At 49.4% G+C, this 244,263-nt stretch overlaps 27 protein-coding genes, 2 long non-coding RNA genes, 11 other non-coding genes and 1 pseudogene across 87 annotated transcripts; 27 read left to right on the forward strand and 14 right to left on the reverse strand.

Moving 5' to 3' along the window:
- Positions 1-428: 428 nt before the first annotated feature.
- Positions 429-11,252, forward strand: CHRM1 (cholinergic receptor muscarinic 1). Of its 3 annotated transcripts, XM_036926405.2 has the most exons (3): positions 430-1,027; positions 1,477-1,569; positions 8,264-11,252. In XM_036926405.2, the coding sequence occupies exon 3, from the start codon at positions 8,340-8,342 to the stop codon at positions 9,726-9,728; it is 1,389 nt and encodes a 462-aa protein (XP_036782300.1). In that variant the 5' UTR covers positions 430-1,027; positions 1,477-1,569; positions 8,264-8,339; the 3' UTR covers positions 9,729-11,252. The 3 variants fall into 3 exon arrangements, with proteins under 3 accessions (XP_036782314.1, XP_036782300.1, XP_036782307.1); XM_036926419.2 differs by lacking the exon at positions 1,477-1,569 and having other exon boundaries at positions 429-1,027; XM_036926412.2 differs by lacking the exons at positions 430-1,027; positions 1,477-1,569 and adding an exon at positions 7,098-7,219.
- LOC130684804 (uncharacterized) lies at positions 3,790-18,986 on the reverse strand. Its single transcript, XR_008999157.1, has 3 exons — positions 18,412-18,986; positions 6,247-6,303; positions 3,790-5,854 (listed from the first exon to the last, which is right to left on the reverse strand). It is a non-coding gene; the product is annotated as an uncharacterized LOC130684804 (long non-coding RNA).
- A 5,031-nt stretch (positions 18,987-24,017) lies between these two features.
- On the reverse strand, positions 24,018-29,813 carry SLC3A2 (solute carrier family 3 member 2). Its single transcript, XM_036926361.2, has 9 exons — positions 29,278-29,813; positions 28,637-28,810; positions 27,960-28,054; positions 26,354-26,422; positions 26,190-26,248; positions 25,853-26,033; positions 25,597-25,740; positions 24,624-24,707; positions 24,018-24,534 (listed from the first exon to the last, which is right to left on the reverse strand). Exons 1-9 carry the CDS (start codon positions 29,708-29,710, stop codon positions 24,166-24,168), a joined length of 1,608 nt encoding a protein of 535 aa, XP_036782256.2. The 5' UTR covers positions 29,711-29,813; the 3' UTR covers positions 24,018-24,165.
- A 10,584-nt stretch (positions 29,814-40,397) lies between these two features.
- Positions 40,398-40,581, reverse strand: LOC130685047 (U2 spliceosomal RNA). Its single transcript, XR_008999481.1, has one exon. It is a non-coding gene; the product is annotated as a U2 spliceosomal RNA (small nuclear RNA).
- Positions 40,582-46,804: 6,223 nt separating this feature from the next.
- LOC118935150 (small nucleolar RNA SNORD26) lies at positions 46,805-46,879 on the forward strand. The gene has a single exon (XR_005033698.1). It is a non-coding gene; the product is annotated as a small nucleolar RNA SNORD26 (small nucleolar RNA).
- Positions 46,880-47,145: 266 nt separating this feature from the next.
- Positions 47,146-47,216, forward strand: LOC118935206 (small nucleolar RNA SNORD27). Its single transcript, XR_005033718.1, has one exon. It is a non-coding gene; the product is annotated as a small nucleolar RNA SNORD27 (small nucleolar RNA).
- Positions 47,217-47,501: 285 nt separating this feature from the next.
- Positions 47,502-47,577, forward strand: LOC118935203 (small nucleolar RNA SNORD28). The gene has a single exon (XR_005033717.1). It is a non-coding gene; the product is annotated as a small nucleolar RNA SNORD28 (small nucleolar RNA).
- A 426-nt stretch (positions 47,578-48,003) lies between these two features.
- Positions 48,004-48,130, forward strand: LOC118935177 (small nucleolar RNA SNORD22). The gene has a single exon (XR_005033707.1). It is a non-coding gene; the product is annotated as a small nucleolar RNA SNORD22 (small nucleolar RNA).
- Positions 48,131-48,334: 204 nt separating this feature from the next.
- Positions 48,335-48,400, forward strand: LOC118935199 (small nucleolar RNA SNORD29). Its single transcript, XR_005033711.1, has one exon. It is a non-coding gene; the product is annotated as a small nucleolar RNA SNORD29 (small nucleolar RNA).
- A 163-nt stretch (positions 48,401-48,563) lies between these two features.
- Positions 48,564-48,634, forward strand: LOC118935156 (small nucleolar RNA SNORD30). The gene has a single exon (XR_005033699.1). It is a non-coding gene; the product is annotated as a small nucleolar RNA SNORD30 (small nucleolar RNA).
- Positions 48,635-48,869: 235 nt separating this feature from the next.
- On the forward strand, positions 48,870-48,938 carry LOC118935161 (small nucleolar RNA SNORD31). The gene has a single exon (XR_005033701.1). It is a non-coding gene; the product is annotated as a small nucleolar RNA SNORD31 (small nucleolar RNA).
- A 282-nt stretch (positions 48,939-49,220) lies between these two features.
- LOC118935169 (small nucleolar RNA SNORD22) lies at positions 49,221-49,346 on the forward strand. Its single transcript, XR_005033703.1, has one exon. It is a non-coding gene; the product is annotated as a small nucleolar RNA SNORD22 (small nucleolar RNA).
- Positions 49,347-53,928: 4,582 nt separating this feature from the next.
- Positions 53,929-54,028, reverse strand: LOC118935192 (U6 spliceosomal RNA; annotated as a pseudogene).
- A 1,115-nt stretch (positions 54,029-55,143) lies between these two features.
- Positions 55,144-55,334, forward strand: LOC118935146 (U2 spliceosomal RNA). The gene has a single exon (XR_005033693.2). It is a non-coding gene; the product is annotated as a U2 spliceosomal RNA (small nuclear RNA).
- Positions 55,335-56,701: 1,367 nt separating this feature from the next.
- On the forward strand, positions 56,702-62,195 carry WDR74 (WD repeat domain 74). 3 transcript variants are annotated; one of them, XM_036926283.2, is made up of 12 exons: positions 56,797-56,819; positions 56,933-57,039; positions 57,126-57,247; positions 58,753-58,828; positions 58,960-59,106; positions 59,275-59,376; positions 60,244-60,344; positions 60,430-60,485; positions 60,804-60,949; positions 61,033-61,089; positions 61,356-61,553; positions 61,919-62,195. In XM_036926283.2, the coding sequence occupies exons 1-11, from the start codon at positions 56,816-56,818 to the stop codon at positions 61,533-61,535; spliced, it is 1,098 nt and encodes a 365-aa protein (XP_036782178.2). In that variant the 5' UTR covers positions 56,797-56,815; the 3' UTR covers positions 61,536-61,553; positions 61,919-62,195. The 3 variants fall into 3 exon arrangements, with proteins under 3 accessions (XP_036782187.2, XP_036782178.2, XP_057362947.1); XM_036926292.2 differs by lacking the exon at positions 61,919-62,195 and having other exon boundaries at positions 56,702-56,851; positions 61,356-61,575; XM_057506964.1 differs by lacking the exons at positions 56,797-56,819; positions 61,919-62,195 and adding an exon at positions 57,996-58,110 and having other exon boundaries at positions 61,356-61,575.
- On the forward strand, positions 61,720-62,232 carry TEX54 (testis expressed 54). Its single transcript, XM_057506967.1, is given in 1 exon segment — positions 61,720-62,232. A coding segment is annotated over 1 exon segment (513 nt).
- Positions 62,233-62,456: 224 nt separating this feature from the next.
- STX5 (syntaxin 5) lies at positions 62,457-77,924 on the forward strand. 3 transcript variants are annotated; one of them, XM_057506965.1, is made up of 11 exons: positions 62,457-62,600; positions 63,290-63,533; positions 64,504-64,574; positions 64,743-64,798; positions 64,918-64,988; positions 68,666-68,782; positions 68,864-68,920; positions 69,081-69,162; positions 69,619-69,725; positions 69,893-70,014; positions 70,743-70,877. In XM_057506965.1, exons 2-11 carry the CDS (start codon positions 63,309-63,311, stop codon positions 70,822-70,824), a joined length of 990 nt encoding a protein of 329 aa, XP_057362948.1. In that variant the 5' UTR covers positions 62,457-62,600; positions 63,290-63,308; the 3' UTR covers positions 70,825-70,877. The 3 variants fall into 3 exon arrangements, with proteins under 3 accessions (XP_057362948.1, XP_036782201.1, XP_036782210.1); XM_036926306.2 differs by lacking the exon at positions 70,743-70,877 and adding an exon at positions 77,184-77,924 and having other exon boundaries at positions 62,461-62,600; XM_036926315.2 differs by lacking the exon at positions 70,743-70,877 and adding an exon at positions 77,184-77,924 and having other exon boundaries at positions 62,473-62,600; positions 63,375-63,533.
- Positions 77,116-79,154, reverse strand: LOC130684805 (uncharacterized). The gene is made up of 2 exons (XR_008999158.1): positions 78,937-79,154; positions 77,116-77,458 (listed from the first exon to the last, which is right to left on the reverse strand). It is a non-coding gene; the product is annotated as an uncharacterized LOC130684805 (long non-coding RNA).
- A 92-nt stretch (positions 79,155-79,246) lies between these two features.
- On the forward strand, positions 79,247-88,772 carry NXF1 (nuclear RNA export factor 1). 2 transcript variants are annotated; one of them, XM_057506963.1, is made up of 21 exons: positions 79,247-79,444; positions 80,753-80,939; positions 81,160-81,313; positions 81,863-81,946; positions 82,033-82,137; positions 82,247-82,327; positions 82,435-82,504; positions 82,644-82,732; positions 82,853-82,960; positions 83,119-83,228; positions 85,033-85,069; positions 85,376-85,444; positions 85,523-85,578; positions 85,710-85,817; positions 85,934-85,992; positions 86,104-86,219; positions 86,352-86,394; positions 87,002-87,074; positions 87,563-87,745; positions 88,216-88,276; positions 88,541-88,772. In XM_057506963.1, exons 1-21 carry the CDS (start codon positions 79,417-79,419, stop codon positions 88,556-88,558), a joined length of 1,839 nt encoding a protein of 612 aa, XP_057362946.1. In that variant the 5' UTR covers positions 79,247-79,416; the 3' UTR covers positions 88,559-88,772. The 2 variants fall into 2 exon arrangements, with proteins under 2 accessions (XP_057362946.1, XP_036782163.2); XM_036926268.2 differs by having other exon boundaries at positions 79,248-79,444; positions 88,412-88,772.
- Positions 88,773-88,897: 125 nt separating this feature from the next.
- Positions 88,898-90,113, forward strand: TMEM223 (transmembrane protein 223). Its single transcript, XM_036926337.2, has 2 exons — positions 88,898-89,246; positions 89,670-90,113. The coding sequence occupies exons 1-2, from the start codon at positions 88,931-88,933 to the stop codon at positions 89,960-89,962; spliced, it is 609 nt and encodes a 202-aa protein (XP_036782232.2). The 5' UTR covers positions 88,898-88,930; the 3' UTR covers positions 89,963-90,113.
- Positions 90,036-92,455, reverse strand: TMEM179B (transmembrane protein 179B). The gene is made up of 5 exons (XM_036926326.2): positions 92,292-92,455; positions 91,230-91,417; positions 91,010-91,144; positions 90,761-90,839; positions 90,036-90,537 (listed from the first exon to the last, which is right to left on the reverse strand). The coding sequence occupies exons 1-5, from the start codon at positions 92,385-92,387 to the stop codon at positions 90,376-90,378; spliced, it is 660 nt and encodes a 219-aa protein (XP_036782221.1). The 5' UTR covers positions 92,388-92,455; the 3' UTR covers positions 90,036-90,375.
- Positions 92,456-92,478: 23 nt separating this feature from the next.
- TAF6L (TATA-box binding protein associated factor 6 like) lies at positions 92,479-103,951 on the reverse strand. Of its 2 annotated transcripts, none has more exons than XM_036926246.2 (12): positions 103,862-103,951; positions 103,111-103,170; positions 101,382-101,541; positions 100,431-100,517; positions 99,521-99,671; positions 99,315-99,365; positions 98,691-98,785; positions 96,586-96,660; positions 96,222-96,442; positions 95,773-95,905; positions 93,413-93,541; positions 92,479-93,292 (listed from the first exon to the last, which is right to left on the reverse strand). In XM_036926246.2, exons 2-12 carry the CDS (start codon positions 103,137-103,139, stop codon positions 92,522-92,524), a joined length of 1,902 nt encoding a protein of 633 aa, XP_036782141.2. In that variant the 5' UTR covers positions 103,140-103,170; positions 103,862-103,951; the 3' UTR covers positions 92,479-92,521. The 2 variants fall into 2 exon arrangements, with proteins under 2 accessions (XP_036782141.2, XP_036782150.2); XM_036926255.2 differs by lacking the exon at positions 103,862-103,951 and adding an exon at positions 103,657-103,753.
- Positions 103,952-108,125: 4,174 nt separating this feature from the next.
- POLR2G (RNA polymerase II subunit G) lies at positions 108,126-111,508 on the reverse strand. 2 transcript variants are annotated; one of them, XM_057506968.1, is made up of 8 exons: positions 111,353-111,508; positions 111,107-111,216; positions 110,093-110,252; positions 109,178-109,228; positions 109,006-109,071; positions 108,830-108,901; positions 108,598-108,631; positions 108,126-108,343 (listed from the first exon to the last, which is right to left on the reverse strand). In XM_057506968.1, exons 1-8 carry the CDS (start codon positions 111,362-111,364, stop codon positions 108,141-108,143), a joined length of 708 nt encoding a protein of 235 aa, XP_057362951.1. In that variant the 5' UTR covers positions 111,365-111,508; the 3' UTR covers positions 108,126-108,140. The 2 variants fall into 2 exon arrangements, with proteins under 2 accessions (XP_057362951.1, XP_036782130.1); XM_036926235.2 differs by having other exon boundaries at positions 108,174-108,391.
- A 3,343-nt stretch (positions 111,509-114,851) lies between these two features.
- On the forward strand, positions 114,852-121,260 carry ZBTB3 (zinc finger and BTB domain containing 3). Its single transcript, XM_057506969.1, is given in 4 exon segments — positions 114,852-114,891; positions 115,309-116,871; positions 116,873-119,883; positions 120,139-121,260. Coding segments are annotated over 2 exon segments (1,551 nt in total). The 5' UTR covers positions 114,852-114,891; positions 115,309-115,359; the 3' UTR covers positions 116,912-119,883; positions 120,139-121,260.
- A 330-nt stretch (positions 121,261-121,590) lies between these two features.
- Positions 121,591-129,271, reverse strand: TTC9C (tetratricopeptide repeat domain 9C). 9 transcript variants are annotated; one of them, XM_036926211.2, is made up of 4 exons: positions 129,118-129,270; positions 127,594-127,848; positions 122,979-123,161; positions 121,591-121,939 (listed from the first exon to the last, which is right to left on the reverse strand). In XM_036926211.2, the coding sequence occupies exons 2-4, from the start codon at positions 127,829-127,831 to the stop codon at positions 121,845-121,847; spliced, it is 516 nt and encodes a 171-aa protein (XP_036782106.1). In that variant the 5' UTR covers positions 127,832-127,848; positions 129,118-129,270; the 3' UTR covers positions 121,591-121,844. The 9 variants fall into 9 exon arrangements, with proteins under 9 accessions (XP_036782106.1, XP_036782096.1, XP_057362953.1 ...); XM_036926201.2 differs by lacking the exon at positions 129,118-129,270 and adding an exon at positions 128,489-128,632; XM_057506970.1 differs by lacking the exon at positions 129,118-129,270 and adding an exon at positions 128,410-128,428.
- A 25-nt stretch (positions 129,272-129,296) lies between these two features.
- Positions 129,297-140,735, forward strand: HNRNPUL2 (heterogeneous nuclear ribonucleoprotein U like 2). The gene is made up of 14 exons (XM_036926160.2): positions 129,297-130,060; positions 131,967-132,102; positions 132,401-132,477; positions 132,680-132,819; positions 133,118-133,208; positions 133,301-133,413; positions 133,635-133,898; positions 134,077-134,199; positions 134,595-134,723; positions 134,835-135,003; positions 136,357-136,557; positions 137,489-137,562; positions 137,826-137,933; positions 138,051-140,735. Exons 1-14 carry the CDS (start codon positions 129,520-129,522, stop codon positions 138,126-138,128), a joined length of 2,244 nt encoding a protein of 747 aa, XP_036782055.2. The 5' UTR covers positions 129,297-129,519; the 3' UTR covers positions 138,129-140,735.
- Positions 140,736-143,345: 2,610 nt separating this feature from the next.
- BSCL2 (BSCL2 lipid droplet biogenesis associated, seipin) lies at positions 143,346-154,326 on the forward strand. 7 transcript variants are annotated; one of them, XM_036926058.2, is made up of 11 exons: positions 143,346-143,555; positions 145,453-145,592; positions 147,235-147,551; positions 148,667-148,748; positions 151,413-151,556; positions 152,385-152,519; positions 152,706-152,803; positions 153,223-153,364; positions 153,492-153,558; positions 153,718-153,981; positions 154,098-154,326. In XM_036926058.2, exons 2-11 carry the CDS (start codon positions 145,503-145,505, stop codon positions 154,238-154,240), a joined length of 1,482 nt encoding a protein of 493 aa, XP_036781953.1. In that variant the 5' UTR covers positions 143,346-143,555; positions 145,453-145,502; the 3' UTR covers positions 154,241-154,326. The 7 variants fall into 7 exon arrangements, with proteins under 7 accessions (XP_036781953.1, XP_036781918.1, XP_036781928.1 ...); XM_036926023.2 differs by having other exon boundaries at positions 153,724-153,981; XM_036926033.2 differs by having other exon boundaries at positions 153,901-153,981.
- Positions 143,519-145,843, reverse strand: GNG3 (G protein subunit gamma 3). 2 transcript variants are annotated; one of them, XM_057506977.1, is made up of 4 exons: positions 145,745-145,843; positions 144,766-144,995; positions 144,283-144,382; positions 143,519-144,012 (listed from the first exon to the last, which is right to left on the reverse strand). In XM_057506977.1, exons 3-4 carry the CDS (start codon positions 144,379-144,381, stop codon positions 143,884-143,886), a joined length of 228 nt encoding a protein of 75 aa, XP_057362960.1. In that variant the 5' UTR covers position 144,382; positions 144,766-144,995; positions 145,745-145,843; the 3' UTR covers positions 143,519-143,883. The 2 variants fall into 2 exon arrangements, with proteins under 2 accessions (XP_057362960.1, XP_036782041.1); XM_036926146.2 differs by lacking the exon at positions 145,745-145,843 and adding an exon at positions 145,352-145,369.
- Positions 154,327-154,749: 423 nt separating the features above from the next.
- Positions 154,750-158,067, forward strand: LRRN4CL (LRRN4 C-terminal like). Its single transcript, XM_057506976.1, has 2 exons — positions 154,750-155,147; positions 155,680-158,067. Exon 2 carries the CDS (start codon positions 155,685-155,687, stop codon positions 156,384-156,386), a length of 702 nt encoding a protein of 233 aa, XP_057362959.1. The 5' UTR covers positions 154,750-155,147; positions 155,680-155,684; the 3' UTR covers positions 156,387-158,067.
- Positions 158,068-159,337: 1,270 nt separating this feature from the next.
- Positions 159,338-161,936, forward strand: UBXN1 (UBX domain protein 1). Its single transcript, XM_036926100.2, has 10 exons — positions 159,338-159,410; positions 159,518-159,605; positions 159,734-159,787; positions 159,871-159,965; positions 160,062-160,131; positions 160,369-160,560; positions 160,650-160,701; positions 160,839-160,952; positions 161,442-161,634; positions 161,796-161,936. The coding sequence occupies exons 2-10, from the start codon at positions 159,547-159,549 to the stop codon at positions 161,843-161,845; spliced, it is 879 nt and encodes a 292-aa protein (XP_036781995.2). The 5' UTR covers positions 159,338-159,410; positions 159,518-159,546; the 3' UTR covers positions 161,846-161,936.
- A 1,668-nt stretch (positions 161,937-163,604) lies between these two features.
- Positions 163,605-164,349, reverse strand: LOC118932559 (ubiquinol-cytochrome-c reductase complex assembly factor 3). The gene is made up of 2 exons (XM_036926133.2): positions 164,102-164,349; positions 163,605-164,010 (listed from the first exon to the last, which is right to left on the reverse strand). The coding sequence occupies exons 1-2, from the start codon at positions 164,219-164,221 to the stop codon at positions 163,861-163,863; spliced, it is 270 nt and encodes an 89-aa protein (XP_036782028.1). The 5' UTR covers positions 164,222-164,349; the 3' UTR covers positions 163,605-163,860.
- A 1,919-nt stretch (positions 164,350-166,268) lies between these two features.
- On the reverse strand, positions 166,269-168,544 carry CSKMT (citrate synthase lysine methyltransferase). Of its 2 annotated transcripts, none has more exons than XM_057506974.1 (3): positions 168,148-168,544; positions 167,910-168,041; positions 166,269-167,735 (listed from the first exon to the last, which is right to left on the reverse strand). In XM_057506974.1, exons 2-3 carry the CDS (start codon positions 167,974-167,976, stop codon positions 167,083-167,085), a joined length of 720 nt encoding a protein of 239 aa, XP_057362957.1. In that variant the 5' UTR covers positions 167,977-168,041; positions 168,148-168,544; the 3' UTR covers positions 166,269-167,082. The 2 variants fall into 2 exon arrangements, with proteins under 2 accessions (XP_057362957.1, XP_057362958.1); XM_057506975.1 differs by having other exon boundaries at positions 167,910-168,027; positions 168,141-168,544.
- Positions 168,305-168,452, reverse strand: LOC118935184 (small nucleolar RNA SNORA57). The gene has a single exon (XR_005033708.1). It is a non-coding gene; the product is annotated as a small nucleolar RNA SNORA57 (small nucleolar RNA).
- Positions 168,545-168,570: 26 nt separating the features above from the next.
- Positions 168,571-170,887, forward strand: C9H11orf98 (chromosome 9 C11orf98 homolog). Its single transcript, XM_036926126.2, has 4 exons — positions 168,571-168,725; positions 168,879-169,003; positions 170,040-170,137; positions 170,226-170,887. Exons 1-4 carry the CDS (start codon positions 168,687-168,689, stop codon positions 170,333-170,335), a joined length of 372 nt encoding a protein of 123 aa, XP_036782021.1. The 5' UTR covers positions 168,571-168,686; the 3' UTR covers positions 170,336-170,887.
- Positions 170,888-175,993: 5,106 nt separating this feature from the next.
- LOC118932457 (integrator complex subunit 5) lies at positions 175,994-195,439 on the forward strand. Of its 8 annotated transcripts, none has more exons than XM_057506983.1 (25): positions 176,025-176,153; positions 183,716-183,820; positions 183,969-184,077; positions 184,314-184,441; positions 186,619-186,798; positions 187,249-187,314; positions 188,126-188,199; positions 188,377-188,460; positions 188,547-188,643; positions 188,851-189,031; positions 189,640-189,793; positions 190,019-190,254; positions 190,337-190,463; positions 190,568-190,647; positions 190,867-191,010; positions 191,113-191,209; positions 191,527-191,628; positions 191,805-192,048; positions 192,900-192,964; positions 193,156-193,232; positions 193,340-193,414; positions 193,582-193,695; positions 193,818-193,930; positions 194,093-194,193; positions 194,337-195,439. In XM_057506983.1, exons 1-25 carry the CDS (start codon positions 176,026-176,028, stop codon positions 194,444-194,446), a joined length of 2,991 nt encoding a protein of 996 aa, XP_057362966.1. In that variant the 5' UTR covers position 176,025; the 3' UTR covers positions 194,447-195,439. The 8 variants fall into 8 exon arrangements, 6 of the variants coding, with proteins under 6 accessions (XP_036781844.2, XP_057362966.1, XP_057362967.1 ...); XM_057506986.1 differs by lacking the exon at positions 176,025-176,153 and adding an exon at positions 181,006-181,116; XM_057506985.1 differs by lacking the exon at positions 176,025-176,153 and adding an exon at positions 181,123-182,603.
- A 998-nt stretch (positions 195,440-196,437) lies between these two features.
- B3GAT3 (beta-1,3-glucuronyltransferase 3) lies at positions 196,438-200,825 on the forward strand. Of its 2 annotated transcripts, none has more exons than XM_036925938.2 (5): positions 196,438-196,607; positions 197,710-197,884; positions 199,087-199,447; positions 199,639-199,929; positions 200,338-200,825. In XM_036925938.2, the coding sequence occupies exons 1-5, from the start codon at positions 196,526-196,528 to the stop codon at positions 200,434-200,436; spliced, it is 1,008 nt and encodes a 335-aa protein (XP_036781833.1). In that variant the 5' UTR covers positions 196,438-196,525; the 3' UTR covers positions 200,437-200,825. The 2 variants fall into 2 exon arrangements, with proteins under 2 accessions (XP_036781833.1, XP_057362981.1); XM_057506998.1 differs by having other exon boundaries at positions 196,440-196,607; positions 197,749-197,884.
- A 98-nt stretch (positions 200,826-200,923) lies between these two features.
- ROM1 (retinal outer segment membrane protein 1) lies at positions 200,924-202,936 on the reverse strand. The gene is made up of 3 exons (XM_057506996.1): positions 202,210-202,936; positions 201,580-201,826; positions 200,924-201,465 (listed from the first exon to the last, which is right to left on the reverse strand). The coding sequence occupies exons 1-3, from the start codon at positions 202,797-202,799 to the stop codon at positions 201,247-201,249; spliced, it is 1,056 nt and encodes a 351-aa protein (XP_057362979.1). The 5' UTR covers positions 202,800-202,936; the 3' UTR covers positions 200,924-201,246.
- A 432-nt stretch (positions 202,937-203,368) lies between these two features.
- Positions 203,369-212,633, forward strand: EML3 (EMAP like 3). 10 transcript variants are annotated; one of them, XM_036925853.2, is made up of 22 exons: positions 203,369-203,663; positions 204,492-204,663; positions 204,742-204,996; positions 205,087-205,200; positions 206,228-206,295; positions 206,456-206,579; positions 206,791-206,961; positions 207,147-207,216; positions 207,303-207,413; positions 207,648-207,743; positions 208,122-208,277; positions 208,440-208,581; positions 208,996-209,147; positions 209,230-209,355; positions 209,438-209,569; positions 210,016-210,083; positions 210,606-210,694; positions 210,766-210,863; positions 210,997-211,084; positions 211,589-211,687; positions 211,974-212,104; positions 212,192-212,633. In XM_036925853.2, exons 1-22 carry the CDS (start codon positions 203,642-203,644, stop codon positions 212,393-212,395), a joined length of 2,688 nt encoding a protein of 895 aa, XP_036781748.2. In that variant the 5' UTR covers positions 203,369-203,641; the 3' UTR covers positions 212,396-212,633. The 10 variants fall into 10 exon arrangements, 6 of the variants coding, with proteins under 6 accessions (XP_036781748.2, XP_057362971.1, XP_057362972.1 ...); XM_057506988.1 differs by lacking the exon at positions 203,369-203,663 and adding an exon at positions 203,672-203,806; XM_057506989.1 differs by lacking the exon at positions 203,369-203,663 and adding an exon at positions 203,672-203,806 and having other exon boundaries at positions 210,818-210,863; positions 211,008-211,084.
- A 261-nt stretch (positions 212,634-212,894) lies between these two features.
- On the forward strand, positions 212,895-221,248 carry MTA2 (metastasis associated 1 family member 2). Of its 3 annotated transcripts, none has more exons than XM_036925891.2 (19): positions 212,895-213,411; positions 214,141-214,208; positions 214,570-214,663; positions 216,234-216,351; positions 216,480-216,543; positions 216,724-216,841; positions 217,122-217,224; positions 217,420-217,519; positions 217,696-217,884; positions 217,985-218,059; positions 218,162-218,220; positions 218,378-218,475; positions 218,599-218,738; positions 219,000-219,228; positions 219,420-219,509; positions 219,860-219,978; positions 220,083-220,231; positions 220,434-220,633; positions 221,028-221,248. In XM_036925891.2, exons 1-18 carry the CDS (start codon positions 213,384-213,386, stop codon positions 220,597-220,599), a joined length of 2,007 nt encoding a protein of 668 aa, XP_036781786.1. In that variant the 5' UTR covers positions 212,895-213,383; the 3' UTR covers positions 220,600-220,633; positions 221,028-221,248. The 3 variants fall into 3 exon arrangements, with proteins under 3 accessions (XP_036781786.1, XP_036781797.1, XP_036781822.1); XM_036925902.2 differs by having other exon boundaries at positions 220,434-220,614; XM_036925927.2 differs by lacking the exons at positions 212,895-213,411; positions 221,028-221,248 and adding an exon at positions 213,781-213,804 and having other exon boundaries at positions 220,434-220,941.
- Positions 221,249-222,711: 1,463 nt separating this feature from the next.
- On the forward strand, positions 222,712-231,955 carry TUT1 (terminal uridylyl transferase 1, U6 snRNA-specific). Of its 4 annotated transcripts, none has more exons than XM_036925814.2 (9): positions 222,712-222,870; positions 224,075-224,265; positions 226,573-226,888; positions 227,067-227,167; positions 228,603-229,132; positions 229,719-229,828; positions 229,985-230,095; positions 230,269-230,361; positions 230,763-231,955. In XM_036925814.2, the coding sequence occupies exons 1-9, from the start codon at positions 222,789-222,791 to the stop codon at positions 231,914-231,916; spliced, it is 2,688 nt and encodes an 895-aa protein (XP_036781709.2). In that variant the 5' UTR covers positions 222,712-222,788; the 3' UTR covers positions 231,917-231,955. The 4 variants fall into 4 exon arrangements, with proteins under 4 accessions (XP_036781709.2, XP_036781717.2, XP_036781727.2 ...); XM_036925822.2 differs by having other exon boundaries at positions 228,663-229,132; XM_036925832.2 differs by having other exon boundaries at positions 228,882-229,132.
- Positions 231,956-232,914: 959 nt separating this feature from the next.
- Positions 232,915-242,392, forward strand: EEF1G (eukaryotic translation elongation factor 1 gamma). The gene is made up of 10 exons (XM_036925844.2): positions 232,915-233,096; positions 234,210-234,368; positions 235,040-235,103; positions 235,262-235,404; positions 235,963-236,106; positions 237,456-237,585; positions 237,976-238,180; positions 241,543-241,715; positions 241,807-241,931; positions 242,157-242,392. Exons 1-10 carry the CDS (start codon positions 233,085-233,087, stop codon positions 242,313-242,315), a joined length of 1,314 nt encoding a protein of 437 aa, XP_036781739.1. The 5' UTR covers positions 232,915-233,084; the 3' UTR covers positions 242,316-242,392.
- Positions 242,393-244,263: the final 1,871 nt, after the last annotated feature.

A 244,263-nucleotide genomic window follows, 5' to 3' on the forward strand; every position in this document is an offset into this window, starting at 1 on the left:
AGACCAACAGGGTGACACCTGTATTTACACAGGCTGCATAGTGAACATGGGTGCTCAGGGACACACATGTGCAGGGCACTCAGCAGCCCGTGGCTTGGGCACACAGTCCCCCCCTCATGCCCAAAACTCAGACACCTGTATACCCTCACACCCAGGCTACTCAGCCTGGACAGACACAAGAGCACACAGCACGGCGCACGGGCTAGTCTGCTCAGCCCCCAGGGCGGGTGCACCAGCCCTCTGGGTCCATTCCAACTTGGAGCCTCTCACGTGAGGCTCAATGTGTCATTTCCAAACAGAAGGAATCTAGCTCCATCGCAGCAGGGAGGAAGAGCAGAGAGTGGGGCTGGGTGGGTGGGTGGGTGGGCACGTGGGCATGTGCAGGGGACACGGCATGTGTGTGAGGGAAAGAGGCAATATGCATACCGGGGCGTGTGTGTTGGGGCGTGATGCACTCGGGTTGGGGGTTCTAAGGTTGGGTGGGGGAAGGAGATTGGGGAAACAGAGTGTGCCTTTGTGAGGGTGTGTGAGTGTGTGAGTGTGAGTGTGTGTGTGTGTGTGTGTGTGTGTGTGTGTGTGCGCGCCGCTGAGTCTGTGTGCAGTGGGTGTGGGTGTTTGTCTCTCTGTATCCGCCTTCTCTCCCGTTCTGGACTTCTAGCCTCCTAGGCTCATCTTCCTCATCTCTGACTCCCTCCCTCTTGGGCCTGGAACTGGGTGCCCTGCTCTAGGAGGGGGCCACGCTCCAGGACCTGGTCCAAACTGAGACGCTGCCTGAGGCTTCCCTCCAGCTCCCCCTCCCTTCCTTTCCTCCCTTCCCTCCCTCCCTCTCTTTCCCTTCCTCCCTCCCCCCCCACCCGGGCTGGCGTGCCAGGGGGTGGGACATGCCAATCACTGACTGTGCCTCTCCGGCTGCCAGCACAGGGCGCAGCTCCCCCCCAGAGCCAGGTGTTCGGGTCCCTGGAGACACCGCCAGCCCCCGTGGAGGCCGTGGGGCTGAGGACCCTACAGACCCCTCTCCGACCCCATGGTGAGTACATTTATGAGGGTTTGGGAGGGGCTTCTCCAAAGTGAGGGCAGGAGAAGCAGGGTCCTGGGGGCAAGACAGGGACCAGGACTAGAAGGAAACGAGGATGGACCCCAGAGAAAGGAAGGGCCAGGGAGGGGTCTAATGGCCAAGGGGTCTCTGTAGCACTGGACATTGACTGCTCTAAACACCCCACCTCCCAGCTTTGAATAGATAGACCTGTTGTTTTTCTGGGGTTCACCTAGCAGAGGAGATGGAGACCTCCATAGAAAACTGGACCCGGAGCCCAGAGGGATTTAGGTTACCATATAGCAGGCAGAGGCCCCAGAACCCCAGAAACAGAGTGGGAAGGGCAGGGAGACAGGGGCAGCCCTTGCCACCAGCACCCTGTGGGAGGTTGAGCCCCCCAAATTGGGATGCCAGTCCCAAAACCTCCTCCTCTCCTCCCTCAGGGAACCCTGAATCCCACCACCCCCATCCACCTTCAGCCCCACCAAGATGGACTGAACCAGGCTGCTGGCCAAATGGACAAGCCGGATGCCAAGGTGGGTGTCAGACCAGAAGCCAGCAAGGGACCAGGCCAAGAGCCCCAGGGGTCTCCAGGGACAAATGGCACATGGATGGCCATGGTGGCCAGGGAATGTGGCCCTGTGGGTACGGGGGCCCAGAGGCCCCTCCCTATGTCTGTAGTATCTTGGGCTCCTGCAGGGCAGGTCTCAGTCCTATATCCAGGTAATGCATGGATACTAACAAGCACCCATGCCAGGTACCCATTCTAGTACCCCCCCGGACTCCACAGTGTGGGGATGGGCTGGAGGCCAGGAGTTCTGATTCCTATAGAGTGGCCAGCTCCTGGGCTGGCAGCTGGGGGTGGGGGGTGGTCAGCTTTCATTGCGTTACTCAGACAAATGCTGCGTGGGGTTATCAGTGCTGTGGAGAGGGGTTCACCTCTTCCCACAAAACATACCTGTAGCTCCACCCAGACTAACCCAGGACCACCACTACCCACCCCACCCCCACCGCAACTGGCCGGAAGGAGTCAGACTGTCTCCTGCAGCCGGACAGCCTCTTGTCCCTGCGTAATCAGCTGCTCACTGAGCTGTCAGATGAGAGTTAGTTCTTTGCTCCCTGACCTCAACCACTAGGCAAGCCGTGATCGCTGCCACGATCCAGAAGGCAGGGGAGGAGATGGTGAATGCCGCTGTGGGAGAGGCGGCTCTCAGCTCCTTGGGTGGGGCCTGGAGGTCTGAGAACTGGATCCCAAAGTACCAAGAGGAGTCCAGAGTGTCAAGAAGGGGTTAGGCAGAGGTCACATCAGACCTGGAAAGGAGAAAGGAACCTCCCCTTATACAGATTGAGAGACTGAGGCTGACAAAGGGAACGGGACATGCTCATGGTCACAGAATGGGTATTTAGGGGTCCAGCTGGGCTCAGTCCCCATTCTCCTCACCCCCAGCATGGTGCTGTACTCCCACCCCCCTGAGCAGGTTGACGGGGTGGGGGAGCAGCTGGCTCTATGAGGCAGGAACTTGACTCCAGAGGGCGGGTGGGGAGAGGTGGGTGAATAGAGAGCTGGGTTTCTGCTCGACTGTGATGCCATGGTGATGCCTAGAAGGATGGGGGAGGGAGGGAGAGAGAAGAAAGGAAATGGGGAGGGGAGCGCAAGGAGTGGAGAGCAGGGGGCATGCGGAGAGAAGGATGAGGCGCAAAGCACTGCCAGGGGCCCCAGGCAGAGTGTGGTCTAGAGCGCAGCCTGCTAACGGCCAGGCTCCTGCGCGGTCCAGCTAAAGTCAGGCAACTGGTTAAAGTCCATCAACAGTGGGTGTATTTGGCAGTGGTTCTAGAGCCGACACTCCTCTTCCGGCTCAGCAGATCATTTATGAGCGTTTAACCGATGGCTGCTGCCCTCCCCAGGACTAGGTGGCACTCCCAGTGGTGACTGTTGAGCCTGAAAAAGTTACCAGTTGCATTTGTTTACCCCCCTTGCCAGGCATCAGAGGTGGAGTTCTGTACACCTTGAGTGGGTGCAGAGCTACCTCCAGAGAGAAGTTAAGCCCCGGGGGAAGAGAGCCACCTCTGACAGGCTGGCTTCCAGGTTAAGGCCCCCTGCAGAAGGGACCAGGCAGGAGACCCAGCAGCAGAGCACCCTGCACACTGCCCATGTGAGGCCCCGGTGCCCAGCCCCACTGCCCCCACCTCGTACCTCCTTCTCCCCAGTAGTGCCCGTTCTCCAGTCCAGGTTCTGCCAGGCCCAGAATCACAGGATGGCTCCTCTCCTCCCTCCCGTATCTCTTCCCCAGCACTCCTCATGCTCTGACCCCCCTTCTCCACGCCTTGGCCAGTGGTAAGAGTCAGCAAGCCTCGTGTTCCGGAATCCCTCTCCCCAGCCACCTCCCGGCCTCCCCCTTCCTCCCACCGGCCAGATCCCCAGCCCCCAGGGATTGGTCCAGGGCCCTGGCGGTCAAGAGTCTGGCCTGCGTGCTAGAGGCTCTGACCTCATCCCTTAACTCTTTGAGCCCAGGCTGGCTTTTTCCTCCCCCAGCACTGATGGGCACCACCCGAGGCCCCTCCCTGGCCCCTCACCTCTCAGCTTCTCAGCGGCAGGTGAGACAGGGTTGCTTTATCCATTTTACGGAGGAGGATGCTCTTGATCATTTTCCTCCCGTGCTCTCAAGCCAGGCAGGGGACCGGGCCTGGCACATGAGGGGGTGTGGGAACTGGAGAGGGCAGAGGGACCGTGCTGTGGGGCCGGTCCTGCCCCACAACAGGCTAATTCCTCATGGCCCTGTCCCTGAAGGCAAGCAGGAGGACCCCATGGACACATTCATGTGTTTATTCTGCAAATGTTTATAGAGCAACTATTATGTGCCAAGCCCTGGGACAAAGCAGTGAATGAGGCAGACACAGCGCCTACCCTGCCTCTCAGAGAGCTGCTGCTAGGGCTCCCGCTTCCCACTCCAGTGTCACCATACATCACACAGAGATGACAGACACTCTCACAGACAGGCCACATTCTAAAGGAAGGACTGATTCCTCACTATTGACTATTCATACTACAGTTTGGCAAGCTAGTTGAGGTGGGCAAGGAGGCTGTTGGGCCCCCCACCCCCACAAGAGCAGTTTGGAGTAGGGGCCCAGGAGGTTACACTCGAAGGAAGACTGCCTGGGTGCAAATCCTAGTTGCAAAGCTGATGAGCTATAAGGTCTTCAAAGTCTGAAAGCCTCAACTGCCCCTTTTGCAAACTGAGGATAATAGAACCTATTTCCAAGGAGTTGTAACAGGTCCATTAAGTTGTGCCTATAATGCTTAGAGCCGTGTCTGGTATATAGAAAGCAATCAGTAAATATCAGTTGCTATGATAACATTAATAATATTATTAAAAGCCTCCAGTAACCTTCATCAGGAAGCCACAGTCACAGGCAGAAAAGCATCTCCCTGCTCCCTTGCCACCTTCCCAGACCCCTCAGACGATGAGTCCCAACCCAGTCCCACAAAGGTATGAATGCACCCCGGCCCTTTCTTACCCTCACTCAGCAGTGCATGCGCCCTCACACACAGACAGCCTGCAGGTCACCAGGTTGGGACAGTTGCTTGCCCAAGGCCACTCAGTGAGGCAAGAGCACAGACAGGCCTTGAAGCCAGGCAGAGGCAGTGCCAAGGGCCTCCTTGGGGAGGCTTCCTCCACCCCTCTGCAATCCTCACAGACCGGTTGCCCCACCTCCAGGTTGTTTCCTCAGAAGATGCTATCCAAATACAGCTCCGAGCCCCCTTTCCTACCGATGGCTGCCCCTAAGCCCTCCCTTTGTAGAAATTCTGGAGCTGCTGCCAAACCCTGGCACCCTGACTCAGTCCAGGGGAATCAGCCACAATCACAGGAAGCCCAGTTCTTTCACAACCATCATCTTGCTGACCCCTCAGCAGCCTTGAACTAACAGAGGATTTCCCCCAGCCAAGAATTAAGGGGATTGTCCAAGATGACACAGCAGGGACAAGAGCAGGCTTCCGGGAAACTTCTCCTGAGCAGAACACTGTGTGAGAGAGGCTTGGGGAGGCCCCCCATGTCTGACTGTGGGGGAGAGGCCATCATTGCTGGCTCTGTTCATGGGCTACATTTTAGGGGCTCCAAAAGCCCAGCGGGTGGCAAGAATCAAGTTCCCCAGAACCTCTGCCCTTCTCCTTCCCCAGGCATCCCAGATGGGGGGCCTTAGCGCTCACAGCTCATGAGTGGGACATACAGGGGCTGGCCAAGTGGCAAGCACACAGGCCCACTGCTTCATGCGAAACCATCAGGGAATCACTTGGCCCTGAGCCTCAGTTTCTTCAACTCTGAAACAGAGATCAGGGCTCCCACACTGGGGTGTCCTCTCGATTAAACAAAATGATATCACACATCAAGTGCCTGCCACGCAGGAGGTAACTAATTGTGGTGGTTATCAATATGGTTATTAAAATGAGAGGATGGAAGGGACTTCCAGCCATTAAGGAGGGGGATTGCCAGCCTCTTCACTTCCAAGGACCACTTCCTGTAGGTCCCCCATTCTGAAAGCCTTTTTTAATTCATCAAAGCTCTAGCCAGCTTCCTGCAAGAGCTTGTGATAGGCAGAGGTTGCCATGTTCCCTCCATGAGTAGATGTCATTCCAACCCCAGCTGAGAGAATGTAGGTGAGCCTTCCGCCTCTGCAGCCTTGCCTCGAGGTCTTGCGTCCTTTCTGTTCAGAGTCAGATGTTGGTTTCAGGCCCTGTAAAATCTCCCCAGACTCCAGGCTGGTCCATCTCCTCCACTGTACAAAGAAGCCAGCTGGGGACCAGGGAGGGGCTGCACCTGGGGTCTGAGGGGGAAGAGCACAGTGAGAAGTGTCTGGGCTGTGGATCAGAATGAGGGGTCAGGAATAAGAAGAGAGAGGTGCTTAGGATGCTATTATCGCCAGCAGCTGGGGGATGCAGGGTGGCTGGGGAAGGAAAGGTAATTGCTGATGATCACACAGCTAGGAAGGGACCGCTTTGCAATTCATACCCAGGGCTGTGGTCCACACTGTAAAATTTAAAGGGGACATACATACACACACACACAAAAAAAAATTTCACTAATCAAGATAAACATATTATAATGTAACTTTTTAAAAATTCAAATTGGCAAACTATGGCCCTCGGGCCAACTATCAGTTTTTGTAAATAAAATTTCATTGGAGCAAACTGCTTGGGCTCAAATCCTGGTTCCTACCTTATCTGTGTGATCTTGTGCAAATTCTCATGCTCTTCTCAGCCTCAGCTTCTCCATCTGTAAAATGCAGAGAAGAACAATCTCTAGGGCACAGCACCCTGTCGAGATTGAATCTGATAATGCACATAAGCTGCTGGCACTCAGGAAGCACTAAATAACAACAATGATCACTATTATTATTAGTTGCTGTCATAATATTAAAAATTTTTAATCAAAGAAGCAGCCATTCAGACAGGAGGGAGCCCTCACTGCTACGCATGCTAAGAGTCAATGGGAGCCTCATGTTCACCAGGTGCCAGGGCTGTTCCAAGTGCTCTACCTCTATTGACTCATTTAAGCCACACAATAATTCCTTGATTGATTAGCTAGGGACTAGGTTTTCCCACTTCTTCAGTTGAGGAAACTGAGGCACACAGCAGCGACATCACTAGCAGAAATCACACACCCAGTAAGTGGTGTCACCTGGATTCAAATGCAGACAGTCTGGCCCGAGTCCAGGTCCTTCCACTGTGATGTGACACCTGCCCCATCATGTGCAATCCGTCCCAGACACACAAGCACCTCCTGACAGTTCTCGCTCCTGCTGTCACACTGTGAACTGCCTGCCCTGAGAGTTGCTCTCATACACCAACAGTTTAGACAAGCAACGGAGATGCCCTCAGCCACACACACTCTGGGCACACGTCATCACAGCCACACACCACTGAGGCTATGCGCCACACATTGAACCCCTCACCGGCACAGGGCCTAGTCTTTTTCTCACAGACCAGGTCCCAAGGACCCAGACCAGGCATGGTGGGCTCTTCCCAACGTCTCTCCGTGGAATTTATCCAACACTACAGCCCCTCAAGCCACAGCTGCAGGTAGGAAGAGACCCCAATCTCTTCAATGGACAGACAAATGCCTGAGGCCCAGAACAGAGGGACCAGCCCAAACACACAGCTGGGAGGCCACGGCTGAGCTGTGGGGCCAGGTAGGTTGCTAACAGTCTTGGCTCTTCCCATACCCACCCTTAGTGCCAGCTTTGAGAAAAGCCTGGAGGATCTTCCCATTCCCCTTGCTGCCTCCCCGCTCAGTTTGGGTCTGGGAACAGAATGGGGAGATGGAGAGGGCCTCCCACACCCCATCTGGGCTAGACCCCCACTTATCTGGGAGCTGAGGCCCTCGCCCCCACTATCTGCTTTCACCGCAGACCTTCTACCATCAGGCAAGTGAACAGGCTTAGCACAGCTTTCCCTGCTGCCCTCATACAGGGTCTGATCCAGCTCCAAACACTGCCCTCTTTTCTCTCTCTCTCCCAAACATATGCAGAGAAAAATGTGCAGACACGTACTCACAGATATCTCTTTCCCCTTATCTTCCCTAGAGTCCTCCCCTGCCTCCCCATCTCTCCTAATTTGATGGAAGTATCCCCCTGGAGCTCCACATGCCCAGAGAGAGGGAGGGAAATGGGGGTTCTACGCACGCTCACCACCTGTGTCACTGTGGCCAGGCCTGTCACTGCCCGGAGCCACAGTTGCATCGGTGAAATGGGGCTCATAAGTGACTTTCCTTCTAGAGACATACAACAGTCAAATTAGATAATTCAGTTAAGTGGTTAGCACTGTGCCTCCAGGTAGTAACTACTCGGTAAATGAAAGCTCTAATAAATTGAGTGAAATGCTTTGAAATTTGGGCAATATTGTATACAAAGCGAGTCTCCTAACTCCTGGCATATGAGCTAAGCAAGACAGGAATTAGGAGCAATTTCCCAATGAGAAAATTGAGGCTCAGAGTCCGAACGGTGAAGCTGGAATGAGGACTCAGATCGCTGGATTCCAAAGACCCCCCTCCCCCCAATGCTGCTGGCAAATCTGGGAAAGTGCATTATAAACAACTGTGTGTGGCCCCCGGTAAGGGAGGGGCATGCCCTCTTGCTGAAGCTCTGAGAGGGCAGAGGCTGTTTTCCCAGCACCCTCCGCTCTGGCTATCAGAGACGACCAGCAGCCCAACCAAAGGCCGTGTCCTCTCTTTTCAGGTGATGACTTTCCCCTGACGAAGCCCTGTAGTGTAACTAGAGGAAGGGACTGTCCCTCTAGTCCCACCTGGCCGCCATGAATACCTCGGCCCCCCCTGCCGTCAGCCCCAACATCACCGTTCTGGCCCCAGGAAAGGGTCCCTGGCAAGTGGCCTTCATTGGGATCACCACGGGCCTGCTGTCACTGGCCACAGTGACAGGTAACCTGCTGGTGCTCATCTCCTTCAAGGTCAACACGGAGCTCAAGACAGTCAACAACTACTTCCTGCTCAGCCTGGCCTGTGCCGACCTCATCATCGGCACCTTCTCCATGAACCTCTACACCACGTACCTGCTTATGGGCCACTGGGCTCTGGGCACACTGGCCTGCGACCTCTGGCTGGCTCTGGACTACGTGGCCAGCAATGCCTCGGTCATGAACCTGCTGCTCATCAGCTTTGACCGCTACTTCTCCGTGACCCGGCCCCTGAGCTACCGTGCCAAGCGCACGCCCCGCCGGGCAGCCCTGATGATCGGCCTGGCCTGGCTGGTGTCGTTCGTTCTCTGGGCGCCCGCCATCCTCTTCTGGCAGTACCTGGTAGGGGAGCGGACGGTGTTGGCCGGGCAGTGCTACATCCAGTTCCTCTCCCAGCCCATCATCACCTTTGGCACGGCCATGGCCGCCTTCTACCTCCCCGTCACGGTCATGTGCACACTGTACTGGCGCATCTACCGGGAGACGGAGAACCGGGCCCGGGAGCTGGCCGCCCTGCAGGGCTGCGAGACGCCGGGTCAGGGCGGGGGCAGTAGTAGCAGCTCCGAGCGGTCCCAGCCGGGGGCCGAGGGCTCCCCGGGGACCCCCCCCGGGCGCTGCTGTCGCTGTTGCCGGGCCCCCAAGCTCCTCCAGGCCTACAGCTGGAAAGAGGACGAGGAAGAGGAGGAAGGCTCCATGGAGTCCCTCACATCCTCGGAGGGGGAGGAGCCTGGCTCCGAGGTGGTGATCAAGATGCCTATGGTGGACCCCGAGGTGCAGGCGCAGGCCCCAGCCAAGCAGCCGCCCCGGAGCTCCCCAAATACAGTCAAGAGGCCAACCCGGAAAGGGCGCGATCGGGCGGGCAAGGGCCAGAAGCCCCGTGGGAAGGAGCAGCTGGCCAAGAGGAAGACCTTCTCACTGGTGAAGGAGAAGAAGGCGGCTCGGACCCTGAGCGCCATCCTTCTGGCATTCATCCTCACCTGGACACCGTACAACATCATGGTGCTGGTGTCCACTTTCTGCAAGGACTGTGTTCCCGGGGCCCTGTGGGAGCTGGGCTACTGGCTGTGCTACGTCAACAGCACCATCAACCCCATGTGCTACGCACTCTGCAACAAAGCCTTCCGGGACACCTTCCGCCTGCTGCTGCTCTGCCGCTGGGACAAGCGTCGCTGGCGCAAAATCCCCAAGCGCCCTGGCTCTGTGCACCGCACCCCCTCCCGTCAATGCTGATGGCCCCTCACCTGCATCCCTCCACCCTAGTCCCTGGGAGAGCCGGGCAGAAAGGGGGCAGGGGCTGTGACCTCGGACCCCGGGCCCTGCAGAGTCCTCACCAAGCCTCCCAGGCCTCTAGGTCACCTTCCTGGACAGCCCAGAGAGACCCTGCCAACTTTCCAAACTTTGCTATTCCCAGGCAGGGAGTGGACCTGGGGAACTGGTTTTTCCGTTCCTACTGGGTGGGAATGGGCTCTTCACGAGGGAGAAAGCTAGGGGAGGAGGTCCAGCCTTCGGATTCCTTGTCTGAGTTTTGGCCGGAAGTCTGTTGGGAGCCAGCAGGCCCGGCGGGGAGAAAGTTTTAACATTTCAGTCATCCTTGGCCAGGACTGGCCTGGATTGCGGTGGGAGATGGCTCCCCCTAGCGCCACAGCAGGACACTGACACTAACCACGGAGAGGAAAGCTTGGCTCAAAGGGGGAGGAGCATCGCAGCCCCAATCCCTCCACAGGCATAGCCCACTCTTCTGGGTCCTTGGCCCACCATCCAGCGGTTTCTAGCCTCCGAACAAATGTCCCCAAGAGCGTCCCAATGTGGACGATCCCCAAGGCAAATGTCCAAACATCAGCAGGACAATGACACCATGATGGACCAGCTAGTCACACATCAAGTCCAAGGCAGCAGCAGGACTAGGCGCCAGGTGTCCTGACCATCCCACTACGTCGTTTCCCTGGGAGTGGGGGCGTGGTGCCTGCTGCCCAGCTGCACACCTATAGCCCTGCCCCAGAGAAACCCTCAGTCCTTCCCTCCCTGGTGTATAGCCTCCACCTGGGTAGATCTGCTGCCTGCAGATTTGGCCAGGTCTCCGCATGCTGCCTGCCTCTGGCCCCGCCTCACACAGGCCCGGCCCAGCCAACAGGTTCTCTCCTGTGAGCTCCTAAATCCAACCCGTGCATGGCTTCCCAGCCACCCTCATCTCCAGGCCCAGCCTGGACCCAGATGTTCTTTCCTTCCTACCTCAGCAAGTGCTGAGTCTGTGAATAAAGCCACATAACCAACGGGTGCTACAGGACCTTCTTCCCTATGTTGGATCAAGGACCTGGTCTTAGGCCAGGGCAGGATGGGGCAGGATGGGGCAGGGAGGGCCAAGTACTGCGATAGGTGAGCCACTGCCCGAGGGTCTTCCCAGGAGGGAAACACTGAGTGGCTGGATCTACTGGGTCCTGTGGGCCCCCGTGCTGCAGGGCCCCTGGCTCGGGTGAGTAGGACTGTAATGGGCAGACCTGGCTACGGGAAGTAGGGGGCTAGGAGAAGTAAACTGCCCCTGCACATAGCCCAGCATATTCGCTATCAGCTTTGCCATAGGAGGCCTTGTTATTTCCATAGAGAACAGAACTGCTCCAAAGCCCCATTTACAGATGGGGAGACTAAGGCCCAGGGATCCAGGAGGATTGTTCAGGACAGTTCAAGGTTACCCCACAAAGTAACACCCAGGCTTCCAGGCAGTTCTCAGTCTCCTGACCCTTGGATTGTGGACCCAGGCCAAAACACTCCACAAAGGTGACTCGCACCCAGGTTTTAAGGCACATCATTGGTGTGGGAGCCTCAAAGCCTAAAGCAAAGGAAATCTAGAGAGGTTAATTCCACTGTATAGGGCTCAAAGCCTAAAGCAAAGGAAATCTAGAGAGGTTAATTCCACTGTATAGGGTAATGGCTGTCAAGTGGGGGTCAAAGCTCAAATCAGGAACAGAGCAAGCAGTTCACACTTGTCCCTTGTTCCGAGCACAGGTCCTACCCGCCATGGCCCCTCACCACACTGCCTTAGGCGAGGCGCTTATTCTCAGTGTCCTCTTCTCTGAAAGGGGAATGAGCCCTGGAGGAAGAGTTGAGAGGACGAGACAGACCATAAGGAAAGCCCCTCAGTGTCTCTCTCATCAGCGTTACGGCAGGACAAGGCTGCTCAAAGGTAAAAGCCAGAAACCAAGTCTAGCTTCAGACCCATACCTTTCCCTACACCCCCAGCCTGGGCTTTAAAGAGTCTAGAGTTCCATCCTCCCAACCCTGGGAGAAGAAACAGGGTATAGAGAAGGGGGGTTCGGGGAGCAAGTCTGGGTGGGGGAAGGTGTGCAATCCAGGAAGGCCTCTCAGAGATGGGATCTGTGCCCTGCAAGCCTCTGAAACAAGACTCCAGCAGATCCAGCTGACAGAAGGAGGAGGAAATGGCTTGAGCCCTACGCGAGAGGGTGGCAGGACAGGGCATCCGTCCACCCCAAACACCCTCCAGCCCTGAGGGAGTCCTTCTTGGCCCCAGAAACAAGGGCTGTTTCGGTGCCTGAACAGGAAGTAGGGAAAGAATGAGGCGGCTTTGTGAGTGCCTCCTCCTCTCTCTACCAGGTTGGAGCAGGCCTAGAGAAGGGGCACCAGTTAGGGGTCTCTCGCCTCCCGCCTGCCCCCCCCAGCCCCCTGTATTCCCCTCCTATCACTTTAGCACTGTCTTCGGGCAATCGAGGGAATAGCCCTGCCAAGAAACGGCACTTAGAACCTGCCTGGCCTGCCTCCTTGCAAACAGGACCTTAGGACAAATGATAGAGTCCATGGCTCCTGCCCCCACACCTCGGCAGGAGCCCAAGGCCCCGGAAGGATCGGCTCCCTTGGCTACTGCTGCTCTCAACCTGCAGAGGCAAGCCCTGCCCCTCTCCATATGCCAACCTCACCAGACAGCTAGATGGAAGAGGGCAGACTGGGCATGTAGGGACAACCCCACCACCTCTGGATGCCTCCTCAGGCCTTTTGAAATCCTCGGTTTCATTTTTTAGAGCCTGGCTCTGATTTTACAGAACTGATGTTGATCCAGCTGGACATTCAGACAGGTACCAGCTCACCTTTACAGCACGAAAGGCTTTTGAACGCCAGGTGCCCCACAGCAGCCTCGGGCTCTAAAGCGTTTGAGGGGATATTCTCAGCATGTTTGATAACACACACAAACCACATAACTCCAGGCATCAAACCATCACACAAAAGAGGCCAGAAAACTGCTGTCGCTCTTCCCTCCGGCCCTGTGTTCCCCTGCCCAGCAGTTACTGTCCCTCCGGGCATCCTGGCCTGGCTAGCTCCACTGTTCACACAGAGCTCAACCCAGAGATCCAGGAATCGTCTTAGTCCCCTCCTTCTCTTCACTCCTCATAGGCAGTCAGTCTACCTCCTGAATAGTTGACAAATGTATCCAGTGTTCCCCATCCCCATGGTTACTATCCTCGTCTGAAACACTACAATAGCCCTTAATCCAGGGGTTAGCAAACTTTTTTTTAAAGGGCCAGACAGTAAATATTTCAGGTTCTGTGGGCCAAGAGGCAACATGAAGGATATTACATAGGTACTTAATGTCTTATATTACCTTGTTTCACAACTATTCAACCCTGCCATTGTAGGCAAAGCAGCCATAAACAATACATAAGTGAATGAACATGGCTGTGTCCAATAAAACTTTGAATTTCGCTAAGACTTGAATGTCATATGACTTTGACATGTCACAAAATATTCTTCTTTTGATTTTTCAGTGTTTAAAAATGCAAAACCCATTCTTAGCTCACAGTGGGCACAAAAACAGGCCCACCAGGTGTCATTTGCTAACCTCTACCTTAATTGGTCCCATTCCTGTCCATTCGCCATTCTTTAGCCAAAGTGATTTCACCAAAACATAGATCCCATGCTGTCAGTCCCCTGCTAACTACTAGCCCATGGATTGAGATAAAAATGCAAGCTCCTTAGCCTCCACCAGCCTTCTATTCAGCCCTACTTAAATAGGTGACCTCTCACACCACTGATCCTAGTCCCACCCTCTGGAATTCTTGGGGTGCTCACACAGGCCTCAAGTCCACTCCATGCTTTTAAATCCTTCCATTTCCTCTGCCTGGAATATTCTTGTCCTACTAACAGGAAAAGAACTCTACTCACTAAATGTCTGACTCCAGATGTTTTGGGGGTTGTTGTTTTTCCACACCAACAAATTCTCCAATACCAGCTGGGTGTCCAAAAATTCAATTCTGACACTATCTAAATGGAGTTAATGTCAGACCCCACAGTTTAACAGCTCAGTGCCACAGGACTGTCCCTACTTCAGACACCAGTTGTAAGTAGTGGGTCCTGAGGTGGGTTACCCACGCTTCTGTCTGATTTGGCTACAACTTGAGGGTTCCCACAACCCCCTCCTCAGGTTCAATGCTTTGTTCACAGAGCCCAGGGAAAAACATTAACTGGTTATGTAAAGGATATGATAAAGGACGCAGATGAAGGGGCACACAGGACAGGGGCAGGGAGGGTCCCACGCCTCGGAGCTTCTGTACCCATGGAGTTGGTGTGCGTCACCCTCCCAGCCCATGGATGTGTTCACCAAACTGGAAGCTCCCAGAACCCCCTACTTTAGGGATTTTTATGGCAGCTTCATCATGTAGGAATGATAAATTATAAACTCAGTTGCTAGCCCCTCTTGCCTTTCTGGAGGATGAGGGGTGGGGCTAAAAAGTCCAAGCATCTAATGATGGCCTGGTCTTTCTGATGACCACCCCCACCATGAAGCTATCCAGGAGCCAACAAGAGCCCCTCATTAGAAGATACTCCTATCTGTCTCCCAGGAAATTCCAAGGGATTCAGGAGCTCTGTGTCAGGAACTGGGATCAGGGATCAAAGACCAAACACTGGAACAGAAGATGCTCCTAACACCCTTATCACTCGGGAAATTACAAAGCAAGCATTTGGGAGCCCCAGTTTGTGAACTTGAACAAATCACTCCATTATTCCAAGTCTCAGTTTCCTCATCTGTAAAAAGGATAATTGTGCTGGGCTGTCATACACTGAACTGCCCTTCCCCAGCACCTGTGGCCTCCACCTTCCCTTTCTCTGCTCCTGTGCCTCTGCCCAGCCAAGCGCAGGGGGTGCGCACGTAGACCACGGCCCCTCAGGATCAGTAAAGTACCAGGGACATTGTCTGTGACATAGTAGACATTAAAGAATCATTATTATATTACATTTTTGCTGTCTTGGGCAACTGGGAACCAGACTGGAAGCCCATCAGCTTCTCTGACTCCTGTTTTCTTCCCCTCTGATTGAGGACAAACTCTCTTTGTGACTCTTGAAAATCCCTCAAGATGGATGTTATTATCTCTATCTGTGACTTCCTAAGAAATAGATATTTGGTCTTTGTCCCCAGTTCCTGACACTGAGCTTCTAAACCCTTGGACTTCTGGAGGGAGAGAGCATCCTGTCCTTCACGATAGGCCCCTTACAACTACACCTGAGTTGATGGTAATGAGATGAGATTTTGCAGGGGAGGTGGGGGTATCATCCTAGATAGCATCAGGATGGGCGCTGGTTGCCAGAGGAACCAACTGGGGGAATTGGGGGTTGGAACTTCCAGCCCCACCCCTGACCTGGGGGAAGGAAGAAGAGCTGCAGGATAAGTTGATCACTAATGGCCAATGATTTAATTCATCATGCCTACATAATGGAACCTCCATAAAACTCCTGAATGATGGAGTTTGGGGTTCAGAGAGCTTCCAGGCTAGGGAACACAACAGGGTGATCGGAGGGTGTTGTGCGCCGACAGGGTGTGGAAACCCTGTGTGCACCTTCGCTCCCTCAAACTTTGCCCCACTCGTCTCTTCCATCTGTCTGCTCCAGAATTGCATCCTTTGTAATAAACTGGCAACAGTAAGGCCCTTTCCTGAGTTCTGGGCATGGTCCTAGAGAACTCTCGAACCTGAGGAGAGCATTATGGGAACCCCCTGCATTTATTTATGGCCAGTCGGACAGTAGTACTGTTGTCAGGAAATCCAATCGAGGGGGATCTCCTGGCACCCTAGGTGGGACCTCAACCCAGGAAAGGGTTCATGACTTTGACAGAGAAAGAATTCACAAGCAGGTCAAGCAGGTACAACCAAAGAGTAGTTGAATAAAGCAAAAGTACACACTCAAGGAGGGGGTGCGCGCGGGCTCGGGCTGGGTGGCCTTATAGCTGGAGTCTGAGCAGGGGGTGGAATATTCATCAGTGTTTTCTGGGAATAGGCAGGGGATTTCCAGGAAATAGGGTGGACTCCCTCTTTTTGTCCTTAAATGGTCTGCCTCCCAACTGTCATGGGGCCAAGCTGGTGGGATATTTCATATGGTAATGAGCATATAATGCACTTTGAGGTGAAGTCAGGGTCAACTTCTCCTCCATGTTGGAAACAGTTGGTCTTGGCAGGTCTTTTATCTATACCCTCACTCCCCACATCCTGCCAGAACAGTTTACACAGGATGTTTAGAATATAAACAAGCACCTAACCAAATGTAAACACCGGCCAAAGTCCCCAGCCCCCTCCCTGCTCACGTTTGCTAATCTACCTACTGTAACAGTACCTGTGACAACCTGGGACTTCCAACTGGCATCTCTAATGGAGGCAGTTTTATGGGACTGAGCCCTTCCTTAGCTTGTGGGGTCTGATGCTGACTCCAGGTAGATAGGGTCAGAAGTGACCCACTCAGTGTCAGAATCAGAGAATCAGTTGGTGTGAGAAAAAAAAACCCACACATTTGATGTCAGAGGTACTGTAGTAAAAACAGTTCAGATCATCTCAGAGATGAAGAAAGTGAGGTTAATAAGTTTCAACAGGGATAGAACCAGGAGTCCATCCCAAATGAGCTCCAAGCCCATGCTGTTCTCTTAATCCAGCTGCCACACAGGCTGGGTGACTCATTCAACTTAGCAGTGCCAGTGTCATGACCTCTTCAGCCATGGGGACCTCGCCCTGTACCCCACATCAGCTGCATCCGAAGGCCTCACCCGCTGCCTCGTGGGGAGTGTCACTCACTCTCCCGCCTCACCCCACTCCAGTCCTCTTTCTCCCAGTCCTTCAGCCTCCTCCCTGCCATCACTCTTGCCGCCATGAGAAACCTGAACTCTGCACTCCTTCACCCATAACACAAGTATCCAGAGAACCCAGGCCCTGGCTTCCACTGCCAATCCACCACCCTGGATCAGCCCCACCAGCCTTCTCCTCCGACCCTACACATGGGCTGTCAAGCGCTGCTGGGAAGCATTCCTGATACTTCACAGATTGGCACCAGAACAAATGCAAGGTTCCTGACCTCAGCCAGTGTGCCCCCTGGTACTATCTGAGTGTCCCTATACTTGGCCTCAGGCAGCGCCCAGGCCTTATTCCCCGAGGTGTTCTCACCTCTCACTTCTCTCCTGACCTCCTGGGGGCAAACTGAAATGAGACAAGACTCCAACCCTTTGTTTAAGAAACCTTGCAGTCCCAGGGATTATTTTCACTCTTGCACGTGGGAGAACAGGGATGTGCCAATGCTCCCCTCTGGCTTAACAAAAAACCCGCAGGTATTTATACCTTCTACAAAACAGAGGTGTCAATTTAAATATTATTGTCAAGGCAATGCATTATTAAGGAAGACAAGCAATCAGAATTCTAAGCTTTTTAAAAGTTAAAGGTTACTTTCACAGGACAAAGCAACAGCCTCTTAAATTTGATTGTCTAAGAAGATTCCCTTGTTAGAAGTAACATTTGCAAGGATGATCTTATGATGCAGAAAAGAAACTGCTTTTATTTCTGTGGCTTCTGAAGAAGACAGAATAGTTTCTTTTTATCACACTGAGGGTTTTGGGGTTTGGGGTTTTTGTTTTCTTTTAGTTTGGGTTGGGTTTTTTGGTCACGACCAGTTAGAAGGACCTGGAGTTTTCAAAGCCAAGCGCTGAAATTCCATTAGCGAGCACCAAGAGCAACAAAGGCACGTCTGACGTGGGTTGTTCACGCTGCTGGCAATCCATCCACGTTTCCCTCAGACACTGGCCCTACCCTTCCTCCACGTCAGGGCTCGTCCAGCTTGACTGTGCACGAGTCACCTGTTCTAGAAAGCAGATTCAGATTCTGGCTCAATAGGGCTGGGGTGGGCCTGAGACTCTGCATTTCTAGCAGAGGTGCTGTGGCTGCTCCTGGTCCCCAGACACCGGATAGGGAGGTCCTGGATGTTTGCTCATACTCCCTCTCCTCTCCTCAAACCTCCAAATCTTGGGAGACCTCGATCCTCACTCTCAGCTGATAGCCTTGCTGGCTGTTTCACTGAGAAAATAAAAGCCGTCCGTGGGTGGGATTCCATGAGCTCCCACCTGACCTGCCCACCAACTGTACACTCACATGCCTGGCCTTCTCTGACCAGCTCCCTGTGAAGCCAGCCCTCCTCCCCAGTCCCTGCAGGATTCCCAGCCTCTCTCCCAGCCTTAAGGCGTGCATCCAGCAGGGCCCGGCTCCCTGAGTTCCCGTCTCTACTGAAGCAAATATGCCATTATCCCTTCCCATCTTAAGGCAACAAAAGCCTTTCAGCCCCACCCTTCATCCCCCAGCCATTGTCTCATTTTTTCTCTCCCTAAACAACTACACTGTCTATAGTGACGGACTCCAAATTCTCCCTAAACCCCTCCTGGGGGGCTTTTGCCCCAGCTTCAACCTAAACTGCTCGTCAAGGTCACCAAAGACCTCCATGCTGATAGACCCCACCCCAAACTTCTGTCCTTCACTTTGGCCACCAGCAGCATCCGGCAGGACTGACCATTTCCTCCCTGCTTGCCCTCCATGCCCGCCCCGTCCCGCCTACCTCACTGCCCCCTTCTCAGTCCCTTCATTCCTTCCACCTCTGAAGGGCTGGCGCTTACCCCTCGCTCCTCTTCTCTTCCCTCTTTACACTCACACTCCTGGTCACCGCCTGTCATCCAGTGGCTTTAAATGCCACCTATATGCACAACTCCAAATTCACGTCTCTAGCCCAGCTCTTTGCATGAATGCCAGAACAGTATGTCCAGCTAACATCCTGACATTTCCACTTTGATATCCAAGAGGCTGCAGAGTCAGAAACGGGCACCCCTCCAGTGCAGTTACATTACCACGGTGTGTCACTTGGCAGTTGGACAGAGCCCTCTCCCCTTCCTGCCTGGACTTAAGATGGGCAGGGCACTGCAAGTGAAGCGCATTCTGAATTTCAACATCACTCACACCTCACTGCCCGCAGCTGTGCCCAACCACATGCGCCCCGGCAGGCAGTAGGCTCCTGGGCTGTTCCAGTTCAAAGACGGCTGTGCTTCCTGCTGCTTGGCACTTGCTTCCTACCCACTTTCTAAGTGTAGCCCTGCCTCCTCCTGGCAGTTCCTGATGGCCTTTCAGTAAATTACTTTGCTGCCAACAAAACCAGGAACTCCAGCTGATATACCACCTAGAAACTTGTACAAACCCCTCCCACCCTTAAAATTAGGGACATCCACGTCCCTACCATGCCCTGGAAGTGCTCTGGGGGACTACCAGAGGACCACCGTGACCTCCTCGCCACCACACCGAAGGCCACCCAGGACAGCTTTGCTCTGACACCTGCCTTGTTTCTCTTGCTTGCTGTCCCATCCCCACCCCCAGCGTGCCTTCTCTTCCGCCCTCCCTCCTTCTGGGTCACTCTTCCACTGTCTGTCGGTAAATGCTGCCAGTCCTCAGGGCTCCAACCTCCCCCCTCTGCCCTCCTCACCCACACTCACCAGGGCATCATTTACACTCAGGGTGTGAACCCCTCTGCCCGCCGACCCCTCGGATGAGCTCTGACCGCACCCCCCTGCTGGAAACCTCCACCTGCAAGTCCGAGGACACCTGAGCCCGGCACACATCCCTGGAGCCGACCGCCTTCCTGCCCACAGTGCTTCTCTTCCTGCCTCCCCTTCTCAGCTTAATGGCCCCAGCCTGCTCCCTGGACACCTAGGCCAGGAACTCAGAAGCCACCACACAGCCCCCTTCTCCTTGGATCAAGTCCATCCCTCCTGGGCAATCATGAATTTCTGGAGTGTCTTCTCTGCAAACATCTCTCCAAGCCGTTCCCCTCCACTCCAACCACACAGACTCTGTCTCAACTTCCAAATCTTCCTGGGCTGCTCCAACAGCCCCCTGCATGGCTCCCTGCCCAAGTCCTGAGCACCCTCCGTTTCCTCCACAGCAGCAGAGCCAGAGCAGGCTTTCTGGAGCTCAAACCTGACCATGCCTCTCGTCCCCAGTGGTGTTGCAGCAGTGTCCCTGCCTATGAGGGCCAAGTTCCTTTCTTGTTCCCATCTAAGCTTGCTACATAGTCTGGCGTCCAATCCCAGACCTGCTGGAATACTACATCCAGAAGAAAACACAGGAATTTTATAATTATTGACCTCGGGCATAACTGAGCAAATGTGGGAAATGTTGATCTAGTCATTCCCAAACTGCTGTGAGAACCATTTCGGGAAGCTGGTGAAAAATAAGACCCGCAGGCTCACCCTTGGAGATTCCCTTTCAGTGGACTTCCAGAGGATTCCGCATAACCTGGGTGGGAACCACTGATCTACACATAGGACAAAGTACAGATGACTTGAGCATGGCTGTTAAAGCCCTTTGTGTTCCAGCCTCTGGTTGGCCCTCACCATGGTCCCCAACTGCCCAAAACCATGCTGTCTATAGTCCTCACACTCACCACGGTATTTCAACTGAGTGACTACACATAATGACCCCTCTATCGGGCAGCACTGTCCTCCAGGTGGGTCACACGAACACCTGCTGGTGCCTCAGCTCAAATGAAGGCTCCAGAAGCTTCCCCACCCTCTGCTGGGTTAAATACTTCCTCTGTAGCCCACAGGGCCTGCTTCACCACCACCCCCAGCCTTTACTCAGCACCTGGACACCTATTCACACATCTCTTCCACTTCCAGTCAGGGAAGCCAGAATGGTGGGGTGGGATTTCAGCCCTTTTCTGCCCCCATACTTAGCACATTGACTGGTCCTAGGAAAATGACTCAGATGTCAGTCCCCTCCCCAACCCAAGGGCAGGTATTTGGCTAGGGACCCTGTGGAAAGACCAAATCCAGTGGCATGGGGGCGCCTGATCACCGTGCTACTACCTGGGGTCAAATGGCAATTCCAGTGCTGGGTCCAAGAGCGTCCCTTTACCTCTGAGCCCTCAGCCTCTTCTGTAAACAAGGTGTCCAGAGTCCTCACAGGTGTTATCATAGTGACTTAAAAAATGGTGAAACCTCAATGAACCTATTATCTCACTTAAAAGTGCTCTTGACCCTCCCTTAACATAGAGAACTAGTGGCTGCCACAGGGTAGGTTGGGGAATAGGCCAAATAGGTGAAGGGGATAGAATTACAAACTTCCAATTATGAAATGAGTCATGGAGATGGATGTGCAATTTAAGGAATATAGTCAGTAATACTGCAGTAACCGTGTGTGGTGGCAAATGGTAACTGCGGTTTCCGTGGTGAGCATTTCACTATGTGCATAACTGGTGAATAACTGTGTTGTACACCTGAAATTAATAGAATATTGTATGTCAGCTACACTTCATTAAAAAAGATTTCTTACAAGACAGTTTCTACTCTCAAAGAACCCACTAGGGATTGGAGATTAATAAATAATTACAACACATGGAAAGTACGACAGAAAGGAACACAGAGCATAGTATGAGGAACAGGTAACCTGTTCTCAATCGTTAACATAAATTAGAGCAACATAAAAATGCCCTGACCCCTTAAGAGATGGCCTCCAGTGCTTAGAATTCCAAGCACTCGTTCCTCTGGAAACAGGGAGAGAGCAGAGGGTCTTGTTCGCCCTGAAGCCAGGAAGTTGAGGGAACAGCCACTCAAAAAACGTTAAGTGAATGAACAGCAGAGGCCGTGCGGCTGCCTGCTCTCGGCCTACCTCTGCTTCTAGTGACTCCTGCCGTGAGCTCAGAGGCAGTCTGGCCACCTTCCTCATCTGTGTTGACAGGAGTGACAGTCCCTCCTCTACAGGGCGGTAGGAGCCGAGACACTTCAGTGACTGCATCTGGCTGTTTCCTTATTTGGCGTGAGAGTGAGGGAGGCCCCCATGATACAGTTCTGGAAGATTCCAGGGGGCCTGCAAGTTCATGTTCTCACCTGTCCCCTCCAGCACAGAGGTCAGGGAACTGCCCGGGCCCCACACAGCACCACTAGAAATTTGAATGTCACTTAATTTTTGGTTTAATCATTTTCTGTTTTAAAAACAAATATGGGTAGTCTCGGCTTGGCATGATAAAGTTCCTAGTGGTGATGGTGGCTCAACAGTGTGAATGTACTTAATGCTACTCAATTGTACACCTAGAAATTGGTAATATGGTCAATTCTACTATGTGCATTTTATAATTTTTTTTTTTAATGAAGGTCCAGAGTGAATTGCACAGCACAGTCATGAGGAGGAGGCTCCATCTGTAGCAACACGATACAAATTGTTGGCCAGAGAGGAGACCGGGGGGCAAAGAGGGAAACAGGAAGGCTGGAGCCGGGACCGGGGAAAGGCCCAAGGTGGGGCTGTGGGGAGCCCCAGGAAGAGAGACCCGAGTAAGACAAGGGCCAGAACAAGGAAGGGCTCTCGGGAGGGGGCCAACGTCCAGCCCCGCTGCCGGGTGTGTCTTCTCAGGAACCGTGCTGGGAGGGCCTCAGAGGATGTGCTGAGCGCCGTTCTTCCCCCTCACAGCCCTGGGGCAGGTACAAGCCGAGGCAAACACCAGCGAGCAAACAGGAAGCGGGCCCTCACTGGGGGCATCTAAGCTCTCCGTCTGTCCCCTACACCAGGGCACCCTTGGAGGCCAGGCCCAACCCAAGCGCCACCCCACAGGCACCAGCGCCCTTTTCTAGAAGCTAGGAGGACTGAACTCAACCCAAGCCCACTGCCTCCAGGCTGACCCAGGAATCCCGACGACTGCAGCAGGACACAACAGCAAACCCCGTAGCTCTAAGCAAAATAAACACAGGATCCAAACACTTCCTACCACCTCCCGGGCTCCCATCCCAGGGAGTCCTTTAGTATGTCCTCTAAGTCACGGCAGCAGGAACCCTCCTAAGAGCCTCCCTGCTAGTCAGCAGCCAGTGAGCCTAACATCAAAGTCAGACGTCACTGCTCAAAACCCAGCCACTCCCCCGACTACCTCAGGCCCTGTGTAGGGAAGAATTAATCCTACCCACAATTCTGGTCTTTGCCCTGAGCTACCGGGAGGTGACCTCTAGGCCCTGAGAATGTCCTGCGTAACAGGAATGTCTTTGGGCATTTCAGACAGCAGACAGTCTAACAATGTGACTTGTGATGGCGGCTTTGGGACACACACCCTCTGGGAGAATTGGAGAGTAAAGGTCAGCCACGTGGGTGTTGTGATTTTAAGCCCCAAGAAACTCTGGACCCCAAAGGCTCAGGTGAGCTGCCCTGCTTGGCAAGTTACACACCAGAAGGTCTTGCGTCCGAGATTCCACTGAAAGGACAATCATGGGAAGCCCCTTTGGACCCTTCCAGATTCTGTGTCCGTTCTTTGGTTCGTTCATATGCTCTAATAAAACTGTAATCTTAAGTCTCTTCCTGAATTCTGAGTCATTCTGGTGAGATGGTCATGGGGACCCGGGACTCGCAGCTGGTGTCTGAACGGGGACTGTGCCCTCCAACTGCACTTTGCCAGACTCTGTACTGCACTACCCCCGCTCTGCCCCGTAGACTGCATCCTCGAGGGTCCAGTATGCTCCCAGCCCTGGGCAATGGAGGGCCCCTCCCCCGGTACCTGGCAAGTTAACTCCCTCCCTTCTTTCAGACCTTTTATTCAAAAGGCCCCACCTCAAATTGCCCCCACCCTCCTCAAATTCCTGTGGCTGCACCTCAAATTGCCCACACGCCCAGACACCTACCTCTTTTCCCGCTTCACTTTTTCCTCTTTGAACACTATCATCATACCTGCTACACTACATCTTACTCATCTTCTTTCTTCTCTGTCTCCACTAGAAGACAAGTCCCAAGGAGAGAGGGTTTTTGTGCTTTGTTCCCTCCTGTAGCCCCAGGACCCAGGACAGTTTCTGGCACATGCTGAGTGTGCACTGAGTTCTTACTGAATGAATGACCTCTAGTATCCTTTAGAGAACAGGCCACCCTGCTCCCACTTTCTCCCTAAAAGGCCAAGTCTACACAAACAGGAGGCTGACCACAGCTGGCTGAGACACTGCTGAGGGAAATAAGGAGTCAGTAAGACCCAAGACCTCCAAGAGAGCCCCTGGTCCTCTGGCCCGGCCTGGGTGAGGAGGCACAGATGCCAGTCCCAGGCCTGACACCTCTTTGCTCTTTTGAGCTTGGCAGGCCCCTTCCTCGCTGGGCTAGAGCAGGTGCACGGAACTCTCCGGCCCTGATCACAAGGGGGCACGTCCCGGGGTGAGAGGGAAAGCCAGGGAGAGAAATTCCTGCTGTCACAGAGGAGTGGAGGGAAGACAGGACCTTGCTAGGCAGGGGTGACTTTTATTTGAAGCCAATAAACACTGTATTTGGGGGTTCACTTGTAATCCACGACACTAAAAAAAAGAGAAAGAGAGAAACCACAACTTCGAAGAGCCTGCGGAAGAAAGGGGAAGGATAGTGGGTCCCGGTCAGGCCACATAGGGGAAGCGGAGCAGCAGCCCCTCGTGGGGCTCCAGGTTCAGGTGCTCCAGCTCAAGAAAGGTGCCCTCCTCACGGCCTGGGCCTGGCTGGGTGCTGAGCACTATATCCACCCTGGCCGGCAGGCTGGTGCTGGCAGGCAGGCTGGACACGTCCAACCTGGCAGGTCGGCTCACCCCCCCAAAGTTGAGCACTACCAGGAAACGTTCGTTCTGGTCCCACTGGCGGATGTAGGAGAAGATGTCAGGCCCTGAGGTGAGGGCATGGAAGTCTCCATGCAGCAGGGAGCGCTCCTTGCCCCGCAGATCACTCAGGCGCCGGAACAAGGAGAGGAGGGAGACAGGGTCTCCGTTCTGGCCCTGTAAATGGTGAAGACAGGGCAGGATGCGATGAAGGGTGCCCCTGGGTACCAACTGCTACAAGTCACCAGCCCACCTGGAACCCTCACCTTCACAGTCATGTTGGTGCTTACAGGTCCTGAGGTGTTAGGGAAGCTGGATTCATCCCAGAGCATGGCTGGGGCCTTTGCAGGCTGCAAAGAAGGGAAAATAGCACTTAAACAAGGCCTGGGCCCGCTCTTTCTAACTCCTCTGTCTGTTCCCAGCCCCGTCCATGCAGAGCCTCAAAATGTGTACCTGCTACTGGACAAGCAAGCCAAGCTCCCACATTGGGCCCTGCACGCATTGCCCCCTCAGCCCAGTGGACTCTGCTCCCAGACAGACACCAGGCGGGGCTCCCTCACCTCTCCCACTCTCTGCTCAGCTATCTCATCAGGTTCTCTGTGGCCACTCAATGTGAAATACCCCCTATCTCCTATTCTCTAGGTCCAACCCTGCTTTCCTTTGCATAAGCAGCACCTGGCATCTTTATTACATTTATTACCTAATTTTGCCACCTCCAGCTCTTTTGTGCATGGCTGTATCCTTTGTGCAGGGCATGAAGGAATTACTCCACAAAACTTTGTGAAATAAAAGGAATGACCAGTTCTATAAATATCAGCTCAGGTGCCCACCTCCACGCCTCTGGCTGAGGCTGAGTGCCTTCACAGTGTTAACCTACCATAGCCCTGGCTGCCATGTGCTTCCTACTCATCTGGTTCCCCCACTAAGCCGTGAGTCCCCAGAGGGTGCCCACTGTCCCTGAGTAAGCGAGGGAGGGAGTGACGGCTACCGCACTGAACACCTACCAGGTACCAGGCGTCACTGTTTACGATACGCCCTCATTTAATCCTCGCCACCATGCAAGAAATGCCGTATCACAGAAGCGATGACCGAGACCCAGGGAAGTGAAGCAACTTGCCAAGGCCACACAGCTCCTGACTAGGTTGCTAACTAGGGCTCAAGCGCGGCTGCCCCCAAGGCTCACGCCTGCCTGCTGCCATCCACAGAACCCTACTGTGCTGGGGAGGCAGCAAGTGATACCTGTCCAGGCAGGGTAGCTGCCTCCAGGCCAATCTCGTCCCCATAGCTGAAAACCGGGGTCCCTGGCAGGGTGAAAAGCAGCAGCTGGTAGAGTCGAAGGAGCTGAGCCGGCACAAAGGAAGTCAGGAGTCCTGCCTGAGACAACTGCAAAGTGGAGACAGGAGGAGTCAGCCCCCGAGCCCCCTCTGCTTCCACCTCCCAACATTTTTTCCTCTAAAAGGCCTCCTGCTCCCTCTCCCGCCACTGTGGTACTCACACTCCAGCTGCCCCAGTGACTGCCAGTGGTGTTCAGATACTGGGTGACCAGCACTTCTGCATGCTTCCCAGTAAAACTGGAGTTTGACAGGTATGAGCTAGTCAACAATAGGTCCTCGGTGGATTCCAGCAGGTGCAGGATCTGCTGAAGGTCCGAGGACTCAGTACCTGCAATGAAGAGCCTGCAGAGAGCAGAACAGGGGTTAATGTTGGTAAAGGATACGAACGGAAGAATGGAGGTGAAGAACGTTCCTTAGACTAGGAACTACCCCCTTCCTTAGGCCTAGCACTCTGATGGGTTCCCATGATGGGGCTGGGATGGGGGGGCTGGTACCCACTTATCTTCACTGAAGCTCTTGGTGATGTTCTGCCACTCAGGCAAGAGTGAAGACGCATCCTAAAAGGAAAAAAGCAGAGTCGAGAAGCAGGGAACACTACCAGGCCCTGGAGAGTCCCCCTAATCTCACTCAAGCTGTGCATCTCATGTGGAAAGGACACTCACCTTCAGGTTCTCCATGTCCCGAACCTGGAACCCATCTATGGCAGTCTGTAGCCAAAAGTTCAGAGCATTCTATGGGGCGGGGGACAAAAGAACATAGGAAAGATATCAACACTCTGATGCGAAGGCTCAGAAAATTCCAAACCACACTAAACCTTGCCTACCACGTGCTTCCCCGTGACCTTGGGAGTCCCTTTCCTTGAATGGCCTCACTTTCCCACCTCTATCATAAAGGTTTAGCCTTTGGTCCCCTCCCATTCTAACACATCGTTGATTCTCTTAGTGCTACAGCATTTCACGTCTCTACTCCTGCCCATGGCAAATCACACAGCCTCACTTGGCACCCACAGAAAACGCCCAAGAGAAAAAAAGTATGTTCATAAACAGAATTTCATTTACCCATTGGCATGTATGGAATGCTAGTATACTCATTTTAGAGATGAGGAGAACAGTCTCAGAGAGGCAAGGAGGCATGCCCAAGATCACAAGCAGAGAGCAGCAGACAGACAAGATCCCAAGACAGTGTACCTACTCCTGTCCCGGTGTCCCAAGGCCTGGGGAGGGTGTGAGTAAGAGAGCCAGTCAGAACGAGGCCAAGGATGAAAGAGCAAAGTTCAAAGCCCAGCTCCGGGGCAGAGTAGATGAAGAGTTGGAAAGAAGAGCCAGCTCTGCAGACAGGTCCTGGCTTGAAACCCCAGCATTCATGGCCACCTAACATGGAACCCCACACCCACAGCCTCTGCGCTCCCTTTTCTCTCACTCCATGTGCTCTCTGATCTCATCTTTGCTTTCATCTGAAGCTTCCACTACTCGTGCCAGACCATCAGAAAACGTTCCCTTATTTGTAACTTTTAAATGGTCTCCCAGCGATTAGCAAAGGCTGAACTGGATGGCCCCAAGGGTCCTATGGAAATGCTGGGAAATTCTACCTCAGAATCCTGGCTGCCAGCAGGGTCAGTGTCCCAGAGCCCAGGCCACTAGGAGCCCAGTGACCTTCAGTGCCCCACCCCCAGCTTGCTGTACAGTTTGAGTGCATACCTTTACTCAGAAAGGCAGACCAGAGAAATAAGAGTACTCAGGACCTCAGATCCCACGAAGGCCCTCTGAACCTTAGCTTCCCCATTTACAGATCAGGCACAAGGAGAGGGACCTTGTGTGGTTATATAGGGGATTGGAGAATGTTTATAGAATACTTAGCATAGTCCCAGACACATAAGACCCCATTGCTTACAACTTCAGACTGGGCTCCACTCCAAAACACACCAAACAAGAACTGGGAACCAGACAGGATGGGACTCCCACAGAGAGAGGGCTTCCTCTCCCAAAAGGACAAGAAATCAAACTCAGATTGACATCTAGGAAATTCCCTTCCCGGCACTGTTACCATCAGAGTCAAGGAAACAAGAAAAATGAGTTAGAAAAGGAACAAGAAAAACAGGGGTGCACTGCGGGCCTAGCCTGCTTGTGGGAAGAGCAAGCCTGCTGAGCTCAAGAGGAGCCAGGGGCCTCTCAGCAGGAGCCATTCACTCTGGGTTTACAGGGCTTGTTACTCAGGACAGGCCTGGCCCCAACATGCAGCTCTCCCTGCCGTGAGCACCAGCACACTCACCTTCATCATGGAGTCCACAGAGCCAATCTCAGTGGGGAAGAACCATGAGTTTGGGCTCCTGTAGTTGGGAGTGAGGTCCAGAATGACGCGGATGCCTAGAACATGGAGGAACAGGCACAAGTGAGAAAGAAAAATCTCACAAGGGAGAAGAGGAAATCAACTGACACAAGCCTGTAAAGTATTTCCTACATAATGATACAAAATCTTAGGTTTGAACTCAGGCAAAAGTCATTCCACTGAAACAGATGTGAGGAAAGGCGAGCTCAAGATCTTTCTCACAGGGCACAAGGCATGTGGTACACTACGAAAGGTTGAAGGTATGGGCCCCTGAGCTGGCCAACCACAAAGTGAACCCTTTTCAAGTAAGACAAGATTTTGTTTGGATTTTTTTTTCCAAAAGGATCACTCTCTCACAGGTTTAAAAACCACATATTTAGTAGAAACCTACAATCTGCAAATAAAGGCCCTGAAGCCAAGAGGTTAAATGACTGTACATCCAACTAGGAAGTCTCTGAACTGCCTGACAAATTCCCTTTAAGTTGAAGCCTAACCTCCCAGGACCTGCCCTAGGAAAACTCAGCCAGCCAAGAGTAAAGCAAAGATGAGATCCTGTCTTTCCTCTGGCCAGAAGGCAAAGCCCTTTCTAGCTGCCTCCTTGCCAACTCTAGGACACCCACTCTTTTTCTTGGCTGATTGCAGGAGACTGTCAAAATCTTCCTTGGAGCCAAAAGCGGGGTCGATCTGTTCCAAGTTGGTCCCACTGACATCATCCTTCTGGTTCTTGTGAATTGGGCCCAGCACAATGCCCTTCACCTTCAGGGTGCTCAGGTAATCGAGATGCCTCTTCAGGCCTGAAATGAGGAAGCTGGGTTAAAGTGAGACCCCTCTCCCCACTTGCCTGCCTCCCTCTAGGAACTGGTTAGGGCTTTCCTAGGATGGGGAGGGAATAGGCTCTGGGATGCAGAGGGGAATGGCAGAGAATGAGCATCACCCTAATCTCCCTTCCCGGGGACACAGTGTGAAGGGTGAGTCTGGATCACGGGACTCGGAAGAGCTGACGTAAGGAGCCCTGCACATTGCTTCAGAAACCGGCTGCGACTGGCTCGTGGGACCGCGGGGCGGGGGGTGGGGTGTGTATGCTGAGTCAGCTGCCCTCGTGAAAGCGGGAGAGGGGCGGTTTTCTTCCAAGAAGGGAACTACGTCCCAGGGTGCGGCCCCCGGTACCGGATGGGGTGAACCTAATGGGTCAATCTGGGGACGGGGTCGCAGCCGACCAGTTAAACCAGGGGCGCGCGGGGCGGGGGTGCCCTGCTCTCACCCTCCAGGCTGCCAGCGTCGCCGCCCTGGAAGGCCTGCAGGTCGCCGATGCGGTAGAGGGCGCCCTTGTGCCACCACCTCTGTCCCGGCAGCTCGCGGCAGCGCGGCGCCCGCACGATGATGACCACGGCGCCCGCCAGCATGCCGAGCCAGCCGAGCCAGAAGAGCAGCAGCAGGGCCCAGCGGGTGCGCACCCAGCCGGGGCTGCCCGCCACCTTCAGCAGCTCCTCTTTGGTCAGGCCCGTGAACTTAGCTGCGGCCGCCGCCTCCGCCTCGTCGTCGGCCACCTTGAGCTTCACCAGACCGTTCTTCTCGGCGCCGCCCGACACAACCACAGCCACCGCCGCCCCCGACGCCGCGTTCATCGGCTGCTTTTCGGGTTCCAACTCGTTCAGCTCCACTTCCTTCATGTCCACCTCGGTGTCCTGGCTCATGGTGCCTGCGGAACCGGCGACACGACGCGGCCTGCAGTCAGATGGCGGCTGTTCCCCCGCTCCAACCTCCCGGCCCCAGAGCGGCTACCCAGCACTCCGCGTAGTTTCCGACTGTCTGCGGAGCAGCTAGCGCGGCCTCGGGGAATTGGCTGGGGAGCCCCGCCCCTGCCCGCCCCTTAAAGCGGAACCTCCCGGACCGCTCCGGACAGCTCGTGCGCACGTCGGGTCAGGAACAACGTCGGGGGCACGCCTCCCAGCCCTGCGTGAGCCAGTTTCCAAACTTAAGTTCCTTTGAGCCGGACACCGAGAAGGCTGAGCTCAGGGCCAGCTTGTGGTGTCCGGCGTCTGTGATTTGTCCCACCCCGGGTCCCGCTGGTGCCCCCCGCCGCCGGGAGGTAGGCGGGGAGGGGGCATCCTCCATCGATGGGCCGCCGGCACCCTCTTCGTCCACTCCGAAGGCTAGCGACTGCTCCGGACACCATCTTCCATCTGCCTCTGCACCACGGCCCAGGCCACAGCCTGAGCTTCCGAACTTCGCACGCCACTTGCACTCTCAAAAGCCGGCCAAACTCACCTCCCGCCCCTTCCCCCACCAGGCCTTGTCTTCTCAGGTTTTTGGGACTTAGCTAGACCTCCGCTTTCTTTCAGGGCTTACTCCCACTAGTCCTTCAAGACTCATCTTGAGTTTGGCTCAATTAATTCATCATGCAGGAACTATTTATTGAGCACCCACTACAGTACTTGGCTTTATTAACTTCATTGTTATAAAATAATCTAATCTAGTCTTCGCCATCAAGTTTTCAAATGCATCTGTTTGGAGAGGAGAACTAAGGCTGACCCAACCCCCAGTTGCTGGCGCCAGGATGTTGGGCACCTAGGATTCTGACATCCAGAGACTAATGGGCAACCTCCAGACTGTAGCAAACATTCCAAAGTTGGGTCTGTTAGAAGCATTCACTGGTTTCCTACAATAGACCAGAAGATGCCATGGCCAGGCTCTTCCACACTTTGCGGGGCCTCCCACACATCATCCTGGTCTCCCCATGGTGCCTGGGTTCCCTTACCTCCCCATCACCTCACTATACTAGGCCCCGGAGGCAGCTGCAGAGACCCTGAAGCCCACCCAACCTCCCTTCACAGAGGTTCCTGGATTGAGGGTAAGTGGGGCAGAGACAAAGTTCACAGCAGGGACTGCTGGACATCAACACTGAGGTGCTGAGACTCTTGGGAACATCTTGTTCCTGAGCAGTGCCAGTTGGGTTATTTTCAGACAGGAGCTGAAGTAAGGCTCTTTCTCCCTCTCCCATCTGGGCTGGAAGCCAAAATGGCTGTGTACTTGCAAGAAAGCAGAAGCCAAGACCTGAAGAAATAGCAGACAGCGGTGCCAAAGGAGAGTGAAGGGTGTGAAAAGGCTCATCCTCTGCCATTCCCCTCTGCATCCCAGAGCCTATTCCATCCCCACCCTAGGAAAGCCCTAACCAGTTCCTAGAGGGAGGCAGGCAAGTGGGTAGAGGTTGGAGTTCAGACCAGTGCTCAAAGATGATAAGAAGTCCACAGGTGCCTTGGACCTGCCAGATAAGTGCCAACCAGGACTCTGAACAGACATCTCCAGTATGAAAGCTCAAGGTTGAGAACTGGACTCAGGAGATCTCCTTGACATGGTCCAACACTAACTAACACCCCCTAGAAACATAGTGTCTCACTCACAAGCTCCCATGGCTCCAGACAGATGAAGCCAACTACTACTGCAGGCAGTAAAAGCAGTTCACAACTTACATCCCCAAGTTTATCACCCTCCATGCCTTCCACAGGGATTACCCCCCAGCCACATCAGCCTGCAGACACCTGCCAACCTCACCAGACACCCAGCTTTGTCAGGCCTCTGCATCTCGGTACATGCCATTCCGTTTCTCCCTTCCTGTTGTGCCTCAAGCTCCTGTTCATTCAAGACCTAGCTCAGATGACATTTCTCAACTTCCAGAAAAGAATTACTTTGCACCCACTGTGAACTTATCTCTGCTACAACTCATGTCCCGTTTATGACATTTCCTTATCTGAGTGTCTGCTTGCACTTCAAGATAAACACCAGGGGCTTATGCTATTTGTGGATGGGCCTAGTGCTCAGAGGTAGCACAGTATAGGTACTTCATATAAGTATTTGGAAAATGAGTGGATGAACCTATCAATATTTACCCTTTTAGAAATAACAAAAGTAGCATGTGAAGATAAATGGATAAAAATGAAAAGGAATTTAAAGAACACTGCATCATCTCATATACAGATGAAGCTGTTTATACAGGAAAACAAGCGAAGACTTGTAACTGTTCAGCCAAAATAAAAGTAACAAAGCTGGGGGAAGGCAGGGGACAAGCACCAGGGAAACACTGTGGAGAAAGGGCAGAGGTGACTAGAGATCCTCAGATCCTTCAATGTCTGTTGATAAATATGAAATTTAACATTTAATGTAGGAATGCAAAGTATATCATTTGTCAAGAACTTAGCCTTCAAAAAAAGCAGAGGGCCAGATGTACAGAGAAAGTTCCTTTCTAACCCCCATTGCAAAAATCCATGTCATGTTTCCCAACAAATGAGGATTACTTGATCTTACCCAAAAGATCAGGAAGTTATCTTTCCCCAATGTGTGAAAAATATTTCCAAAGACAGAGCACAAATAGAGGATAGTTAGAAACTCTTCAGGAGACTGGCTCTGTTTATTACATTTCCTTGTCTGAGTGTCTGTTTGCACTTTAAGATAAACGGCAGGGGCTTATGCTATTGGTGGATGGGCCTACTGCTCAGAGGTAGCACAGTATAGGTACTTCATATATGTATTTGGAAATCCATCAGAATGCAACTCAGCCAAAGCCCAAGGCCTTATTCCAAAGACTCAGAAACAAAGCATCCAGGATCTGCCTCTAAAATACCCATCAGCCTTGAGTTTAGCCATTTGGAAAACAGATGATGGCTGACCAATGACAACTGTAAAATCACAGACCTAAGAAGCTCAACAAATCCCAAGCAGAATGAACGTAAAGAAAACCTTATTAACTCACCTTGTGATCAAAATCAATCCGAAAGGGAGGAGGGAAAGGGAAAAGGGGAAAAAACAAAAGAAGAAAGTAGAAAGCAAATAGTAAGATAGTACATTTAAGTTCTGGTTTACTAATAATTACATCAAATGTAAATAGTGTCAAATTTTCAATTAAAAAGCAGGGATTCATGAATTTGGTAACAAAACTTGGCTGTATGATAGCTACAAGAAACTGAATGTAAATAACAAGATACAGTATAAACTCCCATCGGAAAAAAAAGGACGATGGCTGAAGTCAAGGAACTGAGCATTTGACAGGTAAAAGCAGAGGAGGAGGCCGACCCCAACCACAGGCGCAGCTGCTGTTTGAAGAACTGATGTTAGAATAACATTTATTACTACAAATCCTGCAAGACGGACACAGAGTAAGGGGAGAACTGTCAGGGTTGTCTTAGTGAAGGGTGAGGAACATGAAGGGGATAAGAGCCGGGAAGAGTAAAGGAAATGTAACCAAAGCCATTTCTTTGAAGAAAAATAAATACACCATCTGAAAAGTATCTGGCACTGAAATAAATTGGCCAACGAACAACACTGAACAAGCCATTCTCTCTAATGCAACCATATATTAAAAGGGAAACACCAAGCAGATCAATTTATGGAAGAAATAGGAAAGCCCTTTTAACATATTACGCTTGGATAGATGACATCAGATATTCAACTGGTTGGACAGAACACTGACTGCATCAAAAAGGCAAACTACAGGGGTAATAAGAGATTAAATTCTCCTTAAAATAGTCACCGACATCCTCCAACAACAGCAATCTCTGCACGGTCACCCAAAATGGGCGAGCACGGCCCTGTCCCCATCGCCTGGCCCCTTCAGGACCTGTTCGCACCATGTTCTTCGGAAGAAAGTCACCAAGAAAGCCACACTCGAGAGGTCTGGAATGAAGCTCTGCCAACTAGGAGATTTGTCTCTTCTCTCTTATTTATTTATTGACCTGTTTACTTATTTGTATCAATACAGACTCTTGGATATTTATTTTATACTTTAGGTTGGAATATAGTACTATCTTACTTGGATTTTTGCTCAAATTGTTCCAACTTTGGCCACTGTGAGCTCTTTCGTGTTGGCCCCTGTGTCCTTTTAATACATTCCCTCTCCCCACCCCCTTTTCTTGAGCACTTCTTTGCTTTCTGCCACTACAAGATGCTCCAGGCTCATCTTGTAGATTCGCTAGGGCCCAAGCCCTAGAATCAGCCATTCTTTCAAGGAGTCCTGGTTTCTTTTATTCGAGAACAGTATTAGAAACCAAGATACAGGCAGTCAGGGGTCTTCTGATAAACCAAAGGTCTCCTTCAAAAATGTATCAATCTGACGGGAAAGGCAGTATAAACAGAGAAGACAAGTAATGATTCTACAGCATCTTACTACGCTGATGGACAGTGACTGTAATGGGGTATGTGGGGGGGACTTGATAATAGGGGGAGTCTAGTACCCATAATGTTGTTTAAGTAATTGTACATTAACGATACCCAAAAAAAAAATGTATCAGTCTCTGAGTGTGGGAGGGGGAATCAGAGGGCACAAAAATTCTCAATCATAATATAAATCGGTCACGGAGAGTAGTATAGCACGGGGAATATAGCCAGTGATTCTGTAACATCTTCCTAAGTTGACAGTACTCGCACTAGTGGGGGTGAGAATTTAATAATATGGTAACTGTTGAACCAGAATCACTGTTTTATACTTGAAACCAGTATGACTGTATATCAATGATACTTCAATAAAAATATACATATGTGTGTTATAATATGAAAGAAAAAATATATCAGTCTTCTCTTTTATAGGTCCCTTTTTTTTTGGTGTCTGATTTTAAAATATCTTTCCTTGAAAGCTTCCTTACTTCAAGGCCTGAAAGATACCCATCAGTATTTTCTATGGAAAAATATAAGGTTTTCTTTTTGACATTTAAATTCTTAACCCATCTTTAATTGACTTTTGTATATGGTATAAGGTAGACAGCCAATTTCATTTTTCAAATGGGTATCTGTGATAAGATAAAATACATATACAGCCCTTGTCCTTGGTGCCTGACACTGAGCTCCTAAACCCCTTGGAATTTCCTGGGTGGTAAGAATGTCTTTTCTCCTAATGAGGCCGCTCTTGGTGGACCCCTGGATAGCTTTGGAATGGGAACTGGTCATCAGAAATACCAAGGCAATGATTAGAGAGTTGGGACTTTCACTTCCACCCCCCAACCTCTGGGAAGGGGAAGGGCTGGAAATTGAGCTAATCACCAATGGCAATGATTAAACAATCATTCCTGAGTTCTGTAAGTCCTAGGGAATTATTGATCCTGAGAAAGTCATAGGAACCCCTGATTTACAGCCAGTTGATCAGAAGTACAGGAAGCAACCTTGGACTTGCTACTGGCATCTAAAGTGGGGGTCTGAGTCCTTAACCTGTTGGGTTCTGTGCTAATTCCAGAGAGTCGGTGTCAGAATTGAATTGTAGGACACCCTGCTGGTATCTGGACAATTGGAGAATTGGTGGTTGGGTGGAGGGGAAAACCCACAATTTGGTGTCAGTATTCTGAGCAAAAAACAGATCACAGCAGTTAGTTGTAATTAGGCCATAACAGCATATTCTTCTCGCAGATCCCTGGGTGGACTGCACTGAAATCTGGAAAGGCTATTTAAGAAAGCTTTTCCTTATTCATTACACTGAACAGAGAAGGTACAAAATATCTATGGAAATGCAGACATTTAGAGAGACATTATTTCATGAAACATATTTCACGAAAAGAATAATCTCAAACAAAAATATATATTGTTACAGATGCGGACTACAGAGAAAACTAAAGCTCAAAAGTTTAAGGAAAACGGATCTTACAGCAAGTTTGGAACGGGGACTCCCTTGTCATCCTCAAATTAGAAAGCGGTGTTAGAACTGAATTGCCATATAGCAGGTTTCTTTAAAATAGTAATACCACATCAGTAATTTACAGAACAGTTTTACATGTAATTAACATTTGATTTGGGGAAAAAATTGAAACCTAAATGTTTTCTCTATATGTGGAAAATAAAAAATTCTGTACAGAAAAATCAAGCTGAATTACAAATTATTAGAGTAAATTATTTCAACAAAATACTAAACACAAAACAACATACAAAACTATTCTGTATACCAGTAGCAAATAACTAGAAAGCTTTTTTCCTGAGTTGCCATTTACACTAGCAACAAAAACTGAGACCTGAGATTAAATCTAACACTACACAGGTAACTTCTTTATGAAGAAAAGGATAATATTCTACAGAAATACATTCACACAAAAAATACTGAGTATCCTGTCATGTGCCAGGCACTGTTCTGTGAGCTGGGGATATAGCAAGACAAGAGTCCCTGCTTTCATGAAGCTTATTTCCACCCAGTGGGAGAGAAACAATAAAAAAATACTCAAACACACATAATATGTCAAATGATTACAAGTGCTATGAAAAGACAGATGACAGATGCAATGAAAAGCCCTTATTCAGTGAAGGTATCTTTGATGAGGTGACATTTGAGCAGAGATCAAAGGAGGTGAGGGAATAAAGGAGCTTTCTAAAATAAAATTTTTTAGGTGAGAGAATTGCAAGCATAAAGGAGAAATGCTACATATTCATGACTAGGAAAATTTGATGTCATAAAGAAATCAATGCTCCAAAACAATCTGTAAATCCATTACAATTTCAATACAAATCATAGTATCTGTTCTTGGGAACTTTATGATTGTACAATTCATGTGCAAGAGCAAAGGGTCAAGAATAGTAAGAAAGATATTTTGTAAGGCAAATCCTACCACATTCAAGCATGTTTTATTTATAAAGTAATAATCATAGCATGCTAAAGGCATGGGGATGAGCGAATGGGCCAGGAGAACATAGAATAAGACTTAAAGTAACTCATGCATATTTGAAATCTTAATATATGCAGAAGTAATGTTATAATCAGCAGAAGGATTAACTATTCACCAAATGATGTTAGAGAAAAATAAAATTACATCACTACTTAACACCAAACACAAAAACACATTCTAAGTGATTAAAAGACCTCAATATGAAAGGCAAATATTTAATATTTTTGGAATAAGAATATCTTTCTGACTTTAAGGTAAGGAAGAAGTTTTTAAACAAGACACAAAAGCACAAACCACTAAGAAAAGAATTGACAAATTCGACATTAAAAGAAATTTTGTGCATCAGAGACCATAGCATACTAAAAAGAGAAGCTACAAATGGAAGATACAGTTTCTGAAACTATTATTAGCCAAAAATAGCATCATATATAAAACATATAAAGTATAACTAAAAATCAGTAAGGAAAAGACCAACAAGCCAGCAGGAAAAAAATGTATAGCATATAAACAGTTCATACCACTGAACACACAAAAGAATAGCCAGTGAACTCTTGAGAGATTACATAACTTCATTAATAATCAGAAAAATGCAAATTAAAATTACAACAAAATATAATTTCATGTTCTATCAGATTGGCAATATTAAAGCATCTGACTGAACCAGGTGATGACAGGGATTCGAAACTGCACAAGTGGCAACATTAACTGGTACAATTACTGTAGGTGAGCAATTTGCAACAGCCTAGAATTGAAAATACTCATAGCTATTACCCAGCAATGTCATTCCTAGATTCCCACCTCAGAGAAACTCTCACACATGTGCACAAAGCAACATACAAAAGATTTCCCTGCAGCATGGATTATAGTAGTAAAAATGAGGTAATCTGAAAAAGGGTCTAACACTGGGGGACAAAATTAGTTTGTAGAAAATTTCTAAATAGAATACTACAAATGACTAAATCTTCAGAAACCAGGACACAAAAGACAGGCAAAATATGTCAAAGATATAATGTTACAAAGAAAAAGGAGGAAATAGCAGGTTCAACTTAAAATTTTCTTCCAAAAACCAAAAGACATAGTGGAATGCCAACAGTCTGCATTTTAACTGACATCTATCCTAAAAGGGAGAACCAAAAAATTCATGGGGGTACCACGAATCAGGTGGGTTTGCAGAATGGATGGAACCTCTCTTCAATCTCCCTGTTCCAAAAATCCACTTGATAACATATTCTCAAGTAGAGGATTTATGAGATATTAAACAATAAAAAAATACTACACTTAATCTTGGACCAAAAAAAAAAACCAACCTACCAAGATTCCCATCAGGCCTTGCCTCCCAAACTTTCTCTCAAGCCCACAAAAGCAGCCTTAAAGCTGGTCCTTATAAAATTCCGTAATTACTCTCCCAATAACTAGTCTAATCCTTCCCTAGGAAAGCGTCCCAGTGGTACATTCCTCCACAGTCCAGGAAGTAAGGAAATTCTGTTTCAAACTGAATTTTTGCCACAGAGCTGTCCTACTGCCAGCTCCCCAAGAGCAGTGCTCATTTGCATATCTGCACTCCTCTTGGGGGAGAGCTAGGGCCACTCCCTGAGCAAAATGAGTAAAGGCAGCTTCCGCCGTCCAGAGACTCCTGTGGGAAGAAGCTTGTCTATAGTTCAAAAGCATTTCTCTTAACAACTTCTTCTGGAGCTTACTTCATAGCAGGGCAGACAATCAATGAATTAGTGACATGCCTCGTTCTGCGTGATGGGGATAAAATAACAAATTACACGGACAAGATTTCTGACCTCACGGACTTTACGCAGGTAAAGAGTCAAGTAGGGCATAGAAGGAATGGAGTGGCAGTGGCACTGAAACTGGAAAAGGAAACTGGGCCTTGTTGGCTCTGTCAGCAGGCACAGACTTTAACCTAAAAGCAAAGGAGAAGCACTGCGGATTTTGAGCTCAGATCAGATTTTTTTATTTACAAGATCACTCTGGCTACAATGTAGAGAATGGATCAGAAGTGGGCAAGTCAGAGCCACGGAACCAGGTTAGGAATCTGTAGCAGAAATCCAGGCTGAATGGCTTGAACTCAGGTACTGAGAAAGTCTAGAGCAGCCGCTGACGTCTGGAAGCTGACCTGGCCCTCACACTGGAGATCGCTGGATGAGAATCCATTGGCTTGAGGGAACTTCCTTGGGATCCAGGATTTAACACTCTGGCAGGGATCCCAGGGAATGAGGCAAAATCACAGCTATGGTGGCTCATAGAAGCCTGGAGGAAGCAATGGCCCATGCTAAGTGAAACAGATACACCTGATTTGCCCTAGTAGCTAGGAGAAGTAGGGATATAGAGGCTGAAGAAAGTGGGCATGCTGGAATGGAAATATTATGTAAGGCCAGAAGACCCTCCAGAGATTTGTGTTCCAAGAAAGGGCCCAGAGGACACAATATTCACCAAGGCCATGAGGAATGCTATTGAGTGGGACTTGAGCATCAGTAAGGTCAGTGGCAGCCCTCCTCTGCAGGCCAGAGCTGACAACAGAAGAGGCAAACACAGAACTGAGCTTCTACCCCCATCAAGCAATAGAAACCAGGTATAAAGGAGGCACTGCTTCACTGTCAGAAACCAGAAAGCTGTAATTACCGTAAGACAGGCAAGATCAGAGGGGTAGTCATGGGGCCCTGACCCATGGAGAGTTGTGACATATCAGAAAACGGTATCCATAGAGGGTAAAATAAATGGGAAGCCAACAAGGATACCGCTGTACATCTACAACCCAAAAAGAACAAGAATAAAGGAGCAGGCTAAGGGCACTCACTATAAGCGAGTCAAAGTCACCTCAGTTCCTGGACTTGAGCCAATTTTCATGTCCAAAATTCAGTTCCTGAAGAGGTAACCAAGTTCCTAGGGAAAAGATCCTGAACTGAGTTCCCCCAGTTATGTCAGATCTGCATCCATTCTAAATTGGCCCTATCGAGCCAAAAAGACGAGCCCAGCAGTAGTCTTTGAAAAGACAGAAATGGTACCTCCAGGATCAAGGGTAAGTGGGACGAGAGGACCCAAGCAAATTCCATGAGCAGGTAGCCCTGAGCCCTGTGTTACCCACCACACTTGTAAAAGCACAGCTCCCTGATACAAAAGACCTGGTGGTCAAATAGGGGACTGTGCACAAAACATGAACATTTCTACATCAAGTGTAAACGGCCACCAAAAGGTATCCACCATGAAGGCAGGGCTGAACAACCAAACACAAAGTGACTTGGCCTCCTTCGGGGAGCAGAAGGTGAACCCAGGATTCAAATCCAGACAGACTGGCTGTAGCCACTCTCTTAATCGGCAAAATGACTTACATTACAAAGAAAATATTTGAACTCCTGTTTATATCTCATCCTTTAAAAAAAGTCTACCTTCTCAAATAATTAATAATGTACATAGAGCATAATTTACACACACAAAAATCTGCATATATTAGGTTGTTCTAGGTTTTTTCTCAACAGATAGGGGGCATAATCAAAAATGTTTTGTGACCACCACTCCATTCTGCCACTATATGAACAGTTACTAATCACTGGTTGCTGAAAGAAGACACGTTAGCCTAGTTCTGAACTAATTCATATAGTTTGAATTATCTCTTACAATTTCATAACCAAATCCTTTACTAATCAATCCAGTTGTCATAATTTATCATGTTCATTTGTCTAAAGAAGACATAACTGCACCAAAGTTCTAGCTAACAAATTTCTTGTTTAACAACTAGATATCCCCAAAGGGATACACTATTCCTAGAAGTACTGCAATACAGGTTGATACATGGAGAAGCAAGCTCCTATTCTATCTCCCTGCTCCAAGAATCAATGTCATACATTGTCCCCAGATAAAGGACGTATCAGATATTAAACTGGTAAGAACAGATACTACACCTGATCTTAGCCAAAAGGCCGAGAATGGATACTATGTCAGCTCCCCATCATCCCCTCCTGTGCCAAAGTTCTCACTCCGGTACACAAACAGTGTAAGCCAGTCCTTACAATCTTCAACACCCTCATCTCCTCAGAGACCAGGCTAATCCTCCCCAGTGTCATACTCCCCTACAATCCAAGAAATTGTTACCAAATTGGATCTTTTTCTCCGCTGAGGTGACTGTCTTGTCTCCCAGTTCCCGGCAAAGCAGTGGTTATTTTGCACATCCTCTTCCTCCTCCTCCATTAAGTGAGGCAATGCCTCCTGCTGCCAGGAGGGGGCAGGGTTGCTCCCTGAGCAAACTCGCCAAACCTCTCTACGCAGGGCAATTGGTTAAGCAGGGTGGGTAGTCAATGCACTGGGAGCTAAAAAGAGATCATCAAAAATTTATGGAGTTGTACACCTGAAATTAATTTAATATTGTATGTTAACTATACTTCAATTAAAAATATAAATAACACTTCAAAAATGTTTTATAAAGATAAGCTAATATATATTGAGTCCTGTTTTGTCTTGATTTCTGCTAGGCAATAGGGATACAATAATGATTTACACACAGACGATCTTGAACCTCAGGGAGTTTCTGTTGGGTGAGTCAGACTTAGGAGGGAATGGTGGTAAGGAAACTGACAAAGGAAGCAGGGGTCCTAACAGCAGTATTGATGGTCTGGTCTTGAGCCTAAAGACATGGAAGGACGGACGCCTAAGGATTCAGAGCTGAAAAGTAAGACTTGACAATTCTTTTATTTGGAAAGATCACTATGGCTGCAAGGTGGAGAATGGATTTGAAAGGACAAAACCAGAACCAGGGAGCCACATTAAGTCTGTTGTAAAAACTTCAGGGTGAATGGCCTGAATTCGGGTAGTGGCAGTGGGGAGCCTGGACACTTGGACAAGTGGGTGAAATACGAGGACGAGGTTGAATTCTGTTTGGGCAAAGTTGAGAAGTTTATGGACCATCCAAGTGACAACATTCATTCAGAAGGCAACTGGATGTATACCTACCTCTGCAGCTCAGGAAAAAAGATCCTAGGCTGGAGTTACAGTCATATAACTATAACATAATGGCAGTCATTAAAATCATGGGGCCAGAAAGGTGGCCCAGAGAGTGAGAAAACAGCTGGGCCCATCACACAACTGGTGGACCATTAATAGTTAAGGAATGGACCAGAAGGTATAGCTTAAAGGATCACTAAGAAGTTATCAGAAATGTAAGAGGAACACTAGGAGAGGGTGGTGTTCTACACACTGTGGGAACAGAATGTTCTTAAGAAATAGGAAATGGGTTAACAGGATAAGCTACTGCTGAGGAATCAAAGAGGATGACTGAAAATGTCCTGAGAAAATAGTGGATTGCATTTTATAGTGCTTCTTAAACCTTACTGTGCATACAAATAATCTGGGGATCTTGTTAAAATGCAAATTCGAATTCATTTGGTCGAGATTCAGTAATTCTAACAGGTTCCCAGGCCATGCAAGTGTAGGCAGTTCTTTAAAAGTTGAAAACGTTTTCTGGAAAAAGGAGGCAAGTTGTGATGGCTGCAAGGGGCATGGTGTTAAAATAGGGCTTGCACACTATCAAAAACCTCCAATTCTGGAGCCAGACTTCCTGAGCTCAAATCCTCACTCTCACTAAGTATTTCCTGGAATGAAGAAATGAATGGACCAATGACAGGCAGTGTACCCCACGGATTGCCAAAGTTGACTGTTATTTAAAAAAAAATTAAAACATGACTCATGAAAATGAAAACTGAACACATGTCAAAGATTTTATTATTTGTTAATTAGTGAGCAAACAAATAAGACTTAACTTACTGGTTCAAAAGGAGTATAGAGTCCGTTAGTCAGGAATGCTGCGAATTTGTTAATAGGCAGATATAAAACTGGCTACTGTCACATAAGGCAATCTCAGAGTTGTAAAATAGCCAAACTCGTAGTAAACTGAAGTCAAATAAAGGTACGTACCCCCTAGAAAATCAGATAATCCCCAGGCTGGGCTGGCCTGCTTCATACCATCAAAAGAACACCTAGTAATTACTTTACATTTCCAAGTTTTGGGTAATTTTTAACAGGGTCAAAAGTAGAGACTGGATTTGAATAACAGCTCTGTGACACTAGCTATGCATCCTTAACCTAATGCTCAGTTTTCTTATCTGTACAATGGGAATGGTAACAATAAAAACAACTATTTGTGAACTGAGTTGATACATATAAAGCAGTACAGTGCCTGGAAAGTGCTACAGAAAGCACTAAATAGATGTTATACACAGTAACGTTCAGCAATGTTTCACCTTTTTTCATTTCTCATTACTGACACCCCAGCCTTTCTGTACCAGTCAATCAAATATATTTACACACACACACACACACACATTTCATGTGACTACTAATGAAACTTGTGGAACATCCCTTTTCTACTTTAGTCAAAGGAAAAAAATGTTCAACATTGACTCATTCCATGGATAAAGAAACTTGTATCATTTCTACCCAACTTCAAGACTTACCTAGAATCTCCACAATTCTGTTTTAAAAATCCCAACTGCAACCTGTAATTTTACCAGCAAATCAGTAAGCAGAGTCCAGCGCTCTGGCCCTTCTGCCTGGAACTACCCAGGTGGCTCTCTCCTCCCTTTACTTCAGAGTTCTGCACAAATGTCAGCCTTGTCAGAAAGGCCTTCTAAGTCTGAGTGAAATGACAATTCCTCCCCTTGGACCTAGCCCTCTCTCTCCTTCCCTGGTTGACTTTTACCATAGCATTCAACTCCACTTGACACACTATTTATGTATTTCCCTGTGTCTGTCCACCAGAAAATAAACTCCAAAGGCATATCTGTTTCCTGTTGTTTTTCCCATGCCTAGTAGGTGCTCAACAAATAAATAATAGTAGAATAAATGTTAAATGAAAGGAGATCTTGCGATCTTCAACCACCAAGAACATTGACTTTTTTGGTGCTTATTCCCTTTGTAGCTTCCAAAAAGAGCATCCAGTTTTTGACATTCCCCCTTTCTAGTGGATTCTATGTCGCTACACAAGAGGTTGCAAAGCTACTGTCATGGGCTAGGCCAATTTAATTGAATTATACAATGTGTCTGAAACCTTTAAGTTAGATGTCAACAGTTAAAATGGGCAAATTAATATACAATTCTGGATTTCTGTATTCTCTTGGTCAAATTTTTCACAGAGACAATATTCTAGCAAGGCAACCATCACCTGGAGCTAAGAAATGGCTGTCTAGTTTGCCAGTCCCCATCCCTTTCATATTACTTACCTTTCTGAAAGTTTGTGAGTTGGAGAACCCTGACTTAAATCTCCTTTTTATTTCCACTGACATTACAGTTGTTAGTACAGAATCCACTCACCTGTTGCCTAACTACTGTGACAATCTAATGAATGTCATTATCCCCATCTTACCCCTCAATTTCTTGTCACCTCCCTGCTCAAAAAATTGTTTTTTTCTCCCCATCTACAATTAAAGTTGGTTAACTTTGCATTCCAGGCCCTTCTCATCTGGCCTTTGCCATAAATCTTTTCCAGTTTTCTATTCTAGATTCCCCTTTAGCCCATCTTTCATGAATTATATCCATATACTTCCTTTTCCAGTCTCTCTAACTGGAATTCCCTCCCCCATGCCCTTCTGTTTTACTGCTCTTCAAGGCCCAGGCATCCCATAATTCCCATTCCCACACATATAGCCCTACCCTATCTGCCTATTCTGAACCTTCTGTATTTTCCATAATTTATCTGTTCCATTTTCTATGCATTTTGTTGCAACTTTTCAATCATGTACTTGAACAAGCAAATAATTACTGAATAAATTTATTCCAGGACATAATAAATTTTTTCCAACTGGGATTCTCTCAGACTTCTATACAGTGTTGTTATTTTACCATGGGACATGCCTGGAGACAACATACCCCTGAAGGAATGAAAATTGGTTATGGGCAGGGAGAGGGGAAAGAAAAATCTTAGATATTAAAGATTTCTGTACATAAGCAGAAATACAGTATATCAGTGGTATTAAAATTTCACAGGGGGGCAGTGAGTTTAAGAGAGAAAAATGTCTTTTTAAGGCTCCTGGGGTAGGGGAGACAACAATTTAAAAAATGGCTGAGAAACAGTACCTGGGGATCATTCCATTTGTTTCTGGTGTATGCCTGCTCCCCAACTACCTTGAGAACAGAACCGTGTGATGACAGCAGTAAAGTGCAGCGGTTAGAAGTACAGGATCTAGAATCAGACTGTCTGGATCTGGCTCTGACATTTCTTAGCTGGGTAACACCAAGCAAATTACTTAACTTCTCTGGGCCTCAGGTTCTTTATGTACACTACTACCTTAATACCTTCCTCCTAGGGTTGTAGTATCAGGTGTGGTCATACAGAAGAGCACATAGTATGAGCTTAGTGTCAAGAAATACTACAAATATTCACTGCTGAGAAGTACCTGGCATTAACACTTGGGTTATCTAAAACAAAGACCTGATTTATGGTCTGTAGGGCAAAAGTTGTCAATCTACTTTAGGGGTGGACAGTTTTATGAAATTACCTTGTGCCTAGCTAATGATAAATGAAACACCCGTCCTGTCAATTTCTGTATGTACTAACTGATGAATGTAGCTACTAACATCATGGCATATTGTTTGTTAAAAAGCATATATAACCTTGGGTAAGCTCTCCTCTCCAGAATACTTTTCTTCTTCCGAAGGACTGTTTTCTGGGTAGCTGTCCTAAACCTAGGCTCAAATAAAACTCTAGTAACTCTTTTCTGGAGTTTTACCCTAGCATTTTCTTTTCGTTGACATTTGTAAATGTTCACAACACGTGCAAGTACACGAGGTGTTTACCACAGACGACTGATGGACTAATAACGATGGTGGGTCATTAACAGCCTAGAAGCGACTGGAATCACCCTGACAGGAGCTCTTTACACCTTAGGGCCCCTCATCTGTATAATGGAGGCAGTTCATGTACCTACCTCTTGGGATTCTGCAGGACTAAAGGAACCAATTCACTTAGTATACTTAAAACCGTGTTTCAAATGATAGCTAGCGTTAGCCCTTCTAGCAACCAAGCTGTTGCAAAATGCAATCAGAAAGCAGTACCAAGGTGGCCAGTCAAAAATCAAGCCCTATCAAAAGACTCAGGTGGGGCACCTACGGTCTGATTCACTTTCCCGACATAGCCCCATACAAAGGACCTCCACCCAAGCTCAGCTCGAGCCCCGGTACCTGAGTCACCCCCTGCGCCGGGACCCTGAGCACCAGGCCCGTAATGCGCGCCGGATGGCTGGTGGGGAACCAAGATGACGCCAGTGGAGTCTTCAGGAGTTTGGGGATCCATGGAGGCGTACCCTGCACGCGGGCTTGGGATGTGTGCGGGCAAGGGAGACTCGGAAAGGGTGTGGGGTCAAGCGGCCGATCGAGAAGGAGCGTCAGTGCAGATCGGCACAAAGACAGGCTTCAGTTACCTGGTCAAACAGGAGGCGCGCAGAAGAGACCTCCTCGCCGCAGCACGGAAGACGCGCATGCGCATCTTTTTGGCGCCTCAGCTCCTGGGGAAGCACACTCGTCACCCGCCTTCCTAGGCATTCTCTACCCACAACCCCGAAGGCTCGCACGCCCTCTCCTTATGCGCCTGCGCCCGACATAGTCACGCCCTCAAATCCCGTGGGCCTCTGCGAGATGGTATTTAAGTGTCTACCTGCGCGCCTTCGGCCTCATTTTTTGACGCTGCGTTTGGTAAGTATGTTGTGTGTAGTACGTGGTTTTTCCTTAAGTGACCGTGTCAGCGTGGTGCACCTGGACCCTTTCTCTGTGTTGCACCTACTGGTGTGGGCTGGAGGGGGTAAGGATTTCGCCCTCGATGCCTCGAAGCCGTAGGAAGTTCTGAATGACAAAATGGCGGCGGCGGGCCGTGTGGGCGGCCCTCTCTGTGATGAGAACCTTTTCACAGACCTGTGCTGAACCCCGTGAGGATAACGTACTCTGAAGAGACGGGCCTTAAGCCGCAGAAGTCCGACGCAGTCTCTGCCTCGGGAAACTAAGCGTTTGCAGAATGACCATTACTGATCCATGTATGTCGTCTTGCCTGCAGGGTTCTGGCGCTCGTCTGAAGGCCAGCGAGTCGGGAGGAGCCCGCTCGTTATAGAGTACGTGCTCAAGGCCATCCTTTACCACTGTTGCCCTGTTAACCGTAGGGAGGTGCTATGGGATGTGCTGCGGGGATGATAAAAATAATTGAACTCTCTCTTTCTGATGGATTAGTGGAGAAAACTTAAAATTCTGAGTAGTACCGTCCCACATCGAATGCTGGTATTTAGTTCTGAGACGTTAGGGCGCTAGTGTTAGACTGCAAGTTATAAAACTAAGTGGAGGGTGCTCTTCGTTTTTTTTTTTCCCCCAGATGTGGTTCGGGTCAAATGGATTTACAGCTTGGAGGATGGGACAAGACATCTTGTGCAAACCCAGCGTTAGAGAGGTGCCGCAGGTGGGTACGCGATGATTTGCCCAGTTACGGATGCGACTTGGTTGCTTTGGAATTGCAAATTGCCCTGGCCACTCCATGATGAATGTAAAATGACAAGCATATGACTGAGCTTGAAGTGATGTCATCTTACTACTGAGAAGTCGGTTGGGCTGTACTCAAGGGTCTTTGAATGGCTATTCTTAGGTACATACAATGCCTCCCTTTTTTGTCTCAGCATCTCATCACCAATCCAGAGGAATCCAGCTCTTCTCCAGGGTGAATACAGACAGGTAATTGTTAAAATGGGGGACTGCAGTGTCATGTCTCCAACGTTGTCTTTTTGCTCCTTCCAGCTTGTTCCTGTTGGAATGATAACCCTAGAGAGGGAGAGCAACCCAGCAGTTCAGTTAGTTCCTTTGAGAACTAACTTCCCGCCCATATGCCACTGTCAGATGATTTGAATTGATTATGCTGATCCTCTGTGAGGGACGACACTTAATAGCATGTTAGAGTTCTGATGGCAGTTTCTGCTCATTAAGAAATTTTATTCTGCCCCAATATTTTAAAATAATTATTTGTTCCACTTTTGCAGGTTGTCCTGATGACAGTGTACACATCTTTCTTAGAGTAAGTTGCTTCTCCCAATACTGATCAGTTAGCATATGTGTGAACTCATTGTCCAAAGGATGGTTTTGGCGATTTTGTTTTTTGTTCAGGGTTGGGTTTTTAGTTTTCTTCTGTTTGGCTTGGGCGTTGTTTGGTGGCTGGTTTTTCTTGTTACAAGATACTTGATTGACCCATACAGCTTTCTGGTCCCTCTTGTTTCCTTATCATTATGTTTCTTAATCTGATTTCTCCTAGATGCCCATTGATCTGCCCGGGGTTGAACTGGAAAGAGTTCACAGTGAGTACTTAAACTTTGTTGGTTATAGCTTGCCCCAGAGTCCAGTGCCAATGAAGAGAGCAAATATCCTGTCTTACCCCTGTTCTAGCCCCAGAGCCAGTAATGGTGAACCCACTGGGGCTCACTGGGAGAGAGGATGAGAACTTGTTCCATAAGGAACTGTCTGAGGTGTACAGCAAGTGCTATCTATCGGCATTATGCTTAGCTTTTCTTGACTTACCATTACCTATACTGAGAAGAATTTCAGCTGTTTTAAGTACTCAACTGAGCACATGATCCTCTCATGCAGGAGCAGCTTGTTTCTGTATGCTGACAAACTTCTGGAATTGAAAGGTTAGTTGATTCATGTCTCTGGTTTATGCCACCAAGTAGGTAGTTTCTGTGATGAATCATACTAGCTCACTATGACTTACAAATGAAAACAAGTGAACACCTGAGAAACTGGAGAAGACGAGTGGTGGGTTGCTATGTTTAAGAAGTGCTTAACACCCACAATGTTGTCTTTCCCTAGGCACCATGACCGGTCACCTGCTTGTTTGCTTAATGGTGAGTGACTTCTATATGTGGTGCATGCAGCATATTGGGTAGAAGAAATCTTAGGGCTTGTACATGATGACTTAACATTGAATCTCGTTCGGCTGATTACTTGCTGTTGAGACTCAGAAATCTGATTTTCCTGAGAATGTTGGTTTAGGTGGGAGCAGTTTTTATAATGCAGGTGGTAAACATTACTGACTCTGTCTTGTTTTTATTTCAGATCCAGCACTTTGGAGCCCAAGAATGATTTCAGGTAAATAACCTTTACAACACTGTCCTCAATTTAGTTTGGCCTGGATAGCTATGAAAAGATAATGGCTTGATCAAAGTCATCTGTCTCTGACCACTACTAAGCCACCTGTGACAAGTTCCCACTTAGCAATGATGAATTCAGTACCGCCCCAGTCTGATCACTGTGACTGAAAGGTATTTTCTGAGCTGTGAGCTTGCCTTGAAGTAGAAGGTGACAATGACAGGAAATCTTTTTGGGGTACTCATCAGGCATTAGGAAGGTTTTTTTGGACTAACTGGTGGTTTCTGTATGTGCTGAAACCTATATAGCCTATACAAATGTACCTTACCTCCAAATACCAGTGACTCCTGGGAGTGACAGAAACTTAGTTCCCAATTATTCCTTTGTAGGGAAACCAAGCCATACTTCCGGTCAGCTGCATCCTCAAGCTATGGGTGAGTAAAGTCAGATACAAGTTGACCAAGTCAAAACTTCCCGGTGAAGAAATGTTCACATGTCTTACCTCCTGTTCTAGTCCCAGAGCCTGCAAAGGCGAACCCACTGGGACTGGCTGGGGGAGGAGAGGAAAGTTTGTTCCAGAAGGAACTGTCTGAGGGATCATAAGGGTTGCTGAATATAGGAAAGGGAGGAATGAACCACTTGCTGAGAAATCCGTTGTTTTTTTTCCAGGTCTGAAGAAAGAACAAAGCATATCTAATGGGTAGGTGTCTGCTCCAATGTTGGTGCCTAGTATTTAATAAATTGACCTAGATACATAGAACTAAGTGTTCTTAGTTCTTTAATGGTAACACTTTGTAAACCTGCGTGTAGTGCATATATTGTCCATTGAGTAAGAAAACAATTCCCTTTTTGTACAGGAATCCAGCTATGCATGGATATCAAAACGTATTTTTAAGTCATTTCTTAGAAGCCTAGCTGTTCAGATTATGATATGATCATTTCAGCCTTTCTAAATAAACTGTTTTTTCCCCCTTCACTGTGAGTCATGTGTTTGAGTGGGTCTGGCTGGGCAGAAGGCAATAACCGTGGAGATCTATCTACACCCCACCTAAGGTGTTCTGCATGAAAGGTGTGCTGGGTTTGGATGACCTTCAGCTGTGCTTTAAACAGACTTGGAGAAAGGCAGTGGAAGCCAATGAGGGGTGGCAGTTAAGTATTCCTTAGACTAAATAAAGATTGGCTGTCAGATTTTGGTGGTCTGCTTCCCTTTCTGCACATGAACTTTGAACATGGTGTCTGTGGACTTTTAAGTTCCCTTATTGTGGGATTAGCCTACAACCAAATTCAGAAGTAACTGCCACAATATACTTGGTTAGGCATATGATTTCTCCATCATGGAGTCACTGATTCAATCTGGTAAAATTCACCATGTTAGCCGCCAAATGACCCAGGACTGCTTCTCTCTCCCTACACTTCAGTTGACAAGTACATGTCCTGCCTTGTGCCTGTGTACTTCGCACAGTGACCCCTGACAGCACACAGCCTGTAGTTAGAGAACAACCAGACTGGGAGACTGGCATGTAGCCCTTAGCAGGTTGGGTGGCAAGTTGCAGGGATCCATCACTGTCTTGCCCTCAGAGACATACCTCTATATTTTCAACCAAAGTATACAACACAGTGTTTGACAGTTACATTAAATCCCCACCCCCATCTAGTACAGTTACTGTCAACATAAGTGTTACAGAACCATTAGCTTTATTCATGCTGCCCTATCATCCCCATGGTCAACTTAACACTGGTTGAGGTTTTTGTACCCTTTTATCCTTCTCATCAAAAACATGGGCCACTTCACAAGTTTGCAGGTTATCCTTGTGCAGAGACCATGTTTATATCTCCACCCAATTTCAGTGTCTGTGCTGCTGAAATGAGCCCTATAAGTTACCTGAATTTACAGTCCTTTGAATTGGACTTTCCCACCTTATGACAGCACCATGTAATTTTTTTCCAGTCATTGAGCATAAACTACACTCTTGCTGATTGGTCTCAATCTACCTGCACTTCAATCTCATTGCAGTTACGTTGACTTTCAGTTCCTCCAACAAGCCTCCAGGTCTCCATTCTTCCTCTGTAATTCTTCGGGTTCTTCCATGTGGGTGACTCAGCCCTTTTCAAGTCAATGCTGAGAGGCCTACCTTAACAACTAATGATTGAGTATCCATCTCGACACATTATAGGCCATTAATAAATGAGGAAGTGGAGTTCAAGTAAGATGCGAATGGATATTTGAGAATTTACAGCCTCATCCAGATGAGTCGCCTTGCCCCACATGTAACCCAACGCAGTGTTTTCAAATGTTTACTTTTGATAATGAAGAACATGGAGGTTAAGAGCAGTGGCACTGCGTGGGAGGCAGGTGTAGGTATGTGTATGATTTGGTCAATAGTTTTTAATCTTCAGAGTGGTTATGTGGTTTCTAGTCCTGGAGGTTCAAATCTGTATGGTTAACGTGCACACTGCCCCGCCCCCTCCAAACCCCAGCAATTCCATGTAAAAGCTGGACTTTGTTGACTGCTGTTCGGTTACATTCTAGAGGAAGAGAGACAGGCAAAGTAAGACCACCAATAAATATGAAATAGACAGTGGTTCTCAAACGGGTGATTTTGCCCCCCAGGAGATATTTTAGCAACACCTGGCGACATTTTTGGTCGTCACAGCTTTGGAGTGGGGGTGGGAAGGAGTGACAGTAGTGGTACCCTACTAGCGCCTAGTGGGTAGAGGCCACGGAAGCTGCTAAGCACCTGCTCATCCTCCCCACTCCCCAATGAATTACCCAGCCCAGATGTCAAAATGTCAGTAGTGCTGAGTGTTAGTCTCTCTGAGATATACGATAAATGCTGGCAAAGTACAAGAATCTGTTTTAAAGAAGTATTCAGGGAAGGCATCTGATGAGGAAGTGGCATTTGAGCTGAGACCAGAAAGAAGATGGGGAGGTGTGGAGGCAGGAGCATCGGGGCTGAGTAAGCAGCGGATGGAATGAAATGGAGCCATTCGGTATGTGTGTGGGAGGAAAGAGCAGCAGATAGGCTGATGGAGGGGAGGTGGGGAGGTAAAGGGAGTGCGAACGATGGTCTGGTGGGACAGGTGGGGATCACTTTGGAAATCGTGAGTTTGAGATGCCTCCTTGACATCCAAGGCAAGTCAAACACAGGCGGTATGGCATAGGGTTTAGGAATGTTTGCTCCAAAGCCAGGTTGCCTGAGTTTGGAATCTGACTCTGCCACTTACTGTGTGACCTTAAGAAAATCACCAGTCCTGCTATGCCTCAGTTTCCTTATCTGTGAAAGAGGGAAGATGAATCTTCTTAACTCGTAAGGTTGTTAATACATATACAATACATATATAGCATATAACACATATAAAGCACCTGGAATGGTGCCTCACCCCACCAACTGGTCGGGCTGCAGTTCAGTCATCACCAGAAGATGGATGGGAGGGAAAACCTTCATTTCAGAAGAGTATATAAATTCACATTCTCAGTGAGCCAGGGAGCTAATACAAATTAGCAAGGAGGAATGGGTGGCTAAGAGGAGAATGGGTGCCTCTATTCCAGGAACTGCCCTACTCTAACCTGGAGTTGGCTTGAGGGAAAGTGGGCCCAGTCGAAAGTGCTGGAGCCAGTGCTCCCCTGGACAGCCCTTTAATGGGCCTCCCACAGGACCTCCAGGGCCTCCTGAACCTGCTTCTCCACGTGTGGTGGCCTTTCTTGGTGCTTGGATACCTTTAGTCAGGTGCTCCTGTCTCTTCAGCGCTGTACTTGCTAACCTGTAGGTTAATGAATGGGCTTCAGGAGGCTCTCAGAATCCTCCCAGAGATGTATGCAAAATTGTGTAAGGCAACCACACACTTATTTGCGGAGAACAACAGATTCTCTGAAGGGTTGGAGAATACCATAAAAATGTAAAACCTCTTCAAGTCAACTAGGCATTTCTTTGAGCTGCTCCATATTGTGCTGGTTTTTGTAACATCTTTTAAAAATAGCAAAAGAAATAGGAAGTCTAAAATACTCAGTTTATGGAGGAAAGTACCATCAAAAGTTAAAAGGGGGGTATAAAATGGGGTTGTGAGTCTTTGAACAATATGTGACCATTTATATGTATGTTTCATGAAAATAAAACATTAAATTGTTTAAAATATACCCACACAGAAAAAATACTCTTCCTTTGGCCTCACTGCCTGTCATCAAAACCAGTGATTTCATGTTTTGCCTAGAGAATCACAGAAACCTCCCAGTTTCTCACAACAGACTGTGATAAGGCAAGACAAATCCATGTCTGATTTTACCACTGCAGAGAGTCGGCTCAGTAATCATAAACAAATGGACAAATGGCCTTTCATGAACAAATGTATTTACAAGTTCCTGATGGGCCCTCACTATCAGCCTCCTGTACCTGTGCAGGAAGACGCAGGGGTGACAGTATATTGAGAGTGAAGGCACCACTCTCTGCTTGCCTTGCTTCTGAGGAGGAACAGGCTACTGCCAACTGTGCAGCCCCAGCTGTGAACTGCCTACCAAGGAGATCTGTGCCCTGGGGCACCTGGTGGTAACCTGGGGCAAGACAGCCACGTGGGGGACTTGCAGATTTGGGGAAAGGCTGAGATTGAAAGAAACTAAATTTGGCTTTTACCCTGGCATTTATTATTGCTGTTGTTTAAATTACCAGAGATTCAGTGCTTAACACAAGTTTATCTGACAGTTCTGGAGGGCAGATACCCAAAATGCATCTCCCTAGGCTAAAATCAAGCTGTGTTGCAGGGCTGCATTCCTTTCCAGAGGTTTTAAAGGAGAATCTGTTTCCTTGCCTGTTCATCTTCTAGAGGCCACCCACATCCCTTGGCTGATGACCCTTTTGCATCTTCAAAGCCAGCAATAGCTCTTCAAATCTTTCTCATGTCATCACTCTGACACTGAGCCTCCTGCCTCCGTCTATCCCTTATAAGAAGAACCTTCGTGATAAAAAGGGCCCACCAGACTATCCAGGATAAACTCCCCTTCTCAGAATCCTTACTTTAATTGTATGTGCAAAGTCCTTTTGCCATGTAAACCAACACATGTAGAATAAGGACAATGGACATTTTTGAGGGGGGCATTATTCTGCAAAGCACACCCCCTTAATTTGGGCCCTCCCTGGAGGCTCTGGGTTTACTTAAGGGAACCTGTAGAAATTGTTTCTGTTTATTTTTTAAATATGGAATGTTCCATTAACTGGTGTGTTATCCTTGCATACAGGCCATGCTAATTTCTGTATTGGTCCAGGTTTAGTTTATGTGCTGCAGAAGCAAATACTGCTCCTGTTTATTAGCACCAGGGACACACAAGCGCCTTGTTCTCCAAAATCACAGATTATCAGAAATTTAGCTAGTTGAAATCTTATCAGTAGAATGGAACATCCCATTCTTGGCTGAAGGATCTCAGCCAGATAGTCACTTTGATAGATAAGACACCGCCTGTTTCCAACCGAGGTATATAGAGAGAGCTTCAATAAGGGGATTTGGAACAGAACGTTCCACGTGTATATTAATATGGTTACCAAGGAAGCAAGACCTCAAATTCCTGCTCAGCCCGGACCCGACATCAGTCCCTTTCATACTGCCGGGCTTTGCTTTGAGCTTATAAAAGAACTGTATTGTTTAAATTTTAGCTACACGGTGGGCGATGGGACAGTACAAATGGCAAGTGCCGAGTGGGTTAGGTGGCTGTTACGTCAGGGGGAGGCGCAGCAGGGAGCCGGGAGGGCCCGGATGCGAGCGGCACGCCATGGTTAAGGCCAGCCCGCGCCGTCATCCGGGTGCACAGACCACCTGTTTTCACGACCACCCTATAAGTGAGGCTTATACTTCCCCCATTAAGCCGAGGAGGAGACAGGAATCCAAGCAACATGGCTAAAGTCATCCAATTAGAATTGGCGGACAGAATCCCAACTCAGTTTTTCGGACTCCCGAGCCTTTGCTCGGGATACGCCACCTCTCCAAACCGGCGTCCCGGAGAGGGCAGCCGCCTCCCACCGCACCTGCTTTAACGGACTGACGGACACCACCGCCCCACTGCCCCTAAGGAGTGCCCAAAAGCGTTCAGGCTGGGAAACTAACGCCACAGACAGGTTTGAGAGAAAGAGACTACGCAGGCATTGAAATCACCGCAAGTACGTAGACCAATCCCGAGAAGGGGAGGGCTTATGCAAAACAAACCGAGTCTGAGCTGGAAGGCGAGGCAGTAAAGAACCCTTTTTAAGTTTGATTCCAAGAATCTGTAGTTATTATCATGAAGCAAAAATAATGAGAAATTGAATTAAAGAAACATTACTATTGAATATAATCTAGTCATTATACCATAAAAGTCACCACAACTGTAAAAGGTATAGTAAGAGCAAGGCTGACCGGGAGCCAGAAACGGTGGTATCGCTTCTCGGCCTTTTGGCTAAGATCAAGTGTAGTATCTGTTCTTATCAGTTTAATATCTGATACGTCCTCTATCCGAGGACAATATATTAAATGGATTTTTGGGATTAGGAGATGGAATAGGAGCTTGCTCCGTCCACTCCACGCATCGACCTGGTATTGCAGTACTTCCAGGAACGGTGCACCCCCTCCCAGGGGGAAAATTACGGTTGAAAAATAAGCTTTAAAAAAGTGAGGTATAAATCCATACAGTGCTTGGTGTTTCAGAAAGTAATTCGCGGTAGAGAACTTATTTAATGCGTCGCTCAGTGAGTTTACGTATTGCTAGGGATCTTAATCTTTTTTTGTACTTACTGCGTTCTGTGGGGGCTTGGTTTATAAACTGACCTACATTTTTAGGGTCGTGTAAGGTAATAGAATATTGGCACGACGGACAGCCGGGTTTCATTTTTAACACGGTATTCATCTGAGCATCTTAACGGTTTTTGAGAGAACTTCAGGAGCTGGGAGCTGCAATAGTAGCTTCCTCTTCTGTTCTACACACCATTTGGTGTTAATTACCAAGGAAACCTTTAACTTAATGTTACACTAATCAGGGGGCGTGATCTACTAGAGACCCACCGGATTAACCCCAACGTTACAATATGGGAAACTGCCCAGCAGTCATGGCGGGGACGTCTCACAAAAACGGAAGGTAGAGGATTTTAGGGAAAGACGGAGTTTCAGGTTTAATTTGGTTTACATAGTGGTCTGATAGCCTCAATACAAAGTAGGGTTGTGTGCAAAGAGGTCAACATCAGGTTGGGACTGGGAAGAGGACCCAGACTGCTGTTTCCTTGGAAATACATCAAGGTTAAGATAAATGTGGAATATTGTGCTAAGAATTCTTATTGGAAGCCGAGGCCGCTTCTCTGTGGAGAATTTAGATCCGTCAGGCAGGATGATGCTTTTTTCTTCCTTAAATTATTTCAAACTTTGATTTCTGATGGTCTCTAATTTCAGAGAACAAAATTTCTTGGTGAGAAATTATGAGTCATTCAACAAAGGGGGCCGTTATGACATTTTCAAAAGCAGCATCTCATCTTTGGGAGAAATACTGTGTTTATTTTGCAGATTTTCACTCTCAGTTGGAGCTAATTTTTACCATCACCAAACCTCAATGTGAGAAAATAAAAACGACGCCCCTTACCTCCTCTTTCAAAAACAGAGGTGTTTTAAAATCAAAATCATCGGTTTCATTTTCCCTCGTCTTCTTCCGTTTTGTCTCTTCTCGTCGCGGCTGAAGCCATGAGCCTCATTAGTGATCGGAGTCGTTTCTGAAGCGGGCTATTGTACAGAAAACGTTACAGGATGCTTTGGAGTAGGGACACGGACTAGGGCTGGCTCGACCGGGCATCGCGGTCAAGTTAGGATGCGTACCACTCCAAGTGTAAAATGCCCAAGCTACTCTTAAGCTCTCAACAAACAAGTTATCTCCTGATTTCGTTTTCGCAACGCAAAACCAACCGGAGCAGGCGAGGGATCTTTTCCTCCAGCTCTTTGAAGTCCCTGAAATGGGATTCACCCGGGGAGGTCGGGGGGTGGAACTCGGCGCGCTCTTTTGACGTGAGCACTGAGCCGGAAGTGGGCTCCGGGGCTCGGGTATGGCGGCTGCTGGGGCACGCTGGAACCATGTGTGGGTCGGCAGTGACACTGGGATCCTGAAAGGTGGGTGGCGGGGCCGGGTCTCGGGAAGTGCGGGAGTCGCCCTCCAGGGACCCCAGCGCGACTAACGCCCGCATCCCGCAGGGGTGAACCTTCAGCGCAAACAGGCAGCAAACTTCACGGCGGCCGGACAGCCGCGGCGCGAGGAGGCGGTGACCACCCTGTGCTGGGGCGCGGGCGGCGAGACTCAGGTGAGCTGCAGCTGAACAGGCGGGAGCTGGGGGCCGGGGTGCAGCAGCCTCGCTCTCTTCGCCATACTGCCCTTTTCTGCCCGTAGATCCTGGTGGGCTGCGCCGACGGGATAGTGAGGCACTTCAGCACGGAGGAGGGCAGATTCCAGGGTCAGAGGCACTGCCCCGGAGGGGAGGGCACGTTTCGAGGCCTCGCCCAGGTCGACGGGTAAGAAGACCGAGCTCCTCGCTGGACACTCAGCTTGTAGGAAGAGTGTAGGGGCTCCTGCAGGACGGCCGAATAATGGCGATCAATCCTTAAGTTACTAGGGCCTGCTTGACAGGGACATGTGTCCTGCCTATAACAAGCATTTACTGAATACCTACCGAGGCACAGGCGTTGGGTGAAATGAAAGCGCTGGGGGTAAATAAGACACACACAGTAGCAGCCTTCATAGAGTTTGTATCCTCGAGAGTTTGTCTCCTGGTTCCATGACCCTTTTGTTGACGCTGAACAAGTCATTTAATAGTTTATGGTATGTTGTAAAATGGGGCTAACAACCACCAACAAGGTATCCAAAGTAAAGGACGGGAAAGTGCTAGTGGTTAGGTTATTGGCCTAGCTTTCTTCTGAAGACGAAGAGAAGGCTGTGAACAGGCTGGGTAGGTTTAGTGGTGTTAATTCCGACAGGTGAGGTCTAGAAGGTGCTGTGGGGGTGAGACATTGGAACTGGGCCTTGAAGAATGGGTAGAATTTTGATAGGTGGAGAAAGGAGTAAGGACATTCTAGAAAGAGGCTGCTGCCTGGGCAGAGGCCAAGGAATGGTGTCAGGCTACAGTATACATTTCAGAAAAGATAAATAGAATTTGGGGATTGAAGCCAAGGAAGCATTAACACAAAATGGGCAAGGTACCTTGGGATTAAATGTAAAGGGCTTTGAGTGCAAGCCTGAGAGATTGGCACTTTTGTTTCGTAGGTGATGGGGAGTTCCTGGTTTTTGAGCAGAAAATTCTGTGGTCAGAGCTGTAAGCCTGTAGGAGTGTGGAGGACAGATCAGAGAGAGGGCAGTTGGGAGGCTTGCCACAGCTCAGGCAAGCAGTACAGTCCCTGAACCAAGGTGGGGAGGGTGGGCAGATATGAGAAAGAACATAGGCTCCAGCTCTACAGATCCTGGGGAGAGACTTGCTTCGGTTTCATGGGAGGCGTGAGTACTTTGTGGGAGATACTGACATTTAACATCTGGAACCCAGAACAGGGAACTTGAGAAAAGCTGGTCTTTGACTTTGGCCAAACCCTACATCCAGACAAGTCTATTTCAGTCTCTTCATACCTACTCATCCTGACCTTTGGTGACTAACTCAACATTCAGAAAGACCAGCAAGGCCAGGTGCCCCTGCCCCACAGCTATGGAATAGCAAAGGCACTCTGCTCTGGAGTATTCCAGACTTGATTCCCAGTTCAGGTTCTGACATTTATAGCTGTGTGGGAAAATTTTTTTATTTCTCAGAGCTTCAGTTTCCTCACTTAGAAAATGAGTAAGCCCTCACCCTGTTAAGGAAATGAAATAACAGGGAGGTTAGAAGTTGGCAAGCCCTGCCAAGATCTGAATTACCTATAGGCTTCCTTAGGAATGGGGTTGGTAGGAGGGAGTCTAGTGAATATGAATGCATAAGCCAAGAACACTTACACTTAATGGGTTTTTTTACCTGACTCTCTCCACCCTCTGCCTGCAGCACCCTCATCACATGTGTGGAGTCTGGCATTCTCCGAGTCTGGCGTGATGACGACAAGGAGGCATTCTCTGACCCAGTGAGGCTCGCCTGCTCTGATCCTGGTGGTTGGGAAAGTAGGGGCCAGGGTAGGAGCTGAGCAAGGGCTTTGGGGAGGAGTAAGGCCTGGAACGGACTCTCAGCCCCACTCTCATCTCCCACTCTTTTCAGCTCCTGGACCTTCGAGTGGGCCCTGGGGTGTGTAGGATGCGCCAAGACCCAGCACACCTCCACGTGGTTGCCACGGGTGGGAAGGAGAATGCTTTGAAGGTGTGGGACCTGCAGGGGTCTGAGGAGCCTGTGTTCAGGGCCAAGAATGTGAGTAACAGGGGTGGGGAGGGGGCGGTGGGGCTTCGGTCCAGGAAGGCCAAGGCCGCTGACTATGAGTCAGAAACCAGGTGAGCCTTAGGGGATGATAATGATGGGCTGAAGGAAGTGGCACACTGAGCTCCCCACAACCCTGTCCCCGTCTGCCCACCCCACCAGGTTCGGAATGACTGGCTTGACCTGCGGGTTCCCGTCTGGGACCAAGACATACAGTTCCTCCCCGAGTCTCAGAAGCTTGTCACCTGCACAGGGTACCACCAGGTGAGGCACCACCCCATTCCTACTTCCTCCTGGGCTTGAGCAGCCTCCTAGAGAAACAGCCTCGCTGTGCAGGCCTGCCCCCATTTCTGGGCACAGCTGCCCTTGTCATCGTCCTGTCTCTGAGCTCTCAGAAAAGGGAGCTCTTCCCCCCTCCATCCCAGCCCAAAACTGAGCCAGTGACCTCTTACTGCATTCTCAAATGGGCTTTCTTGAACTATGACTCTTCGTTTTCCTCCAGGACATGAGAGGACATTGGGCTGGGTGTCAAGAGAACAGGGTTCTGGTCCTGATGCAGCCTCCCATTCGCTTTGGGACCCATGCGTGACCCTCTTCTCTCTGGCCTCAGCCCCTCAGCTTCACAGGAAGGGCCCAACTAGGGATCTTTACAGCTGGTCTCATTTGAAGTTCTAAGACCCAGGCAGCAGTGGGGCACTGTATCGCCTAGTCTCCTTTGCTCCTACGTACTGAAATATGACCTTGGTGATATGCCTCTGCTCAAGACACACATGGGAGCCTCCTCTCTCCTCCCTTGTTCATAGGCTAAACTTTACTCCTCAAAATTTAGCATCCTCTTACAATTGGACTGACTTGCTTTTCTATCCCAAATGGGAGAATGGATGGCATGCTCACACATGCAGACCATGGGAATGCTGCTACCCCGGGCCTGGGGACCTCTCCCCTCAGTGCTGTGCATTTGTGCTCCTAAGCAGCTCTCCTCTACCCACCACTACTCAGAGAAGAGGGCTACATTTCAAATGAGAAAGTTTCTGTAAGAGGGGATCATAAACAAGAAAGGAGTGTATGAAGGAGGGGTGAAGATATGGAGAAGCAAGACGGGGCACTCTGATGATGCCTGTCTCCCTTCAGGTCAGGGTCTATGATCCAGCCTCCCCCCAGCGCCGGCCAGTCTTAGAAGCCACCTATGGAGAGTACCCACTGACAGCCATGACCCTCACTCCTGGCGGCAAGTGAGTCTTTAAAGGGCTGAGTGGGGATTGGGAAGAAGTCCAGGAAGCTCCTGCTGATCCCACCTGCCTCTGGTCTCCTCCTCAGTTCCGTGATCGTGGGGAACACTCATGGGAAGCTGGCAGAAATTGACCTTCGGCAAGGTGAGTGGACGAGGGAGCTTTCGGGGAGGGGAAAGGATAGAGAGGAAGAGCAGGATTTCCCTCTGAGATGGTGCAGTGGAGCCAGTATGCCCTCGTTCAGGTGCCAGATTGCCCGTGTTCAAATCCTGGTTTCACCAAAAGCTGTGTGATGTTGGGCAAATGCCTTCAACTCCCTGTGCCTTAGTTCCTTCACCTGTAAAATGGAGATACTAATGATAAAGCCTATCACAATGTTATGTGGAGGATAAACTATAGAAATGTAAAGTGGTTCAAACAGTAGACAGTTAATGGTTGTTGGCTGGCTCTGCCTTTCTCCAGGGCGCCTCCTGGGCTGTCTAAATGGGCTGGCAGGCAGTGTCCGAGGATTGCAGTGCCATCCGTCAAAGCCCCTACTAGCCTCCTGTGGCTTGGACAGAGTCTTGAGAGTACACAGGATCCGGAATCCGCGGGGCCTGGAGCATAAGGTGAGCGCCTGCTCCCCTCTGTGCCCCCCTTCCTGTTTCTATTTCAGTATGCGTGGCTCCTTAAGGCCCCTCTTCTTTTACAGGTTTATCTCAAGTCTCAACTGAATTGCCTCCTCCTGTCAGGCAGGGATAACTGGGAGGTAAGCAGTCAGGTCTGGGGATGTAGGAGCCAAGGGCTTAGATGTGAGGATTTTCCTGGGGAAAGGAAAAGGAAGCAGCTGCAATACAGATCTGGAACTGGCCATTTATTTGCCAAGCTAATTTCTCTGAGGAGGGTGACTAGGAGCATGCACGGGAGTGGTCTCAGGAGCAGGAAATAAAAGGGGTGGTACCCTGGAGCAATTATTTCCCACCTAGAGCCTCCTTCCCTGTGGCTGTATTACTGTGCTTTTCTCCCACTCACCAGGATGAGCCCCAGGAGCCTCAAGAGCCCAACAAGGTGTCCTTAGAAGACACGGAGACAGATGAACTTTGGGCCTCCTTGGAGGCAGCTGCCAAGCGGAAGCTCCCAGATTTGGAGCAGATCCAAGGGGCCCTCCGGACCAGACGGAGAAAGAAGCAGCGGCTTGGGTCCACCAGCTCCTGAAACGCCAGTGCTCACTTTGTAAATAAATAGCTCAACCCCCGCCATGACCCTGAGCCTTTTGTGATGGGAGAAAAGAAGGGTGGCTGCTGCCTGAGCCGGGGCTGTGGGATATCCGACGTCCCAAAAGCCAAGCGGGAGCCGAGTGGGCCAGTGTGGGTGGCACCGAGCACAGGGCGCACAGGCCATGGGCTGCTGCCAAGACAAAGACTTTCAGACTTCTGATGAGCAGGCCAATGAGGCTGAGTCGGAGGAATCCGAGGAAGGTGGGACTCGAGACACACCAAGGGGTCCCAGGGAGCAGAAGGGACTGCTGAAAATGTTAGTCCCAGGAGGTTAGAGACGGGAGGGTAGAGCGGAGTTCAGCAGCGTCCTCATCCCCGCAGGCACTGAAGGAGTCGGGGGCCATGTGGACTCGCCGAGCAACCGGAATCACAAGTCTAACGAAAGCCTTCGGATCACCGTCCTGTGGCGGCAGCTCTCCACGTTCAGCCGTCGGAGCTCCTCGCGGTCAAACAAGAGGCAATCAGCCCCAAATCGAAAGCAAGTGTGTGCGTTCCAGGAGAGAACCGGGAGGGGATCCTGGAGGAGCCGGAGAAGGAGTGACTCCAGCCCTGCTCTCAGTCCGCCCCGGCCTCCAGAGAATAAAGTTTCTGACGTGCACCTACCCGAGCACTTAACCCACCGCGGCCCACTCTAGGCTTGCTGGGCGCCGGCACCGCTGGGCCTGAGGGCTCCTTAAGGCTCCTTCCCTGGGCTGGCCCAGCCCCTTGGGCCTCGGCTCTCATTCCTCGGGGGCGGGGTCACAGGGGCGGCCTGGCCAATGGGAGGCTGGAGTTACTCTTGTTTTTTGGTTGAGGGCGTGTTCCCGGATCTTGGAGCCTGAAAAGGAGTGGCACCGCCCTCCCGTCACCGGGGTGGGGGGGGGAAAAGGGGGGGAGAGCTACGTGTGGGTGACGTGGCGGCTTCTGGTCTTCGGTCCGGATTCGGCGGCTTCGGCGCCCGGGGAGGAGGCAGTGACGACCCGGGAGACTGGTAGTGGCGGCGACAGCAGGAGGCAGAGAGGAGGTAGGACTCGCCCTAAGAGGGGTCTGGCCACTTTGTCCACTCCGGGCAGCAGCGGCTTTCCGGGGTCGGCGACGGACGGGGGGAATGAAACCGGGGGCCAGCGGGCAAGTCCTGCCGGCCCGGCTCGGGGGTGAGCGAATACCTCACCGTCCAATCACGAAAGCCCCTGTTGAGAAGGACGTCTGTGTTATCTAATCAGTGGCTGCGATACTCCAGAAGGCGGGACTTGTGAGGGGGCGGGACTTCCTGTTTCAAATACACACCTTAGAGATTCCCCCCTCCGCCCACCGAAATGTGTCCTGCTTTGGAGGTCCGTCACCGTTTCTCCCTGAGGAGTCGAGGGAACCCATGGATATAAGCGGCCCAGCTAGGGCGTAGGGCAGTTGCACAGGACGGACCGCAGCCTCGGGGCCAGAGGACCTTCCTTTGGCCCTGTCTCTGCTTCAGGGCCCCCCGGCCCGCTCTCTGGCAGCCGGAGCCAAGTTGGAAGAGGAGCCTGAGCAGGGGAACGGCTTGGGCCGGAGAGGAAACGGGGCGCTGTCCGCCACGGGCCGGCCCCAGGATCTGCGGGTGGCTTTAGGCGCGAAAGTCCGTGCCAAGTGCAGAAGGGGCCCGAGGATTTGCTCTTTGGTGGGGAATTTGTGGAGAAGGAGGCTGCCTGGGGAATGACACTCTCCCCTCCACAACAGTCCGAGGTTATGCGTCTCAATGATCCCGCGGAAACGCTACGGGTCTAAGAACACGGATCAGGGTGTCTACCTGGGTCTCTCAAAGACGCAGGTCCTGTCCCCTGCAACTGCTGGCAGTAGCAGCAGCGACATCGCCCCTCTGCCCCCACCAGTGGCCCTGGTCCCTCCCCCTCCCGACACCATGTCCTGCCGGGATCGGACCCAGGAGTTCCTGTCTGCCTGCAAGTCTCTGCAGAGCCGTCAGGTAAGGACGAGAAGTGGGGAAGTCAGGAGTGAGCCTTACTTCCAACTGGGAGACGCTCTGCTGCAGCACTGTTGATTGAAGGAATTCTTGGGGGAATCTGATGCAGAACTGATCAAGCTTGGGGGGGCGGTAAGATCTACTAAGCAACAGAGGGATGGTGAGCTAGTTATTTAGAGGCAAGGCCCTAGACTTCTTTGTGTGGAATGCCCGGGAGGATAGTGTTGCTCTTCTGGAAGAATTATATCAGGGTGAGAGGTGGCTGCGATATATTTGATTTGGGTAAGGAACTACTTAGAGCCTTTAGCTCAGAGACAGGCATTTGAATTCTAGTTCCACCACAAGTTTGCTCTGTGCCCACGTGGAAGTTAATCTAATTGGGCCTGTGTTTATATCTGTAAAGTGAAGTTTTCTAGATAAATATTTTTTTATCAAAATCACTTTGAAGTACTATTTTAAAAATTAGGTTCCCTTGTCTTGGTCTAGACTTTCTGAATCCAAGAGGGACCTGAGTAACTGTAATTTTAAATACGTTTACTGCTCAGGTCTGGATAACAGCTGCTCTTTTTTATAATCTCCAAGCGATTCCCTGGTGGAGGAATAGAATGGTAATTTAGTGCTTACAGTGTATCAGGTATTTGGGCTAAAATACTTTACAGCCCTTAGGTCATTTAATCTTAGCAGTTACAATAGGTGTGTGGATTGTCTTCATTTTATAGATAGAAGAAATAGAGAGTCAGAATGGTTTAAGAACTTGCTCCAAAATCCCCAGCTAGTTAAGTGGTGGAGTCAAGATTTGAACCCAGGTGTTCCTGTCTTCAAATCTGGGCTCTAAACTACTACTACTGATAAAATTAGACGTTCTGGTGGAGGCTAACAGTAGTACTAGAGAGAGATGTAGTGGACACCTGAGGAACTGTGAAAGCTGGAAATGAGGGGAACTAAAGCTTCACCTCTTGACCTTGCTTTTCAGAATGGAATCCAGACAAACAAGCCAGCTCTGCGCGCTGTCCGGCAGCGCAGTGAATTCACTCTCATGGCCAAGTGAGTGGAGAGCAGTTAGGTGGTGGGATGACACCGTGTCTGAGGAGAAGTAGGCTTGCCTTTGGTGGCCTTGGCTGTGAAGGCTAGGGTTGGTTGTGCTCGAGCTAATGTGGGAATAGGCTCTCTCCTCCCCTTTCCCATAATGTTCTCACTAATGCTCTTTTGCAGGCGCATTGGGAAAGACCTCAGCAACACATTTGCCAAGTTGGAGAAGCTGACAATCTGTGAGTATTCTTGGGGGTCTCTCAGAATTGAGGCAGTGAATGAAAGAGGCCTGAGGAACCATACTTCCTGAGCCTTGTCTTTGACCTCACCCATCATGACTTCTTATTTGTCTCTGCAGTGGCAAAGCGCAAGTCCCTCTTTGATGACAAAGCAGTGGAAATCGAGGAACTAACTTATATCATCAAACAGGTGAGCTACCAGCTACTGGGAGCGTCCATCATTCCAGTCAGATCACTCCCATCATTTTCCATTGCCCTGGAGGCCCAGAGCTGGTTACTAGGGCCACCCCAAACATCCTGGTCATCCACTGAGTCAGTAGACAATATTGATCACCTACTGTGTATAAAGCAGAGCTGGGCACTTGCCTCCCCAACATGAAGTGAGATTTCTGCCTTCAAGGGCTTATTGTCTAGAAGAGGTGTCCAGCCCCATAACTCATGCTTACGATGAGTAGGAGACGAGTGGTACAGAAAAGATCTTACAAGAAGATGAATGCAATAGTCTGGGGATGCTGGGAAAGATTTTATAGAGGAGGCAAAATCTGAGCTGGTATCAAGGCTTGTGTCGAGGCAGTGGAAGAACAGTCCAGGTAGAGGAAGTGGCATGTGCAGAGGCATGACTTAAAAAAGGGCAAGTTCAGGTCTTTGCGCAGATATTAATGTGCTCAGAGAGGCCTACCCTAACTGTGCTGTTTAATATTCCAACACCCAAAGCTCTGATCTCCTTTACTTTGTTCTGTTTTCTTTTTTATAGCACTTGGTGCATTCTAACATTATAACTAACTTTTATGTTAATTGTCTCTGTTCTCTCTCATCTGCCTCATCCCTCTCAAAAAAAAGAAAGAAAGAAATCTATGTGCTAGAGAGCAGAGGTTTTTTTCTTTCTGGTTATCCCCAGATGTGTCCCAAATGCTTATATCAGTGTCTGGCATATAGCAGGTACTTAATTTTGTTGACCAAATGAGTGACTGGCAGGTTGGAAAGGTCGATTGGTGTCTGGTTGTGAAGATCACTGTGGGCTTTGCTGAGGAGAGAGGAATCACTCTGAGTGCTATGGGCTGCAAAGATGATTAGAACCTGGACCCCGTTCTGTCTGAAAGACACCCATATAGCACAGTTCTATACAGCTGTGACCCCTTCTTTTCCTAGGACAGTGTAATGAGAATAAAATGTGAAATTGAATGACCATGGGGAGAAAGACCACCCAGAGCATGGCTGGGCAGAGGCCAGGGAGAAAGCTGCTGCGGTTGTCCAAAACCAAGGTGATTATGGCAGAGGCCAAAGGGCAGACACATTCCAGACGCACTGTGCTGAGAAAGAGACGGTTCCACCATCAGGGTGTTATAGGCATTTAAGAACCACTGACTGGATTCGGACAGACTTGTGTTCAAATCCTACGTCCACCACTTATGGTGTGACCTTGGGTAAGCTACATAACTACAGTTCCCTTATGAATAAAAGGGGATAATAACAGTACCTACGTCATAGGGTTGTTGTGAGATCTCATTTGCTTATGTTTTCAACCACTCACATTATTGAGTGACTTTTGGTTGCTTGGTTCTGGGGACTTAGTAATGAATAAGGGAGATGTGGTTGGTCCCTGCCCTTGGGAACTTCTTTTGGAATGGGTGAACTAGACACTATACAAGCAAACAGAAAAGATAGTTGCAGATGGTGGTAAATCCTATTAAAGTAATAAGGCAAGTGAATTATTTAGGGTAGGGGCCTACCTTAGATGGGGTGATCTAAGATGGCCTGGTGGAAGAAGTGACATCAAGACCTGAATGGTGAGGGAAAAGCCAGTCATCTAAGACTGGTGGGAGTACTTACCAAGAAATGGGATTAGCAAAGGGAAGTCCCTAAAGTGTGGGTGATTTGGTGGATTTGATAAACGTGAAAGAGGCCCATGTGGATGCAGCATAGCAAGTGAGAAGGAGACCGGTAGGGAACGAGGTCAGAAAAATGGGTGGGGCCAGTTCGTGTAGAGCCTGTGCAAGCCAGGTAAAGAATTTGAGTTGTATTCCTCATTTATTGGGAAGCTTTTGGAAGATTTTAAGCAGAGGAGTAGCATGCCCCATTTTTAGTTTAAAAGGTCACTCTGGTTGCTGTGCAGTGAGTGGATCATAGGGGAACGAGCTATGAGAGAAAGGTCATTTGGGAGGCTCCTGGAGATTTTCGAGAGAGAGATGACAGTCTGAACTAGCGTGGGTTTATTGGAGAAGGAGGTGAGTGGACAGGTTCAGAGTGTGTATTGCAATCAGCCGGGTTCTGCTAGGTTACATGGGGATTAAGGGAAAAGAGAGGAATTGAGGATGGCTCTTCAGGGTTTGATCTGAGCAGCTGGTAAGTGGTGGTGCCATGTGCCAAAATGGGAAAGGAGGAGGAAGGGGGTGAAATAGCTTTGGAGCGGAAATTGGGAGTTGTTTTCTATGTTAAGTTTAAGGACAAAAAGAAAGTTGTAATTAGCTTAGCATGTTGTGTGGCTCATGGTAAGCAAATAAGAGGCTGCTGTTGTATTCATGTGGTGCTAAGTGTACCCGATGGACTATGGTTGCGTTGTGGCATACTGGTGGGGTAAGGAGGTGTGAGTATGTGGTTTAGAAGCTTCTAGATTGGGCGCCTAGGTGGGAAGTGGTGCCATTTTCTAAGCTAGAATCCTGGGGAAGGAGATTTTATGGGGAAAAAACCTGGAACGCTGTGGACATGTAAGCTACAAGGAGGCCCAGTCAGCTCCAGGTCAGACCAGTCAGCAGTGGAAATGGTCCAGAGTTCTCAAGAGAATGGTCAGGACTGGGAGGCTAATTGGAGGGGACAGTAGGAAGGACTCTAGAAGTTGTCTGATCTGGTTTTTTTTCTAGTCTATTTCTAGAACTCACTGTGCTTGAACTCCTTCCCCTCCGCTTCTCTGACCCCTCCCAGGCTCTGGCTCTTCTGGGACAAGCTTTCTCTGCTGCCCCACTGCCTCCGTCATCTCACTTTGTCTGAAGTGACCCTTGGCAGGCTGGATCGGGGAGCAGATGACACACTGGTCTGGTGTAGGAAGCCTGGCTGTGCTACTAACTCAACTGTGTGTCATCTTGAACAAGTCACGGCTTTCACTCTTTTGCAATAATTTTTAAAAGGAATTCTACATATAAAAATCATTTGGGTGATGCTTCTGGGGAACTGTGGTGCCTCTGACTCTTCTCTTCTCCTGAGTGGTACACAGGTGGTTCGCTGGTCAACATGCTTTGGGTCCAAGGTTTTGGCCTCTGAAGGGGTCTGTGGCCGTGAGTGTGGCCTCACAGGGTGGCAAACAGCTGCAAGGTGGAGGGGATAAACAAGTCATTTGCCCTTGAACAACATGGGTTTGAGTTGGTTGGGTCCACTTATGCAGATTTTTTTCAATAAATATATTAGAAAACATTTTGGAGATTGTGGCAATTTGAAAAAATATTTATCTAGCTTATATTATGACTATGGTATTTAATATACAAAATCTGTGTTAATCGACTGTTCATGTTATCAATAAGGTTTCCAGTCAGCAGTAAGCTATTTGTAGTTCATTCTTTGGGAGTCGAAAGTTACACTTGGATTTTCAACTGCACATGGGTCAGCGCCCCTAAACCCCATGTTGTGTTGTTCACGGGTCAGTTGTATTTAGAAATGGATGAGATGATATTTCCCCCCTTTCTGGCTCTAGTCTGCAGCCCAGAGGAAACTCCAGAGTTTGGAAAATCCCAGGAGGCCCTTCTGGTCTGTTTGAAATACCCTCACCTCTGCTAGTAACTCCTTCCCTGCCCTCCCTGCCAGAGGCACCCATGTGGGAGAGATGCTGGCTGAGGACTCTTTGTTGATACTCGGTTGTTTTATTGGCTTTTTCACCAGGACATCAATAGCCTCAACAAACAAATCGCCCAGCTGCAGGATTTTGTGAAGGCCAAGGGCAGCCAGAGCGGCCGGCATCTGCAGACCCATTCCAACACCATCGTGGTCTCCCTGCAGGTAGGACCTGGGGTGGGAGCGGGAAGGGCAAAGGGCAAAGGTGTTGTCGTCTTCAGCTGACCTTCTCTCCTTTTCTTCTAGTCCAAACTGGCCTCCATGTCCAATGACTTCAAATCGGTTTTAGAAGTGAGGACAGAGGTGAGGAGGGATAGAGGCCTGGGGTGAGGGCCCGTGAGGGGATGGGGAAGGATCGAAGGGAGAGGTGAGGGCAGCAGGGTCATGGGCAGACAGGGGGCTCTCTTTAACATGCCCGCTTCCCAGAGGACTCATGACCTTTGCGTTTCTTCCCCAATCCCAGAACCTGAAGCAGCAGAGGAGCCGGCGGGAACAGTTCTCCCGGGCACCCGTGTCAGCCCTGCCCCTTGCTCCCAACCACCTGGGTAAGTCACAGGCAGTGGGGGGAGCCCCGAGCGGCAAGACTCGGTTATTCTGGTTGTGCTGGCACCCTCTAAAGGCAGCTTGGGGAGGACAGGGAAGTTTCTAGACTTTCTCAGAAGTCAAACTTGATTGTTGATTTCATGATCCACACTTAGTGTCCCACATTTGCACTGTTGGGGGTTAAGTTAGTCACATTCAGAAGAATGACAGTTTCTAATGTGTTCTGTGCCCTCACTCCCTTTACACACATTCTCATGTTCAATTTTCATAACCACCCTTAGAGAAAGCAACTGTTATTATCCCCCATTTTACACGTGAGGAAACTGAGGCTCAGAGAGGTTAAACGACTCATCCGGGGTCACAAGGCTAGTAAGTGCCACAGCTGAGATGATAACCAGAGCATGTGGGCTCATTTGAACCTGCTTTTAACCAAGAAGTGCCATGTCTTTCTTCCCCAGGGGGCGGTGCTGTGGTTTTGGGGGCAGAGCCCCGTGCCTCGGGGGATGTGGCCATCAACATGATGGACTCTCGGACCAGCCAGCAGCTGCAGCTCATTGACGAGCAGGTACCCAGGCTCTGAACGGTCACGGGCTTGCTACTCTGTCCTCTGTGGGCACAAGCAAGTGTTTGGAATGCACCCCGGGTGAAATAGCAAGCTGGGGGGATCCTAAAGAGGCAGGCCCTACCCTGAAGAAGCTGCCCGCGCTCGGGCCTGCTCTCTCTCCTCTCAAGGACTCCTACATCCAGAGCCGGGCAGACACCATGCAGAACATCGAGTCTACCGTTGTTGAGCTGGGCTCCATTTTTCAGCAGTTGGCACACATGGTTAAGGAACAGGAAGAAACCATTCAGAGGTGAGACACTCTCTCATCCCAAACAGAGGATCTTCTATTTCCTGTGGGTTGGCATCCTAGGTGTCCCCAGGGACAGCCTGATACCCTTGGGAAGTGTAGAGTGAATCCCGTCCACCCACAGGGTGCAGGTCACCTGCCACCATCCCTTCGACAGGTGTTTATTGAGCACCTGTTCCATGTCAGACACTGTTCTAGGTGCTGGGGATACAGCGATGAGTAGAACAGTGAAGTCCATGCTTTGTGTGTATGTGTGGAATTCAATCGGGTGGGTGAGGACAGCTCTTAAAAGGAATTAACAAGAAATTTTCAGGTAGGGATAAGGGCTCTACAGAGAAAGGAAGTTGGGTGATGTGTTAAGAAAGTGACTGAGTAGGCATATCAGGTTGGGTGGCAGGGAAGGCTGCTCTAAAGAAGACGACACTGAAGCAGAGCCCTGAGTGACAGGGGGGCCCAACCATGCAAGGAAGTTGTAGGAAGAAGAGAGGAAGAGTGTTCTAGGCAATGTGGACAGCCCGGGCAAGGGCCCTGTGAGGGGCTGGTCTTCTGGCTGGTCTTGCAGCCATCAAGAATCAAGAAGAACAGTGTAGTTAGAAAGTGATGAACAGAGACAGAGGTACTGGGTGAGACCAGAGGGACAGGCAGAGCCCACCAATGCAAAGGCCCCCCTGTTCCTTTGGCACCACCTGCCGCCTCAAGAGTCATGTTATCTGCTGCTCTTCAACACACAGCATTCATTTGCCAGTTACAGACCTACAGCTGTGGACGAAAGAGACAAAGATCCCTGCTCTTCTGGAACTTACGTCCTTGTAGAGGAGACAGATTATTAAAAATACACATAACACGGAAATGGCCCAGTGCGTTCTTCTGCCCTGTGACAAATGCCATAAATAAAAGTAGAGTCAGATAAACTAATCAGAAGAGTGTCAGGTTTGGAAATGCAAGTTGTAATCTTAAATGGGATATTCAGGGAGACCCTGTTCAGAACGTGATCACATCTGACCAAGATCTGGAAGAAGGTAAGGGAGTTTTCCATGCAGATAACTGGGGAAGTAATACCAGGCCAAGGGAAGAACCAGGGTGAAGGCCTTCATGTAGGACTGTGTCTGATGAGTTAAAGGATAGCAAAGAAGTCACTGCAGCTGGGGACAAGCGAGGGGGAGAGTAGCTCAAGGTGAGGCTAGCAGGGAAATGAGGGACCAGACCATGTGGGGCCTTTTAAAGCCATTGTGAAGCTTTGGCTGTTAGACTGGGTGATAGGGGAGCACTGCAGGGTTTTGATGGAAGGCTACACCCTCTGACTTCTGCTGTAAAAGGATCACTCAGTTGCTATAGTCAGAACAGATCATAGGGGCCTCAGTGAGAAGTAGGAGGTCGTACGGAGGCTTTTGCAATAATCCAGGCAAGAGGTGATAGTAGTTGGGACCAAGGTCATGAGTGGCAGTTGGATTCTGGATATATATTGAAGATAGAACCAACAGGATCAGTAATTTGATGAACTGAATGTAGGGTGTGAGAGAAAAAGGGGTTTATAAGAACTCCAGGCTTCTTGTGTGAGCGACTGAAGGGATTCATGGCCTCCACTTGAAAAAGGATTGGTTACGTCGGGTAGAGTAGGTTTGGGGAAAAAGCAGTCCAGCAAGAGGTGATAGTCGTCTGTTAGACATCGAAGTGAAGACAGTGAACAGGCAGATGGATATATGGAGTTTAGGAGACAGGTGTGGGCAGAACTGGACTTTGAAGCTGAGTAAGGGAGTGCGTGTGAGGAGGAGAACCCAGCACTGAGGCCTGAGGCCATTTCTGTGCGCAGCTCAGTCCTGGAAGGAGATGGAACGGGCACAGCTGGCGAGGCGCAAAAAAAAAAAACGGATGACTATGGTGTCCTGGGAGCCAGGAGAAGAAAATGAGTTAGGGAAAGAGTGATCAGCTGTGATTTTGGTTTTAGTTCAAGCAGGATGAGAGCTGAGAGTTTAACTGGAGAGTTTGACTCATTCACATCGAGGTAATTTGTGCAGAGGTTGGGTTCAGGCTTTCTGCCTTACTGTTTGCTTGCTTTCCCCTTCTGTTTTCCTTCCCCTCTTCCTCCTCTCCGGTCTTCTTTTGAACAATTGAATTTTTTTTTAGAATCCATTTAAACTTGTTGGTTAGTAGTTTAGCTGTATGTCATTGCTTTTATTCTTTTTTTGTGGCTGCCTAGGGGTTACAATGTGCATCATTTACCTTGCACAGTTTACATAAAATATAAGAAATTGGCAACCCTCTCCTCCATCCTTTATGCTGTAGTTGTTGTATTTGTTGCATCTGTATACTTTCTTAATCCCACAATACAGTAACTGTACAATTGTATAATTGTGTATTTTTTGCTTTACAGTTTAAAGAAATGAAGAGGAGAAAATTGTCTTTCATATTTTCTCATATACTTACCATTTCCAGGGCTCTCCTTTCCCTCCCAAACACCCAGTTTCTATCTGGCATCGCTCCCCTTTAATCTGAAGAACTTCCCATAGCGCTTTTTGTAGTGCAGATCTGCTGACAAGTTCTCTTACTCTTCCTTTCTCTGAAAATTTATTTCTCCTTCATCCTTAAAGGGTATTTTTGTCTGGATTGTAGCATTTTGGGTTTACAGTTTTAATCTTAAGCACGTTGAATATGTCACTCTGCTCTTTTGGTCTTTCTCGGTCCTAGTGAGAGGTGGGTGTAAATTCTGTGTAATGTGTTTTACTCTGGCTGCTTTTCAGTATTTGTTTCTTGTCTTTGGTTCTCAGCAGTTGACTGTTATGTAATCTACATGTGATTCTCTTCGAATTTACTATACTTGGGGTCTCTGAGCTTCTTGAAACTATACATTTATGTCCTTCACCAAGTTTGGGAAATGTTGAGCTGTTATTCCTTCAAATATTTTTTTCTGCCTCTTTCTTCTCCTTCAGTGTAGTATATGTAATATCAAATTGCATGTCAATAAGTATTTACTGTAAGATTGTCCCTATATTGATGAGAAAAAGTATGATCACTTGATTAAGGTGGTGACAGATAATCTCTCCTTTTAAAAGTGTATGTTTTTGCTTTGCAGTCTTATATTTGTGGGATACCTGTGATGATAGCCTGTTCCCCAAAGATGTTTCACCTACTGTTTCTAGCATCCACTTACGATGCTTGTCTGAATCAAATCTCGTTGGGATACATTTTCCTTTATTAATTGCATGAGCTGCAGTTCCTCTTAATCAGGCTGGATAAAACCTATTCTCCTGTACTTTCAGAGTAAATAGTAGAGCAGGTGCCAAAAATTAGTGACCAAGGAGTTTGGTGTTTATTCAAGTACAGTTGGTGTACAATATTGTATTGATTTTGCATGTAAGGAGTTTGTTAATTCTCTGTTTTGAGTGTCATTATGGAGCTAAGGTTTTTATTTATTTATTTTTGTATGATAATGAGTTTGGATTTTGATGATTTTTCAATGCTCAATTTGTTCCCAGTTTGTCTAGTGGGAGTCAAGAGATTTTTGTTTCTATTTTTTTAAAGCCTGGGAGAAAATAAAAGTATGTGCATATGCTAATGAGAATGACCCAACAGAGAAATAAAAATTGATAATATAAGAGCAAGGGGAGAGAATTCTTATAATTATGTCCTTGAGAAGGTGAGAGGAAGTAGTTTCCAGTGCATAAGCAGAGGACTGGGCTTTGAAAGGGGCTGATGAAAGGTGGGAAGGCAAAATATGTGGTGCAGATGCTGGGGGTGGGGACCAACACAGTGGTTCTCACAGCACTTTATAAATGGCTGGTGCTCCACACATGGTAAGTGAATAAACAAACACCCTTTTAGCCGGTGATTCCCAAACCTGGACACTCGTCAGACCCTCTATGGAGGTTACAGTATATGAAGATTCCTGAAGGACCAGGCTGCTCATATCTATGGAATCAGAATCTCCAAGTGGGAGGTCAGGAACCTATTTTTTTGGAGACTGTGACTCCATAGATATTCTGGGAATGGCCTCTAGGAATCTCCATTTCATACAAGCTCATAGGAGGTTCTGATGAGCATCAGGTTGCAAAACAGTGATTTAAAGACTGCTTATTTATTCAACTACTTTGTGTTGAGCATCAGCCATTTATAAAGTGCTGTGAGTACAGCTGTCTCGGTCCTAGAATCAGGAGAACTGACTGATTCTTGTCTGGTTCAGCTGAGATCTAGGGAAGCCCTTGCTAGGTTAGGCCATAAACACCATAGCTCCTCAGGCTATGATGTTACTTTGAATATTAGAATATTGTATATTCAGTGAAACAATAAAAAAAGATATTTAGATTTCTTCACCCAATGCATATGTGTTTTAAGTAGTTAGAATCACAGCATATATACGCAACTTCTAGTCTTCCTTGAAAGGGGATAGATAGTAAGTGTTTTTCAGTGTTAGTAGTCATCCATGCATTGGTTTAGCAAATGTTGGTTGCTGCTGTGAGCTAGTCATGCTGGATCTGGGACTGGGAAGGTGAAAGACAGTTCTGGTGGGTCTCATGAAGCTCTCTGTCTAGTAGGAGAGACACCTGGACGATTACAGTTCATATGATGAGTTCAGGAACAGAGGGGATGAGGCAACTCACACTTGTTATCTGTCCGAGTTGGGCCATGGGGCCTCCTGGAAGTGACAGCAAACTACAACCTGAGGGGGAACGCCAGCCGAAGAAAGAGAGAGGAAAGGCCATTCCATGTGGAGAAACAGCTCAGAAACGAGAGCGAGCTTGGGTGGATCCCAGGAATGCAGAATTACTCTGTGAGGCTGGGGGAGTAGTGAGGGAGAAAGCTAGAGAGGCAAGGCCAGACCATGAAGCACCTGCGTGCCCCAGCAAGACGTTTCCTCTGGAGGAATGGACTGATGGTGGCTAAGAATGGGGTTTGCCCCAGACAGGCTGAGCGTCAGACTTTCTGGGACAGCCAGGTGGCGTTTGAGGCACGGTCCGATGCTCAGAAGAGAGGGCTGAGCTACAGATGAGGACTTGGAAATCCGTGGCCTTGGTGAAACCCTGGGCGCAGACGAGACCAGTGACAGTGGGTGAAGTGAGATAAAGGATTGGACGGATCCCCGTGGATTCCAGAATATGTGGGGAAGGGAAGGGTCTGTCCAGGAGACTGAGGAGGAAGGCTTAGGAAGATGAGAGAAGGAAGTAGAGATGTGTCCTTGGAAGCCAAGGTGAAAGGGAGTTCAGGAAGAAAGTGGTCATTTCTCAGTGCCCCTGAAAACAGAAGTGTGAGGTAAGGCTCCCAAGGTGCCGATTGGTTTGGGGCAGGAGGACTGGGATTAACTGGATCAGTGCGAGCAGTTTCAGTTGAATAGCTCAGAAGCAATTTTATCGTACATTGAAACGTAAAAGGGAAATAATAAAAGAAAATTTGTGAGGAACCATATGCACAAGAAATTGAATTTCTGAAAGAATGGAATTTAAAAAATATTTAGATATTCTTACGTTTCTCCCACAAGCCAGTGGCCTGGATTTGAGCACCCTCTTTAGAAACCACTGACTTGGTTCAGAATTCTTCAGTAGGTAGATTCTTGGCCCTACCATGAACTCTCTGGATGTAAAGCCTGAGAATTTGCATTTTGGGAGACACTCAACAGGTGATTTTTATTTTTTTCTAAGGTATGGAAACTGCTGATCTAATGTTACTCGGTCATTTTTCTTTCCCCCCGAATTTCTAAATTTAAAAATTCAAACTAGCAAAGTTGGGAGGACAGCCCAACGAGCACCTATATTCCTCTCACCTAGATTCACCAACAGTTGGCATTTTAGCACATTTCCTTTCTCACTTTTTTTTTTCTGAACCACTTGAACAGGCCTCTGGTTTCTGTGCCTCTCGCTTCAGTTGCATCATTTACCCTTTCTGTTCAGCTAGACTCCAGCTTCTTATTGCTTGGACTCTTTCCCTCTTCAGTTTTCCTTTCCCTCCACAAGACATTCTTTTCTTCTCGTCCCCTTGCAAACTTTTCCCCTTTCTGTTTTCCTCAGCCCTCTCTTTCCCACACCATTGTCTGCCCGATGAGTTTCCATTTTTTAATTTCCCTGCCACTTCCTCTATCCCACTGATTCCTGACTGTTTTACCACCAGGGTTCCCCCCTTCTATTAGTTTTCATTCGTGGACCCCCATTTAAAATCTTTGATATTGCCAGATTGCACTTACCAGTTTTCCAATTTTGTTGTGCAAAGCCATTCAGAATTGCCAATCTGAGCTTTATTGATATGAGATGACAGATGCACCCACACTGAGAAATGTAATTATAGCCATAAGCTAGGAAACCTGATGCTTTAGTTAGCCTCTTTGACACAAATAGAGAATCATGTACAATCCAGCCTCCTGTCTTTGGACAGAGAGTAGCTCTCAGTCCTCCCAGGACCTTGGGCTTGCAGCCCCTGGTGCAGCCTTTCCTCTTAGTTTCCAACTGGATTGCCAGGCTCCACCAATTTTTCTATCCTCACTGCTTGCCAAGGTCTGCTCCCAGCGATCCCCTTTGTAAAGGTGCAGGGTTTGTATTTGGTTTTTAGGATTGCACATACAGGTCAGGAAATGTTTTATTTTCCTCAGCAATCTCTCAAGAGACTGAGGACTTTTCTGTAACCTGAAGAGACACATTCTCTTAGTGTAGGGCTTTTCCTATACCCTGACTTCCTATCCGTATCATTCAGTTTTTCTTCCTTTCTCACTCAGAACAAGGATTTCCTGACAGTAATGATCTATGACCTCCCCCTCCCTTATTACAAATGCAGTACTTATTAGAGATCAGTAAATAAAAGCAAAAAATTGTAATAGCTTATGTTTTGGGGATGTTAGTATGGTTTGGGCACTTTATAATTGTTAACTCATTTAAGGCAGCAACCAGAGAGGTAACGTTTGTGTTAGCCTCATTTTTCCTTGCTTTGCAGTTGAAGGAAATGAGACCTGAGGTTAAATGACTGGCTCAGGCTCATAAGCAAATAAGTTGCAGAGCTGGTTTGAAAATCAGAGCCAAGACTTATGTTACCCTTCCAGAGCATTCCCTATACACAAACATACACACAAAAATGGGCTCATAAGCATTTTTCTCCCACATATTGTGACCATCTCTTCACATCAGTAAATATGCTTCAACAGCATTCTTTTTAATCCAGTGTCCTTCTCTGTCCTCTCCCCCCGGCTCTGCCCCCAGGATCGACGAGAACGTGCTGGGAGCCCAGCTGGATGTTGAGGCCGCCCATTCAGAGATCCTCAAGTACTTCCAGTCGGTCACCTCCAACCGGTGGCTCATGGTCAAAATCTTCCTCATCCTCATTGTCTTCTTCATCATCTTTGTGGTCTTCCTTGCCTGAGCCCTCCTCCGACGCAGTCCGTGGGGGTCTGGAACCCATCTCGGGGGCAGGTGGCCTGGGCTGCCGCTGAGCCTTGCAGGGTGCTTGGGAGAAAGGCGCTGTTTCCCTGGAACTGCTAAGAACAGCCACTGTCCTTGATCCCTCATCCCTTGCCTCTGGCCACCCTGTCCTCCCCTCAACATCCTCAGACCCATGAAACACACACGGTTCTGGATTTGGACTCTGCTGTGAAGTGGCTGGAAGGGAGCAGAGGCCCCCTTGGGGTCCTGATTGGGAGGTTGTTTCCACAAGGAGATTTTTATAAACCCTCCCTAGCCTCTCCCAAGGAAACTTGGACAGCAAGGGGAGATGATGTCTCCCCCACCTTTCTGAGAGTGAGGGGAGGAAGTGAAACTGCCCAGGGACCAACTTTCCCATCTGGGTTAGAAATCGACCTCTTTCTTCTCTTTACCATGTGAGGCAGGAGGCCCTGAGCCCCTTGGCTGCCTGCACAACCCCAACTTCGGCTGCTAGTGACTCAGTCTGCCAAATGCACTGCAGCCCATTTTCTCCCAATTACAGCAAGACTGTCAGCCTCACTAGCCACGTTGTCATTTCTGGGAGGGAGCGCCGAAGGGCCTGGGCAGCAAGTGGAATGAGCCCACTGCCCAGTACCAGGACTGAAAGGGTTAGGCTGATGGCTGTGAGGGGCCAGGCTTCGAGCTCTGTGCACGCAGCTACCTCCAGCAGGGAAGAGCCAAGTTTGGCAGCATTTCGTTAACTGGAAATTTCAAGGGAAGTGGGGTGGATCCCAGAGTGGGTCCCCAATGGGTGGCAACGTCAAGACCCTCTCCAGCAGTATCTGGACCAGTTTGGTCTGTATTCTCCCATCAAGTGGCCCCAGCTTTTGCTTGAGCTGGATGAGGGAGAGCCCTGCCTGATGCCAGGAGTGAAAGGTAAAGTGAAGAATTTGTTCCCAGCTCCAGCTGAAGCTCTTGGTCCCCTCCAAGTTCCTCGCCAAATCCAAGACAGTCCCAGGAGAATGAACAAGAACCCTCCTGGAATACCCACCCATCAGGGAGGTCAATAAGATTCTTCGTCATTCCTCACCAGGACCCACAACCACATCATTCTGAGATCACTGGAGTTCCCCCATCTCACACACCCCAGGGGCAGCTCAAGCTATAGAGGCAACAATCATCGTACACTCGGCAGTCCTAGAACTTTGGGGGGTCTAGGAGAGCCCTGACATTTAAACTTTTCCCCTTGGCTTTTGGTCAGCAGGTGGTCTCGCTTACGTCTTCACTGCCCAACAGGATGTGGGTCTAGCGCCAACCACCAGTGGTGGGTAGGGGCGTTTGGAAGACAGTTGCTTGCCAAACCTTGACAGATGAAATCTAATTTGACTTGGCAACTCTTCATAGGGGGTGGGATAGATTGGGAATTAATTTAACAATTATCTGTTGAGTTCCTACTATGTGCCAGGTATGGTACTGAGCCAGACGCTGGAGAAAAAAGTCGATTGGTCAAGGACCCTGTTCTCAAGGAGCCTACGTTCCTAGTTTTCTATTTCTTGATAGTATATTTTATAGGCAAGGAAAGTGAGGCATATACCTGCAGCTGGCAAAACGCCAAGATGAGAACTGGCAGGATCTTGCTAGGGATCTATGAGTGATCACTCCAGCTCCGAGGCCCAGGTCTCCCGTTCCTCGGAAGCCTTCCGTGGGGCTTCTCTCTGAGTCCCGGGCTGCAGAAGCCTGCTGTCCGCTCCAGCCAGCCCTGGAAGTGCTGGCCTAGGGACCGGCCAACCCCAACCCTGGGTTCCGAGAACTCAGGTCTTGGGCGGGGCTTGCAGCGGCCTAGCCTTGCCCCGCCCCCAGCTCGGGCTACTTGCCGAGTGCGCACGCGCAGGGGGCTGCGCTTTTCCGGGCGGCACCGCCTATCACCTGGGAACGTCGGCTGCGCGCGACGCAGTTCGTGGAATAAATGCGGTAGCGCCGGGCCTAGGAACCCTTAGGCCTGGGGCATCTGGGCTTTCGGACGTTTGGCAGGGTCGCGACCTACGTTGAGCTCGTCCTTGCTTCTCGCTGTGCCATGGCGGACGAGGGGAAGTCCTACAACGGTCAGTGCCAGCCTTCGGGGCGGGGAATTGAGGGATCTGGGGCCGGGGTGGGGGACTCTGGCCTTAGGCCGCAGCCCCGAGAGTGAGGCCGCGAGGGGCCCGGTTAACGCGGGGAGCGACGGTGGCCCGGGCCGGGGCGAGGCGGTCCTAAGGGCCAGGCCGGACTCGGGGGTGGGAAACCGAGTTGTTGACTCGGGAATCCTGGCGTTGCTAGGAGGCGCGGCCCGGCGGTGGGTGACGAGATTCCTTTGAACTTTGTGGGTGTTGATGACTGTCAGTTCAGTTTGGCGGCCAGACTAGCCCTTTAATGTGAGTCTGTACCTGTTCATGGGCTGCCCGTGCCCCATTTTCTCCGCGTCTAGCCTTTCTGGCCACCCCTCTCCCCTGAGCCTTTGGCTTTGGCTTGGTATTTTAGAGCTACACATCAAACTCGATGTGCTAGTCCTAACACAACACTGGTTTAAATCCTGACTTGGCTATGCCAGGCTTAAATGAGTTATAGTCTTAGGCCTCATTTTCCACCCCCTTAAGAGGGTTAATAGGACCCTGTGCCTTCTATCCATTTATTCTTTTCTTTCTACGGTCATATTTTGAGATTGATTGTTTGCAGAGTACTAGGTTTTAGGCAAACCTTTTTTGGGAATCACAAATCTTTTTTAAGAAACCATGCCTCCACACTAGGAGAGAGCTATATTCCTGGGGAGTGTTCAAGGTACCTTGGTCAAGCACCCTAGCTACCTCTAGAACCTGAGCCTGCGAATTGTCTTCTGATTTAAAAAACATCTCTGACCAAGGAAACAAAGAGGTCACTCCCAAAAATTCAGAGTGGCAGTTTGAGAACAAGACTTTAAAGAAACCCTTAAGTCGGTCAGAAACGTAGTATCTGTACTGTATAGGTAAAAGAAGCATTACTTACTGAAAGCACGATTGATTGGTTTTAGGAGACATGAGAGGTCACCATCCAAATTTTGAGAGGGGTTAAGTAGGTTTAGGAGGTTGAGAGAAAATTGCAGGTTTAAATTGTGTTGTGTTACACTTTTGGGTCACTCGCTTCCACATTCCTCTTCTCTCTGTAAATTCCAATTTCTGCTTCATTTTTCTAAAACCCTGTATAGTTTTCCAGTAATTTGTCCCTGATGCCACTGTCCCACAGGTAGGATTCTTTTGACAGGGAGAGGAGTTTGCATGGAGGTGGCCCCTGTGCTGAATATCTCATCTGATAGCACAGTGCTGTATACTGCGATCACCACAGCAGGGCAGCTGGGCCAGTCGTGTATTTTCTAAATCGTGTTCCATTCCCAACCCCAGAGCATGATGACCGCGTTAGTTTCCCTCAAAGAAGAAAGAAAGGCCGGGGTCCTTTCCGGTGGAAATATGGTGAGGGGAACCGTAGGTCTGGAAGAGGAAGTTCTGGCATTCGGTCTTCCCGTGTTGAGGAGGATGACAGAGACGTGGCAATGACTGACGCCCAGGATGTTCCTCGAGGAGTACGATAGTAAGTGACCTCTCGGTCTGGTTTGAGTTTAGCAACCCAGTTATTTATGTAGCCCCCTCACTGTCCACATGATTTCACTTCCCACTTGGAGGAGTGAGAAATACCAGGACCAGCCAGCTTAATGGTTGAACAGCCTTAGCTGTAGTCCCAGTAACAGAGCAGGGAGGTTAAGAAGACATTCCTAGTGTTCATGGACATTTCACTCCCTGTTGCCCTGCAGCAACCCCTATGCTGCCCGACCCAACCGTCGGGGCGATAGTTGGCATGATCGAGACCGCATTCATGTTACTGTGCGGAGAGAAAGAGCTCTTCCAGACAGAGGGGGTGCTGGCACCAGCCAGGATGGAACCTCGAAGAACTGGTTTAAGATTACAGTGAGTATCTTAGAAAATAGATGGTTCAGGGGAGATGGGCACAAGATTCGTGTTTCACGCCACAAAACCCATCTTCTCAGCTATTTTTTCCATAGCCAGCTATCTATCTTTTCTCCTGAGAACACTGTCTAGAATGCCTAAGAGCAGGTTCAGAAAAGGAGTGGAGGACAGGCAGGATAGGAAGATCAGGGGGGCCTAAAGAGACACATGGTAACTGTGGGTGAAGGAAGAATAACTCCTCTGAATGTCTCCATTTGGCTCAAGCCAAATGGGGGACTTGAGTTGCTTGAGTTCTCTGAGGGGCAGGCAAGGTATAAATAATATCTTGGAACTTTTAGAGTCAAAAGTTGGACTCTTTTGAGGAATAATAAGTTTAAATGGACAGAGAGGAGGTTAAGGAATCCATGTCTGGCTTGAGCCAAACACCTTTAACTGGTCCTTTCTTTAGAAAATCTCTTGAGGCTTGGCCACAGGTAGGAAGGGAGCACTGGGTTGGGTTTGCAGTTTAACCATAGTTACACGCTGTGCCCTTCTCTTCCTATTGTCTAGATACCTTACGGCAGAAAATATGACAAGGCATGGCTCCTGAGTATGATTCAGAGCAAATGCAGTGTCCCTTTCACCCCCATTGAGGTAAGATAAGGCCCGAGTGGCTGGCTGGGCATCATGGAAAGTGGGGGAGCCAGTGGACCAGGAGCTTTTGTTTCTTCTTCTTCCAGTTTCACTATGAAAACACACGGGCCCAGTTTTTTGTTGAGGATGCCAGTACTGCCTCTGCATTGAAGGCTGTCAACTACAAGATTTTGGATCGGGAGAACCGAAGGGTGTGTGTAGAGGGCCTGGCCTGGCTGGGGCTGGGGATTGGTGTGCAGGGCACGGACTGGGACTTAGGCTTCCCTGGAGTTCACCTGGCCCTTTGTGTTTTCGCTGCAGGTATCTATCATTATCAACTCCTCGGCTCCACCCCATTCTATACAGAATGAACTGAAGCCTGAACAAGTAGAACAGCTAAAGGTGAGGCAAGCTCAAATAACATGTTTCTACGCCAGTCCTACCAGCTCTCTCCCCTGCAGCATGCACACAGCACCAGGGACCACTAAGCCCTTTTTCTTCCCCTGCAGCTCATCATGAGCAAACGATACGATGGCTCCCAACAGGCTCTGGACCTCAAGGGCCTCCGTTCAGACCCAGGTATGTTGACAGCAGTAAGTCTCAGCAGGTAGAGGCAAAGGGATATCTGTTTGGCAGGGAAAGTTCCTGAATGGTTTGGTGCTGATGCTGGCCCGGGCAGAGCCCTCTCAGACTTCCTTTTCTTTGCTGTTTCCTGAAGACTTGGTGGCCCAGAACATTGATGTTGTCCTGAATCGGAGGAGCTGTATGGTGGCTACCCTGCGAATCATTGAAGAGAACATCCCTGAGGTGAGGCCTTTGTCCCATTATCCGGCGGGAGGAAGCAGGACAGATGGCACTGGGTTTTGAGGCAGATTTAGCCCCAATCCCCTTGCTGACGGTACTTCCTCTAAATTCTTCTCTCCACAGCTATTGTCCTTGAACTTGAGCAACAACAGGCTATACAGGCTGGATGACATGTCCAGCATTGTGCAAAAAGCACCCAACCTGAAGATCTTAAACCTCTCTGAAAATGAAGTGAGATCTGAGAGCTGGGTTGTTCTTTGGGTGGGGCAGGCAAAGGGTGGACAGGGCTTGCCTGCTGATGGCAAGAGGCAAGGAGGTGTCTGAAGAGACAGGAGCTAGCTGGTTGTCTTCCCTGTCTCCTTCACTCCTTTTCTCCCCATCCTTTGCAGCTGAAGTCAGAGCGGGAGTTGGACAAGATAAAAGGGTTAAAGTTGGAAGAGCTGTGTCTCGATGGAAACACCATGTGTGACACCTTCCGAGACCAGTCCGCTTACATCAGGTCAGTTGGAGCCTCTGTCTCCCCTCCTGGGGACCTTCACCCCCTGGGAGGCTGAGCTAATGCACCCTGACCAGTGCCCGTCTGCAGGAAATGTGTAGCTCTGAGCTGGAGCCACCTGTCCTTTGGGAGGATCACGTGCTCCTCCCTTTCGTCTGTCTGTGTCTCCCAGCTTTGCCCTGAGGTCTCCTTTCCAACCTTCTCACTTACCTGTTTACTGGGTCTGTGGCCTTTCTTCTTCTTTCCTGAACACAGCCTTTTCTAGAATCTCCCTACCCTGTTGGTCCAGGAAGGGCATCTCCCATTGTCTACTGTCACCAGATGGTGTCTTATATATGCCCCTTACATGGAGTTGCCTTGTACCAAGAGCCTGGTGTCCCTGGGCTGAAAGAGTCCTCCCTCCCTGGGACTTCTGCTGATGGCGCCTTCCCTCTTTTGTCCTTTGATGGCCCCTCTTGTACTTTTGCCAAGAGGGACTCTCTTCTCATAGTCCACTTGCCCAAGGCTATGGCTAGGCTTTCCTGCTCATGCTGAGGTCGAGGCCTCGTGGGGGCTGGTGCCATGCCATCTGTCTCTCTTGTCCAGTGCTATAAGCTGGGCACTCCCTGAAGAAGAAACCTGGGTTCCCCAAGACATGTGACCAGAGCAGGGGCCCCGCCAGTAGGCGAGGGAATCCCAAGGCAGGTGCTGGGCGTGGAGGCCACGGGGGCATAGGCAACCAAGGAGACAGAGAACGGACCCTCTCGGGGATGCCGCTCTTCTCTCGCCTGCTTCACATCACCCTGCTTGGCCCCAGAGGATGGCTGGTTAGCCAGAGACGGGTAAGATTCCTCAGGGAAGGAACAACCTAAGACAGGCACAGTCGCAGAGGGGCCATCAGGAGACAACTTGGGGGCCAACAGAGGTGGGGCACAGACCCTCACCCCCCCAGCCTTGCAGGGGCCTGAACCTTCACCACTTCTGAGGGAGGTCTCCTGGCCCCATGGCTGCATTGCTGCCCACGCCCAGCTCAGATCGGGACCCAGGTAGCAGGCAGAGACCTGGCCAACAGCAACTGCTCCCTTATTGCACAAAGATTTGTTTCCTGCTTCTACCTTGGACCACAGGGGAAAGGGCAGCTGAAGGAAAGGGCTGTGTCGGGAGGCCTTCTTCCCTTTTTCTCCTGCTCTCTTAACGCCTCCTTGCCTTGGAGGCCTTTTGCTTCTATGCTTTCTCTTTCCTTTATGTTCTCTGTATCCCCCATCCCATCTCTCTCTTGCCCCTGCCCTATTCTGCCTTTTCTCTTTCTCCTCTTTCCCTACCTCTCTTCCTCCTTTGCCTGTGCTCTTCTGAGCCCTGCCTCACTCATCTCCCTGCCCCAACACCTGTGCCATCCCTGTGGTGTGTTCTGGTCTTGGCCATGGCCAGACCTGGCAGAACTGATGGATACCTGTTGAGGCAGCGGAGCCCCTGGGCTCCCACCCCATTCCCTCCTCCCGGGGCTGCACAGGTGAGTAGGTGGAAGGTAAGGGGGGCAGGGAGGGGAAGGAGGGCCTGGCTTAAAGCCCAGGCTGTGGGTGCTGCTCCCGCGGCGCTCAGGGTCAGGCAGAGAGAAGAGTCCGCCTTCAAGGCAGTCATTTCTATTTCTGGGTGCCCCAGGTGAGGTGGGGAGTGGGGCCATTTTTCCTGGAGCTCAGAGGCTGGGGAGGGGTGAGGACGAGCAGGATGGGCTGGGCTGTCCCGCGAGAGTTAGTATATTCGCTCCTAGAGCAGCCCAGGAGGCACGGTGGCTCTGAAGCGTTACTCACTTCTGTCCTGTTCTTGACAGCGCCATTCGAGAACGATTTCCCAAACTACTGCGCCTGGTAAGTCCATTACTTTTCTTGTTGCCTTCCAGCAAGCACAGCTTCTCACACCCCGGAGGTGTTACCTAACATGTGTTTGTATGACCATTAATTTGGGGTCAGGGAGCCCTCCGAGAATCTGACAAAGGCTGTATCCCTTCTTCCCGAAAAAATGCCTACAGACGAAAATTGTATCTATCAGGATTCCTGGACCCTTCCATGTCTCTTTTACACTGATCTCTGGCCCCTCACTTTTCAATCTGCCATCTGACAACTCATCAGCCTTTTTTCTCTGGTTTACACTGTCACCTTACTTGTTTTCTGCAGGATGGTCACGAGTTACCACCACCAATTTCCTTTGATGTTGAAGCCCCCACAACGTTACCACCTTGCAAGGTGAAAAAGGGGATAGAGGTAGAACTTGTGTTGGAAGGAGAGTATTGGTTACATGTCCTAATATCTGTTTGGTTCCAGGGAAGCTACTTTGGAACAGAGACCCTGAAGAATCTGGTCCTGCACTTCCTGCAGCAGTAAGTCCCCCAGGTCCCCCAAGGCTGCGGAGACGGGTGCTAGCCCCTGTACAATTCATCTTGGGAGCTGTTGGGGCTCTTTGTGGGTCCAGACCCTGGATGTCAGGCTTTCCCTTCTGTTCTTTCCGCAGGTTCTATGCCGTTTATGACTCTGGGGACCGGCAGCGGCTCCTGGATGCCTACCACGATGCGGCCTGCTGCTCCCTAAGCATTCCTTTCACCCCACAGAACCCCGCCCGGTGAGTGTCGCCTCCCAGAACCTGCCCAGGACCAGAGTTCCTCAGCAGGTAAGGCCAGTACCTGCTAGCACCCCTGCTGCTCTGACCACCGCCTCCTTTTCCTCTTACTCCCCCAGAAGCACCTTGGCTGAATATTTCAAAGATAGCAGGAATGTGAAGAAGCTTAAAGACCCGAGTAAGTGTGTGATGTGAACACAAACAGCGTGGGAGAAGGGACTGGGAAAGAATGGCACAGGGCTCAGGAGCGCACGGCCACCCCTAAGCTTAGGGTCTTCTCCGCCCACAGCCATGCGCTTCCGGCTGCTGAAGCACACACGTCTCAACGTCGTGGCCTTTCTCAATGAGCTGCCCAAGACTCAGCACGACATCAATTCCTTCGTGGTAGACATAAGCGCCCAGACAGTAAGCGCCTGTTTCTTCCTTGATAGAAGCCTGGAATTGGAGGAGGGGCAGTTCAGAGCTGGGGTGGGGGTGGCCAGGGGGACTCAGGCTGACTGGGAGCTCACGTGGTAACTGAAAGTGCTTCTCTTGCAGAGCACGTTGTTGTGTTTTTCTGTCAATGGGGTCTTCAAGGAAGGTAAGAATCTTTGGAGTCCTAAGTTCACAGAGTGGTCCCTCCCGCAGCAAGTGTTTCTCGGCACTCTCAGCCTGCCAGCTACCTTCTCTTCCCTCTTCTTCCTTGACCTTCTCCCGTTCTGCCCCCAAGCCGTCTGCATTTGGCCTACCCTCTCCACCTGTCTTTCCTGTCTGGGGATGTGGGAAAAGCCTGAGGATTAGGAGGACATAGATTTTGGAGTCAGACAGGTCTGAGCTTCCAGTCCCAACCTTGGTCTTATGTGTCTCTGGGCAATTTACATCACCTCTAAGCCTCAGATAGTCTGTCTGTAAAAAGGGGTTGGTAGTAGCTGTTAGTGGTACTGTGGGGGGCACATAATGAAGTGACTTACACAGTGCTTGACATGAGGCCTGGCCCTTGAATACTCTTTGTCAGTGGGGTGATGGTGGTTATTGTTGTCCTCCCTGGCCTCTGACATTCCTCCCCACCTCTGCTCCCCTGTAAAAACATAATCCTCCCAGTTTGGTCCACTTAGGGTACTTTGTATCAGGTAAGACCATGATTTGAGAAACTTTGTAAACATAAAGCATGGGTGACTCTCAGGGTCATTGCCATTCCATCTTTGCAGTGGATGGAAAGTCCCGGGATTCCTTACGAGCCTTCACCCGGACATTTGTCGCTGTTCCTGCCAGCAGTTCAGGGTAAATATTTGGCTCACCAGGCCCAAACCATGGCCAGCCCTCTGGGAATGGGTGGTGGTGGTGGTAGAGTCAGTCCTCTGGGTATTTTCAGAGTTTCAGAAAGGCAAGGGGGAGTCGGGCGGAGGCTCACAGGGTGGTGATAGCTTGGCTCTGGAGTCTTGGCTGGGTTTTTCATCCTGGCTCCATCACTTCCAGCTAAGGGCAAGTGTCCTCGTCTTACACTGGTATAACGATATTCACTTCCTAAGTTTATTGTGAGATAAATGGGGATTACGAACTATCATGGGTTGGGGGAGATTTCTATTGCTTCTGATAAATAACCCCATACACAGAGTCCATGGGAAAGGGGGTAAATGATAAAAAGTCATGGCTGAGAGTGGGAGGGAACTTTCTGGGTAGCAAAAGAATCTGAGTGTCTTCTATTAGAATAGGGCTAATGTTGGGAGGATGAGGTTATCCTGCTGTCTAAGGTGCTTTTTGTCCCCAAGACTGTGTATTGTAAACGACGAGCTGTTTGTGCGGAATGCCAGCCCTGATGAGATCCAAAGAGCCTTCGCCATGCCTGCCCCCACGCCTTCCTCCAGCCCAGTGCCCACCCTCTCTCCAGAGCAGCAGGAAATGCTGCAGGCATTCTCTACCCAGTCTGGCATGAACCTCGAGTGGTCCCAGAAGTGAGTGCTGGGTGTGTGTAGGAGTAAAGTAAACTGAGGTAGGGCTGGTAGTGAGTATTGAGGGCTCCCCAAATTATAAAAGCAAAAAGATTTTATTGCTTAAAAAAGGAGATGGTCCACAAAAGGATTTTCTGTGTGCACAAATTAGCATAACAAAATTTTTAAAAAGGCAAAAATAAAGTCCCTTTTTATATACTGTTCTACAACTTAAATTTTTTCACTTACCCACGAATATTTTTATCACAATAAGAATTACTAGTCTTGATGATTCAATACTCCTTTGTAGTCGCTAGACCATTGATGGACATTTGGATTTCTGCTTTCTTCGTTTAAATAGATAGTGCAAGAATGTCTATAATTGTTAGCGAACTTGGGTGAGGGTTACTATAGAATAGATTTTGAAGTGGCTTTTAGGGGTCAGCATGACTGCATTTTGCTTCTAATGGAGGTGCCTGTTCTTCCCATTCCAGGTGCCTTCAGGACAATAACTGGGACTATACCACATCCGCCCAGGCCTTCACTCATCTCAAGGTGAGGTTTGGGAATTCAATGGCAAAAAGGGATCTGGACCTTTCAGAGGGTCAAGGGCAAAGGGCAGGTTGTTAGGGGTATGAGGATGGAGGATGGGAGGGACCTGGCTCTACTGACCTTTAATTTTTCTCTAAGGCCAAGGGCGAGATCCCAGAAATAGCGTTCCTGAAGTGATCTACAGTCATGCTCCAGAGGAAGCCCCCTGTAAAATAGCCCTTAGATACTCAAATCTCCTTGGCATGGTTGTCCTCTCCTCCTCTCCAGCCCAAGGCCACCCTGTGACTGTGACCGAGGAGGGAGGGCTGCTGGATGCTTCACCCCACCTGACTTCTGGAAGACGTCTGGAAGGGTTCCAGATGATTGAGCCTCACTGGTGCCAGGAAGCCAAAGCTTATTACTTTGTAGAACTGACACTAAACTCCCCGAAGGACCTCGGTGCTTTGTGTTCGTACCCCGGAGCCCTCCCTACTTTTTAAGATAAAGAGTGTTAATTGTATTTTGTGTCATGCTTACTAGACGGGTTTTACCCTGGCGCCCCCGGGCCCGCGGGCGGGGGCTGCGACTGCCTAGCCGCTCTGCAGTACCTCCGGGGGGCGGGGGCGGGGCCGGCCAGGCCGCAGGAAGTCCCGCCCCGGGGGCGGGGCCGCGCGCACCATGGCGGCCTCCAGGCTGCGGTGGCCTGCTGGACTACTCCTTGTGCTGAGGACCCTGCCCGGCCGCCGGCCGTTGCACGACGCGACCCCGCTGCGGGACGTTCTGCTCTTCGAGCACGAACGGGGCCCCTTCTTTGCCGTTCTCTGGCTGTTCTGCGCGGGCCAGGGCGTCTTCTGGGCCTCCCTGGCCGTGGCAGCCTTGGCCCGACCCCCGGTCCCGGCGCGGCCTGCGGACACGGAACTCCCAGACCGCGGCCGCTCGGACGTGCGCTCCGCGCTCTGGCGCTACTGCCTGGCCGTCGGCTGTGGCTCCATCGGTAAGGCGTGGACTGGCTCCCCACCACGGGGACGTGGGGTGGCTGGCCAAGACGCTCTCTGCTCAGGTAAGAAGAGTAAGGGTCTCCGACCCACCTGGGTGAGCAGGCCACCCCCGCAGAATTGCGGGAACACGAGTTGGAAGGCCCTGAGCACCAAGCCTGCGGACGGACTGGGCTGAGGTCCGCCTCTCACTCTGTGACCTTGAGCAAATCACTGAAACGGGGGGCCTGTTTTCTCGTCTTGAAAATAGGGACGGACATATAGTCAGGTTGTTGGGAGGTGTAACACAAGATTCTGGGGTGTAAGAGGAGCTCAATAAATGTCACCGTCATCACAACAATTGTTTTATTCAGGGGGCACCGGAAAGACTGCTGCTTAGCTCTCCAGTGAAAACCTCATCCCAATCTTTGCTCTTCCTGCAGGTACCCTGGTACTTGGAGCTGGTCTTCTCTTCTCCCTCCGCTCTGTGCGTTCAGTGATGCTGCTGGCCGGAGGGAAGCAGGTGACCTTCACCACTCATGCCCCCTTTGGCTTGGGTGCCCATTTCACTGTTCCTTTGAACCAGGTATCCTGCATGGCCCACCGTGGTGAAGTCCCTGCCATGTTGCCTCTGAAGGTCAAAGGCTGGCGCTTCTACTTTCTCTTGGACAAAGCTGGACATTTCCCCAACATGAAACTCTTTGACAACACTGTGGGTGCCTACCGAAGCTTGTGAGGAACCCACCAGTCACTCACCCCTCCCAGAGAGGAATAAAAACTAAACCTTAGGGATAGAGGAACAACCAGGGTGACACAAGGGGGCCCAAGATTTATTAGCAGCAAATAAAAGAGCAGTCATTCCAAGGGCAGCTATCTGACAGTTTCAATTGGTATCTGTGTGGCTTTCCCTTCTTCCTCCCACCCACCCCACCTACAGTGCTTTAACACCAAGAACTTAGTACTAAAATGAAGGAAGAAAGTAATACAATATACTGGTATAAAAAAAGGCTGTAGAGAGGTATAGGGGGCCTGTCATCACGTTTCCCTTGTGGAGGGGAAAATGAGGCTCCCAGCAGAAACGGGGCCATGTGGGAGCAGGTAGATGGCAGAGTCTTTGGCTGCGGAAAGCAAGCACTCTTTGGTTGTTCCTCAGGAATAGGAAAGGCGTGGCCCAACGAGACTGTCTGCCTCAGAGCTCCGTGCAGGGTGCCCCCTCTCCAAAGGCCAGCATGGGGCCACTTCAGACTTCCACTGCACAACCTGGAGCACCAACACTACACACCACAATCCCAGATTCACCCACGAAGAGGTCTGTGGGAGACAGGAACAAGTGTGTGAGGAATGGGGCCATCTCAAGTCCAGTTCCACCCACCCACATACCACTATGTTTGCCGTCAGGCTGACAAGCCCTCCGACTCCTCTCAGCCTCACACTGTAGGGCGAAGTTCAGAACTGGTGAACACCCTTACAACTACAGATGCTTGTGTGAACCTATCGCTGGGTCTCCACCCAGTCTCATATCCCAGGACCTCACTTCAGCATTGTGTAGGTTGGAGTAAAACTGCAAAGCGGTTCCAGGTGGTGTCCATGGAATTTTCTGGGCTTCAGAGCAGCTGTGTGAGGTCAAAGAGACAGTTGTGAGAAAGTGAGGATATACCCCCAAACACTTGTGCACAGGTGCCCTTCAAGATAAGAACTCAACAGGGATAAAAAGGATGGTTACAGGATCCCCTCTGCTTGATGGAAGATAGCCCCAGCCAGGCTTCCTTCCCTTTCCCTTTACCTATTTGTAATGTTCACAGAGACGATGGATTTGCAGAGAGAACTGGTGCCAAGTCGCAGGATACAGGCAGACACTAAGACCAGGAAAATGGCTATAGCTGAGATGGCCAGTGCAATGCGGAGTCCTATTGGTCCTCTGTAAGGAGGGAGAGAACAAGCCTTGTGGCTGAGATGGGACTCCCCCTCCCCTTAGCCTCTGGCCCTCAGAGCGGAGCAGTCACCTGTGGGAGTCCTCGATGCAGCTGCTGTAGATCCAGAAGAGCACACTCAGGAGACAGTAAAGGGCCAAGAGGCCAGGGACCCCAGCCACAAAGTAACAGAGGGATGGAGCTGAGGGTCGGGATAAGGCCAGGGAGGAGCCATTCTTGGCAGCCACACCATACAGGGGACAGCTGCCACTGAAGGAGCCCTGTGGAGAGAAGCTGCTGAGTCCCAGGTCTCAGGTCAGTACCTCCGGGTAAAGGCTTATGGCGGGTGTTAGCAGATGGTTTAAGCGTGGCCACCCTAGGAAGTTATTTGTGCACTGTCAGTTCCTGTTTCTGGCCTGTAGACTGATGTAGAGGGCCTGCTGGGAAAATCAAACCTGTAGTGGCCAGGAGGATCAGGAAATAGGCGGTGGTTATAAAACACAGTGAGCTTGAAAGATGCCTCACAAGTCCTGGTCCCCCTTCTGCACCAGTCCTACAGTAAAACCAGAACTTGTCATCTTCAGCTATCTCCAATATTTTATCATCTGTGTAATAGGCATAATAGTCCAATTTATATGGATTTAGTTAGCCTATGTTTATTGATTGCCCGGCTAAACACTCACATGTAAACTATTAGCTTGGGCTGTGTATCCTACTTGGCTATTTTGTCATCTAACACAATGTGTTACAATCAGTCATATGGTAGCCTGATCACTCCCACTACACTATGCTTTATTTCTCGGATTAACTCAGCACAACACTGATTTGAAGGATCAACGCAGGACTTGGGCCGACTTCTGTTTCAGAACAAGGATAAGATTATGCAGCAGGATCTCTAGGCCAGACTATATCTGGTGCTGTTAACGCGTTGAGGGAATGAAGTATGACCTGAGCAGACAGAGCCACACAGCGCAACCGAAGCGATTCCTCTACGCCACGCACCAGTGCCCGCCGACCGTCACCCGGCCCACCGGCTCCAAGCGGCGGCGCACCGAAGCCTGCCGACCGGGAAAACAATGATCTCTCCGCGTCGGGATCGGCAGCACACCGCCTACCCGGCTCAACCCCAAGGCTGGCCCCGCCCCGCAGTCACACCTGGGTCCGGGTCAGCGTCGCAGCCGTCACTGCGCCGCACAGGAAGGCGGCTTGGCAGACCACAAGTTCAAAACGCTGCAGCCAGGACAGCGCCATTGCGCTCTCCCCACCTGAAAGCGCCGCCGAAGGCAACCAAGCGCTCAAGCCCCACCCCGTCCGGCGCAACTCACGAATTCGGACACGTCACTTCCGGGCACGGACTTTATTCCCAGGGCTGGGCGAGAGCCGCTTCAGAGCGGCAGGTACAGCGAGTAGTCTGAGAGCGCCCAGCGGCGGGCAGGGCGGCCGGTGCGGCCGATCATCGGCAGCTTCTGCACGTAGCGGGAGGCCGGGCTGGGCCCGTACGGCGCGGGGAACGCAGTCTGGAAGAGGCGCCCACGGCACCGCCTCCCGGCCTGCCGCCCGGCGATGATAAATCGGAAGTGCGGGGCGCCGCGCGGGGCGAAGCGGCTCTTCTGGAAGACGTCGCGGGTGCCAGCGCCGGGGCCCTGCTGCCGGGGCGCCCCCCGTGCCCGGTGCACGCGCGGCAGCGGCCTGCTCTCAGAGGCTGCAGACGCTGAAGCCGACGTGGGGCCTCCGCCTCGGGGGCTCTCGTCCCCCTGCGGGCTGACCATGGCGTTTGCCGTTAGCTGCGGCATCTTCCGCACCGAGTCCGGGGCGGCGGCCGGCTCCTTCTTGTCCCCGGGCGGCCGAGGGGTCGTGGGAGCGGGCTGCCCCGTGCCGAAGCGGGTGGCCAAGCTGTCACCGAAGAAGGCGTAGAGCTCCCGGTAGATGTCCGCCAGGGTCACCGAAGGGGAGGGATCCTCCGGCCCCGCGCCTCCTGGCGGCAGCGGGAGGCCAGACCCAAAGCCTGGCTCTGCACTGCCCCCAGCAGGAGACTCCTGCAGGAGAAGGCTGTCCCAGGGCAGGTCGTCTGAGCGCCGGCACCCCCTACCGCCTGGGCCGTCCTTACTGGGCTCTGCTGCCTGGGCCTTCATCTTCAGCAGTCGTTCTACGGCCACCTGTAAGAGCAGAGGGACTAGGACACACAAGAACTAGAAGAACATGGGCCCATCAAGTGTTCTAAAGTAAGCCAGCTGAGCTCATGCAGGGAAGGGAGGCTGGAAGGGGCTGGCACTCACCAGAATGGCTCCATAGACTTTGTGCCCATCTGCCTTAACCTGGGCATTAGATACTGAATAATCATCTAGCACAGCCTGCAAATTTGTCCAGTAAGTGGACAGGTGTGGGTACAGGACTCGTTCTACTGCCTGGAAGAGAGAGAAGGAATGCCGTTAAGAACCTGTTTGTTGCTCAAATACTCTCAAATACTCTTTCCCATGAAAGACCTACCTTTATCTCTGATACTGGTCAGGGTTCAGTATCAATCCTCCTAAATTCCCAGCTTGGCATATTCATTTTTTTTTTGGAATTAAGTGCTGAGACTAAAGATCGGGTACAAAACTGGACGGTGTAAAGTGACTCCACAATCACTGACATGTGGCAAGGGTGAGAGCATGTAAGTAGTACCCACGACTAAGAGATGTAGTTTGCCAACTACTACCGTATAGTTAATAAGCAAGTACTGCCCTTGCGTGGATGTAAACTGAGACTCAGTTCACCTGCACAAAAACAAACTAATCAGAGACCCAGGCTCTGATTATATAAAATTCTGTGGTTAATTTGGGGGAAAGCAATTAAGACTTCACAGAAGGGGTGACATCTGTGATGGGCTTTGATGGATAAGTTCTTTGGTTAGTCATCCACAGCCTGAGGATTTGAAAATGTTCACAAAATTGACGAGTTCTAATAAACCTTAACTGCTGACTCAAGAAACATGAAAGCTTAAATAATTCTGTAACTATAGTTAAATATAACCACAAATACCATGACAAAATTTATAGACATTCAAGGAAAAGAGCATCTCAATCTTATAAAAACAAATATAAAAATGGTATCTTCCCTCCCTTCCTCATTCTGAGGCCAGTATAACCCTGATACTAAAACCATGTAAGGACTGTATATGAGGAACCTTATGATTGAGTTCACTCATGAATATAGATAATTCCTTTAAAATATAAAAACTACAATTAACCCAACAGCATGTTAAAAAATGCATTATATGCCAGTAAAAGCTTTAAATTTTTTTAAGATTATACCATGAGCAAATTGAGTTTCCTAGAAATATGAAGATGGTTTACTGTTACAAAATATATACAGTTAATCCCATTAATAGGTAAAAGTAGAAAAACCTTCTGATCAATTCAAAAGATACAGAAAAAGCATTTGATAAAGTTCAACATAAACTAGTGATAAAACTAAGAATATAATGTAATTAATCTGAGAAAGGTTATCTATAAACACAAAGTAAGCATCAGCCTAAATGGGAATTATTAGCACTTCTTTATTTGTTGTAATTTATTAAACTATCACTGACATACAATCTTACGGTTTCATATAAACAACAGTGGTTTCAACATTCACCCATATTCTCAAGTCCTCACCCCCTCTATTGCAGTCACTATCAGCTGTCTGTAGTAAGATGCTAGAGTCATTGTCTTCTCCATGATGTACTGCCTTCCCTGTGACCTGCCTATATTGTGATTATTAGCACTTTTAAAATTGGAAATGAGACAAGGATGACCATTATCATATGTAAAATGATATTAGTGGTCCTAGCAATAAAATAAAAAGGAATTAAAGGAATTATGTTTAGAAAAGATTAAATAAAGCTGTCATTATTTGCACATATGATCTACACTAAAAATTCCAAAGAATCCAATTACAAAAGATAGTTTAAAGTAGCTGAATCAATGCACAAGTCAATTGTTTTGCTACACCAACAAGAAATCAGTACCATAAAAAGAAGACAGCATTAGAGAATAGCAAGAATCTAGGAATAAATTAAACGAAGTAAATGTAGGTTCTTTGAGGGAAAATTATGAAATGATCATGAAAGACCCCCCCCAAAAAATGGAGATGGACATGTTCGTGGACACGACTTACTACCATTACTGATGTCAATTCTCTCTGAAACTGATCTAACAGATTCAATATAATTCCAATAAAAGCTCAATGGCAGCAAACAGAATTTATTCCAGGTAGGCAAGAGTGGCTCAGCAGAAAAATCCATCAATATAACCTGTCATATTAACATAACTATGCTGCAAAATCATTTGATAATCTCTACAGATGCTAAAAATATTTGACAAAGCTCAGCATCTATGAATGTTTAAAATAGTACGAGAAACTGAGGGATAAAACAGAATGAGTGAGAATTTATGAAGTGGGGTATAGTAACATCTGCCATGCAGGACTTCTGAAAAGATGAGACATTTATATACAGAAAGTCAGGCTACCACTGAGCCTAGCTTAAGGCAAGAATTCAGTACACAGTAGCAGCAAGCATATACCATTTTTATGATAAAAGACACACAAATACTATTTTTCTAACTACAAATGGGAGCTCTTACAGCACTGTGAGAAAGGCCAAGGTCCTCACCTTCCAGCCAAGGGCGTGCAGCCCCACCACAGCCCCATAGTGAGAGCAGAGAGGCCGAACAGGGTCTGCCAAGACCTTCTGCAAGGACAGCAGGATCTGCTGATAGAGGCCATTCACAAAGTCCCCATGAGTCCTGTGGGAGCAACATTCAGTCAGATGGGAAGGAGGCACAACATGGCCTAACCGGACTCAAGTGGCAATGCAGAGATACAACAGCCTCTGTATGGCACACAGAGCTATGTGGACAAGGTGGCCAGGGCTGACTGGCTCAGGACCTCAGGGACCAAACCCGGCGTATTTGTCATCCATCTGTAGAATCCCAGTCTGCCACAGTACACTGACTGGGCCTAAGAGAAGAGGCTCCCCAACCTCAACATACAGCCTCAAAGCCAAAAGTTTTATCCCCTCTCCCTTCCCCGACCCACTGAGCTGTACAGCCCAGCAGCTACCAGAAGATATGGCTGAGCAGGAGGGCAGCACCATCCCGCAGAGTCCAGTGGTCGTTCAGAGGGTTGATGGAGGCAGCCAGTGGCTCCAGAACGCAGTAGAGGACACTGCCCACCAGGGAGCGGACATAGGGCCCCAGGCAGAGGTGTGGGTTCCGAACCAGGCTCCGTGCCACTTGCAGAAGCCGGTGCAGCTGCTCCAGGTCATGGCTTACAGATTTCACCTGTCAAAGAAGAAGACAGTTTAGGGGGACACGAGGGTGCAGGCAGTAGCCTGCTGCTCTGAGGGCACCTGCCCAAGCCTTGAAGGCACCTGGGTCATCTCCTCCTCACAAACATTGTCCCCTGCCCCAGGCTGGCCACTTACCCCACTGACCACATAAACAAAGTAAGGCAGGAGTGCTGCGATCTTGGAGTTAGTCTGCAGGTCCTGGAGTGCAATCTGAAAAGGAAGGGGCCAGACTGCACTGAATTCAGCAGCCCCGAGTATAAATGGACATTTTTTTAAAGGACAGTATCACATTTATTAAAATTTAAATGTTCATAGTCTTTTTGATTCAGCAATTGTACTTATATAAATTAACCCACTATAAAAGAAACCCCCCCACACACACACACGTAGCATGGTCTATAACAAAAAGCTGAATATAACGACAATGCCTAACATTTTTTTACTATTTATTCAATCATATATGGCAAGAATTTTATTGATGTAAAGCTAATATGCAACATACTGGTTTCAAGTATACAACACAGTGATTCAATAGTTACCCACATTATTAAATGCTCACCTCAATTAGTGTAGTTACCTCTGTCAACATATACATTACAGAACTATTTATATTCTCTATACTGTACTTTTGTCCCCATAACTACTTTATATTATGATTGAGATTCTGTGCCTTTTTATCCTCTTCACCTATTTCACCCACCCGCCCCAACGCTTGCCCCATGATAACCACCAGTCACTTCTCAGTGTCTATGAGTCTATTGCTGGAGTTCATTTTGTTTTGTATTCTTTTTAGAATCCACATATAGGTGAAATTATAGAGTATTTGTCTTTCTCTGCCTGGCTTGTTTCACTTAGCATAATACCCTCTAGGTCCATCCATGTTGTTGCAAATGGCAAGATTTCTTTTCTTTTTTATGGCTGAATAATATTCCAATGTGTCTGTACCACATTTTCATGTAGTGATGGACACTACGGTTGCCTCCATATCTTGGCTACTGTAAATAATGTGGCAATAAACACAGAGGTGCATATATCTTTTTGAAACAGATATTTTGTTTTCTTTGGGTAAATACCCAAACTGGAATTACTGAGTTGTGTGGTATTTCTGTTTTTAGTTTTTTGAGGAATTTCCATACTGCTTTCCATAGCGGCTGCACCAATTTATATTTCCAGTATAAGAGGGTTCCCTTTTCTCCAAACCCTTGCCAACACTTGTTATTTCTTCCAACACATTTTTAACTGAGGAAAAACAGCTGTTTTAAAGCCAGATGTTTAGTATAATACCACTTTGGTTTTTACTAGAGCAATTATAGTTTATACATAGAAAAAAAAGGTAAGTAGGCAGTTCTATAAGAGACTTTCACTTTCTTCTTTGTATGTTTTTATATTATAGTACCTCTATAATAAACATATGCTGATATTACTATAAAAGTGGTGGGGATGGGGGAGCATTAAGTAAATGAGGAAAACCATCTTAGCCCTGAACCTCCATCACCTGGACCCTCTCAGCTCCTCTGGACAAAGACCCTAAGCCTAGGCGGCTGTGAAAGCAGATGACAGGCTAGCGAGGCAGGAGCTCAGCTCCCAGAACCCCATCCAGTCACCTGCACTGCACCTGGGGGACAGAAGCCAAGTTCCTAAGGCAGGAATATATGATAGCAACATTCCTGATTTTGCAAGGGAAGTAACAAAAACAGCCAGACGTGGGAAGACATGGAGGATGTAACCCCTCAAACAGAGAGGCCACATGGTTGAGCAGACCACCAAACTAGTCCTCATCTGACTCTGGACAGAAGAGCACTGCCTACAGGTACAGCCGAGCAGCCCTGAGGAGCCAGAGAGGTCTGGGGACAATGGACCAGGAGCAGGTCTCAGAGCGGCCTGGCCAGGCATGCACCCTGACCTGGCTTCCCCTACTCCCTTATCAAGTTCTGGCAAATGACAGCTGCAATGTGGATGCCTACTTGGCCCCAGGGCAACGGACACCTCAAAGAGTGGGCTCTGGAATTAAGGTGTGGGAAGCCTGACCACCTGAGCTCCTAAAGGGCCCAGCTGAACTGCCCACTCCCCAAAGGTAGGAAGGGGAGTCAGTACTGGAGGAGGGCCAGCCTCAGAGCAGCCCCTTCACTGAGAATACATCAGTCCATCAGCGTGAAGAGGATAGGAAGTAGGAATCAGGGAGAATTCCAGGGGAATTTGCAAGCTGGGCTCTGTGCCCCAGTTCAGGCCAACCCGCTCACCTTCATCAGCTGCGGATCATCTCCCAGCACAGCCCGAGTCACTTGCTGGTAGTACTTGAGAAGGTCATCAGTCAGTGAAGACACAGCACTGGGCACTGTGACGATGGGTAGGAGGTGGTCAAGGTGGAGAGCCCAGCTCTCTCCCAGCCTCCCCTTCCTGCTCCCCCACAACCGCCATCCCCACACCCCACCAGGAGCCCATTCAGACTGGACTCCCGGAGCAGAGCCACCAGCTCCTGGGGCGCAGCCTGTGCAGCCCTGACCTTGCAGGCTCTCTGCACTCCTGTGCTCTGTACACTGCCTCCCACCCCTCCTCTGCCAGACATATCCCTACTCAGTCCTCAACCCCGAGCTCACAAGCCTCAGCAGACCCTGGAACAAGACACCTCCCCTCAGGCACCCCAGCATGCTGTGCAGTCTTCTGTGCCAGCATCCAACACAGGGCATCATGACTGGTCACAGGTTTGGGCTCCCACCTCCAACTCGGAGCCCTCTGGGAAGGGAACAGTGTCCACTCGGAATAGGGCAGGGCATCAGTAAACATCTGTCAGACGAAGACCCAGAGTGGCAGAGGCATCACCCTCAGCAACTAAGGGGGGAAAGTTCACCCACACTATGCCTTACCCGATCCTTGAGGAGCCAGGTTCCCTTTGCCATCCAGGTAGGAGACATGAACTAGAACCAGGGCAGAGAAATGGGCTGGCCTGGGGTTTTGCCCCTTGTACCACCACCTACCCCTCTGAGTTCTGCACCATTCACCAGCCGGCCCATCACCACTCTTCTGACAACCAGGCTCCCATCCCCAGCCCATGCAGGACCCCTGCAGTCACCTCTCACGGCTGTCTCGGCACAGCCTTTGGGGATGTTGGTGGCCAGGGCCAGCTCCACCAGGTTCACCTCACGGTCCTCAGGGAAGTAGAGCTCACCCTCCCTGATGGGGCGCAGGGGCAGCGCCTCCTGGGATCCGTACCCACACACAGCCTGAGCAAGGGAGAATGGAAGAGCCAGCTGAACCCAGGAGGGAAGAGGCCCTCTACCAACCAAGGCAGGGAGCCTACACTTGCGGGAAGCCCAAAAGCCCTGAGGAAAGGGGGGAAGCCCTGGGACTTGAGGCCCATCACTGGGAACTTGGCTGGGGCGTCCCGCGCTCACCAGGACAAGGTGCGGAGCATGGGCACAGATCTGTAAGGGCTCTGGGCCCCTCCGCCAGGCTGCTCTCCTCCTCCTACTCACCTAACTTTGAAACCACTCTCTTCTAAAATGACATTCCAAAATCTTTTTAAAATTTTTTATATTGTACATACAATCAAGTGCACAAATCTTAGTATACAGTTTGATGAATTTTGATATGTGCACACAGTCATAAACATGACCATGACCTTCTTCTCTTGACTCCTACCTCACAACAACTCTGCAGGACGTGCTAACACCCACACTTATGCTCAGACCCGTCCCGTATACCCTCTTTTCCTCTCAGCTTGTCCTGACCAGAGCCTCCTTTTAAACCCCAGCTTAAGTCCCCTCTCTTCCCTAACCTCCTGGACCCCTGGCCTCCTCTCCCTTTTCTGAACTCATAGCTGTTGGGGACTAGGCCCCACCCCCGGAACCTGTGCTGCAGCAGCTGTGAGCTTTCCTTGTGTGTGCACTTGGACTTCAGGTCTTGCTGCACTGCCAGCCCTGAGCTGGGCACGGAGGTGAGCTCATGGCAGCTGAGCCCTCTGCAGCCTACACCCCACTCACCTCCACACTGCTCCATCTGAGGGCCCTGTTGAAATCCTCGACAGTCAGCTTCCGCCGTTTGGTGTGTTTCATGAACTGAGAGCTATTCTGGGAAGAGAGGAAGGAGGAGAGGAACAGAGTCAGGGGACGGCACAGGACCCCCAGTGAAGAGGCAGCCTGGGGAGTAGATAAACAGGGCACCAGACCAGCAATCAGAAAACCTGGGCTCCAGCTCTGCTCTTATTCAAACAAGTCCCAACGTCACATTCCATCTTTATGTCTCAGTTTCTCACATGCAGAATCTGAATATGAAACTGCTTGAATCAGAAGATTGGAGACTGACGAAAATTAGGCTTGGGGTGGATTAATGATTGTGCATTGAGTATTGACCCCCCTATACAGAAATTTATTGTGGTTAACAACTATTTGATCAATAAATATGAGAGATGCCCTCACAAAATATATATATATATATATATATATATATATATATATATATATATATATATATATATATATATTTAAACACACTTCCTATTGTAAAATAAATAAGTAACCGGGATGTAATGTATAGCATAAGGAATATAGTCAAAATATTGTAACAACTTGGTATGGTGATACCTGGTACCTAGAATTATCATGTATATAAATGTTGAATCACTGTGTTGTACACCTGAAACTAATGTAATGCAATACTGTTGTCAACTACCCTTCAATTAAAAAAAAAAAAAAAAAAAAAAAAGAAACTGCTTGACCTGCCCAGTGGGACTGTTGGGAGGAGCGTACAAGATGCCCAGCAAGCGCTTTGTGTGCTAGAAGGCAAGCTGGCTAGAAGGGGAGCGCTGGAAAGGGCAGGACTACTCCCTCAAAGCACAGAGCAGGTGCCTGATCTACTTGCTGGCTAAATCCCTGTGGGAAGGGTAGTCAAAAGGAGGACCAGGCGTGGGGGACTGGAAGTCGGGGGAAGGGTACCTGAGTGGCCTCCCTCAGGCGGTAGCACACATCCTCTGCGAGCAGGGCTGCCACCTCATCGCTCAGCTCCAGGCCTGTGCTCTCCGCCATGAGCCGGACTGACTCCCGTGGGATCTCCACAAACCGCCGCTCTTCTCGCTCTGACATGGCCCCGATGGAGCTGAGAGTGGGGAGGAAGGTCTGAAAGGCCACGCCAGTTGCCCTTAGAGCCCAAGAGCCTACCTACCTCAAGTCCCCTAAACCAGTTTCACTGCTCTTGCTCCAGAATTTTTGAACAAGGAGCCACAAAGGCTCTCAGTGTCCAGGTGGGGAAACTGAGGCTCAGAGCAAAAAACAGACTTATGCTGGACCAGAGGGCAGATTAACAGTGATGCCTGAGAAAGTGTGTGGCCTTGGGGTCCACAGAATTGCCCTACCACTTCCTACATGTATTTGAGCCCTTCATCAGCCTGAGGCCAGGTGCCCTAAATTATAAAACAGAAGCGATGATTCTGCCCCCTTAATGCACAGGCTACTCTGAGGATTAAATGAAATGAGGTTAAGAGATAGCCGTGGACTAGAATCCTGCACAGATGGAAGATGTTACCATCGTTAATTATAAGCAGAACTTTGTCTTCTTCCTTCTGATTCTTGCCACAACCTCTACCAACTAAATTCTAATGAAAACACTACTTTTATCCAGACATTCCCTGCTCGCACATCTGCAATACTTCCCCGCTGCTTAGAAAAGGAAAGTCCAGTCTCCCCGGCTTCACATTGTGTGATTGGTCCCAAATCCCCACAGCTGTCCCAGCTGAATCCTCCTCCCAGTAAGCCCAGCCCAGTACCTTCCAGCCAGCCTCATGCTCACCACCTGTGCTCGGACTGGTCTGTCTCCCGCTCCACCACAGGCCAACCCCCTCCTCTTTGCTCAGAAAAACCCAGTCTCTCCTTTGAGGTCTTGCTGCCCCACATGCCATCTGAGCCTGTCAGGCTTTTAGTGGTTGGGCTTTTTTTCCCAACCATGTGTCCAGTCTTCCCCAGGTTGGCTTCAAGGCCTAAAAGTAGGAACTTGCTCTTCTGTTTGCAGGGTATGGCAGAATAAAAACGGCTGATGACTGATTTCATACACAACTAGAAGGTAGGCTCACACAGACCTAAGTGAGACCTCAGCACCATGGGCAGCAAGGCCCAGTTCCACGGTAACCCACCCAGACCCACTACTGCTTCTCTGGCAGGGTTCACTGGGTCACCAGTGACCTCCAGGTTCCTAAATCCAATGGGCACCCTACATGGCCTACCCACAGCATTTCTCTGAATGGCGCCCCACTGCCTTTGGAATGAGAACAAACCTGTACCATGGCTCCCAGGTCCTGCACCTGCACCTACTGCAACACCCCTTTCCATGCTTCTTGTGCTCAGCATTCCACGCATGGCTTTTCATTTCCTCAAAACACCTTATTTCAGGACGTTTATGCATTCTGTTTCCTCTACTCGAAACGCTCCCCAGCCAACCCCCTCCCCCGACCCATCCCTTTCTCTAATGAACTCCTGGTCACTCCTTCTGGTCTTAGTTCAATTGTCATTTGCTCAAAGAAGTCTTTTCAGACCCTCACAATATCCCAGTACTTTGCCTTCAAAGGAGTTATCACAGTTTGCAATTATACATTTGTGTAACTTTCTGATTAAAACCAGCCTCCCCATTAGATTGTAAGGATCATGTCAGCAAGGATCATGAGTGTTTGCTCACCTATGCATCCCCAGAGGCGGACACAGCATCAGCACATTGTACAACCTCAATAAACACTTGCTGAAAAGAACGAATAAAGAATATTTTTCTGAGCACAACATACGATGCTTAGGACACTCGGCTAGGACTTCGTTTCATCCTCATTAATAATGATAGGTATTATAGAAGTATTTATCAGAGAGGTTAAATCTTTAATGACTTGTCCATGATCATCCCGCGAACCCTAAGTAGGAAGCGGGGCCCCAAACTCTTGTTCTTAATCAGGAAGAGTGGACTGTGTAGGGAACAAGGCCTGGATCCCAGCCCGAAGATTTGACGCTGGAGACCCGCCAACAGATCATCGTTAAAGCTTCCCTTTCCCCATCTGTAAAATAGGACCATTAAGTACTGCCCACGCAGACGGCGAGGAAGGTGCTTCTCTATTATTATGTGCCCATATTAAGACCCACAAAGTCCCGGCTCTGACCAAGGTCTCCCGCTCCTCAACCTCCTCTCCTCCACATTCCCAGGCACTAGGCACACTGGTAAGGAGGCGTGGGAACTGACTTCTACCGGCCTCGGTACTGCGCATCCTCCCACCCAGCCTCGCTACATCCCAGATCCAGAGGTGTTGGGGTGGGGTGGAGGTCAGGGGTTACGGAACCCAGGTCACGTGCTCGGCGAAGGAGGCGGGCCACCAGAGGAGCGGGCGCTGAAGTAGGTGCGCGACCCGCAGCAGGAAGGGTCCTTGGGCCTGCGGGGACTTGCTCACCTGAGGGTTTCTGTCGCAACTACCGAGACTGCGGCGGCGGTTCCCACTTATTGAGCTCACACTTAATTTCCTCTCGGCGCCCAGGCCCCGCACTCCAGGACTACAGCCAACCAGCGAGCGCCTTGCGAAGTTCCCGCCCCGCAGGGAGACTTCCGCCACGCGATTGGCCACTGTGAAAACGCAGTGAGTGACCAGGAGCGCCGGGGGTCACGTGATGCGGGAGCATCGTTCCTCTTAAAGCAACAGCTCTAGGGAGCTTAGCGAGTGGGTGTGCATTGTTTGGTGTACGTTTTAATAAGCGTGTTCTCAAGGAAGGCATCCCATTCCATTCTCTTGTCTGCTCCAGAGTTTCCGAACACCTGCGCTTACGCGAGGTTAGACTTCGGTGACTGGCTTTAGTTTTCCTGCCCGCTTGGTGTGGCCCAACTTACCCCTCCATCCCCTGCCACTTCCCCTTCCCGAAGGATGCCTAGAGCTCTGGGAAGGTATTCTCTGCGGGAAGAGCCTTCTGACTGGGCCAAACCCACGCGCAAGTTCCAGATTCCAGGGCTGTGCTCCTTCGTACACCCTACCTCATCACCTGCCTGGCAGATCTTGACTGTTTTACACGCACACACTTTCCCGAGTTTGGGCAGTTCTTAAGTGAGAAGCAAGTGGGCTTAGTAAGTAAAAGTGGTATTTGGAATCAAAACAACCTGGGTTCAAATTCTGACACTACTTTTCTGCAAATTACATAACCACATTTTCCGTTTACGAAAGGGGGTGTAATACCCACCCCACAGTGTTACTGTAGATTAAATGTCTGTGAAAACACCTAGCAGAGTTGGTGGGTCGACTTTGACTCACACATCAGGAGGCAGTGAAAGTGAATTTCTGTCCTTCCTTTATGTTCATTCAAGATGTGGTAGTTTGCAATGGGCTATTCGTTAGAGAAAGGGGGTTTCTGCAGGTGGAACATGAACGTACACATTCTCACCCTTCCTTGCTCTCAAGTTAGATGCTCCTGCCTCTAGAAAAGATCCTGAGATTTAAAGCCAGATGAATGTGACAGGTTGCCATGGAAACACCATCTCTGAGGAGGCTGTGACCCTGCTGAGTCTCTTTCAGTGATATTCAGAATGCCATCTGGAGTACTGTGCTTTACTGAAGGTCTGCCCACCCATGCTTCCGAAGGGGGAAGGGAGGTTCCTCTAACGTCCTGAGTCTAAAAACAGCTTGGCAGAATCTGCACTGCTGGCAGACCTCCTTGCTAAGGTGCTACTGGTCTAGACAGCCACTGGCAACCTTGGAGGGCTAAGGCGGTGAAGAGAGGCCCAGAGGCCTGTGGGATGTAGTGAAACTGTACACAAGCTGTTTGAGGCTCATTTACTCCCAACACGAGTGGAGGCAGGGGCCAGGGAAAGCAGTAGTGAGACCCACAGGGCCACAGAGGGGAGAAAGGTGGCTCCCACTCAGTCCCCAGCCACCAAGTGCCTAGCAAAAAGAGCTTTATGATGACTTCGGAGTCAGACTGACAGATTTTTTTTTTAAAAAGCAAAGCTCCACTACTCACTAGCTGTGCAACCTTAGGTGTGTTAGTTCATCTCTACCCTGTTTTATCAACTGTAAAGTGGGTAACAGAACCTATTTCATGCAACTGTTGTGAAAATTCAGTAACGTGTGTAAGGGTGTATAAAGGATTTAGCATGTTGCGAGGCAGGTACTCATGTTACCACGAGCCTCTTTAAGAGGATGTGACTTTCAGACTCTCCTAGTACCAAACCTTAAAAGATCAGGAGTCCTGGAGAGCATCCCCAGGCCATCCCCACTAACTCCCTTCCGCACACAGTGCTACCCTTCTCGGTGGGTGCCACACTCCACCCACATCCTCCCCTGCACCCATATGCTCATGTTCTCTGAGCTACTGCTCTGTCCATCAGTCTCTTCCTTCCAAGCCTGGTGTTATTTCCCGATTATCCCTGTGTGGATAAAATGAGAGTTCCTGTGGCCAGGATTCTCACCTGGCCCTAGTTGACTAGCTCACTGCACACCTGTGGGCAATACATGGCTGTTGACTCCATATAAAGAGCTCCACCCAGCGCTCTGGGCACAACACGGTGGCAGGGTTGCAAGGCTGCAGGAGAGCCAAGGACAAAGGCCCAGAGGACGGCTGTGCGGGACAGCTTTGTGGACAGAGGGGCCCAGAGGCAGAGACCGACTTGCTGCCTGCAAACTCGCTGAGTGAACGGGATTTTAGTGACTAACCTGCCACCTGGAAATAAAGTTGGGTATAACCCTTTCACCCTGAGAACGTTTTGCTGTCATTTTCTTTGGTCACATTGAATCCATAGCAAACTTGCCCACTGAAACCCACTGGCAAGGCACCCTGACGCAATACAGATAGGCAATTCCATTTGAGAACATGGGAAGAGTTTCACTTCTTGAGATCTAGAGGAAATCCCCACCACCTGTGTAATCAACTCCTAGCATGGTAAAATGTTGTGCAAACTTTTCTCCTTTGGAAAATTCATTGCAAATCCAGCACAGAAACTTTTCTGGATTTGGAAACTTGGAAAACCTCACACAGTGCTGAGCTAAAGATACAAATAAATGGGTGCATGGGAATCTACAATTATCTCAGTAACATAATGAAACTTAATGTAATGAAAAAGGAAACAATAACAGAATAACATTTTGTGACGAACTACAAAGGTATGAATGGAAGAGCCTGTCTATCCAGGAGTGGTGAAGGCGAGCAGCAGGAAAGCACATTCAAGGGCCTTTTTCTTACCACATTCCAGGCACTATTATGGATACTTCCTATCAGGATTTCTGGATCTTGGCACAATTTGACATCTGGGGGCCGGATAATCTTTGTGTGTGTGTGGTGGGGGGCTGTCCTACACTTCATAGGATGTTTAGCAGAATCATTGGCCTCTACCTACTAAAAGGCATTCCCCACCCAGTCGTGATCATCAAAGATGTCATTGGCAAATGTCCCGTGGGGGCCGAAGTCACCCCAGCTGACAACCATTGCTGTATATGCATATATAATATTGACAATGGAGTGCTGTGGATAAAATCAAAGTTCCTGTAGCCAGAATTCTCACCTGGCCCTGGTTGGCTAGCTCACTACACAGGTGTGAGCAAGACATCGTGATTGACTCTATATAAAGACCTCTGCCCTGTGCTCTGGGTGACATGGTGGCACGGCTACAAGGCTCAGGAGAGCAGAGCAGAGGCTGGAGTGGTGGCAGTGCCGAGGACAGAGGCTCAGAGGACGGCTGTGCAGGCAGAGAGGTCCAGAGGCAGAGACCGGCTTGCTGCCTGCAGACTCGCTCTGAGTAGACTGGATTTTAGTGATTGACCTGCCACTGTGAAAATAAAGTTGGGTAATAAACCCTTTCACCCCAAGAACGTTCTACTATCATTTCTTTGGTCACACTGAATCCATAGTGAACTTGCCTGGGGCTGAAACCCATTGGCAAGACAAGTGCCCATCACAGGTCAGTCTCTATGCCAGCCACTCACACGTATGATCTGATACTAGCAGCAATCATCTGAAGAGGACTGTATGCCCATGTGACAATGAAGAAGCCGAATACAGTCACCAGGCTGAAACCCAGTTCTGTATCAATCCAAATACCACACTTTCCAATACACAACTGCTTTCCAAGGAAGTCAAGGAAAAGCTGAAAAAAATAATTATTGGCTGAGACTTGGTAGATTAGTAAGCAGCAAACAGACAAGCTGGAAAAGGGTATTTGATGGTAGACAAATAGTATTGCAATAACACAGTGAAAGGAGGGTAGCAGGTTTGTTTAACCTTATAGTCATTTCATGTATTTTTGTTGTTACCTTAATGAGATTATAAACCTTTTCACATCTTCAGTTCAGCTGAGTATGGTGACTGATTGGCAAATGAAGACCACTGTTATTTATGAACCCACTGTAGGAAGGCTGGGACCCTGCAATCTGGGTCATTACTACTGTCTTGTTTACCTCTTCCTACGTGCTATCTCCTCTACCCTCTTTCCCAGACATATCCCAGTTATTTTTAGGGGTGGGGGAAGGGCAGATATTCTGGAATTAGATTAGGACTCAGAGTGGCTCTAATGAAGGTATCACTTGCAGGAAGCCAAGCCCCACCATCAGTGCCTTCCCTTCAACAAGATCAGCTTCAGGCCTTGGCAAAAGGGTTAGTCACATCCCCTGGGGGCTGACACTAGTTGAGGCATCAGGCCAAGAAAAGAGAAGCTAGCAAGCAACTGGCCCTGCAGCCTTTTTGAAAGAGTTGATCTTAGCAAATAAAGATCCCCTGATAACACTTCCATGAGAACCAAGGATGGTTTTTATAGTTAGGACACACAGTAAAAATTTGGGAGTGGCTCTGAAGCCACAAGAAGAGCCCGATGTCTTCTGGGTACAGGAACCTTCCTTGCCTCCACCACAGCAGCCAGACTGTGCCTCTGGATAACATGGGAAGCGTGACGGTCACATCTCCTAGAAGGACCAAACAAGGTAGGAGGCCCCATGCTCAGCTCACAAGCCCTGCGAGAACAGGACAAGCACATCAGTTAGACCCAGAGCTCGGGACAGCCGTGACCATGTACTTCCCATCCAAGGGGCACATATACTGGATCTTCCAAGTAGATAGCATGAGAGCTTTTTCCATGTGTGACTCAGGCACTAAATCCCACCTCCATCCCAACGCCTTCTCTAGGGAACACCCCTGGCAGGCATGATTAGGCACTTACCCAAGTAATCGTCCATCAGGGAGCCAATAGCAAACTGCAGAAGGGAGGAAATGAAAAGGAAATGAAGTCCAAGCAAGCACAGAACTACCTCCCAACCCCCAGCCCCAGGCTTTCTACCCACCCAACCCCCATTCCTGGCAGAAGAGCACAAAACTCCCAGGAACTCTGGGTGGTAAGAACTAAACAGTTCCCAGCTCTGCCTCGTATAGGCAGGGAAGCAGGCAAGACTCACAATGTCATTCTTGTCCACACGGGTCCCCACAATCTTCAGTCGGATCTCGTCATCCTGCTGAATCACGATGTCCTGGGGAAGGGGTAACAACACACTCAGAAACCCCCAGGCCAATAGTCCTCTTCAGAGTGGCTCATTCCCTCCTCCCTCTCACTGACTTCTTCCTACCCACTCACCTCATCCATTGTCTTGTAACACGGTGGGTTGGAGTTAGGATCAAACTCCATCTCTGATGGGATGGACTGAAAGGAAAGTGAGGCTGGGTTAGCACTTTAAACGGACACTTCAGCAGACGGTCATGAAAGGGCATCTCTGCCCTATAGCTCCCCCCAGCACATGCAGACTTACATGTCGAGAGATGAAGCAGGACATAGGTCCAATTTCTGTGAAGAGTCCAACCTATAAGGAAAACTAGTGACTTCACAGCTTCTTCTCTCCCTCAAAGTCTTCTAAGCCTCCCATCTCCCATCTTTATCTGATTCTTAATAATATTCTTCAGTTTGGAAGCCACTCTGGATTGTAGCATCTGCTTGTTTTCATGTCCCTTTTTTCAAGCTTTCATTCTAAGTTAAGCAAATACCGTTCAGCCTTGAACAACAAAGGGGTTAGGGACACTGACCCTCCACACCATCAAATAACCACATATGACTTTTGACTTCCCCAAAACTTAACTAATAGCCTACTGTTGATCAGAAGCCTTACATATAATAATCAGCACATACCCTGTATGTTACTATGTGTTATATACTGTAGTCATACCATAAAGTAAGCTAGGGCAAAGAAAATTATTCTCCCAAATTGTCACAAGTATCCAAAAATTTTTTCCAATATATTTATTGGAAAAAAGCTGCATATAAGTGGACCTGTGCAGTTCAAACCAGTGTTATTACAACTGTATAGTGTGGAAGTACAGCATTGAGGCCTTGTCAGTCCAGGATTTGAACACTTGTAGGTCATGTGACTTAGCTTCTTCAAGCTTAAGTTTCTATAAAAAAGGATAAAAGCACCCACCTCAGAGAGTCACTGTGAGGCTTTGCACATTACCTGGCCCACAGTAACTATGCAACAACAAAGGCTACTGTCATTATGACTGTTAATACTGACTTACCTGCCTCACTACCATACCCTTAGAAAGTGGCAAAACCGAAGCACAAAGAAATGATGGGCCAGGAACACAGAGTTAGCAAGTAGAGTTGGGACCCATACCACATCTTCTGAGGGACCACCCCACTGAGGGACCGCCAGCCCTATGCAGGGTCTCACCTTGTTGACCTGAGTGACAACCGCATCCACGACCTCTCCTTTAAAGGGCCGGAAAACAATGGCCTTGTACTTAACAGGATAAAGGACAAAGCCTCGGCCGGGCTGGATCACACCAGCACCAATATTGTCAATGGTGGTAACTGCAATTACAAAGCCATACCTGCAAGGAGGACGAGAACAAGAAAGGTACTGTGTGTGGAAAGGCCTCTAAAAAGTATCTGCAACAAGAGCCAGTGAGCCTGGGGGTTGGGGGACAAAACAAAGAGAGGTAGATGCATCCCTGACCCCAGAGCTTAATGACCAAGAGGGAAGACAGGGCACAGTATCAACAAACGCTACTGTCAGAATTTCATGACAAATGTCCAAAAAGGCTGCAGTCTTTCAGCCAAGCGACCTCACTCTTTGGGATGCCTCAGAATCCCCTGAGAGGAACTTATTGAAATGTAGATTCCCAGCCGGTCCCCAGAGTCTTGATTCTGTAGGAATGAGATGAGGCTCAGAAACTTTTATGTTCAAGAAACACCTAAGTTTTCTGATGATGGAGAACCAAATATTTCGTAGCCCCGGGCTCAACCCTGCTCATTCATAGCACTATGTGAAATGCCCCTCTGTGTTGAGCCCAGAGATGTGCCAAGCCAGGTCCATGGGCAGAGGGAATAGAGAAAAAAAGCAGGTTCAAAGAGGGAGAAGAGGCACGATGCTATTAGCCTGGGAGCTCCATGAGTGGTGCCTTCACTCTATCTCGTTCACTGTACTGTTCCCAGGGGCCAACACAGCAGGAGCTTCCGAATGTTTGCGGAGTAAATGAATGACCAGTCTCAGCTGAGAGAAGGCTTGTGCTCCAGCTTTTTAGAGGGCGCCGTGGGAATCGAAAGCAAAAAGCAACGGACGCCTGGGGAGCCTGGGAGGGTGAGAGGGTTCCGCGGAATAGGCGGCAGGACCTTACAAGATGAGGAGTTGGGGAGGGACTGCAAGCCCGCGGTGCCGTGTGCGCACCTACCAGGCTGCACTCACTTGCCGGTGCAGGTCCCCTCCACCTCGGTGAAGAGCTTCTGCTTCACCGTGTTGAGCAGGTTGGGGCCAAAATAGCGCGGGTGCAGCAGGATCTCGTGCTCCAGGGAGATCTGCGGGGAAAGTGGATGGAGACCAGGCAAGGCACGGCAGGGTCACGGGGCGAGAAGCGGCCGGCGCCTTCTCCCGGCGCCCCGCTTCGCTCCTCCCCGCGACCCTGCCCTTGCCACCATCCCCTGCCTGGCTCACATGGTAGAACATCTTCCCAGAAGAGGCAGGAGAGGGAGGAGGCAGGACAGCGGCCCAATCACCCCCGCAGGGTAGGAGAGCCACTAGCTCCGCCGGAAACACACTGAGACCCGCCAAGCCGACTTCCGGGCCTGCCCAAGTGGGAGGACTCCGCCCCTTCCGCACACCCAATTGGGCCGCGCTGTGGTGCGCGCGGAATCCAGGAAGCGCCCACCAGCTGTCAAACCGCCACTCTCCCATAAAGTAGCAGTGCCTGGCCTAAATTAAGTGTTAACTAAGTACTTTTAAACGGAATTAATTAATTAATTAAAGCATAAATAAAGCGCTTTAGCAGAGTGCATTCACTCAGCAAACGTGAAGATTTCTTTCACCAGTAAGCATAGTAACTGTTCTTACTTAATCCTGTCAACCCAAAATTGTCGTGGGGGCAATAATTAAGCAAAAGCGTTTATTTGGATCAAAGACTTGCAATTTGGGGTGCACTTATCTGCGCAGGAACCCAAATGGTGTCCCACTAGGGTGCAAAAATCAGGAGTTGTTAAAGCAAAAACGGAATGCTTGTATACATTGTTTACAAAAAATTTTGATTTGTGTTGACAGCAGAAAGCTAATCTTAGCTAAACATAATTTGTTGCTAAGGCTATTACTAAGCAAAAGTCTGTTACTGTAACAAGTTTCAGGTATTCTTGTAGAATACTTGGAATTTTTGCGATTTGGCACAGTTCACGAGTTCGTGATTCTACCCAGTAACAACATGCGTATAGATCATGGCTGCCCAGCATCATTTTAAAACCATTTAAAATTTCACATATTTTTTCATGTACCGTAAAATCTGTCTATGCTTTTATCCAAAGAAGTAAAAGTCTTTATCCAACAACAAAAAAAATTCTGACTGATCCTCTAGAAAGATGTGTCCTGGTATACCATAGATCTGTGTATCCCAGGGTTGGGGTATATGTACCCCAGTTTTGAGAAGCAAAGTTGTGCCTGCTTAATGGTGCTCCTCGGGGAGAGTGGCTGAAATCTAGTGCACACTTGGCTCATTAAGCTTTGATAGCCACTAATCTGCACTGACCAGAAAGACACCTTTTTCAGATTTCCATAGAGGTTAAAAAAGCTGTAATTAAAAAAAATCTAGATGCAATATGCATGGCAATCCCAGAGTGTGTCAAGTACAGTCTCTGTACCCAAACTTAGACTCATCTTCATTCTGATGGCTTCTGAACCTGTAGAAATGATTGTGTAAGCTTCCCGAACAGCCTGTGCTCCTTACTGCTTAGCAACTCCAGCAGCCCTCTACCCTACTGAAGATTTTCCCTCCAGTCCCCTGGCTTAGATACTGTGAATAAAATGAGAGTTCCTGTGGCCAGGATTCTCACCTGGCTCTGGTTGACTGGCTCACTGCACACCTGCGGGCAATACATGGCTGTTGACTCTATATAAAGAGCTCCACCCAGTGCTCTGTGCGCGACTCGGTAGCAGAGCTGCAAGTCTGCGGGAGAGCCAAGCAGAGGCTGGAGTGGTGGCAGCGCCGAGGACAGAGGCCTAGAGGACAGAGGGGCCCAGAGGCAGAGACCGGCTTGCTGCCTGCAGACTCGCTCTGAGTGAACGGGATTCTAGTGACTGACCTGCCACCTGGAAATAAAGTTGGGTATAACCCTTTCACCCCAAGAACGTTTTGCTGTCAATTCCTTTGGTCACACTGAATCCATAGCGAACTTGCCCAGGGCTGAAACCCACTGGCAAGACAGATACCACCTATACCCTGATGACATGTCCAACGTATATCTCCAGGCCATTGTTTCCCGATTTTCAGGCTCACAAATGTAACGGACTAAAGGAAAGTTTTACTTAAAAAGTCAGAAATAGAACTCAATTTTCTTCCTCCATTGTCCCCATCTCAGAAAATGACTGTCATCCACCACTGCTCATGCTAAAATTCTTCTTTTCTCTTGTTCCTCATCTCCTATCCTAATTTTAGCAAATAGTTGGCCCAGCACTTTCTCTGTAGCTCCACCACCACCACTGCTCTTGGCTGGCCATCATCATCTCTTATAGGACCATTTCTATAGTTTCCTCTGTGTTCCCACTTTGATCCCCCATGGTACCTTCTCCAGAGAGCAGCCAGGATAATAAACAAGAATCATAGCAAAACACTCCCCTGCTTAAAACCCACCAATGGCTTCCCATTATACTCAGAATAAAATACAATACTCCCCAGCATGGCCAGTGAACTCCCATGCCTACTTTCTTGTGTGGGGCCAGATTTTTTTCATATAATCAAAACAGTATCTCGTAATCTTGAAAATAGAAGCAGGTGTGAGAATCCAGCTGTCTTCTATTAAGGCAGACATTAAATGAATTTGGAAAAATAAACACCGCTACTTAAACTGCATATTTTTTGGTTTTAGAAGATATATTTTTCATTAAAACGTGAAAATATTATGTTAGTTTTAGTTCCTATACAATAAATACTGTATGGCTTGGAAGAGTATCTTGAAGAGGTGGGGTCTCAAGCTGAGGCCAGTGTAGCCAGCACACCTCTAGTACAAGGATCGAGGGTAGATGAACTGTCCCTAATTCTGATTATGTCTCAGTTGGAGGGCTTGGCTGCAGATAAAGTCGAGATGCTTAGTGTGGTGGGTGAAGAGGTGAACTGTGGTGGAGGGCACTAAGTTACTCCTGTGATAATAACCCTGCCCACACATTGCCCTGGTCAGAGAAGAGGCAGGTTATCACTGACTACCAACTTAAGCCCTTTCCTCTGACTGCCTAGGGACTCTAAAAGACTTTTTCAGAAGTAGCCACACTCTTTATCCTCTTGTCCTAGGACATTTCAGGGCCTCGAGCCCACTCCCTACCTTCCCATTAGTACTTGCCAAGTACACTCCGCAGAGACGGACACTCCAATATATTAATTGTAAATAGACAATAGAGTTCAGGCTAGGAACACTAGGATGGCATTGATGTAGCTGCTAGTTCTATAACAGCACCGTTCCTGAGACAGAAGCCTGGAACCATCAGATTAGGGGGAGTGAAGCAGTGGGGCATCTTGAACTTGTGAGAAAGGGACTTTCAAGAGACAACTGCAGTTCACCGAGGTGGTGCTACTGTCCACGGTTATGGCAGAGCCAAGTCTAGGAACCTGGCCTCCGGGACCCCACACGGTTTGTGGTTCTTTTTCTCGATCACGCTGCAGCGGTGACGACGTGCTGGCGGCTAAGCAACAACACTCCGCCCACTGGCGAGCGCCCTGGGCTACCTAGAGCTGGTCCCCGCCCTCCTACCACCTCAGGTAGAGGGAGAAACTCGGCCAATCAAAAGGGCTCAGAGGCAAAGAAGGTGGGACGAGGAAAAGTTTAGGACAGGAGAGCTAACCAATCCACGCCTACGTGCCTGAGCGACGGCCAGTAGCACCCACTGGGAAACGCCGCTCAGACCGCGGTGAACCAACTCGTGACGAGCGAAGCAAACTTGAGCCAATCAAAGCTGAGAAGGTGGGGAAGGGCGGAGTCCTCCCGGTGGCTGCACGGTGATGGGTGAGGATCAGCTTTCTCTGCTAGTTCCCATTCTAGGACTTCTAAATCCCTGAAATGCGAGAGAGAGACGCTCAGGGAATTCCCGGAGTGGGGAGTAGAGGTATCGCCTGGGAAGTCCTGGAAGAGAAAGAAACTCTCAATTGGAGGAGCTGTTGGAACCTACCGGGTGGGCACCCCGGAAGCCGGGGCGGGGCTTGTGTGGCCAGGGGCGGGGCCTTCTGCTACGGTTAGGCTGAGGGGGTGGAGCCAGAAAGAGACTGGCTGTGACCTCGGAGAACGAAGGGTAGTAATTTAAGCGAGTGTCTTGGCATAAGGACGGTATTGCCAGAGGCTTTGGGGTGGCAAGTAATAGGTCAGGGCTGACTTTAAGGTTGCCGGGGAGGTTACCTGCCCTAACCCACTGTCCTCTTTTCCCAGGGTGCCACTGGTGGGGACCTCTCTAGGGTCCTTTTCCCATCGTGGGGTGCTATGGAGTTCCCAGAACACAGTCAGCAGCTGCTGCAGAGCCTCCGAGAGCAGCGGGCCCAGGGTTTTCTCTGTGACTGCACTGTGATGGTGGGTAGCGCCCAGTTCTTGGCCCATCGGGCTGTGCTGGCCTCCTGCAGCCCATTCTTCCAGCTTTTTTATAAAGAGCGGGAACTGGATAAGAGGGATCTGGTGTGTATCCACAATGAGATTGTCACGGCCCCAGCCTTTGGGCTGCTTCTGGACTTTATGTATGCTGGCCAGCTGGTCTTGAGAGGGGATACCCCTGTGGAGGATGTGCTGGCAGCTGCCAGCTACTTGCACATGAATGATATTGTGAAGGTGTGCAAGCGGCGGCTGCAAGCCCGGGCTCTGACAGAGGCAGACAGTACCAAGAAAGAGGACACCAACTCACAGCCCGCCTTGGAGTTTTTGTCCACCACTTCCCGTGGCCCACAGCCTTCACTGGGAACAGAGACTTCAGGCCACTGGGGTAAAGGGGAATGGAAAGGACCTGCTGTCTGTCCTCCAGATGAGCCACAAGTGCCTGGTGGAGCTGACACTACCCAGCCTGGTGTGGAGGTTGACTCACTGCATCTACAGGCACCTCCTCCATCAGTGGTTGATGTCCCTCTTGCCAGCCCCAGTAGCTCTACAGAGACCATTCCTGCAAACTACTTCTCTTCTGGCCTTCCAGCAGTTTCATTGGATCCACTGGCTCCCCTTGATGTGGGTTCTGAGAGTCTGAGGGTGGTGGAACCGCGGGGTACTAGAGGCCCATTGCAAAGCTCCTATCCCCCAGCTTCAGCTACAGCCCCAGTCCCAGCCCCACTTCCATCCCAGGCTCCAGCCCCAGTGGAAGCTGAGCTGGTTCAGGTTAAAGTAGAAGCCATTGTGATTTCTGACGAGGAGCCCGACATGCCAGAGGACCAGCCTCAGGATCCTGAGGGATTGTTCCCACCTGGAGGAGCAATGTATGGTGGCCAGCCCCACCAGCCAGAGGCTTTTGAGGAACCACGGGCAGCAGGACTGGAGGAGGTGGGACCAAGTGACCACTTCCTGCCCCCAGATCCTCACCTACCCTACCATTTGCTGCCAGGTTCAGGGCAGTATCATCGAGGACTGGTGACCTCACCCCTGCCTGCTCCCCCGGTGCTGCATGAGCCACTTTACCTGCCTTCTGAGTATGAAGCAGCCCCAGGAAGCTTTGGGGTTTTTACTGAGGATGTTCCCACTTGCAAGACATGTGGGAAGACCTTCTCATGCTCTTACACACTACGGCGACATGCCACAGTGCACACGCGTGAGAGACCCTACGAGTGCCGCTACTGCCTGCGCAGCTACACGCAGTCAGGGGACCTGTATCGCCACATCCGCAAGGCTCACAATGAGGACCTGGCCAAACGCAGCAAACTGGATCCAGAGGCTAGCCCCCTCCCAGGAGCGCAGCCCCTCCCTGGCTCCCCAATGGCAGACAAACAGAGCAGTGGTGGAGGGCCACCTAAAGATTCTGTACTTGGCTCCAAAAACTAACATCTGGGGGAGTATGAGCTGATGCTGGGTCTGCTCTTGCCATTGTTAGGGGGCAGCACAGAAGGTTGGAAGCATCTCATTTTCCCTGCTGCGTGACAGAACAAAGATTATGCCCAGGTGGAAGATTCCTACCTTTTCTTTACACAGCCAGATAGCAAGACTTTCTGGGGCAAAGCACCTAAGCCCCACTCTTCTCCAAGGGCACTAGTAACCTCTTCTTGCTCCACATTCTGGACTATAAAGCCAGCCGTGAAAGTTTCTCTTTGAACTAGTATTGGCTGGTTTCTTTCATAAACCTGCATGCTTCCTGATTCTTCCATACAGCTCCTTCAGATCTTACAGTAATCTAACATCTGTACTTGGGGGTGAGATGGGGATCAGGTTGTTTATATGAAAAAAGTGAGACAGGCAGAGGGCAGTGTAGACTTTGCTTAGGAAAAGTATACAAATTAGGGGATCTACTGCAATTATGGTGTATTTTGGTAGTTTGAACTCTTGTGTACTGGGCTGTCCTGGAGACTTCATACAAATACTTGTTTAATCCTCAACAACTTTGAGATATTGGCCCTCTCCCCCTTTTCTTCCCACAAACAAGAAAACTTGAAACTCAGAAACCAGAATTAACTTTTTCTATGTCACAGTACTAGTTAACGGGCAGGCCAGAATTTGAACCATGGCTGTGGCTTGAGACACCATGCATGCTATGCTGGTTTAAAATATTGTTGATGCTAATTAACTGAGAACAAACTGTTTTCTTCTTTGTCCTTTTGAGTGTTTGGCTTTGCTCCCTTGCCCCTTTACCTCTACTTTCCATGTAGAAAGATCTTTGATTGACTGTCTCAACAATAGATACCGTCTTGATGACTTGTAAGTTTTGTCTACATTTTATGAAGATGAGAAACAGAAAGGCAGAGTCCTTAACTCAGTGGTGGTCGCTGGGGACCAGGCAGGGCTGAGGGTCTGGAAATAATGGGTGCTTGGGAAAACTAAAGCAAGAAACACCAGGTGAGAGAATCTTACAGGTCATCTCATCCAACTCCCTCACTTACAAAGTGTGATGACAACCAGAGATCAGATTACTCATTTATAGTCACACAGGTGGTTACTCGCAGCAGAGATAGCAAAGAAATGAGAGGTGGGGAAAAAAAGTTCTAGGAAAGTAAGAGAAGAGTCTGCCCCGGGCTGAAGAGTGGTGCTGTAGGGCAGACCAGAGGGCTCCTTAAAAACCCTTCTCGAGCACATCAGGAGCCCAGTGTGAAAAGAGCAGGACAGATAATTTAGCAAATGGGGAAAGTAAGAATAAATGTTCTGAATTGCTTTTCTTTTTGGGTTTTCCTGTCATATTCAGCACTCTGAACTCTTACTAGTAAGCGACTGTTTTTGAGTTGTAGGAGACAGCTGAGCATCGAATTAGCTCCTTATCTGGGACACCAGGGCAAGCAAAAATTGAGCTTAACATTTTCATGGATGAAATAATGAATTATTTTCTTTATGTTGGAATTACCTTTTAGTTTATATTTCAAGTGGCTGACTGTTTATGCAAATAAATTACTGCCTTAACTCCTTGGTGAAACAAGGCAAGATACCCCCCCCCACACACACACAGTAAGAGCTATTCTTCCGAGTGGAATGCCATTTCCCAAGTTTCTCCTAAATACCAAATCCTAAATCTCAATGCCTAAAAAGAATTAGTTGCCTTTAAAGGATGAATTTTATGGTACACGAGTTATACATATATAAAGAAAGAGAAAAAAAGTTGCCTCAAAACATCAGTTCCTAAAAGGCTTAAGAGTATCTATGTCCACATATATATATATATATATAATGTATATAATTTCTCTGGACAGTCTGAAGAAACCAGTGACTATTGTTATTTGTGTTTAAATGTCTTGCAAATGCCTAACTTCCACCTATGAAGAATGCAGCTCATGCTGAGAACTGAAAGTAAGTGCTTGCTCTTCAGGAGAATCTCATCAAGTAATAGATCCTCTTTAATTAGGTCTTACATGTAAACACAATTAAGGCCGCAGTTGCCTCACTTTATGTATTTGCTAGATGCTAGGAAGAGGTGTGATCAATAGAGAATTTTTTCTAGTTTGCACCATTCTTGATGGGCCCATTCATGGATTCAAGGAACCACAGGTTAGCACATGGAACCTCTAGTCCAGTGCTGGATCCTCTGCTTGCCAGTTGTCAAGCCTCTGCTTGAAAGAAAACTATCCCCAAAGGCAACGTGTTCTATTGTCGGACAATGCTTCCTTATACCGAGCCAAAACTGGCCTTCATTTCTGGGAAGATGGGCCAGGCTCCAGCCTATTAAGGAGTTTCACCCTGAGAAGTTATTTGTTCTTGAGTACAAGCTGTTTTCAAACGACCACCCTTCGCTCTTCAGCTTTAGAGATGTACTCCTAGGGCTTCATTTCTTAACTGGCTATTTTGTAAGTGTATGCATTCATGTGGTATCTAATGTCCCTTCAATTGCCAGACATTTGGCCAAACTTAGCTTCACAAAACTCACCGTTTCAACCCTTCCCATTGGATTTTGATTTTAATTTCTCCAAAGCCAGTGTTTCCAAAGATGCTTTACTTGGACCTATTTTTTTGTAATGTGTTTTATTGTTAAAATGTATTTTATGGGGTTTTTTTTTTTTGGACAAATGATATATGAAGTGTTCTAAAATCCCCTCCCAAATTTTATCAGTAAGCAATTTCAATATGCACCCCTAAAAAAACTCTAGAAAGAAAAAAGACCAAATACCATTATCACACTCAAAAAAATTGACAATAATGCTTGTTCAAATTTCCCTGATAGTTTCATAAAGTTTCTTCAAATCAGAATCCAAAGTAGTCACATTTATTTGGTTGATATCTCTTAAGCTTCTTTTAATCTACAGGCTCCCTTTCTTTTTTCCTTGCAGTTTATTTATAGAAAGAAGAAACTGGGTTGTTCATCTTTGGGTTTCACATCTGGAGTTTGGTGATTACATCCCAAAGGTATCATTTAATATGTTCCTCTGTCCAAAGGTTCCTTTGAAAACACAGATTTAAATAAAAAATTGACAAACTAGAAGTATGGGTAGTATGTAGTTTTGGCAAAATTGTAAGGGTGGTGGATATGAGTTCAGTTCTGAACTGTCCCTTGGGTGCCACCAAAGTATTAACTGTCAGGTCCATCCTGAATGCCTTCTCCTCAATCAAACCCTCAAATCCATTAGAACTGTTAAGGTGAGCAGTCCCCTGTCTCCACAGTACCCTGTGGCTGATTCCTGCAGGATGTGGGCTTGCCAGACCTGCTCCAGACCCCAGACCTTACTGCCTTTGTCCAGTGGCCTTTGAAATAGACTGAAAGGTAAGCCTGACAACTTTGTCTTTAGCAGCATAATAAAAGGATTAGTGTAATACATTTCTCAAATGTTTTTAAATATTTTTTTCTTATTGATGCAGAAGATAGCTTACTGTAACATCAACTCATTTAAAAAAAAAAAAGCAAAACCAGCCCTAAACAAACAGAACATGCAACCATGACATAATTTGTCAACAATCTAGGTTTAGAAATTTAAGAAGCTTGGAAGAAGAATAAAATACTCTACTTTTGTTAGTTCTGTCCTTGGACCTAGATTATTTGGTAGAGAATCTTTTTTGTTGTAAGATGATGGTTTTACTATTTAAGGGTACAGGGAGATACAAAGAGGAGCCTAGCTCACTGGAAGAGGGGGACATTACATAAAGGGAGACTAATTCATTAACACTTGGCAGGACTAAGGTTTTTCTCCTACAATTTATCTGTGGTTATAGGATGGCTAATGACACAGGCTCCTCACTTCCACTCACAAAGGCAGAGGCAGTGCCAAATGGTCTCACCTACTCTGTAGAATTGATACCTTGTGGACACTGTTCACAATGAGCGTGCAGAAAGACAAAAGATCTCCTGGTTGACCTACTGAGCCATGACCGCACCAGATCTGCAGCCTGCACCTGTGCCCAACAAGCTTCCAGAAAGTTACATCAGGTGTTTAAAAGGCACTAAGGAAGAACCCTTCCTCATTTCCATCCTTTGTAAAGAACTGAGCTCTTGCAAAATATAAGGTGACAGGTAAAGAATAGATTTATGTTTTTATCCTGCTCTTACAGCAATGTTTCTATAAGACTTGGTAATCTGTTTTTCCTATGTTTTTTTAGAGAAATGAGCATACTATAGATATGCACCTACTAAAAATTTAAATGTTCCCTTGGGTGTTTTTCTGGCATGAGGGCTGAAAAGTTATTACATAAATACTTAAATGCTTGACTTGACATTTTAAGACAGAAGAGTTTAATGAAAAATAAATAAGTATATTAAAGGTCTGAGTAATAGAAATTACCAAAATAAAAGGAACCAGATAGTTTTGCAGGGGAAAAAGAATCTGATTGTACATGGGATATTAAGAAAAAAATATGGAATCAATAAAAAACAGTTAATTTCAAATCTTTCATTTAAGCCATGTAGGCCAATTTATAATTGTCTAGTTTCACAAAAAAGTATGTATTTCTCTGTTTGACGCCTGTATAACTTTGGCTTTGGGCATCTGAGGAAACAAAGGAAGAGACTCCTTTCTGCCTACCGTATTATTTCATCCTCTGCTAGCCTTCACTGTATATGAATACATCTAACAATATCCACAACTAAAATCTATGCCACAGATAGGATTGGTCCCACCCATAGCTGATGAATGTTTTCTGGTTTGATTTCTCAAGGCAAATGTCCCCTGGGACACCACGTATTAAAGGCTTATACAAATACATAGATGGACAGACAAAACGAGACACCGAGTGTGTGAGTGGTAAAGTCTGTGCAGAACTAGAAACAGAAATCCACCTGGGTCAGAGGTATAGTTTCTCTTCTGAGTCTCAGGTTTCCCCTCAATGGGTCTTTAATGGTTCATCTAAGTTCAGGTGGAGGAGCATCGTTCTTCTTGCTAACCAAACATGCCCAGGTACAGCTGCTGCTCTTTCCGATGGTAGCTACTGAGCTCCTCCTGTGTTAGCTGGAGGTACCGCCGGACACTGGCATCTTAGAATAGGGCAAAGAAGGCAGTTAGAGACGGACGATAATCTGCACCTTGGGGCAGAAGAGGATTGTTAATATTCTTTCATTCCTTTAAATCTTTCTAAGATCTGAATATATTACAACTATCCTAGGCAATAGGAAATGCCATTCATTAATACCACTTTGAATTAAAAAAAAAATCTCTGTACAGCCCTGGGCTGACTGCTAATGTAATGATGAAAAGGAATTTGAAGAAGTTATTGTCAGAGAGCCTCTAAAGATACTGTATGTGGGTGGCAGTTAATCCATGTACTTGAAGGTAGAAAACGTGAATGAATGGCTCATATTTTCTGTCTTTATTAATTCAGAGTGGCTTTCCCCTTCATTTGAAGAGATTTTGCTGCATTGTTATACATTTGGAGAACCTCTACTTTTAGCATCTAGAATCTGCTCTAAGCCAGGGTGCAAAACAAGACAATTTTAAGTACTGAACCACCAACAAAGGAATGAGTCTATCATCTGCGGTATCCTTTTTGCCTTAGAAACAGAGTACTAAGTCTCAAATTTTCTCTCAGTAGGCCTGCCCTTTTTCTAGGTCATACCTGGGGTTAGCTGAGCTGAGCTAAAGGATAGAATGATAGTTAAAGCAAAGGCCAGACCCCAGCTGGAGAGCTGGCAGAAATGAGGATTCTAAACATTATTCATTGGAATCCAGATTCTAATTCAGTCACAATCTAGGAACTGAAACTGGAAAAACAATGCTTTAAAATCTTTTACTGAGGATATATATATATATATATATATTATATGCCTGTTTAAGCACAAATATTTTTGGAGAATATACAATATTGCTTTCCTGTGGGGGCAAGAATCCAAGAGTAGAAGAAGGCCTATTCATCAAACACATTTTTATACTTTCTGAATTTCGAACCACATGAATGTATTTCAACTAAAAAATTCAATAAAGTGAGAAAGTAAAATAAAATAAAACTTGCTTCCACAGATACCACCTCACCAGGACAATTTTATTTGTCCTTCCCATTTCAATACCCTTCCCTCTTACCTTTCGGCTGCCTATGGACAGCAGCCAGGAGGTAGTGCTGGGCCTGGTCATAGTCCTGCAGATGGAAAAAGGCCACTCCAGCCCTATACAAGGCCTTGGCATTATCAGGCTGTCGTTCCAGGACTTTCTGACTGTACTCTTTCACTCGTTCGTAGTTGACTGGCTCCATCTGAAGGAGACAGGCTGACGGGGCCAAATGAAAAGAAGAGAGGAGGGGGAGGGTCTAATTACACTAAGCCCCACTGGCCAATTCAAGGCAGTACCAAACAAGATGGTTATCAACAACATTCACTCAGCCAACAAATATACTTCAGCATCTACCAGTACCATTCTTCTACGCAGCGGGGATCTGCAGTGAATAAAAGCTTTACCTACCTTATAACCTATTTCGTTATCTACTGTATGCTTACTACGCACCTAGTGTTAGGTTAGGTCCAGATAGAATACAGGTAAAAAATACTTAAATTCATTTAAAATTCTTCATTATTGTGTCTTTTCTACCCAAGGCTCTCTATTTTGAATATCCCAGTTCGACATTCTTGTACTGCAGCTTTGTAAACAGTTGACATTAATTGTGTGAGGACACAGTTGTGCCATGTGCTTGATAAACATCTTGTTCCATATTCTTACCCACCCTCTGAAATTGGTGTTCCTACTCCATTTAACAGATGAAGAAATCAAGGCTGAGAGAGGTAAACTTGTTTACTCAAAGTAAACTTGTCCAAGATCCCACAGCATCTAGGTAGAATGAGTAGGAAATCTGAACCAAGAGTAGTGACTATAGCATCTTACTACACTGATGGACTGTAACTGTAATGGGGTGTGAAGGGGGACTTGATAATAGGGGTGAATGTAGTAACCACAATGTTGCTCATGTGAAACCTTCATAAGATTGTATATCAATGATACCTTAAAAAAAAAAAAAAGAAATCTGAACCAAGGACTCTCTAATTCCAAAATCACCTTGTTCTCGATGATATATTACTTCCCTATTCCCTTGGATTACTTAATAGGACTTCAAAGTACAAATCTGTTTAGGAGGCAATGTTCAGCCTTTCTATAATTAAGAAGGGAAACATGTTCCCTATTTCCTAATTCTGGGAATTAAACACGGTATTACTGAATCACAGTGCTAAGAAGGAATGAGAATCAGAGCTGAGGAAGACTTTAAAGGGTACTGGGTACCCTTCTACAACATTCCTCCCAATTGGTCATAGGGTTTCTACTTTGATATTTCCCCAGTGTTCAACTAATCCATCACTGTACCTTCTCTCAATCAGCTGACAACTAGTTATGGAGCACTGACCACGTACTGGGCAGAACTAAGAGCAGGGGATAAGAGGAATAAGACAGTCATCTTGATGAGTAAATAGAGTTTACGTCCTAGTTCCCAAGCAGGAGGTACACAGCAAACAGATGAATTTTTAAAGCGCTTTGAGGCAAGCAGAACGGTGCTGGGACAGAGAATGAACGATGTCAGAGTGACACGTGAATACAGAAGGCCTCAGTAACTCACAATCACAATTTAAGTTGATCCAGGGGATTGCTGAATCACTGTGATGTACGTTTGAAACCAACATGAGATTGTGTATTAATGACACTTTAATAAAAAATAAAAATAAATTTAATCAAACCTTTAGATCTTAACAGTAAATATGGGGGATAAAGGAACATGCTACATGTCACCACGAGAAAGCAAACAACTAAATGAAGAATGTGAGACACTCCTCAAGACAAATGACCCATCTTTTCCTTAATGGCATCATATAAAAGGGAAAGGGGAACTGTCATTGACCTAAGAAATGAACAACCAAAATGTTTTGAATGGATCTTTGGATTCTGAAGAAACAGCTGTAAAGAAGACAATTTAGAGTCAATGGGGGATTTGAATCTAGACTGGGTATTTTTTGAAACTAAGTAATTATTGCTGATTTTGTTGGAAATGATCGTGGGCATATATAAGTCAATTAGATGTGCATAACAAAGTATTTATGTCTAAAGTGATATGAGTCTGGAATTTGCTTTAAAACTGTCCTGGACAAAAATTCTGTATCAGATTATAATTGTAGAAGATGAGCGTGGTGTCTGAGTGTTCTTTACGCTCTTTTCTCTCCTTTTGTATATGTCTGATGTTTTCCATAGTAAGAAGTGTTTTAAAGATGTTGAAAGAAAGTGTGTCCAGGAGCAGGGCACACAACAATAGGTATATTCAGTTAAAAAAAAAAAAAATACAGAAGGCCTCTTCAGAAAGTGATTTTTGAGCCAAGATCTGAATGACAAGAGTCATTCAAGGGACAGGGTATTCTAGCCTGAGAGCAGAGATCGTACAAGCTGGAAGGTGGAAATACACTTTGCCAATTCAGTGTATGGAGGTGCCAGATCACGTCAGGCCCTGCAGGTAAGGGTCACAGTTTGAATTTTTTCCCCAAGTGTAATGAGAGGCCATTGGAGGATTTTAGGCAGTGACGAGATCTGATTTCCTTTATTTGTAAAACAGAGGTAATCCTAACTACCTCGCAGGCTTTTTGTGATAATATTTTAAATAAACTGCCCAACATATTATAGGTATTCAATAAGTGAAAACTGTTGATTCAGTGAATCTTTAGGGAGCATCCATCAAGCACCCCCAAGCAGAGGCTCTACAGATGGCTAAGCGATAGTTCCCTGCCTTAAGTCCACCTGGAGAGTCAAGATATTTATAAGTACCCAGCTCTAAAACATCTCACTTCCTTGATTTCTGGTCAATTCCCTAATACATATTCTATTCTCTAATACTGGGCAGTATTCTGCAATAAGAACTTAAGCTCTGAAGTTAAGACTGCGCAAGTTTAATTTTAGCTCCACCACTTACTGGTTGTATCACTGTTTCCTTATATCTACCTCAAAGGATTATTGACACTTAAATTAGACCCTCTGTGGAAAGGGCTTAAACAGTGTCTGTCCATGGTATTTCATAAACATCACCTCAATGAACCCTCCCTGACCACTCTCTAAACGTGTACACTGCCATGCCTGTGGCACTCACATTTTTGGCTTTATTCTATTCCACATTGTTACTTCTTTTGTTAATTGTCCATTTCCCTTACACGAACATATGGCCCAAGAAAGTCAAGATCTTTATGTTTTATTGTATGCTGTACCCTCAGACCTCAAGTAATTTCGAATTGAATTAACTGAAACATTAGCTACTTAATTAGTATTATTACTTGCATTTAAGAGTTGCACTGGACACTGTAAAACTAGATTTTCACCAAATCATAGATGATGGGTATTATAGTAAAAAGAAATAAAATTTTAAACATCCATATAAAGTACAAATTCTGACTTGAAAATTTTTAAAGGCCCAAAGAATATTCTATCTAATGCAGAAACAGTGTAATATTCTTATCAATGCTTATTTTTTTTAAGCCATCAGCCTGATTGAAAAAAATTACCAAATCACCCACTACACAGAATGCTTAAGAAACCAAAATAAATAAATAAGTATAAAAACTAACCCTAATAATTTCTGTGGCCTCAACTGGGCCCATTAAAATCTTTTGATATAATTAGCTCTATGGTTATTTTGCCCGGCACAGAGTAGACTTAAGAGGTCTCATTTCTTTGATCAGAAATCCTACTGATACACACTCTGGCATCCATCTCTCATTTAAGGCCACCTGAAGATGGAAGATAGTAGCTATCTAAGACACCATCTAGCTGGCTCATAATAAAGAGGAAAATTTGGAAAAGCTGTCCAAAACATCTAATATGGATGACTTACACCACTATCTAAAGGGAGTGCCTTCTTTCCTATACTTTAAATATTACACACAAAAAATTCTCATTTGTAAGATAAGTTGGTCATAGGGATGGGAGTTCATCATGGAGAATATAGCCAATGATTCTGCAACATCTTCCTGTGTTGATGGATAGTAATCACATTAGTGGGAATAAGGATTTAATAATATGGGAAACTGTTGAACCACCATTGTATGTTTACTTGAAACCAAGATCGTATATCAACCATACTTGAATTTAAAAAATATTAAAGAAACAATGCCCTACACAAAAATTCTCAATTTAACGTTAAGTCGGTCACGGGGATAACAGTATAGCATAAAGAATATAGCCAGTGATTCTGTAACATCTTCCTATGCTGACGGATAGTAACTGCACTAGTGGAAGTGAGGATTTTATAATATGGGTAACTGTTGAACCACTGTGCTGTACATCTGAAACCAATATAAGACTGTACATCAACGATACTTCAATAAAAAAAGAAACAATGCCGTAAACTTAAGTTCAGTATTTTCTCTCTAGCATATAAAATTCACTACACCTATAAGCATCATTTGTGAGTTTGTTGGAAATGCAAATTCGTAGCCCCACACACACCTGAAACGAATGAATAGGAATCTCTGGGGATGGGGCTCAGGAATTTGTGTTTAACACTCTCCAGATGAAGTTTGAGAAGCACTACTCTATAGAAATTCAATTAGAGCCCTACAGATTGTAAATGTATTTCGATTCATGGCAGAATAACTAGACGACAACAGAAACGCAAGTCATTGTTTTTTCCAGATTTTCATGTGCCTGCCTTGATACTCTACCCACCCTTCATCCCTGTTCTTACCAGCCAGATTGTTGTAGCAGTCTGTCTGGGTCGTGTGCAGTATGTTTTCTTGTTCAGGTGTGAGGGTTGGGCCCTGAGGTCCTAGATTAGGTATCGGGGAGGGCAGACTTGGATCTAGCCCCCGCAGCTGAAGCAGAGCTCGATGGTACCTACTCACAGCATCTCGGTACTTCCCTTCCCGGTAACGCTGATTCCCCTTCTCCTTGTACAGCTGAGCCTCTTGCAGGCGCTTCTCCATAACTCTGTAGCCAAGTGCTTTTGAGGAATTGGAAAATGAAAGAGCAACTGAAGCTCTGGGTACGGGAGCAAAATAACTGATATTGGTAGCCAACCTAAAAGGCAGGAAATTACCCTTATCTAGGAGGCCCCACCCAGGGAATGAGCTTCGCTTGTTTCCTACTATAGCCCCTTCTCTCTGCAGTATTCTTCAATCTGTGGAATTGCGGGAAACTAATCAAGGAGAAGATATAGGAATAGTAAAGCCAGAGGTGAAGAAATTTTCTAAAGAGGCGGTTCCAGGCTGAGGATACTCCCCGAAAGAGAAAGTCATACTAGCGTGTCTGGCGTCCGAAAACCGGCGGAATTTGCTTCCTCCTCTCTTTTGGACACACCCCCTGACCTGGAAGTGGAAGGGAGTAGGCGGGAACAACTGCTAAATTTAGAGGGCTTGCCTGTATTCCGGCTATTTATTTTTTGCACGTATTCAACAAGCAGTTGTTGGCGTCTGTGTCAGAAGGTGGGGAGCCGAGGTGAATGCAGCTCGTGCACCCCACCCCACAGGCCGAGACTGACACGGAGGCAAAGCAGCTCACTCGCAAGTCCACAACCACGAGGCCAGTCCCTCAACCTCTGCAAACGCCCAAGTCCGAAAGTCTCGGTGCTTGGCCTTAGGTACGGAAGCACGATGAGGATGCGGCCGACTCTCTCTACAGTTTGGTGTCTAGAGGGTCGCGCGCATTGCGCCGCGCCACCCAATCAGAAGCGGCCCCGGAAAAGTAATCCCGCAGAAACGACCCCGCCTGCCCAGCTTCCCCTGCGGACCAACCCGGAAAAAAAAATCCCTTCAATTTCGCCTATTGGAAAAATTCGAACGATCTCGAATGGCCAATCAGAATTCCAGATGAGATTCAAGTTGGCCAATACGAGAGCGAAAAGGCGAAGTCGTGGTGGCTGTTTCTGGGTAGAAGTTGAGAGATTGAGGATTAAAAAGGGCCCAGTTACTGTATGACTTGCTTTTAAAGAGCCCTTTTGATTACTAACTGGAAAGACAGTGGCTACTGGGTTTTCATGTTGTAACAGCTTTTTTTTTAACCCACAAGAAGCTGCTGCGTGTATAGGCCATAGGGAAAACAGACGAGCGAGCAAGCCCAGAATGCCAGCGCGATAGGAAGTCAGGCGGGAGTAAGGGTGGTGACGGAGTGGAAGGGAGTTACAGGCGGCTGCGCAGAGCCCCGTCTGGAAGTACGGAGATAAGCGCGCACACGTCTCCGTGCTACGAGGCACTTGAGCCCAAGCCAGCCTTACCCGGCTCCGACTCCGGCGCGGCTGCGCGGTGAAACCACCGGTGGCGATTGGCCCAGAGGGTGAGAGGGGGAGGGAGGAAAAGGGAGGGAAGTTCGTTGTCCTCACCCGCCTGCCCGCGGCGGGGGAACCGAGGGGGCCGGAAGAGAAGCCGCTCCTCGCTGGGTTGTTTTGGGTTCCGTGGGCCAAAAGAGAGAGGGAAGAGGGACAGAGAAACACACACTACAGAGCGGAGACTGCGCACAGCCCTCGCTGGCTGCGTGCGTACGTGCGTGCAACTCGCTCGCGCGGGCTCAGTGCTGGCGCGTGAGGCGGAGGCGGGCGGCGGCGGCGCCTGCGCGGTCGGGCTCGGACGACGGTTCTCAGGGGAGGAGGCGGCGGGAGGCGGAGGAGGCGGCGGCGGCGATGGAGGTGAAGCGGCTGAAAGTGACCGAGCTGCGGTCGGAGCTGCAGCGGCGGGGCCTGGACTCACGCGGCCTCAAGGTGGATCTGGCTCAGCGGCTGCAGGAGGCGCTGGACGCCGAGATGCTGGAGGACGAGGCCGGCGGTGGCGGGCCCGGGCCCGGTGGGGCCTGCAAGGCGGAGCCTCGGCCTGTGGCCGCGTCGGGCGGCGGCCCGGGCGGGGACGAGGAGGAGGACGAAGAGGAGGAAGAAGAGGACGAGGAGGCGCTGCTTGAGGACGAGGACGAAGAGCCACCCCCTGCCCAGGCCCCGGGCCCGGCCGCGCAGCCGTCGCCGGAGCCCCCGGAGGCGGCAGCCGTGGAGGCCGCGGCCGAGCCTGATGCCTCCGAGAAGCCAGCGGAGGAGGCCACGGCTGGGTCAGATGGGGTGAATGGTGGCGAAGAGCAGGGCACCGGCAAGGGTGAGGAAGAGGAGCCGGAGGAGCGGAGCGGGGACGAGACGCCGGGATCCGAGGCGCCGGGTGACAAGGCCGCGGAGGAACAGGGTGAGGAGCTGGCAGCGGAGCCCGGCTCCAACCTGCCCAGTGCGCCCCTGACCCAGCACCCAGCCCTGCACCGCGGGTTCCGATTCCTTGTTCTTACTTGCCTGAAAAGTGCAAGATTCCCGACTCCATTTGATGGGACTCCTCAGGGGAAGTGGCTTCCATTCACTATCCGTCTTGGGGGGTTTTGGCTGCCTCTTGTGGCTCCGCACTCTGCAGGAGGGAGGTTCCTGCCTACTTGGTTCCTTGGTGGTAGTGGATGGAAGTGAGCGGTTTTGCATGCGAACTGCTTGTGAGCGACCTGTGGAGCAGCCTCCCGCGGTGTTGGTTATCTTTTCCTAAACCGAGAATGCGCTGAGGAATTAACGATTACACGGACAGCCAGACCGACGGTTGGAGGTTTCGCCTTTGGGCTATCTTTGACTTTTCCGCCATAAAAATATTAAGCAATAATCTAAGTTCGTCGAAGTTCACTCCATCCAAAGCACATTACTAGAGCTCGAGCCACACACACATAGAATCTGGAAATCTAACCTTGCTTCTGCTTTAGCAGCTTGTGGTGTGAGTGTTGGGTTTAACAGTTAACCAGCGAAGGCAAAATCTTAATCTAGTGCATATAGAATCAGTTAGCAAACATTACCTCTCTTAAGGGTTTTACTTTGCTGAAATTCTTACGATTAAATTTTAATCTTCCCACTGAATCTGTGCTTGGGCACATTTGTAGATTTGCTGTACACTTAGCTAGCCTGTTACAGTTCAGGTGTCTGACTTCCTGAACTGAAACGATGGAGGTGTTGGTGGGTCCATTGAGTAACCTTGTGGAAGAGACTGTGTAGAGTCGCCCCAGGGAGTTAGTGACCTTTCTCTTTTCCTTTGAAGTGATTGGATGATTAGAGCTGATACTTGACAGTCTCAGAGTAGGGAGGAAAATTAGAGCTGCTTCCAAGTCTTACTATGAAGTGGGTTGCCTTATTTCTTATAATGTTTTTTAGGCTGCTGTTTAGGATCATGGTATTATTGGAACCCATTCTACTACAGTCACGTGCAACTTGCAGATTGTTCTATGTCCTGGAACAAAAATCCCATTACATAACCTTTGACTTAATGTGTATTCCAAGTAGAAGATAGAAAAGATGAGGGATAAAGCACTGCTTTAAGGAAGTTATTAAAAACCTTTTTAGTGTTGCAAATTACAAAAGCCTAAGGAAAAACTCCATTTCTTTCCTCTTGTAAAGAATTTTGCTAAATATGTGACAGCACCTTTCTGCCCCAAATTGTGTGCAGTAACGATACAGTATTATTTATGGGTCTGTTGTGACTTAATGGTTTGTTCTTGCAATTTTCATTAAAAATCCATGATAAAAATACAGTTCTGTCCATCTTCTATGTAAGTAAAGCCATGGATAGGTATGCATTTTAAAGCTGGATATGCATTTTAAAGCTGGATAGGCAAACTCTTTAAGAGAAAAAAAAAAGGCTTCTGTATCATGAAGTTGTGGGAGAGCATTGGAAAATATATATTGTGTCTAAATCCAAATCTGACAAGTATCAAAATTTAACAAGTGTTTTTTTTTTTGAAGACTTGGCTTATTATTTTTTTTTATGTCATGTATTGGGAAAATCTGCAAGTTTGACCTGATTTAAGCAGATAAATTTAGAATGCAGAAATTGTCCAGTCTGTATCTACTCCTTGACTGTAATTAGCCCATAATGTCTTTTTTTAAAATAAAATCCCAGTGAATGACTGGGAGGTGATCTTTGGAAATAAAACATTCTGTGAATGCAGTGGGAATAACCTAGCTGTTCTGATTAGACAGATACCCAGATCCCCCGTTAGCCTCTGTTGGTTCTGAGCTTATTCTCCATTCCCTTATGAAAACTGCTGATTTTCTTTCCCTCCTTTTTGTAGGAGATGACCAAGATAGTGAAAAATCAAAACCAGCAGGCTCAGATGGTGAGCGGCGGGGGGTAAAGAGACAGCGGGATGAGAAGGATGAACATGGCCGAGCTTACTATGAATTCCGAGAGGAGGCTTACCACAGCCGGTGAGGGAAACAGTCCCTTTCATTGAAGGGAGTGTCTGCTCTGATTTTGGTATACCTGGTGTTGATTGGAGAGTCTGGAAAGAGGGCTGGATTAAAATGGACTAGGATTTTATAGGCATAAATTTTAGATTGACTCTACTCTGAGAGCTCCTGTTGCCCTATTATCATTTGTTGGAAGAAGCTGTCTCCTGGAATTTTATATTCACTAATAGTTTAAAATGGACTTGGTGTCGTGCAGACACCCCTCCAAGAAAAGGGCTTTGGTTGCATTGCATTTATTTTTCTCTCACATGTATAGCTCAAAGTCTCCACCACCCCCTGAAGAGGAGACAAAAGAGGAGGAGGAGGATCAAACTCTTGTGAACCTGGACACGTGTATGTACAAGGCAAATAGGTTGGGGTTTCTAACTGATCAAAAGTGACTTCGGAGATTCAAACTCATATGGCCTGCCACTTATAAGAGATTTAATGCATGGATAACTTTGTATCCATTCTTGACAATTGGGTATGTTTGTGTACTGTTGGTGGCTTTCAAATGTTGGGCATTGGAGTGAACAGAATGCTTCTTTCTTAACAGATACCTCTGATCTCCATTTTCAAGTGAGCAAAGACCGCTATGGAGGGCAGCCACTTTTCTCAGAGAAGTTCCCCACGCTTTGGTCTGGGGCACGGAGTACTTATGGAGTGACAAAGGGGAAAGTCTGCTTTGAGGCCAAGGTATTATGTACAGCTCATTAAGATCACTCATTTACTGAATTATTTATTAAACTACTATGTACTGGACCCCTGCCCCTCAGTATAGTACTAGTGCAGAAAAGGGCACCATGCTTTAATGATAATCTAGTTCCACTAACCAAGAAATTGACCCCCATGACTTTGGTTTAAGTTCATTGGCAGTTATTACTCCAGTCTTGAATTGTGAAAGTTGTCGTTTTCAATTTGTGTAAAAATCTTTCTCAGACTCTGGTCCTTTGTTGGTCAGAGTATCTGAAAGTTCATTTTCTCATTTGACCAGGTAACCCAGAACCTCCCAATGAAAGAAGGCTGCACAGAGGTTTCCCTCCTTCGAGTTGGATGGTCTGTTGATTTTTCCCAACCACAGCTTGGTAAAGTTACTTTTAACTTAATCACTAGTGTTTGCTGCCATTATTGCTTATTCTATGGGAAGTTGGGTGATTTAATTGGTTGACTCTTCTAGGTGAGGATGAATTCTCCTATGGTTTCGATGGGCGAGGACTCAAGGCTGAGAATGGGCAGTTTGAGGAATTTGGCCAAGCTTTTGGGGAGAATGATGTCATTGGCTGCTTTGCTGTAAGTGCTCTTGAAAGTTGTGGCTTCTTGGCAAAGAGTGGCTAAAGGGCCCTGGGAATTCAGTTTGCTTCCCTCTGTCTGCTGTCTGTGCATTTGATGCATTCTTGGCTTAGTTGTGTTCTGCAGCACACAACTGCAGGTTTTGAAAAGGTTAAGTTGTAAGAGTTAATCAACCTCAAACCCTCTAAGCCCATAAATGCTCTTATCTGTTGTCATTGTAGAATTTTGGGACTGAACAAGTAGAACTTTCCTTTTCCAAGAATGGAGAAGACCTAGGTGTGGCATTCTGGATCAACAAGGAATCCCTGGCAGACCGGGCTCTCCTACCCCATGTCCTCTGCAAAAATTGTGTTGTAGAATTAAACTTCGGTCAGAAGGAGGAACCCTTCTTCCCACCACCAGAAGAGTTTGTGTTCATCCATGCTGTGCCTGTTGAGGAGCGTGTACGCACTGCAGTTCCTCCCAAGACTATAGAAGAGTGTGAGGTATGCCAAACAGTGTGCAAACACTTAGTGCTTAGGTTTTGGAGTGGTGGGCAGACAGCTATTGTTCTCAGAGCCTTACCATACTGGGTCAGGGGAGGGTGTTCATTATTAAATTGGGCTTTATAAATGTGACCCTCACTTATTTTTTCATAGCATTCCTTGTTCTGTTTACTTGCAGGTGATTCTGATGGTGGGACTGCCTGGGTCTGGAAAGACGCAATGGGCACTGAAATACGCAAAAGAAAACCCTGAGAAAAGATACAATGTCCTGGGAGCTGAGACTGTGCTCAATCAAATGAGGGTGAGTTGCTGGAGGAGGTTCATTGGCTGTGGGATTTGCTCTGGAGGTACCAAGAAGCCCCCATAACCTTTTCCCAGTGGAGTTAATCTTTCAAATGTCTGAGAACAAGGGCCATAAATACAGAAATGAGTTCTCAATATATGTTAAAAGTAGTTTTTTTTCCTTTTGCTATGTTGTCAAATTTCTGAAAGTAGATAAAATCTGAAATATATCCAGATCAGGACTGAAAATGACTCCTGCAGGAAATGGACAGTATTCCTTGTACTGAGAGATAGGAATAAACTGATGTGGTGGCTTTGATGGCATTTAAAGAAGTAATGTTCACTGGTGACTCTGGGCTTTAACTTATTGCATAACTTCTTGTGTTTCTCTTCACTTAATCCCAAATTCATCAGATGAAGGGGCTCGAGGAGCCAGAGATAGACCCCAAAAGCCGAGACCTTTTAGTTCAGCAAGCCTCCCAGTGCCTTAGTAAGCTGGTCCAGATTGCTTCCCGGACAAAGAGGAACTTCATTCTTGATCAGGTATTGTTCAGACATTCAACAGAAACTTTATAAAAGTTGCCTAATAAGTGTTTTGATTGAATATGAGGGGTACTTTTGATTCCTCAAACATGTCACTTATCCTGTCCCTAGTGTAACGTGTACAGCTCTGGCCAACGGCGGAAGCTCCTGCTGTTCAAGACTTTCTCTCGGAAAGTGTTGGTGGTTGTCCCTAATGAGGAAGATTGGAAGAAGAGGCTGGAGTTGAGGAAGGAAGTGGAGGGAGATGATGTGCCTGAGTCTATAATGCTGGAGATGAAAGGTGAGCTGAAGTTCTACTGGTGAGGGAGTCTGTCCTTGTCAGAATGCACCTTTTTAGGGTTTCTTGGCACCTGGCGTGACTTTCCACATCTAACATGTAAATCTAAAGAGTAAATTAATGGGTGTGGGCTCTTGTAGATAATGAATGAGTAGAGTGAATGAAGAAGCAGTAACCCTTGACTCATTTTGGATAAGATATGAAGAGGGAAATAGTGGTAGGACCACAGCGTAATTTAAACTCAAGCCAGAGGCTTCATTAAGCCACTTACTCATTTAGTAAATACTTAAAAGAGTGTCTTTTATCTGTCCAGTACAATTCTAGACATAGAGAAACTGAATGAAACAAAGCTCTGCCTTCATTGAACTTACATACTATAGTGGGGAGGTTTCAAATTAAAATATGATGGAGTGAACAATCTTATCATAAATCTTAATTTCCAGTATAACATTAGACTTGTTTTTTGTTTTGGTTTTGGTATGTGCCTGAAATCTTTAATGTGATACAAAGTCTTATAGCAAGGCCCCCATAAGGCAAAATTAACTATCTTGATTGATCCTGCTGCTTGTGTTCACTTAAGAGTGTTCCTTGTTGCCTTCGGCTCCTGGCATTCCATCTGTCCTATCAACCACTGGCTCTTCAAGTTTTAATAATGCCCAGGCATGGTTGCTGGTTACACATCTAAGAGCCAGATTTACCAAGTTTACTCAGCATGGACTCTGCCAGCCATAACTGATATTCAGACACTTGGAGGAATTTAGCTCAGTTGTATTAAACTGATGGTTAACTGGAATTGTCTAAGAATCAAGAGAGTCCTTTTGAACTGGGACTTGGCCTCTAAACTTGATGTCTGTAGATTGGCTAATGTGCCAGTCCATCATGCACAGGTGGTGAATGAGACCTCTTGTACTCTTGTTTCCTGTTCTCTTTGTATAAATGAGAAAATGTCATTAGGCTCAGTTCAGTTTCTCACAGTCTATTTTAAAATGTGTTTCTTACCATCTTATCTGACCAGCACCAAAACTTTCTCAGTTACTTTTAGCTTCTGGCTACCTGCTTCTGTCCTGATAAGAAACCTTAACCCAATTCACTCTTAATTTATTATGGATCACTTGAGAACTTGGAAATCTATAGTTTGCAAGTAGCCTTTTGATTGGGGCTGTTAGAATTTAGGGAAGGTTTATGGTAGAGAAAGTGAATTACTTATTTAAACATGCTGGTATGGATCCAGCACTTTTTTATACATCGTAGACAAGGCTTAGAAAATCTTGTTCATCTTGTAATAGGATTTTCATAATGAGATCTTACCCGTCTATGCACTTTTCAGGCCTACAAGCTTCTCTCTTACTCTTATAGCCAACTTCTCTCTGCCTGAAAAATGCGACTATATGGATGAGGTGACATACGGGGAGCTTGAGAGGGAGGAAGCTCTGCCCATTGTCACAAAGTACAAGGAGGAGGCAAGGAAGCTGCTGCCCCCCTCTGAGAAGCGGACAAACCGCCGAAACAACCGGAACAAGCGCAACCGGCAGAACCGAAGCCGAGGACAAGGCTATGGTGAGTCCTGGCGACCTGCTGGCCCCCAGCCTCAGTTCCTTCTTTGCGCTGACTATAGCAGGATCCACATGGAAAGGTCGATGCAAGTCACTAACAAAAAGGAAGTACCTTCTTTATGGAGCTTATTCTTCTTGTGTCCTTTCCCCCCAGCTTGTGCTTTGTCCATAGTCCAATAAAAGGTAGTTATTTTTCAACAAAAATATGTCTCCCTGAAAAGAAATGTGTGAGGCTTCTCATTCATCTCATTTGCATTTTTATATGGGTTCCCCATTTCACTGTTGCAGTATATCGGAAGGATTTGTGCAGTGAAATTGAATTCTCATCTTAAGTTTTCTTGCTGTTTTGTCGGTTGGATCAGCACAACTGTGTGGACCAGAAAGTGAATGCATTTTTTCAATCATTTTTTGGGTTACAGAGTAAGTTACACTAGTAGTGGAATTAATGTCTCTCCTGAATGTCCAGTGTCAGGTAACGTCCAGTGTGCATTCACTGCCCTTTGAAAATGTGTGTGTGCGTGTGTAAGTACAAGTCAACAACATTTTTCAAATGCCTGCTAAGTGCAAGGCATTTGAATACCAACAGTTCCTGCCCTGGAGGAGCATAGTGTTCAGACTATGATTCTATGAATGGCAGTTTTAACTTTTGTTTCTAACTGCTATGTATCCTTTTGCCATCTTAAATGTTTTTCAGGAATTAAGGGGCTACCAAAGCAAGGTGGCTTGGTTTTCTTATGTCTCTAATCCTCTGCCCTCCCCCCTCAGACTCTTTAAAAAGATCCTGGCTGATGCTTTAATTAACATTGTGTGAGCCTGACAGAGCAGGCCTCCTATTCCCCCACCATTGCCTTTGGCTCCAACTTTTTGGTTCCCACTCGGATGTGGAGCCAGGACCCGTGCCGGCTGTCTGAGCGCGCTCTCCATTTCTCTTCCAGTGGGCGGGCAGCGCCGAGGCTACGACAACCGGGCCTACGGGCAGCAGTACTGGGGGCAGTCTGGAAACAGAGGGGTGAGTGCAGCCCTCCTTCTGCTCCTCCCTCTGGGTCGTGATAGCCATTCCTATTGGCTCGGGGGAGCAGAGTGGTTTGGGCTGTTTTCTCAGGGCTTAGGGTTTGCCCATTTAATGTCTTCCTCTGGAACGATTTCTCCTGGGAAGATTAAGCCTGTTTACAATATCAAGCTAAGGTTCGTGTCTCACCAAGACGGGGGATAGCAGTGGATCGTGACACTGAAAACCATAAATCTTCACTCTTTCCCTCTCTCCTTTCTCAGGGGTACCGTAATTTCTACGATCGATACAGAGGAGATTATGATAGATTCTACGGGCGAGATTATGAGTACAACAGATACAGAGACTATTACAGACAGTACAATCGGGATGTGAGTATCTTCTGGGGGTAGAAAGGGGGAAGGGAGGAAGGATCAGAGGAATGAGTGTCAAGCCTCTGTCCGCATCCAGCTATGGCTCCAAGTGATGTGGTTTCCCCTCTCTTCTAGTGGCAGAATTACTACTATCACCCCCAGGACAGAGACCGATACTACAGGAACTACTACGGTTACCAAGGGTATCGGTGAAGCCCCGGCCATTGCTGCCTGCCAGCCATGAAGCCGAATCTCTGGGGGTGCAAGGCACCCTTCCCCCAAACACAACCAAGGAAAACGGGCTGTCGGGGTGGGGCTGAGCTGCCGGGGAGGGGTGGGGGGGAGGGTGCGCCAGCAGGTGGGTGGGGGAGGGGGGAGGTGGAAACAACAAAACTGTACATTTTTTTTAAAGTTTGTTGAAAAGAATATTGTCTTATTCTATAAAACATTTCAAACCTAGTTAGATATTTGTAATCAAAAAACATTTGCGCAGAAAGTGGCACTTAGGGCTGCCTGTCCTGTACCCTGCAGTCGACAGGAAAAGAACTGAAAATATCACCCTTTTGACATGCTAAGGCAGCTGGACTGGCAGCCAAGTAAGGGAGAGTGAGGAGGTGGTGTGGACAGGGTGGGACGCCTGTGAGGGCACTCACTCTCCAGAGCAGGCAGGAGTGGGGACAGAGGGAGAGCTTGTGACCGGGCAGTGAAAATAAACGATTGGCTCTTATCAATCAATTGCACCAACTAACCGTTTGTATTTTCTTTACCGACCTTTCCCTCTTGGGATATCTGGTCTGGTGGGCTGGGGAGCCACAATGTCCCTATGTCCACTTTTCTGTGCCTTTGTGCTAGTTGGCTGAGGCATGGAGACTACCATTGGGTGGTTCTATTATATAGGATTCTCAGCCCAAGGAGGCACGGAGACTTCTTGACTGCAGGGCAGAATAGCTCGCAACCTCTGTGTACCCGTTAGTGTATTTCCATAAAATGTTAGGGGAGAATGGAATTGTAGCCCTCAGCCTGAAGATTGTGATCTGCCAGTCTCTGCTATCTGTCTGCCAAGGTTGAGACAGGTGGGAAAGTCTCTGAAATCATCTCTGTTAGAGTATCTGTCCTCTTACAGTGCAAGAGAAGGAACGTTTCTCAGGGTTTCAGGTCACACGGAAACGAAGCAGGATTCTTTTCTCTGCAGCAGGATATGTATATAGGTGAATCCTGTGGTGTGGGCTACCAGGCCCAGGTGCTGAGAATAGCAACTATTTTATACAGTATGGAGGGCTCGAGCCCTGCTGGGTTTTTTGATACACAGGTAGAGAGTGAATAGAAGGGGAGGGTGGGGGTGGGAGGCAGCTCAGTGGGGCTGCTGAAACTTGCGAAGTGTGAATGTGAGCGTGTGTAACGCGTGCATGAAAGGGGGGGCACCCCTTCCAGACTTTGTGTAACAGGATTCCTCCTGGGGTGCTTGCCCTGCGTGTCCCTAGAGAGGCCTCTAGCCAAGAGATTTCAGTTGGGATAGTTTTTGTTTGTAACTTTACCAACACCCTCCCAGTTCTTGACAAACAGCTTCAGGTTGCTGAGTTCAAGAATATATGTGGGATATGAGTATTCCCTTCCAATATTTAGCTTCCAATTTAGTTCATCTTCCTGCTCAGCTTGGTGTCAGCCAAGAGCTTACTTAGCAAACGCCACGTATTGTGGCACTTCCCAGTGAGAAAACCCTGGGTTGTGTTACCTGGAAACACTGCAGTTTCATTTACTCACCTGAGGAGTTCTCTATTTAAAATTTTGTTCTGAAATTTGATCTGTCTCGCCCTGTCCCACTGTTAACTGCCATGCAACCCTTCTCTTGGTGTTCAGGCCCTATTCTGGCCCTCTAGTCACCCCTGTCTGTGACACAACCTTCTGCCCCACACAATTACCTCTGACCCAGAGGCTGGAATAGGGGGCTAGTAGGAAGTAAGTTTGCTTGCTCATAAGGATGTCCTTTCTTGGCGCCTGCTTTCTTGTGGTGCCGTCAAATGGATTTGTGTGTGGCAGTGGGTGAAGTGATTGCATGAACTTCTTTGTAACCCACTAACTTTTTATCATGAAGGGATTTTGAGAAAGCTTTGCTCATAGTGTCAAGGTAAGGAGGTAAAAACTGAAGCCCAAAGAAATTCCCCTAGGGCAAGATTATAATAGAAAATAGAATTTGCGGCAGAAGCTGCCACCCTTTGCAAACACTTAGTTCTCCAGCAAATAGCATCTTTTTATAGTCTGATGCTTTGCTGATGCTAGGCCCTCAGGGCCAAAGCCGTTTTGGGGGTTAGGAGGTACTTGCTGTTAATTTTTGACACTAGAAAGTCATCCTTTTTTAAAAAGCTCTTTTTCTAGGTGGGTGGAGAGTGAAGCTGCCACGTCCTTGTTAGTTTAGTCCAAGAGATCACTTGCAACACAGTAGATGTCTGGGTTTTGTTTCTGTCTGTCTTTTTATGAAAAAAACAATGTTAAAGGGGAAAATGTGGATTAACAGGAGGTATCCCTAGCCTTGTTTTCCTTAGAAGACTTGTTTAGTGTTCTATCAGACGTCTGTTGTAGTTGTAGATGGAAAAGCTTGTGAGAAAAAACAAACACCACATGGAGCCTGTAAATGTTTTTGCACAACCTGTAAAGCATTCTTGGAAGTGGCCAGTAAAAAAGGGTTTTACCATTTTAAAAAAATGTAATTGTGTCATTGTTTACATCTGTAACTTTTCTTCCCCTGTTCTCATTACAACATTCTGGCAAAAATGTAGGCAACAGTAGCTTCCAGTTTTAGAATAAATAACCATTTGGATTGAATTCACCCTATCTCCTGTGGCTGCACTGACTGGGATGGAGTGTGTCATGGTGGGTGGGGAGAGAGATTATTTTTGATGCTGCTTCATCAGTTGCACTGGGTCCAACCAAGGAGGCTTTGCTTTGCATGGCTGTGCTACCATGCCTTCACTTGGGAACCAGCCACATTTTCACTCTCGGGTTGTTGGCCCACATGGTGGTTCTTATGCTAAGAGCCTGAGCCATTGGAGTAGAAGAAAATAATGTCATGACCTCTCACTATTTGGCCTATATTAAAACCATTTGGATACCTCAAGTTAAATGTAAGGTTCCATTCAGGAGCCAAATAAGATTATTCACGAGTAATTACCATTTAGGAGGAAAAGCCAACTCATTCAACAGAAGATGTTTGATGGCAGTTATTTCCTAGCGAGTTTAGAGAATGAGAAGGTAACCTTAACAAAAGCATTATTGCATTACCATCACTGAACTGATGCTAATTTTAATTTCTAATAAATGGTCAGGGACTTATTAAGGCTGGGATGCCATAGGCTTAGGGCATGCAGTGTTTGAAAGGAGAAGTGAATATATAGATACTGCTCTAAATCCTCATGTACATGACACAGATTCAGACCCCAGAGCCTTACTTACAGCTTTGTTCCTTAAGGGCTATTCTTGATTTCAGTGCTTGCTCATTCTCTAGGATTTTTAAAGTACTCAGTGTTAGAACTGACCATTTTTTATATTTTTATAGCTCAAGCCTTGTCCAGTAATTTGAGTGCCATTTTTTTCCCAACTCTGTAGCCATTCACTGTAATCTGATGAGTATGAGAATTATGCAGAAAAATTGAGCAGAGGTTTTTCATTTTTTAACCTAACATCAAGATTATATTTATTGAGTACTTCTGGCTTTTTGCCAAGTCTGAGCTGATCTGGAAATTTTCAGTTAACCCTGGAATTTGCCCAACATTGACTCAGTAGAAGAGAAAGGTTCTTAGTATCTGCTATTCACCTCTTGCCATTTAAGCATGTATAGTACCATTATTCATTAAGTATTTGAGTGCTGGTTATTTGCCAGACACTCAGGACACAGGGACTGGAAACACACCTGATCCAGGAGTTCTCAGGAAGCACCAAGAAGAAACTAAAGCGGTCTCCTGAAGAGAATGAGGGTAGGTCCCCACTTTAGGAAGGCAATCAGGTTGGTTACCTGTTTCTTCATATCTAGGATAAGAGAATTAATTAGGTGATCTCCAGGACCTGTTAGGGCTCAGAAATCCATAAACAGCTGGGAAGCTATTCTGGAAAGTGCCACAAGTTCATTGGAGCCCATGGAGACATCCATGGGAAAACTGAGTCCAGTACCAGTACAACACCCTTTTCCTTCGGTTTCCTCTCTAAGCGTCTCCCCTTGTTATCTTCCTGTGAAGGTGTGTAGAAGCTGGGGATGATGGCCATCCCTAATACAGGTCATCCTCTTACTACTGCAGGGCAGCCCTCCTCCCCAAAGTGTATTCAGGCACAAACCGTAGCTGGCCTAGACTTCCTCTGGGAAGGACGTATCCCTGAATTTCAATGCATGAGGAGAAGACATCCTGGGACTATTTCCTTCTCTGCCTTGGCCCCGGTCCCACCTCTGTATGTTCACCCATAGAAGGAAGGAAAATACTTACAGCAAGGCACTCAAACTACCCAAGTTTGGGTCTGGGAGGTAATGTCATGAGACAGACACTAAGCCTTCGTTTGGCCTCTGGCCAGGCAGTATGATGGACCACGAGGAGGGATGTAAGTACACTAGCGGCAGGGGCATGCGTCTGGCAGATGTGACGGGATGGGCCTAAAGGAGTAATGGGAGCAAAGCAAGCCCCAGTTCTGCCAGAAAACCCAAAGTGAACTATTTCAGGCTTATCCGGCTCCTAGGGAGGCCAGGAGGCAACCAAGGAACGATGCCCCGATAGTGGCGCCGGGTACTGACCGCACGCTTGTTTCTGCTCCCAAGGGAGCCTCGACTGGGGCAAACCGTAGAAACCTATATTCCCTCGCAAGATCCACGCGATCAACTCCTGCTGTGCTGTGCTGTGCTGGCAGGGGCCCCTTATCCCATGAGCCTTGATTATAGCCATCCATGTGCCGTCACAGGGTTGTGGGGGGACGTCGACTTGCAGATTCCGAGGTGTGTAGGGGTACATCCCGGGTTGGCGAGGGCTGGGGTAGCCATTTTGAGAAGAGACGAGCACGGAAGGGCCCATACTGAGAAATCTGGATGCCTGGAGCCGCCATTTTAAGCATGGGGCCTCCTGAGAAGCCCTTGTACGGTGAAACGCAGTCACGTGAGGCCGCCATATTGCCACGGATCCTGTGGCGGCGGCCATCTTGGAACGGGGCGCGCCGTGGGCGCGGCCATCTTAGAAGTAAAACCGGCCCCTTTGGCGGAATTGGAGCCAAGCTCCGCCCTTCCTTCATTGAGTTGCGCTCGTCTACGACTGCCTGCCCGAATCTTCCTAAATCCACCCCTTTCGGTCGTTTTTATTTTCATTTGTCTTCAGTGCCCTCGTGTGTGTGTGTGTTTGTGTGCTCTCTAGGTGTCTATTATAACTGAATTATTCCGTTTGAGACGCTCTCGAGCCCGCCATCCTCCAGCCCCGCGCATGTGCGATCTAGACGATGTCCAACCTGCTTTAACTGACACTGTACCTTGGGTATTGGCAAACCTTTCACCTGCCGCACCCATCCCCAAATCTATTGACTGGTGATCATCTTCCCCAAGAACGCTAACACAGGAGCTGTCTTCTGAGACTGGATGACTTTATTCTTCAAATGGCTTAACCCTTCGAGTAGCTCCAGGTGAGACTGAAAGCAAGAACCCGGCCCACCCCTCTCTCCATTGTCCGTACGGGTCACAGAGGGAGTGGGCTGGATGCTGGCAGTCTGACGGCCCTTCTGTGGGTGGAGCTAAGGGTGCCTGCTCTTAGTCACGGGGTACTTGGGGTGGGACCCAGTGGGCTAGGAAATGGGGTCGACAGTTGAGGGAGGGCTTTGTGCTTCAGTTAACCTCACAGGTTGGGCAAGGGCTAGGGAAGGGGCAGGACCCTCAGGGGCCCAGGACAGTACTGACCTAAGGGAGGTCCCAGGAGAGGGAAAGGTGAAGAGCTGTGAGGAGGGACAGGGCAGCTCAGAGGAGGGCACAGAAGAACTTCTTCTCCCGGAAAGGGTTCTCCGAAGTGGGCACAGGGGTGATGAGGGGATCCTCACAGGCGTGGGCATCACAGTAAGTCATCAGGTCTGCTGCTGCCTTGGACACCTGGGGCACAGCCAGGAGGGACCTGTTAGCCAAACCCCTGAAAGGGACTGCAGCCTCCCTCCCCAAATGAGGTATCTTTTGCCATCTCTAAGGCCCCTTAAGACAGTCTTCCTCATCCTGCACAGAAGCCTCAGGACTGCTCTCCTTGCAAAGCCATAGACTCCTCCCCTGATCTCAGGTAGTCAAAGAAAGAAAGCATCTCTTATCCCGAGGTTTGGGAACCTACAAGCACAGTTCGGGCCATCTAAACGGATTCAGGGTCCCACCCACCTTTATCCGGCACAAGCTGGCTTCAATCTTAAGCTGTTCCACCATCTTGCGGGCTTGCCCAATACTCATAGTGCTGTTCACAGGGGTATCCCCTTTCATCCTGGAGCAAAGAGAGGGACAGGTCAGAGCGTGATAGGGGGCCCTGTACATTCTCATGCCCACTCCTCATTGGCCTTTACAAGGCTGGGATCATGTGCCCCAATATTTTGTTTCCTTCTTATTCACAGCTTCCAGTGGCCTTTCCCATCCATCTTCCTTGGCTGAGAAAATGAGAGTGGGGTGAAGTACTCCCCAAACTCTATGTGGCCTGGGCCACAGATCATTAAATATACAAATTATTTAAGTCTCTTCAGCCGTTCAAACTGTGTGTTCCCAGCTCTGAAAGCCTCAACCAGAAAGAGCCCCGCCCTGATGAGGAGGGTATTAAACTCCCACCTTCCCCCTTGATCCCTAACCAGAGAAAAGCAGGATGCCCCTACTCACCTGAGGCCACAGGCAGCAGCAGCAGCCCTGGAGAAGTAGAATCAGTGAGGTGCACCAAAACCTTCTGCCTGAGGTGGTGCCCCACCTTGCAGGGAGTTGCAGCTGAAAGTATCTGATGCAGCAGGAGAAGCAGCTAATACAGGGAAGGTCACTGGGGACCGTCAGGTCAGAGGTCCGTGGAAGGCTGGTCCCAGTATCTGCAGCTCAAGCACTGCCCAGACGGCTGGTACCTGAAGGATGAAGGATGCTAGAAGAAGCTGCTCGGATCCTGGAGCGTACCAACTGCCTGGCCAGTGGGGGAGCCTGGCTGCTGCCTGCAGCCCCTGCGCACACCCCGACTGTTACTGTCTTACTACCTGCCCCTCCCCCATCGCAGGCATTTTCAGTCTGCGCTAGAACCCTCCCCAAAGGAGCTGGAAGGTGCTGAGGCCCAGGCGAATTCCCCCGTCAGATGGGGGTGGTCTGGACCTGTGACTTCCCCTGCAGTCTGTGCTAGCTGCGGGGGACCCTGCTCATTTGAAAATCTGACATCAGCTGGGCAGTCTCCCCGTCCCCGCCCCTTCTATTCTGACACAGCATTTAGCACCTGAATCTTCATTTCTCTCCCAGGGATCCTTCATTCCCCATATCCAGGAAAATGTGATGAGCTACAGGTATCAGCTACTAGATCATTACTTTATGTTCTAGCCACAAGTGACTCGAGTGGAAGATCCAGGGCAGCAAAGTACATCAGGAACATGTCTAAAGAAATGGCACACCAAAGTGAAGGAGAAGCTGGGGAAAAAGAGGCGTGTGGAAATCAGATCAAAGAATCCGACAAAGAGGAGGTAGGGGGCATTGTGGGGAGAATCAGTGGGTGTTTTGGGGAATAGATGGGCTTCCTGTGTGGGGTTTGGAGGTTATTGGCTTGAGAGATTACTTCTACGTCTGCAGCTGGGCGCTGTGCAGAATGCAAAGATGGACACAACACTTACCTTACCCTCTGAAGGATCTTATTTGGGGTGAATAGACATACAAATAGAAGGTGCAGTCTGCCAAGACCTTCTACGTATTGCACTGTGAGAACTCCGAGGAAGAGTCTATAGTTAGGGTCAGAGGCGGTCGATCATGCCTCGTAAAGCTGGAGACAAACCTCGGAGCTGAAATGCTACCACTCTTGGAACAGGGAACAGCCAACCCGCCAGCTCTACGCCCAGTTTCCACAGGTTCCTCAGATTGCAACGTTCTGTGGCGGAAAGCTCTCCGCCTTGGACGCCAACAATCGGTTCTCGCTGGACGCCGGCCCCTCTCCCCTTTTTTCGGGGGTTAAATGGCCGGTGGTGAGGTGTGGGGGAGGGCCGTGATTGCGGCCGTGAGGGGTGGGCTGCGGCGATGCTGCTGACTCATACCGTGCTCTGGGGCATATCTTGGGGCCTGAAGGGGAACTCAGGTTTAGGCTGCTGGCTTGAGTCCCGCTGCTCGACCTTAGGCAAGTCGCGCGTTCTCTCCGTGCATCCACCTTGCAGTGTGGGTTCGGTGGCATCGTGTGTGTAAAATCCCTTGAAAGAATGTGAAGGTACTAATATTCTGTATGTTATATTTTGCTGTGGATGGGCAAGGTGGTCTGTCCCAGAATCAGGAGTCCAGAGGACGGGTTCACCTTCGGTCACAGTTACTGGGGGGTAACGGACCGGCAAAGAGGAATAGCTAAGAGCGCGCGGAGGTGGGAAGCTCCGGCCCCGAAGAGGCCCCACCCCCAGGGCTACTGAGGGAGCCGGCGGAAGGGGCGGGGCTTCCCCGAAAGGCGGAAGGTCCTTTTCGCGGTTGCCCCGGCAGCACCCAAGGCTGGTGAGTCGTCTGCGCGGAGGCGGCCCGCGAGCTGTTTTTCATGGTGGCGCGGTTAGGTAGGGGCTCCGGGAGCCGCACCCACCGCGGAGCCGGAGAGGTTGAAGGGGAGCGGCTGTTGATGCAGGAGGTCCTGCCCACCGTGGGGCGCAGCCCAGTCAGGGAGCGAGCGCAGCTCGAGGCGGAGAGGAGGAACTCGGAAGGCAATTGTGACTGCTCTTAGGCTGCTGGCTGTGAGTCCCGCTGCGCGACCTTAGGCAAGTCGCGCATTCTTCCCGTGCAACCACCTTGCAGTGTGCGTTCGGTAGCATCGTGTGTGTAAAATCCTATGAGAGATTGTCAAGGTGCTTATCTTCTGTATGTTATATATTGCTTTGATGGTCAAGATGGTGGTCTGTCCTAGAATCACTTGTCCAGAGGACGAGTTCAGCTGAGGGGCTCTGGTCCTGGGGGTGAAAAGAGCACAGTGGAGGAAAGGGTAATTGGCTGGGAAAAGCAATCATTTGCAGAAAGGCCACATGGAACAAAGACTTTGCTGTGTTCTGCTATCTCTAGTTCCTCAAAGTAAGCTTGTTCCAGTAAGCTTGTCCTTGTTATCCCCACCTCCCCTGGGGAAAGAGCCATTCTTTCTCTCTCTTTTTCCAGGAACCATCAGCTGCTTCATCCCATGGCCAGGGGAGGCATCCAGGTGGCAGAGCAGCTAGGAACCCAAGGCCTGAATCTGGGGCCAGACCCCCTGCCCTCCCCACCATGGTCAATGATCCACCAGTACCTGCCTTACTGTGGGCCCAGGAGGTGGGCCATGTCTTGGCAGGCCGTGCCCGTAAGCTGCTGCTGCAGTTTGGGGTGCTCTTCTGTACCATCCTTCTCCTGCTCTGGGTGTCTGTCTTCCTCTATGGCTCCTTCTACTATTCCTACATGCCGACCATCAGCCACCTCAGCCCCGTGCATTTCTACTACAGGTGAGAGGGGCCTTCCAACAGTATAGAGGAATCCTGTGTGAGAATAGCTGCATGGACCCTTGGAGCTTATTCAGTTCAAGTCCCTCATTTACAGAGAAGAAACATGAGCCAGTGTGGTTATATGACTTCTTACCTTTCGCACTCCAAAGCTGGAGCAGGTCTGGGCTGGTAGGGCCCTCAGGTCCTAGTTCTACCTCTGGTTACTGCAATCTGGTTAAAAAAAAAGAGAAAATATATATTTTTTAACTGTCATTATAAGAGTCAGTTCTATTTAGGTTGGATCAGGTCTCTCTCAGGGCCACTGTAGACTTTTGAGCCAACCCAACTCCTTGGATTATCTCAGAACTAACCTGGTCCTCAGTAGAAGTGGTATTGGGAAAGCAGCAATTTGCATTTTGCATTACTTCCTCCCATTCCCAGTAGACTGTGGCACAAAAAAAGATGACAGAAATAGAAGGTGACTGAGTACATAAACTGACAGAATCCTGCTTCTTGCCTGGGGCCTTAATTCCTTCCCATTTTACAGACCCTGCCAAATTCTCTCCCCTTCTCTTGACACTGGATATAGGACCAGTCAAGAGATGCTGTTAAGGTCATTATCATCAGTTTCAAAGTCTTTCCCCTCCCCATCCCCCACCCCCCACCGTCTTGAGTCCCTGGACATGAGCTGTACTTTCTCAGGCACAGTTGCTTAAACTTTTAGGAGTCCTGAATCTAATGAAAGCTATGGCCTGTCCTGCCATAAAAGCATATTTACATGCCCATGTATATGCTGCACACTCAAGTCCATGTGCAGTTTTACCTACAACTTGAATGGGTTCTTGAGCCCCTTAAAGACCACCTGTGAATCCTGATAGAGGAATTTTCTCAAACTAGGATCAGAAGTAGTGAATCAGCATCTGGGGGTGGGACCCAGGAATCTGCATTTTTATCAAGATACCCAAGTGAGTCCCCAAGTGGTTGCATTTCTTCTCCATCTCTCTGTAACAGAGAGGATTCCTGTTCTGGAAGAAGGGAGGGGGGGTCAGAAAGGAGCCCTAGGTGGCCAAGGAGATGTGCGAACAGGTAAGGCAGACTCCTTAACTTACCAGAGTATCATCCCCATTCTCATTTAGGACGGACTGTGATTCCTCTGCCTCCTTACTCTGCTCCTTCCCTGTGGCCAATGTCTCGCTGGCTAAGGGTGGACGTGATCGGGTGAGTATGGGAGCTGAAAAGAGGTTTCTTTAGAGTTTTGATGCCTTGAAATAGGAAGGCTTCAGAAAGACCTGGAGAGCAGGGATTTGAGTAATAGAGACTATAAGAGGAAGGCTCTCAAGAATAAGGAGGTTAAGAAAAATTGGTCTAAATGAGTTGATTGGATTCTTCCTGCAGCACATTAGCTGTGTTGTCCTTCTCAGACTGTTTCAGCCAAACCCTGCCTACTAGAGGAGGTGTGTTTTAGACCCAAATGAACCTAAATTAACAAGTCAGTTATTTCACTGGAGTAGGATGGAGTCCACCCAAGAGTTTGGAAAGCTTGTATGTACATTATGAAACTGTTGACAAATATGTGTGACCTGTCATTACAAAGGGTACTGTGCCAGAGGATTGGCCAGATGCCAGTATGACTTCAACAAACCTGAAAGTCAAGGGAAATGCAGATTGAGAATGCATCCTTCTATGTTAGGCAAGCTGGTAGAGGCTCTAAGAAAGGGTAGGAGCTCTGAACACATTAGAAGGACCTTTGGAGCATCAGCATAATTTCTGGCCATCAGACTTTTTTGAGTTGTCATTCAGCAATGTAATTAGATGTAATCAGTGGTCAAACTCACTAAGAATTCAAAAATACTTTGGGGGACACTGACTAAAAGAGAAAACAGGATAGAAATTAATGATTACCCTGAAGTGTAAGCTGTAGAGTCTGGGGTCCCCTGGGATTGGTGTGCCAAACTGGCCTTGCTTGACAATACAGGTAACCTGGGAGACTGTGTGTCTTCCTGTGACATCTTCCAGTTTACCGCCAGGCAGCCATATACTATCAAGAAAATTTACCAGGTCTGATGGTGGGCCCCAGATGGAAGATATCAAAGTAGTGAGGTGGAAATTATACGTGAGATATATTGAGAGGGAATTGGAAACAAAGCTGCAGCACATCTGCACCCTGGATGGTGCATACAGTTGTATGGCTGCCCGTTGTAGAGATCACAGTGGCGTTGCAGGGGGCCTAAAACAGTCGGGTGTGAGGCTGTTATGTGAGGAAGGAAGGGAAAGGTGAAGGATGAGGGGAGATCCAGCCCAAGTCCCTGATAATTAAAGCAGGTTGATGATTTTGTTCATTTACAGTGAACGGTTTTGAATGGATGGATGAAATCCTTTGTCTATTCTGAATAACACCTTGCTAGAAGTAGAGATGTGGTCCTGCTTCCAAGAAGCTCACAGGATGGATAGAAATCTATACAATGCATTAAGTAGCAAAGTATAAGATGCAGATTCTGCATTTCAGAAGACTTTGTGAGGAATGTGAGAGATCAATGTGAGGCCTTGGAGATGGTGAGGTTCAAAGTGGACCTTTTAAGGAAGCATGGAAATTGAGAATCTGCTTGTCAGCAGGCAACTGTGAACAAAGGCATGGAGTCGTTCACAAGATTCTGAAACCAGATTCCATGGGAGGAGATGATGTTTATCTAGAATTGCTAGTCTAAAAATTGTGATTGTTTCTGTGTGTGTGTGTGTGTGTGTGTGTATAAAACAACTCTATTGAGACATAATTCACATACTGTACAGTTCACTGTTTAAGATGCACATGTAGAGTGGGGCAACCATCACCACAATTTTAGAACATTTTCATCACCCCAGAAAGAACTCATACCTATTAGCTAGCAATCACTTCTCATTCCCTCCAGCCCACCCAGAGAACTACCTATTTTAATGTTTGAAAGAATTCAGTGAAACAACTGGCTTAGATTCATCTGGCCTCTACTCGGGGGTAGGTATCTCATCTCATGGAATCCTCCCCCTTTTTTTTTAAACAGATAATTCATACTGAAAATAAGTGTCTTATAAAGACAGACTTCTATCAGTGGTTCCCCACCTTGTACCCTAGTGATAAAATGGGTAAAGCACTCTCATAACCATATCCAGATTTGAGGCAGGGTAACTTCAATTTTTTCTTTTTTAAAAAATTTTAATCCATTCCATCTCTGGTTAAAAACAAAAGCTTTACCATCACCCCTGTGATTCTTTATAATCAACCTGAGGGTGTCATGCTACAGGATAAGAATAGTTGAATAAAGAATTAGAGGAGAATAGTAGTGGTCAGGAAAAACTAGGCTAGTTTGGTGGCAAATCTTTAACCTTTTGAGGTTAATCCCAGGGAAGAAGCCTTCCCACTATGAGTCTCAGGGTTCTACCAACAGCACCAAGATAAGAGATCCAGAAGGACATTTTAAAAATGATCTGGAGTGACAGTGACTGCGAGAGCTGGCTAGGGAGATGGGGAGCACTTCTGGCATTTGGTTAATTAAGTGAAGACAGGTTGGGTCCCAGAGGATGGTCTCGTGGGGCTCCAGGCCTGAGTCACAGATGGCCCAGTTGGCAACACGATCGTTCACTTTTGAGAAAGAAACGTGACCCAGCCATTCTCAGAACAGAGCAGCCAGAAAGTCTGATTGAGAAGCGCTAACAGGATATGGAAGAGCTCAGAAGTGGGACCCAGCCACCAGAAGGGGGCAGCACTTTCTTGGAATGAGAGAGATTGAGGGACCTGTAGGCTAACCACAAGATTTTGGCAGAGTATTTGGAGGGGTGGTGGGAAATGGGACATGGACAGTACAGTTCTTTTAAATTGTTTTGAAAAGAGATGGGGGCTCCCTTGGGCAGGTGCTGATGTACGGACAGCCATACCGTGTCACCTTAGAGCTTGAGCTGCCAGAGTCCCCTGTGAATCAAGATTTGGGCATGTTCTTGGTCACCATTTCATGCTACACCAGAGGCGGCCGAATCATCTCCACTTCTTCACGCTCTGTAAGTGTTCATGGCCTGGTTGGGAGGTGTGGAGAATGAGGACAGATGTCAGAATATCTGGGTAGGGCTTCAGGAAAAAACATCCTAGCTCTGAGGTCACAGACACATCAGGATAAGGAAGAGGAGTCAGTCTGCCAAATCAAACAAACACCCCCAGATGTCCGATGAACCCGTACAGCGCTGGGGTAAAGTCTGAGTGGAGCCACTCTGAAAACGAGCTGCTTTGGAGCCAGACACACCTGGGCTCGAATCCTCACTCAGGAACATGAGCTGAGGGAGCACTTTCTTAACCCCTTGGTTATGCAGTAATAGTAGCTGCATATAATAGTAACCCCTCAAAACAAGACTATTTTGGATTAGCTGAGGAAACGTAAAGTGCTTATTAGCACATAGTGGTGTTCAATAAATGTTAGACTCCTTACATGAGTTGTTGGCAGAACCACATCATGAAGCAAATCCCTGAATGTCTGTCTGCATGGGGAAGAAAGCTTCAGGTGGTACCTGGGAACTTAGTCTGTTCTGGATTGTAGGACTCTCTGGGAGAAAGGAAGGGGAGACACAGTTTTGGCCTTAAGTTAGGAAGGTTTAGAAGAGGAGCCTTTGTTATACTGGGCTAGAGCCCTGGTTGGGTGGGGCAGGGCAGGAATGTTAGTCAAGCATTTGTAGTGGTTGGGTCAAGACATGGGACCGGGCAGGAAGTGAAAGTGAGGGAGCAGGGGACCCGAGGAAGAAGCAGCCTGTGTAGACTGCTTGGGTGGTTGAGGGGAAGGTAGGGCCATGGAAACCTGGAGGTACCTGTCCCCAACCTCCTCCTCCTGATCCTGGCAGGTGATGCTGCATTACCGCTCAGACCTGCTCCAGATGCTTGACACGCTCGTCTTCTCTAGCCTCCTGCTGTTTGGCTTTGCAGAGCAGAAGCAGCTCCTGGAAGTGGAGCTATACCCAGAATACAGAGAGAACTCGGTAAGGGGGGTGAAGGGGACAAGGAACCGGCCCTCGCCTAAGCCCAGAATTCTGCTGGTGGAGCCTTTGGGCCTGCTCAGCAGGGCCAGCAACAGAGAAGCTAGAAGCTGGCCTCGGCCTGGACCAGTATAAATGGCAGCAGCAGGACCCAGGCCTGATGCCCGCTGCCCCTCCCAACTCCCGCAGTATGTGCCGACCACTGGAGCAGTTATCGAGATCCACAGCAAGCGCGTGCAGATGTATGGCGCCTACCTCCGCATCCACGCCCACTTCACTGGGCTCAGGTAACCACTGAGGCGAGCTTTGCAGCTCTCCGGAGGGCTGTCCTTAAGTAAAGAGGGTCCTAAGCAGAGGAAACAGGTTTTACTTAGACCACAGATTCTCAACTCTGGTTGCATATCAGCATATCAGCTCCCTAGGGGCCTTTTTAAAAATACCCAGAGCTGCGCCTCACCCCCAGACCGCCTGAACCAGAATTTGTTAGGTTTGCATCTGGCCATCTGACTTCTTCAAAGCACCCCAGGGAATGCTGATGTTGAGCCAGAGCTGAGAACCATTGACTCAGCACGGGGGAAGCAGAGGAGGTGGAGGCCGACTCTGGCCAAACTCACTTGAAATGCCCTAGAAATTATTTCTGGGAAGTGAGAAGGCTATTGCTGTCCAGTAACTGCCACTCCCTTCCTGTCCTTGCTTCCTGCCTCAGGTACCTGCTGTACAACTTCCCAATGACCTGTGCCTTTGTAGGTGTCGCCAGCAACTTCACCTTCCTCAGCGTCATAGTACTCTTCAGCTACATGCAGTGGGTGCTGGGGGGCATCTGGCCCCGATACCACTTCTCTTTGCAGGTCACAAAGGACTCCCTCTCCCCTGCAATCCTCCTTTGACTGGCATGGGGTGGGCATGCTACGGGCTTGGGCATGAGAGCCCTGACCGCCCATGAGGGGAGCTGCTCAGTGGTTTTTTTCTCCACAGGTAAACATCGGGAAAAGAGACAGTTCCCAAAGGGAAGTCCAGCGGAGGACCTCTGCTCATCAGCCAGGTAAAGGTGATGGCTGGGGCGCTGGGTGGGAGGAGGCTCCTCAGTATGCGGCCCAAGGCACCGGCATGCTGAACTCAGGAAAGCTGGAGTAGGTGAAATCAGCTCTGCTGTCCAGACACAGCCACCCTAGCCCTGCCCTGTCCTCTACCCACTTTGGAGGCGCAGGGCCCCAGGGCCAGGAGGAATCAACCCACCTGTCAGACATTACAGAGGACAGTGAGAGCCCTGAAGACCCCTCGGGCCCAAGTGTGGGGCCGCAGCCTGCCCACCCTGCTGACAACTCCTCAGCTCACCCCTTCAGCCTCTTCCAGTCTGACCTCTGTGTTCCCCCTGTGGCTGCAGAGGGTCAGCTGTCTGAGGATGAGAAACCAGATCAGCAGCCTCTCAGTGGAGAGGAGGAACTGGAGCCAGAGGCCAGTGATGGTGAGGGGCACCACACAGGGGCACCTGGGTGGGGTAAGGGTGGCATGTGAGGGCGAGAGACCCTTGGTAGTCTTAATTTCCCATTGGGGATTTTCTTCTTCTGTCCCCTGGTCCAGGTTCTGGCTCCTGGGAGGATGCAGCTCTGCTAACAGAGGCCAGCCTGCCTGCTCCTGCCCTTGCGCTTGCCCCAGAGACTCTAGGCAGCTCTGAACCTTCTGTGGATACTCTCCGACAGCGCCCCACCTGCTCTAGTTCCTGAAGAGAGCCAGGCAGCAGCCCCATATTCCAGCCCCTTCCCACCTGACCCCTTTCCTGTGGTTTCCCCAATAAACAGTTTTCCTGCCAGCTGCCTCTCTGACTCTGAAATGGATTCAAGGCCATTTGCAAGTCTTGTGTTCCCCAGTCATCCCCACCCCATATTGGAGGAGGTTGTCTTGTCAGGGGCTACAGATGGGGAAAGAGTCCAGACCCTGGACTATTTTAGGCACAGCTGTTTCCATTAGTAAGCCTAGGAATTCCAAGGAGAGAAAACCTATTCTGCCCCCTCCATCCACGTGCCTCTCATCTCCCTCTGGGGAGGGGGATAGTGTAGGGCGGGTCTGGAGAGCTGGGATACATCATTCTGGCCTCTGCACCCCTCCCTTTCTCTGTCCACCCAGAGGCAGAAGACAGGAAATGACTGCCATGGATGTGGTATGATTTTTATTGAAACAGCGTTTTGTAGCCCTGGCCCCATGCTGTCCACAGCTGTTTTCTTTGCCAGCCAGGTGGCCCTCTCTTGAATAATCCCCTCCTCATCCCTTCACATGACTTCAGCCTTTGGACTTTGAGTTCCTGGCTGCTTTCCACATTCCACTCCCTTTTCAGAACCCAGGCATCCTGGCCTCCAGCTGAAGCTGCTGCATGTGGCTTCCCCATCCCTGGCCCCGTGACTCAGGCCCTCTGAAGGGACCAGCCCTTTTCTTGGCACTCACGGGAAGGGGGGACAGGGAGGGGGGCTAGGTGGTGACATCATAGATGAAGTATAAAAGCTTCCAGCCAAAATAGAATTGAAATCGAAGACACCGAAAAAACGTGCCCACGAAACCAGTGCTCCTGGGGACCCCGCAGCCTGACACCCACAGACATCTGGTCGCAGATTCCCACTCATCAAGGACTGCCCACTGGTGAGGGGCTGCTGTGGGCCCAGGAGGAGCGGTGGGAGGTGGGGGGCAAGCAGAGGACAGAATGACTCCTACAGGTGGGGAGAGCATGTTCCGGGCCCTTATTTGTGCTGTCTGTTCCATCTCTCCCTTCTGTCACTGTTCCGGTTCTTGCTTGCATTGTTGACTGGTAATTGTTCTACTAAGGTCCTTTTTCTGGGTGGCAGCTGGGAATTATTCCACTTTTCTTCCCCAGGCTGAATAAACCATTTCCTCCTCTTCTCCCCACCAGCACACTGTTTATTCATTAACCCTTTCGAGCACTTCACACATTGCTGGTTGCACATCCGTCCCTTGTGCCAGACCCTATTTTTATTCTTTTGACCAAAACCTGTTCAGAAGTTGGTTGACAAATGAGCGTGTCTGTCTTGTCCCCTCCTCTTGTCTGGTCTCCTCTTGGTCCCCAGTTGTTTCCCTGTCTTCGGGTTTTGTTGAGGGCAAGGGCCAGGAAGGCATGGGGGCTGAACAGCCTTTACCTATCTGCCTTCCCTTCCAGACTCCATGCTGGGCACTCCCTGCCTTCTGTGGCTGCTGGCTGTCACCTTCTCCTTGGGTCCCAGAGCACAGCCCTTGGCCCCCCGAGACCTTGAAGAAGAGGGAGATGAGACATCGCAGCCACCTCTGCCGGTTGTCCCCTGTGATTACGACCGGTGCCGCCACTTGCAGGTGCCCTGTCTGGAGCTGCAGAGAGCGGGACCGACGGCTTGCCTGTGCCCCGGGCTGTCCAGCCCTGCCCAGCCGCCCGACCCACCGCGCCTGGGGGAAGTGCAAGTGGTGGCCGAGGCTGGCCGCGCGGTGGTGCGCTGGTGTGCCCCCTTCTCCCCGGTGCACCAATACTGGCTGCTGCTTTCGGAAGGCAGCGGGGCTCCCCAGAAGGGACCCCCACTCAACTCTACCGTCCGCAGAGCGGAACTGAAGGGCCTGAAGTCTGGTGGGACATACGTCGTTTGTGTGGTGGCCGCTAACGCGGCCGGAGAAAGCAGCGTGTCGGGGGCCGGTGGCGAGGGCGGCCTCGACGGGGCGGGAGGCCCTGTGTTGGGGCCGTGCGGACGGCTGGCCGTGCCCCCCAGGCCCCTCACCCTGCTCCACGCGGCCGTGGGGGTGGGCGCGGCGCTGGCCCTGCTGAGCTGCTCCGCTCTCTGCTGGCACTTCTGCCTGCGCGACCGCTGGGGCTGCCCCCGCCGGGCGGCGGCCAGGCTCTGAAGCGCGGGCGGCAGCCCCGGGGCCGAGGCCCACCTGCGGGGCCCAGCGCGGCTGCCAGGGAGGCGGCCGGGCGCGGGCTGAGGGCCGGGCGCCTGGGCCCCCGCCGAGCCCCGGGCCCTGTGCTCCGCGGGAGAGCTCGCGCAGGGCCCGGCTCGCCGCTCTGCCCTGGGCTTGGGGAGGAAGGGGTGGAGAGGGTCCGCACAGTGTTTTAGGACCAAATAGTAAATCACTTCGACTTTGCAGTTCCGAGGATAAAAATCGAAGAGATTATGTAACACTTACATAACCATGTAATCATTTACATATGTAAAACCCATTCTTAGCTCTTGGGCCTTACAAATCAGGCCCCAGACAGTCCTGGCCCTTGGGTTGTGCTGTCTCACACCCCCTCCAAAGGGCTCTGCCACTACAGGTGGCTTCAGTGGGGTTTTGAAAATAAACTGCTGCAGAATGGGGAGTTTAGGGCCAGGGACTGCTCCTCCTCTTCTGCCTTTTGTTAGATATTGAGGATGGGCACATCGGAGTTAGAATCCACCTGTGTGAGAAATAAGTGATTTGGGGTGAAGAAGAGAGGGACACCACCCCCAGGCTGCTGTCTGGGGCGTTTCCCAAATCTGAGGTGTTTCCCCATGTTCTCCCATTTTGTGTTTCTTGTATATCCACTGTAACAACATTAAAAGAAACATAAAAGGAGGACGTTTCCATTTTTCATGATCCTTTTCAAATCCCTTCTCCCACAGATGTGTTTCAGAGTAGTATACATACTTCTGAATCTATGTTTGAATTAACTGGATGTAGGAAAGTATAAGCTGCCACAGTGTATAATCCTCACTTTTACTGTTCTTATAACTTTTTTTGTAATTATAAAAGTAACATCCAAATTTCAAGTAATACTGGCAAGTATAAAATGAAAGTTCCCTCCTCCTCAAGAGGTAATTGCCTGAAACAGAGCAGGTCTTTTGCTATGCAATGCAAATATTTTCTTTTTTCACTCAATATCTTTTGGACAGTGTTCCATGTTGGTAAATCATAGCCACCTTAGTTATTTTAAAGGCTGCATAACTTTCCATAGAAGGATGTCTTCAGTTTTTGCTATGGACAACCTTGTTTTGTTTGTGTATCCTTGTTGCGGAAAATACTGGAAAACCTGGACTGCATCGCTGACAGAAGAACCAAGCGGCACTCAGAGGTCTTGCAGTGTTGAGGTTTTATTTCACACTGTTGAGCTCAGAGGGGAGTCATCTCCCAAAGTCGGAGCCCTGAGCACAAGCAAGGGGAGCAATTTATATTATCTTGATATGTGGCATTTTAGCCTGCGCAGAGCAGAAGAGGAGCCTGGAGGAGGGGAGGAGAGAGCTGGGAGTGCTTTGCCAACCGGAGGGAAAAAGTGGTTTGCTGACCTTGACGGCTGTGTTGAATATTTTCCTTATCATCCTTACTTGTTTGTGTATTTCTACAGGGTACTTACAGAAGTGGGTGAAAGATGCAGTACTATACTAATTTAACCATTTTTTTATTATTGGGCCTCTGGAATAAATTTAGAATACATTTGTTATCTAGAACACATTTATCACACTGCTTGAATACCATGTCTTTTCTTATTCCTGTATTTTCTCAGCATTTATTTATTTGCAAATGATAGCGCCTACGATCTCAGTATTAAAGACATGCTTTATATGTATTCTCAGTTTTTACCACAATCATTTCAAGAAATGGTGTCATCTTCACAGACAAGAAATCTGAAGTTCTAAGTGGTTTGAAGCTACAAGTAATCCTTGAGTTAGAATTTGGGCCCAAGCTGCCCAACTCCAAAGCTGATGCTCTTCACTTCACCATGGGGAGGCACCACAGCACAGTGGCTTAGTGTGGGTTTGAATCCTGGTTTGTGGTTCTCACCAGCTTTGTGACGTTAGGTAAATTACCTCATCTTTCTGCATCTGTTCCCTGTGACTAATAATACCTACAGCATATGGACTGTTGGAATGATTAAATATGCTTAATCATGTTAAAGCCTTTAGAGTATCTATTTTCAACACCAATAACTTATAACTCTGACTCCTAATAAACATTTAAAGTGAGCTTTAGCTTTAGGGATTTAACAGCCTAGGTAGTGGCAGCAGATGGGCTAAGTAATCAATAATGACTACACAGGATGGATTTGGTGTGATAATTTATACCCCTACTGTGATAAATGCTTAGTGAGGTAAATATTGGAGCTAGGAAGAGGTCGAAGCGGGCTTCCCTTAGAAAGCAAACCAGTCCAAAACTTGGGAGTTAACCAAGCCCACAGAAGAGGCAGGCTATCCCAGACAGAGGGACTGGTAGCCTCAAAGGTCTGGAGGTGGGACAGGGCCTGTTCTGCAATTTTACAAGTTACCCCCAAGTGATAGGAGATGAAACTGCATACCAACTACCAACATTCACACAGTACAAGCACCTAAGATGGACACTACTGTTACCTCACTTTACAGATGGGGCTCCAACAAAAAAGAGGAGGAAGCCAGATAATCAGCATTTAAATTTCGTCCTAGGTGACTGAATGTCATGGGGAATTTTAAAGCAGGGAGGTGATAACAGGATCACATACTGTGTTTTGCGAAGATTGTTTTGGCCGTTGGGCGGAGGACGGTTCAATTCCCCGGAGAGGAGGAGCGGGTCAAAGAGTATGCTCATTTCTATGGCTGCTGGTAAACACTGCCAAGTAACTTTCTAAATGGTTGCGCTCTGGAGCCGTATCGCGAGCTGGCTTTAATCTGCACATGGGTGCCGGGGCCGCACCGCCCTTCTTCCCCAACGCAGCCAGGCGCGCTCGCGCTGGGAGGCAACGGGGTGCCTCCTGATCAGCTTTTCGGACGCGCAGCCAGCCACCGCCCGCGCCAGGTCCGGGCGCAGGGACACACATGCTTTCTGGCTCTCGACGGCACCCGTCCATGTCCACCTCTCCACGTGACCCAAACAGATTCGGGCACTTCCGCTTCCCCTCGGCTTTCTTCTAGTCGGTGTCCGCGGCTGGGCCAGGGCCGGGTGAGTGAGCGAGCGCCCGGCCGGGGACTTCGGGATCGGGATTGCGCGCGAGCCGGGGGCGCCCCGCACTGACCCCCCTCCGCCCTCCTCCTCGCCTCCCCCAACAGGTGCCCGCGGAAGCGGCGGTGGCGACGCCATGGCGGAGCTGACGGCTCTGGAGAGTCTCATCGAGATGGGCTTCCCCACTGGACGCGCGTAAGGGAGCTCCCTAACCGAAGCCCGCGGACCTGTCCGGGCCGTTACCCAAGGCGGCCTCAGGCTCCACGCCCAGCCTGACCAACGCCATGGCTCGAGGGCGCTATTCACGGTGTTTCTGCCCCCAGGGAGAAGGCTCTGGCCCTCACAGGGAACCAGGGCATCGAGGCTGCGATGGACTGGTGAGCGCTCAGACCTGGCGGGACCGGGGACTGCTGGGAGGGGCGACCTCGACGTTAACCTCCCTCCTGGCTTTTCTTGCCAGGCTGATGGAGCACGAAGACGACCCCGATGTGGACGAGCCGCTGGCCACCCCTCTTGGACATATCTTAGGAAAGGAACCGACCTCCACAGAGCAAGGTGGCCCCGAAGGCCCTTACCCAGGAGACACGGTGTGGTTATTCAGGAGGGCCAGGGGAGGATGGACGGGTAATAATACTAATTGCTTGTCTGTAGGACACGGATCCGCTGCGGCAGAAGGCAAACCGATTTTGAGTGAAGAGGAAAGACAGGAACAGACTAAGAGGTATGGTAAGGGAGAGACTAACGTTTCTGAGGGGCGACTTCCACCTGTCCCCAATTCACCAGTCTCATCAAAGAACCTTGAACTTTGCACAGTCCCTCTTGGCATTTTCCTTTTTGTTTTTTTTGCCTCTGTCTTGGGACGCATGTTCCTTGATTTGTTTTTCTGAGTTGCTTGTTATAAACAAATCTTCCCAGTCCATGTCCATTTCTCTTGAGTTTTATCTTTTTTGCAACACAGGATGTTGGAGCTGGTGGCCCAGAAGCAACGGGAGCGTGAAGAAAGAGAGGAGCGGGAGGCACTGGAACGGGAACGACAGCGCAGGAAACAAGGGCAAGAGTTGTCAGCTGCACGACAGCGGTTACAGGAAGATGAGATGCGCCGGGCTGCTGAGGAGCGTAGGAAGGAAAAGGCTGAAGAGTTAGCAGCCAGGTCTGGGTGACGAGGGTGTTGGATAAGAGATCTGAAAGGAACCTAAATTTGCTTTGTCAACACCTACTTTTTTCTTGTCTGCATTCCAGACAAAGAGTGCGAGAGAAGATCGAAAGGGACAAAGCAGAGAGAGCCAAGAAGGTGGGTGATTGAGAGGACACTAAGATAGTGAGGTGGGCTAGTAATTCCCCTTTTCTAGCTTTGGAGGGAGAAAATGGGCTTAAATGTTTCTCTTGAGGGAGGGTGGTGCCTGATCAGTGTTTTACTTCGCCCTCCAGTATGGTGGTACTGTGAGTTCTCAGCAGTCACCACGAGCAGAGCCAGGTCCTGTTCCCTCCTCTCCCAGCCAGGAGCCGCCCACCAAGAGGGAGTATGACCAGTGTCGCATACAGGTACTGATTCTAATTCCTGCCTTGCTCCTGGGACCCCTTTGCTGGCCTGTAAGGCACCCAGCGCAGCTTTTTTCAGTCGTGTTGCCTTTGCGAAATCTCTCCCTTTTTTGTAAATGACTTTTGAAGTCCTACCTCCCCTACTCTTAGGAAAGATATCAAATTTCACTTGCCCCAGTCTTATTTAAATCCATATTTCCCTCTGAAGTCAGCAGTTCCTTTTTACTTGTTCATAATGTTATCATTTGTTTTATTATACAGTTCTTTGCATGTTTTTGTATCATCCTTGTCTTAAGTTGTGAGGGATCTGGGAGTCTCTCTTCAGTGCTTAGTAGAGCAGAACAAAAGTGGTTTTATTAAGCTGTTTTAAATACATTATGCTGGTTCAACCTAAGAGGAAGGAGGGGCCAGCCTTGCTCCACTTCCTGTCCTTACTTAGGCACCCGCTCAGTTTTGATGCTCACAGTACTGTATCTCTCCTTTGCTCTCTAGGTCAGGCTACCAGATGGGACCTCATTGACCCAGACTTTCCGAGCTAGGGAACAGCTGGCAGCTGTGAGGCTCTATGTGGAGCTCCACCGTGGGGAAGAACCTGGAGGGGGCCAGGACCCTGTGCAGTTGCTCAGTGGCTTCCCCCGGCGGGCCTTCTCAGAGGCTGACATGGAGCGGCCCCTGCAGGAGTTAGGTATGACGTGTGGGACCAGAAACCAGGGCTTGGGGAAAAAGGGGCATGCTTGAGAAAGGCAGGAATGCCAAGAGAAGGGACTCTGTGGAGATGGTGTGAGGCCAGGAATTTAGGGGGCAAAAAGGCATTCTCGTGACAAACCTGTTGTCTTCCATCTTCAGGACTTGTGCCTTCTGCTGTCCTCATTGTGGCCAAGAAATGTCCCAGCTGAGAGGCCTTTACCCCACCATTCCTCTGTGACCTCTTCATCTTTGATAAAGCACTGACATCTCCTTCCTAATAAATAGACCCTCTGAGTTCTGTATGTGCTTGACTTCTTTCTGAATGGGGCAGAACTGAGGCAGAGGATGAAGCTAAAGGGAAGGCATTTAGAGTAGACCTTAATTTCTCATCTTAAGTTTCCAACGAAACTTGTTTCTAATCTCTGGGTCTGATTAGTTGCTTGGGAGGTCAAGTGGGGAGAGGTGCTAGGGGAGAATACAGTGGAGAGCACCTTTTGCTTCTATGGGTAAGGCGGTGCATAAGCCTGAAATCCTTACTAGCTATGTGCCTTGACTTTTTAAAGCATAGTTTTTTTCTTTAGTAGAATAGGTGCAATAGTACCTATTAATTGGGGTGGTTGTGGGTATTACATAATGCAGATATAAAGTGCTTTTAGCACAGGGCCTGGCACCTAGGAAGTCCCCAATAAATATGAGCTACAGAAAGGGTAATTTTTTTTATGTGGCCATTCACAAAGGTTGAGAGGAGCATTGCAGTGACCTTCACAACTGCATCACCTCTGTGCTAAAAGTATTGAGTGCTTAATGTCTATCACAGTTTTAAGTGCTTTATATGTATTACCTGAGCTATGAAGGCAGTTATCTAGGTGTAGATTACAACTACCCCATTTTAGAGACTAGAATGCCAAAGCACGTGACTTGCCCAAACCGACACAGGTAGCAAGTAGAACCTGTACGCATACCTGGGGGCTGTCTCCAGGGCTCAGGTCCAAACTGCCAACCTTCCTCGAGCTGATTGCCTCATTCTAGTGCTGCTCTGACAGCTGCTGACCTCTTTCCTCTCATTCCCAAGCTAGGAAATAGGCCACAATTAAACTAAAGGTAATATATGACAAATACATTTGCCTTATGACGTCAGCAGCTGAAAACAGCACCAATGCTCTTAATCTGAGTTTCCACCGTAGTGATACCAAGCTTTATTTAGTGTTCTGTTTAGTAACAGCAGTCCTTTTTTCCCTCAACTGCAGTCTTGCTTGGAACCACAGGATATAAATACATAAAAGGGAAGTGAACTGGTTGACTTGCTTGCTGTGACCCCATTGACAGCTTTAGTTCATCCCTGCAATAGCACTTCCCGCAGAACCTCTGACTGGATTCAGAGATTTAAAGCTACTGCAGGAGAAACCTCCAGGGAGTTAAAACCCCACTACACTTACTGAGAGGCTGCTCTGTACCAAGCACTGCACTGTACCTTTGTAAGTTAATCTTTTCATAACAACCCTGAAGATAATTATCACCCTTTCTAGAACAGGACTGAGGCTTGAAAGGTTTTGTAATATGCAGCAGTTGAATCAAAATCAGTGTGACTAAAAGCACGCTCCTTTCACTACTACTTGCCACTAAGCTTCGAAAAGTTAAATAATCCACACAAGGCATCCAGGCATATGTTGAGTGCTAGAAGCCCCTCTCCAAACTCATTCGAAGGACAGAAACTCAAACGTGTCTTCTGTGGGCATCCATTGTTACAAGATAGTTCTGATTTCAGATAATTTTGATTTAAAGAATGTTGTCTGGTTATCCCCGAAAGTACATTCAAACGGACCACACGACCTTTGTTTTGAAAAAGGTGGCTTTTTCCTATTGGGTTTCAGCCTCACATGGGGCGAGGCAGGCGGCAGACGCGTTCATCCCCGCCCGCAGCACCGAACCCCACACCACTAGGCATTTATAGGCATCTGGCCGCTGGGCTCAATCTCTAAATGGAGGGACATGATTTATTGGTTCGTTCAGTTCATCGCAACCGATATCCCGGCTCGCGGCGTGGACGTTAAAGCGAAGTCAGTGCAGGGGGTGGGAGAGAACGTGCTCACCCATTGGCAGCTCGCCGGGTCCCCGGCGCAGGCGCCATCCCGATCCCGAGTCCCCGCCGGGTCCACTGAGGAGAAAGACCGCCCCGACTTCTGCGCCGGCGCGGAAGTCCCTGCGCCCACGGGGGAAATCCGGGCTAGGCCGACCTCCTGCCTCCGCCGACCAGCCAGTTATTCCTCCAGGCGACGTTCTCCTGGGTGGCCGCTGCATCTTGCAAAGTGGCCAGCACTAACTGTTTGGTCAAGGCCGCCTCCTCCCTGCGCCGCGGGTCCTGTTCCGGCATCTCCTGCGGGCCAGAGGGGGGTTCGCAGTCCCGGCCCCCAACCCGGGGCTCGCCGCTCGCGCACCCCACCTGGGATCTCCCCAGTCGCTCCTACCTTCAGCATCGCGTGTTTCTGCTGCTCTCCTGGGGTCACGAGGGCAAAAAGTGCCGAGCCCACGCCAGCCCCCGCACCCAGTAGTGCGCCCACTAGCAGCGCTTTGCGCAACGCCCCCATGGCCGACCGCAGCCTAGAAAGGTGCCCAGGCCGTCTCACCGTCAGCTGCGCAGGCTAGAGCGACACCAGGCGGACACCATAGACAAGAGGCCGGGCTAGAGAGGGAGGGCGTAGCCAGCGAAACGGTTAGAGCCTAGGGCGCCTGGGTCTCCAGGCTACGTTTAACCAAGAAGGTTAAGAGCGTCAGGGGTGTTGGCCTGGCATCCAGTCCCGAGCGCGGGGCCCATTGTTGTGAAATCCGGAGTGGGATTGCTGAGGGTGCTAAGGGGAGAGTGCGTGTCTTCTTGGTTGCTGTGGATTTCACAATTGTTCCATTATGAAATTTCCTGATCAATAGAGGGCTAAGGCTGTACTCCTGTCCAGTTTCCTACTACAACTTGTGCTTTGTCAGTACACACAGGCTATATCTAAATACTTATATATTATATACATCAACCTATTGACTATCCCCCTACCCCCAGTCTTTTAACTGCTCAACAAAAACTCAAAGCCAATTGTAATAGGCGAGAGAAAGGGTATATAGTTTTTAAAATTTTACTTGTTAAGTGTACTTGTTAAAAGTAAACGTGTTATTTTTCTCGTCAAGGTATACCCTTGCCATTTCCTTTTTTTCTAACCATGAAAACTTGATTTCGTGTAACATACCAAATTCCACTTTGGAGAGAAAAACATCTCTTGGTTGTGTGAGTAGGCAACTCATTTAAATTCTTTGCGCCGGGTTTCTGCATTGGAAAATGGGGTTAATAGTATTTATCTCATAGGTTTAGGATAAATGAGCTTATATGTAAAGCACTTAAAACAATTACTGGCAAATAGGAAATACCATATAAATATTTTTAAAATAAGATATGAGGAAACATCAACTTGGGAGACCTAGTAAGCAAAAGCATCTGGAAATTTCAAGTTTGTTATCAAAGGTCTTCATTCACAAGGCTTTAATTCAGATGCCTTTGTTGACTCCTACCCCTCTTGCCTTTCTTGGTGTCACCAGGGAGTGAGTAGAAATAAAGCTCTGTCCTATGTCTTGGGATTTGCCCCTCCCCTTCAAGGCCCATAATCTCTTAGCACGTCATCCCTCTTTCCTCATAAGATTAAGGGGCTAGGCTCCAAAGAAGATTAAAGTAGCAGTATGTGGAGTTCACTGGGCAGGGGTACTCTGAGTTAACCTCCCTGCACTCCATCAGCACCCATGGCCCTTGTGTAAGGGAGCAGCAAGGATGGGCCTTGGTCTAGAGCTAGCTCAGGTTCTTCCCAGCATCCAGAAAATCCTAGGCTGACCAATCCTCTCTGGAAGGACAGAGGAGAAACTGGCAGGGTTAAAGGTCACCAGGATGTTCAGGTTAGTACTTCCCCACCCTGTGTCCTGCTGACTCATCCTTCAATTTGGCTCAAGCCCCCCGGATGTCCCCATTCAGGTTGTGTCTCAAAAGACCCACTTGCCCTCCATTGTGGTAAAAGCCTCTGAGGGGAGTGAAGAACGGAGTGGGGAACTCCAGTGACTGCATGAGATGCTGCTGCTCACTGATGACAAAGAGGCAGAGGTCTTCCTCCAGGACCAAAGTGAAAAGCCAGGTGAGGCAGGTAGCTACTTCAATGAGGCTACTGTGACCTGGATGTTCTGGGCAGAACCAAGATGGGAAACTCAGTTGTGTCCCCTGCATTAAGCAGTGGCAGTCTCACAGTAGGTGCTCAGTAAAACAGTGAAGAAAATGTAGAGGTGGAAGAAAAAGTCCAAGTGGTTGGCAAAGTTGAACTTTAGAGGGCAGTTATGATGTCAGATAGATGACAACTTTTAATTCGTATTTGTAATATTTTAAAATATTTACATCATTCATTGTGGAAGGGACAAGATAATGAAATTATCCCAAACCTGACTACCCAGAGGTAGTTAACTTTTTGGATGTCTTCTCTTTCAGACTTTCCCCCATTGTCTGTATACCATTTTTGTTTTATTTACTATGTGCCAGGCACTGTGCCAAATAATTTTTTATCTCATGATTTTCAGAATGCAATGAGGCAGATACTTTTCCCCTTATGAGGAAATTGAGGCTGTGAAATTAGCTTAATTTTAATTGCTATACTTTCTTATAAGCAAAAAAAAAATTACACAAACTTTGTTTTTTTTAAATTCAGTAATATATCAGAAATATTTTTCACTGTTGATGGGCTCTTTAGCTCTCCCAGGCTGGACATGGAGCCCACTCGAAGTCAAATTTCCCTTAAGAACCTTTAACCCAGGACTCAGCTGGAGGCAGGAACAGGTAGAGCAAGAAGCCTCCAATTCTTGTCCTCTTTGGACCCAGCAATAGGCTCCTGCATCCATAGAAACTTTGTGGAATATTCCCATCCCCCGTCTCTCAGGAGTTTTGAGGGTAAGTCTTGTTCTCTTACCCTCAGAAATTTCACCTAGGTTTTTTTTTTTGAAGACTTTCTACTCAGTTTTTCCCAGTCTTCCCCTTTTACAGGTGAGAAAAATTAGGCTTAGAGGTTAGGCCACAGGATTGCTTGTCAGCCAATGCCGGGATTTAGATTACGGATTCTTACCTCTGCTTTTAGGAGTTCCAGTTAGCTAGGGATGGGTTATGTTCCCTTTGTACTTTCCCTGTTAAGAACTCATCTTGTGTTTGGCACAGCTAAATGTTTCATCACTGTATGTACTCCCTGTAACTCCATCATTTCCTTGTAATTCCGTATTCCTCCCTTGCTGATGACTAGACTGGAGTATAGGAACAAATACTATGTGCTTTCAGCTAGTAAATGTGGAAGCCAGATCCTCATATCCAGCCAATTTACAAAGACCAAGCTCTCTTCAACTCTCTCCTCACTCAACAGAAACACTAGGATCAGGACTAAGAAAATTCTTAATGAGACCTTTGAATCAAGTAAGCAAAGTAGGTGATGCCCCTGAAAGGGCCCAGCTCCTGCACAGTCACAGTCCAGCCTTGAGACCCTTGCTCAAGGCAGGGCAGCCGCACATCAGGGTCCTCATCTGAGAACTGAATCAGGGTTCCCTGAGGACTTAGGACCCTCAAGCATTCTGACAGCAGCTGGTAAGCCCCAGGCAAACCACCCCGAGCAACAGCATCCCAGGTGCCCTTGTCCACCACTAGATGGAAGGAGCCTGAGGAAGCCACTGGCTGCAAATTCTTGACATCAGCCTGCTTGAAGTTGAGTTGGGAGGCATGGTGCCCAGGGCACAGGGGTGTTTGGCCTTGGCGTCCTTCTAGGAGGCTGCTCATGTGGGCCACAGCCACAGGAGAGAAGTCCACCCCCATTATGTCCACAGGATGTGGGCACTTCGTGTAGAGGCCTATACAAAGGCTCGAGGTCCCACAGCCTACATCCAATACACGTGGACAGGTAGTCCGTGCCTCCTGTAGCAGCGGCAGTAGGAGTCCCTGGGCTTCCTTGTACCCAAAGAACCAGTCAAAGGTGGGGGTGCTGTCCAGACGATACCGGGCGTGGAGCTTATCCCAGAGGCACCGGTCTGCTAGGGAGCTACCCGCCAGAGAGCCTGTGGACATGAGGGAAAGACATGCCATGTGTCACAGAGTGCCCGTGTTCCCATCAGACTGCCGCAAAAACGGTGCAATATGGCCCCGGGGTTTTAAAAACCACAATGTGAAGGATTACACTCCCAGGCCATCAAGAACCCACCTTGCCCTCCCACTTTGTACACCTTCCCTACCCGCAAAGGCGCGGCGAGCCCCCACAGCCAGGGTCCCCACGTGGAGGGTTCCGAGCGACGCGGCCATCTGGAGGTTCCCCAAGGTCGGCCAGAGAACCTTCTGCGAAATGTCCGCACTCTGGCAGGGACCCGCTGTCCAAGGGAAGATTTGTAAATTCCGCTTTGTGGAATAACGCGCGTATAGTCTCCGCCACTCTGCAGCCTCGGAAAAAAGAACGCGCGCACACACACGTACTACGTACGAACGGCCTTTATTGTTTGCAACGGGGAGTAGGAGAGGGGACACGACAGCTCCGGCTCCTGGGCGGCTCCAAAGACCTGAAATCAAGCGTGAAGGCGTGAGCACCCCGGCGAGCAGCCTGCTGAACCTCGGTTTCGCCCTGCTCCTCGGAGCCCCGTGTCCCGGCGCGTGAGGATAGAACCGGCAGACTGGAAGCCGCCGGCACCGAAGACATAACGCCGAGGGGGCTGAAGCCCGTCCCTTTGCCTCCGTACATTACGGGAAGTGGGACCGCACGCCCAATCCCCGCCAAGAAAAGGAGGATTCGCAGATCCCGCCCAGAAATCTCTCCCGATTTAAGAGGCCCCCAAAAGAATAGAAAACTCACGGCTTCGCTGCCCTTGGAAAGACTTCGGAGCCGACCGAGCTCCTTTATATAGTCCAGGCCCCGCCCCCCGCCCCAAGCTGCGATTGGCTCGCGCAGGGCTGCGGCGGAACCCACGCAGACCTCGCGCAGAGTGAAAACGTGGCCCCGTAACTGGGACAGCGGCGCGGGCATGGGGGCTCCTGGAGGAAAGATCAACCGGCCCCGAACGGTGACTGTGTGGGAGCCCCGGTTTTGTTTCTCTAAACCTCCCAGAGCCCTCCAGTCTGGCCCCAGATGGCATGGATGGACCAGGGTGGCCGGGCGCAGGGCCTCGGGGCGCGGTGCGAGGCATGAGTCTGATCAATGTCTTACTCCGCTGCAGGAGCTGAAAAAGAAGCTGTTCAAGCGACGGCGTGTGTTGAACCGCGAGCGGCGACTGAAGCACCGGGTGGTCGGGGCTGTAATAGACGAAGGGCTGATCACTCGGCACCACCTCAAGAAGCGGGCGTGAGTGCCAGACCCTCTTCCCCTTGGTCTTCCTTCCCACCGAGTCTCCTTTCCCCTCCCTGCCGAGCTCCAGAGCAGCTAGCACCTCGGCTTTCCTTGGGTCCAGACATTTATGTAAAGATTGGTTTGTTGGGTGTGTTTCTGCTTAAATTCTGCTAGCCTCTCACAGTACTGACAACTCACAACCTTTCTTCGGGTCTTGGACCCCACAGAGAATCTAAGGAGAGCTTACCTGTCGACTCCCCCACCTCCTCAAGTGATATTGTACATTCACATACATTTTTATAAATAACTTTAAAAGCTCACACATAAGTGTGCATTCAACTCCATGAATTTTCACAAAGGCCCACGTGGGAGTTTGCACGTAAGTGTCAAGGCCCACTCTGCCTTGGGGAGAGTTCCCATCCCAATCTTTCATTGACTTCTTCATAAATATTTACAGTTCTGTGGTATAATAAGAAATATATTTGGTCTTTGTTCCTACTTCCTGGCACTGAGCTCCTAAAACCCTTGGATCAGAAATATAGGTGACAACCTGGGCATGCAATTGGCATCTGAAATAGGGACAGGCTGTAGGACTGAGCTCTTAAACTGTGGGATCTGATGCTGTCTCTGGATAGATAGTGTCAGAATTGAGTTACATTTGTAGTATGTTGAGTCAATGTCCACGGAGAATTTGAGAATGGCTTGATGTGGAAAAACCCCATGTATCTGTTGTCAGAAGCATTGAGAATAGAGGAGAAAAATAACTTTTCCCTTAAAAGTTTCTACCATATACTGAATTTTAACATTTAATGGCAAGTACTTAGTTGAAATTAGTATTTAAGATATGTTAATGTCTAACTGTTGAGATTAATATTAAGTAAAGTATGCCAATGTCTGAGTGTTGAACAGATTTAACTCCTTACTTTATAGAGTTCAGATTTCCAAACAGCTCTTTGACTTGAATCTAAAACCTTTTCAGTAGCCATAACTACTTGTGTAGCCTATATTGGTTCAGGTTGACCTGGATATCTTTGCTTCTGCCAACCTTCAGGTCCAGTGCACGTGCCAACATTACTCTGTCTGGGAAGAAGCGCAGAAAACTCCTCCAGCAGATCCGGCTTGCCCAGAAAGAGAAAGCAGCCATGGAAGGTGAAGCTGGGGCACAGAGGTCGGAGGTGGTGGGAGGACAGCTTGGATTCATTTGGGTCTTTAATGCTTCCTCTTTCCCTTTGTTCAGTGGAAGCCCCCCAAAAGCCAGCCAAGCCTAGTCAACTACGGCCCAAATGGCAAAAGAAGACAAAAACTCCCCAGGACGTAGATATGGAAGACCTTGAGGATGAGAGCTAAATCACTCACCCTTCCACCAGCAGATTCTCACTTGGAGCCAGGAGGACTCTCGTTGTTTCACAGGACTTTGGGGAAAGCATTGTCCCTTCTTACTCTCCCCAGATTCCCCTTACATTATGGCCTTCTGATCTGCCCTGGAGGGATGTATCGAAAAGAATGAGGAAGAGAAGAAAGATTGGAGAAGGGGCTCCTTAGCAGTTATCTCCATTTGTAATAAAGCTCTAGAGTCCTCACTGGGATGTGTGATTACATGTAGAAATGGGGATGGGCCATGAAAAGAGGTCTTTGAGTCAGGAAACAGGACCTATAGAGCTTACTTGAGCCAAGAGATCAAGAAGCTAGCCTCGGTGATGTTCCCATCTTCTCAGTGAGTGACGCTCCAGCTTTCTGTTTCTGACAAAAATAAAGATTGTAGAGAAGGCAGAGGAATGTAAGGGTCTTGATACCAGCTGCCACTGCCTCTGTGTGATCAGGGCAGACAAGTCACTTGATAGGTTAATTTCTGCGTTCTTTGCTGGATTATGTTTTTAATAAAGTGGAGACCAAACATTATTTTTCCCTTTTAACATTCAGATATTCTCTTTGTTGTAAGCCAGGACTCGAACGTTGAAAATGAAAAGCTGCCTGTGGTGAGATGTGTTCAGGCAGGGAAAAGCATATTCTCTTTGCCCTATTTAACCCATGCAGACTTCCTGGAAGAGGAAGAGTTTGAGCCCAGGGTTGCACCCCTTTCCCCAACTCTCTATATTCTGAACAATTTCAAAACTTCAATAGAGTTAAGAAATAACACCATGAAACCTTGTATATACAGTCTACCTAGATTTACCAATTTCTGTCATTTTATCTCTTTTGACACACTTACAAATGTATATGTGGTGTGTATCTTTGTTGTCTCTGTTGACTCATTTGAAAGTCAACTGCGAATGATATTTTATCCCTAAGACACTCTTCTACAGAACCAAAATACTATTCTGACACCTAAGTTCTCTTACATTGGTGAAATGGCTAATACTCAGTTTTTCAACTTCAGATTTCCACAGTTCTTGTAATGTTCTTTATAGCTGTTTTTTCCCCTCAGTCCAAGAGCAAACCAAGGATCACATATTGCATTTAATTGTCATGTCTCCAGTATCCTTCCGTCCAGAACAGTATCCCCTACCTTGTCTTAGATAACTTAACCTTTTTGAAGAGTCCAGCCTAAGTTTATTTATTCATGTATTTATTTAAGGATATTTATTTATTCAAGAATATCCCATTGGTAAGGAAGAAGTTAAACTTTCACTATTTGCAGATGACATGATATTGTACATAAAAACCCTAGAGTATCTACTCTAAAACTAGAACAAATATCTGAATTCAGCAAAGTTGCAGGATACAAAATTAATACACAGAAATCTGTTGTGTGCCTATACACTAACGATGAACTAACAGAAAGAGAAATTAGGAAAACAATTCCATCAAAAAGAATAAAATACCTAGGAATAAACCTAACCAAGGAAGTGAAAGACCTATACCCTGAAAACAACAAGACACTCCTAGGAGAAATTAAAGAGCAGGACTAATGGGAATTCATCCCATGCTCTTGGGTAGGAAGAATTAATATTGTCAAAATGCCCATTCTGCCTAAAGCAATCTACAGATTTAATGCAATCCCTATCAAAATACCTACAGCATTCTTCAACGAACTGGAACAAATAGTTCTAAAATTCAGATGGAACAACAAAAGGCCCCGAATAGCCAAAGCAATCCTGAGAAGGAAGAATAAAGCAGGGGGGATCTCATTTCCCAACTTGAAGCTCTACTACGAAGCCACAGTAATCAAGACAATTTGGTACTGGCACAAGAACAGACCCATAGACCAGTGGAACAGAACAGAGAGCCCAGAGATAAACCCAAACATATGGTCAATTAATATACGATAAAGGAGCCATGGATATGCAATGGGGAAATGACAGCCTCTTCAACAGCTGGTGTTGGCAAAACTGGACAGCTACATGTAAGAGAATGAAACTGGATTATTGTCTAACCCCATACACAAAAGTAAACTCTAAATGGATCAAAGACCTGAATGCAAATCATGAAACCATAAAACTCTTAGAAAAAAATATAGGCAAAAATCTCTTGGACAAAAACATGAGCAACTTCTTCATGAACATATCTCCCCAGGCAAGGGAAACAAAAGCAAAAATGAACAAGTGGGACTATATCAAACTAAAAAGCTTCTGTACATATGCAAAGGACACCATCAGTAGAACAAAAAGGCATCCTATGGTATGGGAGAATATATTCATAAATGATATATCTGATAAGGGGTTGACATCCAAATTATATAAAGAGCTCACATAACTCAACAAACAAAAAGCAAATCATCCAATTAAAAAATGGGCAGAGGAGCCAAACAGACACTTCTCCAAAGAAGAAATTCAGATGGTCAATAGGCACATGAAAAGATGCTCCACGTCGCTAAACATCAGATAAACGCAAATTAAAACCACAATGAGATATCACCTCACACCAGTTAGGATGGCCAACATCTGAAAGACAAACAACAACAAATGTTGGCAAGGATGTGGAGAAAGGAGAACTCTCCTACACTGCTGGTGGGAATGTAAATGAGTTCAACCATTGTGGAAAGCAGTATGGAAGTTCCTCAAAAATCTAAAAATAGAAATACCATTTGACCCAGGAATTACACTCCTAGGAATTTTCCCTAAGAATGCAGGAGCCCAGTTTGAAAAAGGCATGCACCCCTATGTTTATTGCAGCACTGTTTACAATAGCCAAGAAATGGAAGCAATCTAAGTGTCCATCAGTAGATGAATGGATAAAGAAGATGTGGTACATATATACAATGGAATATTATTCAGCCATAAGAAGAAAACAAATCCTACCATTTGCAACAACATGGATGGAGCTAGAGGGTATTGTGCTCAGTGAAATAAGCCAGGTGGAGAAAGACAAGTATCAAATTATTTCACTCATCTGTGGAGTATAAGAACGAAGCAAAAACTGAAGGAACAAAACAGCAGCCGACTCACAGAACCCAAGAATGGACTAACAGTTACCAAAGGGAAAGGGACTACAGAGGATGGGTGGGAAGGGAGGGAGAAGGGGGAGAAGGGAGCATTACAATTAGCACACATAATGTAGGGGAAGGGCACGCGAAAGGCAGTACAACACAGAGAAGACAAGTAGTGATTCTATAGAATCTTACTATGCTGATGGGCAGTGACTGTAATGGGGTATGTGGTGGGGACATGATAACGGGGGGAGTCTAGTAACCATAATGTTGCTCATGTAATTGTACATTAATGATACCAAAAGAAATTTTTTTTAAAAGATACCAAAAAAAAAAAAGAATATCCCACAACTTGGGTTTGAGTGTTTCCATATGTTTCCTCATAATTAAATTTTGGTTAAACATTTTGGGGAAAAATTTCACACAGATGATATTGTGTATTTCCCATTGCATTACAGCAAGTAGTATGTAATATCAGTTTGTCTCATTATTGGTGATTTTAAGTGGGTTAAAACTTAGTTAAGTGGGTGTATGTTAGATTTCTTTACTGTTAAGGCATCTGTTCCCTTTGTAATTAATAAGTAGTCTATAGAGCGACATTTTGAGATTGTGTGAATACCTTTCAACCAATGGTTTTAACACCTATATGGTCTTTACTTGAATTAGTTACTGCTGTTAAATGGTGATTTTCTAATTTTTTAATTCATTCATTCATATTACTTATTTGGTATATTCTGTAAAGAAAACCCCTCCTTTTAAAAAAATACCACTGTAGATTTAGATAGTCTTTAAATGCATTATAACACATTACTATTGCTTTTTCATGCCTCAAATCATACCAAATTTGGCCATCAGGAACCTCTTCAAGGTGGTCCCTGTGTTCTTTTCACACAACACAATCAGTATTTGAGTACTTCCTTGCTTTTCAGTGCAATGCTATATTCCAGGCTCACCTGCTACTTCCCCTGACCCAAAACTTGGAATTAGCCACTTTTTCCAGGGAAATAGTGTTATGTCCAGGTTTAAACACAGAAAAGAAAAGCACTTTGAAATTGAACTGTATTCAGATATAGTAAGGATAGGAGGAAGAAGGAAAGGCATGTTCAAAATCTCAGTATACTATCTTTAGTAATTTTGTTCTACTTTCTGTGCCCTAGGCAGGAAGGAGCTTGACAGGTTCAAAGAAGAGTTTCTGTATCTGGATTGTGCTGCCCTTCACATGAATGATCTCAAGTAATCTTTGCAAAAAGTCTGAGAGGAGACATCACGTGCATTTTGCAGATAAGGAAATGGGCTCCAAACAGCTGGGTCGTTTGTTAGCATTACATTGCTAATAAATAGGCATGGATCCAGATCTGTCCAACTCTAAAATGAGCACCCTTTGATTGCAAAATCCTTAAGAACAAGAACATAATAGTCTCATAGCTGGAAGAACGTAAATGGTGCAAAAGCTGCCTTTAACAGATCAAAAGTTGAGGCCCTGAGAAGTTTCAGGTACAAGCTTGAGGCAGAGCTAGGAGTGGAAATTGACTCATACTTACTATCCTAGAAGAGTTCTTGCTGGTAGATAGTATATATACTTTGTAAATGATTGAAGCTTCTAAAATTTAAGAACAAAACTCACACTTCTATTAAGAACAGTAAGCCTTCTGTCTATTACAGGCCTCAGAACCCACTTTCCTTTTCATTCATTCAAGCAAGTATTTAATATTAAACTATTACATGCCAGGCAGATACTGTTGTAGGTGATGAGGATATGGCCTTTAACTAAATAGGCAAAATCCTCTTGTCAAAGAGCTTATTTTCTGGAGTTTATTCAACAAATACAAAAACAGCTAATGCTTATAAAGTACTTACCATCGCAGGCACTGTGTGCTGTACAGTGAATGTATTACCTGGTTTTAGTTTTCACAACAACCCTGTTGAGGTACCATTACCATCCTCACTTCCAGAAGAGGAAACAGGCTTAAAGAGGTTAAATAAACTACATAGCCAGCAAGTGGAACAGCTGGAACTTGATCTAGATGGCCTGGCTGGAGTGAGAGCTCTTAATGAGGTGTACTTGTTCTGCATGTGGCTACCAAGCTCCCTCTTTGCAAGTGTGAGGGAGTGAGGTAGAAACAGATCCGTGCGGGGAGGTTGAGAGCAGAGCCTAAATAATGGAGACTGGTAGAATTGTAGTGTCAATCTATGACTGGAAGGACCCCTTCAGCCTAGACAGCCCAGTTTATTTGGGGCTTCCTCTCCCTCCCTCTCTTTTTTCATCTTCTCTTCCGAAATGTCCCCCCTTTCCATCTCTTTTCCTCTAACCCGCTTTCTGCCTTCCCTTTTTTACTTTAAGTGCTTTTTACATGGTCAGTGATCATTAAAATGTTTCATTTTTCAAAACCTCGTGAATTGAACATTTTGTATTTTGAGCTTTAGGAAAAATATTTAAATACAATTGTGAATGGCCACCCGCAGCTAGTTTTAACCTCTGGGTCAATTGCCCTTTGGGGATAAAAAATGGTCGAGTGGAGGGCGGTTTGGCTTCCTGCTGTCATAGTCGCAGTCCTGCTCCGTCGCAGTCCGACACAGTGCGGAACCAAAGTGTGACGGTCGCCGACGTTGCCGGATTGGTTTTCCTGAGAGGCCTCGCCGCCGGTTCCTTTCGGGCTATCCGTTAGCACGCATGCGCTGCCTGCGCTTTGCTGCTTTCGCCTCGGTCTCGGGCTCTGGGATGTCCGCGTTGTGCGACCCTCCCGGGGCCCCAGGGCCTCCCGGGCCTGCCCCGGCCACCCACGGTCCCGCGCCGCTCAGGTAGTCGGAGCCCCTGGCATCTTCCCCCACCGCGCGGCCCCGCGCCGACCCCCAGCCTTCTCGGCAGAAACCCGGATACTACCTGGAGAACTCGCGTCAGGGTTCTCAGAGATTCTTGGGTCTTACCAGAATTCGGGGACTGCCTTAGCAAAACTCTGGGCTCCAGTGCCCGCACTCCCAAGATCTTGCTACTGCCTCCCCCTAAACCCAGTGCCTAGTTACCTCAGATCCCCGCCTTGCTCTCCCAAGAGTTGGGGATATTGTAACTCCTGGGAAGCCGGCTGCCCTGCCCTTTTTAAACCCTAGGGAAAACCCAGGGTCCTCTGACTCATTGAGATTCTCAGAAATCTTAGGCCTAGAAACCCACAGAATCCTTCCTTCCAGTCTTTCCCTTGCCCTCCAACGGAGACACTCCCCTCACCTTAGTGTTTTTGTTTTTCCCTTGTTGGGAGGAATCAGAGAGGAATGGCACGGTCAGAGCCCTTCCAGCCCCTAGAGGATGCTCTCTTTGGCAGAAAAGGCAGTAAGAGGAAGGGCATTTTGCCTCTTCCAATAACACTGACTTCTGAATCTCTGAGCCTGAACCCTTGTGTTTTGGGAGGGGAAGGGCTGAAAGTCAGATCTTGGCTGTGCCTTGGGACAGCCTGATTCTTAGGCACACTGAAGGTGCTGGGAGGTGGTGATTTTTGTAGTGGAGTCCAAACAGTGGATGGTGAGGATGCTTGCAGAATATGGGAAGAAAGGGGAATTGGGAGGGATTTTAATAAGGGGCAAGTCTGAATTTAGGATTTTCTTTGCATTAAGAGCAAAAAGTTGTGTGTCGGGGAGTTCAGTTAAGCTGGAAAGGTGTTTTTAAAGCAGATATTATAGGAGCACAAAATATACTGCCAAATTCCATACTGAATTACTATTCATGATGGTCATAACAATACCCAGTTTAATTTTAAATATCAGCTTAGGCACATAGTTTTCTTTACAGTGTAAACTGGTATAACTTTGAAATCCTTTCTTTGTGACTAATGTGTTAACATTCATTAAAATTTATTATCTAAAAAAAAATATATATATATATATATATATATATATATATATATATACACTGCCAAATTCAACATACTTATTGAGTACTTCCCGTATGCCAGGCACCTCAATGATTCAGTGTTGAAGAGCACAGAAATGTTTACTACCTCTTGAAGTTTATAGTCTGATTACTTAACCTTGCTTTCCTTATCTGTAAAGTGGGATCATAATAATACCTACCTTATTGGGCTGAGATAATACATATAAAGTACTTAAGAGAGTGCCTGACACAGTTGAAGAGTTACCTAATACTGGTATTGTTATTTAAGGAAAAATAGCATTTATTGAATGATTAGTCTGAACTAGATGTGGTGCTTAAATGCTTTATGAGCATTTTCTTATGAGAGAGGTATAGTTATCCCTATTTAAGGATACTGAAGCTCACAGAGAGAAGTTAACTTGTGCAACATTTCCTGATACTCTAAGTCTGCCTCTCTTGCTTCCTTATAGTGCTCAGGAGCTGTCCCAAGAAATCAAGGCTTTTCTGACTGGTGTTGACCCTATTCTGGGCCACCAACTCTCGGCCCGGGAACATGCTCGCTGCGGTCTTCTCCTGCTCCGCTCTTTGCCACCTGCTCGGACGGCTGTGCTTGATCACTTACGAGGAGTCTTTGATGAGAGTGTCCGGGCCCACCTGGCTGCCCTGGATGAAAGCCCTGTGTCTGGCCCACCTCACCTCCATCCACCCCCATCCTCCCATATCCCTGCTGGAGGACCTGGTCTAGAGGATGTGGTACAGGAAGTGCAGCAGGTGCTGTCTGAGTTTATCCGGGCCAACCCAAAGGCTTGGGCACCTGTCATTAGTGCATGGTCCATTGACCTCATGGGCCAACTGAGCAGCACATACTCAGGCCAGCACCAGCGTGTGCCTCATGCCACCGGCTCTCTCAATGAATTGTTGCAGCTGTGGATGGGCTGTCGGGCAACACGCACATTAATGGACATCTATGTTCAATGCCTCTCGGCTCTCATTGGTAGTTGCCCAGATGCCTGCGTGGATGCCTTGCTGGATACATCTGTCCAACATTCCCCACACTTTGACTGGGTTGTGGCCCATATTGGCTCCTCCTTTCCTGGCACCATCATCTCCCGAGTTCTCTCTTGTGGCCTTAAGGATTTCTGTGTTCATGGTGGGGCCGGAGGTGGAGTCGGTAGTAGTGGAAGCTCTTCTCAGACCTCTACAGACCCCTTCCCTGGATCTCCTGCTATCCCTGGAGAGAAACGGGTGCCTAAGATTGCATCAGTTGTAGGCATCCTAGGGCACCTGGCCTCCCGCCATGGAGACAGCATCCGACGGGAGCTCCTACGAATGTTCCATGATAGCCTGGCAGGGGGCACTGGGGGCCGGAGTGGGGACCCCTCCCTTCAGGCCACGGTTCCCTTCTTACTGCAGCTGGCAGTCATGTCACCAGCTTTGCTGGGTACAGTCTCTGGAGAGCTGGTAGATTGCCTTAAGCCCCCAGCTGTGCTAAGCCAGCTGCAGCAACACCTGCAGGGATTCCCTCGAGAGGAGCTGGACAACATGCTGAACCTGGCTGTGCACCTGGTGAGCCAGGCCTCTGGGGCAGGTGCCTACCGCCTGTTGCAGTTCCTGGTGGACACAGCCATGCCTGCCTCAGTCATTACTACCCAGGGCCTGGCTGTTCCAGACACCGTGCGTGAGGCCTGTGACCGGCTGATCCAGCTGCTACTGCTGCACCTGCAAAAACTGGTTCATCACCGGGGAGGGGCTCCTGGAGAAGGGGTGCTAGGCCCACCACCACCCCCTCGCCATGTGCCCTTTCTAGATGCTCTAAGAAACCATGTTGGGGAGCTGTGTGGAGAGACATTACGGTTGGAACGGAAACGCTTCCTCTGGCAGCACCAGCTCCTGGGCCTGCTCTCTGTCTATACCCGACCTAGCTGTGGACCTGAGGCCTTGGGTCATCTCCTGAGTCGGGCCCGAAGCCCTGAAGAATTGAGTCTGGCCACCCAGTTATATGCAGGGCTGGTGGTCAGTCTCTCTGGCCTCCTGCCTCTTGCATTCCGAAGCTGCCTGGCTCGGGTACACGCAGGGACTCTGCAGCCTCCCTTTACCGCCCGGTTCCTGCGCAACTTGGCACTGTTAGTTGGATGGGAACAGCAGGGTGGTGAGGGTCCTGCAACACTAGGGGCCCGGTTTGGGGAGTCAGCCTCAGCCCATCTGTCCGACCTGGCTCCTCTCCTGCTACATCCTGAAGAAGAAGTAGCTGAAGCTGCTGCCTCTCTCTTGGCCATTTGTCCCTTTCCTCCAGAAGCCCTGTCCCCCTCCCAAGTCCTGGGACTGGTGAGAGCTGGAGTGCATCGTTTCTTTGCCGCTCTGAGGCTGCATGGCCCAGCTGGTGTGGCTTCGGCCTCCCAGCTTCTGACCCGCCTCTCTCAGACTTCCCCAGCTGGGCTCAAGGCTGTCCTGCAGCTGCTTGTTGAGGGAGCCTTACATCGGGGCAACACGGAACTGTTTGGAGGGGAAGTGGATGGGGACAATGAGACTCTTTCAGTCTCAGCTCCTTTGGCTTCTGCCTCCCTGTTGGACACAAACCGACGTCACACTGCAGCTGTCCCTGGCCCTGGAGGGATTTGGTCTGTTTTCCACGCTGGAGTCATCGGCCATGGCCTTAAGCCGCCCAAGTTTGTCCAGTCACGCAATCAGCAGGAAGTGATCTATAACAACCAGAGCCTCCTCAACCTCCTGGTGCACTGCTGCAGTGCCCCTGGGGGCACTGAATGTGGGGGCTGCTGGGGGGCTCCCACCCTGAGCCCTGAGGCAGCCAAAGCAGTCGCAGTGACCTTGGTGGAGAGTGTGTGTCCAGATGCAGCTGGTGCAGAGCTATCCTGGCCCCCTGAGGAGCACGCGCGGGCCACCGTAGAGCGGGATCTTCGCATTGGTCGGCGCTTCCGAGAACAGCCCCTGCTCTTTGAGCTGTTAAAGTTGGTAGCAGCTGCTCCCCCAGCTCTGTGCTACTGCTCCGTGTTGCTGCGGGGGCTGCTGGCAGCCCTCTTGGGGCATTGGGAAGCCTCTCGCCACCCTGATACAGCCCACTCTCCCTGGCATCTGGAGGCATCCTGCACTCTGGTGGCTGTCATGGCTGAGGGAAGCCTCCTACCACCAGCTCTGGGTAATATGCACGAGGTATTTAGCCAACTGGCACCTTTTGAAGTGCGTCTTCTGCTACTCAGTGTCTGGGGCTTTCTTCGGGAACATGGGCCCTTGCCCCAGAAGTTCATCTTCCAGTCAGAGCGGGGCCGCTTCATCCGGGACTTTTCCAGGGAGGGTGGGGGCGAGGGTGGGCCCCATTTGGCCGTGCTGCACAGTGTCCTCCACCGAAACATTGACCGCCTGGGCCTCTTCTCTGGTCGTTTCCAGGCACCTTCACCGTCCGCTCTTCTTCGGCAGGGGACATAGCCTTTTCCTTAACCCCAGAGGCAGAGGGAGGTTGAGCTGTGGGGTAGGGGGCTAAGGTGTTGCAGAAAGGTGGAGGTTTCTAAGACCTTGGCCTAAGGAGCGCTGTCACTTTTTTCCTCCCCAGCTTTTTTTTCTGAATAAAATTTGCCGAGTTGAGAAAACAGAGTCCAGTGCCTTTGTCTGATGCTTAGAGCCAGCAAAGTCGGACAGCGCCTGGCTCTGGACCATCCCGCCCCCGCTCAAGCCACGCCTCTCCCCCTCCCCGTGCGAGCATTTAATGTTCACGCTTCGCCAATGGGACAGCCGCCCGGCCGCTCTGTGGCCCGGCCAATGAAAAGACCGGAAGGGGCGGGCGCTAAGATACGTGGCTCAATGCGCGCGGCAGGAGGGGAGGCTCGGGGTCAAGGAGCAAACCCAACGCAAGATGGCGGCGGTAGCGGCAGTGGCAGCGCATAGGAGGCGGTGAGGAGCCCGGAACCCGGGGGCGCGCCCGGGGCGAACCCCGACACCCCAAGCCCATCTTTCCTTCCTATATGTCAGCCTGAGAATCTGCCAGCCCCGGCCTCATGAGGGCCCTTTGTCTCTCTAGAGGGGCCTCAGGCTTCCCCAGCTTCCTCGCGGTAGATCAGCGCGGCGTTGGGAGCTCCCCGCCGCGGCCCGGCGGCTCAGCAAGCCGCAGCCGTGCGCTCTTCTTGGTCTGGCCGCTCTCAGCCGCCGCCGTTCTCCGGGCGCTCGCGGTACTTAACGTTGCCGCTTCCTTCCTGCAGTGAGCGGGGCCGTCAGGGCGGGGGACTAGACGCGGCCCGGTCTCCGCGAACGCATCCTGCTGCCCTGCGGTCCCTCAGCCTCGCTGGAAGCACCGCGGCCGGCAGTCCGGCCTGCACTACCCTTCTTCTCCCAGACAGAGTCCCGGCCCCTGCCTTGCCCTTGTCTTCTCGTGGACACCATACTTGGCTTTTTCGGTGTTCACGGTCTCTGGGCACGGCTGGGGCCGGATCCTGTAAGTTCACAGTCTGCCTGGATGATGTTGCTCAAACACAACATGTAATCGAATGGCTTGGTCTGCGCTCTCGAGTTTATATTACCGAAAAAACGGTTCGAAACAATCACCAGCGCCACAAAGCGTTTACCAGGACCTAACGGATACATACTGGGTGGGAGAGGCTTGTATTACAGGCAGCAGCGACAGAAGCATGGACCGTAAACTCAACTGTCTGGAATCCTGTGATTTGAAACAATAAACGGGTGCACCCTGCCCTGTGGCTCATTCCTGACTTAGGCTTGTGACCACCTCTGGCTCAGGGGCGTTCAATCATCCCTCAGTTCCTAGGGCCTTCCAACAGATCACATCTGAAAGATCTTTTAGAAATCTTACCCCCCGTTGGCATCTCTCCAAATCCATTTTATAGATTGTGCAAATAAGACTCCAGAAGATATTTAACTCACTGTACTTATGATTACTGCTGCTTTGGGCAGGTGGACATAGGGTTAGTGGCTCCAGGGTGCTTGCTGCAGTCGCTCCTCAGGATCCGGGTCACATACCTTGTTGAGTTTTTTGGTAGCATTTCTTCTGCTTGGTTTACTACTACCAATTCCTGCCTGGCCTGTTAGACTACAATGCCTGTGTTTTTCCCACCTTTTATGTCTTGCCCGGCTTGTTTTGCACATTTTTGTGATCTCTCTTGTGATAAATTTACCTTCAGCTTTCAAGCAGATAACTGAGGCTAATGCTGAATACAATGTATAGTAGACCCTACTTTTTAGTTACTGTGTTAGCAGGTTGCACAGTTTTAATGCTTAGAAGAAGCCTGTGTTTTTTGTTTTTTTTCTCCCTATTTGGAAAACTTGCTCAGAGTTTGATACTGGACTATATACTTTGGTTGCTGGGAGAGTGTGCTTAAAATGCGGATTACCCGATCTTGGAAATCTTCATTTATTAGGCACTGCAGGTAATTCTTAACGGAGTAAATTAAAGTTTGAGAATACCTGTTTAGGATTTTCTCAGCATGGATGAATATATCCTTCAAACCAACTTGTTCCTTGTCTGTCATTTGATAGCATGTTGGGAAAGTGACAGTTTGTGGTAACCTTGGCATGCTGGTCCTCAGTGAGGCAGGCCCTTCTGATGATTGGTGTTCTGTATGGTGCATCATGAAGTACATTGGCCCCAGAGTCAGGCAGAACTGAGTTTAATCCCAGTTTCAGTGCTCAATTACAGATGGATTGTTGAATCTTATTCTACAGTTTTCCCATCTGGGAAATACCCCAACCCTTCATTCATCAAGAAAGCAAGAAAAGAAAGGGAAAAAGATAGTGCATATAAGAAGTGGTTCTGAGCCATGGTTGCCCGCTAGAGTTGTTTAGGGAACTTTTAAAAAGCTGATGCCCAGGCCCCACTCAGGCCAATTAGATCAGGATCTCCAGGTGAGACCAGGATATTGACATTTTACAAAACTGCAGACAGAGTTGTTGTAAATGGAATATAAAACAATTAGCCAGGCCCCTAGGGGTAGAACTCAATACGTGTCAGCTTTTTTTATTCTTCTTGGGCATAGGTAGTGACAGTAGGGACTTATTTTGAAGATACAGGCTGGGAGGTCAGAGAAGCAGGATGCCTAGGGTTTGGATGTTAGAACCCTAGTAACTGTGACCAGCAGGCTGGCTGAAGTTACATTTTTAACTCTTTTCCTGTAGCTCCACCTAATGCCTTGCCCATGGAAAAGCACGGCTTGCCTTGTTTCTGTGTTCCACACACGGTACCACCACTTCCCCTCGGACTGGTTAATGCTCCTTTCCTCTGAGAGGCTGATGTAATCAGAGTCAATACCAGGGCCTCTGAATGCCAAAGATCCTTTGTCCCCTGCTTCTGCCTTTTGAAGGGAAGGTGTGAATGAGCCAACTCCTCAGGCCTGATACTTAACCCCATGTCCACTCTACCCTCTTTTCTATTTAATGAAACTTTATCTTTCTCCCCTTAGTGTTGTGGCAGGAGGCAGCCACAGAAGGTAGGGCCCTTTCTGACCCTGGTGCTGATTGTTTGCTCTGTCATTTTTCTCCTTAGGTCTTGGACAGGTTTGGCATTGGCTTATTTAGGGTTCTGCCTGGGAATTACCCTTGCTGTGGATAGAAGCAACTTTAAGACCTGTGAAGAGAGTTCCTTCTGCAAGTATGATATTTCTTGGAGAATGGGAGGAAAAGTAGGGTAATATGGGAGGTATCCAAGGTAGATGGGGTAGCTGGGGACACTGCAGGTGATAGAGGGACCTAGGGACATTGGGGTACCCTCCCACCTTATCAACCATTTCACTTGGCAGGAGGCAGCGAAGCATACGGCCAGGCCTCTCTCCATACCGAGCTTTGCTGGACTCTCTGGAACTTGGTCCTGATGCCCTCACAGTCCATCTGATTGACGAGGTCACCAAGGTCAGGAGAGAAAAGGAAAAGTCTGGTGGGGGTGGGGAAATGGCTATGGGGTAATTCATGAAGGGGAACCTATAACCAATGCTCTGTCCCAGTCTAGTCTTGGGACTTTTACTTTTCAGATCTCAGGTCCCTTGGGCAAAGAGCTAGAAGGAAGAGACACCTCAGGAGGGACTGGAGTTACAGGGCATTTCATGTAGCCCTGTCTTTTCTCCAGATCCAAACCTCTGCCTCCACAGGTACTGCTGGTGCTAGAACTCCAGGGACTTCAAAAGAATATGACTCGGATCAGGATTGATGAACTGGAGCCCCGGCGGCCGCGATACCGTGTGCCGGACGTGTTGGTGGCTGATCCCCCCACAGCCAGGTAATTTTTCCTGAGAAACCTATCCATCTCCATGGCCCTTTTCTGCTTCACATAAGCCTTCTCTGTCATGTTGGGATAAAAGCTGACTAGCACCTCGACACTCTTTTCAACCTTTCCCCATCTCTTCCTGTTTCATTTAATTTCTCTTTTACCCTTTATCTTCACTCACTGAGCAAACAGGTACTGCTTCCTCTTCTGTGCCAGGCCTGGGCTAGGTGTTGGTGATGTAAGAGGAAATCAGCAAGGTCACACACCTTGCCCCGAGGAATCCAGTGTCCCTCTGGGTGGTTTCACCCTTCCCTTCCCTTCCTCCTTTTTTTTCCTTTCTTTTTCCTCAGATATTCAGGATAGGATTACTCAGGTTCTTGGATCATGACACACTGTTGTCATTACTGCATGCGTGGCTCTCTATTTAAAGTACCTAACAGGAAATAACATAGTAAACCCTCTACCCTGTGTACCCTGCACCAAGCCCAACCATGTACTTCTCACTGTCCTGTACCCTTCACTCCCCCAGAGAAGATCATTATTCTGACATCTATTCTTCCCTTGTTTTTGTTGTTACAGCTGTATGTGTGTGTATGTGTATGTAAATATGTATGTACATACACGTTTACTTGTGTATATGTGCCTAAGCAATAAATTGTGTGGTTTTGTTTGCTCTTGAGCTTTATAGGGAAAGTATCTTAGTGAATGTAATCTTCTGGGATTTCTTTTTTTCATGTAACTTTATTGAACTGTCTTGTATTTAGCTTTAGGAATTCATTTTTACTGCTGTAAAATATTATGCTATATACATACACCCCAGCTTTATTTTTGTGTTAGTGAGCGTTTGGTTTGTTTTCAGTGTTTTGCTATTCAGAATGTTGACGCAAACATTCATGTCTCCTGTGTCGTCATGCAAGAGTTTCTTTTTGGTGTATAGCTAGGAGAGGAACTGCAGAGTTGCAGAAAATGGAAATGATCAGCCTTCCAAGGTAAAGGTCAAATGGCTACCAGTTGACACTTCCACCTGTAGTATACAGAGGCCTCACCGATCACACCCTGTGCAGCCTCTAGTACTACTGGACCTAATTTTTGTTAATAGAACAGGTGGAGAATCATGTTCTGTGGTGTCTTGGTTTGGTTGTCTTTCCCAGCTTGTTAATGAGATGGAGCATGTCCTCATGTGTTTAGTTGTCATTTTGGTTTCCTGTACCGTGAAATGGGAGCCCACAGCTACGCTTTTCCTTCCATGTTGTTCTTAACTGACTTGTGGAAATTCTTTAGTCTCGATACTACTTCTTTATCACATCTGTATTGCAGCTGTCTTTTCCCAGGTTGTAGTTCATCTTTTTACTTTCCTGAAGGGACCTTGAAAAAAAGGATTTCTAAATTTTAGGATGGTTTTAGAATTGTAGAAAGTTGCAAGAGTATCATGAGAGTTCCTGTATACCCTGCGCTCCTGTTTTCCTCAATTGTTAACATTACTATGCTACATTTGTCACACCTAATGAATTGATGTTATTATTAGTTAAAGGCCATATTTTATTCAGGTTTCCTTAGTTTTTACCTCACACCCTTTTTCTGTTCCTGGACCCAAACACAACACCATAGTACAGTTAGTTGTCATGTCTCCTTAGGCTGCTCTACACAGGGAGTTTCTCAGACTTTTGTTGTTTTTGGTGACCCTAAAGGTGTCTTTTGATAAATAAAAATTCTGAATTTTAATGTCCATATATCAATCATTTACATTCTGGTGTTAACATTTTCTAAATTGTGTTTCCATAATCCTTTTCTACCTCAAGGTCAGAGAAATATTTGTTTATATTTTCTTCTAAAGGTTTTACTTTTAGATTTTAAGTCATAATCTTTCTAGAGTTGATACCTGTATCTGATAGGATATAGGAATATAATACAACTTTTTTCCTATCCAGAAAATCTACTTCCTTGTTCATTACTGAATAGCCTTCCTTTTCCTTACTGAACTACTGTGCTACCTTGTGTTATATTTCGAAGTTCAAAGTATGCTTGGGTCCCTTTCCAGGCTCTCTGTTGGGTTCTTTTGGTCAGTTTGTGTCTCTCTGCATTGCTCCTATACTACCTGTAGCTCTTAGCCAGTCCCCCCCTCTTCTGAAGTGTCATCATTGCTCTTGGCCCATCATACTTCTTTATGCCCCTTCTGATCTCTTCCCCAGGCTTTCTGTCTCTGGCCGTGATGAGAACAGTGTGGAGCTAACTGTGGCTGAGGGACCCTATAAAATCATCTTGACAGCAAAGCCATTTCGTCTGGACCTGCTAGAGGACCGCAGCCTTCTACTCAGTGTCAATGCCCGTGGACTCTTGCATTTTGAGCACCAGAGAGCCCCCAGGGTCTCGTGAGTACAGGGGTCGGGACTGAAGGGGATCTAGTGTGAAATAGCCTAGAGGTCTTGTGGGGTCTTGCACTGGGTCCCTGGGAGGAGACAGGGTGGCAGGATAGCCAGGTAGGGGCTGGGGGCTGGGAGAAGCTGACTTTCAGGGAGGGTAGGAAGCCGTCCTAGGTCACAGTTTTCTCATTTTTTGTATAGACCAGGGGGCAGGCACTTTTGACCCTGAGTTGGACCCTGGGCACCTCTTCTGGGAGGCCAGCCTGGGTCTGCCTTTCCCTCTTCCCCTTCTTGTGCCATCACATTTCCCAGGTTTATTTTCTTCCTTTTTTTAAAAAAATTTCTTCCCCCCCCTCGACATCTCTGGAAGTTTGTCAACTGAAACTCACTTTTATGTTTCTGTTTTTGTGTTGGTTTTGTGCCTCCTTTCCCCTCCCTACCCATCTCCTCCTGCCCCAGTTTCTCGGATAAAGTTAGTCTCACACTCGGTAGCGTTTGGGATAAGATCAAGAACCTTTTCTCTAGGTAAATCCATGGCCACTGGTACTGTATCTGTTCCTTTGCCATTACCCACCCTTCACTCTGGCCCCCGGGGGAAGGTGCCCTGGACCCTTTCATGCCCTGCCCTTCATTTACCCCTTTTTCCGCAGCTCTGTGGGATCTGGTCCCTGTTCCCCTGGCTGGGAACCCCCTGGGAGAAGGAAGATGAAATGTTGGAAGTCCTTAAGGAATGTAGGGAGCTTCTTGCTTTGCCAAGGGGTGGAGAGAGATGCTGTCTGTTGCCAGTGTTCCTGGCTCTCTGCTGGGGTGCACCGAGGCTCTGGGCAGAGCTGCTTGCCAATTGCCCTTGAAAGCATTCGTTGGCAGAACCTCTTGTTTTGAGTACCTGCATATGTCTGTAGCAGCTTGACCCATGGTATGACCCACTTGCCTTTGCAAAACCTTTGTGTTAGGCCTGGAGGCTGAGGCCCAGTGAGCCTGTTGTGGCCAGTCTCTGAGAGGCAGCAGAGCCAGTGCTGGCATTCTGAATCCAGACCCTTGAACCACCTTGCCTGTCTCTTCTGGAATGCTGGCAGAGGCTGGTGATTTGGGCCTGTGTATGGAAGGCACCTCCTGGTGGCATTACTCTTCGTTTCCCTTTCTCATTTCTTTCCCCGTCCTTTGCACATGTATCTGCTCACTGGGGGGTCCTTCTCCAAGCTTTTAACATTCAGTCCCTTCCTCCAATGCCTTCGTTCCTTTGGACCCTTGGCTCTCTATTCCCTCACCCCTCCTTCCACTAGCCCCTCGTCCCTGCCCCCTCTGGATTGGAGCAGACAGCTCTCCTACCTTCCAGGCAAGGATCAAAAGACCCAGCTGAGGGCGATGGGGCCCAGCCCGAGGAAACACCTGGGGATGGAGACAAGGCAAGTCGGTGGGAATGGTGGTTGGAGCACAAGGCGGATTGGGAGGTTGGAGGGGAAAGGCCCACCCACAGGAAACTTGAGCTTAGTGTCTCCATCAAGGATGGGATTTAGCAAGTGGGCCGGGGAAGAGAGAGAACTGGTGTGTGATTCGGTAGTGGTCTGCTTTCCTCCTCACAGCCAGAGGAGACTCAGGGGAAGGCAGAGAAAGATGAGCCAGGAGCCTGGGAGGAAACATTCAAAACTCACTCTGACAGCAAGCCATATGGTGAGGGACTGGGAGAGTCCTGGGCAGGGGTGCAGGGAGTCCTTGCCAAGCAGAAGCTCTGGAGCCTTCTTTTGCCTTCCTTCTAGGTCCCACGTCTGTGGGTTTGGACTTCTCTCTGCCAGGCATGGAGCATGTGTATGGGATCCCCGAGCATGCAGACAACCTGAGGCTGAAAGTCACTGAGTGAGTCTCATGGTAACATGAGAATATGGGGGACAGAGTGCTTGGAAGTCAGGTTTGTGGGGAGATGTGCATGCAGATCACTTTCGGCGATCAGAAAATTTTTCTTTGAGAAAGGGTAGAGGGGTCTGTTCTTATCCCTCACCTGTGTCTGTGGGGTGGGAGTCACATGTGCAATGGCCTGGGGCTAGTCTGTCTGTCTGCCTGCAGGGGTGGGGAGCCATATCGCCTCTACAATTTGGATGTGTTCCAGTATGAGCTGTACAACCCCATGGCTCTGTATGGATCTGTGCCCGTGCTCCTGGCACATAGCCCTCATCGGGACCTGGGCATCTTCTGGCTCAATGCTGCTGAGACCTGGGTTGACATTTCCTCTAACACAGCAGGGAAGGTGAGAACACAGGTGTGGGGAGAAATAAAAGAGAGTGAGTCTTCAGGCTGGAGACAAAGATATGTGCCAGGGGCATTAGCTTTGAAGATGTCGGTGGAATGGCCTGTTTAGATACCTCTTTAGGGATGGGGAGAGAAGGGGGCCTTGGCCTCGTGTGCAGTGTTTAAGTTCCCCAGTCACTCCCAGGAGACACACACTCATGGGAAAGGTATTGTGCTTCCTGCAGTTATACTAGTACATTTGTTACTTAGTACACAGTTCATACTAGACTCTGGTCTGTGTGCTGAGGATAGACATATATTACTGAGTGAGATAGAAAAGGTTCTCACTTTCAGGGAGGAAGACAGGCACTGAGCAGGTAACAAAGTAGTTATGATGGGTTCAGTGGTGGTGAGTGCTAAGGCAGAAATGTAATGGTTCCGTGGGGATGGGTGGTGCTGCTTTAGATGGTGTGGCCCAGGAAAGCCCCAGTGAGGAGGTGGCATTTAATCTCAGCCCAAAGCCACTCACTGGGAGCCAACTGTGTGAGCACTCTGAGACCATTGCTGCTTTGTTTCTGGATTGGGGAATAGCGGGCAGGTATCAGACCTCTCTCATCCCCCTTGCAGACCTTGTTTGGGAAGATGCTAGACTACCTGCAGGGCTCTGGGGAGACCCCACAGACGGATGTGCGCTGGATGTCAGAGAGTGGCATCATTGATGTCTTCTTGCTTCTGGGGCCTTCTGTCTCTGATGTGTTCTGGCAGTATGCTAGTCTCACAGGTATGTAGCATCCCCGCTCTATTAGCCGACAACCTCCTTTCCCAGCCTTTGTCTTCTTGAGCGGGGTGACTACATTTTCAGAAGTCCTGTGCCTCAGCCTGTTTTCTGGCCCTGAACCTTCAGCCTCCCTCTAGTTTATAAGCCTGCCTCAAATTTTGTGTGTTCCCATTGGCCCCAGGTTGGGCCTGACCCCATTGTGACCTCCGTCCCTTGCTGAACCTGCAGGGACCCAGGCATTGCCCCCGCTCTTCTCCCTCGGCTACCACCAGAGCCGCTGGAACTACCGGGACGAGGCTGATGTGCTGGAAGTCGACCAGGGCTTTGATGATCACAACCTGCCCTGCGATGTCATCTGGCTGGACATTGAGCATGCTGATGGCAAGCGGTACTTCACCTGGGACCCTAGCCGTTTCCCCCAACCCCTCACCATGCTTGAACACTTGGCCTCCAAGAGGAGGAAGGTAAGAGGACTGTAGCTATGGTTGGTCTCCTCAGGCATGATAGCCCTGGGGAGCTCTGACCACCCTTGTTCCTTGCCCCCAGTTGGTGGCCATTGTGGACCCCCATATCAAGGTGGACTCTGGCTACCGTGTACATGATGAGTTGAGGAACCAGGGTCTGTATGTTAAAACACGGGATGGCTCTGACTACGAGGGCTGGTGCTGGCCAGGTAGGTGGACCAGCACTGAGGGAGAGGCTATCGGAAGACTTTGGAGGTAGAATGGTGCCCATATTGCCCCTTGGGGGTTGATAGTCACTCTTAACGTCTCCTAGGTGCAGCTGGTTACCCTGACTTCACCAATCCTGCAATGAGGGCCTGGTGGGCTAACATGTTCAGCTTTGACAATTACGAGGTATGGCAGCCCCTCTCCTGAGCTGCTTCTGTTTTTCCCACCCTGCCTCTCGTCACTAGCCCTGCTTTGGCTGGTTGCCTATAATATATCAGGGGGCCTTGATAATCCTGGGAGGGCCCCAAGAAGTGTATTTTTTCTGGATTCCTAGGAGCTCTCTGCTCTGACACTTGTCTTTTTCCTGTCCTCGTTCTGCCCCCATGTTCTGCCTTGTGTTCGCAGGGCTCTGCTCCCAATCTCTATGTCTGGAATGACATGAATGAACCATCTGTATTCAATGGTCCTGAGGTCACCATGCTCAAGGATGCCCAGCACTATGGGGGCTGGGAGCACCGAGATGTGCATAACATCTATGGCTTCTATGTGGTAAGAGGCTGAGAGGAGAGACTGAGGGCATTGGACTGATACCAGGTGACTTGGATTTTGCTCCTTGCTACCCCACCCCTTTTCTTTCCTTTCTCAACCCAGCACATGGCGACTGCTGATGGGCTGGTGCTGCGCTCTGGGGGCATAGAACGTCCCTTTGTCCTGAGCAGGGCTTTCTTTGCTGGCTCCCAGCGCTTTGGTAAGTTTTACAGAATAGAGCTGTGGCAGAGGGTGTGCAGGCCGGATTGGAGGAGCTTTGGACCTAGGCCTGGTTCTCGGAGAAATCTGTCCCCATGGCCTTTGTCTGAGAGCTGCACACTGTGTCCCACTAGCTGTGCACTTCAAGGGGAGCAGAGGGTGGGAGGCCCATTTCCCATTCAAGTGCTCTGTGTACTCTGCCATCTTCAGTGGGACTGTGAGGGCCCCAGAGCAAATGTGGCAGGTCAGAGAGATCAGCTGCGTAGGAGACTGAGCCCCTTCACTGTTGGCCAGCTCCTTCCTTCTTGTCTTTCTCAGGAGCCGTGTGGACAGGCGACAACACTGCCGAATGGGACCATTTGAAGATTTCTATCCCTATGTGTCTCAGCTTGGGGCTGGTGGGAGTCTCCTTCTGTGGGGGTAGGAGGGGGAGGAATTTGGGGGCTTGGTTTGGTGGGAGAGGGTCAAGGTAGAGGACTCAGGCCCTGGCCATGAACAGACAGCTGAGAGTCCAGGGTGGGGTCCTGGGGGACTCCTTAGGCAGCAGACCTCCTTTGCCCTCTTTTCCAACCTGCTTCCTCCCTCCCCTCTCCCAGCGGATGTGGGCGGCTTCTTCAAAAATCCAGAGCCAGAGCTGCTTGTGCGCTGGTACCAGATGGGTGCATACCAGCCATTCTTCCGGGCACATGCACACTTGGACACTGGGCGGCGAGAACCATGGCTGTTACCGTCTCAGTACCATGACATAATCCGAGATGCCCTGGGCCAGCGATACTCTTTGCTGCCCTTCTGGTACACCCTCTTCTATCAAGCCCATCGTGAAGGGATTCCTGTCATGAGGTGAGCCTTTCAGTTGTGCCTGTGTAGAGTGGGCTGGGGCACAGTGGGGACTGGGGTTTATCTCTAGGCTTTTCATTCACCAGAGCGTTGTAAAGGTGGGAAATTAATTTCAAGGATTAAGAGAAAGGGGAGACTTAGGGATGATTAGCAGTAAACATTATTTAGTGTTTGACATGTCAGGCCTTATCCATCACTATCCTCAAACCCTGAAACAGACAAATGTCCTACCCTTGTGGAACTTACTTTCTTAGAAGGAAAACAGGCATGTAAACAAATACCTAAATAAGAAAACTGCCAACACTGATGAGCTCTTCAAAAAAATAGAACAAGGTAATGGAATTAGGTTCTAAAAATGGTCTTTTTAAGAAGGCCATGTGAAATAAGGCCTGACCAATGATGGGGACAGATTTTTGTGACCTAGAGGAAGATTTTTTAAGGCAGAGCAGGCTGCAAGTATAAAAATTACAAAGTGAGTTTACTTCGAAAGTGGTGTTCCAGGAGTAGAAATAAGCAGTATCTCAAGAGTAAGGAACCTGAAGGAGGGGTAGGAGATGAGGTGGGGGAGGGGAATTCGATCTAATCCTAGAGGCCTTTCAGGCCAGGATAACCAAGTGGCAACTGGAAGACTGCTGTGCAGAACAGTATGTGCAGGGGAGGAGGAGGTGGGGGTACGTTAGGAAGCTAAATGGTTACACCAAGGTTAGGCTGCATAGCTGAACTGAGCTGGGCTGTGTGGGTGCAGGCCTTTGGGTTGTAGCCCTGTGCCTTTCTTCTCACCAGTTCCTGGGTAGCATCTTTGACTTTGGTCAAAACTGCAAGTGCCTTCCTTTCTTGTCTTGCTTCCTCCCTAGGCCCCTGTGGGTACAGTATCCTCAAGATGTGGCCACCTTCGGTATAGATGATCAGTTTCTGCTGGGTGAGAAATGGGGAAGACAGTTGGTGGTAGGTTGGGATAGGGCTGAGAAGTAAGCAATTGGTGGAGACATGTCTATGGGTGCCCAGAGTGGGAGGAGTGAGTGAGGCTGGCAGTGCAAGGGGGCATATACTTTGTTGTTCCCTGTCTGGCAATGATCTCCTCAGTTCACAGTTGATTCTGGTGTATTTTAGGGGATGCGTTACTGGTTCACCCTGTATCAGACTCCGGGGCTCATGGTGTGCAGGTTTATCTGCCCGGCCAGGGGGAGGTGAGTTAAGAAAGGGCATAGTGGGGCAACATGGTGTAGGAAGTCAAAGGCAGTAAGTAAGATGGGAGCCCTCAACAGTAAACTGTTTTATCTCCTGCCACCCTCAGGTGTGGTATGACATTCAGAGTTACCAGAAGCATCATGGCCCCCAGACCCTGTACCTGCCTGTGACTCTAAGCAGTGTGAGTATGGCTAGTCCCGCTGCCAGTTTCTGTAGTTTCCAGAAGGAGAGAGTGTGGGCTCTAGGGGCCAGTACCGAAGTGGGCAGAGATAGACAAAAGCAAAAGATTCTGCAGGGTCCAAGATTGGACAGTGGGGCAGCTTCTTCCCAGCACTGTTCTCCCCCTAGATCCCAGTGTTCCAGCGTGGGGGGACAGTTGTGCCTCGATGGATGCGAGTGCGGCGCTCTTCAGACTGTATGAAGGATGACCCCATCACTCTTTTCGTTGCACTCAGCCCCCAGGTGAGTGCATAAGCAGGGAGCCTCCTCAACCATCTACCTGTCTTCCTAGGACTCAGCTCCTTGGGGATGCACCCCTTACTCCTTCTAGGGCTCAGGCTGTCCCTCTCCCACTTCCTGCTCAGGGTACCGCCCAAGGAGAACTCTTCCTAGATGATGGGCACACGTTCAACTATCAGACTCGCCATGAGTTCCTGCTGCGTCGATTCTCATTCTCTGGCAACACCCTTGTCTCCAGGTAATGAGGTATCCATTCTTTGGCAGCCTGTGGAGGAGGCGGGGCCGGGGGATGCTTATAGCTCACTGTGCTCTTTTCTTGCATCATGACCTTGCTGTGGGTCTCCTTCCTTCTGCTTTGACATCTTTCTCCCTGACGGACATCCATGTTTTCTCCCTCCAGCTCTGCAGACCACAAAGGCCACCTTGAGACACCCATCTGGATTGAGCGGGTGGTGATAATAGGGGCTGGGAAGCCAGCAGCTGTGGTACTCCAGACAAAAGGTGAGGAGTGACCTGGTCCTGGTCCTCAGGGTGGGACAAGAGGGGATGCAGGGGCGGGGTTGGGGACACTTTGCTTGTAAGGAAACTGGTTGTTATGCAACAGCCTATTGCTATGACCATAACTCTCTTTCTTCCTCCACCAGGATCACCTGAAAGCCGCCTGTCCTTCCAGCATGACCCTGAGACCTCTGTGTTGATCCTGCGCAAGCCTGGTGTTAATGTAGCGTCTGACTGGAGCATTCACCTACGATAACCCAAGGGATGTTGGGGGGTGGGACGGGTGCGGTGATGATAAGAGTTACCCTTCCCTTCTGCCTTGGAGTTTATCCTCCCCAGACTTCACCTGTCTTATCCCAACATCCAGATTTTGCCAACATCTGGGTAGGATGAGAGACCTCTGAATTCCTTTTTGATCTCCTGACCTCTCCCACCCCACTGACACCAAGTCTCCCTTTATTCGCCAATGCTCTGTTGCTCTAACTGGAGCACATTCACCTGTGAAGACCTGGAGACCACAGGGCCCTCACTTTCCCTTCTCTCTTCCTGTCTTTTGGGGGCCCTGCATCTCCTCCAGACCCTCTGCACTGATGCCTCTCGTGTATCGATGCCATTTCTTGGAAGAAGATGAGGACAGTGAGCTTTAGGGCTCCTTTTCTCCATCCGTCTCCACCAAACTGCTGTCCCTCCTTTTATATATTATTTCTTCTTTCTGGGTCATTTCTGTCAGCCCTTTCCTTTTTATTCTGACTGATAGATTGGGACCACCCCTTACCTGAAAAGGTATGAATGGATCAAAGGAGTAAAGTTGCTGAATATCCTCTTCCCTCTCATCCCAACCTATCCTCTCCCCAATTTCTTCTCTAGCTGCTGCAGTTCAGACAGGGACAGTTCTACCTCCCCTGTCCTTTTGGGTAAAAGAAGTTTCCATTCCTCGAGAGGTTGGGCATTAAAACTTCTTTTGCCCCCCTTTTTTTCTGTCCCCTTGAGGGGCATTCAAGATGGAGAAATCAGTTGTGGTTTCATCGAATCACGCACGGTCACCTGTATTTATTGCTGGGAGAAGGCTGAGGGTGGGGGGAGATGATCATGTGTGCCCAGGGTCGGCCTGAAGCCCTGGGTGGAGGGTGGGGGAGAACTAACTGGGGGCAAGGGAGATTATTTGTGGGAATTTTTTTTACTTCCTCTTGGCCTCCAGCTCTGACAGGTTTTGATAAAAGGAGAAACAGTAAAGATAAACCATAAGTAATAGTTGGTGTCTGGATTCTTGTTTGGGCCTGAACCACCGACCCTTAAAAGCCCAAGGACCTGACATATTTATCTAGCTTCAACCTAAGCCTCATTGATACTGCAAAATGAACAAGTGCATGCCTTCTTCCGCTTGTTACATAGTTAATAGTGGTGACCAGAGCTGATGGGGTCCCTCTTGAATAGAAATAGCCATATTGGTCAAATGTTCTCACAGTAAAGGTTGCTTATCTTCTGCTAACAGCACTTAAAAAAATTTTTTTCCCATTGCTTTTAGGGACAGGAAAGTTTTCTCATCTTACAGATTATTTTACAAGAAACTATTTTTTTTTTAGGAAAAATGTTAACAGCTTGTGCCTGTTAAGAATTAGGGAATGTGTTCATTGAATTCCTCAGCTCAAGAAATCTAATCAACTCCTGCCAAGATGGCCTATTGTCTTGACAGCCATCCTTGCCTTTACCCCCAGCGTAATCTGTTTTAAGAAATGTGGTTCAGAGGAAATAGTACAGATCCTGGAATCGGGTATCTAGAAGGGACAAATCTTCACAACGGCAGTTATATAACTTTTGTCAAACAATTATACCTATAAAGTGAGGACAATACCATCTGTTTTGAAGGTTTATAGTGAGGATTATATGAGACAAGCCTGGCACATAAGGCCCCAAATTTACGAGCTATGGGGCGCTGTGACTGATGGATTAAAGAATGAATATAAAGGAGAGAATATGGGCACAGGGACTGGGGTTTAAGGGGAGGTCTGAAAGCCCCACGTGCTGCCATCGGGCTTTTGTCAGCGGGCCACTGGCTCTTGATGGGTCGGATATGACGTCACTCCCGTGATCCCCATAACGAGCTGAGGGACCGGAAATTACCTTGGGGGCGGTTGCGGACTGACCGGAAGTGAGCTCGCGAGGGCGCCGTAGCCCCAGCCGCCGGGAGCTGATAGAGGGGAGCGTGAGGAGGGCGGGACGCGGGGCGGGGCCTGCAGGCTGGCGGGCGCGGGCGCGGGCGCGGGCGCGGGCGCGGGGCGGGGACCCGTCGCCCGGGCGGGACCCCGCCTGCCCCCGCGCCGGCGGCGGTGCGACCATGAAGCTGAAGCTGAAGAACGTGTTTCTCGCCTACTTCCTGGTGTCGATCGCTGGTCTCCTCTACGCGCTGGTGCAGCTCGGTGAGCGGGGCCGGGCGGGGGTGCGACTGGCCGACCAGTCCCGCCTTGGGGATGAACCTCCGCGCAGACACCATTCCTCCAGCTCGGCCCTACGACAGCCCTCTGCGGCCGCCGGGTGCACTCCCCTCTCTAGAATGCACCGCGGCTTTCCACCGCACCTGGGATGAAATCCAGACTCCTTTCCAGACCCTGCGGGGCCCCGCATGATCCTGCCGCCGTCTGCCTTTCCAACCCCATTCACTACCCCATTTTTCGCTCCACTGGGGCCACCCTAGCTTCCTGACATTTTCTTGAAAATCTCGTTGCGTTTATCAAGCTCATAACCTGTTCCCTCCTCTTGCGGCGCTTTTCTCCCAGCTGTTTCCCAGCTGCTGCTTTCTCATCCTAGAGGTCCCGGCTCAAATGTCACCGCCTCAGAGGCCTTCCCCGACCACCTTGGCTAGAGTAACACTTTTTTTCTAGATTCTCTTTTATTCTGTATCGTATTTCTTTCATGGTCCTTATCACAATTTATAGTGATTTTATTAATTTGTCTCTTTGCTTCTTGTCTGCCTCCTCCACAAAACTGAAAGCTTCGTGAGGGCAGAGACCGTATCTGCTGTGTTCCTTGTTGTATCCCCAGCACCTAAGACAGTGCCTTCTAGGAGGAGCATTAAATATTTATTCAGTAATGGAATCAATAAATGTAATGAGTCTCTGGTCACACAGCCAAGGGAGCAGTCTGAACTCTGCCTTTCATGCAGGATTTAGAGACAGGACCATTGCATGATCCTTAGGTATTTGAAAGTCTGTCCTGTTTTAGGAGATGGACTTGTTCTTTATGGCTCCAGAAGGCACAATTAAGACCAGCAGGTAGAAAGGATGGAGGCAGATAATCAGCTCAATATCCAAATGAAAGTTGTAACATTTAAATTATTAAAGTTGGACAGGGTCTGCTAATTGAGGCAGTGAGGTCCTTACCACTAGAGGTGTAGAAAATGCTGTTAGAGAACTTGTGGGGGAGATTCCTGCCTTGGCTAGGAATTGAATGAGAAGGTTGTGGCCCTTTGGGAGGCTGAATATGCTGTGGTTCTCTGCCCCCATCCCTGCTTCCTGGGACCAGGCCAGCCATGTGACTGCCTCCCTCCTCTGCGGGCAGCAGCAGAGCAGCTTCGACAGAAGGATCTGAGGATTTCCCAGCTGCAAGCGGATCTCCGTCGCCCACCGCCTGCCCCTGCCCAGCCCCCTGAACCTGAGGCCCTGCCTACTGTCTATGTTGTTACCCCCACCTATGCCAGGTATGGGCTCTGGTATACCCAAGAGGCCTGCATGGACTAAGAGGTTGGGGTTAATGATGAATTTGGGGAGGCACTTGGTAAGGGATGCTCCCCAAACTAGGAAATAACAAACGGCAGGGTAAATGAACCACATCTTTACTCAAAGATTTGTGGGAAAATGGTCGTTTTTCTATTAAAATAGGCAAGTACTCTGAAGTAGAATACAAAATTCCTGAGAAATTTTATGATAGGAAAATGAAATTCCAAAGATTTTGAACTTGCCAATGAATTCACTCTCCCTCCTTAGAAATCCTTAGGGTGAGAAACTTTGAGAACTGACAAAATTGAAGCAGAAAAGGGCTTGGCCCTACAGTCATACCAGAATCTAGGAAAAGTTACACCAGTTATTATTTACAGTGTGGTTTCTCTCTACTAGGCACTGTGCTAAGGGCTTTACCTTTCTTTCTTTTTTTTTTTTTTTAATTAAATTGTAGCTTTATTACTGATGCAAATCAACTGGGGAACATGGTTTTGGATCTGTAACCAGAGGGCCTGCTAATACATGGCTGACCCATCTAGGCATGGGCAACTCTACACCCTCTCCTCACACAAACCACCAACCCTGAGGCGGGCAGGCCAATTTGAAGGCTAAAGAAGCCTGGAAGTGACTGGGCCACACCTTCCCAGTTCTTTGTGTAAACTCAGATAAATCTTCCTCCCCTGGAGAGGAATGAGCCAAGAAGTTTCTCTAAATTCCTCTACCTGGTAACACAAACACAGGAGGAAGAGAACCTGGTCCTATTGGTATTTTAGAAGGCCGTTTTCTTACTTAATCTTTAAGACAACATTGTTGTAAAGTACTGTTATTCCCATTTTACAGTCCTGGAAACTGAGGCTTGGGGACATTGGAGCCATTTTGCCCAGTTGTCTCATTTAATAAGTTACAAAGCTGGCATTGAACTGATATTTTGATTCCAAAGCGTGTGCCCTTAACTTAGAGTCTCCCACAGCCAGAGCCCTGGGGTTGAAGCTGGGGGCAGACACAGACTGGAAGAACAGGGCAGGTGTCAGTGTCAGGCTGACAAGCAGGAAGGGCAGTTTGGCTATTGGTTGGGGAAAGGCCATGGGGGATGCTAGAAGTGGCCCGGGAGCAACTATGTATACGGGCTGGAGTGGCACATGGCGCCTACCGCCTTCCCTCCTGCCGCGTTTTCCCCTTGCAGGCTTGTACAGAAGGCAGAGCTGGTGCGGCTGTCCCAGACACTGAGCCTGGTGCCCCGGCTGCATTGGCTGCTGGTGGAGGACGCTGAGGGCCCCACCCCATTGGTCTCAGGGCTGCTGGCTGCCTCTGGTCTCCTCTTCACACACCTGGCGGTCCTTACCCCCAAGGCCCAGCGGCTCCGGGAGGGAGAGCCAGGCTGGGTTCGGCCCCGAGGTGTAGAACAACGGAACCGGGCCCTGGACTGGCTGAGGGGTGGAGGAGGTGCTGTCGGGGGAGAGAAGGACCCACCCCCTCCAGGGACCCGGGGAGTCGTGTACTTTGCTGATGATGACAACACCTACAGCCGGGAACTCTTTGAGGAGGTGAGCACTGGGATGGGGATGGGAAGGCAGCCAGGTGCGGTCAGCTTCATCTGTTGCCCTGGTTATCAGGGTTGCTCTAGGCCACTGGGTGAGGAGTGGGGAGTGGGGAGCAGTGGAGCAGAGTGACCCAAGTGGTCCTTCCCTTTCCTCTGGGCCACCCCTGTCTGTTTCTTCTCTTTGACCTTTGTTAGATGCGCTGGACCCGTGGTGTCTCAGTGTGGCCTGTGGGGCTGGTGGGTGGCCTGCGATTCGAGGGACCTCGGGTACAGGATGGCCGGGTTGTGGGCTTCCACACAGCATGGGAGCCCAACAGGCCCTTTCCAGTGGATATGGCAGGATTTGCTGTTGCCCTGCCCTTGCTGTTGGCTAAGCCCAATGCCCAGTTTGATGGTGCTGCTCCCCGGGGCCACCTGGAGAGCAGTCTCCTGAGCCACCTTGTGGATACCAAGGACCTGGAGCCCCGGGCTGCCAATTGCACTCGGGTAAGGGGATAGAGGTGGGCACAGAAACCTGGCTCCGGAATGGATGAGTGATGGGAGAGGTAGAGTGAGTTCCTGGGGAGGAGGATAGCGTATGGGGGTTTGAAGCAGGAGGGACTCTAGATCTCAGACTCAACCTTGCTTACTCTACTCATGGGGAAGGTGGGGGCGAGGGAAGGGAAGTGGTCTGCTACCACTGTCTCCCACAGTCCTGGGCACCCGTGTGGCCCAGAGAGGGTGAGGCGGTAAGGCCCCATTTTAGATGCTCTAAAGCCTCCCCCGACTCTGCCCTTCACCCTTGGCAGCCCACACAGTGTGTATAGGGAGGGCTGGAGAATCTGTTGTGTGCTGAGGGCCCCAGAGGCCTGGCTATGGCTGGGCCTGGCTCTAACTGAAACCCTCCTGGGACAGGTTCTGGTGTGGCATACACGAACAGAGAAGCCCAAGATGAAGCAGGAAGAGCAGCTACAGCGGCAGGGCCAAGGCTCAGATCCAGCCATTGAGGTGTGATGGCGGCCCCACCCTGACTACCACCTCACTGGGCACAGACCTGTGGGACTGGGCCCTGGCCTGCCCGGGATTCGGTTTGCCGAGTCCTGACCTCTCAGACCAGGGGGAGTCCCTTGGCCCCTTCAGCCCCAGGTTGTGGCCCAGCTGCTTCTACCCTCCCCCACCGTGCCATGTGGCACTGCCCACAGGTTGGGACAAGCAGCCCTTGTATTGAGCCAGGTCTGCCCTGTTGGGGGTGGAGCAGAAGGACAGAGAGATGCAGGAGGGAGGGCAGCTAAGTAACTTATTGGGGCTGGGCATGCACTGGGGGGCTGGAGGAGTGGGCTGGACCCTCCCCACCTGAGCATGCTGACCCCCTCCTACCTCCAGAATAAACAATCTCAACCCTTGGGGGGGTCTTTGATTTTCCTTCATTTCCATGTGTGGTTCTTGCATTCTGATCCTTGGAGTCCTGGCTTCCCTGTCTGACAGAAATCCATTCTCTCAGGGCCCCCATCCCCTTGAAGAAGATGAGTGGGCTTCAGTCCAAATACTTTATTAAGTATGCATCAGGAGCCATCTCCAGGCTTTCCCATGTCATTTTCCTGCCACCCTGTTTTCTTCTGTTCCCTGGTGGCTCTGGCCACAGGGGCTAGGCCCTAGGACATGTGGTTTCTCTCCTACCCCCGTGCAGTTCACTGGCTATGCTTAACACCTCTAATCTAAGGGCCCTGCTCCTCCACCTGGAACCTCAGTGAGGAGTTGTTGGGTTTCCAATCTTGTCCTTCCCTCCCCTTCCTCCTTCCCAATTCCCACCCAAGCTCCAGGCCATTAGGTCTCAGGTAGACCCTCTTTAGGAGGTGCCTCTTCTGGTGGGACCTCCTCAGGTGCTGGCCTATGGGCTCCCCCTCCCTGTAGCCACACTGTTGTCAGCATGTCCTTTAGCCCACTGGGAAAGAGATAACCCTGAGTCTCTCCCTCCCCATTGATGATTCCTCCAAGCCCCTCCAGGGCCGTCTGCAGGTACCGCAGGCCCAGGAGCACCAGAGTCTGTGGGGAAAGCAAGGGGAAAGAGGTCCATGAGGGTTAGTAGTTCCAGAGGCCCCAGGGTTGGAAGCATGAAGAGGCCCAGATGGAGGGAGGCCTCAGACAGTGCTGACTCACCTGCAGCAGGAAGGTGACAGCCAGCATGCTGCCAAGCGTGCTCGTCAAGTTCTCCAGGTGTCCCAGCAGCACCCTGTGGCATCCTTGGATCCAGAGGTTTAGGTTGGGCTGGCGGGGATCAAAGAGTGGGTGAGCGTGAGGGTCTGAGAGCTGGCTTTGCAGGCAAGGTCTGGGTGAGTGGGGGTTGCAGCAGGAGAAAGGGACCCCATCAATCAGATACAGGCCTTCCACATTGCTCTGGATCCGGCTGCAAAGGGAGGGGCGGGGTGTTAGGATGTCTGAAAGTAGGGGTCTGGGGGAGAAGCTGTGAGCAGGGAGAAGGGAAAAATCAGAGTGAGACCTTTACGGACTGCTTTACTACACTCCAGGCATACATAATTCATCCATCTTCACAACAACTCTGTAAGATAGGTACTATTATTATCTCCACTCTATAGATGGGGAAATGGACCCAGAGCAGTTTGGTAACATGTCCAGGTCATACAGCTGATAAATGGCAGAGTTGTAGCTCATTCGATTGCTATGCTCTATTTATTGCCTGTCTGGGTGAGGTAGGGTTTCAAGGCAGCAAAACAGCAAGGCTTGGGGGATGGAGGGGGTTGGGGAGGAAGGGGCCAGCAAAGCACTCACTCAACTACATCCTGGTCATTGGGATCCAGGTAACGGCTGCTGATCCACTGGATCCCAAACCAATCCTTGTACCCGTGGCGCCCGCAGCAGTGGTACCTCAGCTGCAGCTCATCCACCAGCCGTTTGGCATGGCAGTGTCCGGGCACCTCTGTGTCCTTGTAGTGAGCCAAGGCAGTTCCCAGGCCCTCCTCTAGCCCCATGTCCAGGCTCCCAGGTAAAGCCAGGGTTAGCCCCAGGGCGAGGACCAGGAGCCCCTCGCCCCCAGCAACGCCAGCTCCCAGCAGCGGGCCCAGGATCCTTCGCCAGGGAGGGTATTGAGCTGCATCCAGGCTGGCCCTGCTGGCTCCTGCAGCCACCAGTCCTGTGCCCAGAGCCACCGCACTGGCTGCCAGGGCAAGCCGCGGCAGGGCAGTGAACGGGCAGGAGGGAGCCAAGAAGGTGTCAAGGTGCCACAGCTGGACCAGGAGGTGCCCGCTACAGAGGATGGTGAGGCCACCGGTCAGCGCCAGCAGCCAGGAAAGAAGCCAGAGCCCCTGCGCCAGACGGATACGAGGCTGCAGGGGCAGCAACACGGGCAACACCGGCGCCATCTCCCATCTCTGCCCCTGGAGAGCAGGGCTGTCAGGGACGGCGGGGGCCTGGCAGGCAGGGTGCTGAGTCAGCCCATCCCGGCTTGAGCCGGGCTAATGCCACCCTGACCCCAATACCCTGGGAATCCCCCCCTCCCCCCGCCCAGCCTTAATAACCCGCAGCCTTGGCCACTGCCAGCCCCAGTTCGGGATCCCTTGGCCTTGCCCCTTAGGGAAAGTCCCGCCCCTGGGGACGAGGACCCATTTCTTGACCCCGCCCCTGCCCCCTCGCGGAAGTGGGAAGGACCTGGTCCGCCCTGCCCTCAGGGGCTAGGGGCTGTCGCGGGAGGCCTCAGGGCCAAAGCTCCCGCCTGGGTCCCCAGGGAGTCCAGGAGCGGGGAACCCGGAAGGGTCTGGAGGGCGGGGGCCGGTAGGGGCTCTGGGGTCAGCGGGTTGGCCCCGCCCCCGTTCTGAGCAGCGAGACCCGGACAGGGAGGGGTTACCAGGCTGCCCGGCCCCCCCCCTCGTCCCGCCCCCCCCTCCTGCGCTTCCTGGCGGCTCCGCGTCCGGCGCCTGTTTATGCTGCGGCGCTGGGACCCGGGCCGGCCCTGCCACCCCACCCCCTGGAGCCGAGAGAGGCCCCGGGAGAGTCCGAGGCCCCGGCGGGTCCTGGAGCCAGCCGGCCCCGCTCCACAGCGCCCTCTCCAGGCCCTTTCCCAGCGCCCGACAGCGCCCCCGGGGGGGTAGCACGGGACCCTTGCGCGCGCGCCCCTGGGTGCTTCCCCTTCCCTCTCCCTGGCCATGGCCCCCGCGGCTTAGACGCCTCCTCCGCCGCCGCCGCGCGGAGCAAGCCGGCGGGCCGGATGGACGGGGCCGGGGTGCCCGGTGAGTACGGGGCGGAGCGGGCGGCATGCCCCTTCCCGGAGCGCCCGGGTGGTTGGCCGCTGCCAGTGCCCGACGGCTGTCTGGTGGCGTCCCCGCGTGTTCCTCGGCCCCAGGGGCTCTGAGCATCCTCCACTGTGCCTCAGGTCGCTCTCCCTAGTTACTTGGGTGCTCTTACTGTCATTTCGGACTTCCAACAAAGTCATCCCACCCCCCCATACTTTCTGGGCTACTCGAAGTTTCCCTGCGCTCTATGTTACTCTGGGGCCTCTTCTCTTGGTATTTCGGGTCTTTTTACTTCTGACCCCCGCTGTTACCCTGGGACCTTCGCTACGACCCTATCTCCACTGATACCCTATCCTGCCATTCTAGATCTTTTCTCCTGGTCCTTTGATCCTCAGGCTGACTGTACTCTGTGTCCCCCTTCTCTCCTGGTGCGCCCTTCTCAGTTTCTTTGCCTTCCCTAGAGACCTGAGCTGGCTTTGGGGTGGGCCCTGTCATCCCTCACCAGTACGGCGCCTCCCTCTGCGGTTCCCACGTTCCTCAGCAGTTCTCCATATTTTCCCCAGAACTCCGTGGTACTCCCTGTCTTTGCGGAGGCTGGGGCGGCAGCAGGAAGGGAGCTTTGCCAGGGTCCTTGCCTGCCCTGCCAGAAGGAGGCCCTTGGTTCTCTACCACCCGTCTCCTCCCCTCTGGGCTAGCCTCCAAGCCTGGGGCTGTTTGAAGGGGGCAGTCCTGTTGGACGAATGAAAAACTTCAGGGAGACAGTATCCCCTCAGCCCTTCCTCCAGGTGGCGGGTACATTCTCAGTGCCTATTGCCCTTTTCCCAGATGAGGACCCTGCTCAGGAGGCCTTGCAGTCCTTGAGCCGGCGGCTTCAGGTGCAGGAGAAGGAGATGGAGCTGGTGAAGGCGGCCCTGGCCGAAGCCCTTCGCCTGCTTCGGCTACAGGCACCCCCCACCTCCCTGCAAGATTCTGGCACACCAGCTCCAACGAGGGACGGGTATGTGTGTTGTCGCACCCTCTCCCTCCTTCCTGGGACCTCTTGGGGCATCAGGTTGATTCACTGTCTCCCTGGCAGCCTTGCAGCACCCCCAGGACTGCCACCCACATGTAGTCCCTCCTTGGTGAGCCGAGGCACCCAGACGGAGACAGAGGTGGAGATGCAGCCACCCCCTGGCCTCGCTGGCCTGAGCAATGGGCCCCCCGCCCCTCAGGGAGGCAGTGAAGAGCCGAGCGGGTCCCCTTCTGAAGGAGGGGGCAGCGGCAGTGGCACCGGCTCCCCCGGCCCGCTGGGGGGCCTCAGGCTCGTGCAGCCTCCGCAGTGCACTGACACGTAAGTGTCCTGCAGCAGACGCTGGTTGGGAGCAGTTGGGGAGCAGGACTAGAGGGAATCACCTTCAACTCCTCTCTCTGCTTCTCCCAGGCCGCGGAGAAATTCCTCCTCCTCCTCATCCCCCTCAGAGCGGCCTCGACAGAAACTCTCCCGGAAGGCGGCTTCCTCGGCCAACCTGTTATTGCGGTCAGGGAGCACAGAGAGGTGGGTGAGGCTCCCCCCAGCCGGCCCCACCCCAGGCTCAGGCTCTTGACTTTCCACATCCCTCACCTCACTTCCCTGGGTGGGGTGGGGGGACCTCATTGCCCAACAGGAAGAAAGGAACAAGTGCTCCTGGGGCGCCTGCTGTGTACCCGGCACTGTGCTAAACCCTCGACCTCTTCCATCTCATTCAGTCCCACGACATCCTTGGGGGGTAGGTGGTCTCATGCTGTTCATTGTCCAGGTGAGGAAACAGGTTCAGAGAGGGTAAGTCATTTGCCTGGGGTCACACAGCCAGAGGCAGGATTTGAACCCAACTCTTCCTGACTCCACTCCCCTGGCCCTTGCCACCATATCACAACCTAGCTTCCAACATTCCAAGAGGCTTTTCCCAAAACTCCCATGATTTTCATGGATGACTGTCCTCAGAGTTTCAGCCACCCCTAGCCCCCTACCAGGCTTTAATTCTAGAAAGTGATGGGAAATCCTGGTGGCTAAGCATTGTTGTTTCAGAGTGCGTAGAGGCCCCAGAACACCTGAGTGTTCATTCTAGCCCTGTCCTTGGTCTCTCTTTTATTCTTCGAAGAGATATTATCACCCTGTTATCATCTAATGACAGTGGTCTCTGGAATTTGCCTGTCACTTTCCTCTTGAGAAATAAGAACTTTCTTGCTACATCCCAGATCCCTGAAAGGCAGGGCTGGTGTGCATTCTGGTTGCACTCGGTCCCATTTTACTGATGGGTGAATAGCCAGAGGTCTGGCGGTCTGGAGGAAGGGGCTCCTCCCTGTCACCCCACACTGCCTCTTACAAACTGTGACTTCATGCCCTGCACTCAGCCCTCTTTAACACTCAAATCTTCTCATTTCTTATATGGAGCTAAAAGCCCCTTAAACCTTCAGAAGGCAAACTAAAAGCCTGCAGAGGTGACTGTGGTCTCTAGAGTAACCTCTTTTCTTGTGTCCTGCCCCTCCCCACTTAGGTCTTGGGACCTGACCCCGATTCCTATGCTTTTGTCTCTTCCCAACAGCCGTGGGGGGAAAGATCCCCTCTTCAGCCCTGGGGGTCCTGGATCTCGGAGGAGCAATTACAATTTGGGTATGTACTGAGGGGTCTGGAAAATGGACTTAAGAGTTTGGGCTACAGCCCCAGGAGCTATTTTGGGGGACCTGTGAAGTGTGGTGGGTAGAGTTCTGCTCTGGCTTCCTGGAAGGGAGGCTGCAGGGTAGTGTTGACACCCCCCACCTTTTCTCTCTAGAAGGCATCTCAGTGAAGATGTTCCTTCGAGGCCGCCCCATTACCATGTACATCCCGTCTGGCATCCGCAGCCTTGAGGAGCTGCCCAGCGGCCCACCCCCGGAGACCCTCAGCCTTGACTGGGTGTATCCTGCCCCCTCCAGTCCCCTGGGAACCAACTTCATGAGAAACCCCCTTCTTTATGGTTTCCTCCTGTGTCTGTGGGGGCAGGGAGCCCTCTGAATCCTCCCCTACCAGCTTCTGCCAGTGGTGCTGCCAGCCAGAAGCTCTGTCTTTCTTCTCCTTCTCATCCTGCCCTTGATCTGACCTTTTCCTTGACCATGAGCCCCACTCCAGTTATGGGTACAGGGGTCGTGACTCCCGCTCTAATCTGTTTGTGCTGCGCTCTGGGGAGGTAGTCTACTTTATTGCCTGTGTGGTGGTGCTATACCGGCCCCGGGGAGGCCCAGGAGGTCCTGGAGGTGGTGGCCAGAGACATTACCGGGGGCACACGGACTGCGTGCGATGGTGAGGGGCCTGGGGCCTGGGAGTGGGCAGCTCTATAGACGTGGGGATGGTGGGCTTGGCAGGAAGAAGGTCTGGGTAGTGTGGAGGAGCAAAAGAGTTGCCTGGCTGCTCTGCAAGCATAGAGGTGTCCTGGGTGGTCTTGAGAAACCAACCCCCTTCCCTAGACTGTCTCCTCCCCTACTTAGCCTGGCTGTTCACCCTGATGGTGTTCGGGTAGCCTCAGGACAGACAGCTGGAGTCGATAAGGATGGAAAGGTAAGGCCGAAGTCAAACACCAGGCAGACAGGATGAAATTCCATCCCGGCTTTCCTTCACACCCCTGACCCCTTCTCCTCCACCAGCCCCTGCAGCCTGTGGTTCACATCTGGAACTCAGAGACGCTGCTGAAGCTGCAGGAGATTGGTCTGGGGGCCTTCGAGCGGGGTGTGGGGGCCCTGGCCTTTTCAGTTGCGGTGAGCTGGCCCCAAAGCCTCTAGACCCCTGTCTACCTTGCCCAGGAGCCCCCTTCTTGTACTGCACCAGGAAGCCTTAGAAGTTCTGGCCTTTCTGAGCCCCAGCCAGCTCTCCCAAGAAAGGGACATGTCCACTTCTGCCCCCAACCTGTGGTGGCATCCTTTGCCTAATGACCATGAACTCCTGGACCTCTAGGCCTCACTCAGCCTCTCTGATGTGTCCCCCATCTTCAGGATCAGGGTGCTTTTCTTTGTGTGGTGGATGATTCCAACGAGCACATGCTGTCAGTGTGGGACTGCAGCCGGGGCACAAAGCTGGCCGAGATCAAGGTGAGAGGTCCAGATGGCCTGGAGGGGCACTGAGGTTGGGTGCTGAGGTTGGTGGAAGTGCAGGAGCACAGAAAGCACCAGACTTATGCCTGCATTTACCTCCTCCCTGGCTGGGTTACCTGGGGGGAGCCTCCTGGGCTCTCTGAGGCTGTGCAATGGGGACTGTGTTAGTTCTGATCTTGGGAGGGTTAAGCGCTGGGTTGGTTAATTCTGAGTGACTGAGAGTAGCGCTCTTAGAGGCCCAGGGTCTGGAAGGAAGGGTTGTCCTGGAGTTTGTGGACTTCTGCAGACCAGCTGTTAGGATTCATAGTGAGGGGAGTCAAGTAGAATGAGGGTGCTTGGGGCTTGAGGCGGCTGAAACTTGTATCTTCCCTTCAGAGCACAAATGACTCAGTCCTGGCCGTTGGCTTCAACCCACGCGACAGCAGCTGCATTGTCACTAGTGGGAAATCCCATGTCCACTTCTGGAACTGGAGTGGAGGAGCAGGGGTTCCTGGGAATGGAACCCTCACCCGGAAACAGGGTGTTTTTGGGGTGAGGCATGGATGGGTGCAGGCTGGTGGGGGAGGGCAGAGTGGAGATGGAGCATTGGTCTGAGTACTACAGGCCCTAATGCTACCCAACTGGCAACTGTCCCTAGACTTTTAGCCTTTGTCCTTCCCTTTGACCTCTGCTCTCTGCTTGCCTGTCCCCTAGAAATACAAGAAACCCAAGTTTATCCCTTGCTTTGTGTTCCTCCCGGATGGGGACATTCTCACTGGTGACTCAGAGGGGAACATTCTCACCTGGGGGAGGAGTCTCTCAGATTCCAGGACCCCAGGCAGGGGTGGGGCCAAAGGTACGTGGTTGTGGGGGGTACCTGGGGAGTCTAGCACCCAAAGGGTCTGTGGGAACAGAGAGGGTGATTTCCTGTATTTTTACCGTGAGAGTCGATAATTCTTTGTAGGCCTTGGTGGGGCCTTTGTCTAGAAGGGTAGGGGCAACATGGCGAAGGCGGAAGGGCCGGGGCTTTGGAGTTTGCCAGATCCTGGGTTCAAATCCCAGTTTTACCACTTAGTTTTTGAGACTTTAGGAAGTTACCCCCCCTTCTTTGAGCCGCAGCTGCCTAGTCTATAAACAAGGAGACTAATAGCCGAGGATGAGAGGCGCTCCACAGCTGGGAGTTACTACTCTATTGTGATGGCCTAGGCTGCTCCTGTTCCCCACTTCCCTGCACCCCAAGAGCATGACCCACCCAGGACTTTGCCAACAGAGACCTATGGGATTGTGGCCCAGGCCCATGCTCATGAAGGTTCCATCTTCGCCCTGTGTCTCCGGCGGGACGGGACCGTGCTGAGTGGTGGTGGGCGGGACCGCCGGCTGGTACAGTGGGGGCCCGGGTTGGTGGCCCTCCAAGAGGCTGAGGTGAGGGCTGGGCTGGGTTGGAGGGAGGGAGGTGGAAGAGCAATGGTCAGTGGACTCCTCACTTTGTGCCACCATCCTGCAGATTCCTGAACACTTTGGAGCCGTGCGGGCCATCGCTGAGGGGCTGGGTTCTGAGCTGCTGGTGGGAACCACGAAGAATGCATTGCTGAGAGGAGATCTGGCCCAGGGCTTCTCCCCTGTAATCCAGGTTGGGGGCCAAGCGCTCAGAAGAGGAGGGAGGGAAGAACTGTTGGGGAGGGCCAGAGGTGACAGCCCACGCTCTGCTGCAGGGCCACACCGACGAGCTCTGGGGACTCTGCACACATCCCTTCCAGAACCGCTTCCTCACCTGCGGCCATGACCGGCAGCTTTGCCTGTGGGATGGGGAGGGCCATGCACTGGCCTGGAGTATCGACCTCAAGGTAGAGTCCTGTGTCTCTGAATCCCCATTGTCACACTAACCATAACTCCTACAGTTGTCACTCCTTCCCCTTCAACCCTTTCCTTCTGCTCCCCCAAAGCAGCCAGTTTGTACTGAAATGGCTGTACTGGCTACTAAAATACCCATTCTTCAGCGCCAATGCGTCTGTTAGGCCTGAGCACTGCCTCTCCACTTCCCTCTCCCCTTGATCCAGCAACAAATGGTTAATCTGCACAGCTGGGAGGCCTCAGGTCTGGTTGTGTATTTTAAATATTTCCCCCAACATTTAGGCTGCAGTAACACCCTTCCTCCACCCCAGGTCTACTGTTCCTTTCCTCCCATCTCCTTGGGAGGAGGAGGCTTTGATGTTACCGAGATGACAAGGTGTCTGTCTTGCTTCCCTCACTAGAAAGGCATCTTCTTGAATTCACCTTCTCTGTCCTCCAGGAGACTGGTGTCTGTGCTGATTTTCACCCCAGTGGGGCAGTTGTGGCTGTAGGACTGAACACGGGGAGGTGAGACGGAGCCAGGACTCCTGGGAGGGGACAGCAGGAGGTACAGGGAGGGTTCCTGGTGGAGTGGGGGAGTGGGACTGCTGCCTCTCAGGAGCCCAGCTGCACCTTCCTGCTCCTCAGTGCTTCTCCCAGCAGCCTGGGCCTCCCCTGCTCTCATGTGGCACCTGTCATCACACCCAGCCACTTTCCCCTCCGAGCCTGGGAGTAGAGGAGGTGGCAGCTCAAGATAGAGAAGCAGTGGGGATGGGATAGGCATAAGGGAGACTAACACAGGGAAGTGACAGGCTTACAGACTCTGTAGAGCCCTTGTAGTTGGGCCCCTGTACTCCTTAGATGGCATCAGAAGCCTTTCAGCTTTTACCTGCCTTTAGCCACTTCCCATTTCCTAGCATGAGAATGCAGTGGCGACCTCTCTACATTATAGCCTTTCTGTGGGTGTCTTTGAGACTCTCCAACTTGCCAACCCCCTCCCTGCCCAGGACAGGTATCCTCATATCTACTTTCCACCCCCTTCCCTTTCAGGTGGCTGGTTTTGGACACAGAGACCAGAGAGATTGTGTCTGATGTCACCGATGGCAATGAGCAGCTCTCAGTGGTCCGGTACAGCCCAGGTGGGAGCCATCCCCACCCTAGACCCAGACCCATCTCTGGCCGTTCCCTCTCTGAGTGACTGTCTTTGTAGATGGGTTGTACCTGGCCATTGGTTCCCATGACAACATGATCTACATCTATAGCGTTTCCAGTGATGGTGCCAAGTCCAGCCGCTTTGGCCGCTGTGTGGTGAGGAAGCTGGGCTGGAGGGTGGGGCATTGCCATAGCAGGTAAACAACTTGAAGGGTCTAAATGCACTAACTGGAGGTGCTGGGATGGGAAAAGGTAGCTACATTTTTAATCTCTTGGCCCTTGCTCCCAGGGTCACTCCAGCTTCATCACTCACCTTGACTGGTCCAAGGATGGAAATTTCATCATGTCCAATTCTGGGGACTATGAGATCCTTTACTGTGAGTGGTAGTAGGGGAGAGCATAGGGAGAGGTAATCGGGGTGGGTTTTGTGTGGGAGGGGCTCCTGGTTGGGAGGGGAGGAAGGAGAGTATGTGGGGAGCTCCAGGTGGAGAGGCTGTCAGATAGGGAGGTGGAGATGGGGTTGAAGTGCTGTTGGAGTTATACGCATAGGAGAAATTTTGTGACTTGTAAAAAAAACATAGTTTTACACCATGTCTTGTTCTCACAAGGACTTGAGGGAGTTGAAAATGTATTAAGAAAGGGTGTTTTGGAAAAGTTTTTCAGGGCAGATGGAGGGATTGATCTAGGCAGGGAGAACTGATGACAAGTGAGTGGTTAGAACTTCAGTTGAGAATTCAGGAAGCACATAGGGCTGGATTTTGTTCTGGTCTATGGCTACCAAGGTAGCTAGATCACATGCCACCGTTCTAAGCGTCTTTCTCCCAGCCTTCTGGGCTTCCTGAAGGCAGGATGAGAACTGAGGGTGGGCTCCTCTCCCCCAGGGGATGTGGCTGGAGGCTGCAAGCTGCTGAGGAATCGCTATGAGAGCAGAGACCGGGAGTGGGCCACGTACACCTGTGTGCTGGGCTTCCATGTCTATGGTGAGCAGGAGGAGTGCAGGGGCACAGAACCTTGATGAATTGGGGGACAAGGTGGAGCCCGCCCCAGGCTCGGAATGCTGAGTGTGTGTGGCGGGATGGGCGTCAAGAAACCGGCAGAATCAACCCAGGAGGCCCCTCCAGCCCTCGGTCCTGGGGACTGGGAAGGATTGCCTGGAACGCAGCCGGCGGGTGGCCATGGCGGTCTGAGCGCTGGAAACAGCGTAGCTCTGGACCGTGGGTGGGTGGCGGCGGGGAGAAGCTGTGCTGAGGCTGGCTGCTGTGCTAGGCGTGTGGCCGGACGGCTCGGATGGCACCGACATCAACTCCCTGTGCCGCTCGCACAACGAGCGCGTGGTGGCTGTGGCCGACGACTTCTGCAAAGTACACCTCTTCCAGTATCCGTGCGCGCGCGCCAAGGTGAGGCCTCAGGGATTTCAGGGCCGGGTGGGCTGGGCCAGGGGTTCCGCAGCCGCCGCTACTCGGTCGGTGTTCCTTTCCGCCCAGGCGCCGAGCCTCGTGTACGGCGGCCACGGCAGCCACGTGACCAGCGTCCGGTTTACGCACGACGACTCCCATCTCGTCTCCCTGGGTGGCAAGGACGCAAGCATCTTCCAGTGGCGAGTGTTGGGTGCCGGGGGTGCGGGGCCGGCGCCCGCCACGCCCTCTCGAACCCCTTCCCTGTCCCCCGCTTCCTCTCTCGACGTCTGACAGCTGCCCGATGGGACCCACCGGCCCCTGCGGCGTGGCTCCGCTCCACCCGAACCTCCAGGACCAGGAGACGACCCTTTCCTCCACTTCGAGACATTCCCGAACTTGCATTTCTCTGGAAGGGGCGAACGGCACCCCTGCACACACTGTATAGACCCGCTGGCTGAGCCGGGAAGCCCCAGCCTGGGCCCTGACTCCTGCCGCCTGCTGAGGGGCAATAAACCAAAAGCAGAGTCGCTTCCCGGTCCTTCTGTGGGGTGCGGCTGGGCGCTGTAGGGTTGGAGATAAAAGGAAAAAGGATTGGGCGGAAAGGGTAAGGGAGCATAAACCATTCATGCAAATAGGCAAAACCGCTTGCAAATAACTCCGCGAAGCGCAAAGGCGCGCGAGTCTTTCGGGGACGCAGGGGGAGCTGCCGGGCTCCGGCGGGGAGAGAGTTAAGCCCAGTTCTGCACCCGCCCTCGGAGGAGGGGCCGAGCTGCAGCGGAAATAACCGAGCGCCGGGCCGCGGTTGGCCGGAGGGAGCCGAACCTCTTCCGGAAGTGGCCGAGCTGTGGGGTCTCGCTCTCCGACCTCAGCCGATCGCCGGGCCTTGTTCTCCGGGTCGGCCGAAGGTGTTCCGGAAGGAGGCGAACCCCGAAGCGGGCCGGCAAGCTTACCCCGCGGCCGGCAGAGCCCCAAGCTCGGCGAAATTGAGGGGAGCCGGAGCCTGGCTCCGGTCCTGCGGGAGCCGAGCTCGTTCCGGAAGAAGCCGAGCGGACTGGCGCCGGCCCCGGCGTCTCGGGCGTGAGGCGGTAACGGCGGCTGCGACCGCGCGGGCCGGGATGAACCGCGACGGCTGAGGCAGCAGAGGTGCCTGCTGCGCGGGCCCTACTGAGACTTTCGCGAAACGCCAGCCCCGCGCTCGGGGCTTCTCCTTTAACCGATCCCTGCCCCAGCGAGCCTTCCGGACCCCTTTGTGCGTCCGGAGGCGGCGGCGGGAACGGCCATGGCGGCCAACATGTACCGGGTGGGGGGTGAGTACTGGGCGTAGGGGCTGCGGGGCCCAGGGCGGGAGAGGTTGGGGGCCGGGACCGGAGAGGCTCGGCACTTGGCGGCGCGGGCAGCCGCGTCTGGGGCGGCGTGGTCCGGAGTGCGGACCGGAACCGGAACCGGGGCACAGGGTGCGAGGGTGCGGGGACGGCGACGCGGCCAGGCGCCGAGACTCCCCAGAGAGGCTGAGGGCAGCCCCGACGGCACTCTCAGGGCTGCGCTTGGGGCCCCCGGGTCGGGGAGTGGGGCTTGGGAAAGTGGTTCCGAAGGAGCTGACAGGGCAGACAGGGGGGGTCCGGAGGGCCGCAGCGACCACTCTGCCACCCGAGGGGAGCCGCCAGGAGGTTTCCTCTCCCCGGGCGTTATTGTTCGCAAAGGTAGGGGCCCTGCGCTGGAGTGGACAGTTGCTCGCTTCGCCCAGACTGGGGTGCAACTCCATCGCTGAGTTGTGGGTGTACAGGACCCCGTGTTTCTCGTTTCTTTCTTAGGGCTCACTTTAGAGTGAAGGGTCTGATTTTAGAACTGGGTGGTGGAGGGGGTAGGGGGCATCCCTTATTTTCTCTCAGTCTCTCCGCTTCCACATTTCAGCGTCCTCTGTACCTGGACCCTTATCTCCTTTTGGTCCACTCACGACTACTCTCTCCTCCTCCCTTGGTACTCTGGCTCTGTCATCTCCTCTGATCTTCCCGGTTCTTCCCCACCCCCAACTACAGATTACGTCTATTTTGAGAACTCTTCCAGCAATCCTTACCTGGTTAGACGGATTGAGGAGCTCAACAAGGTGAGTGGAGCAAGAGTCCTGTTCCCCCCTCCCCGCCCCCACCCCGTGGTCTCTTTATTCTGAGGTCTCTAACTTCGGGTTGGTAGAGAAAAAGAGAGAGAGGTGCTCATTCATATTCATTCACTCATTCATTGGATGTATTCAGGAGAGGCTATTGAGAGCTTAGTGGGAACTTTACTATTCTCCCTTGGGGGCTAAGGAAAGGGATTTGGAAGTCTCTCCTTAAATATAAGCCTTTTATTCACGATTTCTTGGGGTTTTCTACTTACATTCCTTAGAAACTTATTCACTGTTAATCTCTTTTGCATGTCGACTTTCAAATAACCATTTTTTTACTGCCATTCCCCCCCCTACCCCCCAGACCGCAAATGGAAATGTGGAGGCAAAGGTTGTGTGCCTTTTCCGGCGAAGGGACATTTCTAGTAGCCTCAACAGCCTGGCTGATAGTAATGCCAGTGAGTGTCTTCGTCCCCCCACCCCAAGCCCAGTCCCCCTTTCTCCCCTTCCCCATGATCTGAGGCCTGGGTATGTCTCTGCAGGGATTTCCCCTGGTAGCATGCCCAAGGCAGGTGTGTGCGTTTGTGGGTGGGAAATGTCTAGTCTGTGGAGGGAGGCCTGTTTTTCCACGTTAGGGTTGGAAGCAGGGTGGAGAGACCATGATAAGGAAAGGCCTAATATGTTTTTTTGTGTGAATGGTGTGTGTAAAAGAGATGGTAATATTTAAGTAAGGACGAGGAAGAGCTTTAGAAAAGCAGGACCTTTGGGGAACAGTTTTGGGTTTGTTGGGACAGTGGGTGGTGACTGTGAAGGTCAAGGTGAAGAGGAAGAGATTATACTTAGAAGCCTGCAAGACTGGGAAGCAGCCTTATTTTGTTATCATGAGGTGGTAAGAATACATTGAGTGGAGAGAGTAGGAAGCTAGGAAAGTTTTCTTGCACTTTTTCCTGTTTCTCACCTCCTGTCTTACCCTACACTCCATTTAACATCTTTCCCTTTTGCCCTAGCTTCCTTCTCTTTGTTCTTTCATCTTCTTTTCAAAAATATGTTGTCTTCTGTTTTCCTTAGTTTCTTTTTCCTTTCCTCTTTGGCTTTCTTTCCCTTTCCTCTTGTTCCTCCTTCCTAAATTATTTTCCTTATTTCAGGCTCCTTTGGGCATAAAGGGGTTAATGAGGAGCTAAGCCTACCAAGTTCTGGCCCTCTGGGGTTTCCAGCCCCATCTGGCAGGGGCTGACCTTGGCCTTGTCCAATCAGAAGGGGTGTGGGGGTGTGGTCCCCCTTGCCTTAGCACAGGGTTTCCGGAGCACACAGGCGAGGGGTGGAGCCTGCTGCGGGCACCCCCCTCCTTCTCTGCCCCCCAGGTTGGGAACAATGCACCAATGAGCCTGGGCCTGTGGCTCTTCTGCCCCCTCCTACTTTGGTTGGATTCCAGCCAAGTTAACTCTTTCCACCGAGGCTTCAGGGCAAGTTGCAGCTCCTTGGTGAGGAAGGTGTTGGCACTGGCTTGAGAGGTACTGTCCTTGAAAGCCCCACAAACTATTATTAGCCAAGTAGAAACTGAGGGATAGTTAGAGTTGCATGTGATGTTTAAGAACAGAGTCTCCTGAAATCTGAAAAGAGGAACTGGTAAACAACCTTGTGTGACGTTTTTCCATCTTACTGGTTTCTGGACCGCAGGCTGCTTTAGCAAGAAAGAGACAAGTGTGATACTCTTGCTGGGCCTGGTGTGGGCAGATTTGTGCTTTATGAATGTGTCTGAGCATTGGTCCTTGGGCTTGGGATGTATTTCTGAGGCATTCTTTGTACTGTCAGAGGCTCACTAGTGATAGAGAGTTGGGAGCACCTGTAATGGGGAGAGAGGCGAGGGCTAATAGGGAAAGCTGGTGGGGTAAGGGTATGGTGGGCAGATGCCTGGGGAGTGTGAGAAAAACAACTGAGATAGGAAATGTTTTTCCTGGGTTGGAGTTTCCAAGGGGGCCTCTTTCTGAATAAGTTTCTGACTTGGTTTCTTCCTCCTTAATCTCCCAGGGGAGTTTGAGGAGGAATCAAAGCAGCCGGGGGTGTCAGAGCAGCAGCGACATCAATTGAAGCACCGCGAGCTTTTTCTTTCTCGGCAATTTGAATCATTACCAGCTACCCACATACGGTATAGGACAATCGTCCACTGTGACCTGCATGCACTTACTTAGAAGATGGAGAGGAGGGGGTGGTGTGGTGGAGGTGCTGCAGAGAGGGAATGAGGAGTCACCCAGGGTTTTCTGACCTCACCTGCAGGGGGAAATGCAGTGTGACCCTCTTGAATGAGACAGATATCTTGAGCCAGTACCTGGAAAAGGAGGTGAGAAAGAGGTATTGGGATAAGAGGGAGGGGATCAGGTAATGCCCCAAAAGGCAGGAGGAAGGTAGAACTGTGATAAGGTAGAGGTTGACAGCCTGTCTTGGGAACTCTGGATGTCCCCCACTTTCCCCTACTTACAAGGACTGCTGCCTTGCTTACCTTTTCTTTTCCCATCTCCAGGACTGTTTTTTTTACTCACTGGTGTTTGACCCTGTGCAGAGGACACTTCTTGCTGATCAGGGGGAGATCAGAGTTGGTTGCAAATACCAAGCTGAGATCCCCGATCGCCTGGCAGAGGGTGAGTAACAGGATAGACTGTATGGCTTCCAGGTCATGTAACATCATAGTCTCTGAGAATGGTGTGCCCTGGACTTGTCCAGTGCACACTCTGCATGGTTCTCTGCTGTGACCTGACAGAATGGGACCATAGGAACCTGAAAGGGGCAACTGGGAAGGGAAGTCTGAGAGTTGAGGTGGCTGATACAGTCCCACCAGGAGATGAGGAGGGATGAGGTACTGTTGACAGTACCGTACCCTCACTGTCTTCTCCCTGCTGTTGCCATTGCCCTGTTCCCCAGGAGAATCTGATAATCGAAACCAACAGAAGATGGAGATGAAGGTCTGGGATCCAGACAACCCTCTAACAGACCGGCAGATTGATCAGTTTCTCGTGGTGGCCCGGTGAGGGGTGGGTGGATGGGGAAGGAGGGCTGGGGCAGGTGTGGACATAGTTCTGAGTCTCATTCTTAGAGATGCACATTATTTATTTATTTATTTTTGGTATGAGTGTTTTCCTTTTTTCTCATCTTGCTTAGTACCTTAGCCCCCTGGTGCTTTCTCCTCCTTTCTCTCTTGACTTCTCAATGTCTTCCTCAGGGCGGTGGGGACCTTTGCAAGAGCCCTAGATTGCAGTAGCTCCATTCGGCAGCCAAGCCTGCACATGAGTGCAGCTGCTGCCTCCCGAGACATCACCCTGGTGAGCACAAGTTGGTGGTTAGTTGGGCAGTCTGGGCTTTCAGGGACCTGCAGAGCTTGGGGACAGGAGATGAGGGTGTTGCTGAGGGTGTGGGAGTATTTAAAGAGCAGCAGGGGAGCGGTGCCAGGGGATTCACCAGCAGTGGTCATCCACATTGTTTCCCACCTCCCCTGTAGTTTCACGCGATGGATACCTTGCAAAGGAATGGCTATGACCTGGCTAAAGCCATGTCTACCCTGGTGCCCCAGGGGGGCCCGGTGCTGTGTCGGGATGAGATGGAAGAATGGTCTGCCTCAGAGGCCATGCTATTTGAGGAGGCCCTGGAGAAGTATGGGAAGGATTTCAATGATATTCGTCAGGACTTTGTAAGTGGACACAGCTAGGAGGAAAGGTGGAAGAGACGGTAGGTGAGGGAACCAGGACCTGGGGCCAATGTCAGCTCATCCTTCCTCTCTGCCTCCTTAGCTACCCTGGAAGTCACTTGCCAGCATAGTCCAGTTTTATTACATGTGGAAAACCACAGACCGCTATATTCAGCAGGTATGGTCTGGGCCAGGGAGGCTGGCTCAGAGACCTGCCCACCCCTGCCTTTGAAGTTGACAACTTCCTCCTGCTGAAATGCTCTTTTTTTCCTTCCTGCAGAAAAGATTGAAAGCTGCTGAAGCAGACAGCAAACTGAAACAAGTCTATATCCCCACCTAGTAAGTATGATGGGTGAGCAGACTGCCATGTTTTCCTTTTCTTCCCCCAGGCTGTGCTTTCCTTAGTGATTGCGGGGGAGCAGGGGCAAAGACAAGGTGGAAATGAATTCTTTCCCTTGACCAGTTCCTGGTTTCTCCCCACTGTTGCCCCCATTAGCACTAAGCCAAACCCCAATCAGATCATCTCTGTGGGCTCGAAACCTGGTATGAATGGGGCTGGATTCCAGAAGGGCTTGACTTGCGAGAGCTGCCACAGTGAGTTCCGTGAGGGACAAGGGTGTTGAGGGTGGGTGAGAGGTCTGCTCTGGCCCAAGAACCTGAGGGGCTCAGGTGGCATGCTTTTTTCCACCACTCCCTCGCCTCTCCCTGCTTCTACAGCCACACAGTCTGCCCAGTGGTATGCCTGGGGTCCCCCCAATATGCAGTGCCGCCTCTGTGCTTCCTGTTGGATCTACTGGAAGAAGTATGGGGGACTGAAGACCCCCACCCAGCTTGAGGGGGCTGCTCGGGGCACAACAGTAAGGACTGATAGGGCACAAACGGAGGAGAGCTGTAGGCATGTTGACAGGAGCTTTGTGAAGTCTAGAATACTCATCTTATATGGTGATGGTTTGATGTGTGTGTGTGTTCATGGGAGGTGGTGGTAGATAGAGGCTGGGGAATCAGATCATGATGGCAATGGAGACTGGACAGGAATAAATTGTTCTCTGCAGAGAATAGAAAATAGAAGGGAGCTTCAGTGCCCATCTGTGATCTCCCTTTTTCCTTTGTCCTTCCAGGAGCCACACTCGAGGGGTCATTTATCCAGACCTGAAGCCCAAAGTCTTTCCCCCTATACAACCAGCGCCAACCGGGCCAAGCTGCTGGCTAAAAACAGGCAAACATTCCTGCTGCAGACCACAAAGCTGACCCGTCTTGCCAGACGCATGTGCAGGGATCTGTTACAGCCGAGGAGGGCTGCCCGAAGACCCTATGCCCCTATCAATGCAAATGCCATCAAGGCAGAGTGTAAGGGCAGGAGTGGTGGGGCTAGTGGCAGGTTTGGGGTTGTTTTGGCCAGAGACCAGTGTTTCTCTGGATGTTTAATGAAAGTAGGGATAGTAGGCTACAGGGGTTTGTTAGGAGATTAGGAAGCTTCTGGCTCAAGAAGAGGCCTGAACAGTGAAGCCCCTTCAAAAACTTCCATTTTCGTTCTCCAGGCTCCATTCGACTTCCTAAGGCTGCCAAGACTCCACTGAAGATTCACCCTCTGGTGCGGCTGCCCCTGGCAACTATCGTCAAAGATCTGGGTATGGGATGGGGAACCAGACTGTGGATATAGAGTGGGTGTGGAATGGGGAGCCAGTGTGGTGGTGTCAGGCTCTCAATCCTTTCACTATCTCTCCCCCAACTTTTTTTTCTCTCCCACTGAGTCCAGAGATTAACAACCTGTGCTATTGTAGGTTAGTCATGTTTGTTCCTAAGCTATTCAGTATTACTGTATTGGTAAGATCACACTTGTGTGCTTTTTAAAGACTGGCAATTGCTCACCAAGCCCAACCTCTCTCCATCACTATTTTCAGGGATGCCCAGGGAGACTGCATGGAGATGGGAAAGTATGATAGTTCTCTGAGTTTTCTTTTACTTTTTTTTCTGGTAGTGGCCCAGGCACCTCTGAAACCAAAAACACCTCGGGGTACCAAGACACCAATCAACAGAAACCAGCTGACCCAGAACCGGGGCCTGGGAGGCATTATGGTGAAACGGGCCTATGAGACTGTGAGTTGACAGACTGGAGCAGGCCAAGCTGCTAGGGATGGGCTTTTATTTCTGGTAGGAGTCTGTGGGAGCCCCTCTCATTGTGCTGCCCCACCCTTTTCCAGATGGCAGGGGCAGGGGTCCCATTCTCTGCCAATGGAAGGCCTCTGGCCTCAGGGATTCGCTCAGGCTCACAGCCAGCAGCCAAGCGTCAGAAACTAAACCCAGCTGATGCCCCCAATCCCGTGGTGTTTGTGGCCACAAAAGATACCAGGTAGGGAGCTGAGAGGCTGACAACCCAGACTGGTGGGTATGGAAAATTGGTGGGTATCTGAGTAAGACCAGCTCCAGGAAGACTGGGTGCAGGGTGGGGATGCCAGAAAAGAATGGGCTGGAGGCAGAACTGCAGCATGGACTGTGGGGTTTCTCCTCAAAGGCCTTAGCCTTCTCTGTCCCTCTTGCCCCTTTCTGTCCAGGGCCCTGCGGAAGGCTCTGACCCATGTGGAAATGCGGCGAGCTGCACGCCGGCCCAACCTGCCCCTGAAGGTGAAGCCACCACTGATTGCAGTGCGGCCCTCCGTCCCTCTCTCTGCACCCTCACATCCTGCCAGCACCAATGAGCCCATTGTCCTGGAGGACTGAGCATCTGTCGGGGAGGTGGGCTGAAAGCTAGAGGGTATGGGCCCAGGGCGTCCAACCTCCCTGCCCTCAAGTAGCAAAGGGAATGAGGAGTGACTTGACTGGTGGGGAGGAGGCTAGTGAGTGTGTCCTTGGAGAGGTTGGGCGCCCTCTGGTGTTACCACTTGAAGGCTTGTCTCTGTCCCCTGCTTCTCCATGCCTGGTGATGGAGGGAACACTGCAGGAACGTGGCCCATTGTGGGAACCTAGCCTGTTTTGGGGAGTAGGTCCCACAGTTGTCTTGGACAGTTTTGGGGAGGTTTAATTTTTTAAAAATTTTGCCTCCCTTTGTGAAAGGGGATGGGGGAGGGGAAGAGGTGGTGGTATCTGGTTGGGGAGGGGGGGCGTGCACTGCCGTGACTGCCATGTCTATTTTTTTTTTTTTCTAATAGGGGGGTTTCTCTTCCTGTCCGGTGTCCGGACTTTCCTAATTGGAGTTTGAGGCCCCTAAGCTGGCATCAACCCCAGCCTATGCTCTCTCTTTCCTTCCCTCCCCTTGTCCCCTTTGCCTTTTGTATGCCAATTCTCAGAAATAAAGATCTTTTGTCCGTTTTTTTAACCTCGGATTCTGTAATTGGTTCTTATAGTAACAAATAAAAAGCTGTTTTCTTCAGCTCCTCCTGGCTCAGTTGTTCTCTGCCATGGATGCGGGGGTGGGGGGTGCATGGGGGGTGTCTTCAATTGGGAAAATAAAGGACAAAGGACAGTAAAAGAGGTACATAAAGCTGGGAACAGCTTTATGAGATACGCAGCCTTGAAGGCAGGCTGTTCAGCTAGCTTTCTTGTAGGACCCAAACTGTACCCAAGCTCCATCTTGGCACATACTCATTCAAAGCACTTGGGATGAGCTGGTTCTCAATGGCTGGGGCCTCCATTGGAGGGCGGCGGAGCATGAGGTGCTTTTTACGGAATCTGGGGAGTTGTGAGAGACCAGGGCAAGATGTAGCCTACCTACAGGGGGATACTGCAGGGAGGTAACTTACCACCTAGCTGTGTGGTGTGTTTGCACAGACTGACATCAAGGATCCCCAAGGCCAGTCTCAGCAACTTGATATTGGAGCAGCTCTAGTGCTGTTTTTACTGCCTTTTTAGGTTTGGGAGACAGCTGGACCCATAGGAGAGAAAAGTTAAGCCTACTATGTGCTTCTTGGGCACTTCCTTTAGGAATGGGGAACAGCCTCAGCAGTTGCCAGTTGCTCAAGGTTTCAGAGGTTGAGATGTCTTAGGTCCACTGCTCTTTCTACAATCCAAAGCTGTGGGTTGATAACCACAGCAAGAGCTACTTAGCCCATCTGATAGTCCTCTCCATCCCACGATCTCTCTTTCTAGAGCCTCCTCAGCATCTTTACTCTCCCGGTTCTGAGCTTACCCTCAGTAGAGTCGGGAGGAACTGACAAGTAAACCAGTCTGGGGAAAAGCACTACCTTCCCTCTCCATTGCATGCCTTGAAGTGGGCGGGTGGCTTTGGCGCCTCGTGAGTGCTCCACGCAACCCATTATTGCGGAAGGAAATCGTAACTCACCGGCACCGCAGTGATCTGGATGTGGCCCCGTGGAGGCAGGAAGGTGTACGGTCGGGGCAGAGCTCCTCAACCAGAGCTAGGAAACGGTCGCAGAACACCCATTTTGGGGGAGGACCCAGGGCAGAGGGAGAGCGTAACAACCCTAAGGAGTTGGAAGTCCAGGGACGGCCCTGGGCTACGTGGAGGATGCTTATCCTCTGCCTTTATTAGCCGGGAAAATACGGGGTTGAAGATACAGGCGCGAGTCTCTATCGCCTCTCGAAGGAAGGAAGACACCACCCGGGACCACCCAGGGAGAAAAGCTCAGGCTGTGAACCCGGCGCCAGCCTTTGTGGCTGCTGTTATGAATGTTCACGATCTTTGGGTGGTAAATCAACGCCTGAACAGCTCAGAGCATACCAATCAGCTTACCGCATGCAGATAAACACCGTAGTAGGGCGGCTTTGGAGACTTAGCACAGGCTGGAAACGGAACCCTGAGTCGAAGGAGCTTGGTTTCTGGAGGAGTGTGCCCATGCCTATTATACGTCACTTCCTATTGGACTAGCGGAAGTTGCTTCCGATCGCGTTGCTATTTGTAGGAGTTCCGGTGGTGACAAGAGGTAGTGTTTTGTCCGTCCTGAAGAGTCGCAATGGCGGCGGTGGATTCGGACGTCGAACCGCTGCAGCGTAGGGGTTTCCGCTGCCGCCTCTGCCACGTTACTACAGCCAACCGTAAGCGGTGGTTATGAGAGGGGTGGTTGTGGGTTTTCTTCCTTGGGTCCTAGTGAAAGCTAGGGTTTAGGTTATGGTTGTCACGTCGGTTGGTAGGGTCACTCACCTCGGTTTTCACTCCGCCTGTCCGAAGGGATTCCAGAGTGGGGACAGCCTCACTACCTTACCTCCAGTATCCGAAATTTCCATGACGGAAGTTTCATTATTTTATTCCCTCTTTGGCCGTCGTATATTGGGCATCCCCTTTGTGCCTGGTACTCTGCTGGGCTCTGGGGTTGAGAGAGGGGATCAGAGATGAAGGAGCTCACCATCTAGAGTTGGGGACAGTTTCATTGTTCTAGATATGTTTGCGAAGCTGTGGGGTTACAGAAAAGGTAGTGATTAAAGGGGAGCCCTACAGGAGGAGCTACCAAAAGGTAGGGCCATGGCATTGACTGGAAAGTGGGTTTGGAAAAGTAGACGAGGTCCTTGTATCACAGTGCAAGGGGCTTAGTGACACTTTAAATTCCACTTTTGAAGTCTGGAATCATGTTCTTCCCTGAAAGGGGTCTTTCGTTCTTTTTCTTAGTGAATATGGCACTGACACTATTTGTCTAGTAGTGTAACCCACAAATCCAGGATAGTGTTCCCTGGCTCCACATATACACTGGTGACATCAAGAAGCTGGTTCAAAATGCAATAAAAATAAAATAGCAGCTACCTTTTCCCACATTTGCCATATACTCTCTGCCAAATGCTCCATAGGAATAATACCAATGTGGGAGGTACTATTATTATCTCCATTTTATATCTGAGGAAACTGATGCACAGAAAGGTTAAGTAACTTTCCCAAGGTCTCACACAGCTTGCCAGAGCTAAGATTTAAACTTGGTCAGTGTAACTTGAGGTCTTGCACTTGCAGTCTATACCATACTCAGAGATGATCATAGGAAATAGTCTAGAGTCCTGATTTATTTAGTTCTTTATATGACCTGAAAAAGTTCCCTGTGAATTTCTTTACAGTTTTCAGGTGTTGCTCTACCTAGGACTTATAGATGGTTTACAGAATTCTTGTAATGTGGCCAGTTCTCCTGGGAACCACTTGGAAAGAATGCCCTATATAGACAAATAGTTGAGAGGAAGGTGAAAGGGGCCAGGATGAGAGGAAGGGGTAGGAACAGTGAAGAGTGATTTGGATGTTTTTGTTTCATATTTGTCTTTGCAGGACCCAGCTTAGATGCCCACTTGGGAGGCCGGAAGCACCAACACCTGGTAGAACTGAGAGCTGCTCGAAAGGCCCAGGGGCTTCGAAGTGTGTTTGTTAGTGGCTTTCCCCGGGATGTGGATTCTACTCAGCTGTCTGAGTACTTCCGGGCATTTGGACCTGTGGCCAGTGTGGTCATGGACAAGGACAAGGTAGAGCGAATGGCTCTGGGGGTGAAGAATGAGTCAGGTGTGCCAAATACCGAAAGAAATGAGAGAGAGAAACCAGCAGCCTCTTTCTTTTTTTTTTTTTATTGAAGGGTAGTTGACAACAGCATTGCATTACATTAGTTTCAGGTGTACAACACAGTGATTCACCATTTATATACATGATAATTCTAGGTACCAGGTATCACCATACCAAGTTGTTACAATATTTTGACTATATTCCTTATGCTATACATTACATCCCGGTTACTTATTTATTTTACCATTGGAAGTGTGTTTATATATATATATATATATTTTTTTTTTGTGAGGGCATCTCTCATATTTATTGATCAAATAGTTGTTAACCACAATAAATTTCTGTATAGGGGGGGTCAATACTCAATGCACAATCATTAATCCACCCCAAGCCTAATTTTCGTCAGTCTCCAATCTTCTGATGCATAACGAACAAATTCTTACATGGAGTACAAATTCTTACATAGTGAATAAGTTACATGGTGAACAGTGCAAGGGCAGTCATAACAGAAGCTTTCGGTTTTGTTCATGCATTATGAACTATACACAGTTCAAATATGAATATTCATTTGATTTTTAAACTTGATTTATATGTGGATACCACATTTCTCTATTATTATTATTTTTAATAAAATGCTGAAGTGGTAGGTAGATACAAGATAAAGGTAGAAAACAGAGTTTAGTGTTGTAAGAGAGCAAATGTAGATGATCAGGTGTGTGTCTGTAGACTATGTGTTAATCCAAGCTAGACAAGGGCAATAAAACATCCATGTATGCCAAAGATTTCTCTCAGAACATGAGGGGGGAGGTTCTAAGCCTCACCTCTGTCCAGCAGCCTCTTTCGGTTGGTACCTAATGTGGCTTCTCTTTGCTGGACACCACAGTACCTGGATTATTCCAGCTTTGTGAACCTCCCCTCCACCCCACCTTGGCCCCTGCTTGGATTTTACCTGTTCACTAGAGTTAGTGGTCTTCCTCAGGCAGAAGATTGGCCTGTGCAGGTCCAAGTGTCTGTCTTTGTCCATGGTTTTACTTTGGTTCTTTGCTCTGTTTGTCATAAGGGTAGAAGTGAGGGTAGGAAGCGTACCCCTCTTTCATTTTCAGTTGAGATATGACTTACATAGCATAAGATTCCCCCTGTTAAAGTTACACTGAGACTACATTCAGTGGTTTTTAGTATTTTGTGAGGGTCTGCAACCATCACTGCTATTTAATTCCAGGATGTTTTCATTATCTTAAAAGAATTTGCCTACCCATTATCGGTCATTCCCCACCTGTGACTGAGGCCTGTGTGCTGGTGAGCCTGTCCTCCAGTTGACTTTTGTATGTGGCGTGAGGGAGAGGTCCAGCATCACTCGTTTGCATGTGGCTATCCAGTTGTTGAGAAGAGTGTACATTTCCCATTGAATGGTCTCGGCACTTCAGTTGACCATAGATGTTTGGGTTTGTTTCTGAAGACTCGATTCCTTTCCCTTCTTTATGCCAGCGTCACATTGTTTTGATTACTGTAGAGGGTTCCTTTTTCTAAGCAGGACGAGGCTCTGGCTTTTCCACTGGAGAGAATATGAAAGAATATGGACTTTTGCCTCATGGTAGTCATATATTTCCTGCTCCTGTTAATACATTCCTTTTGAAAAAAACATGGCCCAGTGAATATCACTGAATTCATCCAGATCCTATTGGCACTCTGTCATACTACTATAATTTCCCAGATGGTCAGTTTGTCAAAGATAGAGCTTACATGGTTATATTTACACCAAGCACAAGTTCATTACATGGATTCTTAGTGTTAAGAAGAGTCTAATTGAACTAGGAAATGTTAGATGGGTTGTAGTATAAAGAGTAGAGGACAATGAAATAGGTAAAATAGGATTTTCAGAGGCAGACTGTGTGGATTAGGAATGAGGGAAAGAATGGCTTTAACATGAAGCAGATATTCCCAATTTTTAAATTATTTTTATTTTTATTTTTTATATTTTAATTTTGGTATCAGTAATCTACAATTACACAAAGAACAGTATGTTTACTAGGCTCCCCCCTTCACCAAGTCCCCTACAAACCCCATTACAGTCACTGCCCATCAGCGTAGTAAGATACTGCAGAATCCCTACTCGTCAATTCTCTGTGTTGTACAGCCCTCCCCATGCCCCCCACCACAGATATTCCCAATTTTTAGGGTGATTCCCATTTCAAAGATTCTCACCCACTGTCAGACCGTGTATTTGGATTCTTGGTTCCAAAATCATCATCCCTGTCCCTGTTGTGATTTGCCAGGGAGTGTTTGCCATTGTGGAGATGGGGGACATGAGTGCCCGGGAAGCTGTCTTGTCACAGCCTCAGCACAGCCTGGGAGGACATCGCCTGCGGGTGCGGCCACGGGAGCAGAAAGAGTTCCAGAGGCCGACCTCCAAATCCCCCAAGGGAGCGGCCCCTGACAGTCACCAGCTGGCCAAAGCGTTAGCTGAGGTCCCAGATGTGGAGGCACAAATGGTAAAGCTTGTGGGGCTGAGGGAGTTGTCTGAGGCTGAGCGGCAGCTTCGAAGCCTCGTGGTGGCCCTGATACAGGAGGTCTTCACAGAGTTCTTCCCTGGTGAGTCACCTCCTTCACTGCGAGCCCTCCTTGCCCTCTCCTCTGCCGTGGCTGCAGCCCCAGTCCTCCCTCAGCTAGGAGGGTTTGTTTGGTTGCTCTTCCATCTTTGTGTCCCATTGTGTTCACCCCTTGCCCCTCCCCAACGTCTCTCGACCTCTGTTCTCTGCTTGGCACACAGGCTGTGTGGTCCATCCTTTCGGCTCTTCCATAAACAGCTTTGATGTCCATGGCTGTGATCTTGATCTTTTCTTGGATCTGGGTGATCTGGAAGAGCCCCAGGTGAGTGGGCAGGGAGGAAGCTGGGACGAGTCAGTGGGGACGGTTGTGTGACTCTGGGCAAGCCAGTTACCGCTTATGCCGTAGTTCCTTATTGTAAGATGGGGCTAATGGGACCTGCCTGAAAGGATTACTGTAAGTGGAGAAAGTGTGAATGTGGATGGGTATTAGGATGAAAATGAATTGATGTGGGACAGATGGCATTTGTAACAGGAAAAAAAAAACATTAAAAAATGGTGTGTATAATATTTTAGAATATATATATATAAAGGAACTTACAGTAAGGTAATTTTTGGGTTATGTTCTTGCTTATCTGTGTTTTCTTACATTTAATGTACAGATTCTGCTTTTGGAATAGGAAAGGGTAATTTTTTTTTTAAAGACTTTATTTTTAGAGCAGTTTTAGGTTATAGCACAATAGAGTGGAAAGTACAGAGTTCCCATATGCCCCCTGCCCCACAGAAGGGGTTATTATTATTATTTTTTTATTAAAGTGTCATTGGTATACAATCTTAGGAAGGTCTCACATGAACAACATTGTGGTTTCAACATTCACCCATATTATCAAGTCTTCATCCCCCCATTGCAGTCACTGTCTATCAGCATAGTAAGATGCTATAGAGTCAGCACTATAGAGTCATTCTCCATGCTGTGCTGCCTTCCCCGTGACATACCTACATTGTGATTGCGAAGTATAGTGCCCCTTAATTCCCTTCTCCCTCCCCACCCACCCTCCCCAACCCTTCCTCTTTGGTAACCACTAGTCCCTTCTTGGAGTCTGTGAAATCTGCTGCTGTTTTGTTACCACTAGTCCCTTCTTGGAGTCTGTGAAATCTGCTGCTGTTTTGTTCCAGAAGATGTTATTCTTAAAATAAAATATCTTCTGTCACCTGTCTGTCTACACACACACACACACACACACACACACACACACACACACACACACACACACACACACACACACACACACACACACACACACACACACACACACACACACACACACACACACACACACTTAATTTTCTGAGTCATTTGAGAGTAGGTTGCATACATCATGTTTTTTTGCCCCTTAATACTCCAGTATTACCTAGAACAAAGGTATTCTAGTGATAACCACAGTATGCCTATCAAACTGAGGAAATATTACACTGATACAAGTATGAACCTTCACAAGACTTTAATCTAGTTTTGTCAGCTACCCTCACAACAGACTTGTGATGTCTCTTTGGTCTTCTTTAATCTGGAACAGTTCCTCTGTCTTTTTGTTTTTCACAACAATGACATTTTTGTAGAATAGACCATTTGTTTTGTGGCATCAAAAGGTTATTTTTAATTTTAAAAAAGGGTTGTGAGACTTAACTGAGTTAATATATATAAAGCCCTTAGAGTAGGGCCTAGCACATAATAAGCAGTAAGTAACAAACATATCTTCCAGAATATTCCTCAGTTAGGGGGCAGCAGGAGAAGCATGCACCCAGCTCATTTCCCTCCGCAGCCAGCCCCAAAGGCTCCAGAGTCTCCATCCTTGGACTCGGCCCTGGCATCTCCACTGGATCCTCGAGCTCTGGCCTGCACCCCAGCTTCCCCTCTGGACTCACAGCCTCCAGCTTCTCCCCAAGACTCAGAAACCCTGGACTTTGAAGTCCCTTCCTCCTCCCTGACACCCCAGACTCCAGACTCTGCTTTGGCTTCTGAGACCCTTGCCTCTCCCCAGTCCCTGCCTCCAGCCTCACCACTGCGGGAGGACCGCGAAGAGGGGGACTTGGGGAAGGCCCTGGAACTAGCAGAGGCCCTGAAGGGAGAGAAAGCAGAGGGGGCGGCCATGCTGGAGCTGGTGGGATCCATTCTTCGGGGCTGTGTCCCCGGAGTGTACCGAGTCCAAACTGTGCCCTCTGCCCGACGCCCAGTGGTCAAGTTCTGCCATCGGCCTTCAGGTCTCCACGGTGACATCTCCCTCAGTAACCGGTACCTTTACAGGGGGGTGGTTGGGGAAGGCCAGCTGAGCATTCTTGGGTGGGTGAGGGAGTCCTGATGTGGGGAGCCCCTGTACCTGGTAAGCCCAAGGTTAGCCTTGTTTGGTCCCATCCTTCTCTTTGCTGCTCATGTTCTGTCTGGCTTCCATTTTAGTGACTGTAAAGTGTGATCCTTGGAATACGATTTTTAAGGGATTTGGAAAAGTTGCATGGCTGAGTAAATTTGGGAAATGCTAAGTTAAATGCAAACAGGCTTCATCCTTTTCTTGCTCCCCCACTTCCTCTTTCCTCCCTTTCTCCCTCCCTCCATCTTTGTTTCTTCCCATAGTAAAGGCTCTGAGCAGTCTTACGGTAACATGCTCCATGAATGTCCTGGACTGGCATAATGGGATGTATTGTTTCCCAAACAAATTTGACCTGCTTTTGGGCACGCTTTCACAAGACCAGTGTGTCAGCAAACACTTTGGAAACCCTCTCTTGGCCTTACTCCAGCTGGTGAGAGGTCTGGAATGAGAGCTGGAGGTGATGGGGTCAGAGGGTTCTTGAACCCTAACACCCTTGACTCCTCTCTGTCCCAGGCTGGCCCTGCATAACTCTCGTTTCCTGAATCTCTGTTCTGACCTGGATGGACGAGTACGACCCCTCGTGTACACCGTCCGCTGCTGGGCTCAGGGTCGAGGGCTGTCAGGTGAGAATCAGAGGACAGACTTTGGGCTAGGTTGGTGTTGAGGCAAAGGCAGGGATTCAGGGAGAAGGGAGGCAGATGCAGAAGGCAGGGTTGAGAAAACTGCCAAGGAGGGGATTGGAAGCACTCTAATCTAACTGAAGTTGATTATTTACACAGGGAGCGGCCCCCTTCTCAATAACTACGCTTTGACCTTGCTCGTGATCTATTTCCTTCAGACCAGGGACCCTCCTGTGTTGCCCACTGTATCCCAGCTCACCCAGAAAGCAGGTATAGCCACTGGCCTCCACCCTCTTACTCTTGTTACCTTCTTTCCTCTTCTTCATCCACTTAGACACAGAAGCTAATCTGGGAATGGGATCTCTGCTGTCACCCCCATTTCCACCCCTCACCATCCCGTCTTTCTGCTTCCAGGCTAACCCTCACCTTTTTTACTTTCACAGGTGAGGGTGAACAGGTGGAGGTCGATGGCTGGGATTGTAGTTTCCCCAGAGATGCCTCAGGACTGGAGCCCAGTATCAACAAGGAACCCCTCAGTGAGTTTGGGGGGCCCGATAGAGGACTAACAAATGATGTTAATCACAGGTGTAGGTAACACATCTCACAGTTACTCTGTGGCAGGCATGGTCTTAACAGCAACCTTGTGGCATAACTAGTATCACTAATGCCATTTTACAGATGAAGAAACCATGCCTCGGAGCAGTTAAGTGGCTTGCCCATGGTTACACTGCTAGCGAGGGAAGGAACAGCATCTGGGGAAGGACTCTGCCAGGGGCACTGGGAGAGAGGCTCAAACTCTTGTTCACAGGGATCAGAGGAGCCTGGCACTCTTCTGAGTCATTGGAAGAGAGTCAGTCCTGCCAAGCACGGCTCTGATGCAGGGCTTTTCTCAGTTCTGGCCTCTGAGTGACCCCTTTCCCCGGTCTTCCTCCTCCAGGTTCCCTGCTCGCCCAGTTCTTCTCCAGCATCTCTTGTTGGGATCTTCGTGGCTCACTGCTGTCCCTGCGGGAGGGTCAGGCACTGCCTGTGGCAGGGGGCCTGCCCTCTAATCTCTGGGAGGGTCTGCGCCTTGGCCCCATGAATCTCCAGGACCCCTTTGATCTGAGTCACAATGTGGCAGCCAATGTGACCAGCCGGGTGGCCGGGCGGCTGCAGAACTGCTGCCAAGCAGCAGCTAATTACTGCCGAAGCCTCCAGTACCAGCGCCGTTCCTCCCGGGGTCGGGACTGGGGGCTGCTTCCCCTTGTGCAGCCCATCTCCCCCAGCTCTCTGCTGTCTGCAACACCCATCCCCTTACTCCCTGCTCCTTTTACCCAGCTCACTGCTGCCCTGGTCCAAGTGTTAAGGGAAGCACTGGGGTGCCAAATAGTACAGGGAACCAAGAGACTGTGGTCAGAGGGAGGTGGAACTGGGGAGTCTCCCCAGGGAGGAACGAGCAAGAGATTTAAACTAGATGGACAGAAAAAAAACTGTGAGGAGGGGCAGGAGGAGCAGCAAGGATGTGCGGGGGACCACGGTGAAGATGGGGTGGAAGAAATGGTTATAGAAGCTGGAGAGATGGTGCAGGACTGGGCCGTGCAGAGCCCTCGGCAGCCAGGGGAGCTGCCCATGACACCTCAAAGGCATCTAGCCACCAGAGAAGAGAGGCAGTGGGGCCATGCAGCATTGGCAGAACAGGTGCCCAGAGGACCTGAGGCAGCCCAAGAAGGGTCTCAAGGTGAGACAGGGAACAGGATGTTGCTCTCTTTAGTGAGCTGGCGCTGTAGCTTGGGGCACCGAGTGTGGCAGGGTCGGCGGCGTGCCCGGAGACGCTTGCAGCAGCAGACCAAGGAAGGAGGTGGCAGTGCTGGCATAGGAGCAGAATGGCTGGCGACTGAAGCACGGGTAACCCAGGAGCTGAGAAGACTGAGCAGTGGTGAACAGAGGCCAGAGGCAGAGCCAATTCTAACTTTTGTGGTGTCTGCCTCCCAGGCTGACCAGACTCTCACTGTGATCCCACTCCAGGATTCTCAAGGCCTGTTCCCTGATCTCCATCATTTCCTACAGGTTTTCCTCCCTCAGGCACTTAGAAATCTCCTTAAGTTAAGATAGGGACCTTAAAGGGCAATAAAGCTGCTAGTTTAATAAACAGTACAATGTCCTCTAATTTCCACCTGGTAATAATCCTTGCACTTGGTACTTTCCGCCCCACCTTAGTGCAGCCTTCTCAGAGGTGAAGTCTCTGGCCACCCTAAAATAGGTCTCCTGGCCTATTTGCTGCCTTCCTGTCCTTTATCACCACCACAGGCCTAGGGCTGTGTGCCGCTGGCCCCTGGAGCCCATTGAGTAGTGTTCTTGAATGACGGGTGCTGTCTGGGTGGCTTGAGCACTACCTCTAAGAACTAGGTGCCTTTACATGTACCTTGCTGCCCGGATTTATGAATGTGATGGTTTGAAATTTAGGTTCAGGGTTCTTCATGCATTCCCTCACTAACCAGGAGAATTCATCCTGCTCCTAAATTGGGTAAAAGATTTTAACACCTGAGCATGGGTAAAGGGCAACTCATCAGAATTTGTTTTAAATGGTTAGCCCTTCCCGGAGGACAGGAGGTGGAAGGGGTACGGCTGTGTTCTCCACTTCCCCTGTGGCAGCCCCTAGGACGACTGCCCTTTCTTCTCGCCCTCCTAGCATCCCCAAGCTGCACGGTGGTTTAATGAGAGCAAACCTCACACAGCGGGCTTCCGACTTTGGCTCTGGCTAGATACACATCCCCTCTTCGGGAGAACCGGGGCGGGAACAAAAGGAATTTGGCACACCGCCACCTCCACGCAGGAGCTGCTGCTGTTCCTGTGCCACAATCATGTCAGGGGCCTGGCGGGACCTCTGTCAGTCACCGCAGGGGACCGGAAGGGAAGAGTGGCACCAGGCTGGTAGCTGTGCCACGTAGGCACCAGGGGCTTTGCAGCCAGTTCTCACAGTTTCCCCTTTGCGCCTTCTACCTCCGCGTCGGAACTCAAGATTGGTCATACCTGAGGGGCGGGCCAGTCAGGAGCCCCGCTGCGCAGGCGCGAGCTTTTTCCGCGCGGGCCAGCGGCCCCACCCCCTTTTTCCAATTCAAGCGCCGCGGGATACCGAACTGTCGTGCGTGTGCCTTCTTTGCCGTCTCGCTTTCCAGCTTCTGTTTCTCCACAGTTCTCCCCCTCCCCCCTCCCTTCTCTCCCTGACGGCTTACTTTGCGGCAGCGCCGAGAGCCCCACCCCCTTTCTCTGCGGAATCACCATGGCGGCTGGGGTAAGTTTGCCGGCTCTGGCGATCCGGGTCACTCTATCCGACGCCATCCTCTGCCCGAGTGGGGCTAGACGGCGCTAGAGGAGTTCCGGAGCCGCGTGGGGCGCTCACCCGGGGTCTAGAGACCGTACTGTTGGAGAGTAGGGCATCCAGGCCCTAGCGGGGAACTGAAGCTGGGGCTCTCGGAGGCCAAAGAGGTGGAAGAGTCTGGGATAGAGGAGAAAAGGGATGCCGGCCCCTGGCTGTCTGGGGCCTGAGAAAGGCGGTCGGGTTCGTTGCCGCCTCGAGATGAGGGATCCGGTCAGGTTGACAGAACTTTTGAGACCGTTTTGTGGGGCAACAGCAGAGATAGGATGAAGGGGGAGGGTCTTTGTGGGCAAGTACAGACGGCAGGGTTAAGGGTCGTCCGTTAGGGGAGTTCGGGTGTGAGAGGAGTCTCCGGACGGCGGAGTCAGACTAGTTGGACCCCCCTGGCCAGCTTAATAGAAGGAGAGAAGGCAGCGCCAAGGAACTCGGTGCGGGCAGAACTGGAGGGATGGTATGCGTGACAGGGAGAGAAAGGTATTTTGGGAAACCGAGTTGATTTAGGAAGAGAAATTGCCATTCGGCATCTCCGTGGTATTTTGAGGAGAACTTGGAAGTGTCTTGGTCCGTGTGTGTGTGTTTAAGAGGCAACGTTGATGCTTTTGAAGGTGGGTGAGTGGCTCGGCAATAGAGTAGGCTGGCACTCGGTAACCGTCAATGAATGAAACAAGGGCGCTGGGAAGGGAGGAAGGAGTGTGTGTGTGTGTGTGTCTCAGCATATGGAGTCTGAGGGAGCTGCAAGTTACGGGATTTCTTGGAGATGTGTTTGAAGGGAAGAGAATGCTGCTAGAGGTGTCCTTAGGGAAGGTCATCTTTGTCAACAAGCTTTATTTAGCAGTTGGTCTGCTCTGTCCCCAGTAATTCAGAGGAGTCTGATTACACATGACAAATTCTAAAGAATTTAGTTCACCAGAGGGAGTAAAAGAGTGAGTTTAACAGATTAGGATTACTCAGGGGATTCATCCTGGGAGGTGACACTTAGGACCAGGACCGTTCTGCTCATTAATTTTGTTCCCCCCTTCCCTCCCACAGACCCTGTACACATATCCTGAAAACTGGAGGGCCTTTAAGGCCCTCATTGCTGCTCAGTACAGTGGGGCTCAGGTCCGCGTACTCTCCGCACCACCCCACTTCCACTTTGGCCAAACCAACCGCACCCCTGAATTTCTCCGTAAATTTCCTGCCGGCAAGGTGAGTAGGGAAAGGGAGAGGGGCCTTTGGTCCTGAGAACCCAAGGAACCCTAAGATTTATCACTCTGAAGATAATCTCCATCTTTAAAAGGGAGTTTTCCATATATATATATTTTAACATTTCAGTGACTAAAAAGCAAAATTTCTCTTTTGAGATAATTGTAGGTTCACATGTAGTTAGAAATACAAAGCTGTCTGACTTTTTATAAAATTCACAGGCTTCTCTATTTGTGGGAGAAAGAATGAGTTTTGACTGTGTTCAAGTGGGGTATCTACAATGAGCAGGATTTTTGCCCCAAGGGGCTTACAGAGATTGAACTAACCATGCTAAAGCCTAGATGAGATCAAGTGCAGTGTGGAGATCACTGTAATACTTTCAGTAATATAGACAGAGATAATAAGACTTGCTTTCTTTCCTTTTGTTTAATTGATTGAGGGATTTTATACAAATCTGATTATCTAAGTGTTGGGTTTCTTATGTGAGTTCAGGCTGAAAAGGGTGCCAAGTTACTGAATATTTTTGGCTCCTGAGTTTCAGTGGTAGTAGGAGTTTGGCTTGCAGGGATTGTCATCCTTCTGTAAAAACCCTTATCCAGAATAGTCCAGCTCCTGGGATTCACTAGGGATAAATTACTGTGTATCTTACTTACTTTTGACTGCTTTGTCCCCAGGTTCCCGCATTTGAGGGTGATGATGGATTCTGTGTGTTTGAGAGCAATGCCATTGCCTACTATGGTAATTTGCAGTGGATATGGGAATGGGAGGGTCTGCAGGTGAGGAGTGTAGGAGAGAATGAGGGAGAGCTGGAGTGGACAAGGAGAGGAATTTTCAGCAGTGTGGCATCGGTGTTGGCATGGCCCCAGAGTTCTGACCTTTGTGTTCTGACTTTGCAGTGAGCAATGAGGAGCTGCGGGGAAGTACTCCAGAGGCAGCGGCCCAGGTGGTGCAGTGGGTGAGCTTTGCTGATAGCGACATAGTGCCCCCAGCCAGTACCTGGGTGTTCCCTACCTTGGGCATCATGCACCACAACAAGCAGGTGAGCCTTGGAACTTGGGGAGCAACCAAGGGCAGGGATGGCATCAGCTTCTGAGTATTGGGGAATAAGAATGTAGGTTGAGAAAAGGAGATGCCAAGAACGTGGATAATGAGAGACTTAATCTTTGGGGTGCAATTTTGGAGCACGATAGCAGTTCTGGACTATTGATGGTGTCTGGGTTCTTTTCAGAGAGATCCAATGGAGGTGGTATCTGTTATGAATGGTCAGAAGAGAGATTGCTGCTATTAGAAGGTTATACCAGATGGTAGGAGAGTAATTAGACCAAATGACCTCTAAGGTTCCTTCTAAAATCCAAAGATACATAACTACGATCAGTGTGGTGGGGAATGAAGCCAGACTGCACCATGAAGAAATTTATTATTGAGAGCTTCATTTCTGATACAGTTGAAATGATCTTAGAATCTGACTCCATTGAAAGAGGGTGGGGATGAGCCAGAACTCAGAAAGTGAAATAGCTACCTTATGTCTATTAGTGGGGCATGTTGGAGGGGGTGGAATTGGTACCCATTGATGAGTTTGATCATTTTAAATCAATAGGCCACAGAGAATGCAAAGGAGGAAGTGAGGCGAATTCTGGGGCTGCTGGATGCTCACTTGAAGACGCGGACTTTTCTCGTGGGCGAACGTGTGACTCTGGCTGACATCACAATTGTCTGCACCCTGTTATGGCTCTATAAACAGGTGAAGTATAGAAAATCAGGTTGGCAGAGGGTAGATGGGGATTAGAAAGGAAGTGACAAGTCAGCTAGGCTCCCCCGTGTTCTTGGGTGTGAGGGAGTCGGGGGTAACGGCTAGTCTCCAGGTCGCAGGATTGAGCGCCAGGACTGCTGTCCCTCTTTCTGAGAGGTTTGGGAATAGTTCTGTTACCCTGAGTTTCTCTTTGGCAGCGAAGGTGTTTAGTTTGTTTCCACCTTCCTTGGGAAGCCCTGTTCTGCTTAGTTGTAAAGGCGGGTGGTAGCTTCAGCATCAAGGTCTTGTGGAGGCAGAACTAGGTTCAGTTCTGGGCTGCATTACTTAGCAGTTTTAGTTGGAGGGGTGTGTGTGTGAGAGAGAATTCCTTTGGTCCTGTTGTTTTCCTCAAAGCTGTGAAGTCAAGGTAGTGATAATCTTTGTTGAGGTTAATGGGTCAAAGAAGTTGACATGTTGCTGGTTCCTAAAGAACAGCTTTCAAACCAAGGCTGGTCCAGAAAAGCAGTGTGGTAATAGCAAAGAAAAGGCACCTACTTTTTGCCAGACCCTATGCCCACAGCCCTTACAGGGATAGTCCTGGTGAGTCTCTGTTGTATGGGCGAGGAGAAATGGAACCGAACCTGCCAAAGCACATGTAGCTAGTAAGTGGTGACATAGAATTTGAACCCAAGTACTACAGAGCCAGCACTGCAGAAGTGACTGCTGTGTTGTCTCCAGGACAATATGACTTCTCTGTGACCTTAGCAAACCGAATAATGGGAAACGAGTTTGTCGTGAAGCTAATTTAATTTAAGGGACTGTCCATTATTCTGAAATAAACTTGCTGTTGAATACTCTTTACTTTCAGAATTGTGGTAATGATATCTGTTTACACACATACATATTCTATATCGTGTGTATATATTACATGTTATGTAGTTAATGTAGATTTTAAGTATTTGGCAAAATGAGTAGTTGATAGCTGTCTGTTGGTCCCAAGCTGCCTTTTTTTTTTAGTTGGCATATGAAATTTAAAAGATTGGAAACTTGTAATTTTGTGTGAATTGGCTTTGTAAAAGGAGTAAGGTACCCTATAAGTATTATCCCACTAGGTAGATTCATAGTGAGTGGAGGATGGGGCCAACAATCCAGTAAATTGGACTGGACTGCAAAGTAGAGATTAGGAAGGTGAATAGGAAGTAACCATCCTGGGTAAGAGGTACTCCAGGGAGCTGCTGTCTGAGTGGTGGAGAAGGAGGTGGAGCTTGGGTTAGAAAGCAATCAAGGGTCTCTCAGTCTCTGGCTTGAAACTCTTCAGGGTCTTTTGTCCACTGACTTTGTTTCCACTCATATCCTGGCAGGTCCTGGAGCCTTCCTTCCGCCAGGCCTTCACCAATACCAACCGCTGGTTCCTTACCTGCATTAACCAGCCCCAGTTCCGGGCTGTCTTGGGGGAGGTGAAACTCTGTGAGAAGATGGCCCAGTTTGATGGTAAGTCTGAGGAGGTAGAGGAGCATGTGGCCAGGGTTAGGCTGGTTTGCTCTGTCTTGGCCCCGATTCCTGTCTAGCTTTGGGGTTATGTGGACTCCTGGAATGAGGGCATTCATTGCATGTAGTAACTAATATTTGTGAAACTTGTTTTATATGCATGCATATTCTCATTCCTTTGTATTAATACATAAAATTACGACACACATTTTCATTGCTGAATGTTGTGTTCTTGCTCAAAGACATACTCCCGTGTGGTGGCAGGGCAGTGTGGAGCCTAGATCCCTTAGTTGTCCCACCCAGCAGTTTCCTTTCATTACCTTGCTTGCTGCCCGGTTTTGGAGGGATATGGCAAGAACAGGACATTGACTTTTCTCCTTTCCTCTTTACCAGCTAAAAAGTTTGCAGAGAGCCAGCCTAAAAAGGACATTCCACGGAAAGAGAAGGGTTCTCGGGAAGAGAAGCAGAAATCCCAGGCTGAGCGGAAAGAGGAGAAGAAGGCAGCTGCCCCTGCTCCTGAGGAGGAGATGGATGAATGTGAGCAGGCACTGGCTGCTGAGCCGAAGGCCAAGGACCCCTTTGCTCATCTGCCCAAGAGGTAAGGATATTGCAGGGTAGTGGGCACGGGACCCAAGAAGGCCTGTTCTTGCTTGTGTGTGTCTCACTCATAGTGAGAGTCCAGAATTTTAGGTTGTCCATACAAAGTTGAAAGATAATATTTAGTGGCAATTGAAGCAACTTCTTGAGTTTATCCTCAAGAATTGGGTGAATTTTGAAAGTAGAAAACAAGTTAAAATTATATCTAGTAACTTGGGAAGATTGAAATTCCGTTTCTAACAGACAGGCACAGAATTCAGTGTGAAGGTAAATTGGTCTTGAGAAACGCTCATTACTATTTGAGATCCCTCAGAACTAATACAATGAGATGGTGCAGAGAGCCTTGCATCTGCTCTGGGCTGGCTTTGCTGAAGCAGCTAACACCACACTCTTAACATTTGAGTGTCTTTTAGCTGTTCTGAGGAAGCAGACAGTATAAAAATTGTTCACTAAGGGAAAGGATATTGTGGTTACATAGTGCCTGTCTGGTTCATTTGTTTCCCAAATTTGGGGAGTTAAACCCCTCGAGAAGGAAGTAGATGGGATGGTTGTCTATATTATCTTTTCAGTATATGTAAGGGTTTTGGGAAGAAAGAATACAGTGAAAGGGAGATGTTTGGTGTGAAAAAAGTGCGACATGCAGTACTTGTCCAGTTCTCTATCCTCAAACCTTTCCATTCACTGCCCCAGGTCATTTTATTAGAATTTCAAGCAAAATGAGAAATATTTTTTGCATGGTCTCTTCACTAGTTTTTTCTCTACTGTTCTCACACATACACTGCCTTTCCCAGAACCACCCAGCCTTTCACTAGTTGGTCTGTTAGGATTCAACAGGGTCTGACTCTCTAATTTTGTAATGGTCTTTGTATGGTATAAACCGGTATGAAGGAGTGTGCGCTGATGGCGTAATTGTCCTTAGAATTGTAAATTGCAGACAACATAGTACTGGACAGTTACCGTTAGGATCTGCTGCTTCCCTGTTTGGGGAGCGGCTTGGAGTGTAACTGAGAGCTCTTGCTCCCGGGCCCCTCGTGGGAACAAGAAACCTCTGGAAGCAGTTGCTCTTTACAGATGTATTTCTTTTTGAACTAAAGTGATTCACCTTGAACCTAGCACTGGGGCAGGTCAAGAGCAAACAGGATCTTTGGTGTTTGTAAATAAGCTGTAATAACTAACCCAAATTACGTATGCTGTTGTAACAAAGGTACTGTTATTAGCTAAGAGATTTTCACATATATCAGGTCTGAATAACTCTGGGCCAAAAATGAGTCAGCAAGAAACTTAAATTTTTTAATAAACTCTGCAACTCTGCATTTCTTACATCTTCTTGGGAATGTTTATTAATATCTATTTGTTGCATTACCTTGGTGCTTTACTAGGCTGCCAAGATGATTTTCCCAGGATTAATGTCACAGAGGTAATGCTTTCAAAGGTCAAGATTCATTTATCCAGGGTTAATTGTAGTTTTTCTAAGGCCTTCCAGCTAAACTTGCTTCAGGGGATGTTGAGCGCTTGTGGTCACCTGGGGGAAAAGGTGAATCATTCATCATGAATTTGAAATTCAGACAGTTTAGGAGGGCATGAAGAAAAAAATCCCCAGTCTCACTTTTGGGGTGGTTGAGGTTTTAAAGGTCTTCAGCAGAGGTCTCTGATGTGCATTAGGAAGGAACCTAGGACCCAGGATTAAAGGCCTTACAACAGTGGAGAGGTCCCACCGTCTAACCCTATCTGTGTAGGGAGGGAAGGTCATAGTCTCTAACTTTAGGGTTTGTTGGCAAAATTTATCCTAATGAATAATTGAACCAATTAATCATTCAGTAAGGAGGTTTAATAGAGTTACAGCTCATTCATGCAGTAGAGGATTATTTAGCTGTTAAAATATTTGCAAGAAATTCTCAATAGTACAACACAATATTAAGTGAACAAATTATGTAAGGCATAAAACTACATATGTCCTCTGGAAAATTACCAATAGGAAATACATAAAAATACTAACAATCTTGTTTGTTGGCATTGCGGATAATTTTCTTCAGTCAGCATGTATTTTGATAATTGGGAAGAAATAAAAAATAGAGCCCCCCTGCTGTTGGGGGAGGGCCCTCACCTGTACTGATGCTGGCATTCTCGGCTCCATGTGCCAAGATTGCTTCAAAGAGAACCTGAACCTCGGTTTTTCAGCATCTGAACTTGTTTCTGGGCAGAGTGAGTAAAGGACCTGAGTGTAAGATTTGGGATGGAGGCCCTTTGGAAATGTTCGCTGCTTACATTACTGTCATGTCACAGTGTGTGTAACCCGAAGAGGACAGTGGTGGGCCTGTGGTTGCGGGGAGATTGGTGAGACACTGAGTGTGACTCTGGGAAAGGGCCTGGGAGGGGTTAGCCCGAAAAAAAAAGCCCTCCTCACGCTGTGTCCACCAGGGGGCAGCAGTCTGCCGTGCCTTTCCTGGGACAGGTTTCCCTCAGGGCCCCCTTGAGGTCCCATCCTCCCAATTTCTAGCATACTTAGGCTGGGTCTGGGGGAGCAAGGGAGCTCCCTAGCCTCATGCTCATACCTGTCAGTTTTCCTCCTTCAGAAGGTTCTACACATCTGCCAGTCCCGTGACCTTTTCCTTAAAACCCATACTTTTTTTTTTTTTTTGGTATCATTAATCTACAATTACATGAGGAACATTATGTTTACTAGGTTCCCCCCTTCACCAAGTCCCCCCCACAAACCCCATTACAGTCACTGTCCATCAGCATAGTAAGATGCTGCAGAATCACTACTTGTCTTCTCTGTGTTGCACAGCCCTCCCCATGCCCCCCCCCACACTATACATGCTAGTCGTAATGCCCCCTTTCTCCACCCCCCCTTATCCCTCCCTTCCCACCCATCCTCCCCAGTCCCTTTCCCTTTGGTTTTGTGATTCTGCTGCTGTTCTGTTCCTTCAGTTTTTTCTTTGTTCTTATACTCCACAGATGAGTGAAATCATTTGGTACTTGTCTTTCTCTGCCTGGCTTATTTCACTGAGCATAATACCCTCTAGCTCCGTCCATGTTGTTGCAAATGGTAGGATTTGTTTTCTTCTTACACCTGAATAATATTCCATTGTGTGTATGTACCACATCTTTATCCATTCATCTACTGCCGGACACTTAGGTTGCTTCCATTTCTTGGCTATTGTAAATAGTGCTGTGATAAACATAGGGGTGCATCTATCTTTTTCAAACTGGGCTGCTATATTCTTTGGGTAAATTCCTAGAAGTGGAATTTCTGAAAACCCGTACATTTAAGTGAAAATGCCCTTAGCTTATTTTAGTCTGGCAATCCTTTGTTGCCTAGGACCATCTCCACATTGACCTCGTTTTTTTCCTCCAAATCAGTACCTTTGTTTTGGATGAATTTAAGCGCAAGTATTCCAATGAGGACACAGTCTCTGTGGCACTGCCATATTTTTGGGAGCACTTTGATAAGGACGGCTGGTCCCTGTGGTACTCTGAGTACCGCTACCCTGAAGAGCTCACCCAGACCTTCATGAGCTGCAACCTCATCACTGGTGAGAAGAGTGTGGGTCTGGGAAGACAAGGGAGGTCAAGATAGTAGGTGATGTAATTCCAAAGGCTGGCTCTTCTACCTCGCCCCTTCAGGAATGTTCCAGCGATTGGACAAACTGAGGAAGAATGCTTTTGCCAGTGTCATCCTCTTCGGAACCAACAACAGCAGCTCCATTTCTGGACTCTGGGTCTTGCGGGGCCAGGAGCTTGCCTTTCCGGTGAGGGGGGAGTATGCCTTTTTAGGGTGGGGCAAGGATATGGGAAGCACACTTTCTCCTGGGCCAGTGGGCATTTGGGTGATTTCAAGGAATGTGTACAGGAAGGAGCTGCATGTTCTTAGGGGTCCTGAACTCGGATGACAAATGTCTGAGCTGGAAGTAACAGGTGTGGGACAGTGTCCAACAACCTGACCATATGCTTTTTACCTGGCTTTTTCTCCCCAGCTGAGTCCAGATTGGCAGGTGGACTACGAGTCATACACATGGCGGAAACTGGATCCTGGCAGTGAGGAGACCCAGACGCTGGTTCGAGAATACTTTTCCTGGGAGGGGGCCTTCCAGCATGTGGGCAAAGCCTTCAATCAGGGCAAGATCTTCAAGTGAACATCTCTTGTCATCGCCTAGCTGCCTGCACCTTCCCTCCAGGGAGATGGGGGGCATTAAAGGAAACTGAACATTGAGCCCTTTTCTGTCCTGCCTCCTTTGTGAGTGAGAGCTTCTTCAAAGAACAGTAGATGTGTTGAAGGAGGGTATTTGCTATGCCTGCAGTGTATACCTCCCTTTGTAGAGAGCAGTCTTGAGAAGATCAGAAAGAAAGGCCTCTCCTCACTTTTGATTTTATTGCCATGCCTCTACCATGATGACTGTCTTCTAGCCTGGCTGGCAAAGACTGGATGCAGTTATGATGGGTAGTGGCACGGGGTTTTGTAATTACCTAATTCTTCAGGTCCAGCTTCCACACCTTCCCCAGGGAAGGGAGAGAACACTGCTGGTGGTGGTAAGAGCTGACACACCACACACAGTGCACTGTGTACAGGGAACTTTGCGTTATTTCCCACACCTGCCCTGTGTGGTGGATAGGTGACAGTATCCAAGGGCCATAGTCTACTCCAAACAAGCAGGACAATCAGGCACAGATGACTCAGAACAAACACTGGCCTCTTGGCCCTGACCTGGTGCGCATCTCCTCTAGGGTAGCCCTGCTCTCCAACAGGGAAGTGGGGTTCAGGGATGCCAGGTGACTTGCCTGTGATAGCACATCGTCAGCAGAGGCAGGATTCTGAACTGACGCCAGGACTCTTAACATGCCCTGCTGCTCCCTGGAGTGTGGAGCAGTCAGAAGTAACCTCGCTTAGACCAGGATTTCTGCTCTTTGAGCTTTTTATTACACACTTTGATTCAGAGATTGTTACCTCTACTCTGATTGTCTTTTCTGAAGATCAGTGAGGATCTCCCTTTAAAGTTAAATATTCAGGTCAAGTGGAAACCTAGTTTGATCTTGTTTTAAGGCATAGACAGTAACAGTCATGACTCTGCCTTTGGTGTCCAGGTTATGGTTTTATGTGTTTTTTTTCTCCCACCCCCTCCGTCCAAGCACAGAGGTGGAGAGGGAGAGGGCTCTTGGTTTGGGAGGGAAGTAGGTGATCTTTTCATGTATAGGTGGGCTTGGGAGTGGAGGGGGAGGAGGGCTGTAACCTAGCTGGCGTCTTGACTGCATGTGGGGTTCTGAGGACAAACGGACAGAGGAGGGCAGAGGTTTGGATCCTGCTGGGTGAGGATGGCTACGACTTGCTTAAGAGTGTGCTCCCTGGCAGTTCATCTAGAGTTGGATTCAAAGCTACCTGTCGCTTCTGAGCATTCTGGGCTCCTCTTGGAGAGTATGTGAAAGCACTAAGTGCTGGCTGGGGCGTGCCCTGAGCTGGTTTCTGGGGCCTCACTGAACCTGTCGGACTCCCTTCCCAAATGCTATTCCCCACCACACCCCCTGCCCCTTCGCTTGTGTAATCTTCACTACTACTCTGGTGTCCTTCATCTTCCCAGCTGCTGAAGGCATAGGCAGGAGAGACCAACTTGTGCCAAGGAGGTTTGAGGGGACAGGCCTGGGGGGGTGGGGCAATTGTGTAAAAGTGGGGTGTCTTCTAGGTGGGCTAGTGTTGGGTCTGAGATAGATCTGGTATCCCACGTGAACTGGGCAGGTCCTGCCTGAGAGGCTGGCTGCCTCCTAACCTCCATCAGAGATGAGAAGTGACTCATCCTCCCGTCCTGCCTCCTGAGCCTTCTGAGGGTTTGATGCAGAGGAGTGTGGCCAGGTTGGATAAGGCCAGCCTTACGCTTGGCTGAGAACCAGGCAGAGGTGGGAGTCCCTAGGGAAGGGGGCTGTGACCTCAGGCAAGCTGCTCTTGGCCTCCAGCGGGGTCGGGATGGGCAAGAAAGGTTAACAGTGAGAGTTCGTAGCGACAGATGTGGGGCGGGAAAGGGGAAGTACATCTGGAGTTGGTTCGGTCCCCGCCCTGCCCCACGGAGGCCTGAGTCACCCACCGCACTGCTGCAG

This window comes from Manis pentadactyla, chromosome 9 (genome assembly GCF_030020395.1).
Source record: "Manis pentadactyla isolate mManPen7 chromosome 9, mManPen7.hap1, whole genome shotgun sequence".
Taxonomy (NCBI): Eukaryota; Metazoa; Chordata; class Mammalia; order Pholidota; family Manidae; genus Manis; species Manis pentadactyla.

What these genes read in the sequence shown, in the direction of transcription:
- CHRM1 (XM_036926419.2), top strand. Translation starts at nt 8,340, where the DNA reads ATGAATACCTCGGCCCCCCCTGCCGTCAGCCCCAACATCACCGTTCTG.
- SLC3A2 (XM_036926361.2), bottom strand. Translation starts at nt 29,710, where the DNA reads ATGAGCCAGGACACCGAGGTGGACATGAAGGAAGTGGAGCTGAACGAG. An exon ending in GCAATCAGCCAAGAAAAAGA is followed by an intron (nt 28,055 to 28,636) that starts GTGGGTGTCCTA and finishes TCCATGTTCTAG; the next exon opens with GCATCCGCGTCATTCTGGAC. An exon ending in GTCACTGGGGCAGCTGGAGT is followed by an intron (nt 25,741 to 25,852) that starts GTGAGTACCACA and finishes TCCACTTTGCAG; the next exon opens with TTGTCTCAGGCAGGACTCCT.
- WDR74 (XM_036926292.2), top strand. Translation starts at nt 56,788, where the DNA reads ATGGCGGCTGCTGGGGCACGCTGGAACCATGTGTGGGTCGGCAGTGAC. An exon ending in CCTGCACAGGGTACCACCAG is followed by an intron (nt 59,377 to 60,243) that starts GTGAGGCACCAC and finishes GTCTCCCTTCAG; the next exon opens with GTCAGGGTCTATGATCCAGC. An exon ending in CAGGCAGGGATAACTGGGAG is followed by an intron (nt 61,090 to 61,355) that starts GTAAGCAGTCAG and finishes CCCACTCACCAG; the next exon opens with GATGAGCCCCAGGAGCCTCA.
- STX5 (XM_036926306.2), top strand. Translation starts at nt 63,309, where the DNA reads ATGATCCCGCGGAAACGCTACGGGTCTAAGAACACGGATCAGGGTGTC. An exon ending in AGTCTCTGCAGAGCCGTCAG is followed by an intron (nt 63,534 to 64,503) that starts GTAAGGACGAGA and finishes CTTGCTTTTCAG; the next exon opens with AATGGAATCCAGACAAACAA. An exon ending in GTTGGAGAAGCTGACAATCT is followed by an intron (nt 64,799 to 64,917) that starts GTGAGTATTCTT and finishes TTGTCTCTGCAG; the next exon opens with TGGCAAAGCGCAAGTCCCTC.
- NXF1 (XM_036926268.2), top strand. Translation starts at nt 79,417, where the DNA reads ATGGCGGACGAGGGGAAGTCCTACAACG. An exon ending in GGGCCTCCGTTCAGACCCAG is followed by an intron (nt 82,505 to 82,643) that starts GTATGTTGACAG and finishes TGTTTCCTGAAG; the next exon opens with ACTTGGTGGCCCAGAACATT. An exon ending in GACCAGTCCGCTTACATCAG is followed by an intron (nt 83,229 to 85,032) that starts GTCAGTTGGAGC and finishes TGTTCTTGACAG; the next exon opens with CGCCATTCGAGAACGATTTC.
- TMEM223 (XM_036926337.2), top strand. Translation starts at nt 88,931, where the DNA reads ATGGCGGCCTCCAGGCTGCGGTGGCCTGCTGGACTACTCCTTGTGCTG. An exon ending in CGTCGGCTGTGGCTCCATCG is followed by an intron (nt 89,247 to 89,669) that starts GTAAGGCGTGGA and finishes CTCTTCCTGCAG; the next exon opens with GTACCCTGGTACTTGGAGCT.
- TMEM179B (XM_036926326.2), bottom strand. Translation starts at nt 92,387, where the DNA reads ATGGCGCTGTCCTGGCTGCAGCGTTTTGAACTTGTGGTCTGCCAAGCC. An exon ending in CGACGCTGACCCGGACCCAG is followed by an intron (nt 91,418 to 92,291) that starts GTGTGACTGCGG and finishes TTCTCTCCACAG; the next exon opens with GGCTCCTTCAGTGGCAGCTG. An exon ending in TCTGTGAACATTACAAATAG is followed by an intron (nt 90,840 to 91,009) that starts GTAAAGGGAAAG and finishes GACCTCACACAG; the next exon opens with CTGCTCTGAAGCCCAGAAAA.
- TAF6L (XM_036926246.2), bottom strand. Translation starts at nt 103,139, where the DNA reads ATGCTGTGTCCGCCTCTGGGGATGCATAG. An exon ending in CCGCCTCTGGGGATGCATAG is followed by an intron (nt 101,542 to 103,110) that starts GTGAGCAAACAC and finishes CCCCACTCTCAG; the next exon opens with CTCCATCGGGGCCATGTCAG. An exon ending in CTGCTCAGCCATATCTTCTG is followed by an intron (nt 95,906 to 96,221) that starts GTAGCTGCTGGG and finishes TTGCTCCCACAG; the next exon opens with GACTCATGGGGACTTTGTGA.
- POLR2G (XM_057506968.1), bottom strand. An exon ending in GTTACAAGACAATGGATGAG is followed by an intron (nt 108,902 to 109,005) that starts GTGAGTGGGTAG and finishes CCCCTTCCCCAG; the next exon opens with GACATCGTGATTCAGCAGGA. An exon ending in GTGTGGACAAGAATGACATT is followed by an intron (nt 108,632 to 108,829) that starts GTGAGTCTTGCC and finishes TCCCTTCTGCAG; the next exon opens with TTTGCTATTGGCTCCCTGAT.
- TTC9C (XM_036926211.2), bottom strand. Translation starts at nt 127,831, where the DNA reads ATGGAGAAGCGCCTGCAAGAGGCTCAGCTGTACAAGGAGAAGGGGAAT. An exon ending in CTGCTACAACAATCTGGCTG is followed by an intron (nt 123,162 to 127,593) that starts GTAAGAACAGGG and finishes TGGCCCCGTCAG; the next exon opens with CCTGTCTCCTTCAGATGGAG. An exon ending in TGTCCATAGGCAGCCGAAAG is followed by an intron (nt 121,940 to 122,978) that starts GTAAGAGGGAAG and finishes CCCTATTCTAAG; the next exon opens with ATGCCAGTGTCCGGCGGTAC.
- HNRNPUL2 (XM_036926160.2), top strand. Translation starts at nt 129,520, where the DNA reads ATGGAGGTGAAGCGGCTGAAAGTGACCGAGCTGCGGTCGGAGCTGCAG. An exon ending in AGACTATAGAAGAGTGTGAG is followed by an intron (nt 133,899 to 134,076) that starts GTATGCCAAACA and finishes GTTTACTTGCAG; the next exon opens with GTGATTCTGATGGTGGGACT. An exon ending in AAGCCGAGGACAAGGCTATG is followed by an intron (nt 136,558 to 137,488) that starts GTGAGTCCTGGC and finishes TTTCTCTTCCAG; the next exon opens with TGGGCGGGCAGCGCCGAGGC.
- GNG3 (XM_057506977.1), bottom strand. Translation starts at nt 144,381, where the DNA reads ATGAAAGGGGATACCCCTGTGAACAGCACTATGAGTATTGGGCAAGCC. An exon ending in CCAGCTTGTGCCGGATAAAG is followed by an intron (nt 144,013 to 144,282) that starts GTGGGTGGGACC and finishes GCTGTGCCCCAG; the next exon opens with GTGTCCAAGGCAGCAGCAGA.
- BSCL2 (XM_036926058.2), top strand. Translation starts at nt 145,503, where the DNA reads ATGTCTAAAGAAATGGCACACCAAAGTGAAGGAGAAGCTGGGGAAAAA. An exon ending in AAGAATCCGACAAAGAGGAG is followed by an intron (nt 145,593 to 147,234) that starts GTAGGGGGCATT and finishes CTCTTTTTCCAG; the next exon opens with GAACCATCAGCTGCTTCATC. An exon ending in GCCCACTTCACTGGGCTCAG is followed by an intron (nt 152,804 to 153,222) that starts GTAACCACTGAG and finishes TTCCTGCCTCAG; the next exon opens with GTACCTGCTGTACAACTTCC.
- LRRN4CL (XM_057506976.1), top strand. Translation starts at nt 155,685, where the DNA reads ATGCTGGGCACTCCCTGCCTTCTGTGGCTGCTGGCTGTCACCTTCTCC.
- UBXN1 (XM_036926100.2), top strand. Translation starts at nt 159,547, where the DNA reads ATGGCGGAGCTGACGGCTCTGGAGAGTCTCATCGAGATGGGCTTCCCC. An exon ending in AAGCAGAGAGAGCCAAGAAG is followed by an intron (nt 160,702 to 160,838) that starts GTGGGTGATTGA and finishes TTCGCCCTCCAG; the next exon opens with TATGGTGGTACTGTGAGTTC. An exon ending in ATGACCAGTGTCGCATACAG is followed by an intron (nt 160,953 to 161,441) that starts GTACTGATTCTA and finishes TTTGCTCTCTAG; the next exon opens with GTCAGGCTACCAGATGGGAC.
- LOC118932559 (XM_036926133.2), bottom strand. Translation starts at nt 164,221, where the DNA reads ATGGGGGCGTTGCGCAAAGCGCTGCTAGTGGGCGCACTACTGGGTGCG. An exon ending in AGAAACACGCGATGCTGAAG is followed by an intron (nt 164,011 to 164,101) that starts GTAGGAGCGACT and finishes TCTGGCCCGCAG; the next exon opens with GAGATGCCGGAACAGGACCC.
- CSKMT (XM_057506974.1), bottom strand. Translation starts at nt 167,976, where the DNA reads ATGGCCGCGTCGCTCGGAACCCTCCACGTGGGGACCCTGGCTGTGGGG. An exon ending in GGCTCGCCGCGCCTTTGCGG is followed by an intron (nt 167,736 to 167,909) that starts GTAGGGAAGGTG and finishes TCATGTCCACAG; the next exon opens with GCTCTCTGGCGGGTAGCTCC.
- C9H11orf98 (XM_036926126.2), top strand. Translation starts at nt 168,687, where the DNA reads ATGGGGGCTCCTGGAGGAAAGATCAACCGGCCCCGAACG. An exon ending in CACCACCTCAAGAAGCGGGC is followed by an intron (nt 169,004 to 170,039) that starts GTGAGTGCCAGA and finishes GCCAACCTTCAG; the next exon opens with GTCCAGTGCACGTGCCAACA. An exon ending in AGAGAAAGCAGCCATGGAAG is followed by an intron (nt 170,138 to 170,225) that starts GTGAAGCTGGGG and finishes CCCTTTGTTCAG; the next exon opens with TGGAAGCCCCCCAAAAGCCA.
- LOC118932457 (XM_036925949.2), top strand. Translation starts at nt 176,026, where the DNA reads ATGCGCTGCCTGCGCTTTGCTGCTTTCGCCTCGGTCTCGGGCTCTGGG. An exon ending in CACGGTCCCGCGCCGCTCAG is followed by an intron (nt 176,154 to 177,683) that starts GTAGTCGGAGCC and finishes GCTTCCTTATAG; the next exon opens with TGCTCAGGAGCTGTCCCAAG.
- B3GAT3 (XM_036925938.2), top strand. Translation starts at nt 196,526, where the DNA reads ATGAAGCTGAAGCTGAAGAACGTGTTTCTCGCCTACTTCCTGGTGTCG. An exon ending in CTACGCGCTGGTGCAGCTCG is followed by an intron (nt 196,608 to 197,709) that starts GTGAGCGGGGCC and finishes TCCTGGGACCAG; the next exon opens with GCCAGCCATGTGACTGCCTC. An exon ending in GGGCTGCCAATTGCACTCGG is followed by an intron (nt 199,930 to 200,337) that starts GTAAGGGGATAG and finishes CTCCTGGGACAG; the next exon opens with GTTCTGGTGTGGCATACACG.
- ROM1 (XM_057506996.1), bottom strand. Translation starts at nt 202,799, where the DNA reads ATGGCGCCGGTGTTGCCCGTGTTGCTGCCCCTGCAGCCTCGTATCCGT. An exon ending in AATGACCAGGATGTAGTTGA is followed by an intron (nt 201,827 to 202,209) that starts GTGAGTGCTTTG and finishes CTCCCTTTGCAG; the next exon opens with CCGGATCCAGAGCAATGTGG. An exon ending in CTGTCACCTTCCTGCTGCAG is followed by an intron (nt 201,466 to 201,579) that starts GTGAGTCAGCAC and finishes CTTTCCCCACAG; the next exon opens with ACTCTGGTGCTCCTGGGCCT.
- EML3 (XM_057506988.1), top strand. Translation starts at nt 203,689, where the DNA reads ATGCCCCTTCCCGGAGCGCCCGGGTGGTTGGCCGCTGCCAGTGCCCGA. An exon ending in TGGCCCTCCAAGAGGCTGAG is followed by an intron (nt 209,148 to 209,229) that starts GTGAGGGCTGGG and finishes ACCATCCTGCAG; the next exon opens with ATTCCTGAACACTTTGGAGC. An exon ending in GGACTATGAGATCCTTTACT is followed by an intron (nt 211,085 to 211,588) that starts GTGAGTGGTAGT and finishes CCTCTCCCCCAG; the next exon opens with GGGATGTGGCTGGAGGCTGC.
- MTA2 (XM_036925891.2), top strand. Translation starts at nt 213,384, where the DNA reads ATGGCGGCCAACATGTACCGGGTGGGGG. An exon ending in ATGATATTCGTCAGGACTTT is followed by an intron (nt 217,885 to 217,984) that starts GTAAGTGGACAC and finishes CTGCCTCCTTAG; the next exon opens with CTACCCTGGAAGTCACTTGC. An exon ending in CAGACCGCTATATTCAGCAG is followed by an intron (nt 218,060 to 218,161) that starts GTATGGTCTGGG and finishes TCCTTCCTGCAG; the next exon opens with AAAAGATTGAAAGCTGCTGA.
- TUT1 (XM_036925814.2), top strand. Translation starts at nt 222,789, where the DNA reads ATGGCGGCGGTGGATTCGGACGTCGAACCGCTGCAGCGTAGGGGTTTC. An exon ending in CCACGTTACTACAGCCAACC is followed by an intron (nt 222,871 to 224,074) that starts GTAAGCGGTGGT and finishes TTGTCTTTGCAG; the next exon opens with GACCCAGCTTAGATGCCCAC. An exon ending in TCAGGGTCGAGGGCTGTCAG is followed by an intron (nt 229,829 to 229,984) that starts GTGAGAATCAGA and finishes TTATTTACACAG; the next exon opens with GGAGCGGCCCCCTTCTCAAT.
- EEF1G (XM_036925844.2), top strand. An exon ending in CAATGCCATTGCCTACTATG is followed by an intron (nt 235,104 to 235,261) that starts GTAATTTGCAGT and finishes CTGACTTTGCAG; the next exon opens with TGAGCAATGAGGAGCTGCGG. An exon ending in GAAGATGGCCCAGTTTGATG is followed by an intron (nt 237,586 to 237,975) that starts GTAAGTCTGAGG and finishes CCTCTTTACCAG; the next exon opens with CTAAAAAGTTTGCAGAGAGC.